At 42.6% G+C, this 227,602-nt stretch overlaps 26 protein-coding genes and 1 long non-coding RNA gene across 56 annotated transcripts; 11 read left to right on the top strand and 16 right to left on the bottom strand.

Annotated features, from left to right (window-relative positions):
• Positions 1-8,616: 8,616 nt before the first annotated feature.
• arel1 (apoptosis resistant E3 ubiquitin protein ligase 1) lies at positions 8,617-18,517 on the bottom strand. 4 transcript variants are annotated; one of them, XM_085932287.1, is made up of 22 exons: positions 18,413-18,517; positions 17,586-17,769; positions 17,173-17,341; positions 16,262-16,482; positions 16,068-16,139; positions 15,048-15,274; positions 14,722-14,959; positions 14,471-14,640; positions 14,208-14,388; positions 13,792-14,036; positions 13,628-13,705; positions 13,315-13,456; positions 13,129-13,250; positions 12,976-13,051; positions 12,781-12,890; positions 12,526-12,705; positions 12,273-12,398; positions 11,939-12,068; positions 11,780-11,838; positions 11,347-11,436; positions 11,097-11,272; positions 8,617-10,909 (listed from the first exon to the last, which is right to left on the bottom strand). In XM_085932287.1, the coding sequence occupies exons 2-22, from the start codon at positions 17,731-17,733 to the stop codon at positions 10,807-10,809; spliced, it is 3,063 nt and encodes a 1,020-aa protein (XP_085788413.1). In that variant the 5' UTR covers positions 17,734-17,769; positions 18,413-18,517; the 3' UTR covers positions 8,617-10,806. The 4 variants fall into 4 exon arrangements, with proteins under 4 accessions (XP_085788413.1, XP_085788414.1, XP_085788415.1 ...); XM_085932288.1 differs by lacking the exon at positions 18,413-18,517 and adding an exon at positions 18,021-18,167; XM_085932289.1 differs by lacking the exon at positions 18,413-18,517 and having other exon boundaries at positions 17,173-17,367; positions 17,586-17,711.
• fcf1 (FCF1 rRNA-processing protein) lies at positions 18,419-20,062 on the top strand. Its single transcript, XM_085932291.1, has 8 exons — positions 18,419-18,580; positions 18,846-18,910; positions 18,988-19,056; positions 19,133-19,281; positions 19,354-19,426; positions 19,513-19,600; positions 19,685-19,779; positions 19,871-20,062. The coding sequence occupies exons 1-8, from the start codon at positions 18,578-18,580 to the stop codon at positions 19,917-19,919; spliced, it is 591 nt and encodes a 196-aa protein (XP_085788417.1). The 5' UTR covers positions 18,419-18,577; the 3' UTR covers positions 19,920-20,062.
• Positions 20,063-20,418: 356 nt separating this feature from the next.
• vash1 (vasohibin 1) lies at positions 20,419-23,430 on the top strand. Of its 2 annotated transcripts, XM_085931183.1 has the most exons (8): positions 20,419-20,582; positions 21,054-21,290; positions 21,545-21,633; positions 21,697-21,753; positions 21,886-21,960; positions 22,051-22,432; positions 22,502-22,611; positions 22,680-23,430. In XM_085931183.1, the coding sequence occupies exons 2-8, from the start codon at positions 21,069-21,071 to the stop codon at positions 22,750-22,752; spliced, it is 1,008 nt and encodes a 335-aa protein (XP_085787309.1). In that variant the 5' UTR covers positions 20,419-20,582; positions 21,054-21,068; the 3' UTR covers positions 22,753-23,430. The 2 variants fall into 2 exon arrangements, with proteins under 2 accessions (XP_085787309.1, XP_085787308.1); XM_085931182.1 differs by having other exon boundaries at positions 20,419-21,290.
• Positions 23,431-23,860: 430 nt separating this feature from the next.
• Positions 23,861-27,282, bottom strand: angel1 (angel homolog 1 (Drosophila)). Its single transcript, XM_085931173.1, has 10 exons — positions 27,188-27,282; positions 26,106-26,726; positions 25,812-26,023; positions 25,676-25,745; positions 25,150-25,592; positions 24,824-24,965; positions 24,630-24,752; positions 24,525-24,555; positions 24,293-24,450; positions 23,861-24,219 (listed from the first exon to the last, which is right to left on the bottom strand). Exons 1-10 carry the CDS (start codon positions 27,276-27,278, stop codon positions 24,059-24,061), a joined length of 2,052 nt encoding a protein of 683 aa, XP_085787299.1. The 5' UTR covers positions 27,279-27,282; the 3' UTR covers positions 23,861-24,058.
• lrrc74a (leucine rich repeat containing 74A) lies at positions 26,945-31,147 on the top strand. Of its 3 annotated transcripts, XM_085931174.1 has the most exons (13): positions 26,945-27,853; positions 27,930-28,108; positions 28,185-28,292; positions 28,376-28,469; positions 28,663-28,712; positions 28,790-28,871; positions 28,955-29,040; positions 29,127-29,321; positions 29,388-29,483; positions 29,552-29,698; positions 29,768-29,872; positions 30,021-30,106; positions 30,404-31,147. In XM_085931174.1, the coding sequence occupies exons 1-13, from the start codon at positions 27,727-27,729 to the stop codon at positions 30,951-30,953; spliced, it is 1,905 nt and encodes a 634-aa protein (XP_085787300.1). In that variant the 5' UTR covers positions 26,945-27,726; the 3' UTR covers positions 30,954-31,147. The 3 variants fall into 3 exon arrangements, with proteins under 3 accessions (XP_085787300.1, XP_085787301.1, XP_085787302.1); XM_085931175.1 differs by lacking the exon at positions 29,768-29,872; XM_085931176.1 differs by lacking the exons at positions 26,945-27,853; positions 27,930-28,108 and having other exon boundaries at positions 28,190-28,292; positions 28,354-28,469.
• Positions 31,148-31,239: 92 nt separating this feature from the next.
• On the top strand, positions 31,240-36,798 carry LOC147045261 (uncharacterized). Of its 4 annotated transcripts, none has more exons than XM_085931169.1 (16): positions 31,240-31,933; positions 32,021-32,152; positions 32,232-32,452; positions 32,713-32,786; positions 32,879-33,000; positions 33,090-33,180; positions 33,392-33,492; positions 33,579-33,727; positions 33,826-33,898; positions 34,019-34,961; positions 35,023-35,207; positions 35,284-35,411; positions 35,477-35,610; positions 35,721-35,805; positions 35,873-35,927; positions 36,350-36,798. In XM_085931169.1, the coding sequence occupies exons 1-16, from the start codon at positions 31,318-31,320 to the stop codon at positions 36,448-36,450; spliced, it is 3,210 nt and encodes a 1,069-aa protein (XP_085787295.1). In that variant the 5' UTR covers positions 31,240-31,317; the 3' UTR covers positions 36,451-36,798. The 4 variants fall into 4 exon arrangements, with proteins under 4 accessions (XP_085787295.1, XP_085787296.1, XP_085787297.1 ...); XM_085931170.1 differs by having other exon boundaries at positions 33,829-33,898; XM_085931171.1 differs by having other exon boundaries at positions 33,398-33,492.
• Positions 36,639-40,808, top strand: tpp1 (tripeptidyl peptidase I). Of its 2 annotated transcripts, none has more exons than XM_085931177.1 (13): positions 36,639-36,808; positions 37,541-37,615; positions 37,738-37,877; positions 38,079-38,229; positions 38,314-38,435; positions 38,513-38,682; positions 38,751-38,949; positions 39,026-39,214; positions 39,298-39,370; positions 39,448-39,568; positions 39,643-39,804; positions 39,898-40,023; positions 40,105-40,808. In XM_085931177.1, the coding sequence occupies exons 1-13, from the start codon at positions 36,639-36,641 to the stop codon at positions 40,243-40,245; spliced, it is 1,839 nt and encodes a 612-aa protein (XP_085787303.1). In that variant the 3' UTR covers positions 40,246-40,808. The 2 variants fall into 2 exon arrangements, with proteins under 2 accessions (XP_085787303.1, XP_085787304.1); XM_085931178.1 differs by lacking the exon at positions 36,639-36,808 and adding an exon at positions 36,815-37,221.
• A 362-nt stretch (positions 40,809-41,170) lies between these two features.
• On the bottom strand, positions 41,171-43,776 carry yy1a (YY1 transcription factor a). 3 transcript variants are annotated; one of them, XM_085931181.1, is made up of 5 exons: positions 43,119-43,776; positions 42,373-42,457; positions 42,240-42,300; positions 41,993-42,151; positions 41,171-41,869 (listed from the first exon to the last, which is right to left on the bottom strand). In XM_085931181.1, exons 1-5 carry the CDS (start codon positions 43,615-43,617, stop codon positions 41,687-41,689), a joined length of 987 nt encoding a protein of 328 aa, XP_085787307.1. In that variant the 5' UTR covers positions 43,618-43,776; the 3' UTR covers positions 41,171-41,686. The 3 variants fall into 3 exon arrangements, with proteins under 3 accessions (XP_085787307.1, XP_085787306.1, XP_085787305.1); XM_085931180.1 differs by having other exon boundaries at positions 42,373-42,523; positions 43,119-43,773; XM_085931179.1 differs by having other exon boundaries at positions 42,240-42,523.
• On the top strand, positions 42,812-49,122 carry degs2 (delta(4)-desaturase, sphingolipid 2). The gene is made up of 3 exons (XM_085931184.1): positions 42,812-44,457; positions 46,377-47,119; positions 47,800-49,122. Exons 1-3 carry the CDS (start codon positions 44,376-44,378, stop codon positions 47,941-47,943), a joined length of 969 nt encoding a protein of 322 aa, XP_085787310.1. The 5' UTR covers positions 42,812-44,375; the 3' UTR covers positions 47,944-49,122.
• A 2,366-nt stretch (positions 49,123-51,488) lies between these two features.
• Positions 51,489-67,246, bottom strand: evla (Enah/Vasp-like a). 4 transcript variants are annotated; one of them, XM_085931354.1, is made up of 14 exons: positions 66,636-67,246; positions 58,136-58,304; positions 57,893-58,073; positions 56,603-56,660; positions 56,411-56,472; positions 54,890-55,729; positions 53,949-54,202; positions 53,575-53,690; positions 53,476-53,503; positions 53,344-53,383; positions 53,195-53,255; positions 53,074-53,131; positions 52,925-52,982; positions 51,489-52,833 (listed from the first exon to the last, which is right to left on the bottom strand). In XM_085931354.1, the coding sequence occupies exons 1-14, from the start codon at positions 66,638-66,640 to the stop codon at positions 52,796-52,798; spliced, it is 1,968 nt and encodes a 655-aa protein (XP_085787480.1). In that variant the 5' UTR covers positions 66,641-67,246; the 3' UTR covers positions 51,489-52,795. The 4 variants fall into 4 exon arrangements, with proteins under 4 accessions (XP_085787480.1, XP_085787479.1, XP_085787482.1 ...); XM_085931353.1 differs by lacking the exon at positions 66,636-67,246 and adding an exon at positions 64,798-65,367; XM_085931356.1 differs by lacking the exon at positions 66,636-67,246 and adding an exon at positions 62,811-63,551.
• Positions 67,247-67,362: 116 nt separating this feature from the next.
• Positions 67,363-93,910, bottom strand: eml1 (EMAP like 1). 6 transcript variants are annotated; one of them, XM_085931351.1, is made up of 25 exons: positions 93,787-93,910; positions 93,513-93,593; positions 91,692-91,787; positions 77,957-78,139; positions 76,787-76,925; positions 75,258-75,386; positions 75,105-75,133; positions 74,510-74,536; positions 72,854-72,983; positions 72,604-72,753; positions 72,403-72,472; positions 72,194-72,301; positions 72,014-72,109; positions 71,655-71,789; positions 71,432-71,531; positions 71,037-71,188; positions 70,599-70,724; positions 70,392-70,523; positions 70,163-70,230; positions 69,945-70,033; positions 69,743-69,840; positions 69,529-69,616; positions 69,345-69,440; positions 69,126-69,256; positions 67,363-68,988 (listed from the first exon to the last, which is right to left on the bottom strand). In XM_085931351.1, exons 4-25 carry the CDS (start codon positions 78,111-78,113, stop codon positions 68,863-68,865), a joined length of 2,376 nt encoding a protein of 791 aa, XP_085787477.1. In that variant the 5' UTR covers positions 78,114-78,139; positions 91,692-91,787; positions 93,513-93,593; positions 93,787-93,910; the 3' UTR covers positions 67,363-68,862. The 6 variants fall into 6 exon arrangements, with proteins under 6 accessions (XP_085787477.1, XP_085787478.1, XP_085787476.1 ...); XM_085931352.1 differs by lacking the exon at positions 91,692-91,787; XM_085931350.1 differs by lacking the exons at positions 91,692-91,787; positions 93,513-93,593; positions 93,787-93,910 and adding an exon at positions 88,498-88,729.
• A 2,061-nt stretch (positions 93,911-95,971) lies between these two features.
• pkdccb (protein kinase domain containing, cytoplasmic b) lies at positions 95,972-106,756 on the bottom strand. Its single transcript, XM_085931374.1, has 8 exons — positions 106,646-106,756; positions 103,960-104,771; positions 102,855-102,968; positions 101,279-101,550; positions 100,658-100,737; positions 100,249-100,356; positions 97,751-97,927; positions 95,972-97,590 (listed from the first exon to the last, which is right to left on the bottom strand). Exons 2-8 carry the CDS (start codon positions 104,500-104,502, stop codon positions 97,499-97,501), a joined length of 1,386 nt encoding a protein of 461 aa, XP_085787500.1. The 5' UTR covers positions 104,503-104,771; positions 106,646-106,756; the 3' UTR covers positions 95,972-97,498.
• disp2 (dispatched RND transporter family member 2) lies at positions 105,839-113,458 on the top strand. 2 transcript variants are annotated; one of them, XM_085931366.1, is made up of 10 exons: positions 105,839-105,933; positions 107,844-107,988; positions 108,048-108,286; positions 108,377-108,406; positions 108,530-108,653; positions 109,129-109,255; positions 109,383-109,469; positions 109,667-109,764; positions 109,948-110,106; positions 110,179-113,458. In XM_085931366.1, exons 1-10 carry the CDS (start codon positions 105,839-105,841, stop codon positions 113,422-113,424), a joined length of 4,350 nt encoding a protein of 1,449 aa, XP_085787492.1. In that variant the 3' UTR covers positions 113,425-113,458. The 2 variants fall into 2 exon arrangements, with proteins under 2 accessions (XP_085787492.1, XP_085787493.1); XM_085931367.1 differs by having other exon boundaries at positions 109,129-109,244; positions 109,378-109,469.
• Positions 113,459-114,203: 745 nt separating this feature from the next.
• On the bottom strand, positions 114,204-116,511 carry rpusd2 (RNA pseudouridine synthase domain containing 2). Of its 2 annotated transcripts, XM_085931373.1 has the most exons (4): positions 115,783-116,511; positions 115,388-115,684; positions 115,262-115,307; positions 114,204-115,111 (listed from the first exon to the last, which is right to left on the bottom strand). In XM_085931373.1, the coding sequence occupies exons 1-4, from the start codon at positions 116,404-116,406 to the stop codon at positions 114,579-114,581; spliced, it is 1,500 nt and encodes a 499-aa protein (XP_085787499.1). In that variant the 5' UTR covers positions 116,407-116,511; the 3' UTR covers positions 114,204-114,578. The 2 variants fall into 2 exon arrangements, with proteins under 2 accessions (XP_085787499.1, XP_085787498.1); XM_085931372.1 differs by having other exon boundaries at positions 114,204-115,307.
• An 85-nt stretch (positions 116,512-116,596) lies between these two features.
• pcmtl (l-isoaspartyl protein carboxyl methyltransferase, like) lies at positions 116,597-118,910 on the bottom strand. Of its 3 annotated transcripts, XM_085931375.1 has the most exons (9): positions 118,838-118,910; positions 118,468-118,622; positions 118,286-118,390; positions 118,183-118,214; positions 117,995-118,099; positions 117,777-117,897; positions 117,596-117,681; positions 117,264-117,433; positions 116,597-117,054 (listed from the first exon to the last, which is right to left on the bottom strand). In XM_085931375.1, the coding sequence occupies exons 2-9, from the start codon at positions 118,583-118,585 to the stop codon at positions 117,042-117,044; spliced, it is 750 nt and encodes a 249-aa protein (XP_085787501.1). In that variant the 5' UTR covers positions 118,586-118,622; positions 118,838-118,910; the 3' UTR covers positions 116,597-117,041. The 3 variants fall into 3 exon arrangements, with proteins under 3 accessions (XP_085787501.1, XP_085787502.1, XP_085787504.1); XM_085931376.1 differs by lacking the exon at positions 118,838-118,910 and having other exon boundaries at positions 118,468-118,829; XM_085931378.1 differs by lacking the exon at positions 116,597-117,054 and having other exon boundaries at positions 117,270-117,433; positions 117,781-117,897.
• Positions 118,911-118,966: 56 nt separating this feature from the next.
• ccdc32 (coiled-coil domain containing 32) lies at positions 118,967-120,276 on the top strand. The gene is made up of 4 exons (XM_085931379.1): positions 118,967-119,124; positions 119,244-119,488; positions 119,578-119,731; positions 119,850-120,276. Exons 2-4 carry the CDS (start codon positions 119,245-119,247, stop codon positions 120,034-120,036), a joined length of 585 nt encoding a protein of 194 aa, XP_085787505.1. The 5' UTR covers positions 118,967-119,124; position 119,244; the 3' UTR covers positions 120,037-120,276.
• A 1,282-nt stretch (positions 120,277-121,558) lies between these two features.
• On the bottom strand, positions 121,559-139,375 carry bahd1 (bromo adjacent homology domain containing 1). Of its 3 annotated transcripts, none has more exons than XM_085931369.1 (7): positions 138,996-139,375; positions 125,829-127,434; positions 125,347-125,756; positions 125,114-125,273; positions 124,967-125,046; positions 124,780-124,871; positions 121,559-124,695 (listed from the first exon to the last, which is right to left on the bottom strand). In XM_085931369.1, exons 2-7 carry the CDS (start codon positions 127,333-127,335, stop codon positions 124,503-124,505), a joined length of 2,442 nt encoding a protein of 813 aa, XP_085787495.1. In that variant the 5' UTR covers positions 127,336-127,434; positions 138,996-139,375; the 3' UTR covers positions 121,559-124,502. The 3 variants fall into 3 exon arrangements, with proteins under 3 accessions (XP_085787495.1, XP_085787497.1, XP_085787496.1); XM_085931371.1 differs by lacking the exon at positions 138,996-139,375 and adding an exon at positions 138,595-138,822; XM_085931370.1 differs by lacking the exon at positions 138,996-139,375 and adding an exon at positions 131,687-131,746.
• Positions 139,376-140,849: 1,474 nt separating this feature from the next.
• On the bottom strand, positions 140,850-144,680 carry ivd (isovaleryl-CoA dehydrogenase). The gene is made up of 12 exons (XM_085931893.1): positions 144,446-144,680; positions 143,666-143,755; positions 143,544-143,595; positions 143,272-143,441; positions 143,099-143,192; positions 142,860-142,990; positions 142,691-142,787; positions 142,520-142,613; positions 142,366-142,447; positions 142,201-142,305; positions 142,005-142,077; positions 140,850-141,629 (listed from the first exon to the last, which is right to left on the bottom strand). Exons 1-12 carry the CDS (start codon positions 144,575-144,577, stop codon positions 141,496-141,498), a joined length of 1,254 nt encoding a protein of 417 aa, XP_085788019.1. The 5' UTR covers positions 144,578-144,680; the 3' UTR covers positions 140,850-141,495.
• A 622-nt stretch (positions 144,681-145,302) lies between these two features.
• Positions 145,303-155,191, top strand: itpka (inositol-trisphosphate 3-kinase A). The gene is made up of 7 exons (XM_085931894.1): positions 145,303-145,812; positions 151,192-151,288; positions 151,373-151,586; positions 152,112-152,316; positions 152,471-152,572; positions 152,743-152,814; positions 153,104-155,191. The coding sequence occupies exons 1-7, from the start codon at positions 145,567-145,569 to the stop codon at positions 153,305-153,307; spliced, it is 1,140 nt and encodes a 379-aa protein (XP_085788020.1). The 5' UTR covers positions 145,303-145,566; the 3' UTR covers positions 153,308-155,191.
• Positions 153,023-154,482, bottom strand: LOC147045275 (uncharacterized). The gene is made up of 3 exons (XR_015068332.1): positions 154,467-154,482; positions 154,227-154,246; positions 153,023-153,354 (listed from the first exon to the last, which is right to left on the bottom strand). It is a non-coding gene; the product is annotated as an uncharacterized LOC147045275 (long non-coding RNA).
• Positions 155,192-155,467: 276 nt separating the features above from the next.
• ltk (leukocyte receptor tyrosine kinase) lies at positions 155,468-181,607 on the bottom strand. The gene is made up of 29 exons (XM_085931895.1): positions 181,468-181,607; positions 175,238-175,336; positions 174,144-174,287; positions 173,758-173,986; positions 172,743-172,879; positions 172,511-172,654; positions 171,493-171,642; positions 170,528-170,628; positions 170,294-170,454; positions 169,639-169,733; positions 169,440-169,511; positions 169,043-169,217; positions 168,446-168,596; positions 168,232-168,354; positions 167,671-167,827; positions 165,695-165,880; positions 165,532-165,630; positions 164,802-164,963; positions 164,594-164,704; positions 162,310-162,496; positions 162,112-162,202; positions 161,865-161,929; positions 160,512-160,641; positions 160,328-160,425; positions 160,157-160,249; positions 159,630-159,731; positions 158,263-158,397; positions 158,100-158,190; positions 155,468-157,989 (listed from the first exon to the last, which is right to left on the bottom strand). The coding sequence occupies exons 1-29, from the start codon at positions 181,517-181,519 to the stop codon at positions 157,009-157,011; spliced, it is 4,521 nt and encodes a 1,506-aa protein (XP_085788021.1). The 5' UTR covers positions 181,520-181,607; the 3' UTR covers positions 155,468-157,008.
• Positions 181,608-184,949: 3,342 nt separating this feature from the next.
• On the bottom strand, positions 184,950-196,004 carry rpap1 (RNA polymerase II associated protein 1). Its single transcript, XM_085932481.1, has 27 exons — positions 195,937-196,004; positions 195,220-195,422; positions 194,932-195,080; positions 194,730-194,822; positions 194,365-194,545; positions 194,109-194,276; positions 193,792-193,983; positions 193,084-193,193; positions 192,908-193,006; positions 192,697-192,798; positions 192,458-192,625; positions 192,205-192,381; positions 191,998-192,132; positions 191,757-191,927; positions 191,536-191,693; positions 191,273-191,443; positions 190,988-191,183; positions 190,786-190,895; positions 190,510-190,705; positions 190,261-190,407; positions 189,992-190,134; positions 188,827-189,259; positions 188,635-188,753; positions 188,252-188,483; positions 188,012-188,188; positions 187,665-187,721; positions 184,950-187,380 (listed from the first exon to the last, which is right to left on the bottom strand). Exons 2-27 carry the CDS (start codon positions 195,416-195,418, stop codon positions 187,225-187,227), a joined length of 4,239 nt encoding a protein of 1,412 aa, XP_085788607.1. The 5' UTR covers positions 195,419-195,422; positions 195,937-196,004; the 3' UTR covers positions 184,950-187,224.
• A 622-nt stretch (positions 196,005-196,626) lies between these two features.
• On the top strand, positions 196,627-200,283 carry LOC147045278 (transmembrane protein 151B). The gene is made up of 2 exons (XM_085932152.1): positions 196,627-196,737; positions 198,505-200,283. Exons 1-2 carry the CDS (start codon positions 196,627-196,629, stop codon positions 200,095-200,097), a joined length of 1,704 nt encoding a protein of 567 aa, XP_085788278.1. The 3' UTR covers positions 200,098-200,283.
• Positions 200,284-200,405: 122 nt separating this feature from the next.
• Positions 200,406-203,085, top strand: lrr1 (leucine rich repeat protein 1). The gene is made up of 5 exons (XM_085932605.1): positions 200,406-200,911; positions 201,359-201,457; positions 201,705-201,957; positions 202,020-202,494; positions 202,576-203,085. The coding sequence occupies exons 1-5, from the start codon at positions 200,729-200,731 to the stop codon at positions 202,829-202,831; spliced, it is 1,266 nt and encodes a 421-aa protein (XP_085788731.1). The 5' UTR covers positions 200,406-200,728; the 3' UTR covers positions 202,832-203,085.
• Positions 202,533-206,957, bottom strand: dnaaf2 (dynein axonemal assembly factor 2). 2 transcript variants are annotated; one of them, XM_085932602.1, is made up of 3 exons: positions 206,847-206,941; positions 204,527-206,620; positions 202,533-203,783 (listed from the first exon to the last, which is right to left on the bottom strand). In XM_085932602.1, the coding sequence occupies exons 2-3, from the start codon at positions 206,528-206,530 to the stop codon at positions 203,421-203,423; spliced, it is 2,367 nt and encodes a 788-aa protein (XP_085788728.1). In that variant the 5' UTR covers positions 206,531-206,620; positions 206,847-206,941; the 3' UTR covers positions 202,533-203,420. The 2 variants fall into 2 exon arrangements, with proteins under 2 accessions (XP_085788728.1, XP_085788727.1); XM_085932601.1 differs by having other exon boundaries at positions 202,534-203,783; positions 206,842-206,957.
• A 1,173-nt stretch (positions 206,958-208,130) lies between these two features.
• Positions 208,131-211,515, bottom strand: LOC147045281 (Krueppel-like factor 11). Its single transcript, XM_085932665.1, has 4 exons — positions 211,279-211,515; positions 210,364-210,651; positions 209,078-209,921; positions 208,131-208,855 (listed from the first exon to the last, which is right to left on the bottom strand). The coding sequence occupies exons 1-4, from the start codon at positions 211,315-211,317 to the stop codon at positions 208,554-208,556; spliced, it is 1,473 nt and encodes a 490-aa protein (XP_085788791.1). The 5' UTR covers positions 211,318-211,515; the 3' UTR covers positions 208,131-208,553.
• A 4,185-nt stretch (positions 211,516-215,700) lies between these two features.
• Positions 215,701-226,037, bottom strand: grhl1 (grainyhead-like transcription factor 1). Of its 3 annotated transcripts, none has more exons than XM_085932113.1 (16): positions 225,845-226,037; positions 223,422-223,611; positions 223,113-223,186; positions 222,773-222,906; positions 222,462-222,694; positions 221,812-221,894; positions 221,554-221,707; positions 221,349-221,460; positions 221,141-221,235; positions 219,685-219,895; positions 219,424-219,551; positions 218,726-218,754; positions 218,386-218,471; positions 217,252-217,337; positions 217,056-217,120; positions 215,701-216,811 (listed from the first exon to the last, which is right to left on the bottom strand). In XM_085932113.1, the coding sequence occupies exons 1-16, from the start codon at positions 225,862-225,864 to the stop codon at positions 216,697-216,699; spliced, it is 1,815 nt and encodes a 604-aa protein (XP_085788239.1). In that variant the 5' UTR covers positions 225,865-226,037; the 3' UTR covers positions 215,701-216,696. The 3 variants fall into 3 exon arrangements, with proteins under 3 accessions (XP_085788239.1, XP_085788238.1, XP_085788240.1); XM_085932112.1 differs by having other exon boundaries at positions 219,652-219,895; XM_085932114.1 differs by lacking the exon at positions 225,845-226,037 and adding an exon at positions 225,549-225,827 and having other exon boundaries at positions 219,652-219,895.
• Between the last annotated feature and the right edge of the window lie 1,565 nt (positions 226,038-227,602).

Consider the following 227,602-nt stretch of genomic DNA (forward strand, 5'->3'; position numbering starts at 1 on the left):
GTTCCAAAACACACAACGTTGAAGATGGAGAGAAACACAGCGACGGATATTTTCAAAGCGACCGAGGCTGCGTGCCACAGCTGATTACAGCTAATCTTGCGGCCCAGCAGAATCGAATTAGAGAAGGAGTTTGTATGTATCTTATAATTGTGCAGTAGTTTAAATCTGCTATCCAAGACTACGGCCACTCCTTGACAGCAACTGTACACTCATTCGAAAAGATTTACAAGTTGTGAGGAAAATATGGAAGAGCGCTTCAAATAATAAACCAAGCCTTGGATATTTTTGACCGCCATTGTTTGTTATGAGCCTTTTTGACTCAAACAGAGCTTCAAATAATGGCCGTGCTTACGATTGCGGCGTATAAACGTTCTGTTTAGGGGGAAACAATAATCATCTGGAGGAAGCCGGAAACCACATCAAATAGTGTTTCGTTAACTCGTCAACAAGCAAACGAGGGATCGGGAGAGCTTGGTATCTTTTGTCGCAGGACTGAAAAGAGCGAGATGCTAAGTTGATAACGATGTCTTTTTTTTTTTCCAGAGCGACACGCGGGCGTCCATTTACATCTTGAGTGACTGGCCTGTCGGCGCCAAGTGGGAGAAGGGTTCAGAGTTCAAGTGTCCCTATTAGAAAGGCAAAGAGTATCACGAGAAGCCGAATGCCGGGCTCTCGTTTTCAGCAAAGAGCGTCAACCCAGCGCTCCTGAATTTTAAGTGATTCGCCTGAATCGGCCTCTGTGATGGTTTTCAATGGCGAGCACCACTGAGGAATGTCAATCTTTTCTTGAGCTACTTTTTTCGTATCGAAGCTCTCTCCGGCTTCTCTTTCCTCTCGTCCAGGAACGAACATAATACCGACATTGTTTCCGAACAGGCGGCAGTCGGGACCTGAGGGAAAAGGTGGGAGAAGGAGGATTCGTTTTGGCAGAGGTCGTGAAAGCTGAAATGATGGACTTTTATTTCATTGAGCGTGACCGATGCCAAATATTGAAGGAGACCTTCATCATTCTTTACGCTGATGCAGCAAGACGAATAACATGAAGATGTAGCGGGAGAATCGTAAAACGTGGATCCCTCTATGAATCAAATTTGTAAAGTCGGGTTTGGACCTACAAGCAACTCAGGATGTTTATTTTAAGCACATCCATGAGGAATAAGCATTACGTTGATTAAGATGTGAGCTGTTACTGTAATTCATCTCCATTCATTTGAATCTCTATCATTTTCTCCAATCATCTATCACCACTTATACTGTTCCAGGTCACATGGCACTGGAGACCATCCCAGAAGGTTTCAGGGAAAAGGAAGACTGGACCTCGGACAGGTCGCGAGTCAATAGCAGGGCAGCTGTCATTGGTTGTATATATATAAAATAAAAAAAAAATAAAAAAAATAATTAAAAAAAAAAAAAATATATATATATATATATATATATATATATATATATATGCCATATTTAGCATCAGTTCCTGAAGGATGCTGTGCTGGAAATTAAAATAAACAAATAAATACAATTTAAGAATAAATAAATAAATACATAAATAAATAAATAAATAAAATAGTCACTCTTCTGTCTCTGATTTCCAAAGATTTCATAAGAGAAATATTATACAAAAATCTGTTTGTATAGATCCACCTGGCTTCTCACTTTTCCAGAGCCCCGAGTGAAGCGTCCCTCTCGGTTTTGACCTAACTGTAATACGGCCTCGCCAGAATCCTTCTTACTTTGTCCTTCATGGCGAAACAGCCACGGAAAATTGAATCCTAAGTATTTTCCGCATTACCGGGAGGATCGAAAGTGATATGTGTGGCGACTACCCCGCATCCCTCCGATCCTACCACAGGAGCCCCCTCAAAAAATTATGATGAATAAGCAGAAAGGTAAAAAGAAAAAACAAGTCTGGTACTGAGTGTCGGCTTTCCAGTGAGTTGTCCAAATTTTCCAATTTGAAGGACAAGTGGTTCTTTGAGACAATACCTGTAAAATGTGTTATATCCTCCTCATTTCATTTCTTTACACTAATTATCTCCAGACACAAACAATGACAGCACAGTTGGGAATCTGGACCACGTCGAAGCCTCAACTATTTGCTTTTTAGTGCGTATGCCAGGCTGTCGGCCATCAATCTTTTTAATCGTTGCAATCTCCTCACAATTAAAAAGGCACTCTCGTTCAGGCAAAACCACAAAAGGTTTACGAATCCCTGGCTTTGTTTTGATAGCAGAGTTCAGCCCGTTGAGTAACGCGTGTTTACCGCGTGGAGCAGATGATGCATAAAGACCATTTAGCAGTTGACTCACGGATGACACGTGCCTACAAGCAACCCCGACGCCGACAGCACACCGGTTTGGTATGGTCTAGAGCGACGGGACTGACTAATTGCTGACTATGTTTTCAAGCTGGGTATTGCACATATGTAGCGTTCAGTTTCATGTCATGCTCACGTTTTGATGAGCGCCGGTCCCTCCGGACGGGCCTCATGCTTGGTTAGCTGCGAAGTCGAGAATCATGTGCTCTGCGCGACGGTTAGGGTTAGATGAAGCAAATGTCTTCTTCACTGCCCCCAATTAACAGTGAAGGTCGAGCAACCAGAAAGTTATGATGCGATTTAACCCCCCGCATGTGGTCAATTTGACCTCGACGGCTTCCTACTAAGCATGATAAATTTGTTATTTTTCAATCCATTAAACCTTTTCCACATAGTCCATTTAGTCGGAACAAACCGCCAGCCTGTCTTAACCTTACCGCCTGGACAAAAAAATTGTGCAAATTAAATGTATATGTATGCGTGTGTGTGTATATAATATAAAATAAAATATAATGGATAAATATAATAAATAAATATAATATAATATAATATAATATAATATAATATAATATAATATAATATAATATAATATAAAAGAAAAGAAAAAATATTAGATAATAGCATTTCCATGATAAATAAATCATGCAAAATAGCACATTCTAGTGCATTAACTAGGTCACATCGCCCTTGGATGTCTCCCGTTGCTACCTAGCTTGTAAATAGCACCTTGGAGGGAGGTGTTCTTTCCTTGTTGTGCAACATTGCTGTCTACAAGCCCACACAACCCTCCTAGGCTTTGTCCAGCCTTCTCGTGCAAACGCTAATACGTGAGTGTAATGTGGTGGCACACTTTCTGACTCAAATTTAGTAAACATGGACGAGCCCCGCGGCAGCAGTGCGGCTTTAATCACTCAGTATGTCAACAACAGACGAAAACTTCCACCATATTCACTGGGGGGAAAAAAAAATGGTGGTTTTTATTTGTCTTTTCTTAACATTCCAGTTTAATGTAATGTAAAAGTGTTCATATGACTCGACCCCCAGCCTGCCGCTACAGCTGACTTTTATACCCCCGGCTCTCCGTAGGGAGCAGGAAGAGGCCCCGTGCGTCCAGGGCCCCGTCTCCTGGGCTGCACTAAGCGCTCAGCAGGCTTCAAGGGCGAATGTTCATTAGGGAGCCAAGTTTTAATAAGCCCGCAGACAGACATGCTGCTAAACAGCCTCAAATGCCAGCAGAGGTGACTTAGCTTATCTTGCCGATCCTCATGACTTCACATGAAAACGTAAGCTATTTAAAAAAAAAAAAAAAAAAAAATTGCACAGAACACCTCATAGGGCATGGAAAGGACTCAACGACTAGTGGATTGAGTCAATCAGGAATATAAGGACAAGAAAATCAGACAAGCAAAATGTCTGAGAAAAATAGATTGTGTGAAAGTGAAAACAAGTTGAAGAATTAAGACGACAATAAGCATGACCATGAGATATCATAAAGGTCATCCCTCAGATATGATAAAAACGAGGAATGGCGGCGATTCTGGATCAAAACGTGCACGAGTGAACCCGATATACGTCCTCTCTGTGCGGGATGTTTAGATGTTTGGAGAAGTTTGGCTCGCACACTATGTTCTGCAGCAGGTTTTATGCTTGGAGCGGCTTCAGGGGATTTTAGAACGGGACCAACGAAGGCTAGAATGACAGGGTTGATACTCACAAACAAACCAATGTCTGTTGGATATTTGAACATTGATCCCTGATCCATTGTCAAGAGCGGGCCTTTGAAAATAAACAGATTGTGTTGCTCAACTCAAGTGCCAAGTGTCAGAAATGACACATGTTCCTGCTATTTTATAAGTAATATATAAATAAAAAAGATATATGTATAATATAGATACACCTATAATATGTATATTATATACATGATGTATTTTTTTATTATTTTTTGGCAAGGTGGATGGTGCTCTGTATCTCTGCGCCATTGATCCGAAAAGTCGATGGTGTGCCGTTAGGTCAAAGCACATCTGGATGCAGCCTGAACGCCGTTAATCAGTAAGCTAAACAGAATGGAGTCAGATCTCCTCGTCACAAGCACGCTCCTGGAGTTACGTAAGCCTCTTTAACATGTTATTTACATCCTGACAACAAAAATATGTGAGGATTTTAAGATTTCCATGAGTTACTAACATACTGTGCGCTTTGTTAAATATGCTCACGCAGAACTTAAATATATTAGTGTAAGGAAAAAAAAAAAAAACACTCTGGTAAATGTAGGAGTACTGATTTAAAAATTCTGTCAAGGCAAATTTGATGCTGATGTCATCTTAATTTGCTGGCTGGTTTTTAAGTGGAAAAATTTCTCCACCGCAACGCACAGATAAAGTTGCACATCTGACAAAATGCATCCGTCCTTACGGAGGAGCCCTTGGCCCGATTCGCAAAGTGAAATTCTGGAATGGACGACCTCAAACGTTGGGGGAATCCATCGAGGTCTGCGGAATATGCTGGCCTGCTTGAGGTACAGGAAGTTCAACATCCTACCAGGCGGTCAGACTGATGGCGATGACAGAAGATGTCATTATTATGATTTCCTAAAAGCTGGACGCTGTCACCCCTCGGGCCTTCTTCCCAGCTTTGTCTTCTATCATCATAAAGCAGAATTTGGCCCAAAGAGTGCCAAGGGGGCCTTTATGTACTCAAATACGGAGCGTGCTCAAGATTTGAGAAGATTTAGACAAATTAGAATCCAAATTTGAGAAAGTGGGTTGGGTTCAGGTTTGGACTAAGATGAATAAAGTTTCTGTTTGGGATTACAGATCAGATTATGGATAGCAGTTAGGGTTCAGGTTTGGGTTAGGTTAAGGGGCCTGAGATGGATTTACCATTAGGCAAACACAGGCAGTTCCCCCAAAAGACTCATAAAAGTGTTCAGCAAAGTTTGCTTCGATTTAAAAGGGTCAAGTCCAAAATGATCTTGACAATTCTATGTTCTTTGCAAGGTGCTTATCCTTAGCTCACAACGAACATTAAATGCTTCCAAGGCAAATGAGTCACTTTTACCATTACATCAACACAACTATGAAGACAAATGAAGAGAAGCAAAACGGTTGTTTTGTTTGCATGGGTCTCACACAGATTTCTCCGTGGTGACCTTTGAAGGCAGTTCTTTTACTACCGGTTGCCAAAAAAAAAAAAAAAAAGACTAATATTCAGTCAGCTCACACACAAAAAAAATGACCTTTGTCTGATTCATTGACCAACCACGTGGTATTCTCATCATCCTGCCTGGTAGCTGACACCTCAAACAGGAAGAGACTCCTGCCATGACCCATCAAAGGTTAACAGAGGAAGCAGACAACTCCGGATCACTTTCGTCACAGGAGCACCGCCGGAGCTAGAGGGGGGGTCGCGGGGGGCATTGCCACCCCACATGAAATATGCTTTGACCCGTCCAAGGTGCCGGACCAGACAAATGAATTTGGTGTATTATTATTTTTTTAACATTTCCACACATCCCATGAAGAGAACATGAAGAATTAGCTCCTCAAGTACTTGTACCTGGCCCAGACTTAAAGAACATGAAAATAATTTCAGACAACATGATGAGACTAACTGTGGATCACATGCGGGAGTCAGTATCAATATGAGTCATGAGAACATAGCTGCAAGGAAATCAAGCTGAAAACACAGTTTACGAGATGGTTACTTGCGATTATCACCAAAAACGACTTCAAATCCATTGTAGGCCTCACACAGCTCCTCACATTGTTCATTGCACAATGGTTGAAAGAAGAATGAGGAAATGTGATCTTTCCCCAAGTTTCACTCAGTTTTTCAATTGGGATGAATTAATTCTCATTCTCTTGCCTATAGATGCTCCACTCGCTTAGCCCGGAGGACAAAGGTTAAGGCAATCTGTGGTTTCGGACCGTAAACACGGTCTATAGCCAACCAGTGCACAAAAAGAATTTGGACATGTGCTGGCCAGATGTGAATACATTTGTGGAAATCTTTTTAACTGGAAAGAAGGAATATACAAATGACCCGACATGTGGATGAAAATGACTAAAGCTATACAACGAGTCTCAGTTTGGCAGGTTCTATTCACCAACAAGTCACTTGGGGGCAATTGGCGTCTTTTTATGGCCCGGCAAGACCAGTTCAAGGAGAGAATCCAGGTGAGGATATCTTGCGCATTGGCCTATATCATGACAACGGGCCAACACCGGCTCATTACTGGCCAATTGCATCCATAGCGTAAGACCTGGCAAACCTCCCACCAAGGTTTGTTTAACTATTGGGGCACAGAGTTTATGACTGGTGTTATGAACCGAAACCCCGTACGGTTCAAGAAGAAAAAAACGGGCTGGACTCAACTGTACTTGAAGAGCTCAGAAGAGCATCAAATAGCTGCGGTGCATTTAGAATGCTGCAACTTGAGTTCTTAGTAGAACAAAGAAATCAGAACTTATTTGTCCAGTTCTAAAAACCTGACACAGTCAGCTGTAGAATGGTTTTTAAAATAATGCTACTGGTCTATACGTCACAAAACGGCTTGGGTCATGAATACATTAAAGTTCATGGAATATAAACCTTCTGATAGTCTTTTGGGGCCAGCAGAGTCGGTTTTGGGAATCGGTGATGTCCAACCGCCCATTTTATATACTTAATGTTTAAAACTGCAGCTGCCATCTTAATGGTCAAGGGAATACTTGTAGTCAATGAGTAGACAGGAAGACAGCCATAAACCAAGAACCTTGAAGTTCTTGCTGCTAGGATGCCTGAATCGTACGCCGATGATGAAGTTTACTTGTGAGAACGCCGTAGTGTACATTAAAAAGCTCACACAGGAAACGCAGCACATCACCTGAAATGTTTCATGACACATCGAGTATTATCGGGCTTCACCTCCCAGTAGGACCTCGAACGCTATGAATCAGCCTCCCTCTAAGGTCATTTATAATACGGGGCAGCCACCAGCTGCGGGACACTTAATCTCTCGCAAAAAAAGGCCATTTTTTCCCCCAAACCGCTTGTAAGCTTCTGCTCGTCTCTGACCGCACTTTAAATCATGTTCACAACAAAGCACGTGTAAGCACATGGAAGGATATAATCTAATAAGGTGATTTCGGCGGGGACTCGCGGGTGTTGAGAGACAGGTCACGGTACTTAAATGACAAGAGTTTGGAAAAGGGAAATGGAAAGTCGGGGGGGGGTACGGGGGGCCTCCCTTGTCCTGTCTGGAGGATTGGGGGAGTTGCTTTAAACTTGGCGGGCAAAAGAGTGGGAGTCCCGAGTAAAGTGATAGGATACCACCCTGCCTTCATCATGCTTAAGGAATCTCTCCTGCATGACGAAAGATGATGTCATCACGGATGTCGGCGGGGCGAGGATCCATACATTCTTCGGCTGTGATCGGCTTCCAAATCTTATCCCTGTACACAAACTAACAGGATGCTTTTAGTCTACAAGAGCGTCACTATCTGGAGAGAATTATCTTCAGATACCGTTGGAGAGAAGACAGACACGTTCTTTTGAAGCAGGCTGAAATGATTAAATGCATTTTATCTACGTTTGATACTACAAGTATAAATCAATTTTGACTAAGAAAAGATTTTTCCAAATGTTGGGAATAAAAGTCATTGGAAAAATAAATGTTCAAGTAGAGATGCCCCAAAGCAACAAAAAAATTCTACTGTATTTCCTCCCACCACTGATTTATGTTAATGACAGTAACTTAGAACCTTTCCTCCAAAAAGTGACCCCCCACAGCTTCTTTGGGAAACAGGAAGTACTTCATCCATGGTACACTGCCTCTGGTCCAAGTGCCAGAGGATGACTGATTTGCGGATCCTCTTTAGCAAGCATTCCTAGGGGGGAATTTGAGAGGGGGCATTATGCAAATCACCAGGTGCATGCTGGGACCAAATAAAACTGGACTACCCGCCACACAAGTACTTCAAGATGCATATCTGCTTGTCTGTTTTGGCCAAACTACAAATGCATGTCCACCTCCTGGAAATTCAATTCATCTAAAAAAAAAAAAAAAAAAAAAAAGATTGGTTGTGCAGGATGTTTTGGACCACAGGAAAATTAACTTCAGTTTAGTACCTTCACAATATGTCTGTGTAAGGTATCTTGCTCTTCTATGATCAGATTCAAGGTCACCTCCAGACTGGTTTGCTCAAGGAAAGGCATAGGAATTAGCTTCCATGTGAAGACACTGCCCTCTGCTGTCTGAATCCTGCATTTTCTTTAAAAACGTTTGAATTTTTACATTTTTCTATATTTCCATTTCCAAACTTCCAAATTTATTTCAAATACATTGAGTCCATTGTTTTGTTATTTTTATTCTCATTGACAAAGCAACTACAGGAAATCTCAAACATTCATCATCAGAGGCCTGCCGTAAAAAAAAATAATAAGCTCCTTATCTGATGTCATATTTTATAGGTGAACTATAAACAGCTAACAGTCCACAAAATATCTAATCTAGCAATCATTAACAAACTTGAGCAGGTTTTAGATTTCTTTTCTTCAAATGTTTTGTCTGATTTTTATCCAGTAAAGAACTCTGGTGAAGGCTGAAGTGATGAAACTCGGCAGTATAAAAAAAAAATAATAATAATAATTACTGGGGAAGAGGGAAGAAATAAATCTCTGGCAAAAAAAAGAAATCTAAAACCTATTAAAAAAAAGACCATCTGAACGTTACTAGAGCAGTCAGCGGTCATGAAATCACGAATGCACAACTCCATGTTTTTTCTTAATTCAGTTCATTGGGGCTTTAGAAGTTTGGAAAACAAAAAAAAAACATATTAGTAAACTACAATGGTGCTGAGGTTACAAGTTAAGCACATAAAAACATTTTTTTTTTTTTAATAAACCTACATTGCACAAAACAAAAGCTTTCCGTAAAAAAAAATATTTGCTTCGCTCTGGTGTTAAGATCTCATAGATGCTTAAATTGAAATACTACATTCAGTATCCTCGAGGGGAGCTGGGAGCATCCTCACGTTTGACTTTATAAATTTACATCTTTTGTTAGATTTCAACTCAACAGTATTTAGATAGGGAAAAGTCTTCTAAAAATAAATAGCTTGGGGCGGGATCAACAACGAGATGTGTACTGCAGGAAAGGAGGCAGCTATGAAAACTGTGTGCGTTTGCTCAAAGCCATTATACACTTGTGTAATGTGATGCATAGGTGGCCAATAGGAAATGCTGAGGTAAAGCCATAAAAGGCCGGGAGTGGTACACAAAAAAAAAAAACAAATCACGCCTTGTTAAGCCCTGCGTGCTATCTAACAATTTGTTTTTGTGGTCGACCGTGTCGCTCACCTGTACACGTCTCTGGATACAATCAGAGGCCAAGCATGGATAAGGCAGCCTTTAAAAAAATACTCAACACTAAACCCGTTACCGCTCCTAAAACAGAAGGGTGGGTCAACATAAAATATTTCCTCGGGACACAATAAGCTAAAAACATACACAAACAAGAGAGTGGGTTCTTCTAAATGTGATGCCACCCCAAAAAAAAAGCTGTCAATAAATTAAACTTTGAAATGAATCAAAACCCTCCTTCATAAAAAGGTCACATGAAAGGAAAAGTCCGCTGTGTTTAAACACAAAAGGAGTATTAGGACCACACTTGAAAAGAAATCTATCAAAATAAAGACAGAATAATACGAGGAAAAAGAAAAAAAAATACAGCTGGGAGTTGTTTTTTTGACTAAAGTAATAAAGATGATTATTATTCTTTTTCAGGAATGACGTTATAACGTTCTGAAAAAAAAATGTTGTATAACTGGAATTAAATTGTAAGAGCATGAAACCGATCATATTGTTCATTGTTGAAGAATAAAATCAGAATGTGAGTGGAACTAATTAAAAGTAAAATAGAGGAACCCTAACTTATACTCAACTTGATAACATGTGAATTTCTTTATTATTATATAGTTCAGCTTTACTGATGAAAGTACCTCGTGAAATGTCAACCTTATTCTTCAGTTATAATGGCTTTTTTTTGGACTCCTAATTTTCGTCTCGTTTCTACTCGGTGTGGCCCTAATCCTCCCGTGTGTGTATATGTACAAGTAAATAAAAGCGACGGTATATATTTACAAACACGCGTCAAGTCCCTGATGGTTTAAGGCCAAAGTGCTCGCGATGCAGACGGCAGCCACATCCTATGTTCAGCTTGCTGCCTCAACTTTAGTCTTCCTCAATTTGTACAATAATACTCAAGGCCTTTTTTGCTCTAGTGTCATCAAGAAAAAAATCAGCTAAAGTCAGCAGTAAGACCAAAAAAGAAGCTCAAATTTTAGCCTCTTTGTTTTTTTGTTGGTTTTTTTTTACAGTTTGTGGGTTCCTAATAGAAAAGTTTTTATGTACATACACCAGTTCATAGGATTCCAACGCCGACGTCTAGGAGGCTTCCTGGGACCCCTTCCCCTCCTAACAAGTCTTTGCAAGCGGCTGGTCTCTCCAGAGTACCGTCAGAGCATGCCGAAACCTTCGCTGCCCTCACTGATGGCCAGCTTCAGCATCTTGTGCAGCTCCTCGTACGAGTCGTAGGTGGGGAGACACAGCTGGTTGAAACTTCACACAGAAAAAAATATAAAAGGTAAGAAACAAATCAAAATTATTTTTATATAGAAATTTGGTATGAATTGACCTTCTGCGAAGTCTGTTATACATTTAATGTCGGAGTTTCAAAGAACAAAACATAAAAAAAAAAAAGAAGGATTATCATGCAAAAATAATTATTCATATGTACTGTACTGACCAGGTGTGTGCGGTGGGCAGGGTACTTTGTGTGGGGGCAGCTATGATCTGGAAAGAGGGGCACAGCGTGTTGAAGCCTCCGGGGGGCAGCTGCGAGGAGCCGGTGGTGAATTGCAGGAGGCGAGCCAGCTCCTCCTGAGTGAAGCTGGATACCACGGCCCAGAACCACTTCATCACCTGCGGGGGACGAAAGCGGACACTGATAAGCGTTGTCTGGCTCGAGGCGAAGACAATGGGAGACGGCGGCTGACCTTCTCTCGGAAATGCCACGATCCGCCCACGATTACGGCGTGGGCCTTGAAGTCTTGCACGTTTATGTCACCAGTGCCGCACATCAGCAACTAAAAACAATAAATGAAGACATGCATGGCAAGATATGACTAGCAAAAACAAAACCTTAAAATCATTTGTCAATGATAATGTTATTAAATGTAAAATAACAAATTATGATTCCAAAGCAGTTTAATTTCATTTCATACTCAATATTCAAGATTGGCCTAAATAAATAATGACTTTCGTATTGTGATGTTTTTAAAAAAAAATGTGTCTTTACACCAGACACATTTTATGACATTTTAGGTTTCACACTTAATTGGCAGGCACAAACTCCCAAAATATGTATCAAATGAAATAAAAAGTTGCTTTTCAATAATACCTCCCATTTTAATCCCAAAAATCCCATACCTCCAACTCGTTCTCATCAAATATGGCTAGCAGGTTTTCTGGAACCAATTCATTCAAACCTGCGATAGATGTGGAAACATTACACTCATTATGTGCACATTCCCTTCAAAAAGATGCACGAAGGTGGGGGTGAGAAAATAGCAGGAAGCTTTTGCGTACCTTTCAGGAAGTGTTCTACCTCGTCCCTCACCTGACTGGCCAGCCTGTATTGGGCCAGCAGATTAAGATAATGAATCTTGTTTTCATTGGTAACTGCAATTTGGGCTCCGCCTGAGATCAGCTCCACCACCTGCGGCAGAAACAAATACTGAAACTCAAAAGATGCAAAAGCATTTGGACAGAATCCGTGCGGAAGCAAAATTGCTAAGCTACAGTGATCCACCACCTTAAATGTTCTTTCACTCGGAGTAAAATAATTTTGCCAATTGAACAACATGCCTTCTCTTTTGTTCCTGCAAAACGACATCTTTTAAAAAAAAATAAAGGCCTTCACCTTTTCCAGCTGCCCCGACTTGTTGTACTTCTCCTCAGCAAACACCAGGTCCATTTCGCTCACGTCGTTGTTCAAGATGAAACACACTTTGGTCTTGTACAACTCCTGATCATCTGTTTCAAAGTACTGCACACAAGAAATGTTGACATAAACATTTGATCTTCTTAATAGTGATTGGGTTTGCTTTTGAAATGTTTCGATGCAGAGCAGTTGGTGGCCAAAATAAATTAAGAGCAGGCCCAACGTTTCATACCTTGTAATTCATCCTGAGACCAATGATTTGGGCCAAGAAAGAGCGCGTGAAGCGAGCTCGGACGAGTTGTTTGTAAGCCCCGCCAAGCGCAGACTCGTACAGGCACTTCCCGACGACGCGGCCGGCAAACTCGTATATTTTCAGTCGCAAGTGTGCCGGTCGCTCGGCATTTGGGTGCACCTGAATGACCAGCGAATGACCATGTCGTGATTTTTTGGTTGAACATGAAAAATCCACAAAGTGAATGCAACTCACCAGGCCCTGGTTGTTGTCACTGAAGCGGGTGAACAACTGGTTTGACGTGTCGAAGAGAGTCTTGCATATCAGCTCAAACCATTCCCTGCGAGGCCCTCCCCAGTCCAGAGCTGGAGAGCATCATCAAAATGTTACTCTGGCATTCCAAGGAAATGTAGCAATTATTTACGATTGCCTCCAACTATTTTGATTTACCTTCCTCATCGTGAAAGAGCACCTCAAAGTTTTTACTCCAATCTGACACTGAGAAGTTCCGCGTTGCCTTCAGGGACTGACATAAGGAAATATTTCACAAAGAGTTCATAAATCACTTTATCTACTCTTGGATACAAAAAAACAAACACTCACTGAATCAAGAATGGAGTGCCGGATGATTTTTAGGCAGATCTTGGTGCGAGGTCGCTTTGAGTGAATGTGCCTGAGTTCACGTTGAAAGAAGTTCACCTTGTCCTGGAACGTTTCGGAGCCGCCTGTGGACAAAATACGTGTTAGAAAAACAAACTTGTGATGATGTATTGGACTTGAAAAACAAACCTATGTTTTTGTGAAGAAAGCGAATGAAGGTGGCAGCCATGATGTTTCTTTCTTTGCAACTGAGCTCCACAGGTGCCTGTATTCCATCATCTACCACGAGCGTCAAATACTTGTGAACGGGGTCCAGACCGTGATAGGTAAACTGAAAGACAAGAAATTGGCAGGATGATTCCATGTCAAACTCAATCGAGTTTACTGCATCGTTTTTAAGGAAAATGATGTACAAAGGTTTGACACACCCTGATTAGAAACAAATTACACTTAAGGTGGGTTAAGTCTTCAAGGTTTAAAAAAAAACCTACATTTTATTTACCTTTGTTCCAGGACAAACTCTAAAAGTGAAAAGGCGCCATGGAATAATTTTCAGGTAAAACTCCTTCACAGATAGTTGCTGTTTTAAAAAAAAAAGTTAATGTATAAATATCGTATATAGCTACAAATATTTCAGTTGATTTTGGGCTCTGTCGATGCACTTGCCTTTGGCGATATGTAACAATAGACCTTTTTAGGTTTCTTGATTTTCTCCGATTGGCCCTCCACAGGAGAGTCGTGCTCGTCCTCCTCCTCGCCCATGGACGGCCTCCTCTGTGGAGCCAGCAAAGAGGAGGGGGGTAGTTGCCACGGCGAGCTGCTGTAGTTCCCGTTGCTGTAGAGGTACGCCTCAAAGTAGATGCTGCTGCCCGGAGTGGACACATTCTTCTCCACGTAGGCCTTCTCATTCTCTATCAGTCAAGGAAAAAAATTGCAGCACGCTTGAGTAACTGTGCAGGAAATGACTGATCTATTATTTTTTTAGATGACAATATTAGTGAACGTGTGTTTTTCCACAACTCACAAAGTTACAAAAAAATAGGAGAATGGCAACAAACACATTGAATTCGAGCTTTACCCACCATTGAGAACAATAATGTCAAATTCCCCATTGCTCAGTGGCTGGTCCATATAAGCGATGCGGGCCCTGAAGCAACCGGTCTTCCACAAGGTCAGCTTCATCAGAACCTGACACTGCTGCTTATTGAGGGTCACCGACTTACTGTAGAAGCCCTCCACGCTGTCGTCATCCACCGTGCCCAGCTGCAACACAAATAACGATGACAGAGCAATGGCGGCGAGCTTTCAAATCCTCATTTCTTCTACATTGAAGATGCTCCCTTACAGAGTGCATGTGAAGGCTGTAGTTGACCTCATCTGTGAGTGATGTGGAGTTACTGGTGGGGTTTCCATATTCATCTCTGGGCTCAATCTGCAGTGTGTGCGCCTTGCTGTGTGTTAGCACTAGCGTGGAGAAATGGTAGGCTATCTTGGTCTTGGATGGGACGACTGTACCTGGAGTGGAACAAAAACAATTAAAAGTCATCGGTAAAAAAATAAAGCAAAAATTTTTAAATATAGTCCATCATAACCAACCTGGCTGGAAAATTTTATAATAAGGGCTGTAGGCCACGTTGAGGCCGCCAAGTTTGACGGCGACCTCGTAGCGGCCAGCCTTGCGCACGGTAAAGGTGACCTTGACCACGTGTGACTCTGTTTCTAGTAAGACCTCCTGTGTAACAGGGATATCCAGAGCCAATTCAATGTGGGTAATGTTGACCCTCAAGCCCACGGGCCGATGTGCTGGGAAAGGTTGGCCGTTCTTGTAGAACAGCTGAGAAGAAAGGAAATAGCAGATGAGCACATGAATGTCACGATTTAAGTCGGTGAGTGACGTTTAGAGCCCGAGGGCAGGTCATTACTTGGACTCTGAAGCTCATCGTCTGCCCCACTTCTTGTGGCTCCTTCCAATCCCAGGACACTTTGCAGGAGCGCGGATCCAGGTAGTTGCCCCGCACATAGTCGTAGATGCTGCGGTCGCCGCGCCGGCCCGGATCCTCATTTTGAAGGAAGCTGACAACCCGGGCTGCAAGCTCACACAGGAACTTGATGGTGAAGACAAATGCAATGATGGAAACAGTAATTCCACCTGCCGGATGATGTGAGGAGACACAAAGGGGGAAGAATTACTACTCGAGACGTGCTTTGCTTGGATCCTGCCAATGATTGGATCGGAGCTTATCAGTCTTTTCTATACTGATGTTTCATTAACGCATATATTCGGCATCAATGGCTCGACATTGTAACTAACACAAATTCAAGATTGTGTTATCGGGAATTTCAATTTCTTGGGGCTTGTTTTTAATGTTCTTCTAAGGAAGGCGTCAGCGCAGATTAGTATCAAATGTTGGTTGCTTTGCCAGCAAATGATTTTAAAAAGTGATTAAAAAAAAAGCCTTTCGTCTGGCACAAAGCAAACAAACAAATTTCGAGTCAACGGAGGACACCAGAACTGCAGTTCTTATGAAAGAAGACAAATTAAAAGCAGTTTCCTGTCATCGCAACACGCTGCTTTTAAATGGTGCCTTTTATCAACAGGCGTTAAATTAGACTCGCACTGAGGTTTCCGACGTTTGACTTCATTGAAGAGCAGGGAAAAGAAAAACTGTGTTCCTGGTGTCCTATCATGTGTTCATACTAACTTATAATTGCTCACTGTACTCTAAAGCCAAGGAAGACAACAAAAAAAAAAAAAAAACCACTTCAATTAGATTAGGGTGGTACATGTGATGGATCATTCTCGAAAATAAAAATATAGTACCCCAGGGTAAAGTCTGACAATCTAGACGACGACCTTTATATTTGTGGAAATCAAATTTCCATTGGAAAACAAAACATCCTGGTTGCTTAAAGAGAAGTTGTGATCTGCAATATGGACTCACCAATCACGTAAAACATGAGGTCCCTTATCAAGAAGCACAGTGCCACAGTACAGCCGAATAGGAGCGCACCCGCTGCAAAAGACATGAAGAAAAAAATATATATAATGGCGTGATGACTTTAAGTGGGACAATATGGTCTTCGTACTTGAATTACTAAAATGGCAAAGTGACAAAAAAAAAAACCCCAATCTCACCAAACGACCACTTCTCATTCAGACGCCTTTCAGCAAGACTGCGCACCAGCTGGATCTCGTAGTCCTGGTCACGACTCCTCCGTGAGGTCCGGAGGATCTTGATGCCGGTGGACAACCTGACGTAGTCTTCGTAGTAGTACCCCCAGGCGGCCAGGGAAAGGGGCAGCTGACTGTCGAACTGTGACAGATCGTCCAGATTCATATAACCCAAAGTCTTCAGCCTGTCGCGGATAAAAAAAGGGATTTCATGCATGCCGACATTCAATTTTGTACACGTACAAATATCATCACCGCCGAGCCTGATCCATTCAGTGGGATTACTACAAGCAAATATTTCTTATCACTCAACCAGCATGTCATTCCCATTTTTTTCACATCAACTGTGATGTAAGAACAACTGGGGTAAATGACTTTGACATTACAAACTTTTTATATTGCCTTATAAAATTCTGAATAATACATAATTAAAAAAAAGACAAATTTGGTTGATAGTCCAGTGTGACTGGGTTTTTTTTCTCCACAATGTATTGCTGGTGTGAGTTATAGTCCGGAAAATAGGGTTAATACATTTATACATAATATACACATACACACAGATATATATATATTTATAAATAGAACTATTTAAGCAATTATATTTTGTTCATTGATCCAATCTAATCTTGGTTAAATATATAATTAGTCTGTCGATTAAAATGTGGAATCATTCATTGAATTCGCCATTCATAAACGAAAAGGCAATGTAAGAAATAATTGATTCAGTAAATTAAGTAAATAAAAGCATAGCTATATAACACATAACTTTTCATTGATAGTTTCCCACCGTAGTAAATTTGATTCCCTCAGTAGAAGTCTGTGTTAATGCAGCAACTTTCCTGAGACTGTATCTCGTAGCATTCCGATGAACTTACGTTTTGTAAAAATGTCCTAGGTTCTGAGAACAAAGCCACTCCTGAAAGGCAAAGTCTCGGAGCAGTCGAATGTGAGCCTCAGCGATTTCCCTCCAACTCTGTTGTTCCTTCACCACCTCTTCCAAGCGACTCAGTACACTCAGACTTAGCTCCTCCAGTGTCTGCACATCTAACAGAGTACCATATCAAAATTGTCTATGAAGAAGCCAGAGAATGCACCAATTAGTTTCACACATTAAAACAAGTCCTCCCCCCCTTAAGGGGGCACTCGGCAAAGACGATGTTCTGTTGTACGAGTGAGACAAACTTGGTTGAATATGTTACAGTCGAATTATTTTCTACCATTTCTGGAGGGCTGTGTAACAAATACGTCAAGGACTGTCTATTTGACCTACAGCACAATGTGCACTGACCTTCAAACAAATGCTTGTATTGAGACAGACGGTGTCCTCGTAGCCATTCCTCAATCTGACCGTCTTTGCCTCTCTTCCAGCGCACTTCCCAGAAGAAGATCCACAGTGCGGAGCAGATAAGGAAGGTCAGGAAGAAGCGGCGGTCCATCAGACCATAGTGCCCCTGCCCTGACTATCTAATTTCCTGATGAAAGAACAACAACAATGATTGCGCTGCAAAGCACGACGACAAGTACAACTGCTAAGAAGTGATTTTGAGTAAACACTTCATTCTAAACCTAACATTGAAAACGTTTGCAAGAAGCTTGCCTTGTGATTGGTTCAACTACACGAACATGAATATTAATGAGGCACCATCAAGGACTAGTCGGGCAAATGAGACAATAACAATAGCCCTTTTGTTTGACACAATTTCAATGACCTGGAAGAAGTTACCTGATTGACCTCCACAAAATCCAACAGAATGAGGACAGGTGTTTATGACGTCACAAAAAGCTTTCATGACGTGATAGCTAGGGGTTATTCTTAGACAATATATGACGAAAATACCACACAGGAAAGGGAATCGATTACTTTACATAATCGACTTTATCAGCTTGGCAAAATAAATGCAAAAAAATGCACGAATACATCATTTCGATCAACTCAAAGGTGAAAACCGGGTAGCTATGACGCTAACAACAGTAAGCACAAAGCTAGCAAACAGCGTCAAATAAGTCAATAAAAGACCAAGACACGTAGGAAAAAGCACATCGTACGCATAAACGATAACATTCAACCTTTCAACAAGGTGTTTTGTAAATAAATAAAAATAAAAGCATTTTCACCTCGGATATTTCTCGCATCACCACAGAGCACTCTGTGCACCTAACAACCGGAAAATACGCAAAGCGCGTCGACGAATGATGACATCACAACTGTGTCGCCACGCACGAGGGCCATTGTAGCATTCTGTCACTGAACCGTCAGGGATTAAATCATTGTTTTCAAACATGGTATGTACACTTTGGTTATGTGCGGATGTGCATAATGTTGCGAAGATTTAGTCTGTTGTGTTTCATATGTTACTTTGTGTTGATTAGTCGGCGTAGCTTTGGCAGATCGATGCTTCGAGCTAACACTGTTAGCCTAATGTCTTACGAAACGAAAATGATAATCGGTAAACGAGCATACATACGTTCATCTGCCAAGTTACACGTTAAGGATGACTTTTTTTGTGATGTACAACATGATCAAAAATTATATGTTTTCCTTATGTAGCCGAAACAGAAAAAACAGAAGTTTGCTGCAATGAAACGGATGATCAGCTTGAAAGATCAACGAGTGTAAGTTGAATTTTGTTTTCTGTTGTCCTTTATGGTTATTCATTTGAATTGAAAAGACACTCACACTTGTTTTGCAGAAACGAGAAAGATCGCCAGAAACCCAAAGAAAAAAAAAAGGATCCTTCAGCGCTGAAGGAGAGAGAAGTGTAGGCGGCCAGTTGAATTTTTACTATGAGCTGGACAGAAGTTGGTGATTGATTTCTCTCTTATCTGTTTGCACAGCCCCAAGTATGCATCGTGTTTGTTCTTCCAATACAACACTCAGCTCGGACCACCGTACCACGTTCTAATCGACACCAATTTCATCAACTTCTCCATCAAGGCCAAACTGGACATTGTTCAGTCCATGATGGACTGTCTGTATGCCAAGTGTAAGCATGATGATCAAATGTCAATCGTTCTATTGTAAAGATTTATTAACAACCATTTTTGTTCCAATCCAGGTATTCCGTATATAACCGACTGTGTGATGGCTGAAATTGAAAAACTTGGAATGAAATACAGAGTTGCGCTCAGGTGTGAGCAACTTCCCATGTCTTCACTCATTTCATTCCGACGCATGACGCAATGTCACAATGTAAGTTTTTTTTTTTGCATTGCAGGATTGCAAAGGATCCGAGGTTTGAGCGCTTGCCTTGTACACACGCGGGAACGTACGCTGATGACTGTCTGGTCCAAAGGGTAACACAGGTATAACATGAACATCTGTTATTAGCAGAACAACATGTTTTCTGGTTTCGTAGATGTGATAACTGTTTCGTAATATTTCTGCAGCACAAGTGTTACATCCTGGCTACTGTGGATAGAGATTTAAAGCGAAGGATCAGGAAAATCCCCGGAGTGCCCATTATGTACATCTCAAATCACAGGTAACGTCGGTCTACACTTGGACTAAGTAGAACTCACAAAAGTAATCACATGACACAAATTTCTTTCTTTCTTTTTTCTTTTTTTACACAGGTACAACATTGAAAGGATGCCGGATGACTACGGTGCACCAAGGTTTTAATTATACATACAAATGTGCAGTCGTTGTAAATAAGTTTTCTTTTGTCTACATGAAACTTTTTGGGGTGATTTGAATAGCAAAAAATTGTGTTTCTATTAAAAATGTGGATCATGCAGTTTCAATAAATTATTTCATGCAATTCGTCTTGAAGTCTGATTTTTTTTCTTTTTTTAATTGTGATTCAGTACATGCAAAGTGAAATATTTGTATGATTTATGATTAGATCTTAAAATATAGAATAATCAGATTGTTAAAAAGTATGACAGTATTATAATCTTGACAGTTATTTTAGTCATTATTGTTTCAATATTTTTCCCCCTTCATAATGTTACAATGTTTTTTGTTGATTTATCTTCTTTACAAAAGCAAATGTGGTTAAATTTGCTACAATATCAACGTTAGTGATGATTACATTTACGAGGTTGCCTGAACGCACCCTTCGTCAAAGCTGAGCTCATCCTCCTGGCTGTGAGCATGCGCAGTAGAGGGCAGTCAGGGAGTGTCGACCGGAGCGCTTAATCGGATGTGAAGCATCACGCTTTGGCTTTGTAAGAACCAAGTAGCATTTGGAAACAATAATCCCTGAAAGGATGTACATGTTTTTAGTGAGAAATGCAAAAGAAGTGAACGACTGACGTGGAAATTGGATTGTCGGACGAGCAGGTCATTTGATGGGTATCTTTTGTTCAAAGGACATCCGAATGGACTGGGAATTATGGGAATTAGTCATTTCCTAAAGAGACTTTTGTCCGCTTGCCAAATCCTCTTACATTAAATTAAAGAGCAGGCTACTTTGTGTACCTTTAGTCATTTAAATAAGTTAACCATTCATTTAACCAGTTTACCATTCTACCATTTTTATGATAAGTGATCAATGAATGGAAAATATTTTTTCAAATTATTATGGACTCACTGTTAAGTCAAACAGTGTGGAAAAATAAGCGGTGCAGTTTATTCTGCTGCTACTATAGATTACCTCATTATGAATCATAATACCTCGAAACCCATTGGAGATATAGCAGTTCCATAAACTGGAGGACGTAACAGTGCTCTTTAAAGCAAATCTCTTCAAACCTGCAAGCAGAACCACCAGGGAGCAGTCCAAAGAATTGCCGTGTACATTCCCCGTGCCAGGTTTCCGTCAGTGGGATGCTGAGCGCCACGGCGGACTCAGTGGAGGAGAGGGATGACGAGCAAGAGGATGAAGGAGAAGAAGAGCTGAGAGATGGAGGAGTCCCTTTCTACGTCAACCGAAATGGCCTCCCCATGGATGAGGACACCTGGGAGAGGATGTGGCGCCACGTGGGTCGGATCCACCCGGACGGCGATGCTTTGGGGAAGAGCATCCGTGGTGCGACTGACCTGGCCAAGGTAAACTTAGGTTCAGATATATTTGGACTCTGGACAGAGTGGCTGTGCATCAGAAGACCTCAATTGAACCCAACCTAATTTGGGTTCATTTTAACCATTCCGTCATGGAGCTGATCATCTGATGTGTTTGTACACAATCACACGCTTGTCCTAATTGTACAAACTGTCCTTGTGAAGTGTACACCAAGTGCAGAGATATTTCCACCCACTGTTGCATGGAGGTCTTGAAGATATAACGCCTTTCTATCTTGCAGATTCCAATACCAAGTGTGCCTACATACCAGCCTACCACCACAATCCCATTGCGCCTGGAAGCCATACAGAAATATATCAGGGAATTACAGTATCCTTTGACAACAGAGCACTGACTATTGATTATTTTTGATCCCTTAACTATGACCTCCAGATACAATCACACCGGGACACAATTTTTTGAAATCAAGAAAAGCCGGCCCCTTACTGCGTAAGCAAACTTTTTTTTTTTTACCTTGATCCGTGTGAATTAGACATAAGCAGCAACTAATTCTAATCATAATACAAATATTTGAATTATGGGCCATCCCATACCATCTTATTGTCACATTGTCCTACACAGGTTGATGGACATCGCCAAGGAGATGACACGTGAAGCCCTGCCAATCAAATGCTTGGAGGCGGTTATCCTGGGAATGTATCTTTACTGTGGTAAATAAAAACAAAAAGTTCAACTCGTGAAAAATGAAGTAAAATCAATAAAGTTCCTTGACCAAGCTCTACAAAGTTACCTCACCAATAGCATGCCGGCTGTGGAGCGTTTCCCCCTCAGCTTTAAGTCTCAGTTCTCAGGGAACTACTTCTACCACATCGTGCTGGGAGTCCACAGCGGCGGACGCTTCGGTGCGCTGGGCATGAGTCGGCGCGAGGAACTCATGTTCAAGCCCCTGGAGCACCGCACACTGATGGACTTGGTGCAGGACTTTAAAGAAGCCTACAGTGGCTACTGGCATACCTTGCGAAAGGTCAAGATCGGCCAATATGTGTCGCATGACCCTCACAGCGTGGAGCAGATCGAGTGGAAGCACTCTGTCCTGGATGTCGACGCTCTGAGCAAGGAGGAGCTGCGGAAAGAGCTAGAGAGGCACACTCGGGATATGAGGCTCAAGGTTGGTTCAGTGCCATTCGTGTTGATTGGCACATTCTGAAGTGAGATGTGGTTTTTTTTTTGTCTGCAGATAGGAAAGCCCGTGCCTTCTTCTCCTACCAAAGACAAGAGAAATAGCATGGGTTCACCACTCAGAGGACAAGGAAGCCCCATTCGTAGGATCAGCCGTGTTGACAGACGGTACGAGTCTCAAATGCATACTGTACCTCGTAATTATTTCCATGCTAAATTTGTCTTTTTGGTTTCAGCCCATCTGGAGAAAAGAAAACTTTGGAGCAGAAAGCATCTGGAGACATGAACATGTATCAGATTCGTGTGTGAAGCCTCAAATTCATCCCCAAAAAAAAAAAAAAAAAGCCGCATTCACTGTTAAGTTGTCATATCTATTTTTTAATGACTTCTTGAACATTGTAGTTGCATAAATGGTGCTGTTGTGTGTCAACATTTTGACTAACTTTTCAAATATTCCACCGTACTTTGCATAAAGGTTAGAGTATCAATGGACATCAATGTGCTACTTGATATCATCAGTGTCATTGTTTTGTAAGTGTGCTAGCATGTGTGACATCTAATCAAGGACTGCTTCATGTGGTGATCATAAATGACCCTTGTGCCTTCCCACCCAGCAAAAAGTGGTTGGGAAAATGTTGAAAATTTCACCCTGTCCAAAAAAAAAAGTCTGGTATTGGTTGAAAAATTAAAAGACGTCACTTTCATGTCGTTGAAAAGAAATCTGCAAAAATATGTCCTTTTATAGTCGAAATTTGGTTGTCGTGTAGCGCTATTTTGTTTGTGTACATAAACATGCTTTCTTTATAGCAATTTTTTTTTTACTTGCCTTAACAAGTGAGCACCTCCAAAAAGGTATCAGTTAAGCTGTTAGTTGATAGCACTTTTTATCTTTGTACTTTTGAGAACTACCAAGTTGTGCTGTTTTATACGTCACTCTCGTCATATGTAAAATACTCCACATTAAAAACACGCAGTTATTAAATTGCCACAGGCAAAATGTTTGTGTTGTCTTTTTTTTAAACATATCTCTAACGTCATCCTTCTGCTCTCCAGATGCAAAAACCCTCGACCGTGTTTATGACACTGGGAAACAGACAAGCACCTTGTTAGAAAGAAAAATTTGCTGACCCATTTCTTTCTTCCTTGTATGAATATATTAGATGTTACAAAAGCAATGCAGACAAGCAGGCAAGCAGCATTGAGGTCAAAGCAGTGCACATTAAACTACACATCCATGAAATAGTCTTTGGTATGTCCATCGTGGATGACATCACATCTTGAGTATTTGATTCAAATCTATTAAGGCAAAAGCATTAAAAAAAAAAAATCTGTCATTAACATTTCCAGACTAAATTACATTGTCCTGAATAAAACATTTAATGAAAGCAAATGGAAAAGAAAAAAAACAACTGAATCATGTATTCAATACAGTAACACTTTTTAAATACTTACAATAAAAAAAGAAAATACAGTAAAATGTGCAAATCGTCAACCGCAACGGTCATAATTATAACGACAGCGTATAGAAATGTTCGAACCTTTTTGCTTCTTGTCTCCTTTGACTTGAAACCCAAGTCAGGATATGCATAAAAAAATTCTCTCCAAAGACCCGTTTTTAACACTCTCCTGTGTTCAAGTCCAATTGAAATTTCGCCACAAGACTCAGATGATCAGATGGGAATATGTAGCTGGGAAGACCTTCCATGGAACATAAGCTTTCCTCAGATAGCAGCGAGAGATAGCCAAGCAACTTCAGACCTTCGCAACCAAATTGGCCTGATGAGCAAAACAAAGATGACTGTTACCAAAATTGAACGTAATGAGCAACAATGAGGAATTCCCTTCATACCTGCTCCAGCTGAGATGCGTTCAGGGGAATAAAAGATATAGTCTACGATGGCTCCGCCTTCAGAGTGCAACGTTGTGACTTCCGGGTCAGCAGAGTCGGCTAATGCGTGTTCATAGGCGGACTCCAGATCTAACTGGTGTCTGATTTTGTGTTGAAAACTGTCACACACAAGCATTACAACAAATTATGTTGTGCATCGCAATTAGGTGAAGAGTATTTCGGTAAAACTAACCTCAAATCTGGCTGAGTTCTGCTTGACACATCTTTAAAAAAAGAAAAAAGAACATGAATTAAAAACATTTGGCATCTGGCGGCGAGCGTATATTTTTAGCTCTACCTAGATTGTTGTCAGTGAAACCTGGAATAAATGGTAAATCACTTGGACGAATACAAGAAAGTGGACAAAAGCGCAGTTCCAAGAGGAAGTCGTGGCTGTAGTGACGTTTTCCACCAGTAGGGGCTTAAAAAATGACAGTCAATACGATTAGTCATATTGTTATTGCTCGTATAGAACATAATTCAAATACTGACCTGTGACTGGATTGTGGCTTGCATTCATCTCACCGGAAGCGACATACTGGCATCTGTCGGAAATTCCGAGACAATCGGGCCATAGAGGAGCACACAGTACGTCGCGAGTAGCTTTGTGTGAAAGATCCTTCTGACCCGACACCTGTTGGGAAAAGTGAGTCGATAAACCCCGCCCCCAGCGAAATCAATTAAATATCATGATTGAAACTTTCTGTAACATGGGATCTTAGTGGGAGCCAAATCTGCCTCATAGTTCTGAGGATCAAGCTTCAGTTCCAAACTGCCGGTGTACCTAATGAAGTGTCCAATAAGCGGTCGAGTCTCACCATCCATGTCGGCAGTCCTTGGAAGTCGAGTTCGCCGGTGGTGATGAATTGATAAAGAGGCATCCTCGGCACAGAGTTGAAATCCCCGCACAAGATGACGTTACAGTGTTCGCCTTTATTCTTCCACATTTTGACCACGCTGTTGATCTCGGCCAGCATTATGGCGAGTTGAGCTAGCTTGATGTCGCCTCTCCTGGGATTAAACAGCAGGTGCGTGTTGGCTACGCACAGCAGGGAGCCCTTCGACCTGACCTCTGACCCCTGACCGACAACGGGCCGAAGCAGCACGATGATGCCCACGTTGTGTCGGTCCAGCAGCTTAGTTTGGGGTCTCAAGAACTCTACGGGCTTGACCGACACCTCGGAGAAGCGACTGCTGCGGTAGCAAGTGGCGCAGCCGTCCGTCTTGTTCCCCGTGCGTTGCTTGTAGACACACTTGTAGCCTGGAAAACCATCAGAGGAACATTTGAGTGAAATCTAGAACTTGATATCCACCAACAATAAGCAAATAATTGAGAAGACTCACCCATCTGGGTCAGAAAAGGCTGCAGTTGTGTTTGATAGTGGTTCTCCTGGACTTCTTGGAGACAAAGAATCTGAATAGCAACGTAAATATATTTTATTTTTTATACAGTTGTTATTGTTAGTTGTATTTGACTCACATCTGGCGCCCATTTCTGTATTTCCTCCAAAAGCAGCCTGTAGCGGTGGCTCCATTCCAGAACCTCTCGAGAGCAGTGCATGTACAGCTCAATATTGGCCTCCAGCAGGTCTTGGGCCAAGATGTTGTAGGACATGACAGTAAAGTCCATGGAGGGTTTCGTAAAAGTGTCGGAGTGCTGTGTTGAGACATCTTGCCATAGCCGCCACATTACTGTTGGAAAATAGAAATGCATATAAACCATTTAAGGATATTGAATGTAATAGGAGTCAAAAGGAAAATGCCACAACCGCACCTTCTAAGGGCGTTGTCTGCTCCAGTGATGGATGATAGCTCAGAGTAGGAAACTGCCAGCGCGGGCAAAAGATTTCCTTTTTACCGTCGGGTCCTGCGGGGAAGTGCCATCCGCTGGGTGGATGACGTCGATTTTCAGCGCTGGAGAGAAGCGATGTCTGCTTCCAGTTTGCTACACCGGGGAACATTAGAGGATCATATTCATCCCAGCACTCACTTTGTTGTGCGGGTGCATTTCCTGGCTCAAGTGAGCCTTCCGTCCTCGCCAGAGCCTCCATAAGACAGATAACGCCAAAGTCATCATCCTCAGATGGAGTTTGATGGACAAGCGGAAAGTGCATTTGCCCGATTTCTTCTTTGGTTGTCTCCTGTTTAACTTCTATTCCCTTTGAGGCATTCCCAGTTGCTGCATATTGGGCCTCACGCATATTTGTGTCTGCCTCCAGTTTTACATCTGATGTCTTATCGTCCTTGTCAAAAAATTGTTCACTCGTGTTTTTCTTTTTTTGTCCGGTAGACAAACTGCTTTGGGTGAGCCGCTGGTCAGGCGGCATTTTTGGAACGTTGATGGACATCTGACTTGTGGCAGAAGCACTCTCACACACCACCGTGCCATTGACAACTACAGGAGGGCAAGAAAATACAGAATCACTGACAAAAGCGGTTACCGATGCATTACATTTAAGTAACTTTTTGGCTGGCCTCACATTCAATTTACAAAATATGAAAAAGAACAGCTATGTGGGATTCAAAACATTGCCACGCCCTTTTGTCGTGACGTCATGCGCAGAGTTTTGCTAACAGGTGCAAGCTAACGCGTTACCAAACTCGACAGTTGAGTTGTGCTCTAAAATATTACTTTCTCCACACTTTAACTTTGCACAATAACATGTCATCATACAAAACGTCAGCTTTTACTCGTGCACGTGACAATTAAAGCTACCGAGTCTACAAGCAAAATGCATGAGAAACTAAGCACTAGCGACGTAGCTTATTTGGCGTCACAGAGCGTTGGCCAAAGGTCGATATAACGGTGGCATGGAATAAAACGTATAAACATGCTTTTTTTTTAGTTGTGCTTACCCGAGGGGCGTCTACGCAAGTACTGTGAGAGCGGGTACATAGCGTAAAATAACAGGCAGCTGATCATGCTTCTTTTCTCCCGTCTGCGCATGCGCCATCGGAGCTCGCTTTGGATGCAGAGCACACAAGTCAAGACCTAAATGACAAGTTCTCATCATGAAAGCAAACTTCATTACACCGACTGATGGAACTCACCAGAAATATGTTGCAAACTTATCTTTAATTCAACAATTCTAAAAACAAATTTTTCTTCCATAGTGGGCTGCAGCGTGTCATCCTTTTCCAACAAAATCTTATCTTTTGCATCCTCCCTGACACCAGCTCATGTCTTCAGCTCTACATCCATCAACCTCTTCCTGACATACAATTCTAGTTATTCAAGACTGAACAAGTCCGGGATGCATATCCATAATTTAGTGCGGTACACACCACGTGCCGTCTGACAGATAGATTTACACAAAGGTGTTCTCTTTCACCTCACAGACTTGTACTTCAATGACAAATATGGCTCCTTGTTTGATTCCGTGTTTCTCCATTGCATGTTTCTAGTTTCACAGCTAACGCAAATGTCAACTCTGTCTTTTGAGACCCTCTGTTTAGAGGATGATGATCCATCCACCAAATTAAGACAAGGCTTGGAAGACCATTTGGACCCAGACTTAGATGGTGAGTGCATTGTAACATGAGTTCTCGAACGCAATTTAATTATCATTTATTTGTAACATTTTGTGCATCCCCAAAGCTACAGACGACGAACCCTTGGGTTTGACATCTGTAGCTGATGTCTACCTACAAGCTTGCAAGCTGTTGGGTGTTGTTCCAGTGTCCTCCTTCATTCGGAACCTCGACTCTCCCACCATGACTCTCAGCCACTACGGTCTTGGACCATTGGGGTGCAAGGCACTCGCTATTGCTTTGGTGGTGAGTTGCAAAATATGAGCATGTCACCAAGAGCAAGCATTTTGATAGGCGCTATCGAAAATTATTTTGCACTCAGAGTGACATGCATCTCAACACTCTGGAACTGGCAGACAACGACATCCAAGCAGAGGGAGCCAAGGATCTGGCAGAGATGCTAAAAGTTAATTTCACCATCCAGCATTTGGTATGAAGAAAAATGCTTTTAATGATATCAAATTAATAATCAATATATTTTATTGTACAAGTGGGTGTGCATACATATGATAGGACTTGTCCAACAACCGTCTTCATTCTTCTGGCGCTGAGCATGTGGGTAAAATGTTGCTGGACAGCTTTTCACTAAAATCAATCAAACTTTCAGGTATGTACAGTATATAATGATGTAAAGGTTTAAATTCTATTGTTTATACTGTTATGAACTCATAATGTGGACAATACTCATTACTGGATTGGATATATTATCAATCAATGTCATATTATCACTGTCAATAATATTATTAGCTAGCTATAGCTATTGTAACTAGTTAGTCATTATGTTTTGTTTCATCCAACAGGAAATGGATTTATAGACGATGATGCAAAATATTTTGCAGAGGCTTTTTCTGTGAGTTCTTGGATCTGCCGACATTTGATCGATTCCCCTGCAGTCTTTTCTTACGTTGCAAATATTTTTACATTTAGGTCAATGTAACTATTAAGGAATTAGACCTCAGCCATAATAAGTTTTGTGGACGAGGAGGAGAGTATCTAGGACTGTTGTTAGGTATGCTAGCATGTTTTTGTTAATGCGTTGGCATGACTGTTGGATAATAGCTGAAAGTTTATTTCTATTTTACATATTTACAGCAAATGCCGAGCATCTGGAGGTGCTGAATCTTTGTTGGAATCAACTCAGAATGAAAGGAGCTGTTGCGCTTTGCGCCGGACTCAAGGTACATGGGCCTTGGAGCCTTAAAATATAACACTTGAACGAATATAAATCGGCCTCAGTGTGAATATTGCTTTTCTCCATATTTAGGTGAATACAATGTTAAAGCACCTTGACCTATCATGGAATGGTTTTGGGAACGAAGGAGCCCTAGCTATAGGTGAAGCTCTGAAATTCAATCACACATTGGTGCACCTCAATCTCAACAACAATCGCATCACCAATGAAGGTGTCAGCTTGCTCTGCAGGGGTCTCGAATACAACGACACCCTACGGGTACTGATGGTGGGTAAACTAGTGGTAACCAGACGACAGTCTGATATAAAATCATGTTTCTAATTGTTCCTACAGCTGGCTTACAATTCACTAACAGTAGAAGGAGCGCTGTCCCTTCTCAATATGGTGAAGAAAATGTCAAAAACGACCTTGGAGGAGATTAATATATGCGTAAGTGAAGATAGACTCATCAATGATGTATTTTCCAGTCCTTTTATTATTATCATTTTTTATCCGAGGAGAATGTATTGGTCAATGAAACCTTTTTACATCTGCTGGAGGTGACGTGCGAAGATCATCCTGATCTGGATGTGCAGTACGGAGGAGTTGGAGGGTTTATTGCTAAGAAACCAGTAAAACGCATCGACCCAATGAAAATCATCCAGGTTAGTTATATGTCCTCATGAAAAGTATATCCAATGTCTTATGATACATTTATTTTGCATTTATTGAAGGACTATCTGGATCAACACAAGCTACGTCTGTGGGATTTCTTCCGAAATATTGACAAAGATGCCACCATGCGAGTTTCTGTGGTCGATTTCAGGAACGCAATTCAGGTTGGACCAATGATTGGCCATATTTTTTAAAAATCCACTATGGTTTATGGACCGTAAAGTGCGTTTATAAAGAACTGCCTTCTGGTCTATAAAAATAGAAGAAAGAGACTTTTAATATATTTCTTCTTTCCTTTTGGAATTTGAACAGCAATCAAGCATTCCCTTGGATCGATTTCAAATTGAGGAACTTATCCAAAGGCTCGATCGCGACGGGACGGGAATGGTGGACTACAGGTGACGATGTCTCATAATGTTGACATATATTTGTCTTTTTCATTGCTCCTCTCAGTGTATTGTCGTAAAACATTGAGAGGTGGCTATTCTCTCGTCAAACAACTGGTTTTATTAGTCAATGATGTTGTCAAACAGTTTCATTTATGACTCGAAAACATTATGTAGTCATACTCAGTGAGGTTTCTGTGTGGTACAGAAATTTAAAGAAACTTTAAATGTTTCACCAAATAAAGTCATTTTCGATTGATGATTAGATTGAGTTTATGTTTAATATTTAGCTTGGTTCATTCTCTGCAGAGGACTGGTCGATACCAGAAAGCAGATGGTGCAGAATCACCGGCGACAACTGCGCAAGGTCGCATCCCGTCAGAAGAAAGAGAAGCACAAGAGCGATCGCATCCTCAAGACTTTCCAGAGCGCCGTGGAAGCGGTGACGCCGCACGGCTCGGTGGTCATATCTCCAGGAGACACCAAAGAAGATTCCACCGGGCCTCATCGCTTCTCGGCTACTCCTCTCAGCTCTTGGCACCATATTGTGATGTCAAACAGTGGTACGGTCTCCAACCCCAGCAGTGATCACCTGCCCATGTCAGCAGGGGTGACGCCAAGCCGATTCATCAAGTCTTCAAATTTGCACTCATGTTCTCAACCCAACATGCTGAGTGGTTCTGCTCAGTCTGCCCAAGCACGGGCCGTACGCTCCAATCCAGAGATGGGCCACAGCAAGCTTAAGCAACCAATCGTCAACCACCTAACCAGGTCCAGACCTGCTCTTGACGCCACGCAGCTCGGGATTAACACCAAGAAAGAGAAGAAAGCTAAAGCAAAGAAACATGTGGCAAAATAACTCAAAAAATCCCAAATTATTTTAAAAAATATTCATGATTAAATGCTTATAAATTCTCTCATGCATCATCAGTCATGTGTGTCTTGTTGAGCAGGCATCAGAGTTCCACTATTGAAAGACATTAGATAGTATAGAATATGAATAGAATAAAAATGAAGGAATAATCCGCATTTTTTTTCCAGATGATGAATGGATAGATGGCTGTTCTGAAATATTTTTTCAATAAAGAAAAAAAACTAAGAACGGAAGTGACGTCTTATTTTTCGTAATACGTCATGCGTCACCGCCCAAAGGCGGTCGTTTTAAATTTTAAGCTAGTCCTTAGCAACAACAACTAGGCGAGCATACAAAGTTTAAAGTAGCCATGGCGTCGTATCAATGTGCCTTACAATGTCCACACACTCTGTACCAATCTCCGGCTAAGGTATTTGCCAAACTTAAAAACAAAGTACAGGACGAAGAACAAACGACGTGTGGAGTTGGACAATACGGAATGCAAATGACAACAGGTTGGAGCGGAAGAGACCATTTCTGGGACTCGAATGAACTTCAGCACAAGTTTGGTGAGGAAGAGGCTTTAACTATTTCGCCTATAAAAACTCCCCAAAAAAGCGTTGGTTATTCAAACGCAGTGGAGCTCCCATATACAACCAACGCTTTACATCGATTCAAAACACCAATGGGACGTTTTTTGGAGTCGACGTATGAACCTCGTGTCTGCACGGACCCACGTTCAACAAGAGACCCTCGACAGATGATTGACAAAAACGTCGCCAGCTTGGAGAATGAAATCTCTCCTACTGACTCCTGCATGCCTTCATTGTCCAGTTTTTCCCCTGCGAAGAAGAAACAGCGGAGAAGAAAAGCAGAGGCGCTGGAGATGATTTGCTGCGATGCAAATGTCACATCAGAAATTGAAGATGACAACATTGACACAGTTGGGGATCACTGCACCCCAAAGAAAACACGCGAGATGGAAAGTAAGGAAATTTGAATAGTGTTGCCTGAAACCTGCTTGTCATTTATGCAGTACTTATTTTAAGTAATCCACTAATATATTCGCAAAGGTTGCAGTGTCTCTTTGGAACGACTCATGTCTCCCGCTAAGATATTCGCTTTCATGAAAGAGAGAGTAACCAGAAGAGAGAGAGAACAAGACAACAGAGATTGCCAAGAACCAGGTGAACCCCCTGATGGAGGTAATGCTTAACCACAAAATTCTTTGCCTGATCATAAAATCAACAAGTGTTCGATGTGTTTATTATTGTTTATGATTAGTTGGATGTCATAGGCCGGAAATTGGGCCAGGAGTCACCCAGGGGTTCGCAGACAACCAGTCAGAAACACTCCATCACGAAGAGGACTCTCCCCTCAATGTCACGTCGGAGAATATTTTGTTCGATCCCATCCTCCTCAACGAGCCCTCCATCTCCATTCCAAAGAAACACAACTCACTGTTCAAGAACAAGCAAAAGGAAAACTTGACAAAAATACCCTATGTGAGTACAAGTTGAATCAAAATTTATTTCTCCTAAAATGAAACATGATTTATTTTTGGTACTTTTGATAAGATTCACATTTATGAGGTACATCAGTTATAAGCGGAGAGGTTGTCACGAAAATAAAGTAACTTGTGAAATTATGATTTAAAATTTTTAAGAGTGACTATTATTTTTATAATATTACAATGTAATTTATTGTTGTTAAAATCAATCTAGAGGCAGATTACATTTTTTGTTGTTGTTTTTTTCCTTGGCAGGAGAATGCTATTAATCTTAAAGAGTGGTTCCTGAGGAGTAATCATAATGGCATATTTGTGGAAGGAATCCGCATGTAAGTAATTTTTGTCATCTTTTTGAAAATGTTTTAGATATTTAGTTAAGTACATTCAGAATTTTTTTTTTTTTGTGTTTCATCTGGCACAGGGAGAACAGGACACCGTGGAACAGCAACATCATTGTGGAGAGAATTTCCAGCACTGTGTTGAAAACGTTGTCCGGCAATGTTTACATCTTGGTGGGGAAGATGAATCTGCACGTGAAGAGTGGTAAGATAAATGGAATACTGAATTGTAATGGTGTACCTAACGTTGCGTGTGATCCTTTCACTGACTCATGTGTCACATTTTGTTGTTAGACTTTCCCCGCTGGCTTCTGAGGATGTTTTCTCATGGATTCCCTGCAAATTGGAAAGCGCTTTACCACAAGTTTTTGGCAGAATTAAAAGAGTAAGAAGTTTTTTCTGCAAAATTTCAGACCCGTATATTCTTCTGACAATGTTACAATAAATGAGAAACAGTCAAGTAGGATAATAAATGAGCGTGATGACGTAACCGAGTGCCTTCTGTAACCTCAAAATCTTGCATGTTGGGGGACTGTCTTGGTTGGGACCCCCTTTATTTCAATGAAATAATAAAGGCTGGGTTTGATTTATGTTAGCAACAGGACAAAAGCAAACCCTGTAAAGGCAAGTAAAACAACAGAGAAGTCTGCTCCCACCCCAAAAATAAAAAGACACAAGGAAGCCACTGTCCAGACGAGTAAGTAGAAGAAGGGAATAATTGATCAAATTTGAATATTGATCAATCTCCAGCATTTAACATTTCAACACTCTCTTTTTCTGTAGCGAACACCAGCGCGTTTTTCCAAAAAGTGACCCGGAGCGGTCGGACGATCAAACCACCCCTGGAATACTGGAAAGGAGGCAGGATCTTCCTGGATGCAGACATGAATGCTACCATCTATGACGATTACAACAGCCCTAGCCTCAACTCCGTAAGTACAAACTAGTGATGCCATTTTTTTCTTGTGTACATTTACAACAGATGCCCCAATGTGTGATGAATTTGTGATCATTTTTATTTGACTTTTAGCAGGATGTTTCAAAAGTGGTGCCTCAGGAAAAGTCTAAAAAAACTGCCCAGGCTATCCCTCTCAGTGATAAAGGTAAACACTTGCCACCTTGAATAAACTCAAAGCAGTTCACTTAAAGTCACATAGACTTTTACCATGGCAATAAAGAAATCAAATCATAAAAAATAAAAATGACTGTATTTATGGTTGTAGGTCACACACAAAGGGAATCCAGCAGAGATAGCGTTCCGTCAGCGACACCGAAAAGAGACAAGAGGCCGCTTCGCAAGCGTAGTCAGTTTCAAAGTCTACCTGAAGCGAATCACTCTGTTTCACCCAAAGCAGCAGTGAAGATGCCGAGCCGCCACGCCGTCGATGAAGAGTCCCAAACTGACAATGCGCTCCCGTCAAGTCAACCCAAGAAGCTCCCCCAACGGCGGTCCAAAGCAAAGCCGTGCAATGCTCCTCCTCCGAGGTCAGCGAGAAAAAACAACCCCCCTCCGTTATCCACCGCGAATGAAAACTCACTCGAGTCTGAAGATGAGGAGTCGCGGGACGAGAAGGAAAGGCGAAGCAATCACGCTGCAAGCGCCGATCAGAACACAAGACCCAAACCCCAAAGGTTCCCCAGAAAGGAGTCCAAAAAGAAAGCACTTAAATCTGCTGCGTTAAATAAGTCAGAAATAAAGCTGGCTCCACAGTTGACTGCTGATAAAGAAATATTAGAAGAGGAGCAGACGCCAAGTAATTCCAAAAATCTCCCGGTACAAGGTCCCAAAACGAGGCAGTCGAGAAAACGGCCCCCGCCTCGCTTTTATGCTGAAGAGGAGATGGTGCAGGAGAGGCCAAGTCCTCACACCAGCAACTCCAATGATCAGTCAGACACGGAGAACACATACCCATCCAAAAAGATTTCCCAAAAGGCCTCCAAAACCAAGGGGTCCAACACTTCTCCATCGAGAAGAGAGGAGGCAGTGAAGCGAAGCAAAAGGAAGCCCAGAAAGCAAAACAGGAACCGGCATGGCGACAGCGCCAAACCCATGTCGCCGGCAAAGTTGACGCAATCTAACAAGAAAGTCAGCCCGAGGGACACCGAGTCTCTTCAAGGCCGAGATGAGGATCAGTGGACGCAAGATGAGGAGGCAAAATTACAGCAGTAAGAGCAGCCACAAAATAATAAATGTCGCCTTTAGCAGAAATTCATTTCTCTTTGTCAGGGCTTTGTCCAGGTATTTTTTGTCCTCTCCCACGGCATTCTGCTGGGAGAAGGTGGCCACGATTGTTGGCACTCGCTCGGCAGAGGAGTGCTACTACAAGGACATGGCCTTGCAAGGCTGCCACGTTCCGGGGAGCAGCACCCGGAAAAAACAAAAGAAAAAAACGGAACCGCCAAAACCCACAGGTAGGGAATTTGTAATCGAGTACAAATGTTGTGCAAGATCTTGCGAAACGATTCTTCTTGACAATTTCTGTTCCAGACTGTCCCGTCATATCAGCAGGCGTCGGGACCTTCAAGAGAAAACAGCAGGTGCGGCAGTTCCTGGAGACGATGCCCCGAGAGAATACCGACGACGCCTTCAGCGCACCGCACAATGAGGGCTTTGAGGTCGGCGCCGCTATTTTCTCGTTCTACTCCGGGGATGAGCTGACATTGCTTCTCAATTTTTGTAGTTCCCACCCTTGTGTTTGGATGGAACGCAGGACTTCCACCTGGAGCCCGTGACGCCGAGTACGCTTCATTTCTCTCGAGCCAAGACTCCCCGGTGTCGTCACGCCTCACCCGGAGCGGTGCATTCTACAAACATGTGACTACTTTGTCTCAATTCTCGCCACACAATTTGGAAAAGCCTTTTTTTATTTTTGTGCTAGATTTTTCCAGATATGTCCTTGACTTGTCTCCTTCTCAAATTTCAAGGCTCTATGGGGACAAGCTCGTCTTTAACCTACAGAAAGCGATAAAACAAACTCGGGTCAACGGCTGCAAAAAAGTTCCAGCGAAGGTACTATTTACATTCTGATGATATTTTGTCAATAATTTGGCTTACTTTTTTTTATTATCCCTCCCAGAACGTTGCTCCCACACCATCAGTCAAACGAACAACGAAACCAATTAAAAACTCAGGTAAGATTTTATTGACAGGGTTCCCATGGGGTTTGGATTGCTCAAAAATAATTCAAATCCAATTATCTTTGTTTTTACAATATTTTCTCGTTGCCCAGAGCAACAAATTTGAGACTTTATGAACCTTTTTTTTTTTTTTTTTTCATTCATTTGAACATCAATTTAAATCTTATCTTACAGCATAATAGCGAGTAATTTATTTATGTGAAATAAAATGAGCTTCTTTGGGTACATTTTGTATTAAATGTCATTTTCATTAACTGTAATGAGTTGATTTGTTATTATTGAAAGACTGCTTTGATATACGCAAACAAGGTAGCACATGTAAAAAGCTTAAATAGCTTTTAAAAAATAAAAAAATTTGTTCTTTAGGACCTAAGCAAGTATACATCCACCTTCAACCCCTTCTTTTCTCCCCCCAGGAAACGATTCCGTTTTCATCCAGGAGTTGTTTTCAGTGAAAGCTGCCACGTTGTCTGACAGTGGGGAAGAACAGGACTTTTATTTCTCTGACAGTGACTGAAATCAATTGACATTAGACATTGACATAATTGTAAAAATGTAAATGAAATATATCCATGGGAAATGTTTGTTTTGTTTTTATAGTAGTTCATTAAACACAAACCTACCTTTTTTCCCTGTACCATATTACAATTTTTTTTTTTTAGGGGGGATTATTGTCAACAAATGAATTCTTGATCAATTCTATTCATGTTAAATTACTTGTACTCTTGTTCGTTGTACCTAATAAAATGGCCAGTGAGACGCTTGCACTTGGGTTGCTGGTCACGTGAAGACACTCACGTGATCACTGCACCTCGTTTGCAGCCTGTCCTCCGGTCAACTCATCGTCACACAACACAGGACACAATGAGTACGCTGTAAGTTTATACTTTATTTCAACTTTATTCACTATCTAAATAAGTGTAATTGAAGGCTGGGACATCACTGTAGTTGTAGTACACAGTGTGTTTTGGAAGTCTTTGATTTCAAGACATGACCTACATTCGCGCCCAGTTGTTAGCCGTGAGCTAATCGAGCAAGTTAACTGTTGTAAATGTAAAGAAATTATGCTTTGGTTGTGATTTGATATAGCCCGAAATATTATTGTATTATTATATATAATATTACAGTAGGAGTACTCTGTCACTATGACAACGCTGTAGTCATAATTGTAGTAATTATTTGCCTGGAAAACACTTCACAAATGTAAAATAATCCAATAAAAAGCGAAGTGCGTCGTTTGCAAGGACGTAACACTCATGGAAGACAATTATGCAAATCGAAACATGCTGTAAGTGGCTTGAGGCAACTTCTGTTGTTGAGAATGGACAAAATACATGGAAGTAAAATTGAACTGAAACTTAAAACCGTCTTATGAAAACGAGTGTTTATTGAGCCAATCTACTCGTTATCATTACAGTAAATATTTTTATACAAAAACATTTCAATGGAATAGTTAAGGGTGGCAGTATTTGAGTAAGACCATATTGTTTCTCTGATTTGTTAACCAGTTTATTGGTCGTCGTAACTTATGGAACTGTGTATATTGAGACAATAAACTAAAGAATAAACGCCACGTATACTTTAATATATTTCCCATCTCTCATCAGGTTGGCAGTGGTCATCCCCTTGTTATTCAGCCCATTGGTGTGGAGTGAATACCTGGAATATGACCAAAATGTCCTGTGAGTATTTTACTTTCCATCCCTAACATCGTGCCGTCACATCTGGGGCAGTTAGTGGCCACTCCAAGCTCCATTTTATTAGGGCTTGACTCTAATTGTTTTCCATTTTTTCTTTCTTTTAGTGTGCCCGCCGACTGGACCCGTGTTGGTCGGGTCAAGCCAACCGAAAAACTGGAGCTGACATTTGCGCTCACTCAGCAGAACGTTGACGTCCTGGAGGAGACGCTCAGAGCGGTCTCTGACCCTGACTCGCCTCAGTATGGTAAGACAACAAAGCTCACATTTTTGGCGTACTTGCCCTGATAAAATGTCGACAATATTTGTCCGGCAGCCAACGGTATTTACTATGTGAATCACTTCCTCCATTGCAAAATCAGCTCTTTTGGATAAGGAGAGTCTCACTTTGTCCTTTCGATTCCGCTTTTAGTAAGTACACTGTGCTGATGCAGTTTTACTTCCTCAGGTAAATACCTCCAAGTCGAAGAGGTGGCTTCCCTCGTGCGACCGTCCGACACGTCCCAAAAGGCGGTGCGCGGTTGGCTGCAGAGCCATGGCGTGACAAACTGCTCAACGGTTCACACTCAGGATTTCTTACAATGCAACTTGACTGCAGAGTAAGCTTAAATGGATCTTTTGAGTCACTTCATCTCTGTTGTTGAAGCATATCCTCCAGTGTGATTGTGTTCTTGTGCACCAAGGGTTGCAGAGGTTCTGCTCCCAGGCAGCAAGTTCCAGCGTTATCTCCGAGACGGTCACTCCATTGTGAGGTCCTCAGCTCCGTATTCCGTTCCCGACGATGTTGCGCAACACCTTGACTTTGGTCAGCTTCATTTGTTTACATTGGCCACCGACTATCATGCGTTTTGTAAGTTTGATTTTGATCTTCTTTTATAACAGTGGGTGGGCTTCACCGCTTCCCGCCTAGAGGACACAAGGCCTCCAAGGAAATGCGGCGGAGCGACAACACCTTTCACTTGGGAGTGACTCCTACCGTTTTAAGGGCCCGTTACAATATGACTGCAGCTGATGTGGGATCAGCTCAGAACAACAGCCAGGCTGTAGCTCAGGTGCCATCCTGTTAGAAGGTTCATGCTGTCATGCACTTTTTGCCATCAACAAGTTGTTTCTGTTCTAGTTCTTGGAGCAGTACTATAGTCCTGCGGATCTGGCGGAGTTCATGAGCCTTTATGGCGGCAGTTTTCAGCATCTGTCCAAAGTTGACCATGTCGTGGGGACGCAGGGCACAGGAAAGGCTGGTTTAGAAGCCAGTCTGGATGTGGAATACATCATGAGCACGGGGGCCAGTATCCCCACTTGGGTCTTCACTAATCCAGGTTTGTAATTCCAATCTGTGCTGAGTCACAATGAATGTCAAAGTTCACTCACGGGATCGTCTCCCTCGCGTTCCAGGTCGTCACGAGTCCCAGGAGCCGTTCCTCCGGTGGGTGGTTCTGCTCAGCAATATGTCTGACCTGCCTTGGGTGCACACCATCAGCTACGGAGATGACGAGGACAGCCTGTCTACTGCCTACATGCAGCGTATCAACACAGAGTTCATGAAGGCTGGCGTCAGGGGTCTCTCCTTGCTTTTTGCTTCTGGTCAGACCTTTCTTCCTCTCTACTCTATATGTATTTCATTCATTATTTTAACTGTCTCAAAATAAGACTGATCTTGCTTTTAGGCGATAGCGGGGCCGGCTGCTGGCACATGACTAAAGAACAAAACTCCTTCAGGCCCAGTTTTCCCGCCTCAAGGTACCAACTCTGAACGTCATGACAGTCACAAAATTATTATTATTTTTTTTTCATTATTATTTTTTTTTTTTCCCTAGTCCTTATGTGACTACAGTCGGTGGAACCTCGTTCAAGAATCCTTTCAAGGTGACTTACGAAGTAACCGATTACATCAGCGGAGGAGGTTTCAGTAACGTCTTCAAGATGCCCGATTACCAGGTAGGAATTCTGGTTTGAGTCCAGCACAACAATCAACAGCATTCAAATGAGTGCCGTGCATCGATTCCTCGCAGGCCAGTGCCGTGGCAGGATATCTGAAGTCCGTAGCGGCGACGCTCCCTCCGAAATCCTACTTCAACGTCAGCGGGAGGGCGTATCCTGACATGGCGGCTCTGTCGGATAATTACTGGGTGGTGGTCAACCGAGTACCCATACCTTGGGTGTCTGGCACTTCGGTAAAATCATTTTGACGGTTCCTCAAAATTTTAGCCTGTCAAGCTAACGTTGTTGCCTGCCCTTGTATTCAAAATGTTTTTATGTCTTTCCAGGCGTCAACCCCGGTGGTTGGTGGCATGTTTGCTCTGATCAATGACAAGCGTCTGATGAAGGGCCTGCCCGTCCTGGGCTTCCTCAACCCTCGCCTCTATAAGCTCAAGGGGCAAGCTCTTTTTGATGTCAGTCAATAAGCTCATACTTAAGTGAAATCCGTATCCTGAAAGATGAGATCAGTGGTTTGTGTGCTGTTGGGTCTCCAGGTGACCGAAGGTTGTCACCTGTCCTGCCTTGATGAGCAGGTTCAAGGTCAAGGATTCTGCGCTGCACCGGCGTGGGACCCGGTGACAGGATGGGGAACACCAAACTACCCCGCACTCCTCACGGCCCTCCTAGCGCCGTAAAGTCAGTCATGCTCTACTGGAGAGGACAGGTACCAAACATCTACACGTCATTGTTGACGGCCATGACGGTTGTCATGGATCAACTCACTCAGGTCTACAGAGGTTTTAAGTTTTTTTTTTTTTTCTTTTAATCCCTTTTTTCACTGCTCCGCTACATTTATCCACGCATTGTTTTCTATTTTCAATCGAAAGTCAGTTAACACTTTTGTTTTAATCAAACTTCAACATAACAGATTTTTTGTTTCAATCTTGTCTCTGATCAAAATGCAAACAACAAATTCTACAGGGATTTAGTCTGATATTGTTATGCACTCACTTGTAACCTGATCCACGATTTTCTGAAACAATCTTACAAGTGGATGAGGAAATCTAAAGTGTGGCACGATTATGGCCCAAACACTTTTTCAATTATTCATCATGTTAGGGAATTCATGCACTGCTTTTCAACAACTGTGTTTTTAGTGCAAAAATGAAACTATTTATACATTTATTATACATTTTATGGTTAAATATAAAAACAATGAATTGCAAGGACTAAATGAATAAATATGTTATCTTCTTTAGCATCACTTACCCTAAATACAAAAAGTCCAGACCGAGAAACTGTCCTATTATGATTTCATTTTAAGTCGGCTGCAGCAGTTTACAGCCATACACCAAAAGAATGCACTGGAAAAACCTTTCCAAATGTTTAATTTCTTTTAAGCCTAAAGCTGAAAATCAAATGCTACTGTCTAGTGGTGTGATGTCATAGATTAGTTGCAATTGTGCCAAATGCTTGCAGTGCAGAAGGAAATGCAAATGAAATGAGCTGCTGTGCAGTCATTTTTGTTCTTTGTTGGAACTAATAAACAGTATTACTAGATTCATTTTGCAACGAAACGCAACTGTGCAAAAGCCAGTGAAGTGATGAATAAGTTCAATGTTCAGGAAGGGGAAAAACATTTTAATCAACAATCTATGGATAATCACGTTATCTACAACATGACGGACATTGCATTGTACAAAATAAATTCCTCTTTCACACGCACTCAAATATTGGAAAACAAAGCAACAGAGATCCTCAATCAGCTCAGCGCTTATGTCAATTAGTGTACAATATGCACACTTGTGGGGGGGGAGTAGAAAATTGAAAAAGGGTCACCCGCTCGCTGAGGACTGACTTACAATGTAACACTATTCAGCTTCAGCTGACTGTGTTCAAGTATAAATAAGACAATCAAGTCGAAAGTTCAATTTGAGTTAGCGCTCCAGTCAGAAGGCTTCGAGCGTCAACGTTCTCATCTCCGCGCGTTCGGACAAAGTCCGTCGAAGGTCTGTCTTGAAGAAAAACAAAGGGCAATCTGTTATCTCACAAGCAATCAGGCAGGCAGGTCGCATAGGACTTCAGATGTCTGTCGAGTCTTCCAGTGTATGCTGGTGTCACCGTGGTTTTGTCCGTTCACTGATTGTTCTTTGCTTTGGCATGTGTGAGGATGTGAGACTTGAGGTTGGTGGACTGGGCAAATTTCTTGTTGCAGCCGTCAAAGGGGCACACGTACGGGCGATCCCCCGTGTGGATACGCACGTGTGTGCGTAAGTTAAAGTCCAAGGAGAATCTCTTGCCGCAGCCCTCAAATGTGCACTGGAAATAGGAAAGACCACAGATATATTTGGATTGAGATCAACCAAAGCTGCAGCTGGCAGGTCCAGTTAACCCAGTTTTGAAGCACTGCCGTTGAGAACGGAACAAAATTTCGAGGCCCACCTGGAAAGGTTTCTCCCCAGTGTGTACGAGTTGATGTCTTTTTAGCTTGGAGCTCTCCACAAAAGCTTTGCCGCACTCGGCGCAGACGTGCACACGAGGCCCGTGGGTGTGCAAGTGCTTCCTCATTGCAGAATTGTCCCTGAACATCTTGGTGCAGCCCTGAGCACGACATAATGTCAACAAATTCTCATCCCTGATATTAATATCGGATTTTGAGAAACATGACCCAAAAAAATGCGTGACTCACTTTGTGTGGACAGGCTATCGTTCGGGGTGCGTCATCTTCTTTCACTTTCTTTGGCTTCATTCTAGACATTAAAAACAAAATATTATTTGAGTGCACACAATTCTTAGTGTATTCTGAATGAGCGCATACATACCTTGCAAACTCTGCCAGCTGCTTGGGGTCCGAAAGGTCGATGCCCGGGATGCCCCCTGGCGGCAGCTTCTTCCCCGTCATGTACTCTGAATAGTCAGGAGGAGAGTTTTCACCCGTGATTTGCTCTTCATGGTCAATGTCCTTCTTGTCATCTAAATCACATAGTCGGAATTCAATAAATGCAGATAAAGACAAATGGACCCGATAACCAACTAATAAAATGTTTTGATGCTAAAATAAGTAGCAGACAATAAGGTACTGCATTCCACATGGATGAGCTCTGCACATGCGACACTAACTCATTTGGGAAACGCAATCAATATTGATGTTGGTAACGTCTCTAATTTACGACGTGGACGTAAAATGCAGTAACGGTCGGAAATGGCGTAAAAAACCGAGGGTCCTTGAATGCACCGCCTCCACCGTTGTGAAGTGCGCAATAGAGGCCTAGCTAGGCGGTTCCAAAAGCGGCGCAGCACTTTCCGCCATCTTCGTGAGGCCAAATAAACGCCATTTTTCCGGGCCGCCATACTTTCTCGAGCGGGGAAATATGGCGGCGCCCATCGGCACAGAAAACATGGCTTCCCATAAAAACAAAAACACTCCAATTGAATTCCAAGCGGCGTTTTCGAATGGTAAAATTGGCGTGAACTTTTGTTGGAGGACAAGGCCTCGACGGTGGCCTGGTAACGTCGACACACGCACATCGAGAACAAAGCCGCGACAGGAATCCACTCCAAAACTTACCCGAAGCCCACATAGTAACGGAGAACTCCCCTTCCAATGTCTTTATCTGCACTTGCTTCTGTTCCCATTTCCTACCCATGTCCGCACCGCTTAGATAGCTCTTTTTGCCCGATTTCTTTCCACTTGCAACCCTTTTCATCCGACCCGTTGTCGAGCTTCTCCCCGCGACTGTGACCAGAGTCTGTTCGATGTAGTCCTCCTCCACGGCGGGCACTGGGATGAGGATTTGGTCTTGGTAGCCGTCATCCGTTTGCAGTTCCGAGTCATCCTCACCCACAACCTCCTCCCGGGTCTGCACCAGAATCACCTCTTGGTGCGGAAGGATCGAGTGCGGGTCGTCCGTGTCAAGCGTTTGTAAGGCGATCATGGGCTGGTGCTCGTCGTCATCCCCGACAACAGTTGTTTCGATGGTCTCTACTTCGATTTCGTGCAGTTCAACGATTTCGGCGGGCATTTCCGAGCCGTCCGCCTCAATGTACAGGGTGTCCCCCGAAGCCATGACTTGTTATTCCGTTCTTTTGACCCCCTCCACCTTCGAATGCTTATTTAGTCCACCGTGACTTCTCCCTCTGTGTACTCTCCTGCCTCCTCCCTCTCCGACGACTCGGCAACAACGTGTACTCTCGTAGCCACTCTGCTCCACTAAGCAAGTCTCGCGTGATTTTCATGAATATCGGATGGATGGATCGATGATCGATAGGTAGAACTTTGGGAGAAATACATTGCGTAACTTGTCTGAAAAAAAAAATAATCCACAAAAATGATTTTTTATTTCATTTTCTTGTGCAGTTCTCCTTCACCGATTCGGAACTAATTCATCTTATTGTTTGATTATTGACAATGTACTGTATGATTATTTTCTTGTGCGGTTCTTCACCAATTTGGAACTTATTCTTAATTTCATTGTTTGATTATTAGCGAGTTACTATAGGACGTATATCATTATGTAATAATTGTTTTTTTAGCATGACTGATTTTTTCCGTATTATTCTTTATGATTTAAATAACAACCAAACAAAACGAGCGTAAGGTTACACAGGCACATTCGAAGCCGCTGCGGCTGTGTAACAACATTGGAGAGGAGAGAAGGGAAAGGCGGAGGGAGCAGAGTTGACACACCTGCAGCGTGCTACCTGCTCGAGTGGGCGTGGCCTGGGGAGTGTGTGTGTGTGTTGGGGGGAAGTTCTTCATTTCCACTACGAGTTGGAGCGGTGCCGGCCAGTAAACTCCGCACTTCATCGCTCCACTCAGGACGACATGGACAAGACAGGTGGAAGGGGCGACTTCGAATGGGTCTATGACGACCAACCACACACGGCGAGGAGGAAGGAAATACTGGGTGAGTGACACATAGCTCCTTTGTTTTGGCTCTTTATTTATTTTATTATTATTATTTTTTTTGCCAAGTTTGTAACAAGTGCTATGATCCGGTTAAACCAGTTTACTCGCTCTTACTTAACCCGCCTTTACTGCTCACTAGATGCTGAGAAAGTGAATGACCCCTAGGGATACCTGAACTGAACCTTTTATTGAGCCGAGACACATATTTGACACACAAAATAGCTCACGGCCAGGTATATAGTATTGTTAATTGATGCTGGAAGTTAAATAGGATGTTTGTCACTTGTCAGGTGACTTTTTTTTTTTTCTCTTTGTCAAAAACTCTCAATGGAGCTTGACCCATCTGTTCAGCTGAGTTGCACAATGACATTAATGCTTCCGTGCTGGTTTGGTAACAAGGCACATACTCTATTCTATTCTTTCTCCTTATGTGTGCTCTTGACAAATGCATGCACACGCACGTACAAACAATGTAGTGCGTGAGAAGATGGTTTACATGGCAGTCAAATGAGTGTATTACAATGGGGCATTGACGTGTGTGTGGGGGGGGGGGGCATAATACAAAATAATTGACAAGCACTGCACTAACCCAAGGACTCCTAACCACAAGTGCACTAGCATACTACTTTATCAGTGTTTTGTAAAGAATTTGGGGAGGGCTGTATTTTTTTTTTTTTTTTTTTTCCAGAACCCTTCATATATCCTTGCCCACAGGAAAAAATAATCCTAACTCCGTCAGTGGTCATGAGATATTATCCAATTTCTCTTAATTTGTTGCTAAATATATTCATGATCAAATAAATGACTGTGATTTTTTTGGTTGACTTTAAAGGCCCATTTTTCTAAATGTTTCTTAGGGCCCAGAAAAAAACATCAACATTGTCTTTTTGCATTATTGTTTTTGTTACCCCAGGTGTGAATAACACAATAGGTTGCTTGGCACCTCCAAGTCATCAAATATTAAAGGCTTGCATTTTGCATTGTTAACTGCCCCCGTGGAACGTAAAACACAGAATTTTATATGGGAAGTCATCTTACATCATTATGTGACACGCCCTGTCTGTATTTTAATGTGTGATTGTTTTTTCAATTTAACAATAATTGGCCGCTGTGAATCATCTGCTCTTAATAATCAAAATGAATGAAGAAACCAGAGGCGGACTCTCGACACGCCCTTAACAAGCTACGATTGTAGACGTCCAGTGTTTTTATGATGTCTGGTTTATTTATTTAACAGACAAAGATAATAATAAAAAATATTTAGCAATGTGGCTGTATAACAAAACTAAGATACAGTGCACACATACATGATGGCATCACATTATGATGTTGCTTCAAGACATTCTTAAGTCTTAATGGTTTTATTCATCATTCCTTCCAATGAACAATAGTTGGAAAATAAGAGCAATTGAGTTAAATATTAACTCTGAAAAGAAGGATTGGTTAAGTCAAAGGCAACATGCTGCACAAATGTCATTCTTGCAAGTTACTAATCATTTTGACATGTCAGGAATTAAAACCTTAAATCAGCAGTTCCACAAATTTGAATATTACATCATTCCTAAAACAATATTCTCAACAAAAATAATGTCAGATTTGGAGTTTGGAAAATCAACAAACAACTTTCAAATATTGACTTTCTAATTAAGGTGGAGTAAGCTGAAATCCAAGATGGGTCTCTGTGGTTACGATCCCTCGGGAAAGCAACACCTTTGCCAATTAAAAAAAAAAAAAAAAAAAGAACAGCATCCTCCCATGAGAAGAAGCACTGCCTCCTCACTGCATGCACCATTTTGTTTCTCGTTCTTAAAATAAGTGTTGTCGAGTTTTTGGAATTTATTTGCCGCTGAAATCAATGACCAGAAGTTCTTAATTATGACATCGTCATTGAGTTGTTCTCTTCTATCCCCTCCACAGCCAAGTACCCAGAGATCAAGTCACTGATGGGTCCGGACCCCCAGTTGAAGTGGGTGGTGTCAGGCATGGTGCTGTCCCAACTCCTAGCCTGCTACCTGGTGCGGGATCTCCCATGGAAGTGGATCTTGTTCTGGGCCTACGCCTTCGGCGGTTGCGTCAACCACTCTTTGACGCTGGCCATCCATGACATTTCGCACAACGTAGCCTTTGGCAACAAACTGGCCAAGTGGAACCGCTGGTTCGCCATGTGGGCCAACCTCCCTATCGGCGTGCCCTACTCGGCCTCGTTCAAGAAGTACCACATCGACCACCACCGCTACCTGGGCGGGGACAAGCTGGATGTGGACATTCCCACCGACTTTGAGGGCTGGTTCTTCTGCACTCCCACCAGGAAGTTAGTGTGGCTCTTCCTGCAGCCGTTCTTCTACTCGCTGCGTCCGCTGCTGGTCAACCCTAAACCCGTTTGTAAGCTGGAGATCCAGAACTTTGCCGTCCAGATGGCAGCGGACGCCGTCATTTATTATCTGTGGGGGCTCAAGCCGGTGGTTTACCTTATCGCCGGGTCCATCTTGTGTTTGGGACTTCACCCCATCTCTGGACATTTCATCGCCGAGCACTACATGTTCATGAAGGGACACGAGACGTACTCGTATTATGGGTCGCTCAATTTGATCACCTTCAATGTTGGCTATCACATGGAGCACCATGACTTCCCGAGCATACCTGGCAGTAAGCTACCTCAGGTGAGACCCACATCTTTTTATGTTTGTTCCATTTGGTGAATTTTATGTTGAATAAGTGAATACGACTCAGATTAAAAATTCAATCGAAGCAAGTTTGGGAATTTTACTCAAGTCATGCCATCTTGATTGATAAGTGATAATCTGGGTTTTTTTTTTTTTATGCATGACCTTTTGACAATGTCAAACATATTTGATTCTATCACAAGTCTTTCAGTCAAATGACAAATGAAACAGGAAACTAGAATGGCATGTACGAAAGGGACACAACTGATACTGGGACTTGGGTGTGACCTGTCTTCAAGTTTAAGAAAGAAAAAACTTTTCTTATCAGATAAAACCAGGTAACTGATTAACCAATCCCACTCAAGCGCATCACCAACACAAAAAGGTTGTGGACTACATGTCAACAGTTCAATTTCACAATGAAACTGTCCACAGACACCTTCCAACTTCTTTTTTTTTTTCTTCCCCCTTTGAAAATAATTACCAATATCAGACATGTAACAATGTAAGAGGACGTGGACAAAGGTAAATATATTCAAAATGCACACGCCACATCCTCCACTCCAACAAAGAGCTTCGGGTCTATTTCCGTGTGCGTTTGCATGTCATCAGAATCAGTGGAAAATAAAAATAACGTGGCCCTCGAGCACTAAAACTCCTTCCCGTCTCCTTTTCAGGTGAAGCAGATCGCGGCCGAGTTTTACGACTCCCTTCCTCAGCACACGTCGTGGATGCGGGTGTTGTGGGACTTTGTGTTCGACGACAGCATCGGCCCGTACTCTCGAATCAAGCGCGAGTATAAGCTGAACAAGCGGGAGTAGAGCAGATCTCAACGTCTCCATGAAGGAGGGCCACCACTGTGAATTTCACTGGTTGACACACCACATTCCACGTGATGTTCCTTCTCAATGCTGGATGCTATCTTCTTTAGTCTATTCTGTTGCAGTCGAGCATGTTAAAAAAAACAAAAAGAACATTTCCTTCTTTCACGGTTACCACTTGAGTGGAATGGCCTACCAGGTCATTTGAGACTACAATGAATATTATTCAACAGTGCACATGATTTTTTTTTGTAAGGTCGACAGTTTCATGTTTTTGTTTTTTTTCACCCATTATTACTGTTGTGTGGTTCCTTTTGCTGCCTCTTTTCCCATATTGTTTGGAAACAATAGGAGTATTTCAGGGTGGCAGAAAGCAATGTGGCTACCGGATTTCAACTAAAAGGGTGAACAGAAAAAGAATTGTTTGGGGTTATGCTGCCAATTAGCCTGCGGCCCAAAATTAATGAAAAAACCCCGCCCCTCCAAACCTAACCTAATTGAGCCGAGCTGCAAGATGGGAGTGGAAGTTACAAATAGTTTTACAGGGAAGATAATGAGACTGTTTGACGTAGTTGCCATGACATACGTTGACATTTTTTCATAGGCGTGTAGAAAATGTTCCCTTGTGTTGTTGAAGTAATTGAAGAGAAAAGTAGCTAATCTCTCAATGATGACATTAATAATTTAATTAAATAGAAAAATGTTTATTAAGTGGTGCCATCTGAGCTACTGCCACCCAGAAGTACGTTTTCAACAGTAGGGAAAAGGTCTCCGGTGATGCATTCAAGAGCACAGTAGAAAAATCAGCACTGAAACTCAAGCGCTTGGACAAAATAGCGCACTAGTGTCATTTAGGCATTATTATTATTATTTTTTTTAAGGCTCAACAATGTTACTCTCTTTCCATGTCGACTCTGAGCTTTACTTAACTCATCAAGAAGTTCAGAAACTTGAGCGGTCGCCAGTGAAAAGCGTAAGTGTGAAGAATGATAAGAGTGAGAAGCCGAGTTCAGAGTCCCTAAACGTTTCATCTGATGGCTAACGCGTTAGCACAAATGTATTGTGTTAGCAATCAAAACACTTTGGCTTGACCAGATGCTGCTGCGGGCACTTGCTTGGAATGTGTGATGTTGTTTCTATTTAAATGTAAAATAAACAAATATATCTAATACAGACGATACTGACAAAAACATGTTCTCTTGTTTGTTTCTCACAAAACAGCCTACCTAAGATCTTAAGCAAAGTATATATATATATATATATATATATATATATATATATATATATAAAATAATCAAAAGGATAGTAGGAGACCCCGGGACGACCCAGGACGCGCTGGAGAGACTATACTGACCCTGCGACCCGATAAGCAGAAGACGATGGATGGATGGATGGATGGATGGATGGATGGGTGGATGGATGGATGGATGGATGGATGGATGGATGGATGGATGGATGGATGGATGGATGGATGGGTGGATGGATGGGTGGATGGGTGGGTGGATGGATGCATTGATGGATACACGGATGGATGGAAGGAAATAATCATAAATCATGGTCAAAGCTTCACGGAAAGAGAAAAGTGCCACGCCCATCCTCATCCACACTTTCTGATTGGCTGTTGATCTGTGACGTCACACGGACACTCCATTAGGTACACCACCATTTTCAGGTGTACCTAATCACAGGCCACTTCATTAGGGAAAAATCATGGTCAAAACTAAAATGAAAGTGAAAAGTGCCACACCCGCCCAGCCCCCCACTTTCTGATTGGCTGGTTGATCTGTGACGTCACTCGACACAGGTGTACCTAATTACAGGTCATTAGGGAAAAAGTTTAACTGAAAGGTAAAAGTGCCACACCCGCCCTCACCCCCACTTTCTGATTGGCTGTTGATCTATGACGTCACTCGGACACTCCATTAGGCACACCGCCATTTTCAAGTGTACCTAATCACAGGCCACTTCATTAGGGAAAAATCATGGCCAAAGTTTAAGTGAAAGTGAAAAGTGCCACACCCGCCCAGCCCCCCACTTTCTGATTGGCTGTTTGATTCGTGACGTCACACGGACACTCCATTAGGTACACCGCCATTTTCAGGTGTACCTAATCACAGGCCACTTCATTAGGGAAAAATCATGGTCAAAAGTTAACAAAAAGTGAAAAGTGCCACACCCAAACAACCCCCCACTTTCTGATTGGCTGGTTGATCTGTGACGTCACTCGACACAGGTGTACCTAATTACAGGTCATTAGGGAAAAAGTTTAACTGAAAGGTAAAAGTGCCACACCCGCCCTCACCCCCACTTTCTGATTGGCTGTTGATCTATGACGTCACTCGGACACTCCATTAGGCACACCGCCATTTTCAAGTGTACCTAATCACAGGCCACTTCATTAGGGAAAAATCATGGCCAAAGTTTAAGTGAAAGTGTAAAGTGCCACACCCGCCCAGCCCCCCACTTTCTGATTGGCTGTTTGATCCGTGACGTCACACGGACACTCCATTAGGTACACCGCCATTTTCAGGTGTACCTAATCACAGGCCACTTCATTAGGGAAAAATCATGGTCAAAAGTTAACAAAAAGTGAAAAGTGCCACACCCAAACAACCCCCCACTTTCTGATTGGCTGGTTGATCTGTGACGTCACTCGACACAGGTGTACCTAATTACAGGTCATTAGGGAAAAAGTTTAACTGAAAGGTAAAAGTGCCACACCCGCCCTCACCCCCACTTTCTGATTGGCTGTTGATCTATGACGTCACTCGGACACTCCATTAGGCACACCGCCATTTTCAAGTGTACCTAATCACAGGCCACTTCATTAGGGAAAAATCATGGCCAAAGTTTAAGTGAAAGTGAAAAGTGCCACACCCGCCCAGCCCCCCACTTTCTGATTGGCTGTTTGATCCGTGACGTCACACGGACACTCCATTAGGTACACCGCCATTTTCAGGTGTACCTAATAACAGGCCACTTCATTAGGGAAAAACCATGGTCAAAACTAAAATGAAAGTGAAAAGTGCCACACCCAAACAACCCCCCACTTTCTGATTGGCTGGTTGATCTGTGACGTCACATGTACACAGGTGTACCTAATCACTTCATTAGGGAAAAAGTTTAAGTGAAAGTGAAAAGTGCCACACCCGCCCAGCCCCCCACTTTCTGATTGGCTGTTTGATCCGTGACGTCACACGGACACTCCATTAGGTACACCGCCATTTTCAGGTGTTCCTAATTCATTAGGGAAAAATTAATTTCCCTAATGTGGCAAAATTATGGTCAAGTGCCACACCCGCCCTCACCCCCACTTTCTGATTGGCTGTTTGATCTGTGACGTCATATGGACACTCTATTAGGTACACCGTCATTTTCAGCTTCGTTCGCAAAAATTCATGAGTGATGCCAGCCGACACACGTTATGCCGACATTGATGTTTTAATTTTGTATTTGTTGGATTTTAGTTGGTGTTATGAAGGAAAGACATGAACTTGTTTGGGTGTTGCAGAAATGTCCAAAACTGTAGTGTTGCCTTGAATGAATTTTTACATCCAGCTTTTTGTTTATTTAACGAGAACGTCGCTGACAATGCGAGTGCAACAATCCAAACTCCCGCAAAGACACTTTGAGCTACCGTAACATTGACCGACCATTCCATTGTGCACATTCTTCTGAGCTAACTTTGCATATTTCCATAGAAACAACCTTCAAAGTTTAATTTATGCACCCCTCCCTCACTTTGCGACCATCATCAGCATCATCTTGTACACAGAGAATAGGATTCATCATGGAAACAAACCACTGTTATAAATGCACCACCATTTTTTTTTCCTGTTTAACCAAATAAAAGAATTGATAGAGATTAAGGGTTCATGCATAACTGGGAGGGCCACAAACATAGGGAGGAAAAGCTACCATGTTGTTTGGCCATTTCCTTTTTTTTTTTTTTTCAAACCGCTACCAGGGATGGGGAACCTGGGACCATTCCAGAAAAAAAGGACTTGTACATAATACAGCAGTGGAAGCCAATTTCCTTTAGTCATGTGAGATTTGGTAGGCATGTGTAAAGCCAGAAAAAGACTTGAGAACACATTTCTGCCATTTTGGTCCTAAAGATTTTTTGTCCCACTGCTACCAAATTTGAGCCTGTTTGTTCGGATAAAATGTTCTGGTGGTTCCTCATCCCTGAGTGATTTTTATCAGGCGGATGGCCGCTCAGTGGTGTGGCCTCGGTGGTGTAGCAGAAGGTGAATTTCAGTGGCTACTTGTCTGCAGGAAGAAAAGGTCAGACGCATGACCCCCGGTATGAACATGGCAATCAAAACATCAGCTCAGCAACATTTTTGCCAACTTTGTGCTTGTTTCCAACAAATAGTCTGGGATCAAATGAACAGAAGTATAAAAGGCTGACAAGTAGGATGCGTAAGTTTCCGTTTGTCCTTTCCGAAATACTCACGGTCGACGACATCGGCACAGAATTTTAAATAATACAACAGTACAAACTTAGAAAACCCAAAATATTTTTCTTTTAAAGACGGAACAAAAGAAAACGTGGCAACACTGGGCGGTCTGAGTCGAGAAGCGCACGCACGCACAACCACAACACCGAAGTCGCCACGACAGTTCATCTTGTCTTCCTCTCCTCGAGTGCGTCTCGCTCTTTTCAGTACACTTTGCTGTCCGGCAGACTCAAATGTTGGCACAACGTCTCTGTGACGCGACTTCACAGAAACATTGAGAGAACATTCTAGGTGTTCTCCTAGCGGCTCCACCTGTGTCCATCCGACGTCCTCCTTGTCGTCTTTCTCCGGCTTCTCCTGCTCTCCTTCTGAATGTTGCTCAGCTGGGATTAAGATGTGCTGATCCGACCTATTTCTTGTCTGATGGCTGACAAAAGCAATGAGGAAAAAAAAAAAAGATACTTCGCATAACTTATATTGCATTGCAGCTTTTCAAGCTGAGGTTGAAAACAGCTTACCATGAATTATTTCATCCTTGACTTTATGCAATTCGCGTACAACTTCATCCAAAATCTCCTATGAGATAAAAAAAAAAAAAAAAAATCGAAGTTAACAGACAAAAGGACGGCTGAGCGTTGGACTCGATTAGATCGAAGCATAAAGGAACCTGTTTCATCCTGTCAAATTCTGTGTCGGATTCACTGGTGCTGCCAACGGGTCTCACTCTGCAATACGAGAAGAAACAAATCAGCTCTGGCCTGTTAACATTTTTTTTTTCCTCTTCGCACCTTGACACCAAGGAGGACTTCTCTGAGGAATTGGATCTCTCCCACGGCTTCTTCACAGCATCTAACGAGGAGCAAATGGTTGGTCCACGCCAAAATAACTCCACTAAAACTGTTCTGAAAACCAAGCTTTTGAATTGTGGTTGAAATACCTGTAGAGTTCTGACCAGGCCCGCGACTACCAGAGTCGTCCTTCAGGTGAGGAAAAAAATGTTGCATCATCATTTTGCAGCCTTTTTGACCAGTCATCGAGCACGACAAGAAGGATGAAAATGAGGACTTACCTCATCAGGTTTCTCAGAAGCTTTCCGCCTAAGAGAACCATGACATTATTAAGTAAGGAGAATTTTCTGCATGCTCATCACATTTGATTCTTGTTTTACCTGCGAGCTAATAAGGCATTCATCTCCTGCATGAGACCCTCTCCGCCACCTCCGCTCCCACCGCTAGATCGGTTGGAGTCACTTCTGCCGCTCGATCCCGGCGGACTGCTCTCGTCCTGCAGCACACAAGCGGACGGGCGGGCGGGCCTTTTGTTGACTTTCTATTTATTGCCCTCGCAAAGCACACACAATCACAGAGGCGCTCTCACGCCTCGTTGGATTTTACAGCTTGTGTGGAGTCTTAGTTGTATTGATTGTTCTGGATTCATTGGCTACATTTTTATTCTGCATTCATTGGATGACAAAACCCTTAAAATATTGTTGTTGATTTCAAAAAAAAAAGAAAAGATTTGATGGTTTCCAAGGACGCTCACCCTTTGAACCTTACGAAGCTTTGCCCCTGCCAGCGCGGCCGCCAGCCCCGAGGGCTGCTGCTGCATCCCAGGGGGACCCCCAGGAGGTCCTCCGCCGGTGGGCAGAGGAGGGGGCATGGGCGGGGGCACCGCCATCGGGGGCGGTGGACCCGGCGGCGGCGGAGGGGCCGGCGGGCCGGCCATGGGCGGCGGGACCCCGGCCGAGGGCGGGGCCACGGACAACATAGCGGGATGACCTGCGGAAACGGGGGCGCCTGCGAGGGAGGGGCACAGTTAGAGCTCGGTTAATGGCGGCGACCCCCCTGGAAGCTTGACTCAAGGGTCCTGGACCATCAAATTGGAGGTGAGCGGTTTGACTTTCATCTTTAACTGAAATTACATTTTAAAGAAGCAATGCAAATTGATTCATTGTTTCCCACTCATATAAAATGAAATTACAAACTTCAATATGAATATCAGGACAATCCAAATTCAATCAGATTCAGTGTATATGAGCTCTACCAGATCATACTCTAATAAATAAATGTCAAATATTTTCGAGTGGACAGAAAACTGAAAAACAAGCATAGAGGGGCAACTAAAAAAATCATACGTACCTACATGGCATTAAATCATCTTTAACAGTGAGGAAATGCGACTATTTGTTCCATGAAATGCTATTAACTTTAGTCCCAATGGTCTCTCTCTTCATTTCACTACATTTCTCTGGGCTCCAGTACATGGAGATAGATGCATGTTAGATATTGTGTCCAATCAGATTTCAGGCCCTATGCTTTGCCAAACCAATGTAATTTATCTGCCTAAAGGCCCTTCACAATGAAGAATAACTTTTCTTAACCTTTCAAATTCACCTGACGGGGCCAGCAAAAATATTGTCGGCATTTGTCTAACCCTTTTCTCATAAAGACGAAACCTGGTCCTTCTCTCCTCTTCATACTTACTGCTGTTGGTCATGGGGACGTGCTGGGGGACGGGGGAGGGGGTCTCCTTGGGCGAGCCCCCGTCATTGTAAGAGGTGGGCGAGTTGCTGAGGGGCTGGCCCTGCTGGTGGTGCGCCTGCTGCTGAGGGTGGAAGGTGGACGGGTACTGGTGATTGGGGGCGAGGCCTGCGGGCGGCTGGCCCATGAGGGGGGGCAGGGGCACGGCCTCGCAGTACTGCGGGGTGAGCGGCAGCTGGTGGGAGTGGGAAGCGTAGGAGTCGTCCGCTTGGCCGTTGGCGTGAGGGTGGGGTTGGTGCTGGGGGTACTGGGCGCTGGGCTCCAGCGGCGGGGGCTTCATCCTCATGTTCGGGAGGGGGTGCGCCACGGGGAGGGCGGGCTGCGGCGGCGGCGGCAACCCCTGCCTGGCGGGCACGGCCATTATGATCGGAGGGGAGGCGGAGGGCGGGCACTGGGCGTACATTTGCTGCAATTGAGAGGCCGACCAAGTGCCGTGTTTGGGGGGGAGCGTGATGTCTTGGTGGTGCAGGTGAGCGTGGCGCGCGGCGGTGGGTGGAGACAGGGGGATCTGACGGACCTGCCGGCCCATCGTGGTCACACCTGCTTGGACGGGTGAGAAGGCGGAGGCCAGCGAGGTGGAAAGCTGGGAGGAAAGCTGGGACTTGTCCCTGGCCGCCCCCGCCTCCTTTTCTTGGGAGGGAGAGGAGGAGGCGGAGGGAGGGGAAGAGGAGGCCACACGCACATAGGAAGGGGGCAGTGTGCTAGCTCTGAACTGTCTGTACTCGGGCGGAGTGTCGGGGTGGGCTGGGGGTGCGCACACTTTGTATTGGAGAGTGGAAACGACTGTGAGGGGCAGCGGGGAAGGGAGGGGGGGGGGAGAGGAGAGACAGAAGGAGATGCGGACGAAGGAGGGCGACAAACAAAGGAAAACAGAAAAGAGAAAAAACGTGAGAAGAATGAAAAGCAACCAAGCCGAGATGAAAAGATAAAAAATCAGGAGCATAATTCAAAAAACTGATAACCGCAAATAAAGACTCAAAATATCAAGCAGCAGAATGCAACATGACCAGAAAAGCATATGACATTTCCCCCCCAACAGCAGCTGGAAGAAAGAGATGGCAGCAGAGCATGTTGCAGGGGCTTGGTGAGGGGTGGGGGGGTCAAGGGTTAAGGGGTTCAGGGAGGGGTGGGTCACCCATATCATCGAGTGGGACCGAGGGGATGTTGAAGTCTGCAGAAAGACTTGAACATGTGTGTGTGCACATGGAGAAAAGGGCAACGTGGGAATGTGTTAGTCGGAGGGAACGGGAAGTACTGGAGAGTGCTGGCTAGTCATGATGTCATCACCGCTTACGTTTACTCTGCCTGGCAACAACACACTGATAGCAAAAAAAAGACAAAGACGAGCAAACACGCGCCTGCTCCGAGTTCTCGTGTGGCTTTTAAATGCTAGCGGGACATTGAGCCACCCCGGTTGCCGTGGCAGCCGCCCGGCCGGCGTGGGCGTATTTGTCGAAGGCTCACCTGATCCCGACGTCCGTCGCTCCCTCTCCTTGTGCGCCTGCATCTGATGTTGCTCCATCATCCTTTCAAGAGCAACCATGTGGCTTCAGTGTCAACACTTAACTCGGACTGGCGCTCTTTTATTGCACTTTAGATACGCGTATAAAATTGAATGAGGTCCAATACAAAAGTCACATGAGTGACAGTAAGTACCTCCTCTGGGCCTCGTTTTCCTCTGAAGAGGGTCCATTTTGGCGCTGGACAACTGGACCTGAGAGATAGAAAAGTGGGATATGTGAGTGATCACGTATGAAGAAACCCACAAATGTACATTTTGTCCAATTTGAGATTTCAGGTCTGGCACTGTTTGTCACAAGCATAACATGAAATAACCACAAAAGCACACAAGCGCAGCTAACGCGCTAAGATTTAAGCGATGAGCGAGACTTGACCACAGTCAAGCGTAAACACCCGTCTCCTGCGTCACGCCGACGCTTTGTTTATGGCAGCCGGCACAGTCGGCGGCACAAGCCAGGCGTGGAGGTGAATGCAAAACCTGCACGTGTTAATGAAGACAATTATCGCCCTAAGCGAAGTGCGCCCATGCGTACGTGTTTGCTGACACCAAAAGGTGGCGGGCTGTTGCCATGGTGAAGGTCAAGGAAGCTCCCATAGGGAATTGAGGAGGGCTTGAGCAGGCTTGTTTTAAATGAACATTCGGAGTGAGGGGGAACTCATGTGATGAAATTATAAATAACACAATTTCTTTGGGGTTTTTTTTTTTTCACGACATCTGAAATGATTATTTTCCTGATGACTCAGCAGCAGCGACTAACAGATACGGCACACTTCAATGGCCCCAATAAAGGAAGGCCAGAACATGATGTCCCCATAAGTGATATTTTAACCACCATTTGAGTCACAAGGGCAGTCTGGCTTGATATGGCAGTTCAACACATTCTTTTACACGACCACCCCCCCTCCCATTTTAAATAACTCGTAACTGGAGCGGCTCAAAGGCTGTTAAATGCACAGCGGGTGACTCCACAAGTACACCCGACTAAATATATGTACTATATAAAACCCACAGACAGCTTAAAGTGTCTCACAGTGAGCTTTAGAAATAAAAATACATCTACAGTCAGGGCTGTGTCTCACTCGTCATTAAAATAATCCACCACTAGAGGGTAGTACAGCTCACGTAAGACAGGGTTCAACATCTGCATGTCAGAGAGTATTAAAAGGGGGGGGGGGGGGGGGGATCCTGGTGCGGTTTAACCCTTGTATGTGAAATTATAAAAGTAGGGCGTTTGCAACGTGCACGCTCAAATTCCAGCAGCCGTTCCACAAGACTGCCTTTCCAACATCAACAAAAGGACACCAAAAAGACACATAAATCTTCCGTTTGGCTTTGGAGACCAGCTATCAAATGTCAGGATAACATTCAGCAAATATCTGAAATAGTCTAACACGCGGCCAAGAGGTCAAAAGAATGGCTTTTACCTCCGCTGTCAGGCGAGCTGAGAACGTTAAGGGCGAACAGCATGGCGTTGGAGAAGGTGGTGGCCTCCTCCTTGCTGGCAAAGTTGAGCCCGTAGACTTGGCGAGCGTCACGCCATTGATGGAAGGTGGGCGTGGCCTGATTGTACTTCAGGCCCTTGACGATGGAGTAGTTGATCACCACCTTCATGCACAGAAATGAGAAATTAGAGACTGACGACGCGGACCTTGATCATGCATACTCACCTGCTGGTCCTGCAGCTTGACACCCACCACCCTGAAGGTGTTGTTGGCAGTGTTGTGGTAGATGTTGATGCGACTGAAGCCCTGCTGGCCCGGCTTGATGGGCACCCACTTCTTACTGGCGTCGTCGTAGACCATCACAGAGGCCCGAGCCTGGCAGATGCTCTGCTCACTGTAACGAGAGGTGGCAGGGTTTCTTTAGTGAAGGAACGAGAGGGACAATTGAAAACGGAACACGGATTTGGATAAGATTAACCATTTTTATCAGATAAGATAACCATGCGTCTCAAAGTGTGTGGCGCACGGGCTCCCTCTAGTGGTGAATACATTAATCATTATAAAGTTTTTTTTTCCAAAAGATTTCCATTTTCCTGTCATCATGCACAATGTTAATGTTTAAAATTGTGCAAAATGTGACAAGTCAGTCGCACAAAATAATTTTTAATATACAAAAACAAAAGTTTTTATCTTGAATACTTGAGCTTACTACGCTACTGTATTTAAATGTTGATCAAATACTGGCCGAAGGATGACAAATGCAACATATATTTCACTTTTTACTATGACGCACGAATAACACTTCATATTCTAATGGTGTAATTGTGCACAAATGCAATAAAAGCGAGACTTTAGTGTGGTTAGTTTCCTTTCCATCAGTAATAAACAGCAATGTGATGTCTGACATCAAACAAATGAAGAAGACGGTGGGTTTGGGGGGGGGGGTTGTTACTTTAAAAAGCTGCAAACCTCAAAACTAAAAACTAACATCACCCTTCTGTTCTTTGGTGCGGTGAACATCACTGCAGTGGAAGAGGGCGTCATACGTGTGTGTGTGTGTGCGTGCGTGTGTGTGTGTGTGTGTGTGTCTCTGGTAATGATATGGTTTGTTAGAATCACTGAGAACACATTGCTAGTTTTGGACACGCACTAAAAGAGCTAAAGGGGAACATGAAAAACAACAATGTAAAAGAGATCATTGTATTTTGTATCCAAACATTAGTGCAACAGTGGAGAGACCTGAGGAGGCAAATCCCGTGTCTCCCAAAATACTTTGTAGCAAAAGGTGGGTGTTACTAGTTGATATTTAAATGTCACTGTTGTCTTCGGGCAACAAACCCATGAGAATAAAGAATGATTGTTAGCATCCTCAGAAAAAAAAATGTCGGACTTCCTTGAAGAGCGACTTCCACTGTAATAGATACTCTGTCTCAGTTAATTATAGGACACGTAGCGTACATAAGTGCCTCTTCGCCATTACATGCATCGCTTTTCCCTTAAAAAAAAAATATCCGGTAGTAACTGTGATTACCTCAGTTCACAGACGCTGTTGCCAAGCTTTGCTTTTCTTGGCCTTCACACCTTCAGGACATTAATGTGAGCGGCTTTACAAACGGGGTTACACACATAGACAGGAATGATAGAAGACGATCACCACTTCAAGTTCCTTATCTATTATTAAATTATATTTTATAATAAAATTCATGAAATTGATTCCAAATTAAAATTATATACTGTACCGTCAACAATATTCTCAGTCTTTGGTCACATGCCTTTTTTTTTTTTGCATTCCCCGCAGAAATATTTTTGAGAAATCAACGAGCACAGAATGTGGTTGTGGTGGCTTTTTGCTCAACACCAATAGTGACCAGAATGAACTGGGCTACTTTGCCCTCCGAGCCAACGCCCTCTGGGAATAAACTGCTCAGCTAGAAGGCAACTCAGGCGGACCTTTAAAAGAGTATTTAGCAAGTCACTAAGAGAAAGTGATACGATTCATCTGTTTCCATCGATTGATCGTTCAATACAAAAAGAAAGCACTAGTCAGCCAATAAACGAGAGCTTCCATAAACAAATCGAGCAAACCTCGTTGACATCATGTTTACAGATACACGCTAATCTCTTCACACTCTCTCGTGTTTAGAGAGCAAACAGTTGAGGGGGGGGGGGGGGACGGTGACAGTCCCACTTGTGTGTGTGATGGATCTTCTTACAAAAGCAGCAACTATTTCTGGAGTAGCTAGCAAAGGAATGGACTGATGCTTTCATTTCTCCTTTTGGACTTTAAGGGCGTCTCGGTAGGCAAGTCACAAATAAAGCGGCATTCCGGTGTAGTCGCAGCGTCTAATTTCACTGGTAAACATCTCTGACATGCTGATACTTTGAAAGTGAAGTTAGTGAAGACAAGAAGGTCTTTGCTAACATGCTAGTCGCATTTGGGCCGCGAGGTGTCGAGAGTACACGTGCGTGATGGATGACGAAGATGCATCATCGTCGAAAGGTCGTGGCGTTGCTCAAATGCCACTCAGTGACTCTCAATTAATAGGATGAATCAAGAGTTTGGGACTGAAAATTACGTTTGCTAGCATAGCATTATGTACACCTGTGCTAAGCGCCCACCGATTCATTTTTAATTGTGCTTGTCCTTATTAAGGTTGTAGATTTACGGCGGCAGCCAGTGGCGGAGTTACAGGGGGGGAGTGTGGGGGCATTGTTCCCCCCCTAAAATATCTCAAGACTAGGCCTGATGATTTACTTTTGAATTGAATTTACTCCGATAATCTTTCCCAGAAAGTCATGGTTAAGTATCCCATTTTGTTTTTCTCAGAAAAAAAAAAAAAGAATATAATATATTGCTTTAATTATTCATACAGTGCACGGAGGCTTGCAACTTTAAATATGCATAAGTTCCTCCTAACTGCCTGGGGAGAAAGAAAAAACAGGAATACAGCACAGTTTGTATCCTGAACCTCGTGACAAATCTGATGAGCACAAAAATGCATCCTTTTAACTGCGTGGAAGTAAACAGGCATCATGAACAAGGCTGAAAGAACACGGGCAGACGAAGAGCGAACAAGAAAATGTCAGCGAGGAGATAAATAAAAACAAAAACAAAGCAATGACACAAAGCCTTCTGCCACACTGAGCGCTTTCCTTGTGTCAAACAAGCCTCGGGTAAGGAAAAGGAGGCCACCATGCCAGGCGGCCTTTTAAATAAAGCAAAGCTTGCACACATTTGTGACGCCTTTCTCCATCGACACTAAGAAATATGAGCTGGAGTGATGGGAGACTTTACAATTAATTCTTCCAGCCGACAGCTACATTATTAATTATAATTAATAACCTTCAATAAATCATAACCTCTGGTAGTCAGCTGGGAGCAATGACAGCATCCGGGGGAAACTTCCTGGTCGGCGCGGGAGGTAATTAGGCGCTGTAATGTATCCAGCCAGCCTGCTTCTGAATTTAGCACAGATACACACTGGTGAGTAAGGTAAAGAAAACAAATGTGTGTGTGTGTTACATTTGACAAAAAAAAAATGGAGGTCTATCTGACGGGCAGGATTAGAGACGGCGTGCAGCAGGCCGATCACTGCAGTCTTAAATCTAAATTAACCAACACTTAACTCTCAAACAAGACCTTTAATCTGCTCAAGGGGGGAAAGTAGTAAAACTAAAAACAGCACACGCCGACATTTTTTTTTTTTCCTACAGAGGAATCAATGTCAAATCTGCACCTTTGTAATAGAACAAATGATGCGCTTGTTGAAAACAAACAGCAAAACGATTCCATTGTTTTACTATACAAACATGGAAAGAATGTTCATTTAAGCATTTCTATTTTTAGACTTTGCAGCCCATCCCCTGCTAATGTAACAAGATCACGTCGAGGATGTTTCATCCACCGTTGCAACGTATACGGACGACATTAATGTATCACATTGAGCTTCATCATGTTGTAATCTAGATTTTGTCACCAAATCCGCTCAAGTCCCTGGTGATGACCAGGTAGCGACCTCTGAGCTCCGTTGTAGTGTTTCTATCTAAGTGCTGAAACATATAAAGGGCACTTTAACCCTGCGGAACGGCTTGCAACTAAGCCCTCTCGTGTGTGTGTGTGTGTGAGCAGAGTAGTGAGGCCTTAATGGCATTAATGCTAACATTAATGTGCTTATGTTCTTAGCTAAATGTCCCCCAGTGTGGTTGAATGTGGAAAAGCTCAGGCAGTTATCTGTTTGCAATACTCCTACACTTACACAAGTTAGGAAAAAAAAGAAAAAAATCACAAACGGCACAGTTATTCAGTGCGTGACCTACATAACATTTTTTTCTTGTCTCTGTGATTTGCATGGATCGCAATTACATCCCCCCCCATTCTGTGTATTGTGACTACGACGGATGCTGGAGGAAGAAACGGCAGATAAAGCCAAGGCGCTAGTGACGCTAGAGCTGGAAGTCGTGCCCGCGTGTGAAATAAACATGGCTTGCTCGAGTGTTTGGGATAAAGAAGATGCTTGGTGCAGTGGCTCCATTAGTCAGGCTGGATTCTACGGGGACAAAAAGGCAACGTGACATGACGGGGGAAAAAAAAACAACACAATATAAAGCCATCGCAAAATCAAACTAGATGACAAAATGATAGTTTTGTAAGAATGCCCGACGCCGACACAGTAGCTAATCCGAAATAACCTCAATTCTTTGTCTAAACAACAGATTAAGATTAGTATTTCAGATCTGATTAAATTCAACAAGAAAAGATTTGCCTTCTGTGCCTTTGTCCGATCACAATACTTCTCTTTGGGCACAATGGGTTTTTATTTTTGCCTGAAAACTACAAAATATCTGAATAGTAGCAAAATGTCTAGGTGTCTTCACTTCAATCACAGTGAGTGGCACCAACCTGCAAGAAATGTGCTTGTAAAAGAGCCCGGAGTCACTGACGCTTTGAGGGAGGCCGTAACGTAGCACCCGCACCCGTTGGATGTCCATTTTGGTCAACAACTGTATGGAATATAACCTCAGCGCTGGTCGGACTCCACTAAAAATCACATGCTAATCCTCCGCTAGCCATCCGGCAACGTAAATGAAAAAAAAAAAGACTCGACTTCCAAGTCCAAGTGATGCGACGAGGTTGATGAATGTCCACCCGGCGATGGATGAAGTCATTGACTGGCCTGATGTCGCTCTCCAAACAGATGACCGTGTGTGTCATTGAAACTCCGTGTTATTGTCATTGTGTTAACCCGGGGGGAGATTACCTAATATCTATCTCAAACAGCTCCTAATGCCAACCCCCCTCGCATCCACACGAGCATTTCAATTGCGGTTATTTTTTTTTTTTAAGAGGATGGCAGATGGACGCTGGGAATCACAGAGGAAACTCATGGTAGGATAATACCACAATATTTTGCCAATGGAATTATGCCCAATGCCGCAATTATGCCCCACCCCACCCAAAAAAAGGAAAGTGTTAAATTTTGGGACAAATTCAGCAACCATTGTTGCCACAATTAAGATCATTCCAAATGAGCTGTTATTGACTAGCATGACCTGAACCTCAGAGGTCAGCCAAAGCCGAGAGAAGCAGCGTGCTAATTTGTCCATTAACATGCAACGGTCATTGATTACCCCTCAAACTCAATCAAGGTCTTACATTTGCTGGGCAATGATCAATACATTTAAGAACTTTTCCAACCACTCTAGTGACCCCCCCCCCCAAAGAAAAAGTGCAACTAGTAACAATAGCAACAGTGTAGGATTCCGACTGCCTTCTATAAATACATTCAATTAATAAAGAATCAAGAATAACATGTTAGGTGGCCTTCGACTAAGCATTCGAGTTTGTCACATGACCTCTTTGGAAAATCATTAGCCTGCCTTATCCCAATAAAGAATATAAACACCACTCAGCATTATATACGATGTTGTATGGGGGGGGAAAGTGGGTGACCATGTCACCATGGCAACACTATTTTCATTACTACAGTCCACTGTTCCGGTAAAATAACTACAAATCCTCACTTTAATGGTGTAGACACAACACACACAATGACTCATCCCAGCATGTTAAGCCGAATATTGACCATTCCTTTGACAGTGAATGATTGTTATGGATACATTCAATGTATAGACACAAGCAACCCTCCCCCACTCTCCACTTCACCTTCCTCAACATACTAATCCTGATCCTCAAAGAGAGGCTGCTTCTATTCCGGGAAGAAAATACTTCCTAGAACCAAACATAGTGAGAACATGCACATATTTTGCTTTTGTGGGTTGGTTTTAAGTAGTAACCCTAAGGCTCCATTTTTTTTTTCTTCTTCTTCCCTGAATAAAAAAAAAAAAATGTTGCCAGATTTGACAGGAGATTACTAGAATGCACAAAAACAAATTGGGAATAATGTCATGGCGTCCCACACATCTGTGTCTGGAGCATCAAGCAATCACGTGGTCATTTGCCAAGGTCTCGATATCAAGCCGTCATCTGGCTCCGTAGTCCCACTCATGAGCGATTAAGCGCTTTCTATCCCGCGCTTCCTGTACTGACTTTCTCACACTCGCATGCAACTCAGATGGGAGAGATCCCGCCAGGCTCTGCGAACAGCTGACGGGAGGGTAAGTCATTCCCTCTACTCGGGGAAAAGACTGAGGCAATAAAACAAAATGGAGCTTGGCTGGAGAAAAGAAACACAGATTGAAAAAAAAAAAAAAAAAAGGCAAGGAAACAAGCAGGATTTTTTTTTTTTTCCAATCCGTGGCTGGAGAGCAAGGGAATTGCATCCAGGGAACATTTTGCGGTCACGCAGCTTGAAGAGGAGCCAACGGACGCATTCCAAAGCCATCTTCTATCACACTTACACAACAAAACACAAATAAGGTTGCCCTACCCGAAATCATCCAAGGAATACATGTTTCCGGCCAGCCGGTCCTTCGGGGCAAAGAATGCAGGGAGGTGTGAAGGAGGAGATTACGGAGGAGCGTCTGAGGTGCTAATCTGAGAAGAGAGAGCGTCACGCATGCTGCCGGCGTCAAAGCTTCCCTCCTTCACATCCTCGAAAAAGCCGAGTGAGCCAGAGACGCTGTTAAGAGGACCGTTGTGACTGACGAGAGGAAGGGAATGCAAGACAGAGTGAGAGAGCGAGTGAGAGAGAGAGGGAAGGCAACACGTGCCCGGCAAAGACCAGTCATCTCGTTCCATTGGTTTGCGAGGAACGCTGACTTTCTGCTTCCATGTTTTTTTTTTTTGGTTTCCTTTTAAATGTTGTGACAATGGGTCCCTGCCGGAGATGAGGAACACACACAGTAAAGTTGCTAAATACAGCAAATAAATCACAACAGTGTGTTTTTGTGAATTAGCTCCTCTCTGTTAGCAATCCTGTTGTTAGCAGACGTCCAACGATTAATCGACAACTAGTCTTCTAATCATCGATTCGATTTTTTTTTCTCATTTGGATTCTGGTTTCCAACTTCTCTGCAGTAAAGATTGTCAATTTTTTGTAGTTTGTCATGTCATGAATCGAATTGCAGGAATTATCATAGAGCTTCAAATCAATAACACGCCATTTTGAACTTTGACTGAACCTGTCGATGAAATGACAGGAGGATCAACGCAGGTGTACTTTGTTGCATCCGAAGACGAGACTCACGAGTCAGCGTTTTTACATCCCGCTAGTACTTCCACCTTTTCCGATCGTGACTCACCGCAACGGTCAGTCTGCATTAACGGGACAGGACGGGCGCATCTCATTTTGCGCCCGTTTCCAAACTAAACTCAAAACACAAGCCGAATGAAAGCAGCCAAGAACAGAGAAGCACAACCACACCATAAAAGCACTCTACCTAAAAATAACTAATGCACGGACACTCGCATTAATGCTACAAAGGAAGCAGTCATGTCGAAAAAACAACTTGAATGGCTTTTCTTTCCACTTTTTACAACTCAACCATCACGCTGCCTCTCTTTAACCGAGCAGTGTAAAAACCAGCTAAAAAAAGCTCCAAATCTGAGCTGCTCCGTTGAACTTGAAGCAGTCAAGCGAACATTTGCGCCTGTACACACACCCACAAGAGTTCAACTACAGGCGGGAGGCTCATATACTGGAAATAGAAGTTCCATGAAGTCGAGCTGGAGGTTTTGGGGGCCCCTGCAAATTTAGATGATGGAGGCAGACGAGGAGATGAGCTTTGGTAAATGTGTGACTGTGTGTCATCGGGAAAGGGGAGGCGAGGGGGCGCTGCCTAACCTGCCTGGCAACCACCAGAATAAACACCTCCTCCTCTTTCTTCTTCTTCTTGGTCTACTTCACTGCATACGTGCTTCTCACTCCCTTTGCAGCCACCACCGTACCACCTGGTGCATAGTCAGTGATGCTGTCGTTGCCATGACTACTTGGGGATTTTTATTTTAAAGCTGGATCTCTAACAATTGGGGTGCGGATCCACCGTGACAATTGGGGGAGACTAAATGAGAGGAAAGAGCCAAAATAGATTGGGGGGGGAGTGGGCGACGAAGACCCCCCCCCCCCCACACACACACACACACACACACACACACACACACATAATCACCATTTGACGATGTGCTGTAGTTCATTAATGTTGATGCAGTAATATATCAAACAAGCTTCTTGTCACAATATATTTGATGCTAAGGCTGAGAATGGAGATGAAGAGTCAATGTTCATTCGTCATGACGCGTCAAATAGGGCGCGTGGGATTAGCTTACCTCATGTCGCCGTCTTTTCTTCACACGACGACGACGAGGAAGCCGATGGAAGTGCTTTCGCCGTTGATATGAACAAAAATATTGTAAAATAAGTCGACCAGGCCTCACGGACGTGGGGAAAAAAAGCGTGCTTTAAGGGGCTATGTGATGAGGCGTGCTACGGCTTCAGGCTGTCTCTCCCATCCGCTTTGTACTCCGGCGTCTCGGCTGCACACGCGCGCCGCGGCGTGTCCTTACATCCATGTTCTTTGTCTGCTATTCTATCCTATTCACTCGGAAGCAGGCTACCGGGTGGGTAACAGTGGTCGTCAGCGGACGCCGCCTCCGTCACGCCATATTTTCTTCCCATTCGGAGTGTTGTTGGTTTGTGAGAGGCGCGAGGCGGAGAGATTTGGCAAGGTTACAATGCGGCGTGCGGAGGTGTCGGCTCAATGCCGCCCACTGGTGGCGTGGACACGCAACTGCAGGCAGGAAATGAGACCGCCCCCTTGCGAATTATGCAGTGGGGTTAACCCCCGCCTATTCGCGATTAACCATTCGCGGATCTTTCCTAACAAAAGTTGAAAAGAAAAGAAAGTAAATTCTACAAGTATATATTGAGTTGCTTTCCATCTGATTAAGTCATCATTGTTTACAAACGTGGAATGAGTTTTTAGCAAGGGTTCACTGCACACTCAAACAATACTAAATATTATGGGATGTTTTAAATAAACGTGAATCACAGACGTTTAGTTTGCACAGAATCCTAGGAGGTTTATTTGGTTTTTTTCTGTCAGACAAATGTTAAACGTTCAGTGGTAATTGCGGATCCGGGTGCATCATAGGAAGACAAATTTCAGTTCACAGCGCTAGCCTCATCATCAAGCCAATTTTTTTTTTTTTTTTTTTTTTTTACACCTTATTTCAAAGCAAGATTTTGAGTGTGAAATGTACCTGTACAGTAGATGATTCACAGATGAAAGGGTTGGAAAAAAAAAAAAAAAAAACTACTGCTAGTTCTTGGAAAGCCTTAATATGCGGTCCCTCTTTTAAACTGAATGTATCATTTCTTCCATTGTGGGAATTTAAAAGAAAATTCAATATGTGCACTGTGGAGGAGCACATTAAGCAGTTACAGTGATACGGTCTCATGCTTCCAACAAAAACAAGCATGTTGTGGATTACGCTTGCAGGTGGTATTTTCACTCCCCCCGCCCTCATGAAACAAAAATCACCGTTTACTCCCCAAATTAGGCTTTATGTGGAAAAAAAATGTAGTTCTGTTGGCAATTAACAGTTCAATTTAAATGTCTTTTTAGGACATTTGAAAGCAAAAATACTAACTCACTAGTTAGTGTTGTTGTTTTTTTGTAGTGCTAATGTCCTTTAAATTTAAATATCTGATGTGTAAATGCATATAAATAAATCAAGTGCAATTTAGCAAGATGACTTTAGGGTCAGGGGTGGGGAACCGAAGGCCCTGCAAGAGTGTTTTATCCAGTCCGCCATGCAATTCTCAAAGTAAATATATCATCCCAGAAGAGCTATTTTAAAAAGTCCAAAGACATTTAATCCAAAAAGCTCATCGTATTATTTGTTTGCTCATTAAGAATTCCCCCAGATAGTAAAAAGGAATTTAGTTATGTCCAATGTTTGTTTTGCTGTCACGGGAAGGGTTGAGTTTCCTGAGTGGTTTAATACAACAGAAAATTAACTAAAAAAAAAAAAAAAAACATTTTATGTAGTTTTCCATCTAATCCTCCGCTTTGATTTGGCTTGATTAATGTAATGTCAGTCCATAAGCTATTTTAAGAGAGTGCACGATTGCACTGTGTCATAACTGAGCCTTTGTTTTTTTTTTTTTTTTTTTAAATGTGGATTTTTCATCTCAGCAATGATTTTGAACCAGTGTGCTGTACGAGGTTATCAGATCTGCTGCGTACTCTATGTGCCGTGGCTCAATTAAGGATGGGAACACTGGACTGCAGTAAATTGGAGGGATTTTACATGTAGTGCGATTGAATGAAAATAAAAATAGGGAGAAACGCGAAGCAACACATCACACTTCACCAGCTCATCTCACCGAGGAACTGAAAGCAGACCCGCAAAGAAAACCCTATGTAGATTCACCTCAATCCAGATCCACGTTATTAGGCATTTCGCTCGGTTCCTTCGTAGTGCAGTCGGGTTTTGCTTCCGTTTGGAGTGAGCACCGTCAGAGGGAAATCCATGCTCCGAGTCTTAACGCTCAGACTATCCTCCATTGCATCACACTCATGTCCTTCCCTCCGGTGGACACCAGGCAGCTGTCATTATACAGGAACGTCACGTTGGTCACGTGGCTGCTGTGGCCACCGTAAACATGGCTGGGAGCCTGAAATTATGAACACAGCTAAGTGATCTAACATTAGTCACCTTTCAAAAAGGTGTCCCTCAAGGTTCCATGTTAAGCCCAATTGTATTCTCAATTTACATCATCAAACTTTTCACATAGCAGAGGAGAACATTTACCCTGAACTGAGAACAGGGGAAGGAGAACAGGTGGACCTTCCCAAAATCGTCACCAGTAGCAAGAAGGCTCTTATCATTGGATCTGCTTCCAGCATTGATGTCGGTGCCGTCCGAGCCATCGGACCACATGCCTGGCGGGAAGGTAATATACATTATTTGTAACCCTAACTGATGTCCAAACGTTAAGAGAAGAAATAGGAAAGAGCAAACAAAACATACCAAAAACCTGAAAGCCGAGAGTGCAGGTGTGTGTGCCCCATTCAATATCTCTGATGGTCTCCATGCTGACCACCTGCTTGCACACGGATGGGATCCCTATGGAAGTAGAAGAATAATTAATTGCATTAAGAGTAAAATATCTCCCTTGAGGGTTCCTTGGACCTAAACAAATTGGTGCACTTACAGTATAGTATCTCATAGTCTCCTGAGTTAGACACCAAGTACTGGGAATCCACTGACCAGTCCAAATGGGTGATGAAACTCGAGTGACCCTGGAAACAGATGTGTAGAACACAACATCTTGACCTGTATCTGACTTTATATTTGAATACAAAGCCTGATAAGAAATGTAAACAAGCTATTGTAGGTGAATAGGATGACAAAACAGACACACTCACTGAGCACTTGCCCACTCTGCTGTACTTCCTGCCATTTTCTGCCACGGCGTAGATATAGATGTAGCTGTCATGAGAGCCGATGGCCAGGAAGTTGCCATCTAAAAGAGTTTTTAAAAGGTAAACAAGGATCAAATCTAAATTCTAAGAACCTTGACAATATGCAGTCCTGAAAATAAATAGGAAAATAGGTAAATGTACAAACCTGGGCCAAAGCTCATAACAGAAAGTTGTTCATTTCCGTCTGTGTGCACTGTGACCAAATCCTTTGTGTCAGTGTCCAACACCAACCATCTGCAGGATGGACCACGCAAAAGTTGACAAATATATAAATTGATCGCACATATCGCTTCCTTCTGGACTGAGACATTGATTTGTCAGTATAACATCAAATATTTTAAATGGCGTCTCTTTTTCTCCTACCTGCCAATCTGGGTTCCTATGGCAACAACAGATCCAGACGGGTGGAAATCTGCAGATTGGGCAGTGTCCTGAAAAGATTGTGGAAAGTTTAATATTAGTAAAGCAAAATGAAAACAGAACAAGATTCAGCTGCATGACTCAGCCCCCAAAACAGCACAAAACAGACGTGCAATTTTAATCGACTGAATGTGATTCAATTTAAGGCCTCTAGGGGGCAGTGTTGACTTACTTCCATGTTTTTACTCCAGATGAGTTGATGTGAACTGGAATCCCACATACACACTTGTCTATCATAACCACACGTGAGAAAGTGAGGCCTACAGGGGTGCACAGCCAGACCCCACAACTCATCTGTGTGACCCTAAAACCAGAACAAATGATTTATTTTACACTCGCTTCACTTTGACAAAAATATTTGTGTGCAAAAGTGACTAACCTGAGTAATGGGCACAAACTCTCCATCCAAGCTGCCTTGCAAAACAAAGTTCTTTGTGGTTCCGATGAGAACAGTCTCACCTCTGCCCTCTGCTACAGTTCGGATGGGCCCAAACAAATCTGGCACCTGCGACCAACCGTGTAGACTATTTATTTTCATTAGCCATAAACATCTTTTAATGCAAAGCAAGAGAAGCCACCATCTGCTTTATTTATGAGGTGCAAAATCTATCGCCTGCGGGACTGCTTCTTCTTGCCAACATAAGCAGCAAAGGTTCTTCCCAATAAAGTAAACACGGTCCACACTGTTTAATATTTTATCACAGCATTCAGAGCTTTAAACCCAAAAACGAGATGCTGAAGAGTCAAAAATAGAACTCGTTTGCATATATGTGTTTCACGATTCACTTTTAGCTATCCCAAGCTATCTATTCCTCACCTCCACTGTTTGGATCTGCTGGTAGCCGCTATCCCAAGAGATGAGGCGGGAGTCTTTGCCTCCGGATAACAGCGTGCCATTCCTCAGCATGCACAGGGCAAAGATGCTACCTTCGTGAGCGCCGTGGATGACGTGACTGATGCGATTAGTGCCTGCGTGACAGAGACGCAGACGGAAGATGAACGGGAAGCTCTCAGGCCAGAGAAAGTCAGACAGGTGGATCGATAGAGTGGATCAGTGAGAGATTATGTTGGAAGGAGAGGGAGTAGAGTGTCTCTTGTTTGAAAAGTCTCGGCGCCGTTACTAATAGACGGCTTTTGAGATAATGATGCAGTTAGAAAGATAAACACATTCATTCGCTGGGCTTCTGGGAATCGTGTCAATCGATAAGATACCTTTTCCCCACACCAATATGTTTCCACTTGAGTCGCCGGTGATGGTATCTCCATTTTCTGCAAAGGTCACGCATAAAAGGAATTTGGGCTTCTCATGTTTCTGTAAATCACAAACACACAAACATGAGACATTTAATGTACAATAAACGGCCACCTATGTTTGGCTCAATGAAGACATTAATTGGTCAACAGACAATAATAGAAAATAGATGTGACGTTTTACCTCAAAAAGTCCTTGCTTCCTGACCAGCATGCCTTTTTCCAAGCTCCAGAAATGGAGATGTGACTTGCCGCAGGTCACCAGGATGTTGCTGTCAGTCGGGTGAAAGTCTGCAGCAAAGACTGTGTCGTTGGACGTCTGAAAATGACGTGAGTTTGATTGGTTAAGAGGCATACCAAAACGCAAGATCTAAAAAAAAAAAAAAAAAAAGGACTTGGTTCATTGGCGGAGCTAGAGGGGGGGGCACAGGGGCACCCCCGATATGAGCTTTGACCTCTAAGGTACCAGGCCAGAAATTTTTCTTTTAGGTATTTTCAGATTATTATTTTTTGGCTCCACCAATGACGACGCATGAAACCCACCTTGACCTCAGCCAGTCTGTCTTCTCGTTGCCAGTCCCAAACAGACAGCACGTGATCATTCGAGTCGTCGACAACGCAAAGCGTGTTTCCTCCATTCTAACATATAAAAAAAAACGACAGTTAGCTAAAAATATCAAACGTGGCTTCCACGATTCATTTCCTTGCAAGCTTTTTCCTCACCGACTTGGAGAAAGCCAAGCAGACAAGCGCTCGCTCAAAGTAAGCCGCTCCCAGAACATGAAGCGTGTTGAGGCTGACAGAGTCCCACACGCGAATATGTGGAGCCAACTGTGAAAAAAACACATCAAAGTGGAAACAATTCCATCTTGTCATCAAAGAGGCACTCTAAAATAAATCGGACTTAAAACATCAAATTGGAGTTCACTTACTTTACCCTCTAAAGAGGTGCCGGCAACCTGCCCGGTTGCTATGGTGATTTTATCAGGGTGGACTGCCAAGCTGAAGAAGGCAAAAACAGACACCAGTAAAAAAAAAAAAAATCATGAAAAAGAACATTTGAATAAAAATGCTAGGCAAAAATAGGTATACAAGTTTTTATTTGCTTGAGTGGTTCTGAATCGTTTTTGTACCATTTGATGTCGTCCGTGTGTCCAGTGTAGTGTCTCTGCAACTGCTCGTCCACGTTGAAGAGGACAACCACAGAAGCAATAAAGTACACCGTTTCTCCAGTGGGCAACAAGTAAAGATTAGAACGGCAGTCTCGACCGCGGTAACCGTATCTGGTCAGGATTAAGGTAAAAAAAAATATCCCATAGATTAAAAACAAGTTCGAAAATGTCCATACATTTATTTTTCTTTTTTTTTTTTAAAAAAGGATACACCCAGTCCAGTTTGAGTTTGTTAGTCGGAAGGTCGGCTCTGGCTTCCAAACAGTAGCCGTCCACTTGGTCTTTGGGCATGAACATGGTGATGGGACGGCCTTTCAAAAACATTTTCACATAACCTTCCTCTGGAAAAAGAAACAAAGGATCAGTTTGATGAATGACTGTTGAGATGATATTTTGTTCATGATGGATAAACACAGCATGGTTTTGTCTGCTATCACATTTTGAAATGTAAGAGGGACGACATAAGCTGGAAAACGCAGACAAATGTGTTTTTAAACCGACTTTATTAGCCACTTCAAACACATTCTTGTAACAGAAAAAAAATAAAATATAATGCGGAAATATTTGGCTCACAGCAGAGGTTAACCGACATGAACACACACACACACACACACACACACACACACACACACAGAAAGCAGATTGAAATGTTATGAGGGGGGGGGGAAATATGCCAAAACTCATTCATGCAATAAATACCAAAACAAACCAACTGAAACAATGATGACGGTTTGTTGAAAGATGCCATCTTGGATTTCGAGGACATGTGAAATACAAGTACTGTCGTGAAATTTGTAAATCAAGATTATATTGTTGTCGTTGAGTCGAATAATGTAGAAATTGAGTGTTAATAACAAATTTGAAAGTATTGGCTGGGGGATTTCACTGCTCTGCGGTAACTTGGCGTATTGAGGCCGTACTGCGACGATTGATTCCTTAATTGGAAACTAACACTTGGAGTCTTTCTGAACGCTGGCGCTCTTTTTCTGGCCTTGATGCTGTCTGGGGATGCTGAACGTGCCAATATGGCCGAAGCCGTAGCGCCGCCGCTGGTCCCCGTCGTGGAGCGGCTGAGGTAAATCTGGACTGTAACTAGTGTGGGTGGGCCGTGAGGAGGGGGGGGGGGGGGGGGTCATAGAGAGGTTGGGTGTGGAACAGGGGTCAAGAGGGTATCAGGGGAAGGTTTGGAGGAAGTCAGTAAAATTTGTTAGACAGCTCCTGTCGTCGAGGCGCTAACTAAAGCATCATGAATACAAAAACAGGAAAGTCAAGAAGGCGGACTTCTATTATCAAACACATTTGGCTTCGTAACGTTTCGTAACGTGTTTCGAATCTTTGACTTCGGACAAAAAAAAAAAAAAAAAAAAACATATTTCTTAAAGCACATGCAAACAAAAGCGGGGCTTGTTTGCAATGCAAATATTTCTTGTGCGATAACTAGAGCAGTGGCGGATCTACAAGCTCTGAGCTGCAGCGTGATGGCAAAACTTCAGCATGGGTGGCCCGAGTGAAATCTTTGTGTGGTTACTAAGGCGACAAAGCGAACATAGGGCAGACAAACACTCCAGAATTGTCTGAAGTGGAGTGAGACGATTGAGTAAGCGTCGTGACGGTGGGGACACAGTGAGTGCATATTAGCTTGGGTGTTTTGTTAATATGCTCTTCAAACAATAAAGCTAACACACTCACAGTTTAGTAAACCACTCCCGTTCCTGTCTTGACAGCTCTCTGAGGAATTTTTAGATGGCCTTTTTTTGTGAGAATTAAATTATCCAGAGAGCTGTGAAGTCTCAGGTGGGGAGTGAGGGGAGTTGTCTTTTGGGGGGCGGGGATGGCATTAGGGGGGGGGGGGGGGGGAGGAGCATACCTTTGCAGTGTGTCACACGTCGCATCCCTTGTAAAGGTCACAGAGAGAGACACAAGCACCAGGTGAGGGGTGTCATGGCTTCCTCACTTCCTGGTCTATTATAACAGGTGAACGTATGCTCTGACTTTTTTTGCTGTTCATCTACACAAGTTGTGTATGATGGCTTCCCACCCAGTCAGTAACAATGTACATAAGGACTACTATTGGAGTTTATCTATAGGAGTTTAATTAATGATTTAATTTATTAATTTGTGTATTAATAGATGTAGTAAATAATCAAATTTTAATTCTTACAAATAATAAATATAAAAAAAAACCGTCATAATTATTTTTTTTTAAAAGCTATTTTACATTTAATTTGATAATAGTAATAATAATAATAGTCATCTATCAATGACTGGCCTCATCTTTTAAAAAACAAATGTATTTGAAAATCATAGCAGTTGAGAATTCAGGAAAGGTGAATCAGAAAGAGAACATGAATGATGAAAATGGAATCATGGATGGAATGTGATATGACAGAATGTGTGTAAGAGCTACCATCAGATTGTCATAATGCCAGAAACTAGCAAAGTGACAAGAATTGAGGTCTCACCTGCATTGAACACCGGGTCCCTCTGCTTGCTGCAAAGTAAACGAGCAAACTGTCAATCAGCGTCGTTCCTGCACGTTCGGCACGGACATCTTGTTGATTTGGATGAAGGTCACGGTGAAGCGAGCTCATTGGCGTGTTCAAGATATTTGTTACCTGTCACTTCTTTTGCCGCTGGAATTGCTTCCCGTCGACCCGGCCCGAGTTCGGTTGCCCTTAGCGTCGCCCGAGTCCTTCCGCGTGAGAGACCCGACATGCTCGTTGGAATTGGCTCTCCTCACCGTGCTTGGCGGGGGGGTGACAGAAGGACAGTGAAAAGAATAATTCAATATTATTCAGTGATTATACGCCAAGCCAAATTCAAGGTAGGTAAGTTTGATGACCCTTATCCTATTTTCAGATTGGATCGAGATGCAACGTAAACAACATAAACAGCCTGCAAGCCAGAATATAAAAGGTGCTGGCTCATAGTTGGCTTTTTGACTCCCCCCGTGGATGGCTCAATCTGATCAATCGGGCCTCTCGACAGCCGAGTTGTTCAACACAATAAAAAGACTCCATCAGCAGTCCGCTGGCCAGTCGGCCTAATCCACTCTATTGACATTCAAAAACCGTCGGTCCGTTTAGGAGTGATTTGTTTGCTGCGAAACAGAATCCAAAAAAAAGTGGGAGGAAAAAGCGTTTGCCTGCGGAGTTAGCCAGGGAGGTCATAGCTGGTTAATTTTTAAGTTGCGTACAATTACGAAATTAATTACCAATGCAGGGAACTTGTGAATAAAAAATAAAATGACAGGAGAGTGATGTCATCATCACGGTCAAGTAATGGTTAGACTGAGAACGGCCATATGTCGACATGCTCACCTGAGCAGCGGTGAAAGAATTCTGGGTGGCAGAGACAAAGGAGACAAACTGCGCATCTTATTAAAATGTGACAAGCTGTACATTGGCTGCACGACATTTGGTGAGTCACAAAAGGGGAATAATTGGGAAGACAAATGAGCGAAATGGACCAGGAAGCCACTGAGAATTAAAACTAAGATTCTCCACGTTTGTTCTGATTAATGATCTTGTCTGCCGTATTCCCTCAAGAGGCCACTAAAGTGGAGCTGCAATTTGAAAATTACAATTAAGCATCTCCGTCCGGCAAGTATTTTATGCATTGCCCAAAGCTCCCATGAGTGAAGTTGAGTTTTTCATTATCATCTTAAGAGAAAAACACAATTATGTGCTGATCATGTATCAAAGATAATGACAAAATATTTAAAAAAAAAAAAAGAAAACTGTAAAATGCCCTAAAATTTGTGAATATTATTAAGAAAATAATAATAATAAAATAAAGAACTAGCCAAAATTCCACAATGCAATCAGCCATTCTCTATCTGATTTGCTTACTGAGATCTTTTGGGACTAGTTACCGCTGTGTGCTGAGGTTCATCTTATTATGTTACCTACAACCAGCGATGGGAGACGCTTAGATTTCCCCCCAATTATGCATGAACACACACACATACTATATTCACACACAAACACATTTTCTTTCTGGGTTTACAAGCCCTGTGAAATGTCAGTGGCTTCCGCTGACAAGGCGACATTTAAATGTCCAGAGAACACCATCCTACAACCTGGCAAAGTGGTCAAGCCGATTCACCATTAAATTTGATGAATGTCCTTGCACATTTGCTCACCTCCTGGTGGATGCCGTGCCGGTATCCTTCCTGGATCCAGATCCAGACGGAGAAGGCAGAGTGCCACTGCCTTTCTTTGGTAGGATGGTCCCGTTGTTCACTGAGGGTCTTAATGGCAAGGTGGCGATCATTGGCCGGGCTAGCAAACAAATTGGAATAAAGGATCATTGTAAAAGGGCATTTTGGTTGTATTGTTTATAGATTGTGTACTATTATGACGGAAACAGGTTCCTGTGTGGACTGGTACTAAAATGAGTAACCCTTCAAATTGGTGACCCCTTCCAAAATCAATATAGCTTAGTATTTTGGCTACCCGGTTGAGACAAAAACGATAGTCCGGACTACTTGCAAAAATTGAAAAAATTGTGTTACAGCACAATGTGAGGGGGGGGGGTGAGATTTGAAAACAAATAACACAAACAAAAAATATGGAGGACATTTTGCTCTCACACAAAAGGCGCATGCACACACAAAAGTGCCAAAAGTTAAGGCCTGATTTGAAAAACCAACAAGTTGTTTTTTCTGCAGTGATAAATAAAGATTCAATCCGCAGTTTTATGAGGCAGACAGTCACACTTGCTCCGCTATCATCTTCCATGCCGTAATTACGCAGCAGGGGCAAAACAAAACGCTGTCATTTTGAATGTGATCATGTGTTTTGTGATTTAGGCAGCCTTTCTGTTGCCCTGTGTGCTGTAACTGAAAAAAAAAAAGTCATCCACCAGGCCTAAATCTCAAAAGATACTTGTAGGCCAAAATGAGACCAGAATGAAAATGCAGTTCTTAAGCACAGTTGCAGACACTTAGAGATGCCAAAACAACAAATCCGTCTTAGTGTTTATAAAAGCATGACACAATTCAAGTCCCAGTGCATCAGGCAGAGTGATACAACATTAAGTGTTTTTTTTGGGGTTTTTTTAAAAGTGAACACAATTTGAAAACACTACAGTTCGCCTACCTGACTTCCCAACATGGCTGTCTGCCGAGGGTGACTTTCTCATCAAAGGAGGCTCTACGCACATGACGCATAATATGACAACACAACTCAGTCCCGTGGATGGAAAGCGATTTACTGAGAAAAGGTTACGACCACACCCAAAAAAAAAAATCCTTCCTAAACTCAAATTAATGGCCCAACCCTAACCGAGAGTAAAAATGATTTATGATCACCTTTGGTCGGCCCTCGTCGTGAGCTCATGGCTTGTTGCTCCTCAGACGCGTTGAGTCGACGGACTACGTCGGCCAGAGCGGATTTGAGCAGCTGGATCTCGTCCTCCTGCATCTGGACCCTCTGCTCCAAGGAGGCGATGCGGTCTGTGACCTCCATGCTGCTGGATGCTGACGCGCTGTCATCTGAGAAAAGATGGTGAGCTGTTGTCAGAGAGCAGTCCACAGTTTATATTCTGGGCCGAGTCTAAAATGTATTATTAAATTCAAACATACTCAATTGTCACCTCTGCGAGACAGTCCACTTCATCAATACAAACACACATGCGATGACTTTGATCAAATATACATATAAATTCCCAGCAGACTTGCAATAACAGTCAGATGAATAATGCATGGGGTGGATCGGACATCTGCGGCGTGCGCGGTCTCTGAGGATTTTGCTTTTAAACCCGACCGCCTGTTCAGATGATAGAAATGCCGAGGAGCGCTTGACTTGGGTAAATAATGTTGTCAAACAATTGAATAAAACATTGTTTTGCTGAAAAGAAAAAAAAGAAAAAAAGGACAGATGCATTTAAAAAAAAAAAAAAAAAAAAGAAAAATCAGATAGAAATCAGAATAACTACCAAAAATATACAAAATTCTCCAAACATAATTCTACATGATTATCAAGCTATAAACTCGAAATTCAAAAATGACTTTTCACACAAATCTTCTCTCTTTCTTCTCTAAAATTACAACATGCTCACCTGATGTGTGTCTTTTGAAGTAGCGTTTCTTCATGTTCATTTAGGAATCTGACCATCCCGAGATAAAGCTTCAACTATCTGATGAGCACCCCCCCCCCTCGTCCCATCTGCTCCCAGCAAAGAAACACAATCGTACGACTGATGTAGAGCCAACAAAGATGGATTGTCACTCAAGCCCCCTGAAACCAGCTTCAAACATAACCCAATATAAGGAATGGGACATTTTCTTAAGGTTCAGGCCATATATATAATTTCCGTGCAGTGGCCATGAACGATGTGTCACTCTCCATTTAACAAACAATTCATCAGCCTGGACATCATTTGGACATCGATGTCTCTCTTTCAATCCAATGAAGCCACATTATTACACCACACCCAAGCGAGGCTGGGCTTTTTCAATGACATCATTTCTCTCTCTGCCCCATCTTGCCTCAATTTTAGGTGGAAGTGAGGACGGAGCACAATTTTTTTTTTATTTTTTTATTATGCACTTGCGTTATTATTTGATATGCAACACAAATCATGGAGGAAAATGTGAACTTGGCACGTCCATCCTCCATCACTGAACAAACACAGAAGCACTTTCCTGAGTCATGCACTGACCTCACTCTCATCAATAATTGAATTGTGGAGCGCCACTCATTCTGATCCATTTCAGCACTCTCCACATCAACAACGGAGGATGTCTTAAAAGCAGCCACTGAAATATACTCATTCAATTCTGAGGATGACCCAAAAGAGGTGGATTAGCTAACTCAACCGTTCAAATGGCGCTCGCTTTTCCGTGCTTCCAGATGACTCTGCTGCTGGACGGAGGCTGAAGATCTATTTATAGGGGAGAGATGGCCAACGGGAAGGAAAGCCACGACGGGGGTTGAATTTTGTTGTCATGTCAGATATTGGGATGGATGGAGAAGTCATAAATACAATAAAGTATGAAGGGAGGCCCAATGACTACTCAACTTGGAATGTGACAAGGAAGAAATAATAAACAAGACACTGGTCTTACTGCTACGTGGCCATTTAAGAAGCCATTCCGACCACAGAGACATAAGTCAAACTTAGACAGCGGCTCCAGGCACCAACACAAATGTGCGTTGTCAAACTCAACCTTTTGCCCACATGAAACGAGTCTTTGTAACAAACCCCTAAAACGAGAGATTTGTTCCATGCAGCGTTTGTGTGAACTGCTGTTTGTTCCGTCCGCTCGCGCTGTTGTTATGGGAAACGGTGCCAGACACTGTCAGCACGTTGAACATCGGCCAGAAGTACTTCCACCATCTGGAGCGTTGAGAACATACAGTTGTGCAGACACCCTTGTTACACGACAAAATACAAAACTGACAGCTTATTAGTCCAAAGATTTTCTCAATTATTATTTGAGCCGTTTTCAACCAGCAACACCAGAAAAAAAAAAATCTAAAGATTTACTTTACATAATTTATGCCTTGCTAGCTGCCATCGGGTCTGAAATAAAAGCACCTAAATAATAAAAAAATAACATATATAAATAAAAAATAAATGAGTTAAAAATACAAAAAAAAATAATAATATATATATATAAAATCAGCCAACTGAGCAACCCCGCAACTGTTCATTCATAATTTTATTACACCTCCCGAGCCAATTAGGCGTGTCCCTCCTGCCTCGCATCTCTGCATCTGTGCTCTTGATTAATCTATTTTTAATGGGACCCTTCCCTTTCCTCCCCCCCCCTCCATATGTTAGAAACAGGCTGAACACGCACTTGGATCAGAGGTTTCCCTCTCTGCTGACCAATTAGGGCACAAGAAGAACCTTTGGGAGCTGCGCTGAGGTTAATTGTACCTGAATGCATCACACTGTTGGCTGGAGAGGTGCATAAATATGTTGCAGAATGCTTCCTTGCATGACACACACACACACACACACTCATTCAACTTTACGCTTTGGTCTGACTCACATCCATACATCGAATCGTGCGGCCGCTCTATTTGAACCTTCCGCATTCCTACTTTGCATGCATGATTGTTTTAGTGGGTCAGACGATGAAAGCTGCACGAATGTGTGTCAGTGCGGCAAAAGGCGAGAGAGAGAGAGAGAGAGAGAGAGAGAGAGAGAGAGAGAGAGAGAGAGAGAGAGAGAGAGAGAAAAGAACGATGAAAGCAGAGAAGGCAAATGGATTCCTCTGCAAGTCACATTTCAATGATCAGCCTTAAGAATTTACAAGAAAATGCATAGAGGCCGAAGTGGAGCAGGGATCAAGGATGATCTTGTAGGACATAACTGTTTGGCATCCTGGGTCAGGAGGAAGCAGTTTTTTATTACATTTTTTTTTTTTTTTTTACCGAGTTCCATGGTGTGCACCTTTAATGAGCACACATTGTCACTCTGAGTAAGCGTAAACACCTTGGCACGCTGCCATACAAGCAAATGTGCAGGCTGAACTCTTATCAGGAGTAAAAACAGAGCAGAATGATAAGAGCAAAATTGTTGAGGAGCTACAATAGATGCTCTAAAGTTCAACGCCTTAAGGCGAAGGTCACCAACGTGGTAGCAAGCCCCCCCAAAGGAGTAGCCAGAGATGTATAATGTATTGAAATAGGGAATCCAAATCCGATTGCGGGCCGGATCCCTTCAAAGTATTTGAAGTCAAACGTCTCAGATCGTATTTCTGTAGGTGTTAAAAATGATGCCGGAGCATTTTCCCAAGATCAAACACAAAGCTTGAGAGGACGTGAAGTGAAAATGAGGAGGGGGAGAACAAAAATGCCTGGGAGTTAAAGCAAATGAAAAACTGATAAGAAAAAGTATGAAATTTTGATGGAATCCTGGGAAATTTGCAAGTGTGTGTGACTGCAGATAGCTAAAAATAAACTGAGAGTGGAGCGAGCACTCAGACGCGATGTTGGAATGAATCAGCAGTCGTAGAGGAGATACGCCGGATCAATTCCATATTTTGATACATTTGTACGCAATCTTATTTAAGACGACACCTAAGTAGGGCAGCTCTGAGTTGAGCTAGCGCGACAATGAAATGCGAAGACAATGGATGCTAAACTTGGCTGTTGAAGTCTTCGGGGGTGTTGGCAGAATATCGTCCTCCTCCTCCCTGCTGGGCTCAGTTGGCTACTGTCTTTGGTAGCGTGTGTGTGGGGGGGGGGGTTAATCCTAATCCATGTACACGTGACATCATCAGACATGCTTTTTGGACCAAGGCCGAAGAAGGGTTGTGAGATGAAGTGTGTCAAAGTATCCTCATGTTGCAAGAGTAGGAGGGAGGGGGCGGCTGTGCCAATGTGCCCGTAGGCGAACTGCATGGAGTGTCGAGATAAAGGGGATGTCGAATTTACATTAGCACACATTATGAGTCCAAAAGGTGAACAGGATGAACAAGGATGGATTTTTCAAGATGGAGGTGCAGGGGTGTCATCTTTAGAGCTAGTCAATGTTGCACCGTTTTACGAAGCACATTTTCCCCTCCGAATCAGATAGAAAATAAACACCGAGAGGAACTAGAACTGATTGGAAAGCAAAGCAAAGAACCGTTTACATTTGATACTGGATCACATGCGGTGTGTTTTTCTACAATGACCTTCGGAAAAAAAAAAATCAAAATTATTTAAAGGACAGTCTTTGGTCATGTAAACAAACACAGGAAGTCAGACAACAAATCCAAAACTTTGAGTAAACTCCATAAACAGCAGCTATCCTCTCTTTATCAGAAAAAGAAACAGAAAGGAAAGACAACTAACTCAATAACTGCAGTCCATAAGAGTAAATCAGTCCTAAGTGAATAATGAGGCTAATTTTCTCTTGGCATAAACTAGCAAGCTTGCTCTGACCTCCTGAGGACAAAACGTGCAGCTTGCGTGTGTTCCTGCAGTTTAGCTGACCTAGTCTCTCAACATTAGTGTGCTCCGATGCGCCACAACACACGGAGGAAGCTGCAGAGAGTGGAACGGATGACATCGTTGCATTTTGGTCCAGTCCAACCGGCGCTATGATGTCACTCTGGCCTGCGGGCCCAATGATGACACACAAGGCTTACTCAAAAACAGACCTGCAATACATTAAGAAGTCCAAATAACGACTAAGAATCTACTCCGTTTTGTGTCTGTGTTCCCTCGAAGCCAATTTTGTTGCTACAAACAAAGTACGTCCTGTAATTTCCAGTCGCTTGACGTAAAACTATTCTAAGATTATCGGCCCGCCTGTTTTTCTGGTCAATCGACACAATGAAGTTGTGTACTTGAAACTTCTCTTACATTACGTATAAAAATATGCGAGAAGAGAAACATATCAAATCTCAGAGATGCTTGGAGAGTAGCATACTTCCAAGTACACGGCCCACCAGTTAGAACATGAGCCACGACAACAGTAACAAAAACGATGGCTTTAAAACTACAGTTTTGCTAGTCCGACTTAGCCAACCAATCAGACGATGGAAAAAATGATGTCGTTGTGCAGCAGCTTAAGAAAAAAAGTCACATTGCTAATAGTTTACAGTAAGTTATTTCGGCCGAAACACTTGATTGTGACGGTGGATTAGAATGACACGGAAGCATTAGAAGCTAAAATCTGATTGGATAAAAATAAATAAATGCATAAATAAATTAGAGCATAAATAAATCAATGATGCATAAATAAATACGTGACTAAATAAATAAATAAATAAATAAATAAATATTAGTGTTAGTGATAGCCGGAATTCATTTGAAGACTCGTTCATGATTGGCGCCCTTAGGTAGGATTATGCTTTCGCCCCGTCACAGGTGGTACACAGCAATCTGTGTAGTAAACACTATTGACGTTTTCATTATCCAGCAATGTCAAATGCGTGAATCGAAACCAATCACACTCATGGCAATGTCATGTATGATATGATATCATCACAGCAACGCCCCATCCATGACATTCAGACATTTTGTAGTCAACATAAAATGACCCACATTAAAGCAATGGACCGTGGGTTCTCGTAAAAAGGACGTAAGAGAAGCAGAATGAGTCATCAAACACAACAGCAGATTTAAATCCATCTGCCGCAAAAGTCCTTCAACTTTGTTGGCCATAATCTCCTTGCACCAACACATCCTTGACTGCTTGCACCGTCTTTAATATTCTCAAGGGCAAGACTTAACTTTTCAAAACTTTACAGCCTGTTTTGGAATCAATCTTTGTTGGAAAATGATGTCATATTGATGCGTCATGTTGCTTAGCCTCTCCCCTGAGTCATCGGCGCCTGGCTACCATCGCCACAACCTCCGCCCAGCCTCCACATCGTTGCTGTCCCGCAAGCACTTTGTTGATTACCGTTTAGCTCGGATCGGACGTTGGAGAAACTTCCTTTTCAATCTTTTTTTTCTCGGCTAAGCCCCACGATGACGTGTCGATGGCAGAGGAACGTCATAGCAAAAGTAAGAGATTGTTTACCATTGCAGAACTGCAGCAACGACGAGGTGTCGTACAAGCTGCTGTAGCTGGAAAAGCCGTCCTCCATTCTCACACGCTGCCTCCGCTTCCTCTGCTATCCGCCGTTTCTCCTCTCGTCTCTCGGTCACTCTCTCTTTCTCCGGTGACTTCCCTTTGCCTAGTTTATCGTTTCACTTGGCTCTCCCTCCATTCATTCTGAGCGGGTCAGGCTCCCTGGGTGTGTAACCATGGCAACCCATTCACTTGCATGAACTCCAGTTCCCTTTTCTCTCTCATAGGGGGAGAAAAAAAATAAAATAATACTTGTATAAAGAAAACTCCAAGAGAACGTTCTGTCTCCCTGAAGACTGACTGAACTGGACCGAAAGAAGTTCAAGAGGTTGTTTTTCTTCTTCCTCCTCCTCCTCCTCCTCCTCCTCCTCCTCTCGTCTGTCCTCAGCAGCTGTTCGCTCTCGCTGATCTCTAGCAAAAAAAAAAAACAGCTTTCGGAGGCGTTTGCTTCGTGGCTACGCGCTTATGTGTGTGTTTAGATAATGCTAGGGAGAGCCCAGCCTTTCCCGCTGTCACACAGCACAAGCGAGTCAAAGCTCGGTGATGGGCGGAGCTTGTGGGATGGCTTGTTCTTCTTTGCTTAGTGATTTAGAACAAGGTGGAGCAGATGAGTGGAAGGGAAACATGACATTCGATTAGAAAAGGGGAAATTGAAGACACAGGAAGGGGGGATTGCTTTAAAAAAAAAATCGTGAAGGTGGCAGAAGGTCATGCTCTGGAGTGTGTAGTGTCAACTTTTTTTTTTGTGTGGGGGGGGGGGGGCTGGAGTGACATAAGCATAGCATCATCCACACTGACGGAATCAAGAGTCACATGAGGACAGCACAGCGAGCCCATACGTCAGTCGCAGCCAAACGTTCATTTCCGGGGTCGCCGCCCGGCCTCAAGCAGATTACCGTTCTGTTGTCTGCCTGCGTGTCTTATCGTCTGCTGCAGACCTCGCAAATACTGAGGAATCCCTAAAACAAGGACAAGAGGTGGGAGGGAAGACTGAAAGGGAGAGTGAGCCATAGAAGAAAGAGAAATAAATGGGATGGAGGGGGGGGAAGGGGAGCATGGAACAGGAATAGAAAAAAAAAAAAGAGGGCTTGCGGAAGGGGGGGCAGGAGCAAATTAAAAAGTGAGCAGGGAGGGAGTTTATTGAGGGGAAAGGGGTTTGAACTGAGTGCTTCCTAATTCAGAATGGGGGTTTTATGTCTCACAAGAGGCGGCAATGCATTATTTATAATTCAAGCATGCTTGGGAAAAAAAATAAAAAATCAAGTCGACCGTGTCTGTGGCCTATTTTCCATTTTACGCTAGAAGTGTGAGACAATTGTACAAATCAAGTGCTACGGTTAAAATCAAGGTTTGGTTATACTTAGAGTATTGATTTTTATTTTATTTTTTATTTAAAAATGATCTTAGCTGGTCTTTATGTTATTACACAAAGTCATCCAGACGTGCAAATCTCATCAACTGTGTAGCAGAGAGGATTAAGGGGGGCAAAACAAAGTCTCCTTTGTGAGTTGTTGAGAATTTAAGTAGTTTGTTACATTTTGAGAAGCCACTTGAAACAAAAGCAGGATTAAACCTTGACCGTTACAACATTTATGCATCTAAAGTAGCAAATAAAGTGCCACACGTTTTCGGATAAAACGTGATTTTGAAGTCTCGGAAGTTGGCTTTAAATGCGTCGGATATAAACGTGCCGCTGGATTTTGTTGTGTCAGCCATGTTTTGTCTAAAAGGGGCTCAGATTATTGTAAATCTCTTTCTGGCGCACATTTGGAATCAGGATAAGCATCAGATCTACTCGCTAACACCGCCAGCGTCACCCCTGCTTGTCCCCCCAACCAACAACACGGTGGGTGGCAGGTGGTGGGATCACGACCGCTTCGGGAGCCCCCCGCCCCTCCCTACTGTTTCCCCTGTGGCTACCCCCCTCCCACGTACGATTAGCAAATAAACATTGTTTGTAATGATATCCCACTTCTAGTCACAAATAATGCACGTACCTAACTCACATGAGAGCGTCCAAAGCCATTTGTAGACCACAAGATCCATTTGAGACATTTTCTGTACTAGAAGACTTGCTTGTGTTATCAAACGTTTGGATCTCTGCTTCTGCATGACTCAGCACAACAACCACCATCCCCTCCTTGTATTTTGACTACAAACAACAATAGTGAGTCAAAATAGAGAAAATAATGTAACTGATGGGGCATATAATCCAAATAAATTCAATTGGGATCAAATCTGAATTAAATTATGTTTTGTCTGAAAGATACCAAAAAGTAACTCTATTATTATGATTAGAAAAAGAATAAGTATATTTTGGATATAAATGATCAGAGTGAAAATCATTAAATGTTTAATGATGTTAGCTCGCAAGACGCTCTCAAAGGCCGCAATCAAACTGGGAAGATTTGTTTTCTTTTTTCAGGGAAAAAAAAAAATGCTGACATCTTTTAAATTCCACAGATGATCAGTCAGTCTGCCATTGGGTTGGGATTAAACAACCAAATCCAGAACGAAGGAAGGAACAAGGTCAATCCTCTGGATGATCCAGCTACCATCTGTGTGCTGTCCTGGTTATTGGGCTGGTTTACACCATGAATTAATCCCACCTGAAGCCTCTGTGATTTAGATAAACACTAAATTTGGGCAAAGACTGTAACAATTCAATCATTCTTTTTACAAGACATTATTCTCTGTATAACAAAGATGGTGGAGGAAAGAATGAAGAAACATTTCATAGCAAGAAATGTGATCTTTTTCTACTGAACGGATCTTCACACAGTATATGTACAAGACTGCGCTCTCTCAAGCAGTGGCAACATTAATCACATCCGACATGGCTGCTGAAACATCCCCCCTATTTCCTGAACAACCTTTTCTCTCCTCTCTGCATAAGATGAACGTGACATGTCCTCGCCTAGCACTCGCCTGTATGTTGCCTTGCATTGAGTTCCTTTTGTCTTATCAATCAGAAGTCTTTGTTTGATTTTATGCACTTCTCTTCTTTATCCTTTCAAAGTCAGAGAAAGTCGAACCTGAAATCAATCGAGTCTAAAATAAAACTGCCGTGGAAACCATTATGTCCTTCTCCACAGATTTTATCCAGTTGATTGGCAGGAGAAACAGTTTCAGCTTTACGAAAGCTTCTTGCTTTACGACACAAGATGACATGCTCAAGTCGTATTTCCGTTCAATATACTTATATTTGACATTTTCTGCAATTTATATCTTATTCAAGCAATTCTTTCAAATGCCCAGACTTGGTTTTCTACAGCTTGAATTCAACAGACAGGCATTAAACAACACAATTGCATAAAAGCAGTTTATACTGCCACCTAGCGGTGTATGAGAGAACCGCTGCTGAAACTCCAAACTCAAAAATGTGGAACGCGACCTGCATTCTGACGTCATAAAACGTATGTGTACCGATATATATTATTGTTATAATTGTGAAAAGGTTTTTTATGTATCTATTTACTTACTTTTTAAACTATTTAAAGCTAACTTTTCAAGCTTTGCCATTTTGTTACAGCATTAACAAAGGTATAAAAACAAGATTATATTTTAATTTAGACAGCTCTCAATTACAAACAATTGCCTTAACCCAAATACTCGGACTGGGGGAAAAATATATACAAATGCATTCACACAAATAAGGACCTGCATTTGAATAATTGCCTGACAACTAGAGTAAGTAAAAAAAATAAAATAGACTGATGGACGGATAGACTTGCATTGCTTTTGCACTGTAAATGGAGTTGCTGTGAAGATAAAGTGGGGGGGGAGAGATGGATGGGCTAATCGAGAAAAGTGGCAACAGAAGGAAACATGAGTCAACGCTTGAGTGAGAGGCTGAGAGAAACTATATGCCAAGAGGCAAAGTTTCTATTCCCAAATGATTGTTGCTGTTAATCTGTCAGCCAGGGCACAAAGAGATTTACTTCTCCTGTTCAACTTGGCTGCTCTTTGCGGGAATTGAACCTTCCCTTCACGTACCCCGAGCAATCACTTACAAGTGCAACTCATCTTTTTCCTAATCAGATCACATAAGAGCTGCCAAGTCGCATGCATAAGTCTTCCTCACACTTTAGTGAGACTGACAACACATCATGAACATTTCTACACAAGCGAGAACGTCCATCTCTGACTGGGAAATGCTTTCAAGAGTCCAAGTGTCCATATAAGGGGCAAAACCAAACCAGATGAATACTTGCCGGGTGCCGAAAACAGAATGAGCCCCCCCTCCTTCCTCCCCTTTGCAACGCACATTCCCATATGTTGAAAAGAGATATTTCATCTTTCAGTGACACAAAGTGTTTGTTGACTTACCCAGTGGAAGCCCCTCACTGTCAGACATGGCTGCAGAAAGCACCACCAGTGACTGTTGTGGCCTTTAACTTTTAATATCTCCCACACTGAGTCCCCTCACTCTGTTGTAACTTTCTAACTATACTTCAGTCCACCCCCCCAACACCAGCACTCTCTCTCTCTTTTTCTCTCTCTCCTTACTTTCGCTCTTAGCTCCATGCACAGAATCAGCAGTGGCCTAAGCACATGTCGATCAAATATCACAATCTACGCCATTGGGCGGTAAATGTGTCACCAACGGCCCCTCCCTTGGGATATTATTTCGCTAAGGTATGACAAGCATTTCATGATTTCGTTTGCAGCATTCAAATAAAAGCCAAGTTATAAATGTATATCCTTAATTAAATAATAGCGTATTTAATGTGACTTTTTTATCCAATTTGCTAAATTGTTTCACCAAAACCTGGTATGACTACTTCGATAAGTTCAAGTTGTAGTAACTGACATTTCCTGTGGGAGGCGCTAGAACCAAATAAACAAGCAGTTCCCAATCGTGTGGTTGGCTCTCTTTCTTTTTCCTGGCCTACATACCAGCAAAATATCCAAAGCCAAGCCACATTTGAAAAATAATCTTAATGGAGTATTTCTTTCTCCACGTCAATACCAGTTAGTCATGCATGTTACGAAAATGAAAAGGCAATAAAGAGAGGGTAGGCTGTCTGTATTTTTCTTGACGTGCCACTATCACTAGTGGCGAATGAGGTCGGCTGTGTTCACACCCACAACGGTGCAAACAGCCTTTTTTAAATATTGTGTGTGTCCTGTGAAAAAAAAGTATGTCCATTTTTGTCACGTTTGCTAGCTAGCGCTTATCAACATGATGTAAGATTATTATTTTTTTCATTTATGACCATATTAAGTTAATAAAAGAGTAAAACTATTCTTCCAAACTCAGCGGTCCTTGAGAGACCTCAGCTGACCCATTGTCACTTGACTGAGAGGATTATGGCAAGAGAGAAAAATGCAGCGTGTGACTGGAGAGGGGTCAGATGGTAAGCACGTCCGAGGAATAACGGTAGTGTCGCAGAGGTTAGGTCTTAAGTGCTGGCACACAAAGCTAATCTCGAGCTACAACACCAGCGAAGAAGAAGTATGTAGGAGAAGGGAGGCTATTATCTATGCACTAGACCTGCCCCCACCTCTCCCAGTACCAAGTCTGGTTGCCGCACAGCACCCTGGTTCTGTTTGATCTGTAGCAATTGTTTGCAGAAGAGCTGGAGGGTCTTTCCAAACATAACCCCAACCTTCACCCTGTCAGGACCTTTCGACCTCTTTTGCCAAAGCAAACAGACAGTCTGCGGCAAATGCATTACTTTGGTTCTGATAATATCCCGTCGTTCAGTTAAGATATTTAAACTTACTTTTTGACGCTATTGTCAACATGTTTGAACAAAAATTGCTCAAAAATGTAAAAACATGACATATTTAAACACAGAAAAATGCAAACACAAATGTATATAAAACACAATATGGGTTGTGTTAGATAAGTGGCTTTAAGAAGGGAGGCCTGGTGGGGTGTTTTTTTTTTTTCTTTTCAATAAATCAAGTGCTTACACAGTCTGGACAGAGTTATTCTAATAGCACTACCTTCTATGGGAAAAAAATGTTTTGGAAAATCCAAACAACTCTAAAGCAAACCCGGAACAAATTATTTTTGGCCTTGGATGTTCCGCTGTTGTTGTTGTTGTCGTAAAATCACACAACATCGAGATTTTCACATGTTGGTAAGAAAGTAGGTCGGCTAAAGGCAATAAGCGTGACATTGAGTGAAAATGAAGTGTAAAAATGAGATTGTGACTAAGCGGCTGAAAATGCTCTCCTCTGTTAAGCCCAAAAAAAAAAAAAAAAGAGTTGAACAAAGAGAGTTGGTCATATGTAGATTATCACGCTTTTTTTTTTTTTTTAAACTGTACAATATGTCTCATTTAAGAACCTTAACATTAGATTTATTGTCTTAGTATCAAGGTCTATTCCTATATTAGTTGCATCTTAAAGTTAAAACCTGCACTCTGGGTTTATTGGACATCAATTGCCACATCTAAGAGCTGAAATGGGCCGGGCGTAAAATAAAACAAAATACCCATTGCGCTTTCACAGGCGTTAGCCAAGGGCCATGCAATTCATCCAAATGAAACGGAGCCCATTAATGACTCTTTGTTAATGACCTCACGGCAGTGAATGCAGCAACTAATGAACTCTTAATAGTGTTAAATCCAACAGCCTCTGAATGAATCCGCTAACTGTTTTATGACGTTGTGGGCAGAACCCTAATTGGGGACTTGTGGTAGTAGCGGGGTGGGAGGTCGGGAGGGGGGGGGGGGGGGCGCGTGATGCTTCACTTCATTGTTCCCAAACACAGACACAGAGTACACAAACAATTGCTGCTTTTACAATTGTAGCGAGCCACTGAGTTAATTTCTAGCACATTCCGGACATTCGGGCCACAGCACTTAAGTTACAACTATGCAGGTCTTGACCGCTTTTAATAAACTGGAGTGCTCGTAGGACGCAATGAACCTTTACGGGACACTCGTTAAAGTACTTTTTACATTTTACACAGAGAATTATTGAAGAGTATTAAAAGACAATTTGTCTTTTACTATTCCCTATCCGACCATCCAATTTGGATGCCGAATAAGCTAGATAAGTTAAGAATTTGAATCTTTTTCCACTTGCATGACAGACGTCTGTGAAACAAACTATTTTTTTGTCATTTCTAGCCATATAAAGTATGGTAAAAAATCTCAAAGCTAAAAACAGTCGTTGGTTTTGTGAGAAGAAAAACATTCGAGTCATGGCAAGCTTAGTAAAATCCGTGGCAATAGAAAAGGGACAATAATTAAATTTCTCTGCGCATTTTGAACACCCATCCCAGTAACCACATAGAGAATGACTCAACTTTATGCTTTTTGAAGACGCTGCAAAATCCTGAATCCATTTTATGCATTTTCTGTGTAATTCTCTAACTCGTAGGGGGTTCACAGGATGTATTTCTAGTAGATTAAGTGTGGAGGAGGAGGAAGTTCCCCTCTGGCTGGGGAGCAAGAGTTCCCCCCTACCACCCCCACAACTGAGAAAGGGCCGAGGTGTGACGGAGGGGATTCCAGAGCATGCAACAAAAGGCACTTTGATTTGAACAGCAGTGGTAGACCTACCCGCACACACTCTTGATCCTCAACAGGCCCTGCCCTCAGGTCCCAGCCAGTTTAAAGAAGGGGGGGAAACTCCAGATGCTCCACAGAAGTTGTGGGCTGCAGCGAGAAAGGGGGAAAAAAGTTAGGGAAGAGGAGGAGGAGGAGGACACTCGTGGAAGGTTGGAATTATATATGAAATGGAAACGTTTAGCAGCAGCGGTGAAGGCCTAAATTAATAGCGAGGCTATTGAGGGTTTTGGCCTCCTTGGAAGGGAAGGGCGGGGTTAAAAAAGACAATCCCGAGCTAGGTCGGGTTTGATGGATGGACTGTTGATGAGCGTCAAAACAGGGAGGGGGGGGGGGGGTGATGGGGAATGTTATGCAGCAGCACATTTGGGAATCTCACAACCAGAACGTCTAACACCACAGTATGTGGCTTGAGGAGCAATTTATCCAAACACAGACACTCAGTGAAGACTAAAGACATAACTGGACTATTTTTAGGCAACTTTTTTTTCTGTTTAGTCAAATATGCTGTGAAGCGACTGCAGCTGTATAAATGGAATAATTGCAGTGGAACCACAGCAAGACTTGAATGGCTTCTGAGTCATATCGTTTGGAATTCAGCCCCAATTTGCAAGGAAGAATATGATTCTGTTCTTTGCAGTCCCACTAGTGCAAAAACTGTATTTTGATTAATATTGCATTTGTCGCACATGAATTGAGTAAGCAAAATCCACCTTTTTATCTCACTCAGGGGGCGGCCATTTTGTCATTTGTAGTTGACTAAAAATGACATCCCGGTTGCTGAGAGCTCAGGTGACGACTAATCCCGACTCAGCTTTAAAACACAGTTCCTGTTCTTCTCCGGAGTGGCAAATAGTGCCAAAACATTCACAAACTGTAATGAATTGTGCTCTACTTTACTCACTGTATTTTTCTCAGTTTTGTCACTAGATACCACACTGTGCTGTTCCACCTTTCAGAGGAACTTGTGGCTTTTGTGGCAGGCATAAACCTTTGCACCCGGGTTAACTTGAGGGCTTTTAAAAATTATCCGACACCACTCGCAGCCCCCCTCCCCTTCCCTACTCTTAACACAGACAAACCTCTCGTCACACACTGCTCGCTGCCTCCTTCAGGGCCTGCTAAAGCCATTACAGCTTTAAAAGAGATTGCATCGGCTCCAGGCAGACTGACAAATAGTTAGTTAGATATACAGACAATGACCTGCACGTGCACTAAGAGGCGTCTGAACTGAAAGGATTGAGGGAGCCACACACACACAGCTGCTAAATGTCTCGCTGCTCTTCAGAAGCTCTCAGGTGTGACCGGCTTGCCTCCAGACAGACACGGAATTGTTCGGAGAGACCCGACGTGAGTGAATATCGTTTCTATCTCTCCGCTCACATGGTCGCGAGTCCCTCCGACACAAGCCAGATCTTCTTTCCTCGGAGGACTGTGCCGGCTTTCACTGCATATTTTTAACCTGAGCCAGGGTCAAAGTGTTTGCCAAAGACCTGCCTGACGCATCATTTCACCCTGCAGCTGCGCTACTAATATTTTAATTTCACTTGGATGTAAAAATAAAGAATGTAGACTGAGCACAAATGCATTGCAATGATTTTGACATGCAGAGGGGATGTTAGGGGCTTTGCTTTTCAGCTCAGTCAAAGATCTTCCTCCATGAACTAATTGCCTCCACAACTGGAGAAACTGTCTTTTTTTTTTTTTTTTTTTCTTACCCCTGGTGTTCGATCCATTCATCCATTTGCCTCATCATCGGGAAGAAGAAGGTCATCAATTCTAGAACTGGAATATTAGGATTTGGGAGATGCTTACCTGCTGCTGGGTACTGATGACGTTGCTCTTGCTCCACTCTTATTTGTGGCCTTTTTTATTCTGACACATCTCCTTTCATTCCTGTGTAACAATTGTGTTTTACCCGTTTGCATGATAGAGGATTAAAAAAAAAAAAACGTTTTTTCCTCCGGTGAAAAAGTTTTGCCAATTGCAATGAATAACTCAATTCAAACGGCGACGTAATAAAAAATAAACGTAATTTCCTATTGTTACTTTCCACATCAATAAAACACATCAAATTCATGTTACTCACCATTGGTTTCAATTTAAGCCGCCGCGGTCTCCGCCTCGCTTCACCGGTGTGCGTTTACTGACGCGTCATCGAGCGCCATCATTGTTTACCTGTGTTTGTAAACTTCCGGCGGGAAAAGACTCAATTTCCGGTTAGCGCTAAATTTTCAGTCTCCAGCGTGCCCCTATTTGGAAGTGTTGACGTAGCATGCAACTCTTCCCTAAAATTGCTGATGGCTTGTTTTCATGAACATTTATTATTTCCAGATGGAGGTCATGAATAAAAACTCAACGGAAACAAGTTGGGTGAAACTGGAAACCTTAAAAAAACAGAAATGGAGCTCTTCGCTGTTGAGAAAAAAAACAGACATTCTCCTCCTCACCCCTTCGCTTTCCATGAACCTTAAAAAAAGAGCTTGTTGTCAATTACACGGTTGGGGGAAAAAAAAACACAGGGGAACACTGTGCCACCCACCAACAGCACAACCACGACGAAAGATTTGCAAAAATGAAAACTTCCACAGTACAAAAGCGACTTTCATATCAAAACAGAAAGCCTTGAATCAGCTGAAGCGTAAAAGCTTCCCTGCGCATTTGCAATTAAATAAACACTGACAGGAGAAAAAGAAAAAAGGAATACTTTCAGATTCAACTAGCAAAAAAAAAATTCATTACATCAGAGCCAACACTAGACCAATAATTCATAGTGGGCCAAAAGTAGGGTGCATACATTAGACTTTTTAATTATCTTGTTTACGGAAGAGGAAAAAGTAAGAAGGAAGCAAAGAGGGAGGAAGTAAGGTGGAAGGAATGAGACATGGAAGGAGAAAGGAAGGAAGGAAAACAAGGAGATGAAAACAAAGGGGGGGGGAGGTTGATGCTGATAAGCAAGGAATCAAGGGAGGATAAGTCAAGAAGGAAGGACAGAAGGGAGAGAAGGAAGCTTGAAAGGTAGGAAGGATGGATGAAAGGAAGAAAACAAGGATGTTGAAAGAAGAAAAGGGTGGCCATTCCGTGCCTAATTCTAGTACATGATTTTGCTAATCCACAAATAAAAACACAATGTGCAAAGCTTCAACTTTTAAGATGTTGCTCCATATGAGAACAATATGAAAGTGTGCAGAGTGCGGCACGCACGCTAAGTTAGAACATCCATTAAGTGGGTCCCAAAAGGCGAGCCAAAATAAACCAGACGCCAGGATTTTCTTCTCTTTGCTGATGTGGATGGAGGAGGATGAACCGCAGCTGTAAACTTTCATGAATCACCTCTTATTACTGGAAGAAATATCAGCATGGCTTTTTTTTCCTGAGAAATACTTTGCAATCGGCGAATAGACGCGTTCTATAAGATTAGAAATAGTATGACATTCTTGATGATAACTAATTAAGGATTTTTATGCTATGTTAAGACAATTGTTTTGAGTTTTTCACTGCGGAAAAAAAACCCATTTCATTCACATATTTTTGTTCTCATTATTTGTTGTAGCAATGAGGAACAACTCAATGTCTGGTTAATCTTATGCTACCACTCAACCAGTCCTTCTAGTTAGTTAAACGGTGTTGGTCCACTTTTCTTTCTTATCTAATCAAAGCCTTTTTATCTTAATGTCCATCTGTCTAATCAGCGAGCTTTGTCCAGACAGCAAGGGGCCAATGTGAGGCTAACAGAACCCTCGGGCCTTCCCACTTATGGACACCATTTGTGGACTGGATGCGCCGTTTTTAAATTAAATGATTTTTTTAAACGTTGCCTTTAAATTGTTTGGCAGCTATTGATATCAAGCTAATCAAGACTTGCAAAATCCAGTAAGCCTTTGCCCTTATCTCAACCTCCAGCCCATTCTTGTGCAAATTGCGCCTTTGCCTTACAGTAACTCCCTCTCAACATGAGAAAGGGTCAGTAGGTGTGCTCATTTACATTAGTATTAATTAAGGCCCATAATGAGCTCAGCATGACGTGGCATTTCAATGCATTCCTGAAGCATTGTGCAAACTCTGCGGAGCTCTGGAACTTTGCAAGTCAAGCCCATTCGGATGGGCCGTGCATTGGAGGCGTGGGGGGGGGGGGGGGGGGGTAAAGGACTAAAAACACGTACTAAACCACATGTGACGTCCCCCACCCACACACATATACACTACTGGTGCTAATGGGAAGAAAACAGGCCGCTTATTGTTAAACGTCATAGAATAAAAAATGCAAATGAAGACAGAATCAGTACAAATTTATAAAAATAAGACTCTGCAGTTACATTTGGTGCAGTACATAAAAATACAGAAGTGAGTCATTTTCCATTGAAAATAATGGTTTCACCCACAAGGTGCACTTAATAGTCTACAAGCACAATTGTGTAAGAACAATCATCATGACACATTAAAAGTTAAATTAAGTTGTTAACAAAAGGATATAAATGAACTGGAATGATTTGAAATAATCTCATGGTGATTTAAGTGGTAGTATACAGCAACTTGTCTTTAACTTAACATTTCAAAGAATAACGTTTTTAAAAACAAGACGTGCCTCAAAAAAATGACAAATTGTATAAAATTGAATATAATAAAAGTCAGCACAAAGCGCTATTGAGGCATTTAACGCAACAAACTACATTCAGCATAGTCGTATTACTTTCATCCGGATATCACACAGACCATGAAAAGGTGCTTTCGAAATGGAAAAAGAGCAGTTGGTGTTTCTTTGCAAAGTCAAATTAACTTCTGGACTGGCATTTATTTAATTGCATTTATGGGTTTTTGAAAAATGTGAAGAAAAAAATATTATCACTAGCCTGTGGTGACGTAAACAAAAACAAAATTACAAAAAAAATCGACTTGCATGAACCGGCAAAAAATTAACCCAAAAAATTGCAATATGCGTGCCAGGCTACTTTGACTCTGGCTTTAAATGTTACATTAAGCTAACTAGTTGTTTAATTATATTTATTTACCTTCGTTTTATTCCCTAGACTGAGCTTTAATTACCAATTGACTTTAATATGCTACTGTCCTCTTACTAACCGTAGGCAGTGACATCATAATGATAGATTATGCTAACTTCTTGCTAAATCTAGCTTTATTTTCCACACTAATTAGTTCCTGGCCGTAGCTTTCCACACTAACTAGATGTTGCGCTTTATTTTATTCACCACACAGAGCTAAAACAAGCTCCCGGCTGTAGCTTCAAATGCTACCTTATGCAAACGAGCTAAATAAACAGACACACACACACACACATACGTTAAAAGCGGCGTTGTAAAGGTCCCATTCAGATCACAGTGCAGTTAAGCCCCAGAGCCATGAGAAAACACTTGGCACCTCAGCGCATCAGCCTGAGTATGTACTCCAATAAGACCTTGTTTTCTTTCCTCGTCCTCTGGCTTTTTGGGCTGATGCTGCGGCTCGACTTCTTACATCCAAGCCTACCAAAAGGGTTGGGGAGGGGCTGGCTTCACAAAAAAGCAGCAAATAAAGTCAAGGTAGTAAGATAAAAATAAAAGCACAAGGCTTTCTTTCCTTAATTGTATCTGAAAGGGAAATCCCTTGAAGTAGCAGTTGGCAGAAGCGGCGACCCGGCAGGCGTATGTAATGAGTCGGCCTCGAAATCCATCACATTTACTTGGATGCCGCGGGACTCGTCTAATTTAAGCGCAACGTGTCGCTTGCTTCACATCATCATCGGGAATCAATGAGCTCAATGCATACTCTTCTCTAAAATGAGAGGTCTCATCTGTGCGTCATATTTACACGGCTGTGCTTTTCTTCACATACACCTCAGAGGTTTCGTCAGGCACCAGAAGTTTGAAGCTGCTCCTGAAAGTGGCCAGTGGGCGACCTGCAGACAGAAACAAATAAAAAAACAGGTCAGCTATATTAGTAGTTAGCTACCATTAGCTTTAGAGTGTGCTATTCATGTCATGTTAAATAATCTATATTTAAGCTTAAATTGACCTGAAATGTAAATTTTGTTCACGTTAAGACAAAACTTGACCGACCTGTCCATGTTTTCTGTCCAGTCAGAGTAAAACTTGTGCACTGCGAGTGCGAGTTGCAAATGTACGCAGCCTCGCTGGCACTGTGGACGGACAAGACGCAGCCTTGTTGGCTGTAGGATGGCCAGCAGTGGTACTCTGTGTTCCCTGATGTTGCCATGCCTCTCGTCACGTTGTAATCTGAACACAACAACGCGACTCATGTAACCAAACGATGCCAAAGATTCATTGAGAAATACTGCACAGATTGTATGTCCATCCATTCATTTTATATTTCCACTCATTGTCCCAAAAAGACATCATGATTTGCACCTTTGGCCATTTTTGGACTTTTTTTTTTTACACAGCCAGACACACTTGGTAGTATTTGTTGTTTTAGCTGTTTAACATTTCCTCCTCTGTACCCAGTTGTTATTTTATAAACACTCGGTCTCATTAATAGCATAAACAAACAAACGATTGTTTTTGCCTTTGAAGCTTTTATGATGGCAGATGAATACATTCATTTCAATGATAATAGTTACAGATTAGAAACATATTGGATTTGACTGTGGTTCATTTGTGCGCCACACACAAAAGCAAACTACAATCAAAATAAATACTTGCCTTTGGTCCTTTTTAGTGTCGCTTTTTTTTTTCTCTCTCAATCCCTTTACTCAACATATCGTTAGCCTACCGCAACTTTTTTGTAATTGCACCATGCCTCTGCAGGACATCTTGAGCAATCTTCTTCGAGTGACCTGCCGCAACACATTGAACGCATCACCCCTTTTCGACCCAAACATTTGCCTTACATTAATCATCCTAATTCTTCTAGTCAGGCGGCCTGTCTTAAATCATCTGCTCCACATTAGCCATGAGAAACACACACACAAACACGCATGCGTGCACGCAGCCACAAGCTGAGTCTAGGAGTTCATAGAAAGGAGAGACTCTGTTACAAACTGCTAACCGTCTAAATGGTTGCAGTTGTGTGTGTGTGTGTGTGTGTTGTTGAGGGGCAAAAAGACACAAGGGTCAGCCTTCTGGGGATGAAGAGAGAAGGAGGAAAAACAAGGAGTGTTCAGAGGATCTTTCTTCGGGTGGGGAAAAAAAAATGAGGCCCGTTGTGAAGGGAAAAGGTGGCTGACCTCAGCTGTTCGGGCACCAGAGACGTATGGATGAAAGCTGTCTTTGTGCTTCACGCGGAGGGCGGGAAATGTTTAATGTATAGCGAAGCCGTGTTGCTTTCCAATGCTTCACTTGAAATGTTTTAGTATTGGCCTCAGCTGTGGATTTCATCGACGCAGAACGGACTTTACATCTGCGAGTCATTTCAAAGTAAGTTACCTGTTGACGCTCGACCTTTTTTTTTTTTCCAATTGCATCATTTCCAGGAAAAAACTTATACATACATTTTTGTAAGTTTCAATTTTTTTTTATTTTATAGAAAAAAATATACATATATTTTAGAAAGGTTTTTTTTTTCAAATGTATTTTTATTTTATTATTTATTTAAATTCACGTCATTATTGCAACAAAACATTTTTTATTGATTAAAAGGAAAAATGGTATGAATTACTTCAACAAATAATTGGGGTTAAAATTAAAAATTAAAAAAAAAAAAAGAAAAAATTCTTTATGTCTATTGGTGCAGCTTCACACAAGACCGCCCTAGTGTTAAGTGAAAGTGGCCAACTGGATGTCATGTGACTGCTCGTGACCTTCTCACCTTACTCATAGAAACGAACCTGCTCACTCCACTTTCCCACAGCTTACCCTATTATTATTTTTTTTTTAAATACTCAACTAAGCTTGCATATTAAGTCAGTCCAGACAACCTTGGTGCAAAAACTCCCACGCAGCAAATGTGAAATAATAAGACACATTTTTGGGTCTCTCTTATCGCGCTTCCAATCAGCTAAGCGGAGGCTTGACATGTGGCACCTCCCTGCGAAGCTAAAACATTCCCCGCTGGTGTTAGCTTCGGCGCCCGTGGCCTCTTTCCCCTCAATCTGCGATTAAATTCACAAAGAGCTGCTATATAAACAGTCCAGCATCTGGGGGGGGATGGAAACAATCTCACCACAGGAACGTGGCCAGTCTTTCTGTTATTAATATTTCATAGACTGCAAGGAAGGAGGTCTGGCAGTGGACTTAAATGTTTAGAGTTGGTTGGACACAACGATTTTGATGGTGAAAGTGAGGACGTAAGACTTGAGAGGTTCTTATTGATTTAAAAAGTGGCCGAACTTTCCGTGCGTCCCAAACCCCGACAGACATTCTGAGCCGGAGACACGCAGGATTAATCCCACTCTGTTAGTTTTGTCCTCTCATTCCAGCCGCCTAATAACCTGTCAAAACAACCCATGCGAGCCGGACCCCCACCCCCCTTAAACAGCACACACACACCTCCGAAACAAAATGAAAACAGAGGTGCAGACTGTGCCGCCTTCTCAAATAAGGCCCGGCATTGTGTCGGCCCAAGGGAGGTCAGCGTAGCGTGTAAGAAGCGAGCTTACCTCGAAGTATGGATGAAGACAGCTTGTCCAGGTGCAGGCCAGATTGATAAAGGTGCAGGATGTGCTCGAAAGCATCCAGCGTTTCGTTAATGTCGGCTTTCAGCTCACCTGAAAATCCGACGATACATGGAAAACAAATAGAAGCGGTAAGAAAGATGCTACATGCTAACTTGTACACAGCGCTGTTAAAAAACCCCAAAAACAAACGAATCCAAAGTATTTAATTGAAAGGTGTGTCTTCCTATTTTTTTGTTCACCGTGTATTCCTCGCAACTTGTATTCATTATCTTGTCACCTGTCAGCTCTTTGAGGAGCGTATTAAATAAAGCATTTAAGGCCTGTCATGACACGAGCTCAATTTGTGTGATCTTAAAACGACGTCGTGTTAAGGCGGCGCTCTCTCGCTCACCTGTGACGTTCATGATGTTCTGCACCAGGTGTGTGAGGCCGGGCGGAGCTTGGTGAGGCAGCAGGTAAGTGAAAAAGTACCTGTGAAGAAAAAGAAGAAAAGAGCACATCCATCATGGGACATGACTTGAAAGCATTAAAGCTGTCAAAGATCTGAAGAGCTGATCAAACGCGACGAGACTCGCTTTATGAATCATGCCCGTAAACCACAAATCTGCAGCACCCGTACGCCTTGACGAGCAACATTGTGTCAAGACATCCTTTATTCAAGAACTTGGGGTGGGTTGAAAAAAAAAATACAAAAAAAAATATGAATTACTTTGTCATCTACGCTAATTTCCGTTAGCCCATCTATGGCGATTAACAAAATGTATCATTAGGCTAGCAAACTTTCTTCAGATGAAATTATATGGTTTGGTTGAACATCTTGTGATATAATATAAATATATAATGTCTTGGTTTATGTATCACCTACTTCTTGAGTCACAAGCAGCTTGAAGCAAGCACACCTGACCTCTTTTTTTTGGAGACCAGAACGAATATGAGCGTGAGAACAGGCGCTAAGAATATTCGTATACAAGTATGGATATTTCTAGAGCAGAATGAGTGTCCCTCCGCTTACCTGTAGGCATTGTAAATGTTCATCTTCTCATTGAAGCCCTCACACACACCGCGAGCCGAACAAGTCAGGGTAAAATTCCGGTGCGGAAACTGCAGGGAGCAGTCGGCGTCGCAGCCGCAGGGTGTGTCGGCCGCGCTGGCATCATCCAGGTCGGTGAGCTTGAGCTCGCCCGACACCATGACGAACTGGCGGGGCTGAAAATCCAGCAGAGCCACCGAGCCTAGCGGAGAGCGTGACAAGAAGTGGAGGAGGCGGACTAAGTCCAGACACACCTGGAGGGACACGAGACAAAAGCCGTCTTCTCATTATCTCCTTCACTATTTGTTTAGCTGCAGAGAAGTAATCCTGTTAAGATAATGTAATGAGATGACAGCAGTAATCAGTTTATTGACATTAAAAACTCATTTATTATATCAACATTCTGCCCTCTTTATAAATCCCAGCTTGTTTTTTTTAAAATGTTTCCTCAAGGCTCAAAAAAGCACAGCAAACTGAAGGTATCAGCTGCACGTTGACAAACCGTGAAATGACTCTCCACATATGCGGCATGCATGTGTGTGTGTGTGTGTGTGTGTGTGTGTGTGTGTGTGTGTGTGTGTGTGTGTGTGTGTGTGTGTGTGTGTGTGTGTGTGTGTGTAAGACAGTACAAGTATACCGCAGTTCGTGTTTAGTACTGTAAAGCTTCGAGGTAGACGTCACTGGCACAGTAAAAACGGCAGTGGATGAAACCAGACACCGCTGGATTAGTGGAGCTCTCACACATGGAGCTGACACTGAGCAGTCTGAGCAGCACTGGGAAGGCTTTTTTTTTTTTTTTTAAACGCCCACTATATAGATTATGGATATATGGCATTCAACTTTTTTTCACCAATTTAGTTTTCCTGATTTATGGGGGGGGGGGGGGGGCGTGGCTAAAAGAGTGACTCCACGGTTGCCCCTCCCACCCTATAAAAGAACTCTATTTACATCAACGATCATATGACGCAACTACGACATGCCGTTAGCTCTCTGGCTAGCTATGCTTCCAAAAAAAGCATCTTCTCATTTGATAGTCCGCTGGCGTGGCTACTTTAGAGCACACCATTGTCCGCCTTGAGTGCATGCAGACATTATAGCCAGCGAGTAGAGCTTTTGAAAAACTTTTATGTTCAGCACCCACTGTTCAAAATGATGCAGTGTCAATGAGATACTTTTCATTGCACTTTATAATCCAAAATCAATAGGAGTGCTTGTTCTGAGTCTTTCCCTCTCACTCTCTGCTTTTATTTCAAACACAGCAGCACACACTCCCACACTTGGATCCCTGCAGTGTAAAAACGGCCTCTGTCGACTCCCACTGTGAGCATACCTATGATGGGGGTTGAGCTAAAGTCCTGCGTGTGGGTATGTATGTATGCTGAGATGACATTCCTAGCCTGCAGTGGATTAACTCCCGGTCCCATCTCCATTGCAAACCCGGCTTGATCGAATACACGGAAGGGGGACAGATGTTAGCGCTCCTAAAGTTTCACTCTTCATTTTGGCCAACTGGACGGCGGTTAAGCGACAAAGTATGAGAAGAGCATCAAGAGCTTACCCTGAAGCGGTCCTCCCAGGGGCTCTGGAGCAGCTGGAGCATCTGGAGAGGGTTCCCCTGCTCCAAGATGGCGGTCATTTGGGTTCCTGCATCTCCGGCGCAGTGACCGCGCAACTGTCGAAAACCACATTAAACTTTGTCATACATTTTGAAGAGTGACGAAAACTCAAAGCGGCTTTGAGAGTGGCGGGAATGAGGGGATGACGAGAGAGTACAGAGACACACTGTCTACCTCAGAAAAAAAAAAAATGTCACCCTAAAGGTCAAGAGGGGTCAATGGATTTAATCTAATTAGATGGAAAGGTCCTGCACAGCAACTGGCATTGTCAGCTGGCAGGCCCGAATGTGAGACAAAAGGAAGATGTGAGTGAATAATATGATTCTGCTTTTTGGTTATTTGCATGGAATTCATGAAAAGACTAAACACATTTGATCATAGGCCTTTGCTTTGTTGTGCATGCCGGAAAGGGGGGAAAAAAAAGTTCAAACTATTCCTCGTTAGATAACATGTTGCTTTTCATTGATTAAAGTTGCAAAAATGCTCTTTGTGACTGTTTTACACACTTGTTTGAAGTTGTTTTCGCATATTTAATAATTAAAGTGCTTGGCAGCCATTGACTATTGGCAGTAGAACACAAATGGGACACATTCATAGAATGGCCTAGAGACATTTGTATCCCAATAAAACACACTTAAAAATAACTTTTAAGCCTTTTACAAGAAAAGGAAAATTACCTAATGATTCACAGAAATTAATGACAAACGTTTTATAGAAGTTTCCTGTTACTCATAAGTCACAATTATTTCTTTCAGTTTGCCATTCTCCTCAAGCACTTTGTGAATATCCATCAACATTTGGCCTATTATTCATAGATAAATACATGTTAAAAAAAGTGAGCTAATAAAAAAATATATTCATAGAATTTTTGCACAAGTTTGAGTTATCTAAAATTGAGGCGTCGTTTTTTTTTGCAATAAATAAATAAATAAACAAATAAACAAATAAACAAATAAATAAACTCTTTTGTACCATACATCTCCGAAGAGAGATGATCATAATGAATAAAAACAAATAATAATGACGATAACAGTGATGAACGTGCACCTTGATGATGTTGGGATGCCGCAACCTGTGCAGGAGGACAACTTCCTTGCTGAGTTTGTAGGAGACCAGCTGACGGCATCCGAGCGGGTCCTTGAAGCCCTCCACGCACTTGCCCATGTCGATGCCGTGCTCGTTGACCATCTTGAGGGCCACCGGCTCTCCTCCGGCCAGCGTCACTTTCACTACCAGTTTAGTGTACCCAGACCCGAGCACCTCCAGCGGTTGCATGTCCAGCAGAGCTCCGCAACCCAGCGGAGTTCCAAGAGCGGAGGAACCACGGGTGAGCTCGCCCCACAAATTCGAATCCCAGGTGGAGAGCGGCTCCTTCTCGTGTCCGGGGGAAAGTAGTGGAAGGATTTCTAGGCGTCTTTGCGCGAGTTGGTGGCTCAACGCCGAGCGGAGAGAAACCAGCTCCTCATCCAGATCCTCGTGGCCGCTTCCGAGATGGCGCACGCTGCCAAGGAGCAAACACACTAGGAAGGACAGCACCGCCACGGACAGCACGGTGGCCGCGCGTAACGACTTGCCCACGGCGGCGGGCATGTTCCACCACGGCCAGTACAAGGAGGAGGACTGGTGGTGACTAGAGGGTGGAAAGGAGAAGTGATCAACTCCTTCTACCACCTCCTCCTCCTCCTCCTCCTCCTCCACCACCACCTCTTTGTGGAAACTCCCACTGGAGGTGTGTCCAGTCCGCGCGTAACTTTACACCCGGCAGGCCAACCAGCAGGAGTTCTCGTCAGCGCCCCATCATCATCATCAGCAGCAGCAGCCGCAGCTTGTTTCAATGCAAACTGGATTTCCTGCACAGACTTGATAAAGCAGACCATATTGTATGTTGCATTTTGGAGCATTGATGATAAAGTGAATCATCAACCGGCCCGTGTTGCCTTCAAACCAGACTCCTTCACAAATGAGTTCCTCATTGTGATTCAGTGATGCATTCATAGATAGAAATTAGGTCACATTACTAACATAAAAGAAAACCCTCCTTCCTGCTATGGTTCTCATTTCAAACCTCTAAACTGACTTTGATCTGGCCTTTTACTGGTCCATGTCTTTTCAAAAGGCCCCCTCGTGAGACTGTCAGGGTCCAGTGCCATGATTCCTATTAGGATGCAGAGCCAGACCAGCATCCATCCTGCCAGCTATCTCATTAATGCTCACTTGCTTGTCACACCCAGTGCTTCTGTTTTTAAGCCAGGGTGTACTATCTTGATGTTTATGCACTCAAATAATAATCAAAAGTCACTATTTCTACACGCATTACCTGAAAAACAATTTACTCAAATTTCTTTAAATCTGCCCCTTTTGCCCCTCCATGGTTTTCAATAGGGTTAAGGTCAGGGGGACCGAAATGGGAGGCGCTTGATTCTCTCATTGATTAGCCATTTCTACCATTTTTAGTTTGAGGTTATATAAAAATATAATCTACATTAATATGATTAATATGATTATTATCTTCAAAAAGGCACAATTCTCGTGATTTAATTAGATTGTGCAGGTGTACCTAATGTTGTGACCATGTCGAAGCAATACAATAGTGACGTCAACTTGCATCACCATTTGTGGATTCATCTCAAGACAGAAGCAGCAGGTTGTTTTCCGAACAACTGAGAGCCACTTGTATCTATCATAGTCGGTCCAATCCAGGCGGTTGGGCAGAACCAGGCGGGGTCCTCAACATCACCGCGCGTCCGCCAATCGGAGCGCAGCTCTGGGCAGATTAACCCACAGAGCGCCGGTGATGCTCCGAAGTAGCCCCAGAAACAAGACTCGCCTCCGAGACAGATGGAGACTGCTCGATATTTTGCTCAAAAGCTTTATCATATTGATCTACATCTTTTTATGATAATCAGGAGATTTAAATGAGCAGGAGATGGAGGCTGGCTCGACCACAGGGGACAGCACGGATGCGATAGTGATGGATGATTCTTCTACAGAGGAACGGGACACCCAAGAGGCTCATCATAGGTGGGTTTATTCGCGGAGTAATTACATTTTTTTTTAAGGAACCATCTTGCCGTGAATAATTATATGCACGTCGACCGTTTCTATTGTTTTGCCACGCTGGATGGACACTTAATTAGGTACGCCTACACATTCTAATCATTCTAAAGAGAACACAAATGCTGCTTTCAAAATGCAATTTATGAAACTGTATGTTTATGATTATTTTTTTTAGGGGCGGGGTTGTACAATTTGATAATATGCCACCCCTTTGAATCAAATGAGCTCAATATGCACCTTAAGTCAATGCAGTTGGATTCAATACAGCAGCCAGATGACAAAGATTCATTTCAATACCACAAGTCAATTCAAGCTAAACATTCATATTCGTGATAAAAGTCCAGATGGTGCAGGTGTAGCTAGATTTTTTTGGGTGCATTAAATCAGTGTTTACCTTGATTGAACCGAGGTCAATTAAAAAAAAAAATCACAACATATCCCTCAGAAAAACATTACAAAATGTATATACGGAAATAATTGTGGTTCTATTTCTTTTTAGATTTACTTACAGTGTAAAATGACAATAGCATTTGTTATTTTTAACTTCTGCCATCTAGAGGAAGAGTATTTATTTTGTTCTGGTTGTCACTATACATTGCTGGAATCAATAGAATCAAAGGCACATTTAGTACAGCCAATATTTTTGGGAGTAATTGAGTGAAATCGGATCTCCTACCGTGGTTGGAAATCACTGTGTCCTAAAATTGGCTGGCGACCAGTCCAGGGTGTACCGATAGGCTTCTCCTCCCGACAACTCAAAAAAGTGGAATAAAAAAAAGATGGACGGCTGGAATAATGGAAAAAAACATTAATACGCTTTCATCTTGCTCGATAACATTCCTCAGAAGACTTGCAAAACTGCAAAGCAGCAGTAATAAAAAAAATACAACTATTCCCCTCTAATTAAAAACACACAAAAATCTACAACATCTGGGAATGGTGTACCTAATAAATCAGAACTTTTTTATTTTCTGCATTCGAGCGTGCGCAATTAGTTTCGCCTTGTGTCAGAGTGCGGTAAGAATTTACATTCCAAGCACGGTGTGAAACTGGCTCGCACCTTCCTGGAATATTTTTGCACTCGTCGTCTGAAATATTGATGAGTCAGATTGCTCACTTTCCTCCACTGCTGTGCTCATTTCATCAATACGAGCAGACACGGTTAGAATTGGATTCTTTGCATCATGTTACAGGTCATACTGTACGTTTCCTCCATCATTTCGCCTTATTAGGGGAAGGCACATTAACGAATGTGAGGTCACTCGCTGGTGTAGATTTACTGCGTCGCCATAGTGACACGACAGGAAGTGCGGTCGCATCTCGGCCGTGGTGGAAAAACAAGCAGACAGCACAATTATGCCTTCTTCTGACGCACAACTCCAACACAACCTATTTGATATTTCTCATATATCTTTTTTTTTTATTATTATTTGAATAACCTTGATTTAAACCAGTTTAGACTGTATGGATTTTTTTTTTAAAGCTCATCCATTTTTTTATATCACAGTGTGTCTGTTTTGTATGAAAAATAAGAAAACAAAGAAGTCCTGCTGCCTGGTGCTGCTTATGTTCAGTAATTAGTTTACAAAGCTGGATGGTGGCCAGATAACCCAAGCAAGCGCAGTTGCCATCCATAAAAAGCCCAAAGCTCCATAGATACACAAGGATGTGGTGTCTAACTGTCCTGTATATCAGTATTTGATGATCTCCATTTCCTGCTTTCTTCTTGAATTGCTCGCTGCCAGTTGTCACAATGCGGCATTATTCTTAGCCTCATTAGTTCGACTCAATAACTGTGGGGGAAGGAAATCTAAAAGGCAAGCCAGGAATAAAACTGGAAATGTCAAATTTTTTTTTGTCATTCTCCTCCACAGCGGGATTCCGGTCCTATCGTTGTGCCCCCCTGACACGGTGTATGGGCAAGAGAGCAATTTGAATGCCATCCGAGATGATCGGGAGCTATGTGACAGCTGCGGCAGCCTCGATGGACCTTCGTCATCCAGCCGGCTTTATTACCAAGTACGTTGTCAAATATGCTGATCTTTTTTTTGCACTGCTTGAAAATAAAATCCGTTCAGGTTCCTCAGGGTCAAGCTCAGCTCCGTAAATGCCCCCACTGTGATCCCTACGATGCTCTCAAAGCAAATACCGAGTCAAACAGTAGCAGCGGCGCTCGGACTGAAACCGGTTCGGTGGTCCCGATGGGTCGTAGTTCACCACACGGGACGTCTCGGCAACACGCGGCGGTCAGATGCCATTGGTTGCACGGTGAAGGCGGCGCACAGAGACCGACACAGCGGCACGTGGTGACGCTTGGGTGTGTTGACTGATTTGGTTTCTTATGCTAACTAGTTGCCTTGTTGTGTGTTTATAAATAAAATTGGCCTTGTCTTGCTGTCATTAACAGGGATGGACAACTTTACTGCTTTGTGCAAAGGTGATAAACATCTCCAGATTTTCCCCGCCAGCATGTCCAACTTGCAAAATCAAATGCAATGATAGAATTGTAAGAAAGACTTACTCTGACAGCTTCTTCTTGGCTTCTGCCTCCACTTGACAGTTATTCCCGGATGCTGGTGGACTACCCGTTAGAGGTTCTCCTGGGATGTGCCTTGCTGTTACTTGGATGTTCTCTGGCTGGTCTTCTCATTGGACCACTGCCGGACTTCTCTGAGCCTCTGCTGGTGAGTGATTGAGAATTTAGCTTCATGATATTTGGATCATGTACAGAAATACAGGAAGTCCATTCATGATGTTCAAACAAGACTAGGAAATGTGTTGAATGTTGAAATCTTGAGCAATTTTTTTTAGCTTCATTATTTTTAATCTTCTCTGTGACATGTGACTTTTTAATTTTTGCATTCTTCTCTGTGACACAAGTGACTTTTTCTAAAATGACTTTGGTCTCATCTCCATGATTAGTCACAATGCTGCTCTAAATGAGATCAAATGACACGCTCTGTAATTTTGATGAATTTAATTAAAGAGGTAAGGCATTCATTCCCACAGGAGCTAAATGGATTAACGAGAAAAATTAAATGTCCTGTTCTTGGTGTTAGTTAAGGACAAGCCACCTCTAATGGAAGTGCAACCGACAACGTCTGTACGACGCGACGGCCCATCTCCAGCACTTTTTGTGCGTGTTGTGTTTTTCTTAAGGGCTTTGAGCCAAGAGGGACCGACATTGCGGTTCGCCAGTCCAGCTTGTCCAAACTGCGGGAGAACACCGGCCCGGGAAAACCGTTGTCTCTTTTGCCATTGCAGCTCAGTAAAAGGTCAGAGGAGAGTTTGATTGGAAAGCGCACAAGCCTTTTATTTATTTTTATTATTATTTTTTTTTTTAAAACGTTATTTACTTTGAAATGGTGAAGCAGCAAACAATAAATACATTTCTGTAATTTTTTGCAGTGGAGACGAGATCCACAACACTACTGGAGTTCGATTGAAGAGGATGCTAGCCAGAGACTCAACTTCCGAGTCTTTCCTTTGCGATGCACCTGGTGAGCTGAACTATTTATTTTTATTTTTATTTTCTAAAAACAAAATAAAAAAATATTCAGTCATTTACAGGTTGAGAGCTGAATAATTTCGTCTGATCAATTATACGAAACACAGAATTGTTTTGGATGTGAAAAAAAAAAAAATGACTCATAGGTTGCCACATTCTATGTCGCGTCCATCTGTCCCTTGCTCACAGGCCAGCATTTGGCACAGCTCGTGTTCCGCTCCGAAAGTTCAGCCAGTCTCTGGAGTCTCAAGGCCATCCATGCCATGTGCAAGATGGAGGAATCCAGGGTAGGATCTCATCTATACTAAGTCTTCAAATCAATTTCATCATATTTATCAATTAAGGCTTGGTCAAACTTCAATGAAAGTCATCATCTATTTTGAATTCCTCTGTGCCATTTCCTCCTATGAAACTTAATTGCTTAATTAGTCGTGGAATGTTACCCAAAACATCTCCCTTGTTTATCTCAGATACGCTCCCAGGCGGGATTCGAGGATGTGTGCCAGCAACATGTGAGAAGCGAGACTGAAGCGACATCAGGAAGTGTCTGCTGTCCCAGTTGGTCCTTGGGAAATTACTTAGCCGCTCTCACCAATGCTTCTTGCTGCCTGGGCCTAACCTCACAACAGGTAGAAAACACACGGGGGCGGAGCCTAAAGCTCCCTTTTAATAATCATTTCCAATCTATTATTTCCCCTCAGGTCTCCGAGGCTCTGAACCTCCTCCGGAAATGCGCTCCTTACTACCACGATGGCCATCTGGTGGAAAGTTGTTTTCAGCGACCCAAATACGGCGGCTGCTCTTCCGTCCCGTCACGTTGCAAACAAACCCGCATAGTGTTCCAAATCCTTCACTTCCTGGTTGATAAAGATTTCCTCGGACCGCAGACGACCGAATATCAGATCCCCACCCTCAAATACAGTCTTGTGTTTCTCCCGGTGACCAAGGGGGAACAAATGATGGAGATCTACATGAGGAGTTTAAAAGGACAAGATCTAACGTATAAGAATACCACAATCACCGGCATGGACCTGGGAATCAAGCAGAGCCTGTTTAAGTATTATCTAGCGAGAGATTCGATCTTCCCCGTCCTTGCAATCGTTTCTCTTCTTCTCACAATGGCTCTCTATCTTCACTCTGTCTTCATGGTGGCATTATCTGTGGTAGCAATCAGCGGTTCCCTCCTCACTTCCTATTTCCTCTATAAAGTCGCATTTCGTCTGACTTTCTTCCCGCTGGTTAACCTTTCGGCGGCGTTAGTACTTCTGGGAAGTTGCGCCAATCAAGTTTTTATCTTTGTGGATTTCTGGAATATGCAGCTGGCCCAGAAACCTTCAGCGTCCTTGGAGAAGAGAGTGCATAGAGTTTTGCAGGAAATTGGTTATTTGATATTAGCTTCGGGGTTGACGTCCAGCGCGGCGTTTTGCGCCGGTTATCTTAGCAGCATCACGGCTATCCGATGTTTTGCCGTTTATCTTGGGACTGCCTCGTTTATTAGTTCGCTCTTGGTACTTGTCTGGCTGCCGTGCTTTTTGATCTTACGTGAACGTTACACGGAAGCATCCTCCGCGTCGGCGCAAGGGTGGAAGCCATGTTGCGCCAAAAACCCAGGCGGCTTCTGGGACGCAAGCTCACGCAAGAGGTTCTTGTTTACATTCGGACAGAAGCTGCGAGAATTAAAAGGAGGTCTCGCCGATACGTCGAATTTAGTGTTCCTCAAAATCTTGCCTTGTGGAGTTGTGAAGTTCCGATACATCTGGGTGTGCTGGTTCGCCGTGTTGGCCGTAGGCGGCACCTACATGTCCTGTTTTGATCCTGGAATGAAGCTACCGACACTAGACGGGGCGATCGCTCAACTTTTCCGCTCCAGTCACCCGTTCGAGCGATACGACGCGGAATATCGTCACATGTTTATGTTCAACAGACAGACCAATGGAGAAGATAAACCCGTGACCCTGACGCTCGTTTGGGGCCTCCGGCCGGTGGATAACGGAAATCACTTCGACCCAAAAAGTAATGGCTCTTTGGTTCTGGATCCGGATTTTAGAATGAGTCAACCTCGTGCTCAGGTATGGTTGAGGGACTTGTGTGGACACGTGGAAAATCAAAGCTTTTATTCGCCGGCTTCCAGCGAGGACAAAGAAGCCATGATAGATAACATCTGTTTTGTGGAGCAGCTGTTACACTGGATCTCCTTCAGAAGATGTTCAGAGAGCCATATTTGCTGCAACAACATGGCTTTCCCTTTCCCCCCTGGTGTTTTCGAAAAGTGCCTGAGCATGATGTTGGCGGAGAGGTACGCCGAGGGTCATTTGGCGCACGGCGGCGTCTATTTCCAAGCAGATGGACGGATCGTCGCCCTGGTGCTGGAATTCAAAACGACATACCGCTACAGCTTCAACTTCAGCCAAACAAATGTTTTCTACAGGGAAACCTTGGAGTGGTTCAACAAAGAAATATCAGGGGCACCGCCAGGGTTGGAGAACGGCTGGTTCATCAGTCAGTTGTCTCTTTTTGACCTCCAGCGAGCCTTGAGCTCGGAGATGTTGGTGGTAGCCGGCGCCTCTGTGACTCTCACGTTTGCTTTGCTGCTCTTGACCACTTGTAATATTCCGCTAAGTTTGTACGGAACCGCGGCGGTAGGCGGTAGTGTGTTCCTCACTGTCGGACTCCTAGTTCTTCTGGAATGGCAACTGAGCGGCATCGAGGCTCTCCTCATTTCATCCGCCGCCGGCTTATCGGTTGACTTTGTGGCCGATTATTGTATTTCCTATTGTTTTGCGCCGCATTTGGATAAAATAGGAAAAGTGGCGCATTCGACTAAAAGGATGGGCTGTCCCGTAGCAATCGTTTCCGGGGCCTTTTTCTGCACCGGTGTCATCATGTTGCCTTCGACGGTCTTGCTTTTCAGGAAATTGGGAATTTTTTTGTTTTTGGTGAAATGTGTAGCATGTGGATTTGCAACCTTCTTTTTCCAATCACTGTGCTGCTTTTGCGGTCCTCAGAAAAACTGCGGGAGGATTCCTCTCCCGTGTTTGTCGGATCCGTCGGACGGGATGTTATCGTGTTGTTCGGGAGCCGAACCGGGCCCGGTGTCTACTAACGGAGCTTTAGGAAGAGCTAGAGAGAAGACTTATGACAAAGACACGGGTCGTTACCTCTACCCAAATCAACAGAAGCTGAAACAGACGGGAGGGGGAGGCGGGGACAGGGGGCCGGAGCAGTACGAGCTCCAACCTTTGGCCTATCGACTAAGTGACAGCTTTGAGAACAGCACTTGTACCAGCAAGCTGTCAAACAGGCCGTCCGTGCTTTCCGATGAGATCGAGTATTGCGGGAGGGAAGCCTCCTCAGATGGGGAACGTGGGGAGATGTGTAGCCGGCAAGGACCCCCGGCTCTGCAGACCTCATCGCCATACAAAGACAACCCAAGAAGGTCTACAGGCCTGGAGAAAGATGACGTGACCGGTGGCAAGAGGCTGTGTAAAGCCTGCCAAGATCGGTGTCATTCCGTGCAGCAGTGGACCAATAAAACATTTTCATCCTCGTCTAGCATGGATGAAACTATCGTTAGCCACACGCTGGAAACCACCGACCAAGCGTGTCTGTGCGCAGAAGATCACACCACAGATGAAAGACTCCTTCATCCCTCCTCGCAGTCTGTGAGCTCCTGCGAGTTTCTGGATGCTTCCAATGAAACGTGTTTGAGTGACATTGAAGCGGGTTCTTCTAATGCTCAGCAAAGCGATGGAGATGCTCAGTTACAACCGGGACACCTGAACGGGAAGAGAGACACACTACGTCTTTCCCTCAGAGAAACGGTTTATGAGATGTGCGGGAAAAGTCGGAGCAGTCAGGTGGAGAATATTGTTATTTTACCAAACAGTAAACCAGACCTACCAGATGTTTGGATCAAGAGGGATGGGCAACGAGATGATACACTTTAAGCATGAATAGGACATATATATGGAAAATAACTCATTAGGCCAACAAAAACATTCTTGTCAAATGACAAAGCACGAATTGGAATATTTTCAGAATTATTTCCAATTCAGTAAGACACCAGCATGATAAAATAGTGACTGAAGTCATTTTGATAAAACTTGCACTACGTTGTAGTACTTGTAGTTACAATCTGAGTCAACAGAGGGCGCCGTTGACCAGACAATAACAAAGATACTGTTTGCGCTTAAATTAGAAGTCTTGTGTGCCAAAATTGAGACAAACCAGTCTGAATCATGATAAAGAATATTTCAAGTTGGTTGGACAACCATTTTTGTCCCTTGTAGCCATTGAGGAAGTCAAATGTCTGTTAATTGTTAAGACTTGTAAACAGTGGGGGGAGAAAATAATCTATGGGGTTTATGCTTTAAGTATTGTTTGGGTTTCAGTGCGTAATGATCCCTTAAAGTGTGTTTGAGTTCTGATAATGAAAGAAGAGTAATTGCTGACAATGCAGTATTTTAAGAGGTAATTATTGGAACAGAAATGCTTTATCTATAGCCAAACTTGTGTTTCTTTACAAAACAGATATGATAAAACAGTGCCAAACACCTTGAATTTTTATATGCAACAATATCTGTTTTGTGTGTGTGTGTGTGTGTGTGTAAATTAAAATGTTCATATTATTGTGATGTCATACAGAGTGTAAAACAAAAATATTTTGAGGTTGAGAAAATGGTCTCATAAGAACTGAAGATGTATTTTGACAATTCAATGAGCCTTCACAACTAGATATGTCATCAAACAGAATCCTTTATTTAAAGACTTTGTTTACTTACAGGACTTGAAACTGTTACATTTTCCAATCAGATGAAATTAAAGACTGTCCTGCGGTGAGTTTAATTTGCTTTTATTTTATTTTTTTAACAACTCTTTTTAAAAACATTAGCAGAAAAAAAAAAACTCATCGTCCAATAACCTTGAAAATCCATTTAAGAATTTATTATGATTAAAGGTGCCACCACAAAAAATATTATTGTAAAAACTGAATGTAATTATGATCAAATGCACATTTTTTGGTATTTGGATTTACCCAATCAACAACAAAAAAAAGTCACCGCAAAATTCATCTGGAAATGAATTTTGAAGACATCTTGTCTCAGTCCACTTGCACCCAGTCCTCTTTGGCCCAGTCAGGTAACGGTGTAGAATATTCAAAGTCTGGTCCTTTATAGCGTAAAGCGTGCAGATACATAACCAGTTCTTTTTCGGTGGGGTCAGCTCGTACTAGTTTGCACTCACTACACAGGGGGTCCGTTGGTGTCTGCGCTCCGTGTGACTTATCCGACGGAGGCTCCTGAGATTCTTCGAGTAAGTCGGCGTCACCGCTTATGCCTGAAGAACATGCCTCGCTCTTTGCGGTGGTCTGCGGTATTATTTCACCGCAACTTAGTTCATCATCCTTCCGTCCCTTTTGAGACAACCTATTCCCGTTGTCAGATACATTCAGGTGGTGGAGGCTCTCCTGATTGTTATGCTCCTCAACCAAAGCCTTGAGGAGCTCCTCATCACTCTTCCCCACCATACCGCCCTTTCCCCTGTGAGGCCCCCATGCTGAGGCACCGTAGATGGGATCGTTGAGAATGGGGAAGCCCAGGTACTGGAGGTGCACCCTGATCTGATGGGTGCGACCTGTCAGGGGCAAACAGCGCACCACACTGGTCTTGCCGTTAAAGCTAAGTCTCTGGAATACCGTCCGACATTCTTTTCCTTTTGGGTCGACGCGGCAGAGCCCGATTTTAAAGGACACAACCAGGATGGGCTCCTCGCACACCAACTCACCTTCTGGAAACTCACCTTCCACTCGGCACATGTACTCCTTTTCCAGCTGTTAGGATACATTTCAAAGTTCTAAATGCTCGCTAAGCACGAGGAGCAAGAAACACGAGTGAAAGAAAAAGAACCTACCTGTCTGTCTCTCACCAGCTGGTCCAGCTTCTTCGAGATCTCCAAAGTCCTGGCAAAGAGCAGCACCCCCGAGGTGAGTCGGTCCAATCTGTGGACGGTGTGCAGCTCCGAGATGCCTCGTTCTTTGCCCAGGATGAAAATGACGGTGTTGTGTCGGAAACGGCCGCAAGGGTGGACGGGGATGGAAGAGGGTTTGTCAACCACGAGGACTTTGCCGTCATCCACCAGGACCTCCAGAGCTTTGCCCACGACAGGGGGCTCGTGACGATGGACTGTATTCTTCATGTGGTCATTGTTCTGCATCAGGGACAATTGGTTAGAGTTTGAACTTGAAGAATGGAACTTCACATAATCTCCATGATTTGAAGACACAATGAAATACTAATGGAACTGACCTTGAGTACCACATTCAGATCTTCCACGGGAATCTCATTCAAACGGATGCGCCCCTCTTTGACAGCCTTCTGGTAATACTCAATAGACTCAGCTCGGAACTCACTCTCGAACACTTCCAAAAGACTCTTCCCTATCCAGCGACCTTTGCAGTAGGTCTTGAAATCAAAGTAATACGGGTGTACTTTACGTAGACCATCCTCAAAGTAGTACGACGTCTCGTCGAAATGTTCCTGGCTGAAACTGACACCAGGGTTGCGTTTCTGTGGAGGAGGTACATATCTCTCCCCGGAACGGAGTTTCTTTCCTCGGGGTCCTCTCCGCTTTTTGGGGCAGCTACTCGACTCGTCGCTTTTACGTTTGCCGCTTACTTTGTCTTCTTCGATCGTGGTTCCCTCTGCTGACACCGGGTTGTTTGCTTCCACCGCTGTGGCATTTTCCAGCTCCATGGAAGATACACAATTATTACGAGTGGAATGAACGTTTTTTCGGAAATTGCACAATACAGAATTGCAATGATTGAATATAGTTTTGTTCACTGAATATCTTGTAGCTTCAACGTAAAGTACAAATGACAAACGTGGATTTAGTTTTGCAAATCCTACGACCGTCAAAGCCGCGTGCATCGCCAGGGTCCTTCAAAAACAGTTGGCGCACCATTGTGACGTCATTTTGTAGTCCAAAAACCCGGTGCTGAAAACAAGGAAGCGGTCTAAACCTTAAACTTGTGGTCCAAGTTCTTTTCAAAGTTTTTTTTTTTTAGTTTTTATTTGAGACAAAAGGCATTTTAACATTGTTGGTTTTTTTTGTTATTTTTCTTCTGTATGTAATTTACCATTTGATAAATATATATATATATTTTTTTTAAGTGCAGGTTATATAGGTTTTCCGAAATTCTGGAAGCTCTATTCATATATTGTTACCATAAGCGGTTCATATATATGCAATTGTAAAACTGTATAGTGATGCTTATACTTGCTTGTCCATTTGTAGTTCATGTAAACGATAACACAAAGTTTAATTAACACAAGTATTTTCAAACTCCTTGGATAACCCATGCCCTTTAATATCTTTTTACACCAAATGTTGACTCTTTCAATTTGTTATGTTCTAGGAAGACAATGAGGTGAGGAAAACCTTGCCAGATACTCCTTGTTGTGTAGTGTTAGATGACACACTTCAGCAAGATAGAATTGGGTTAGGGTTGAGGAAGCCAGCAGAGAATTGAAGACCTTGCAGGGGTGGGCCAACCAAACCGCAGTCAGAGCTCGCTTCTGAGAAGACAAAGAAAGAGACATGATGAAGTCACAAATAGTGGATAATCAAAGTCTACACACCGCTGTTCCGATGTCAGGTTTTTGTGATGTAAAAAAAAAAAAATGATAGCAAGATAAATCACTAATCCATCACAGGGGTGTGTAGACTTTTTATGTCCACTGAATGTCATTAAGCTTGCGGGGGTGAAGGTAGTGTTTGGTTATACCCCGGCCACTGTCGTTTCTTGTCTGTTAGGGGGACATAAACCACTCCCATCAAAGCTTTTTTGAGGAAGGTGCCGTCATTTTGACGGTCGTACTGCTCCAGCACCTGACTGCCACCATCGGGGCCGACTGGTAGCACCAAGCGGCCGCCTGGCTTCAGCTGCTCCAGAAGCTTTACGGCAGTAGAAAAGGGAATTCAAAATCTCACTATTTTTCTACTCATTTCAACTTTTTTTTTTTTTTTTTAAATGGCTATAAAAAGGTAGTATGTTGAATTCTAAAATTGCACATCTCCAAATATATTTGAGTGGAGCTGCTAAAAATGCATACATACGGCTTTTGGAACAGTTGCTGCAGCTGCCCCGACGTGAATGGCATCATAAGGAGCTCCCTCTGGATAGCCGAGCCTTCCGTCTCCCACTGTGGATTCATAAAAACATGGATGGCTTCTTTTATACCTCATTCAAAATTTGAACAGTGTCCTCAAAGAAATGTTTGTGTGTTCATTAACTCACTCACGAGTCTGACGCGTCCAGAGGCGATAAGTTCCGGGTCGTCAGCTTGGATGTTTCGGATTGAACTTTGAACCAGTTGCTCGATGTGGTCGATTCCCACGACTCTCCCATTGCTCCCTGTCTATGCACAGGAGAGAAGAGGGCAATTGGTGTGGGAATCAAATGAATGAAACGTCCACACCGTCGTAGAAACCATCTAACCTGATCATGACATTTACCATTCTTGCAAAACAAGCTGTGAGATATCCGCTTCCTGAGCCCACGTCTAGGGCCGATGCCCCTTCTGTGAGTTTGTCACTCAATAGCTCCAGAGCGTGGGCGTGCTGTCAGGATCAGTGGACATTGGAATTATTGAAATCTCGAAAGAGCATTGAGCCATATTATCAATAATGTTGAGGACACTTGCCATGTGTGGTGCACTGATGGTGGCCTGGAAGCCTGTGACAAAAAAACACACGGTCACTTTCATCAATCGTGTATGGCAAAATAGAAATCCCTGTAATGGAGACCTATGGACTGGGGAGAGTCTGCATATGGATAATCTCTGGAGTAGATTCCTCTGTCTGTAGCCAGCATGGCACGAAATACTCTGTCGCTGTGGATCACGCCATGATCTGAAAAAGCAAAAAAAAAGACATTGTGATTTGAACGTGTACATTTCTACTCAGGCATCATATTGACTGATTTTTACCCCTCAGTCTAGTTATGAGTTCCTGGTGCGTTTTGCCGCTGGACATCCACGCCATGGTTCGGGACAACAGCACTCCCATCGGGATCGCCACTATTGCCAAACGCAACGCAGCTCGCATCTCTTACAACAGATTTCTCTGCAATGACATCATGAACCTGGGCAAAGGACGCATACGGGAAAAGACACGAAATGTACGTGGAGGTTAAATAATAAATATACACCGTCAGTCTCTATCCTATGGCAAACGTCTAGCTTGTCATTCACTCCAGACGTCAATAAATGATATGAAATTAAAGCTGGGTTTGGTTTAACTCAAGTAGGCGATCACTGACACTGAACCGCAATGTAGCTTTTAATTCCGTTTGTTTACCTGCGAAGACGCGACAAGGACCCCGGACTGACTTCCGGGTTGACCGGTGGCTAGCCAATCATCTACCTCGTTTTTGACCGGATATTCAAGCGAACCAATCGCATCACAATACATTTAACACCGTCCAATCAATCGTCACGTAATACGGAAGTGTGTCTTTGTTTTAGTCGTTTATTCAAGCTACTGGGTCATGGAGACATTAAGCTTGTAACGCATATCTTTTATTTCTGTTAAAAAAACACAGATAAGCTGAAAAAGCAGACGATCCTTTCAATATATCCAATAAGGTAAGACGTCTGTTCATATTGCAGTTAACTGATTTTGAAATCGTAGTCATATTCGCTCATTTCTTGAACGTTCCTAAATCTAGTTCCTTTGATTATGACGTATTGACTGATTGCAACAGAATGATCGACGACTTCGAGAAACAGGAGCTTCGCAGTAGCGGGGAGCTCTGGTCCCAAATCTGCGGTCCCAGCCAGCCAGGGATACAAGCTGAGATCTCCCCGAACAACAACACAGTCTTCAATGACTCTTTCCAGCCGGTGGCAAGGCAGGGCAATGACCAGTCTAACAGAACACACGCCACTGCCTTCCTGAGTGCTCAATGGGAACCCATGGAGGATTCAGAGACCTACATTGCCAGTTTAGGTTTGATTGTTTTGCTTTCTCATCAATCTTAGCTAGAAATGGAAGATCTTTACCAATATATTTTTTACATTCCTGTTTTTGTGTCTCAGAGAATCGTCTGAAGAAACTTAAGGGGCAGTCCAGCGACGTCACCTCCAGGGATATGTTACGCTCCTTGTCTCAAGCTAAGAAGGAATGCTGGGATCGATTTCTACATGACGCTCAGACCTCTGAGCTCTTCCAAAGCAACGACATGGATGAAAGGTATTAGGAGAAAGAAGGTCCAACTTGAGCAGGAACATATCTGGAAATGAGCAATATTGAAGTGCTAAACAATGTACCCTTGTAGATGAACAGTTGATTTGTCCCCCACTTTCGCCAGTGCTGTCGAACACTTCAAGAGGTGGCTGGTTCCAGAGAAAGTGGCTATCAGTGCAGAGGAACTGGAATATCTGCTCAGGCCGTCTCAGACCAAGGAACCCTCTCAAGTGGAACAGCAGGCAGAGCATGGGGATGCTGCGGAAGAGCATCACACCAATGAGGAAGAGGCTCACACTCCTGAAAAATGACACTGAAAAAAAAAAGTCAAGCATGCCGAAAATGGCTCTCACAGGTCATCAGCTGCTCGTCCTCCTGTTATTCCTTGTTCGTTATGTCGATGTTTTTTAACTGATGCTAATGAAGACCACCTGAAATATAAAACTGTAAAATAGATACTTACATTCATGTAAAAATGCACTCATTTGAAGGTGATCACCTCAATGTATTGATTTTTTGTTCTTCCATTGCAAGTAAATCAAGTGACTTGATGGTGGCTGGATGTTTTTCAAGTTCTTGGCGCCACCTTGCGGCGGAAGTCGGAAGTAAACCTTTTGCATCTCATAAAACCCCAAAGGCCAAGAAATGTAGCTCAAGGCACTGCTGTATTTTATTATGTTACGTGTCAATCATCAAATTTCAATTATATTCCCCCAACCAAATCCAATGAGCAATATTCTCTCAATATGTCAACTGATTTTAATCATATACTTCACGTTCCTGTTGAAAAAGGTTAAAAGGAATGTGGGGATTAAACGCTTTTAACATTTTCTGCGGCAGCTATGACATTTGCACTCCATGCGTAAATTGTGCTGCGCTTAAATGTCAAACAAAACATTACGACCATGTTTGATAGCAATTCTCGCACAAAAGACAGATGGAAAATGACAACTCGAAATAAGATGACGAGCAGTGAAACAAGCTGTCAAATTGGAGGACTCACATTCATTCCGCCAGGGGTGGGCAAGCTGCGGCCTGTCACACACTTAAAAAAACAAAACAAATAAAACCTTAGGAACTGTTATAAAAAGCCTCACAACAATTCTCATTGGTATTGTTCCCTTAAGACCCATGGAACAGAAAATGGACAAACCCCTAATAATCTGTGAGGAATCATTTTCAAAGAGACGTTAAAAGCTGTACAATTTAGTTCAAAAAAAATATGGTCAGGGGTGTGTTCACTTTCATTATTCAGTACTGGAAAGTCATGCTGAAATAAGGTGTTATTTAACCGGCTCTTAAATGCAAAAGGTTTACCTCCTGCTGGTGTTCAAGACCTCATTGCCTGATTGAGTGGCGCCACAGGGCTGACTAATCGTCATACATAATTCATATAGTGCTGATGATTAAACTTTCTTGCATCTGCTTTTTTTCCACCTCCAAATGTCAAGCAACATTGACTTTTTTTTTTAATGTTGATGTCCAAGGTTTCTGTCCGCTGCATGTACCACATGCACTGATCCGCTACAGTTCAGTGATTCTCAAAATTGATACCATGTAGACATTTTTTTTCCCAAAGTGTCACCAGTTCTGAATTATTGATCAAATTAAAGTGTTGGAAATTGTTTTCTCACTTTGATGGCGCAATGTTAAAATGCCTGGGTGAATTTTTGGGTCTCCTGTAAAGTGATGATTTTGACTAGGGCGCCCTCCTGTGGACAACAACTATTCCTACACCAATCAACATGACTGGGTCAAATTAACCGTACATACGAACAAACCATTCAATCAGTTCAAAGTCTAATTTACAAATTCCACACACACACAGGCATCTTGAACTCATATATTATTTATTACAATTAAATATTTGTCTTGTATTACAGCGGTCCATTTTGTTCAGTACAAATAAACTGTGCTGTGATTAATATTTCCAAGATACTTCCAAAATGCCATGCAAGAGAATACAAACTAACAGCTCACACTAGAAACAATGTCGCTATTTGATTTTCAACCTTCTTCTACACCCAGAGGAATGATATTCATAAATTCATATTTCCATACTTTCCCATTTTGTCTTTCTCTTTATTTTTTTGGTGCAATTCAACATGAGACCAGTGTCTTCTGACTTAAATGACAGAAAAGGCATTTGGAAGTTACATCAAAAATAAACGCTAACTGCTCACATTTCTGTTCTTGGAAAAACACTTGGAATATATATTTATATATATATATAATTAAATATGGGTTTACAGGAACAGGCACAGAGGACCAATTAAGACATCTAAGTATCACACGTTGATTCATCAGGAGAGCTGAGCGACTTCTAAGGCCATACTGCATGTATACTGAACTCTACTGTACTGTAAGAACACCCAGTGGGATTTTTTTTTTTCATCAATTGATTAACGCTTTAGCAAAGCAGTCATATTTCATCCACTCACACCGACTGAATGATTTCACTGGAATTCAGTGGGAAATCATACAAAAAAGTTAAGCGCTGTATTATATCCAAAATATGTGCCACTTTCCTCAACAGCAAAACATCGAAACAAGCTTTTTATGCAAGCCAACTGCTCCACTAAAATAAATGGTCAAATTTTGCATCCTTGTCTAAAATGAGTATATTACATTTGCATTACAAATAATTTTTGGGGGGGAAATATAAAAAAAAAAAAATCAAAGTGGTTTGGGCAAAGTATTTTATGTAACAGTTTGATTATTAAAAACAAATGCATTACTGAGAAATAATTTCTAATTTAGAGATGTCAAATTTGTGTGTAGAGATTTTTTGCACATCCCTATTAACTTTTTGTGAAAACAGATTCACAAAAAAGTCTGTTTCATATCAGTCCAATTTAAAGAATTTTTTTGTTTCTTTTAATAATAATTTAATAATTAAACCAAAGAACACTGCTAAGAAAAAAAAAAATCACAAAATCTGGCAATATTTGCTTGACAACCATATAGGTTTTAATTTGTGCTCACTGGTATGTAGCAAAATTAAAAAAAAAAAAAAAAAAATGTGATCAGCAAAAACCTTCAATTGAACCACAAGCCTTAAATTCAAACCTAACAGGAGGCAAAAGCTTTATTTTTGTTTTCCTCTGCGAGGACTAAGAGGGTTTAACTACTTTGGAAGATGTACTTCAATGGCTCTGATCGTCAAACAAGCCCTCACAATATACACACTACTCCCAAAAAAACTTTGAATATTCAGCTTTCGGGTGAAACTAAAAGATGACTCTTCTGTGACACTTGCGGTCTCTCTGAAATGTCACCCCAAAGCTGAATAATGTATAAAAAACAATTTTGTGAGTAGCGTACATATTGCAAAAAGGAAAGTGCAGCTAAAAGGGGAGGCAACTTGACATTTCCTCACCTCTAAAAAGCCTTCTTTTAAAATGACCTCTAGAAAATAAATTAGACTTTTATTCTCTCTCTAATAAATAAATAGTCTATCTTCTCGCCAACGTAGAGGAATAAATCATTGATCACGTGATCTAAAATCTACCGAATACATGTGTCAGCGCGTGGAGAATAAGAATATAATAATACTATTGTGTCTAACTGACGGCGTCTTCGGTTTGCTTTTTTTCAATTTAGGATTTTATTTTATTTTTTTTGAGTGCACATATGCATCACACAGTGGAAAATCTCCTCTGAGGTCATTTAAAAATGTGACATGAAAGCTTGTTTTTTTATTTTTTTATTTTAAATAGGAATACTTTTTGCAACTACCTGCACATTAAAATACTTGATCAATATCATGATCGATGGCTTCTTTGAAGGGACTTTTGTCGAGTGGTTATTGAGCCGTTTGCTTGTTGTTGCTTTGCCGTGACAACTCTCGAGTTTCTCCAATATACGGTCATGCGATTCTTCGTATCCTGTCAATGCTGCGTAGACGAGCGACGAATAAAGTTTTCAATTCATTTCTATTTGTTATATATTTTGTTTCATAGTTGTTCATTACAATTTGAGTAGTTTGTTTCAGATGTTGAGCTAGGTTATTAGTGGAAGTCCTATAAGTCCACTTTCAGACAAATTTGGGTGAAATATTTTTTTTCTCGCTCCTAATTTACATCTATAAATTAGCATTTGGTGTACGTGCTACGATGACCCTGTCGCGTTTGAAATAAAATAATTTCCAAATTTTGTTAGATTTAGCCATTTTTTTTTTTAAATTAGGATTTGTGACATCATGAGCTGACCTTAACAGCCAATGCGGATGGCATTTATAGATTTTAAAAATTCCAACTTATCATAGATAATCACGTGGCGGCGATCTTTTCTCTCTCTCTCCATCTTTAAGTGTGATCTTTGTACGATTGCATGATGGTTAAGTCCTACATTCACAGTAAGGAATCTCTTTTGAAGAGCAATGAGGAAAGGAAAGGCCTCTTATGTTGCGTCTGTGTAAGAGTGATAGGCAGATACTTTTCCGTGAGTCACGTATAAGCTCCTTCAAATCCATCAAATGGCACATTTCTAAGACCTGCAGGAGAAACGTTCCGCACAGAGCCCACTCAAAACCAGAAGCCGCGCGTGATTAAAACCATTTCGACGGCCATTATCGCTTCCGTGCAACGAGTCAGACCTCGACGTTGACTTCACAAGTGTGTGTCGTGTCAATGTGAAATTTCAAAGAGAAACTAATCTCACGTTCCTTCATCTTCAAAACCTCCAGGGCCCCTCACTTTCGCAGGCAGCGGAGCTCATTTAAGCGGAGGCGGATCAATCCACCTTATCTCACGTCTCTGTGTTTTCGGGCGTGGAGCTACTGCAGGTTCTTGAGGAGGCGTCCGTAGCGGAAATCGTAGACGTGGCGACAAAAAAACATCAGCTCTGGATCCACGTCATCCGGTACGCAGCTGTGGCTGGGAGCGGCGTGGCCCACCACGGGGGGGACCAGGTGGGACGCGGCGCTGTCGGGTACGCCCTCCCCTCGCCGTTTTACCAAGGCACAAAATCTGGAAATGAGAAAGTCAACTCAATATTTTGAGCTAGATTTTTTGGCGGGGAAAAAAAAAAAAAAAAAAAAATCTGTTTCTTACCGACAATACTGTGCCAGTGTAAGGACATAGCATTTGTCTTCAATACAGGCCACGCTGTTCACATCTTGGTGACGGGACGCAAAGATCTCATTCTGTGGATATTTAGCGTGAAGATTTTAAATCCCGCCCACTGAGCAGCAGAATGTCTATGACATCATTAGGGAACAAAAAGGAATTTGCTCGTCACCTGACAATGCATATTAAGGTTGCGTCCTCCTTGTGTGTGTTCTGGACGGTAGTACCAAAACAAACTCATCATCAACTCTCCTGGGAAATGAAACAAAATTTTTGAAACCCAGAAGACACTGGGAACCTTCAAGTCTGTCGGGACTACCTGTCTCGGGCTCCTCCCACAGCGCTGAGATCTTTGCCACGTAAGGCAGAGACTTTTTCCTGGGCCCGGATTTCAGCAGGACCGTGTCCCTGACCTGGATCAGCTCGCCGTCCCGTTCGACTCCTTGGTAACACTTCTTCGGCGCCAGAGCTTCCTCTCCCTGGGATGGATGATAGACGTAACAGGAAGATTTGAAAGTCTGAATCATTCAATACAGACTTCTGTGTACGTACCAGAGAGAAAACCTCTTTTTCAAAGGGGGGGCCGACGGGCCGCCAGCCGTTGGTGCTTTTTTGGCGTCCGTTCTTGGGCTGCTTGGCAAGCGCTTGTCCTCTGGCGCCGCCGGAGCCCAGCTTCTGCTTCTTTTCCTTTTTGAGTGGAAACACGAGCGAGCCGACGCTGCCCGTGTCGCGGGCGCCGGACCGGGACCCGCTGGGAGGCTTGGCGCTCTGCGGACAATCCTTGGCCACTTGCGAGGGAGGCTGCGGTTGGCTGGGGTCGGACAGAGGCGTCTGAACGGGGGGCACTGATTGGCCGGCTGGAGGCACTGTGGGAATGGGGCAGCCGGTGAGGATTCTCGGACTGGGACAGATGGAGATGGAGGACGGGCTGCGGTGGTCGTCGAGGCTGGATGAGTAGTCGTCTGAAACGAGAGAACAGAGAAGGTAGCCAGAGACGAGGGACACTTTATTAGGTACGTCGAGACTCCGCTCACCTCTGTTGACGCCGCGGCCGCATTTGGCGCAACCTCCTCGAGGAATTGCCGGAATCACGCTGCTGTAGGTGGAATAGCCGTTGATCCTGCAGGGCTCTCCGTAGCACGCTTCCACGGAGGTGCAGCAGTAGACCGGATGAGAAATCCCTGAGGGCTGCGGACCAGAGCTGGGCAGCAGTTTGGGTCTCTTGCTGCTCTTTGGACACAGAGCGAGGGGCGTCATGGTGGACGGCGAGCTGTCCGGGTGGCTGAAGTGGACGCAGTAGCTCGGGAAGCAAGCGTACGCGTGCGGCGTGATGGTGATGGCTGCCGGGTGGTGGAGGTGGTGATGGTGGTGGTGGAGGTGATGGTGGTGGAACACCTCGGAGAGCGAGCCTTGCTCGTCGGGCTCCTTGACCGCCTTGTCCTTGAGGAAGAGGGCCAGTCTGTGACAGTATTCCACGCATCTCTCCTGGCTGCAGCAGTAGCAGGGCGACACGTCCGTCTCCTCATGCTCCTCTTTGATTGTTTTTAAGGAGAACCCCAGAGCCGAGCCACAGTGGAGAGGAGTTTTTAAACAATCCTGCCCGCCGGACTTCCACTCTGGATCCAAAGCCTCGGTCTTGCAAAGACTACAGAAACCCGGATCTTCTTTACCCTGTTTAATGTGCTTTAGCTGCTCATTGTGTTTTGGATTTGTTCTTCTTTTGGTCTGCGGTGTTGCTCCACTTAAAGGCTTACCACTAATCTCAACCTGAGTTAAAGCCTCGGCTTTACTTTCACTAGCGGGCTTGGACTCCTGCTTCTTTTGCCGCTTGCTCCCGTAGAGCGAACCGGTGAGTTTGAGCAGCGTGGCGGCCGTGAGGCCCGCTTGACGACGAGGGGTCGGGGCAAACAAAGCCAACCAGTCCACCGGCGCCGCCTCGGCTTTTTGTTTTTTACGACTTTCCTTCTTCGGGTCTGCTTTTCCTCCCCGAAGAAGCTTTTGGGATTTATGAGGTCTGCTTTCACCTTTCGGCGGCGGCGCTTCGTTCGACTCTTTCTTAATGAGACTGGACGCCAAGGGATCGGCCCTGTAGAGCAGCAAGCTGTTGACGGCCTCAGCGTTGAGGGAAGCCATTCTTCTCCGGCGAGGCTCGGGAACAAGCTGGGGCCACATGAGTACGGTGTCGGATTTGCTCCTTTTTGGTTCCAGTGCTTGTTGATGAGCAGATTTTTTAAACCTTTGATGAGTTTTGGTCAGTTTCTTCTTGGCCTTGACGCTGGGCTGCTTGGCGGGTTTCTGTCCGTCCTTCTTCTTCTTCCCCGCGGTTGCTTTCTCCTCCAACCGGGTGAGCAGAACACAGCAGTCCAACGCATCTCCAACTTTCCCCGCCAATGTCTTCTTCCGAAAGGTGGGCGACTCTTTCTTCTTCTGCTTCTTTCTCCTCACTTCTTTTGTTCTATCTTTGCCTTTCCAAATCCTGCCTCCCTTTTCTTCGCCTCGCTTGCCATCTTTCGCTGGCTGGTGTCGCTGAGCTTTCACCATGTTCTCTACCTGGAGCGCAAAGTCCGTCCCTCGTCTTCATCAACGGGATTCCAAGACGCCGGCTGGAGCTCAGAGCGGCCTGATCATCGTGGATCGTCTCTAGGGGGGGGGCGAAAAAAATGGAAGGAGTCACTTACAGATTGCTCTGTGACGTGAACGTAACAGACATTGGTGATTTAGCGACAGATTTGCCACCGAGATATTCCCCCCGAGAGGATAACGGCCTCTTGGCTTTAAATATAAATGTAATGTGCACAAGGTATCGTTATTCCATTAGGTTATGGATTAACGCCTCGGGCCTAGTTAATGTGCAAATTTGCCCGCAGGATACGATGACATTGCTGCCAAAGGCCGTCTGCTTTTTATCACCATTTTCTGCTCAGATTGATGACTCAAGTAGCCCACAAGGAACACAACTCAGTCACCCGGGCCGGCGTAGCACAACACCGCACGTCAATGATGTATTCTTGTTTGTTCTAGCTGACGGATGCTTTTAGCCATGAGTTGGGATCTGTGCTTCAATTGACGTCACGTGTGCCAAGCTGAAAGCTCAACACACTTAAGTGGCTGGCTCAATGGATATAAAATCTGATTTATTTATTCATTTTATTTTTAATGCCTAATTTAAAATTCCCTCCAAAAATAATAGAGGAATAAATAGAGGAATAAATAGATAATAGACGTAAAAATCTGCTGCTGTTGATTACAGTAAATATATAAATATAAATATTATATTTATATGTATATATTTACTGTAATCAACAGCAGCAGATTTTGACGTCTTCACAAACGATTTGGTGAAATTCTACAAGTTGATCAAAGTACGAAAATAACTGTCAAATCTTGAGTAGCCACCAACTGTTCTCAAAGCATTTAACGGCTGCCGTTGGCCCTTATTGTTGCACGACTGTGAAGCATGAAATGCAATTTATCAGAGGGAGAAATGTAATTTGAAGATAACAAGAGGACACGGGGAGGGGGGGGGGGGGGGGGGGGGGACACGCACGGCAAGTTTTTGTGTGCCGATATCAAATCAAGGCGCATACACAGACATGCAGAATGGAAGGACCAGCACACAAACTGGACATAAACAGAGTCTCAAAAGCAAGTGACATTCTAATGGACATTTGAACCCAAATGATTGTGAAGCAGACATGCTAACCATTATCCACTGTGTGGCCAGAAAAACACATCGACTAGTCAATTCAGACACCTAAAAAAAAAAAAAAGAGAGAGAGAGAAACCCACTTAAATTTCGACTTGGTGAAAGCATGTATTGACTTAATTACAGCATTGGGTCTTCTCGGGTAGGAGTCTGTCAGCATTTCTCCTACTCTGGCATGCAAAAGCATTCGAAATGCATCACATGATGAGGGTGGTGCAGAGACCCTTTTTAGCTCCCCTCGCTAATGTTCAATTGGAATTTGCCACACACATATGAAAAGATAATAGAGTTGAAATATTATATTTAAAAAGTTTGTTATTTGTGAGCGGATCTAGGATGAGGACTCGTCAATGCGAGTTTGGACATTTCTTTTTATTTGTAGTGTTTATGACACCTCAGTGGGAAAATCAATTTCTTCAAAATTCACTCCAGCTTCAAAGTTTTTCTAGGTGAGCTATTGCCACCTTAAGTATAATTTTATTCTTGTAACATTGTAGAAGGGAATTTCAGGCTCTTGGTCCTTTTTTTATATCTCTTTCTTCATAATGGATTTTAAACGCTGCAGAAATTGGAAACAATTGTATGTTTATGATCACAAGGCGGCTCAGTGTGACAGCAGCTGCCGTGTTAAGAGCTCTTGCGTGGTTTTTGCATTGAGCGTTAGCAGAGCGCACATGTGCACCATTTGGACTATATTTCAGCTTTACGTCAGGATGTGTTCTAAGAAGGATTGGGCATCCGTCCAATTTGGGAAATGTCACTTGTGATTCGGATTCTTAAGAAAAAAAAAGTTTGCATGATTTAAATGAGGCCACTAACTATTTTTATTATACTTTTTTTTTTTATGGAAGAAAATGTACGGTAATATTTCTTGATTAATTTAGAAAATTATAATTATTAATTCCCAATTACCATTTGGAAACTGAAACATGTTAGGCTTGATTAATTTCTGACCTCATTCAAATATGGCTGGAAATGGTAAATGTGGCTTGAAATTTCTTCCGTTTAAAATTTAAACAGGCTTACATGCTATTCCATGATGAGCATCATATTCCAAAATAAAAAACAAGACAGAAATTCCTCCAGTCCCCTTTAATGTGACTCCTCTTAGCATCTTCCCTGACCTGTTTTTCTCTTGACCTTTCAGAAATTCAGCAATGATGTCCAATTACTGTTATGACACATTTGATCCAGGTGTTGACAAGATTCCTCATTTGCGCTATTAGCTTGCCTTTTGTGTGGATGTCTTTTTTTTTTTCTTCAGGCCGTGGGCGAGTATAATGTCAGGAAAATGAGAGATTCCCATTTTATTCTGGGTTAATCAGAGTCACTTAGTCTAAATGTTATTCCTGAAATCTGACAGTCATACCGCCATTACTCACACATGGAGAAATTTTAGGGGCGGGCAGGCAAGGCAGACATGTCACATTAATTGGGATGCACAAACCTACCTGAGAAATTCTAAATTAATACCCTGCTCAGAGGCATCTTATAGATTGTTGCTGTATGGAATGTACAACAATGTTTCACCCGAATGTGAAAAGTTTCGACATGATTTATCTTGTTCTCATCAGACTTCACATCTCACCGTCATACGTCACGACAACCTGACATTTTAAAAGCGGAGCGTTTTGACTTTTCGGTTCTACTGTAAAGAAATTTAAAAAATAATCAATCACGGGGGATTTATCTTAAGCAAAACATTTATGCTTTTCTATTTTTATAACTAGGAAGGAATGTAGAATGGCCCCTGAGGTTCACAAATCCACCTCTAAAGTCGAACAAAACTTCAGAAAGATCATGCGTGGCATGAAGACTTGAACAAGACCTCAACGAATGAATTAAAGGGAGTTTTGTTTTGGTGGCAAAATGGCAAAAATTTGATAATGAACATAGATCAGGAAATTGTACACACTGTTCTGACTGCTTCATAAAACATGCCTTAAGTTCGTAATAACAAAAGGAACAAACTGTGCACCCAGAAAAAAAAAATATGAAAAGAAGCACTTGGTTTTTATTTCACCGTGTCAGCAAATGATGAGTACAAGCCCCGCCCACCCTTGGATTCAAGTCTCAATATACTACATCATATATATTTTTATTTCCATTTTATTTACCGTGTCATCTATATTTAAGCAATCCCCTCAATTCCATTTTATTTACACGCCGATGACTTAAAATGTTGAGAAGTGAAAGTTGATGTCGGCTACATTTCGGATGGGGGGGGGGGGGGGGGGGGGGTAACCAGCCCTTTAAAATGCAACACCTGTCAGGAGAATCCCTGCGGGGGCTCAGGGATTATTTAAAAGTGCTGAAAATAAAAAATCCACTGCGATGGGAGGGGACGAGAATGACACGAAACCCTTATTAGAAGTCAACCTGCCATGCATGCGTCTATTTACTGGTGAAGTGGGAGCACACCACACGGGTGACTGCCAACAAGGGGGAGGAGGCAGGCAGGCTGGTTGGTTGGGGGGCGGTCGGGGGTCAAACCCCTACAGAGCTATGGAGCATCACAGCTGGTGTGCAGCTTAGGTCTACTTTTCAACATTCAAAGCGTTTATGAACAGTTGGGAAACATGTTTCCACTGTGCAATACATTCTTACTATCCTCTCCACATGGATGCCAAAATAATGGAAGGTTATCAAGCCAGATGATTTCTATCGTAAAAGATTTGCACGTAGCTCATTTAAGTTTGGATAAGAAACAAACCAGGGACCTTTCAACCGCTGTGCTCATCAGGCGTGCCACGGAAAACAGTCAAATTTTCACTTAATTGCTTGGGAAATCATCCATGACCATCAAATGATGAACCATTCTTCTCCATTCACGCCAGAGACTTATAGTGACAGGCAGAACAGTTAAATGACAGAATAAACCCACTTTTGCGGCAAATTGGGTTTTTTTTCTTCATCCAAATATATCCGTTGGCTCAATAAACACTGTTCTACCAGCACCACCATCATCATCGTCACCAACCCCCATCATCATCATCATCATCATCATCATCATCATCATCATCGCATCGCACACCCTCACCACCTTGTAGGTCGATGCAAAAAAAAAAAAAAAAGGCGAACAACACACCCTTAGCTTCTAAACGCGCTGTGCTGTATAATTACAAGCAAAAGGTGGAAATAACATGTATTGTCATGAGTGCGTGAAAAAGAGACTCGCCTACTTACTTGGCCGCGGTCAGTGACAGCATGCCGGGGCAGGAGTGCTGAGATGAGAAGGGGGGGGGGGGGGGTGGAGAGAGCGAAAAAGACGAGCGCAAAAGAGGCCGATCGTCGATCAATCCATCGGGGAGACTCGGAGGAGTCCGCGCAAAGGAGCTACGAATCACGGGCGAGTGTTTTCAGAGAAGCTCTGGAGCGATCATCTCCGCCTGGAAGCAACGCCGCGGTTCATCGTCTAGCTTCCGTGTCCCGTCGCGATTTCCAACTAGACCCTGCGCGCGCGCGCACGCACTCATGCGCACACAATAATAATCCCCCCCCCCCTCTCTCTTCCAGTTTTGTCGCTGCTGCTAGTTTAGTTTCCGTTCACTCGGGCTTCTGGTGTCGATCGGCGGAGTGAGAAGCAGGAGACGCGGCGAACAAATCGGTATGCGGTGGGTGACCTACTTCCGAAGTGGCACAGTGGAGATGATATTCATGCGCTGGCGGCTGCGTGCATGCGCCGGGACATCTCTCCCCCAGTCTTTCCAACGCCTAATCACTCCCACTACGCACCCAGTAAGCCCAGCCACACTTGCCCGTTTAATAGTGTGCCATGCGTGTCAAGGCTAAAAGTCAAGCATTTGCACTCAAAATGCTTTGGAGCAGCAATTTGTTAAAAGTCAAGCACATTCAATGATGATTGGCAAATATGTGAACACTGGCAAGCATTCTCCTTTTTTGCATCAAGATATGTCAATAGTTCAAGTAGTAAAACTGTGACAGGATTTAAGTGATGAGTCAAAGAATCAAACATTTTGAATGGTGCTTTTGTGCATCAAAGAATAAAATAAAGTCCAGCATTGGAAATATTAATATGGGCATTGAAAATATTCGACTGCTTTGTGAATCAATAGTAGTAATTATTTTTCTTCTTCTAGTGTTATTATTTCAGTCCCAATCTGTGAGTGACGAACAGAATGTGTGGCGAGTGGAAATGAGAATTTTTGCACAATCCTGTTATCACGTGATGATTTGTGGATTTACAAAGATCATAGCATCACACCAAAGCATCAAGTCAGTCATCAATAATGAGTCACTCGGGAGTTAGACTAGATTCCTTTGTTTGAATGCGTTCAAATATACAACACTTTGCCTTTTCTCTCTCAGAATTACTGTGATGCATTCAAGTGCTCATGTTTATTTCCAGATGATTTGATCACTTTTTGGACAAAGGAGCAATTGATTGTAATATTCATAGTTTCCGAATGTACAAAAGTACGTCAACTTTATGGTTCAAGGAAACAACGGGGTTTCCCCTAAAAAGTACAGCTCATGTTAAACAAGCCCCTACAGTCACCATGGAACATAAGATGAGGTCAGATCCGTGTAAGGATTCTTTTACACAACAGGAATGATCGTTATATTCCGTTGTTTGGCCAAAAAAGTATTTTATAATGTCTTTTTTGACATATTTACAATTTGTGCAGCAGTGCAAAAGGACCAGCTGAAAAGAAATATGATCAATAATGTCAATAATCACCACCAGGCGGTGAGTAAACAGTAAATGATGATGATGATGATGTAACAGCGTCATAAAGCCAGGCCCACTGATGATATCAGAAAATATGAGAGCTGCCAGCTCTCTAATTAACAAACATACAGCAATTGTCAGATTGATGACAGCCCATAATAAACATATTCAGCTATCTTTATTGGGCTCATTGGCTTTATATCCTCTTAATGACACATGCTGTCTGATAAGAACTCAATTGATTTGGATGACTGTATTTAAAATCTTTTTTTTTTTTTATTCAGTTAATTGTGCTAAAGGCTGGCAGCCCTCATCAATAGGAGCTTTACAGTGCACAGTTAGCGGCTGTAAAGCAGCCGAGTGTGTGGAGGGTTAATGAGGCGTGGGCGAGCGACCGCTGAGTGCTGACCTGCACTGTAATAACACACCGAGCAGGACAATTACGGAGAGCGCAACTCCAAGGTCTTACTTAAGTTGTTAACAATACAGTGCAAGCTCAGGTGTCCAACCCGAGGGTCAGATTTTGGCCTTGGAAAGAAAGCATCTAACTTGACTGTCAAATAATAATGCGAATCGAATGTTTATTATGATTTATGAATTTCACACATCGGAAGTGTTTTGCATCTGTAAACAAACATGGTGGAATTTAATTTCTGTTTTGTGAATTACCATCAACTCAAAATTGCAGAGGATATTCCCTTTTGTTCAAAAGCTTGCATCGTGCACGGAGAAGCTGGAGACATTATTTTTTTTAATGTGACTCATGTTTGGATTTTCTTGTTCCCCTGAGCTGTTTTCTCATGCGCGTTCACAAACTCATTTCTGCTCTTGGGAATTTTTTTTTTTTGGTGTGGTTAAAAACTGGAAACTCTCAAGCACCAATCATGAAACTTCACTTTGTCCACTTAACATCAAGTCAATCCGCATCATAAAAAGTAATCGTGTTCACCTTCCAGAGCATCACCCCATCGCTTCCTTACTCGAAATTGCACGCTTTTAAGCAGAAGTGACTAAAAGCTCCGCCCACCTGTCAAGCCCAAAGAGCACTAAGCACAGAACAGCTGGGCATCATCATCCTCCTCCTCATCATCATCTCCGCTGCTGAAAATGGACTGGCAGCGCTAATGAATGCGAGCGTGGCTGTTTAATGTCAGTACAAGCAAACAGTGGGAGCGGAAGCATGACATGAAACACAAGCGAGATGATTCAAATCATAATCCAGATATCTGAGTCAATTGCCGCCATTTATCTTTGGAACATTGAAGCAACCTGCCTAATTGCCACTTGTATAAACCGTAAGCGCCGCTTCTCCATGCCAATCCGACGTGTTTGTGCAACATCAGCTTGCGCCCTCGAGAGGAACGGAATCAATGGGGAGGAATTGAGCCGCAGTCAGCGATTCTCATTACAAAACACTTAAGCAAAATAAAGAAAATATCTCCTGACTGTTCAAATGAACTGCGCCATGGTCTCAACCTTGGAGGAGCAAACACGGTGGAGATACCACAAATAATTCAGGAGTTATTACCGTCTCGGCTCGCTTGGAATAACACGTTTTGCTCGTAGATTGCTTTTCTAGAACACGCTGAAAAAGTTGACTTTACTTAATTGACTCGACCGAAGGAAGGTAAACATGGCCCGGTTATGTGAATGATCGTTTCCTTTGGGAGGGGTTAAAATGGAGGCGTTGAAGAAGCAATATTGTAAAGTTAGTCCATCAATATTTAGTGTTTACATTTGGTGTCTAGTTGAGTTGTGCTTTAGGGTCATTTTACGAATAGTTTGCTTTCCCTGGTCCAAAATCACTGAACGACATCTGTGTCCCTACTGATTTAGTTCACGCGGTGAAAATGTCGGCTTCAAAATGAGTCACAGCGAACAATGTCACGTCATTCTCATCGCTTAATGGTCACAAAAATGTAAACAGGATGAAGGTTGGCTAGCAAGTGATAAGTGAATCAAAAAAATCTAAATAAAATAAAAACACCAAGCAGGGATACGAAGAAAACAAACAAAAACGGGCCAAATGTGGAAAACACGCCAAGACAAACAGAGCACTGAGACGAGCCTCGCTATCTGTGACAAGCATTGAGCGTGAGGCGGAGACAAACAGGAGGTCTTCTGTCCCACTTGACATCCACCAAGGGGTGGAGTAGTACAAGAAGAACCTTGCGCCTCAAATCAATAAAAGCTCAACTTCCCCAACACTGAAGCTTTCTTCGAACGGGACAGAGGGGAGCTTTCACAGCGGCTATGAACGCTGGAAGTGAAGATGGACGTGAATTTAAAGACCTAAAGCCGTCATAGATTGCTGATCCTTCAAAGTTTCATCACAGACGCTAATTTCTAGAGAGGCCTCGACAGTCGGGAAATAGATGAAGACTGCATTCAGACAGAAGAGCGGAGAGAGAATCATCACGTCTCATTCCGGAGGAGGAAAAAAAAAAAAAAAAGCAACGTGAGGCTCCTTGTAAATCACAGGGGCCATTTTTCACATTGCCGCTTTTCTATGCGTGACAGGTCCTCGGAGATACACTGGGAGCGCGCCGAGGGTGAGAACAAGGCTCGGGGAAAAATAAAGAGAGCGTGCGGGAGCCGCGGGGAGGAAAGTACAAGGTAGTGATGGATTGAGATCTCGCTTGGAGATTGTCATCGTCACGGTGAACAAGAAGAGAAATCCTATCGCTGTGTTTCCAATCCAGCTGAGCGACGGGCAAATCGAGGGGGGGGGTTGCCACCTGCCCGTCCGTTCGTCCGTCCACCTGCCAGAGCGTCAGTCATGCTCTTAGCGTCTGCTAAACCGAAGGTCGCTGTGGTGTTTTTCACCGCGACGGGCTTCTGTTCCATTCCCCGAACCACACATGGTATAACACCCCCGCTCTTTTATACCCCCCCACACACACACATGCGTAAACAATCCCAGTTGTGTGTGATAAGTGCGAGACACCCCGTCTCCGTAAGACCCTCTCATCCACTGCAGCTGTGAGGCGGCCGACAGCTGAGGCCCGAGCGAACGGCGGTTGTCGTTTCCCTCCCCACCGAGCTGGCCTTCTCTTCTTCTGGCTTTCCACCAAGCAGACCTGTAATTTTCACAGCTGCTTCGAAGGCGCCGCTACGCCAGGGCTAGGATGAAGCGAGCAGGAGGAGTAATAGCTAATGGCTTTGAAAGGCGCCTCAACAGCTTTCCACATCCTGAGCCACTGGAGGTTCACGACTCATTCAAATCCAGAACCTTCAGGAGGACTGAGATGCGGCTGTGAAGTCGCCGAGCAGGCGGGACTGAAGTGAAAGGATTGCGTTCAAACTAGAATGAAAACAAGAACAAGGTGGCATTTGTACAGCCACGGGAGGATAATCCTACTTTATTACAAACTAGCTCAAACTGTCTAACGTGGGATTGTCGGAACCTTTAAAGGTTAAGATTCTCGTGTCAGTTTGCATTGTTGTAGTCGGTCCCGTCTGATGCACTGACATCACAATTAAATCGTATGCTAATTATGCAAACGAGTTTTTTAAGTCTGAGTTTTTCCCCAACCTGGTCATTTTTTCCTGCGATTTCTTTTCATAACTCAAACGCCAGTTTGCACATTACTGGAGCATGACTTTTATGTACATCATAAACAAATGGAGGAAGCTGTGGGATACATCGGGGCCCGTCTACAAGCGAGCATTGCGTTTCCTTAGTCTGACTTCCTGCTTCTCTCTATCAAACAGCCAAGAGGGCGGGGCTTGCATCTCCACTTTTTTTTTTTTTTATCCCATTGGCCCATGCGACACAAATGATGGTGCACCACAAACTCTGTATAAATGGAATCCAAATTCTTCTGGGGCTAGGAGAATAGTTCCGAAATTGCTAGACTGCAAAATGTGATGTAATTTTGCCAAAAAGTGGCGATGCGACTTAATATTAGTTCGGTCATTTCCAGCAACTCCAAATAAACTGAATGTTAAGAGGAAGCAGAAGATTGAACGTTAACAAAAGGGGGGTGTGCGCCGTTTTATTTTGGATACAACTCGATGAACAAAAGGTCATTCATGCAGAGTGGCATGTTGTTTTCACTTTCTGAACGCCAACTGTTTGTTTGCCATTCAGGCGAGACAACAATGGCCCCGCTGATGTTTAAACTGCTCTCTTGTGCGCATGCATCATCTGGGTTACATTCTCCACGATTCTACCGTCTTCCATCACATGCCGCTTTTTCAGGAAATACACCAACGTGCCTCCACGCGTTCGGGGTGACACGTAAATCGGCAACGACCCCGCCGGCTCGTCCCTCCCCCCCCCCCCCCCCCGTCTAAAGACCACAACAGGACGCTTCTTGGGAAATAATGGGATTACGAGCGGGATTGATCTCCTGCTTTATAGCTCACATGTGGTCGCCGCAAATCGGCCCGAAACGCCGTGATGGGGTCTGTCAAGGACGGAACACAAAGCTGAAGTGCTATTGTCAGGCTTGTCTGTGCTCAATGGGCTTGACACAGCATTTTATACATCACAACTCGCCCGGCAGCTTGCGAATGTAAGACGCCATGCATGAAACCGCGCACTTGAGTTTAGCTGATCACGTCTCTTTGAAACTGAGCTTTAAAACACCACTGATAGGAAATTGATTCCTAACCTTTCATATAAATGCTGATAGACCTTTAAAGGGCATTTTTATAGTTTTATCACAGCAGTTAACCTATTTTTATAACTGTATGGCAGTTTAAGAATGTGTGGAAAGGTTGTTCACAATGACAACTCTGGTGGCTCTGAATCAAACCCGGTCAAATTCAATTGTTTTTAAAGGGGGCGAAGGGGGGTGGGGGGGGGGGGGGGGTCCCAAAAAGGACTTTAGTCCACTTAACATCATTGAAACTCTGGCTTCCTCCCACACACCAAAGGAGGCATGTTAAGGGTCATTGAAGACTCTAAATTGTTCATAGGTGCGAACTTCACATGCTGCTGACAAGCAACCAGTCCAGGATGAATGGAGGCTAACCAAAACACTGGAGATAACTATAATAATTAACATATTGTTAAATTATCTTGATCTATATTTTTTGGGATGATCCCATCATTCTTCAAAGCCAATTTGGTGCATGTTTCCTTGGAACTGTGGTGGAAACACAGACTGTTCTTGGGACTATTGAATGTTAACATTTATGGCATGCATCATTTGGAGATTCACACTAAAATCCACTTTATAGACAGATAGTCAAATTTGAGTAACCTCAGTGTGCACCAATTGTTTGCACAAATTCATGAGATTTTTAAATATTTCGATTTTTGTGTGTGTTTGTTTTAGGTCACTATTGGAAAAATCATCAAATATCAGAGTGAGTGAATGAAATTTAGAATATTTTCTATGATGTCAAATTGGCCCCAAACATGAGGTTGAATTGAATTAAATGTACTTACCTTAAAACACGGAGGTCGTATCAATTAACCAAAGAGACTTGACAAGTGATTTTGCTCCAAAAAAAGAAAGTAAAACCGCTGCCAAGTTGCATCTCTAAACATTCTTGACAGCGAAACCTTTCAAGCCTGCGTCGAGGCTCAAACTTGACACAAAGCTGTCAAACATGCATGACTAAGAATGACATTTTCAAACTCAATCGACGCACTTCCATTCAATAAACACATAGGAAAGCACAAGTGATGCAAGTACAAACAACAAACTGTTTAGAAAAGAAGCAAGAAAAAAAAAAAAAAAGAAAGAAAAGTTGCTAGCTACGCGGATCGCTACATCGGCGTGTAGCTTGGCGCACTACCCCAGCTTGCTCGCATCGTTCTCGGACACTAGCGGCTCGGCGTCTTACCTCCGATGCAAACGCTCTCCTTTAATGGAAAAGAAAAGTCAATTCCAGTTGTTGCAAGGAAAGGGACGTGTCAGGTGTACGCTTCCCGTGCACGGTCGCACATGATCACTTGAAGCTCCTTTCAAAAAAAAAAAAAAAAGACACTCCAAACTGCCAAAGCTCCGCTGGTTGCACTTCCGACTGCTAATCCGAGTGGATGGCGCACACACATACGGCGGAGGCAGCGTGCGTGGGGGGCTTGGGAGTCAAGCAATCGCTGTGTGTCGTCTCCAGCGTGCAGGAAAAAAAAGGAGAAAAAAGTACGGCTCACTTGTGCGTGTTTTTACATAACAGCATCATCCGCTTTTTTTTTTATGTTGACGCATCACGAAGAGAAAACATGGAGAGTTTCTTAAAGGGCCACACGGACGGACGACACCATGACACCTTGCCTGGTCAACCACACATGGAACAGTTACTTACATGTCAATCAACAAATGCATATCACTTATTGAAAGTGTCAGAATTCAGGAAACATAAAGTCAATACAATTTCATCTATATGCAGTATTGTAAAGGTAGAACATTGAATTACAGCTCCCATATTGGAGGAAATTAAATTGTCTATTGAGGCTCACCAGATATTAGTTGCAGTGACGTAATTGCTCACAATAAGAGTTCTTGTTATGTAATGGGGGGGGGGGGCAGTAAATGCAAGTTGATGAACAGATCTATTTTATTTTTGTTAAGAAAAACAAACATGACAATATAGAACACCGTCACCACTCCAAACACTTGATGACAAGAGGCAATTGGGGTAATGAATGGCTTGAGTGGTTGAAAAGACAGGCACTACTTTTATCCTCTTGTCATGCATGCTTCCTTTAGTCTGCCATTATTTTCTCCTACATCCTTTTTTTTTTTTAAACAAGGAGAAATGTCCGTTAGATTATTTAGTCTGACGCTCAAAATGCTAACCATTAACTCATGGCTATTAGAGGGCATTTGTAGAATCATTTCAAATAATAATACAAATGGTTGTTTTATGTCATTACGTCAAGATATCATGGTGTGACACGTCACTTAGTCATATCTGATTTTAGCTGCAGCTATATTGAAGTCATTGATGTTTATCTGACTCAGTGCCTCATCACACTACAATAGCGAAATCTGGTTAACTTGACCACAAATGCTTGAGTAATAATAAAGTCGATGTGAAAGACAAGAAAAAAAAAAAGTTTGATTACTGACTCCTCTGGCTCCATTCATCTGGAAAATCTTTGTAATTGTACAATGGAAGAAAAGGCATCCAGATTTTTCATTTGGAGTGTCGATCCATGGATTGTCATCATTGTTGAAGTAATGGCTTCCGCAGACAAAGCTGCTCTTTAGTTCAGCTCAAAAGAAAGCAGGAAAGAGAGATGTGATATAATTGAAATACGTATAGTAAGTTATGACGAATGAAATCGATACCTAAGTTCTTACATCGGCCAAGAGACTCATTCCATTAATTAGGAAAACAAAGAATGGTCCACCCTCGCATGACAAGGTCAAAATAATGCATTTCTTAGAAGAACAGCTAAAGTCCAATTTCTCTTAGGCGGGAACAAACATTTTGTCATGAAGTAGAAAATTAATTGATCTAAAAATAGAGCTCAGACATAATTAAATCATATTTGATCCGTGCATATTGCAACCGGTCAGTTAAAAAAGGAAAAAAAGTGTAGTTGCATTATTCTAGGCCACGTTCCATTTAGGCTACCTTCGCTTCTCATCTTTCAGCAGCACTTAACGGAATGGAGCAGTCGTTGTTACCTTGACTAAGCAATAAAATTCAATGAGAAAGCCAAAGGAGGCTCAGAGCCTTATTGTGGGATTTTTTTTTTTTGTGCTTTTATTATTACACTCATGCATTGTTATTTTTCTACACCACTGTATATTTCATGTTGCATTTATAATTCACATCATACAACTGCCACGTTTTAGCGGCATACAATAACTAACTCACATGTGAAAAAACACTATTCATACATAATGTACACCTACAAAGTGGAGTGAAGACAAGCAAATGTCAGATTTTGATTGAGACTATACAAAAAAAAGTAGAATGATTCTATCTCCCGAGTAAAATAGCATATTTTTACTCTCGCAGTACTGTAACCGGAAATTATTTTCTAAAAAGTTAAAAGGACATCCACTAATAGTACCCAACATGATGGAGAATATTTGTTTGGTTTAGTTGAGAGGTTCTGGTAACTGATATGAAGCCAGAGTGGAAAAAAAAATATAATAATAATTGCAGCACGAATGACTTGGTGTTCCTGTAATAGTATTACCGCCATTTGAGTACTCAAAGTAATTGCTTGATGTGAAAAAGGAGAAGAGAGCATTTTTAAATATGATGTAGGTCAGCAGCGCTGACGAGTCATCAAAGTTAAGGCCTTTGGGTTTGATGGAAGATGTTTTTCTTCAGGACAAAATTGCACTTTTGCTCACTGAGATGAGCGCTTCGCTCTCTGCCCTCACTTGAACATAGCGTTGAAAGATCGTCCGATAATAAGGCGGCGGATTTCACTCGTGCCCGCTCCGATTTCATACAGCTTTGCGTCCCGCAGGTAGCGTCCCATGGGGTAATCGTTGATGTAGCCGTTCCCGCCTGGCGACACAACAGTTGAAATTGCAAACCAATTAAGTTGGAATTTATTGCGCCCTCTGCTGGTTGTGTCAAGTAGTAAACTATCATACCTCCTTAGCATCATGACAAAACAAACATAGTTGATATGAAGGTTAAATCGAATCAATTCGCCATGAACATGAACCAATTAGAAGATCAACCACATCGCTTATTTTCATGCACTTGAAGTGGCGAGCATCCGCGATTCACATTTTCTTTTTGTTGAATAAAACCTTTTAGAACCCCTTTGCAGTCAGTCACAAGCCAAAGCACTCCACACATAATTGTCCTTTCCCTTGAATGTCTGCTACTTGATTCCTTGATTGTTCATGAAAAAGCAGAGGTCGTATGACTCACCCAAACACTGAATGCCATCCAGCGCGACCTGGGTGGCGTTCTCGGCACAGTACAGAATGACTCCGGCACAATCCTGCAGCGGCAACACAAAAGCGATAATTATACGTTGGCTGCTAGACTTGTAGACGGCTAAAACGAATGTCAAAATCCAAACAAAAATGTTCGAAAAGAAGTGGATAAGATTTGAGAGGCTGACCATGGCGCTGAAGTGTCCTTTGTCACAGGCTCGGGCGACGTTGTACAAATATTGCCGGGAGGAGCTCAATCTGGTGTACATGTCAGCCATCTTGCCTTGCATCAGCTGTTTGAAAAAACAAGCGTTAGGTTCCTGTCACTTCAGGACGGATTCAAACAAATGAACCTGGAAATGTCCAATCTTCTCGCCAAAAGCTTCTCTGACGTGCAGGTAGGGAACGGCAGAATCCAGAACAGATTGCATGATTCTGAAGATAAAGCGATTCCGTTAAAGGCATCAATTTATAATTCGATAGGGAAAGTCAGTCTGCAGTACTGACCCGACAGGTCCAGCTGCGAGTACCAGCCTTTCCAAATCCAGACCGCTCATCATTACGTAAACTCCTTTATTTAATGGACCCAGGATGTTCTTCTCTAAAAAAAAAAAAAAACCAAGAAAAACATGCATAAGCAAGAACCTGAAACTTTGTATTCGCTGCTTGGACACACACCTGGAACTTTGCAGTCCTCAAAGATCAGCTCACATGTGTTGGACCCCCTCATGCCCAATTTGTCCAGCTTTTGTGCTGTGGAGAAACCCGGCATCCCCTACAGGACAGGACCATATGAACGTGTGAGGACCACCGCATCATGGTCTATCACAGCAACGGACGGAGCCACCTTCTCAATGATGAAAGCAGTGATGCCTCTCTGGTAGGCCTCTGGGTCCGTCTTGGCGTACACGATGAGGACGTCGGCGTCTGGTCCGTTTGTGATCCAGAACTTGTTCCCGTTCAGAACATAGTAGTCACCTGGAGAAAAATAACTAATGAGGCCAAGTTTGTTGTTATAAATGATTATCTTATTTCTACACAACATGATTGAGAATATTAAAAAGTGAGATCGTGTCTCAAGCTTACCTTGTTTCTTCGCCTTGAGTTTCATGGACACGACATCAGAACCAGCGTTGGGCTCACTCATGGCTAAGGCTCCCACATGCTCTCCTGTCAGTAACTACAAATAAATCTCAGATGACCATTAACTTTTTTTCTCTTTGGCCATTTTTTAACCAGTATGCGGCCCATGGACGAACCTTCGGCATGTACTTTTCTTTCTGCTTGTCGGTGGCGTGGCGCACCATCTGGTTGACGCACAGGTTGGAATGAGCGCCGTAGCTGAGAGCGATGGCCGCTGACACGCGAGAGAGTTCCTCCATTACGATGACGTGATCAAGGTAGCCTAGTCCAGTGCCTCCGTATTCCACTGGAAGACACACAATCAATGAGAGAGAAAAAACAATGAAGCTCCCCTTTATGGTCTGTTTTGTCAAAACTATTAAAAGGAGCTAAGGAAGAATGGATGTACCTGGTGCGGTTATGCCTAGCAACCCCATCTCTCCCATGTCTTTCCAGAATTCCTGGCAACATAACACAATAAGCTCATCTCTCCAATATTCATGGACTCTAAAAGCAAGGTCAGGAACTCACCCGCATCCCTGGAAATTCATTCTTCTTGTCTATCTCGTCAGCATTGGGCGCGAGTTTTTCGGCACAGAATTTACGAACACTTTGCCTGAGCTGTGCAAGACAAAATAAAAAAAACGCTCATTAAATAATGATATAATAACAAAAACATAATATGTAATATAGTAAAAAGAAAAAACGGATGTGCTAGATAAAAGTAACACATTGAGACATCTCTGATTAAATTTTGCAGTTGATCAGTCATGCTCGCCTTTTATTAACAATGTTTTGGATTGTTCTGCAACATTACGAGTAGTTGCAGCACAGTTTTGCTAAAACGTCCATTCTATCGCTGATGTGAAATTATTATCATTTTGAATCAGACGCGATACAATTCACACTGGAGTAACTACAGTATTACATTGTCATTTTAAATGCCCTGCAGGGAGCAGTGCAAACTCGCACTCAATCAAATGCTAGTTATAAATTCCACCCACTTCCCTATACACAAATATAATCCATTTATATGGTGTCATCTTGCTGTATAAATGAATGCATGAACATCAGCAAAGCGACTGTAATTTAGTACTTTTTCCTTCTAAAACAAATAGCGTTGTGCTAGTTCGGCTATTCCCAAGGTTGTTTATTGTTTAGCTTTTAGCTGTTAGGTCATCTTGTCACACGGGGTGTCTCCTGTTGCCAAAAAAAATAAAACATCTGACAAGACGTGAATATTCAAAAGTGGCTCATTAGTTGCAGCAAAACTATGAATTTTGTTTTGCTAACTTGCTCTGTGTGGCTAACCTGGATCTGCTCGTCTGTCAGCCCGTTCACCACATCGTCCACCGGGATGGTAGCCCCAGCGCATCCTCGCCTCGCCAAGGCGGGCACGAACAACTTGGAAACGAGGCGCAGAGAGCTTCTGACAGCAAACATGGTGTTCTCCTTCAACGTGTGAATGGATTTGAAGTGTTCTCGTGCAGGACACTGGAGGTCTCACTTTTGCAACAGAACGCGGCTTTTCTTCTACTGTACTTAAAGACGCGTAGCTAACAGTGAGTACGTACAACATCGCCATCTATAGGATGGTGTAGTTTTAAACTTGAATTCTTATTAATATTATTAATAATGATATGATTATTTGTTGAGACTGGATTATCCTGTATGAATAAAAAAAGCGAGCTACATCGGGGCCTGGCCATTGTTTAATCCAGCCACCCAAGCAGTTATTAAGAGTCCTGCAATTTCTTGCATTTGTTTTTTCTGCGTCTCCCTAAAAAAAGTGGTTGAATAAAATTCATTTTATTTATCACAATAAAAAAGATGTATTAATTTACTGTTAATACCAAACAATATTTTGACCAATTAACAATGTCATGCATTGCATACGTATTTTATTAAACAATAATAACATAAACACGAGACAAAATCATTTGATCAAAATGAACTATTTTACACATATGTACTGTATCATCTTGATTTTATTTCGTTAGAGTTGTTTGCATTAATTCATGAAAGTCCAAAATGATTCCAACACAAAACTTTTCTCAGCCGTCCTGTTAGTTTTTGACAAAGTGCGCAGGCGTGAGCGACATGAACGCGCGTCACGCACCAGCTACAGCTCAGGGGCGACGATGCTTGGACAGAAGAAACGAGGAAGTCGTGTGGATCGTTTGAAATTCAACCAGCTTCTGCTCTGACAGCCTCCACACAAGCTTGAAGCAGAGCGAGCATCGAAGGTCTTTTTTGTCGTGCTCCGTCACGACGCATTCAATGTCGTCCAAAAGAACCTAGGAACTCCTACAACCTGGGGCTGACTCTCTTTTTTTTTGTTTTTTTGTTTGCACAAGTGATTCCTACAGAGTTGGGATGAACTCCCTCAGTGAGTCGAGCGAATCGAGCCGGCGAGCGCATTCGAAAGAGTGATGGACGCACCCCGAGTACCGCAGGTGACCATCACCCCGGATGGGGGCGGCTTCTCACGGGAGATGAAGCAGGAGGACTGGGAGGAAGGCGAAGCGGTGGACGGCAAGCTGTGTAGGAAGCTTTCCACCTCCTCCGTCTCCTCCACCGGTTCTTCTGCAGTGGAATCGGAAGATGACCTGCTTAGCGACAACGAGAATAAAAGTAAAGGCATCATCACTTTGGAGCCCCTGGTTGACGCTGGAGAGGTGAGTCGAGCAGATCAAGCTAAAACAACTTCAGTTGTTATAGTACAATCTCGGACACAGTAACAGGTTGAACCAAAGGAATTATGTACTGTATATTGGTATTTTATAATGACTTAAATGCCTGTTGCATTTGGAAGTTGCATTTGTACTGGAGAGTTTTGTGTTTTTTTTTATATACGCCAGAAGCCGAGCAGCACTGTATTTGTTCTAAAGGAAATGGTAATAACACTTGTCTTATACTGTATGTTCATTGTATGAGTTAATGATTGTATCAGTACTTTTTTTTTTATATTTTATGTTTTTTACCAGATCAAGTTTAAATTAATTGAGAAAATTCAGTATTCATGGTCCCCGGTGAATAATATTATTAGCAATATAAGAATAATGCATGTACTATAACTATATAAAAAAAATGTCACTTGGTTGAATTTTTGAACTTGAACAAAAAACAAATCTTAAAGATTAAAAATAAAAATGACATGTAGTTTATATTGTTGATAAGAATCGATGATCGTTAAAGCAAAAGTGCAAATGAATTAAATGAGGTCCTTGACCTACAGTGCTGCCATTGCTATGATGACCCCCCCCCCACACACACACACACACACACACTACAGAGGACTTAATTGAAGTGGCTAAAGCTCGAATAATTGTAGCACATAAACAACAGTAAGCAAACAACATCCGCACGAAGGATCTCATTCCGATAATAAACACGGGGCCAATTACACGGCGATAAAAGTCTGTTTGCCTGCTTGATTTTCAAGAGCCATAAAATGTCAATGTGTGTACTTCAGCAGAGCCATCATGTGGGAAATAAGCCACTTCTGTCAGGATTAAGAATGGAGCAGGGCGACCAAGTGCAGCTTGGACCCGGGTTTATTTGAGGAACTCAAAAACAGACTCGGCAAAACTGACATGACTTAACAAACTAACATGACTTCCTAACCAAAACCAACAAGATGACTGACCGACAGGGACGTGAGACAAAAGATGTGAAGACATTACGACAACAAGACAACAGCAACATAAAGACAGAAAGACAATGATCCGACAGGGCATGGGGGGGCAGACAGGACTTATATACATGACATGGTAACAAGAGGCAGGTGAGCACAATCAAAGCAATAAGGGGCACACAGGAGGGGAGGGGCGAGCACAAGGGCGAAACCATGACAACAGACAACATGGAGGAACGGCTGGGTACGAGGCGTGACAGTATCCCCCTCCAAGGGGACGGCCCCCGACGTCCCAAAAAAAAAAAACCGAAACCCCCACGTAGCAAACGGGGGGGGAAGCGCACCAGTCCAATTGGCCTCAGCGGCCAGTCAGAACCGCAATCGGCAGCTACCCGAGAAGTCCGTACGCCAATCGGCGGCAACTCTGGAAATCCATACCGAAACCATGACAACAGACATGGTGGAACGGCTGGGTACGAGACGCCAGTCAACGCTACAATATAGTTCCATGGGAGCCACCTGGCGACTAGCCAGGTTTGTCGGGATGGGACCGCACGTCGCACGCCGCCGAAGGCCGACTGGGTGACGGCCGCTGGATCCACGCCGCCGAAACTGGTGGCGGCCGCAGCATCCGCGCCGTCGGAACTGTCGGGGGGCGGCCGTGCGTCTTGCGCCGATGAAAACCGACTGGGTGACGGCCGCTGGATCCGCGCCGCCGGAACTGGTGGCGGCCGCAGCATCCGCGCCGTCGGAACTGTTTCAGGTGGTGGCCGCACGCCACACGCCGCCGAAGGCCGACTGGGTGACGGCCGCTGGATCCACGCCGCCGGAACTGGTGGCGGCCGTAGCATCTGCGCCGTCGGAACTGTGTCGGGGGGCGGCCGTGTGTCTTGCGGCGATGAAAACCGACTGGGTGACGGCCGCTGGATCCGCGCCGCCGGAACTGGTGGCGGCCGCAGCATCCGCGCCGTTGGAACTGGTTCAGGTGGTGGCCGCACGCCACACGCCGCCGAAGGCCGACTGGGTGACGGCCGCTGGATCCACGCCGCCGGAACTGGTGGCGGCCGTAGCATCTGCGCCGTCGGAACTGTGTCGGGGGGGCGGCCGTGTGTCTTGCGGCGCTGGAACTGGGTCGGGTGTCGCTGATAGGAGCCGATGGTGGAGTGAGGTCCAAGTGCTGGTCGCTGTGATGGTCGGATCATTCTGTCAGGATTGAGGAATGGAGCAGGGCGACCAAGTGCAGCTTGGACCAGGGTTTATTTGAGGAACTCAAAAACAGACTCGGCAAAACTGACATGACTTAACAAAACGATAACATGACTGACTAACCGAAAACAGACTTGAAAACGACAGGGACCAAAAAGACAGAAAGACAATGATCCGACAGGGCATGGGGGGGCAGACAGGACTTATATACATGACATGGTAACAAGAGGCAGGTGAGCATAATCAAACTAATCAGGGGCACACAGGAGGGGAGGGGCGAGCACACGGGCGAAACCATGACAACAGACAACATGGAGGAACGGCTGGGTACGAGGCGTGACAACTTCTACATTTTGGAGCTTTTCGACCTTCCATCTGCTCACGTATGTTTTGCCTTTTTGGAAATCGTAATCATAACACACTGGGCAAAGCCAGCGATACTGTTTCCCATTATAAAAGATAATCGTGCGGCAATGTCATTAAGGCCGATGAAATTAGGTTCTTTCTACTTTGGCTTATCGAAGACTGTCATCACCTTAACGAGGCTGACGGCGAGCATAAACCGAAACGACTTTTGTTGACCTCAGGGCGGCTTTCAACAGGTAAACCACTTCATTATAATACTAACAGAACCCTGAACTTCTCTCTTGACCCAGCGTCAACATACTACCAAGGGATGTCAATATCAAATTCATCCGTTATTGCATCCATTGATCGAATCATCTGATGCAATTTTATTTGCATTAAAGTGTATTACAAAACCTGTTTTTGTTTATTTGGTATTATTTAGTGGTCCAAAAAAATCTAAATAAACAAAATAATTGGTATTATTTAGTGATCAATTTTTTTTTTAATACATAGTATAATCAGTTTTAAAAATATTCAATGACCTTAGAGAAAGCATACATGAAAAAACAGAAAGAAAAGTTTAGATGTTTTTGTTAATTAACATCATTGACTAGTTTGGGATTTGAATAGCTTTTTTGTAGCATGGATACAATTTAAAATACAGATTCAAGTTTAGTCACTTTAAACGTTCTTCGTTTGCATCCCTCCTTAGGCACACATACTGCAGGTGTTGAGGGAGTGGCCGCAAGTTAAACAGAAGCCGAAGGTGGTTGTGTGTATATGTTAATCCTCTTGCTTGAAGAACATTTTGTTCATAGAACACAATCCGCCAGATACGTATTAGCCATAAGGAATTTCTCACAATTATTATTTTTTTTTTAGACTCAAGAGAATTGCAAGGCAAAAGCGCGCTCTGCAGTGTTTCGTCTTGTTTATGTCAACCCTGTCACCGCTAAACTATTCTTCCACTTATTCTCCTTGCTTCTCCATAAAAGGTGCACGCTTGTCATTTTCTCTTAAACATCCTCAATACAAATGACCTGTGAAGAGTGTGTAACCATTATTTGGGATAAGCGAGTACCGATACCAAGTATCCGATACCAGCATAATTCTCGTGACCGTTTTACGATCCCAAACTAGAAATTAGCAATTAGAATTGAAAAATGTTATTAACTCACGCAATTTAAATTTGATTTCTTTTTCAATTGTATAAGTGGTATCCGTGCTTGGTATCGGTATTGGTGAATACTGACGAATTGAGTGATGGACAGTATTCACTGGCCTTCTTTTTGGAAATTTGACATCTAACAAGGCACCACGACATCACTCGCTTACACATCACTATTAAGCGGCGGTCTTTCACAAGTTAAGCGCTCAAAAGAGACTCGTCATTTCTACCGCTTCCATGCTAATGACTTTTTATAACCCCCTCAAAAGGTTCCAGCACACTTTGATACGGCAGGTATTAGTCACAAATTCTGCCCGTCTAGCACCTGCCTGTTCATTTTTTTTTTTTTCCTTGAGAGTGTGCCTCTGCAGTCTGTACTCGCAGTATTGCCATGGGCAACCGTTTAGATTAGCTTTGCTTTGCCATCCTTGGTGTTTCACACGCCAGGAGTCCGTCCCCCCCCCCCCACCTCCCAGCCAGAGAAAGCTGCAGTGCTGGTGGAAAAAACATGCCAAACACACGTTACATAACAATTAATCATACAAAGGCAGAGTTGTAAACGAATACTAAGTGAGTTTAAAAAAATACGACACAGCAGGAATTATAAAGTCATGATCGCTGTTTTGTAACACAATTACATCAATATTGATCTAGAAAGGGCAGAATGATTGAAACATTTGACATCTAGAAGAGTTATTTGTGTTTCATTTCCTCTTTCCATCACTTGACGTAGAATAACATGACGTCAGCCGGGATTGACCTTATCTGCCACAGCGTGTTGATGGTGTTTTTAAAGAAGTGCTATAATGCCACTGAAGGTTTTTCTTCTCGAACCGCTTTTATGGCTGAAAAATAAAAGGGGTAGTTCCCTGAATGTGTGAAGCGCCGCTTGTATGTCTCTGTGAAATGTGCAAGCTGTCACTTTGTTTGTGTATGTTTGCATATTTGCATGTGTGTTACAAGAAATAGAGGGAAGAGAAAGCAGCAGTGAAAAAGAGGAGCCCTTCAAACAAGCATGTCAAATAAACATGCTGGACAAGAAAAGCAGAAACCTGGCACCGCCGGCTTTTTTTTTTTTTTTTTACAAACAGTCCCGCGAGACAAGAAAATTATAATTATAAAAAAAAATTGGAAAATGTATTTCCTGAAAATCTCCGACAATCTACAATTCTGCCGTTATAATGACACCCATCTTTTCATTTTCTGCATACAAAACAGGACACTCTTATTGGTCAAATTGGATCTGGACAATATTTCCTATTTTTTAGTTATCTTCTGTCAGTTTCACAATTGGCTCTTTTTTTTTAAATCCATAGATAGCTCTCTGGTTTTCATTACCATACATTATTGACATAAAGTACATTACTTAACTATAAGTTACTTCTTCAGTTTCACAACACTTAGCATCTTGTGCATAATTTATATGTTGTTCTTTTTTTATGGCCGAGCGGGTTCGCTTCACCATACATCATTCTTCTTATGCTTTTAAGCTAGGGCGGCCATTTTAAGTCAACATGCAGTTCCAATGTATGTCAAACTGGTGAACTGCTGTAAAGTATACAGAGAGAGAGAGAGAGAGAGAGAAGGACTATAAAAATGTTTTTTTGTACTTCTTCAATTATTATTCATTTTCCGACAAAAAAAAAAGGAACCGGTCGTATTTAATATTTTCATAATTATAATGCATCTGTTGAACAGAACAAGCCATGGTGGAAGTTGAAGACCATCGTCCAGTGGCCCTTTAGCGCTGCCCAGAGAAGAAAGCTGAACTGGGTGCAGCTAGCCGGTCATAAAGGTAAGGTTACCCCACCTGACCCAAATCGGGGTCATTCCTAATCCTAAAAACTAGTCTCAGTGAAGACCACACATGTTATCTCAGGCAACTTCAAAGCAGCGGATGAGGGCAGCATTCTGAAGAAGTATTCTGAAAATGAGGTGCGGTGCTTTGAGAGGTTGAAAAACGACACGCTGCTAGCGTTCGTACCCGCTTACCACGGCGTGGTGGAGAAAGATGGAGAGTCTTTCATCCACATGGCTGACCTGCTGGCAACCTTTGACCTTCCAAATGTCATGGACTGCAAGATGGGAGTGAGGTAAGCAGGATTTGACATGGAAAATTGTAATAGTATTTACTGCTTCAAGTAAAGGGAAACACCTTTAAGCTTGACTTCCTGCCCACAGCGGTACATGCATCTCCACACTAAATATACTTCTGTACTTCCCTTTTGTTGGACAATTTTTCATAATTAAAATACCCGTTCACACACATTGGCACATTTGCATCACGTTCACACAATCGGGGTGTCCCTGGAGACTCCCCCCCCCCCCTTTTTTGTTTGTTAACCGCACGCTTTCAAAACCGCTTGCTTGCATAAACACGGTTGAACGCTGCATGCTAGAGTTTCCTCTCCGTTCCCCTTTGCAGAACAGAGGAAGTGCAGTTCCAAAAATTGAAACTGAAAAGTCACATGTGCTTGTTTACAGCTACAATATCTCAGATGGAACAAGGCATGATGAGTTTTGTCAATAACACACCTCAAATGTAAATAGCCTCTGCCATTTTTGGACCGTCGCCTTAAATGCCGACGGCGTGTAAATAAACTTCTCATGCTTCGCAGAACCTACTTGGAAGAAGAACTGGTTCGAGCACGGGAGCGGCCCAAGTTGAGGGCGGACCTGTACAAGAAGATGGTGGAGGTGGACAGCCAAGGCCCGACCGCCCAGGAACATTCCCAATGTGGCGTCACTAAACCTCGCTACATGCAGTGGAGGGAAAGCCTGAGCTCCAGCAACACTATGGGCTTCAGGATAGACGGCATCAAGGTACAAAATTAAAAAAAAAGATATCAAATAAATACAGCCTCTGGGGGGGTAGAATTACATTATGTTGATAAAGAGCTAGCTAGCTAGCTTTTTCTTACACTGCTGTTTCCATTGTGTTCATCCTGATCTTATTATATCTTTTTCTCGTGTTCAGAAAAGTGACGGCACATGTCGGACCGATTTCAAGAAAACCAGGTCGGAGCAAGATGTCATCGAAGCGTTCAAGGACTTTGTCGGCGGCAACGTCAACGTTATGGTATGTGGCAGCCAGCTGCTTTTCGATTTGTTTCCTTGTTCTATGGTTATCGTCACATTTTTGTTCTTTGCTGTCACTGATACCTCGATGGTGTTGTCACTAAACATAGTTCTGCTCAAATTAAATGAATGTCATGTATGTCTTGTTTTTTTTTTTTTTTCACAACACAGAAGTCATACCTGAGCAGACTGATGGAGATCCAACAGGCTTTGAAAAGATCAGAATTCTTCAAGCACCATGAGGTGATCGATACTGATGATGATGATACTGAAAAAAGCCATACCATCAGAAAAAAATGTTTTGCTCTATTCATTATTAAATTATTGGTTAAGTGATGTATTGTTATCATATGAATACATTCATTTTCTATAGGCATTTCATATTTTCTGTCCAGCCATACAATTTTTCATACTGTTTAGGGTTCGGTCTCTTTACTCACGTGTTGTTTAGTTTTGAGGTGTCCCTCTGTTTATTATTGCGCTGTGGAGCTGCGCTGCGTCATAGTGAGAGGTTTCATTTTCTCTCCTTCAGGTCATCGGGAGTTCTCTGCTTTTCATCCACGACCACACGGGCAACGCTCAGGTGTGGCTTATTGACTTTGGCAAGACCACCGAGTTGCCGGAGGGCCAAGTTTTGAAGCACGACGTTCCCTGGCGAGAGGGTAACAGAGAGGACGGATACCTTTTGGGCCTGCAGAACCTCATCGGTATCCTGGAGGCCGTGAGCAGCCAATGAGTCTGACTAGGACTGTGGGACAAGCAAGTAGAGGAAAGGTCACCTGGCTGAAAATGAGAAATGGAAGTGGAATATGTGTTTTTGATGTGGAGGTGAGGAAGTGTGCACAGTGTGTGGACAAAACTAACATAATGTTGAAAGTACATATCCAGAAGGGCTTGCTAAGAAGAAAAAAATTCAGATTCAGTTGATGTAAATTGCCACGGAGGATACAGAGAAGTCGTCAGTGAGTAAACAAACTGACAGTTTCAGTTCATCACATTATTATGTAAACATTTGCTATTCGTTAGAAAATGGAAAGAGATAATCTTCGAATGTTTTGAATGTAATAGTAACTTGACATTATGAACATGACCTCAGTCAGTCACATGACCTCAACACTTTTTACAGACCTGTACAGTCATAGCCAAACGCTTACATTTTGCAGTTTTTAGAATTTGTAATGAATATTTTTAGAATTCGATTATATACTGAAGACTTTGATTGGAATACACAGCAAGTTTTGGTGAGCCTTGTTAACAAGTTGAACACGTTTTCGTTGGATCTAGAAATACTTTTAAGTCATTAGCAAAGTAAACCAACCAGATATGTAATTTAAAGCCGCAGTTAGTCAAAAGAGGATGGAAATTATTTCGCTTCAAGCAGCGTGTCTGGCATGGTAACCACGTGACCGGGAGACTTCATGTAAACAAACGTCACGTCGCTCATGTCATTCTTCAAAAGTTCATGTGAACATCACTACTTATGTCAACTTTAATTGCCCGCTGCAAATATTTGAACGTCACATAGGCGCACACTATAATTTACTGACAAACACGCTTGTCCATAAAATCCAAATTATTACAGCAACCCTTCTAATAATTTTATAGGTTGACAAATACCAAAGGTCTCCAACAGACAATGTTATTGTGGCACTCACCCGACGAGTATTCTCCGGTGCTGTAATGGAAGCAACAAAGTTTAATGTTGGGTCGTGGTTCGTCCATGAAATGCAAAGAAGCATGTCCCAGATTAATTTCCTGCTTGTTAATACAACCGCAACAAACTCCGAAATCGTGCAAGACATTCTTCAATGCAATGAAGACTAATGATCACTTAAAACCGTTCAAAAATACCGCTTTGCAAAACAAAGTCCATGAGAGACCGGAAATCTCTTTACCGAAACTTCCTCCTAGATTTGTTTGCCTATGAAAGCGCCCAGGAATAAGGTGGTAATATTTATTATAGTTATAAAAGTATCAAAAGGTAACGGATGTAATCGCAAAACAAGAACCTGACATTTTTTTTCAAATGTAAACTAATTTAGTCAAATAGTTGTTTTATTTTATTTCCTTCAACACAACGCCACAATTTGACAAATAATTCTATTGATGAACAGATTCATTTTGGCATATTGAAATGGCACAGACAAATGTATATGGAACTACAGCACAGAAAGAAATTTTGTTGATTTTTATCTTTTCACAGTAAAACACTATTGTGGCATCTTAATGGGTTCCCTTGCATTTATTTTCTGCTTCTTGGGTGTGTGGGTCCAGATGAGTATTTATACACAATTACACACAACAAATACACACTAATGAGCTCAGTACTTTTGGAAACAATCTGGTTAGATGCAAGTGTAAAAGACAGTTCCTGTACATTGCATAGAGTTCACACTCAGCAAATATGAAAACTCAATCTGAAATAAAATGTATAAAAAGTGTTTGACATGTGTAGGAAGTGGGGGGGAATTTTGAGGTACACGCGCATATGGACAATCAGGCCAAATTCAAATTTTCTTCCCTTCTGGATCACAAAACAGCAGAGGTCAGATTGCATTTTATTTTAAAAATTCAGATTAAAATGTATCCTGTGTGTCAGCCTGACGATTCCTCACCGATCTGCATGGAAATCACATCATAAATATTAAACCTGTTTAATATTTACAAAACCAAATCCTGTTGTGTTGTCCCCGTGTCTCCGGGATTGTGACGTCCAAGTTTGCTATTGTGTTATTGCTTGCTGGTTGTGTTGAGTGTTTTATCTCATGATAATCGATCATAATCGTTATCATGAGATGATCATTTGAATCAGGTCTGTTGGACGAGGGAGACATTTTGTAAAACAGGCAGAACATGCCTTCAATAGTACGTTCAAAGCATACAAAAAGTCCAACCCTGACTGGAAAAATACAAACATTTATAGGTGTAGATTATTATTGAGTACAATCAACAAGAATATTCATAAACACTCAGCATGTGTGTGATAAAGCGCACACGAATGGAGCAGCTCGTTGTGTGTCACAGCTAAACATCTCCCCCTGCTGAGTAAAGATGGCTACTACAACTCTTGTGTCGTAATATCCATTGGCAGTGATTGACTACAAATAGCGTAAGTAAAAAAAGAAATATACAAATGTTAGTCCAGTGTATAGAAGCGAGTATAAAAATAGCTAATATTTCACAGCTGTCAGCATCCATGTTGTTTTGAGTCAATATGCTAAAGCTAAAACAACTTAACTACATGCTACACTGATTGAACATAAATGAGTACAAATTTTCATTTCAATGGAACGTCAGCATTTTTTTTCAAATATTGAGAATTTCTTGCGAGATGATAAGAGTTGAGAGATGGTCATATTTGGCCCATATTTTGCCCACCTCTGATTTAAACTCTAAAAGCCAGCAAGTTAATTCGTTGCATGACAAAATTGCCCCAAAAATATGTGTCTGAATGTTCACGCTTATCCTCCTTTCATAACCAACTCTGTACAAAAAAATACACATTATTGCAAACCTAATGAAGTAGAATGTTTTTCATATGATTCCTTTCGAACAAATCCCCCAAAACTCTTCCATGAAACCTGAATTTGTGGATAAAAAAAAATTCCAACAAATGAAAATACATCTTAGATTCTCATCCTGCACACTGATTGCTCCAACATCCCAATCACTGGTCATAGAAGCAAGTCCCAAAGCTTCCAGGAGATGAGATAATAAAAAATAAAAAAAAAAGTCGAGACTATTTCAGCATTTTGGAGACAATAAGAAGCACACGATGAGGTCAACATGAATATAACGTTGCTGTGGTCATATTATGTTACTTTGTCTGTTCACTCTCAAATGTCCAGTAATTATCCTTCATTTAAACAATAGTCTATCAAAGTCCTCCGTTGCACAGCAAAACTGTTCTGGCATAAAAAATAAAAAAAAAGGCATACAGATCCATCACGCTGCATACCAAGCAGCCAAACAGGACAGATTTTTTTTTTTTTAAAGAAAAAAAAATGAAAGAGTCCAGCTCTGAATCACAGTGCAGAAGAGTACGTAAGGGTCTCCTTCCAGCATTGTAATCATCAGAACCATTATACGAGCAGATCATTCACTACCTGGTGGGCACAGAGGATTTTGAAAAAACAAAAAAGTCCACTTTTTTTTTTCTAGCACATGAGAATTTTTAGATATTTTCTTTTTTTTAAATGTCAAGTAATATCTATTAAATCTTGTCCAACACAAATTTTATCATGATAATGACATCTCCAGCCAAAATTCCATCTGTTGCTGAACCTAGGCCCTAATTCAAATCTATTACTAAATATTATTATAACTAGTAGAAAACCTGATGTGCGAGAAAAAAACGGAGACCAATTAGTAATCAGTGCAGAGAATTCATCTCCAAAAATTGACTTTTTTTTTTTTTACATTAGAATAACCTGACTCTCAGAACGGTGTGACACTCAAGTCCTCAGACAGAGAGAAGCCGGAGTCTCGGTCTCGTGTGGGCTTCTCAGCTTTGGTGTGTCTCCTCACGTCCTCGTGTCCGTAGCTGGCGTGGCGTTTGAGCAGCAGCTTCGGCATGCAGGATGATGAAGAGGATGAAGAGGAGGACGTGTAGAGGCCCAGCGCCAACCCCAGGCCCGTCCCTGAGGACACGCTGGGGGCGGAGTTGGTGTTTTTGATGGCTTCCGGGGCTTTGGTGTGGACGACCAAGGGCAAGCTCTCTGCCTCGTAGTTTTGCTCGTCGTAGGCGTAATTGACGTTTCCGCAGGGGAAACTCTGCAGCTTGGCCAGGTCAATGCCCGCCTTTGAGGGTACGCTGCTGGTTTGGCTCTTATTGTGGGGCACATTCGGTGCACCTTGAGGCTGGCAGGAAGGGCAGAGGGCGGCAGATTTGAGATGAGAACAGTTGGAGGTCTCACAGGGTGCTCGGTTGCACTCTAAAGTGGATTGAGGAGGACTTGAGAGGGGCACGGACTGAGTGTGAGCCAAGGTCTTCTTGCCCTTGAAGCTTTCCAAAACCCAAGAGCCGTAAGTCGGGTTCCACAAATTTTTGGTTTTGTTCTTCAGCCGTTGGCTCCCCAGACACGAGCTGTTCGTGGAGCAAGGTTGGCGCGAGGGAGGTTCGGGGTGCAGCCAGAGGCCCCCCGTGCGCACGACGGGCGCCGGAGCCGCCTCGGCTTTGTGGAGATCCGGGAGCACCTCGCGACACGGCGTGGTCTCGTGTTGGGTAACACAAGGTTTGGCGGGCGGCGGAGGAAGAACAGAGGACGCCAAGCTCAAGGGGGACGTGGGGGTTAAGGAGACGGGGAGAGGAGCAAAGCTGGTAGGCGTGTGGTCGGAGGGCCGGATCACGGCGGCGCCGTCGTCATCGGTGGTTGGTCGATATTCCACTGGGAGAGGCGTGTTGATCACATCCGGATCCTGACATAATAACAATCAAATGAATCATTTTCCACAAACTGATTGAAATGACCAGTGGTACCTCCTGATCAGCACGGACAGGTGTACCTAATGAAGTGACATGATTTTACCTGAGTGCAGTAGTTGATTCTCTCAAGTATAGTGGAGAAGTTGGGCCGATGCTCGGGACAATGCTGCCAGCACTGGGTCATGATCCGATAACTAAATACAAACAATTATGAATTTGATTTGTGATTTCAAAGTTTGCGACTTTGCTGTGTTCTGAGTACTCACACTGGGCCCGGGCAGCCCTCTGGGGGGTCCATCCGACCCCCGCTGGTAACAAACTCCAGCACCTCCTGGTTGGTTTTACAAGGATATGGCATGTAGCCCAGAGAGAGGATCTCCCACAGTAGTACTCCAAACGACCTGTAGGGGGAGACACTAGGATTGAGTCCACTTGGTACAAGTTCTCAACTTTATTTCTTGAGCACCTCAAAAAGACAGATTTGAGGGAACTCAAACCATTTGGATCTCAAATCATCTTCTTTGGTTCTGGTGTACCCATTATGGCCACAAGAGGGCAGTATAATACAAATAGAGTTATTGATATAGGGAATTGTTTTGGTTGTTTTAAATAAATGATGTGTAACTATCTTGATTTAATATTTAAATTCACCCAAGGAACCCAATAACCTACCCATAACTACTTGGATATCCAAATAAATGAGAGATTGGCTGCTATTTGTTTTTAGGTACATATACAAACTATTGTGTGTAGAGTATGTAAGTGATTTCCTTCATGAATGAAAACGATTTTATTTATTGATTCCAGACCACGGGTGTAAAACTCATTTTCGTCACGGGCGAAATCTTGGTAATGGTTTCCCTTGAGCGCCAATCGGTTATATTAAGCTTTAAAGAAGAAAAAAAACACATCTATCTCCTCTAACTATGCTTCCCTCCTAAAAGTCTAAGCAGCTGTTGGGGATTCAAGCTCAGCATGGATTGAATGTTAAATACTTTCTTATGGCAATCAAGGCTGAGTCTTATTTATAAAAAAAAAATAAAAAACAAAACATGCAGCTGTGCATTTGCTCCTTTGTTCAGCACAATAATAAACCTACTGTTCAATTCATACACCTTTGTGTCCAAACTTAGCATTGTGTGCGACAGCTCTTGTTTTAATGTGCCCCACCATGGCCATCTACATTTTTTTGCAGGTAACTCTTACTGTCTTTGTAAAAAAAAGAAAATCTACACCCTAAACAAGATGTGTCCATATGGTTGTGGTTCAATCCCCCCCCCCCCCTCAAGCAATACTCGCCCCCTTCCGAAGGAGCCTCTTATCGAAGTGATTTATTGGAAGATGTCAGACATTTGCTTCATGATGATGACGACTTTACTTTATGGAGCAACATCTGGTTTAAATTCATTACAACATTTTCCCATAGGATTGCACCCATTTTGCCTTTTCCATAGCTATATAAAATTAATGTGTGTTTTTGAGTCAAAGCAAAACATTAACGTGTGCCTCCATTTCCAAACGATGACAACCGCCGTTTTTCCCTTGTATCCGATCTTATTTATTTGTGCAGGTGTACCTAATATTGTGTCCGGTGAGTGAATATTACAGTGTGTGTGTATATGTGTGTGTTCACCATGTATCAGTCTTGCAAGTGAAGATTCCCTCCATGAAAGCCTCAGGCGGCATCCACTTGACCGGCAGCATGGCACGACCACCTTTCCTGTAGTAGCTGGCTCTGGTCATCGTAAAAACAAGAAATAATCACGAAAAAGCCAAGTTGATATCCTGCAGTATGTCAGAGTGACTTTTCTCCATCCAGATCAAGTAGCTCACCACGTGACTTGTTCCTTTTCCATTTTTTAGGACTTTTAAGTTGCTATGTTTACAACACTTGTATATTTCGTTTCCATAATCCATGGAAGCTAATGTACTGTGAAACAAAATGTTGCATAATGATTTGTATCTGTTTCCTGTTTCATCATTTGTATTATTAGAACTCGTTAACATGATTGGTGTGTTCACAAAAAGACAATTAATGACAAACATAGTGTATAATTCTAGGAAATCTTAGAAAAATCATTATTTCAAAGTGGGACTCAAACTTTTACAACTTTATCGACAATGAAATCCGGTATTGCGTTAGCACGTTAGCATACAAACCTGTAAATGTCTCTGGCCATGCCAAAGTCTCCAATCTTGGCTACCCTTTCCGGTCCAGGGCATGTCAGAAGGCAATTTCTAGCTGCAATATCTCTGCAAGAAAAAAAATTAATGACAACATATAAATTGTTATTGATAACTGCTAACAGCAAATGTCCATTTTATCTGTACCTGTGTATAAAGTGATTCTCCTCCAAGTAGCGGCAACCTCGTGCAATGTCCCTGGCCATCTGCAACAACTCGTGCATGCTGAGAGAAGGAGCTTGGCCCTGAAAGTGACACGGCTCACGTAAAAAAATAAATAAATAAAAAACTCAACGGGCTTAACGTGAGGCGTGTGTGAGAGAAGACGTACGCGTTGAGGTCTGTTCTGCCTCAAGAAGCTCTTCATATCTCCTCCGGTCATCAGTTCCAGCAGGATGAAACGTGGCAGGTTGTTGAGACTGACGCCCATGCAGTGGACGATGTTCTCGTGGTTGAACTTACTGCGGGGACAAAACAGTCACGCACGTTCTGGATTATATCATCATGATGGTCCCAGATGAGCTGGAGTTCAGGCGCCAAAGTGTTGAAGTTGTAATATTACCAATTACCACTAGATGGCACACGTGTTAATTCCATTCATACAGCCCTACATGAAGAAATAATAAAAATCCTCCAGAAGCCAAAACCAGTTTCACCACAACAAATTCTTTTAACAACCAATTGTAATGTTGCTTTTAAAACACCCAGGATAAGCAGCTTGATTCCAAAAATGAATACACCCTTCCTTTTGTCTCACCTTTCACAAAAAAAAATAATAAACGAATGACTAAACCTGCACAAACGTTCACGCTCCGTTTGCCAATAACTACAAAAGCCGCTATTAGATGAAAAGAGCAAGTAGAATTTCTGATGGAATCATTTATAAGCCAGTCAGGTTTTCTGCTGGATCCCTCTTATCTTTTTGGCGCTTAGTGGCAAGTAGGAAAATCTTTGGAATGGTTGAGAGGTGAGAGGAAGGTTTTTCTCACAAAGGGTCCATTTTGATAATGATGTCATACACTTGCCAAACTTTATTGCTTGTCACTTTTTCCCAACTCTACTCCTGACTTTTAAATATTGAATATTCAAACTGTCAGCTTTTCTGTGTGGCTTTCCCAACAGACACAAATCACAAATAAATAAAAAAAAACAAAAAAAACCTATCAGCTGATAAATGAAAATGAGCTCTATCCGCCAAAAAAGTCTTTTGGAGGAGTGAATGTAGGACACGTGCATGTATATAATTCAAGTTCCCGTGAGGCAGAGCAGTGACAGTAAGAGTATTAGGACCCCATCTTTATGTCATTCGATGGATGGCGAGTGCAACGGAGGACGCGGGAGTCATTATCCAGAAGATGTAGCGCGGAAGATAATCAGTCAAGCTCACATTAGAAAAGCTGCCACAGAGACTGGAGTTCCTATGAACATGAAAAAGCGCCTAAAGAAAGACTTTGCGCTGATTGTTTTGACCAGCGTAGCTAGCCAGAATGTGTACGAACAATAAAAAGATGACGTTTAACCCCACACCGATTGATGAGACCAAGTAAGAAAAGAAGCCGTAATCAAGATCTAAATAGGACAAAATCGTTTTTCTTTTATCTGGATTGAGCGAAGCGCCTTATATTCACCGCAACGGGAAGATTTCCGTGCGCTTTGTACGATTCCGCCGATGCGGGATGCGTACCTCATAATCAACGCCTCCATTAGGAAATCCATCTCATCCTGTTCTGAGCAGATTTCCGGAAGAGTCTGCCGAAGAGAAAGAAGCATCTTCAGAAATGAAAAGCATCGCTTCACAGTGACCTTTGTATGAGAAGGAACCCCCCCCCCCCTTCTCTCTCCCCTGTTGAATGGATTATGTGTAACAAACATCACTCCCGCTGATGAGCTGTCATCTAATGTTTAGGTGCACATCGCGAACGGCAACTGACCTTTATGGCCACCTGCATGGGGCCGTTATCGGCGTTCATCCCGAGGACCTGACCCTCGTACACCTCACCGAAGGCGCCGTGGCCCAGGGCTCTTGCAAGCACATCACAAATCCAGATAAACGTCCCGAGTTGAGTCATAACGTAAAGCGGATGACTCATAAATCACCAAGCTAAATATAACAATTTCGTAAGACTTACCTGAGCAACGTGATGTTTTTACGCGGTACTTCCTTCAGCTCACTGAGCGCCGAGGCCTTCCCGGCAAAGCAGTAATTGGGGTTGTAGTCTGTCATGATGGTGGAAGAACGGATTTTACTCAGCTTGTACTCGGGGCTGTGGAGGCAACCCCTGACTGCTTGCAGATGGTTTTTCCAGCGATGCCACACTGCAGAAGAACGATATTTCAAATCTATTTACACAGTAGTTCCCTTTTATGGAATTTAGATAAGGAAGCAGCGAGTCAAATCATTGGCGCTTTTCATATAATACGTAAAGGGATACGAGAATCCCTCCATTGCTACAAATCCTCCACGACACCAGGGAGCAGGGACTCACCCGCCTCGGCCCCGATGCAGGTTGGTAGTCTGCCAGGGAGGGGGGGCGTTGCGTGCAGGTAAGAGGTGCCGTCGAGCCAGCGCCCGGTGCAGATGCGAGGGTCTCGAGGGAGGGGGGGATGAGGAAGGGAAGGGAGAGATGGAGGTAGGATTGAGGAGGAGGATGGTGAGGAGGTGGTTGGGAATGACAATGGGATGGGGGGGGGATGGGGGGGATACAGACTACCTCCCTGCATGGGGGAGAGCTCAGGTGAAGAGACACCATTATCCTTTGGAGCTTTAGTTGTTCCTTTCACTTCTTCATTTCAAATTCGATGACACAATTGGACAATAAATGCCATGTTTTTTTTTTGTGTGTGGCTTTATTCAGTGTCGCTTTATTCAGTGTCACACAATTACACGCGATGCATTTAGTAATGAGGAGAAGCAATGTGGAATGTGTAAATATGAGTCATCAGTTCGACTAGTTATCGTTCTAGATGACTTGATGAATATTACACAGTCTGCCAGATATGCCAAGTTCACACCCTCCTATTTTTTGTTCGATTTTCAGATTACACAAATACAATAATAATGGTGGATAACGCTGATCCGATATAAAAGCTGTATCAAAAATAAAAAGATATACGATAATAATTGTCGTGTACAATTGCACTGAAGTGTTCCTAATATTTTAGGTTTCCTCATTTAGTCACATTCTCGAAAAAGAGACAAAGCACCCAAATCGTTGCATAGTCTATCAGAAAGTTGAATAGATAAAAAGAGTAGTAGGGGAGCCTCCAAAGTCAATTACCATAAAAAAAAATGGATGATGACAATTTTCAGCCAAGGAAGTCAAACAATCTTGGAACGCAATCTATCATCGCATGTGCAATCTTGCAAATCTTCACTTCAGCGAGCTGCATTAACACTATAAGTGTTTTTTTATGGCATCACACCAAAGTGTACACTTGAAAATGTGATGGAAATGGCAAATATTGTCATCTACGTTAGGAAAGTGCCCATCATCATAAAAATAATTACACTTTTTCAAACTTGAATTTCTTGAAATTATTTTTATACCAGTTGTCCTTAAAGGCTTTTGCTCTCTATCTTAGTCCTCAAAGAACTTTGGCTACTAGACAAAAATACTTGCCTCCATCGTACAAACCATTTTTCTTGCTATCCGAGGCAAGCATGAATGAATTGATTGATTCCTAGCTACAATGTTTCATGCACGATTTTTCCATACACCCATCAATCAAAGAAAAGCTCATTTATTATTACCGGGTGTACATAGAGGTCGGTGTTGGATATACACTACAAAAACCGCATATAAATTAACTGCATGGCAGCGTGGTACAGTAATGATCAAAATAATAATAATAATAATAATAATGCCTCGTTAGATGTATTAGCAGTGTTATCGTATCTATTGATTCTGACCTCTCGCTCCTCAAAAAAAAAAAATATATATATATATATATATATATATATATATATATATATATATATATATATATATATATATATATATTTATATATATATATATATATTTTTTTTTTTTTTTTTTTTTTTCTGTCTTAGGAATTTAATGATAGCAAGAATGATCAGTAAAGTGTCCTTGAGCAAGCGGAATTCTAATTTGTTAATGATTCTGATCTTGCACATCAATGCCCGGGAGGCGCATGCAATACAGAAATTGTCACTTGGTGCATCATAGGAGAGTAAAAAAAAAAATGTTTTCCCTCTTCTTTTGTGAATCTCAATGTCTCATAATGTTCCAATTTATGGATGAAGAGCCTTTGTATTTCCTCCATATAGTAACGCAATGCCCTCTTTTTTTGTAATGCCATTTTTATCGATCACTTTGAGCAACAATTTGCGCCTCACAGCCGATGAAAGGTGGCGGGCACCACGTCGGCGCAAAACCGCACGAGTCTCTTACTGAGGATGACCCCGGCGCAGATCAAGGCCACGCCGCTGACGACGGCCGAGGTGACCACAGCCAGGATCAGCGATGTCGACATCTGAGCTGGAGGAGGCTGAACTGCAGGAACTGCAAGAAGAAAAAGCCAAGATGTCTTTTATTGGCCGTAAAAACAAAACAAAACCAGGAAGTGGAAACACAGCAATACTTCAAACGATTTCCTCACCGACTGTGTCGACGCACGTGACGTTATCGCTGGCCAAGACCTCGTCGTCATGGCACAAGCAGAGGATGAAGTGTGTCTCTTCATCACGTTTGCAGCTCTGAGACTGACAGTGGCTGCAGTTCAGCTGTACTTTGATTTCACACTCGCCGTGACTCTCCATAGCTGAAACAAACAATAAACTAAAAAAGTGATTATGAGCTACATATGTGTTTCGCCACAATCGTTTATTTTTATCCTGATAAGCATCTTTTTGAAATGGGTGGCTTCTTAATTCATTTTCCAGCATCCGAATTCCACACAACATATCATTGAAATTTGGGAATTGATTACGCCTTTAAACTATTCATAATGTTTGATGTTGATGACATTGGGGACGACTTAATCGTTTTGTTTTCGTTCAAATCATTCTCCTAATGCCTTTCATGTGCTTGTGGACTCTTTAATTTGAAAATGAAGCTTTGACGTAAGTTCAAGTATCAGCATGGGCCACCCACTACATAATCAGAGTCAGATGGCAAGTTGTCTCGAGCAGACAAAAACAAAGCTCGGGTCCAAAAAATAAATAAATAAAATTAAAAAAAGCCCAAAGTCAGACACTTGAACACAAACAAATGCCCCAAAAACATTCAGTCATTGAAAAAAAAAAATAGGCAACTGTCATCATTTCATCTCACGATTTCCTCAAGCTCATCTTCGGATATCAAGCTCCACTCTAACATATTAAACTCACCCGCCAGAGGCTGGAGATAAATCTCTCCATCTGGATGAATGAAGGAGATGCCATTGCCACCATCGGCTTTCATGTCATCCGTCAATGCGGCGTCACCTCCTGTCACAGAATGGACGCACATCAATCACGCTTTCGACACAATTGAGGCCAACTGTGAATTTACCTCTGTAGCCGCCTCCCCCTCCTCCAGCCGTGCAGGCGCCACCTCCTCCTCCGAACCCCCCGTAGGTGGACCAACCCAGTTTGGACTGGGATAAAAGACACGCCGCACCCCCGTCAGCACCTTCTGACAAGGACTTGCCGGCCACTAGGTGAGTGGTAGGAGAATCTTTCCAACCTCCACCTCCACCTAGCGAGACATCAACACATCAAATATGAATTGGAATCTTCTTATTGTGTGATTAATTTCACAAATTGTCTCTTCGTTTGCTTTTCTAATTGATTTGTTGAATTGTAAACACATTTTATCACCCAATATTTCGCTGGGAAAATAACCGACTGGGGAACTGTATAAATTCGTGGAAAGAAAATTGCCCGAGAAGACTTCTACGGCAGCACGGCTTTGTGTTCAAAATGAGAAGATTTAGAAAGTTAAACTGGCGCCAGAGACACGAATTGAGATAGAGCCCCTTCCGACTGGAATATTCAGCCAACAAACTAAGCGCTGTGCGTGGGGAAAATTTGTTTCCCGGCTATGTTGCAGAAAAAGTCCAAGAAACATTCTTGTTAAATTAAAAGAATCACATGGTCAAGGCGGATAACATCGAGTACATAGATTCAAACGTAACTAACGTAGGAATGTGTGCACAAAGCAATGCGTACAAATCTCCAAACCACACACATCTTTTGTTTTTGCCAAACTTGGTGTGAAAAATAATGACCACATACAATTTTTAACAAAATGTTATAGTGCTGAATCATTTAGTGACACTTCACACAATGACTTTGATTCATGATGTGTTCGATGGGTACGAACACAATAAATGGGCTAATCAATAGCAACTGTGCGGTGTTGGTGTTAAGCTACGGGAAGTGACGGATATTTAGACGCGAAGAATTGACGAACACATGCAGATAGATAATACGATCATTCTCGCAGGTGTATAGTTTTGATCCTCTGCAAAGAACAACAAATATGACTGCAGATTACTCAGGAGCTGAAACTGTCTTGAATCGTCTTAAATCACATGTCTCGGGGAAATGGAAAGACGTGTCTCTATTCAAGTTTCGTATGAAACTCAAAACTGGAGATATCATTTTAAGGCCCTTTGCCGAACACATTTTCCACTTGGATTGGAAAGTAATCCAAAAGAAAAAAAGCCAATACTAACAGAGTGTGAATTACCGCGTGGTTACTTGTCAAAATAGTGACACTACAAATTTTTTATGATCTTTTAGATAATCATGGTGTTGCGAGGAATGAATGTTTATTCAATTTCAAATTCAAAAGATGTGATTATCATCTTTTTCATGCTTATTTTTCAGAACCCCTGAGGTTTACGCAAGATGTTCAAAACAGGACAAAACGTTTTTGTTTTTTTCCCCAATACCTGCGTCATAAATATTGACTTGAATACTTGTCAGTTTTAGCCACAAGTTTATTTTTCTCAATGGGTTGCCATTTGGCCTCTACACCATACGTCCTTCTCCTTTGACAAACAGATTGTTGGCTGACCTCTGCGCTACTGAGCGCCATTCCTTTCCTATTTGTCATGCACTTATGTTTCGGAATGCATGAGAAAATTGCGGATGTGTGGTGGAATTCAATTGTCTTGGATAATGTATAACGTGTTTAACATTTGCATTCAAGACTGATTGTATGTTCAAGCAGAGGGCAAAATATTGACATTGGGTTACCTTACAAGGCCAGAAAGAATCAGTTGGCACCCATCTAACCCATTTACACTTTATGGTGTGTAAATGTTTGCTGTCCTTAGGTGAAATGTCAATAATAGCATAAACTTAGGGTCAGCCGTGCATAAAAAGCAACCTCATTAAAAGGCTGATTTCATTTTCATCGATTGTACGACTAAGGAGGAACGACTACACGACCGACGGTTGAAGTAATTCAAGTTGACATTCAGAACCTGCTCGGAATGGATGAGAAGATTTATTCAGATTTTTGGGGTGACGCAGTACCTGCAGCGCCGGTTTGGCCGTTGGTGCCGAGCGCCGTGGTGCTGTTCTCAAACTGCTCCAGTGGTATCTGATCCAGACTGGATTCCGGATCTTCCATGTAAGCATTTCCTCCACCACCGGCCGCAATTAGCAATGGAATCAGCTCGTCGCCCTCTATCTGATAAGATAGCAGCACACAAATGATTTGAAAATGTTTACCTACATTTACAATTTTTGAAATATCTGAAGATCAATCGATTCAGATTTTTACAAAAATAAGTCATGCGTGAATGCTGAAAAGCCGCCGGTGAACTGAAATGGTTTGGAATGAATTGAAACGTTATTTTGGAAAATGTAGAAAATGAAAGGAAACTGGCCATACGTGGAATTTTGTGAATAATTGGAAAGCGGAATGGTTTGAATTGGTTGATAAGTGTGAAAGGAAACATATTTCATAACAAAAAAAAACAAGAGAAAATAATTTCCCACATCAATTGAAGTGTCCTCAAAGTTGACATAACATTTCTTCTTTTCATCATGGGAATGTTTATGCAAATAAGCAGCAAATCTGGCTTGCATCACCTTAAAAATGAAGGTAGCTCCGCCCCCTCCGCCTCCCCCTCCAGACCATTCAGTGTCACCCTCCCCCCTTGTGTCGATCACAGATGACTCCCCCAGGCAGATCTTATGTGTTTGGGAATTTCTCTGGATCAAAAGGGCAGAACACAATCGAGACATTCATTTGAATCCAACTTTTTGTCTCCAACATCATCATTCAGCTGTTCACCACACTCACCCCCGGGCACGCGTCCTCTCCCTGATGACCCACCAAGATGTAAAGTAATTCGTCTTTCTCCAGCGGGAACACAGCCGATATGAAGATGCCATGGTTGGGCTTGTTGTGGTTTTTGGCCCCTTTTCCTCCTGCGGCGCCGTAAGCTGAGATCCTAAATGATGATCCATGACTTTCATTTCTTCGGTGACCACACTAATTAATCAAAACACTTGTATGTCAAATCACTTTTCATTTGAAATGAATTGTAACGTGCGTGCTCCTTCTGTTATGTGTATTTTGGCCACCGGGGGCAGTATAATAAGACCATTAAAACTTGACTATGTCGTCATAAACACAGACACTCTCAGCTCTGAGTGACACCCAATAATATGAATTCATGTGTGTTGTTGTGCTTGTGTAAACACGCTTCAATCCGGCCAATCGGAGGTTTATGTTCTTAGACTTTCCGGGCATGGGATGTACTCTGCCGCCTTTATTAGTACGATTCGTTTTGGTGACCTGACATTTGAGACGCATATGGTGCGAAGTGAAAAGCTCATCAGAGCTCTCAGAATAGCTTGCATGGGAATCACTGTAATAAACCCAAAAAGCACTCACAGGTATCTGTTGGTAGCAGGGACCCTCCACATTTGGACTCCCTTCAAGACTCCTTCCTTCCCCACAGTTACGCTGACATTTTTGTGCCTGTAGGTACTGTCACACTGGGCCTGGGTCGGCCCATAGGGACCGCTGGCACCGCACGAGTTGAAAAACCAAGTCATCAGAGAGACTTCTAGAAAGACGTTGAGGGAGGACAGAGAAAGAAAGTTCTGTGATTTTTAAATATTGCAGGAAGCACTTGGAATATGACTGCTAATGCAGAATGGATTAACAGTTCCTTTGGAGGCTTCATGCATCAACAGACACGGCAGCTAAACAATCCATTACACGTTAATAAGATTTGTCATTCATAATGGATTAGAAGTGACGCAGTGGGACGTTTTGGGAAAATCACCTGAAAATGAAGGCTCTGCGAGGGGACTAAAGAAATCCCTCAGGTCGGCTACAGGCAGGATAGAGTTGAGATCTGTGAGGAGACAGGAAGTTAAAAGGTGAAGAATGACAGATTTTGTTTTCATCTTGCAAATGAAAATGATAATTGAATGACTCTGCCCCTGCAGCTGCAGGCGCTCAAAATATTTTGTTTTATTCACCTGTGCCAAAGCAGGTTGCACTGAGAGCAATTTCATCCAGGGCGACATCAGCATGGGAACCTTGGAGCCAAACAGCTGTGACCTTAACACGGAACCTGCCCCAAAACACATTCCATTTAGGGTGAGATAATTGCTCTACACTATAAAGAGTGCTTTATCCTGTTTAGTGGTATATAAATCTGGAAGTCATCAGTAGAGCAATGGAAGGAAATACAAGATGGAAACCTGAGGCCAGAAAGAAAAAAACCAAGGGCCCTTAAATTGAACCCTGTGGAACTCCATGAAGCCGCAGTACAGTGAGGGACTCAGAATTAACAAGGTTTACACGTATAGTTCTGTCGAAAACAATCCAAAGCGCTATCACCATTGCCCGCAAGATGCCGTGGCCGAGCCACAAATCTATTCTGGTTCAGTCAAGTCCAGCAGGACAAAACACATGTTGTCCTCAAATTTTTATTAAAATCTTTTGATAGAGTTCACTCTGTGCTATGGCCTCCAGGACATCATGCGCATCCATCCATTATGCACAACTTCGGATTTTTGAAGCAGGCCAAGACCAAAAATTCAATATTTCCAGCATTTTTATTTTCATCTACAGATATCCTATGAAGACTTAAATGCACAGTATGAGCAATAAAGTGTCTTGTGTAAGTACCCATGATGAATGTCTGTCAGCTGCAGGACAACATCCTTCCAGTCATCCTTCCCTTGACCATGTCCCTCCCAGATCAGTGGCGCTGTGGAGGTCCCATTCTCTTCTATAGCCATCGACAAGGACCCATTGAAGGAGCCAAACAGGTAAAAAGAAAAACGTATCTGCACAAACAAATGTCATTTCAAACAAAGACATTTCAGGTGAATTACGAGCAGTACGGTCTGAATAAAGTACCTGGCAAGTTTTGTTGGAGACAGGTGGAGGGAAAAAACGGCTCTGGACAGATGCCTCGAGCAGGTTATGTTTCTCCCTGATCTCCAGAAACAAGAAGTGTCCTGGGGGTAGAAAATAAACAACTTAGCTCCGAGGGTCCGAGACATGATAAGGTGGGGGCCCAAGGAGGAGACTAATTGATCCACCCATCCATTTTCTATACTGCTTATTCTAAGGAGGCTTTCAGAGGGATTGGACCCAAGCCCAGTTGACTTCTGCTGAATGGCAGAACACAGGACTGGACTGACTGCCAGTCAATCACGCAGTGATTGTGAATGGGGCATTGACCATTAATCAAGTTAGCTACATGAAGCGCTACATTGCTAAAGGCTGCAACGGATGCATTCAAGCGCAACTGACCGGGTATCGACTCATATGATCCATTCCACTCGAATGATGCTTTTTTTGGAAGGATCAAATTTAATTTTTGAGGGTATGACAGTGGAATCGTCAGAAAAATATCAAACATGCTCCATATTCAGCTCAACTCCTTGCGAGGCAGAAACCTGCTGATAAATCACCCATGCTGAGCCAACGGTCTCCAATGACTCTGCTCAGCAGTTAACTCCAGTGTGCGGCAGGATTTAAGCCTTCTGTCTCTATCCTCACTTCCCCTGAGTATGCGTGTTGTGTGTAATTGCAGCTTAGGACACGGGCATGTTGGAGCCGGCCAGCGGCTACATGCCATTTAACAAATTAGCATCTGGCAATTCTTAAGGTGCTCTTGGACTCTACTGAACCAGCAACACTCATCATCAATTTCTTTGCATCCAGCCATTTTCAATTTTTGGAGTGTGTGGTGTACTCTATACTTATCCTTCCCTGTTTTGCATTTTGCTCTAAGCCGACCTCCTGCTTCAGATCTTCTTTTCTGCATAGCTCCAACCCATTTGCAAACATCACCGACCTGGTTTGATTTTGCTTACCAGGCGTAGTGCTGAGGGTGAGACCCCGCATGTCTTTTTCCCGCAGCAACTCTCCTCCGGCCACCCTCTTCCAAGCTGATTGCTGCTTGGACACGGACCAACCGCAAGCATCCTGCTCAAATGAGCAGTACGATCCAAATGGCATCGAACCTGTACAAGATAGCAGATTGTCATTAGAGCTCATTGAAACACCAGACCGCAGCTGCTACCAAGACCTCCTTCTTCTTTCCTCGGAATCCTAATTTCCCAGTGGACGGCGATGCGTGTGTTATAAATTTAGAATTAAGACACATGCGACGCTAAGGGGATGGCGTTATTGATATGTCTAATGTGGCTGTCGTCATCTGTTTTTATGACTGTGCTCCTGGGTCACCACAAAGGAATTAAAACAATCAAGTTGTGACTGTATGCGGTGACTTTGGGCTGCAGCTGAAGGGGTCTCCATGGCTTGTAGGCTCTCACTGACTACTTCCAAGGAAGACAAATTGTGGTTAGTTACCCCCTCAGTTCTGTATCGTGATTCCTAATTGTCTTATTTCTGAAGTCTACACTTTCATTCCCGCTAAGTATACACCCTTATAAAAATCCAATAGCAGCCACTCAAGTCTATTTTTACTCATTCATTACATTGTTATCTTGAGGGGTAAACAGTAAAATTCAATTGATTCCTAATTGTTTTTCATTTGAATGGGTAATTACAGAGCACGGGATTTTGGCTCTTGCGTGAAGTGTAAAAGACCACAAATCTGGAGCGACCAGTTTCACTCGAAAACATTTTGCCTTGATTTTTCCAAACATATACTAACACCTGAAATAATTTTAGGTGGACCTAGTCAGGGCCTGGTCAGCATTAGAAACCTTTCTAAATAAATATAATTGAATAAACTGTTTTTTAGTCATTTATACATGAACACATTTTTCAAGCTATTTTTTTTTTTAAGTGAGCAATATTTGAAAAATAACATGGCACAATCATGAACAGGTTAAAAAGATGCATTAGTGCCAAGTAAAATCTTACCGCAGATGAAGCCCTCATCCTCTCCTAAAGGGCAATCCGTGTGGAAATCGCACACATAATTTTGCTGGATGCAATATTCAGAGTGTTCGCAGTAGTAATTATCGCCGCAGTCCACGTCCGGCGGGATGACCTCATCCTTTTCGTCTTAACCACGACACAAAACAGAAAATCATGCATGCGAGTTAGAGTGCAAAAAAAATTCTCTTGTTAGATTTGTCTCTTATGAACTCACCCGATTGACAGTCTATGAAATGCAGTGAATCGAGCGCCACGATGGAGCCACCTTGCAAACATCCAGTGTAGCTCAGAATCACCTGAAAGGGCTCGTCCACTGGGCCTATAACAGTCTCCACCGCCTCCCACTCCGTTCTGCAAAATGCAATTTTATTTTATTTTATTTTTAAACTGTGCTAATATTGATATAAGCTCATAACACTGAAGCAACTACTGATACTTTTTTTTTGACAATACTTCACTCGAGGTGCCGAGACAGGTTGTTTTTGTGTGCACCGTTGAGTCAATTTTTGCACACACCAATTCCGCCATGGTACAAACTTATCGCATATGCCCATCCATCCTTCTTCTGTCCAAAGAGATTATATAAATTCATTTCCAGAATCCACATCAGAAGAAAGGAATGCTTTTATCTGCGCTACAGAGGGCTGCACCATGGCATTAAATCAATAGCAAATACCTGTTCTTATTTCCCAAACAACACTCTTGGCTTTTTCCCCATGCGGCATTCTATTCCACACAGCCTCTGGGAACATCGCTCCTCATAAACTTGAGGACCACAAAAGGAAAAGGCATTACTCTCTCTGCATGGCCTTCGACTGCATTAAACCCAAACTTGTATTCTCTAGGTGCACGTCAAATTGCAACACACTGATTCATTCACGCACTAATTAAATGGGCAAGTTAGAAATAATAAACTCCACTGACCAGCCACAACACTATGAGCACTTACAAAATCTACTGTTACTGTTATTGGAATATTCTATTCTATTCTGTTTATTTATTTATGTTTATTTTATTTATTTATAATTATTTATAACTATTTTTCTTTCTTTCTTTCTTTCTTTCTTTCTTTCTTTCTTTCTTTCTTTCTTTCTTTATTTATTTATTTATTTATTTATTTATTTTATTCATTTATTTATAATTATTTATAATTATTTATAACTATTTTTCTTTCTTTCTTTCTTTCTTTATTTATTTATTTATTTATTTATTTATTTATTTATGCATACCTGGGGTCCTCTCTCCTTTCAGGTTTGAACACGGCGGTGTCACCGAACAAAGTGGAGTCAACCGACTTGATCAGGACTGTTAGATTCCCTGCCGACGGTGTCGTCTCATAGCGGGCTAGACGCAGAACACATTGGCGCTCACTTTTTGGCATGATTGGGCTGGTTAAATAGTACTCGCATCTCTTCGAGGCCTCAGAACCAGAGGAGGGGCTCAGGAGAAGAAAGTGACCTTAAAGGGAAAAAAAAGCAGTCGTTTCATAATGTCAGTGCAAGGGTTTGAGAGAAACAGCAGACTTGGATATCAAAGACAAAGCTTTGATAAATCGCCAACTCTTCCCCTTATGAATATTTGATATCGCGAGACATGTTAAGTTTGAGACTCTCACCATCAGAGCTCCCCTCCGAGTGGTCCGCCTCAGGCATCAGACCTTCTCGCTCGGTTTGTCGTGCAGATACTACAGACCAGTCACTTTGCTGGCTGTGTTTTGATAAAGTCCAGAGACACGGTGACTCAAAGTCACAGGAAGAAACTGCAAGATAAGAAGCACATTTTGTACCATTCAAATATGCGGAGCGTAATTCAACACCAGAACCAAACTGATAATTAAATTACAGTGATTAGTGGCAGTGGTCTAACTTCAAGCCAAAAGCCACAGAAAGCTTCCCGTCTTTCATCCTGCATCATTTTAACAAGCCTGTACAACTTCACCGCATGTCACAATGATTGCCTCGACATGTGATTTGTCAGAAAAGTTGGGAGAAGGTGTTTGGTGGAAATATACGGAAAGTTACAAATCACCACCGAAGCAATCACAACGGCCCTTGGGTCATGCTCTTAAAATTCCTTTTGATAAAATCAGAAAATATAAAAGACAGACTATCACTCTGTTCATGTTGATTGTGTGTGTCCGCATCAGAGCCATACGGCACATTGAAAAACAAGTTAGTCATGTGATGACTGGAGAGGAAACTGCCACTTCAGCTAATTTAGCAAACGGATTCCCTGAGGGCATAATCCGAGCGTAAGGTCCATTATTAGTGTTATCTTTCTTTTAAAAAAAAAAAATTGGACTTCATTTCCCCGTCGTCATGATTTAATTACAGTCGTTGCTTTGCTCACAAAGGATTGAAAAAGAGTCAGGTTTCTTCATCTTTATGAAACTGCTTCATTACCTTCTGCTCCAAGAGGCTCTTTGAATGGAATACTGGATTTAGCGGTTTTCATTAAAAAGTGGATTCGCTGGTTATTCACTGACACAATAGAAAGTGTCTCCATCATGTACCGCCTAATTGACGTTAAAAAAAAAAAAAAACTACAAGATTCTAATAGTCTTATTATATGAAGACTGGTAGCATTTTTTAGAACATAAAAGTCGGCTTCCCGCATTAAAATGATCCTAAGAGTTAACCTAGCTTCTTTGATTATATCTTGTACTGGAAACCAGTCCAACTAATTGGTCCTCGTGTTTACAACCCTTACATTGATTGACATCTTGTGTGTCAGCATGATGAGGAAGCATCGGATCTGACATGTTGTCCTCTGGAAAAGTGTCCAGAAGTGCATGGCACTGACTGCACACTGAGAAGAAAGAGAGAGGGAAAACAAAGAAGTCAGTACTGGACATAAAAAAAAACAAAAAACAAAAACAGACATTGAATAGTACACGATTAAAATTCTCTTCAATGTGCTGATGACACGAGTTGATCAAAAGCATGAGGCAACATGGAGGCAATTTTGATTTCAGACACCACATCATAAGGAAACATTTTCATATTGAATATCTTGGTAGAACTATAAGGACTTGATGCTGCATGTGATAAGTGAACATTTAAAGAGCGTGACCAGCAAACAATGGAAGAGGACGATGCCATTGCTGTAATTCATTGCAACATAAGCCGCGTTACTGTGCAAAAGCGCCCCTTGGGCAAGGGCTAAAAGGCCAAGCGTGACTAATGAAATTATTTAATAAAAGCAGCCAGAACGCTAACAAGGGGGTTAAGCTATTAAATACTTGGGAAAGAAAATAGCTATGACGCATGCTGAATGCAGAGAGCACAATTGTTTTTAAAAAAAAAAAAAAAAAAAGAGGGGAGCATTCATTAAATATAAATACATGTCATAAAACACAAAAGGGGTATTATTAACATTGGATGGTGTTTGGAATCCCCCTAAAATCTCAAACTGCTTTCACTACCACCCGCGTATCCATTTGTTCGGTTCACTGAATGTAAAATTGGACAAATTGAAGAAAATAATCAGACTTCTTTGCGCCAAAACACTAACAGAACTACAATTTGACCCTTCCTTCTATCTCTCAACTTGCTGTTTTAGGATGAAGGCTGCGGAAAGATGGTTAGCCCAAAAACTACCCGGCGGGAATAAATGTGGTTGCATGCTTCTCATTTGATTTCAGTCAAGGGTTTTTGGTTCAGAGGAAAAAAAATATGCTGTTGCTCTAGACCACCAGTAAATTGCTCATTTCTATTGTAGACCGCAGAGGATCAAGTTCTGAAAAAAATGTGTTTTATCCGCAAGACATCTAAGATTTGTCACAAAATCTTCAAGATGACAGTCAGTGTGAAGCATAACAATAAACAACAACAACACACGATGACTAAGAAAGGCTGTTACCAAACCAAAATACTTGTCCGCGTAATACCCTCAATGCAGCAAAACTAAAAAGGCACAGCATCATCAATCTCATTATACCAAATGCTGTCACTTTCTCTCCACCTGCTTAACATATCCCCCCCCGATCCGAAACAATCCTGACAAGTCAAATCCCTTATTCTCATCGCCGCTAAATTGAGCCATTCTAAATTGAAACTTCATCTGACAACTTTGCTGTAAACTGCAAGTAGGTTGCCGGCAAAAATGTGCTGCTTTACAGGTTAATTGACAAACGAAGGTGGAAAAAAAAATAGATTAACTGTATATTTCCTAGATACTAAAGATAGTCGAGCCATACTAATAGCTAATCTTATGACTGTGGTGGACAGAACAAATATGCAGTAATGCAAGAGCATTAGTCTTCATTTTTATTGCTATCTCAGTGATGGAGCTCGGCTAACTCAATGATGCTGCTAAATGACATTCTCCGACTTCATCATTCACATAAGTTAGAATGTGACTGGGATACTGAACGCCATGTCGTGCTCTGTCTTCTTATAGTAAATCAAGTCAGTGACGTAGCAAATGTTGGCAGTCCCGCAGACAAACATTCTTCACAAGAGGACGGAATGGCTCGAGGGCCATTTGTTGAATAAGTTTATAGATTGCGGTTGGGGGTTGCGTTTGTATCTTGAGGGCATTGCTCAGTCTAAAACAGCAGCCGATAACATCGCTTTGTAAAACGTTCAGCTGCCAAGTCTATTTTGGAAGAGTTGAAAGAGAAATCAGTAGATCAGTCACTTCCAAATTTGGCTGGCTCTTCTTAAAAGAGGAAACAAGCCAGTGGTATTTGTATAAATGAACATCTTATGGCTTTCTTCCAATGGAAAGTTTCAACCAAGCAAAAAAAAAAAAAAAAAACAAGCCCACAAATGATTGGACATCTCCTCTGAAGATAAAACAGCTTCCACGCGACAAGGTTTGAATTAAACAAAGAATTTGGATTCAAGGGGGAACTGATGAGCCTTATATTTTTTAATGTATTGATTAAAGTCAAAAATAAATGTCTTCTAAATTTGACATGTTGTTTATGACCCTGTCATATTTTAATGAGTAAAAAAAATTAAGCTGTAAACCACAAATCATCATCAAATCAAGCCGTTGTCTCTGCTCTCAAGTGCTGTGAGTGTTTCCACTGAATACACTGAAAACTTCAATATGAGTCAACTAATCGCTTCATTCGCGGTGAAGAGTCTCTCCTGTTCTACCGGGGATTCCTGCAATCCCAAGACAAACACAATATATGAAACACTAAGTATGTGTCGATTGTTTGGGCCTTAGGAGACTCATGAGAGTTCACAGCCATGTCATCAAAACAAATTTCAAGTTGGTTGAGCTCAACTTAGGCAGTTTTTTTTTTTGATGAATCATCGACTGCAAGTATAAACATTCTTGTCTGCCTCTCCACCTTCTAAAACACCTCTCGCAAATATTCACGCGCAGTCAATCAGATCTCCTCAAACTAATGAAGTCCCATGACTCCATTTCTGACTTAAGTGTGCGTGCGTGTTTGCCATGTCATGTCTACGACAATTAACTACGACGAGAAATGGCAGCACAAGATAAACTAAGACAGGAAACATTTCATCCAAGGTGACTCAAAGTACTGCAAGCTAGCATCTTGATGAAAGTGAAAGCTCGGAAGTCTCTTTACATCAACGTGATAGCTTTTTGCATTTTAAATAATATAAACTTAGGTATCTAATCAAAATTGGACACTTGAACCAAGTCTGGTTCTGAAGTTAGATCAGAACATCATCATGACCACGACACGTCTATTTCCTATTCAAGCAACAAAATAAAAAGTCTCCACCTTGACGACTTTGGCCGTAACGTGATGCAGCGATGAACTGACGTGAACTCAAATCTCGTGATACATCATGCGGTCGTGAAGGCCTTGACATCGGCCATTCTGTTAGCATCTTGTGTATGTGTACTTGGAAACAGTTTGTTTTCATCAAGGAGTTGCTATGACACTCCAAAGAAAGACTTGCACACATGGAAATGACTTCATTTGAAATATTTCATATTTCTTCCATTTGTTTCTCTAATGCTTATGGTGTCACAAAATGGATCGGCCACTCCGGTTGAAATCCACACCGAGTTAATATTCAGCCACTACTTTGTTGTTAATAACCAGAAGAAAAAAAACAAAAAACTCCATCAAGTGCACGGCTCACGTGTCCGTGAAGGAGGCGGCCGAGTGATGCCTGGGTAAAGCGTCACTTTCATCTGCAACATCAAGTTGGCTCTCATCCAGGCTACTCGGCTTGTGCACTTATGCTGCTTCTTCTGCTCCCACAAAGCCATACAGCGTGAGAGCGAGCAAGGCATACGCTAACTGGGCGAGGCAGCTAGTTCATGACGCATGTTGCAGTCAAAGTATTGACGCGTGCTCTCCTTGGAAATTAACACACTTGGTTATTTCATTACAAACGAGTAGTAAAAACAACCTTGACTATACTCATTCGTGAAAGAAACCAAGAAATAGGTTAACAGATGATTTCAATTTCAATACACACACAAAAAAACGGATAAAGAATGACAACTATCTTGAACACTACCAAATCCAATAATCAACCAAAACTGCTTCATCAAAATAATCAACTCAACCTTGGATAAAAGTAACCCAATCTGCTCAAAATACACTGATTTTTTTTTTTTCTGAGCACAGAAATGTGGGAAGCATTTGAATTACGTTTTGAGGTTTCTTTAATGAAACACAAGGCTGGATAACGGCTCATCATGCCAACAGCTGATTTTTATTTATTTTTTTAACACAAGCTTGTGGTCTTCCCATTGTATTGACCAATACAAGATAAAATCAATCCTTGCACAGTAGGACGACATCGTGGTTTGAGGTTCAAATCTCAACCTTCCACTGCATGTTCTCTCTTGAACCTCCAAAAATTTGACACAGATGCCCATCGCGTTACCAATTTCTGTTAAACATTCACAGAAAAATTTGGCTGATTGTGTGGAATTTGATGTTGATTTATTGTGTTTTGAGTCGGGCCCATTGCCTGAAAGAAGCCCAAATTTATGTCGGCTATGGTTAGCTGAATAACATCTATGTGATGGACAGCGTTCCGTGTTTGCAGGTCAAAATAAATATTTTGGGGTGAACTCGAAATTTAATGGCAAAAAAATTTACAACATTTCAACCAAATATTTTGAAGGTTTTCTGTTGGGAAAATTGGCTTTCCTGCATTTCATAATAAATAAGAGTTTACAGAACAAACGGTTGTTGCCTACAACTCAAAGATAAAAGTAAAACTTAATGTTGTTGTCGTTAATCACTTTGTCCAGATTGAATGATTGTTTTAGTTCCAAAAGAATTCAGCTGGGGTTTTTTTGGTTTTTTTTTTTTTTTAACTCCGTGGTAACGAGAGTTCTGAACAATCTGTGATAGTTTCTCTCATTGAAAAAGAGTATTAAATATTCAAAAAAATATAAAAAAATTATAATAACTATGTGTGAATGGTGTTGCCTGCATGAATAACATCTCTGAGCATGTGTTGACAACTTGTCAACTTCCAGCTTAGAAGTCAGATGAAAGCTGTGCTTACTTGATAAGAGGAAGAAAAGTTGATGATTTGTGTCTGGAATGAGTGGCTAGTTAATAACATCAAAATTCAACTTCTTTGGCAAGCAAATATGATACATTTTTTATTTGCTTCTTTTTAATTTTGATCCACCTGCTGCTGCTTTCAAGGCAAAGGAATTATGAGGCAACTCTAAGCTTTACTCCGAGATGAACAAAACAGACATTGCTCATGTGGTTTTATGGTTAATGGAGAACAGATGGCACACTTGGATGTCTTGTGGCTTGTTCAAATATTAGTATTGTGTTTTATATTTCTCAAGAGGGGGAAAAAAAAAAAGCAACTGATTTGTGACTATTGTGATTGCCTAATGCTGGGATCCCTGAATTTAATCTTCTTGTTTGATATTGTATGTTAATTGTATGTTAATGTTGTGTGGAAATGTTTGATGATTGTATTTAACATTGAATGAAACAGAGGGAGAGTTACCGTAAAGCCTCGTCCATTAAAGGAACTCGTTTATTTTGACCATGTTCTAACATGTTGAATGATGCAATTTGATCAGAACACCAAAGAGAAAGCCAAAAGTAGCGATGAATCGTCACTTTGATAAAACCAGGCACAAACAAAATTACAGTGAAATTATATGTTGTATATTTACATATTCAGGATGAACCTGCATCATATATGGAAAGCTAAACTATAAGTTGCACGCAAGATGGCAAGGAAGGAAGACTTTTGGCACATATCAATACAGGGGCACTGATTGCCTAAAGCAATTATAGAAACAATCTTCTGTCCCTCTTTGGCAGAATGCACTTACTGAGAGGGGCTTCTGCATACGCTGCAGGGGGACATAAATAGATGTGCGCTTGGGGGTCCATGTGAATTACAGTTGCCTATAAGCAGTTTCTAGGGTGAAGCTCAGAAACAAGTGGCCTGCATAAAGAACTGGCAAAAAAAAAATCGAGCTCCGCGGCCATTCAAAATCGAGCGACCTTTGTGCTATGCGCTTCAAAAACCACTTTAAATCAACAATGCTAATTAGAAAGCATGCATGGACAATGCAAATTTTTTATGGATTTGATTCTGAGAAAATTGCTTGCTTCAATTTTCATATATATATATATATATATATATATATATATATATATATATATATATATATATTGTACAACACTATATAAAGCATTAGTGATTTAAAATACCCGATTTTTCCCTTTTCAGTCAACATCCCTCCAATTCTCAACTTTTTGCCACAAGTCTCGCCACTTACATATCAATTAAAGTCTTCACAAGTTCACCCCGTGGTTAATCTAGGTCAGTGCTATTATTATTTTTTTAATTAAATGTGAACATGAATGGCTAGATATTTCAAAAGTACACATCAGAATAAGAGTTTGCATATTAAAATTGCCAAAATAGTAGGAAATAACAGCAAAGAGAAAAGTTTTAGATATAGGAGACAATCAACTGATTAAACTTGTCACTTACCTAATAGAATGGCGACGTGAAGAAAAGCACTTTGCGTTCTATAATCGTCCATGGCTCCCTTGTTTTGTAGTCAATCCACCTCCCAAAAAAAAAAAGAATAGGAGTCCGCACTGTTTCGGGCGCCTTTAGCTCCTCATGTATCCGCACGCAAGCAGCCCCAAGAGACGCGGTGGGCTGGTGCGGCTGTTGGTTGGTTGGTTGGTTGGTTGGTTGGTTGGTTGGTTGGTTGGTTGGTTGGTTGGTTGGTTGGTTGGTTGGTTGGTTGGTTGGCTCGCTTCTTGTCCCGAGTTACGCACTGGTCGATGTGGAGTGATGTTTTTACGGAGGTTTTTTAGTGATGCTGATGCTGCTGCACTGACGTCACGACACGAATCCTCCCGGCCCTCCCCGTGTGTTAGTCAGAGAGACGCGCTTGTGTACCTTCTGACGACGTTCGCTTCCGATCGTCCCCACCCTCGCCTCCATTTAACGCGATGCGTATTTGGAATGAATTAAAAAAACTACCTTTAAAAGTGTTTAGGAATGAATTCCTTCATCATGTCTTTTAAATAAAAACAAAACCCAATGTGTGGGGTTTTTTTTTTTGCGTGGAGTGAATTTGTATGAGTTTCACTTTAAAAAAAAAAAACTGAGATGTAGCAAGCTGGGGGGAAAAATGAGGTACTGCAAACCCCGCAAAGCCATCTGCAATCAAGCACATGGAATCAAAGGATGTCATTTTGTATTGAAATATTCGATACTTATGTCCAGAATAGGTCATGTTTAGTCATCTTGATTTTTTTTTTTTTTTTTATCCAGTGCTGTGCATTGAGTTTTACAACCTCACAAATGGACAAGTAAAAATAATACATAAATTCTAAGATGAGAAAAAGAAATATCTATCAAGGATTCTTGGGAATCTCATTTTATAAATGCATCTTTTGATGAACAGGATTCAGTCACATAACTAAACCATCTGGAAGAGAAAGTTAGACAGACACACGAAGAAAATTTGTTCAATGTCTATTCTTATTCGTTTAACCAATGAATTGTTGCTTTGTATTAAAGGGAACATGAAAAATTACTTCATTGGTTTTACACAACTAGTTGCTCAACAAAAGTCAGTCTATTGGTATTTGCCCGTTTCTGAAAATATCTTCACTCATTGTGAACCACACAAAGCTTCTCGGTCCATTACATAGTTTGCTAGGCTGGGTGAAGATCCAGAGCCACTTTCAAGCACCGGACTACACTACCTGAAACATTGTCGGACGAATAAATCATGACGAACGAATCGGTGGTAGTGGCGTGGAATAAATATACGGAAATATGTTCTATATTACAGAGAAAGAGCGCCATCTAGCAGGGAACTGCAGATTACACCATAGAATGCTAAATTGGAATACATTATTTGTTCATCCACTCCTGCAATTGTAACCGGCTCATTCAGTTTCAAGAGTATTTTGTCCCCGCGGAACAACTTGTGTTTGTAAATGTCCTCCATTGCAACGTTCACTTTAGCAGTCCTCTGCGTAACTTCCAAATACGGCAGCTGAGTAATCCGAGGGAATGCGTCGATGTGAAGATGAACGATAATTAAGGGAAAGGAAAGGAAGCACATAATGAAGCAAAGGACGTGAGGGGAGTTATAAACTGCTCATTAAGATGGTAGTAGGGGAACAATCGAGTCAACAAAAACGTGAGTCAATCATCACGCTATCGTCATAACAGTTTTCCGACTATAAGTCGCACTTTTTTTTTTTTTTTAAATAATTTGCCTGAATAAAATTAGAGTTTAGACCGGCAAGGAATATTTCCATTCCCTAATGGCGTTTAAAAAAAAAAAAAAATTGACGATTAGCAAACACTTTAGGTAGAATTGCAAGAAAAAGTGTATTTATGGGAATTTGGGATTATTTTTCCATGAGCACATTGGTGAGGTGACAAAATGACAAAAGCCTGGCTTTCAATCTGTCTTCTAATTCATCCCAAATGTCCATTCTCGGGTTGATGATCACGACTCTGCGTGGGCCGGTCAAGTTCATCCACACCAGATTTCGTCAAATATTGTGAAACGTTAATTTGACGGTACTCTCATGATAAAAGGCATCCGCCATCTAGTTTTCATTAAATGTGTTGTTTGTATCAACTAAGCAGGTCACTTCTCTTTTAATGTGTTTTATTGAGTCTTGTTTTAATGTTGAACATTAAAAAAGCAGCCGTGGAAAGACATTTCAAAGTAACTTTAAGATCTCGGGAACCACCAAGGCCTAGTATACGAATGGTCATGATAATAGGCGGGGGGCGTATCACCTCTGAGACGTAGAGGGAATCTTTATTCTGAAACTGTGCAGTTGAGACGGAGGAGAAAGAGAGGGACGAAATGTTTCCTTTTGTTTCCGGGGCCGGTAATTGTTGAGGGTTGCTCTCAAGTCTGTCGCCTACGTGCAGGAAAACCGATGTTTGTAGCGTGACCTTGATGAACTCCCACTTCCTGACATTTGCCGTGCTATAAGTGTGTTTGAGGAATATTAATTATTCAAAAAAAAAGAATCTAAAAGCTCAAAATTTTAACGAGAGCTCGCATTTCCGTAAATCATTTCTGACGTGTTAAAATTAATAGTCAGATAATGATCTCCCGTTGTGATCAAACAATAGCTGAACAGATTGACAAGCCGCAGACAATCAGTTTATTAATCACGGAGCCTGACTTTAGAACTTTGCCTTAACTAATGCACAATTGTGAGTCCCGCCAAACCACATCTAATTCAATATTATCAGTTGCGGCTTTGTTTAAAACAAACAAGCCCAACTTCAAGCTGTTCATTATCGCTAATGCATTAAATTTAATCAGGGTCACCCGATTGATCATTTCTATTTCCCATTGGAAAAACACACATACAAGCAAAAAAAAACATCAGTACTTGATTAGCTTCCAAGAGCAGATCGTGTTTGGTTTCCAGTAAAATAGATGCTATCGTTCACATTTAGCATTTTCATGTGACAGTTCTGTCCAGAACAAAAAACATGTGGATTTGCTCTTTCTAACAGGAGCAGATTCTAAAAGATTCCCATCGCTGCTTATCGGCATCAATCAATACTCTTGCTCACGTCATTGTTGTATAAAAAAAAGAAATGTTTTGGTTTAGATGTTCTGTTGCAAATTGAAAAGAACAAATCCATTTAGCTAAATAAATTTAAGCAGACAATTAACGGACCACATAAATTGATCTGGCCTCCGGGGCTTTGACTTTGATTTTTCTGATTTAGAGTCGTCAATTAACCCAAGATGCACTTTTTTGGAACGTGTAATAGAGCTTGAGTACGAAAAAAAAAAAAAAAAAAAGCACAAAGAGGACATGCAAACTCTAAACAGAAAAGGTCAGAGGCTGGATTTAACGTTATAACTGTGAAGTAAAGAGCCTTGATATAGAATCGAGATAAGGTGGAATCACGAGTGAAGGAATATTGAAGCACACAGCACACATTCGACATACTGTATATATTCGGATTTATGAAACAAGGCAAGAAACAAAGCGAACATGAACAAATGTCCGATCAAATGATTCAGACAAAAAAGCTTCTGTGTTTGAGGGCATTGCGAGCAAAAACATTTTCTGTTGGGGGGAAAAAAAAAATAATTAGAACATTGACGGCAGTTTTGTTGTCACTCAATTGAGTAGTTGCACATGCTATGATCATTAAAGACGGAAAAAAACAACAACAAAAAAACGCACGACCAACTTATAGCGGATATAAAAAGTTTACACACCCTTGGTTCAAACAAAATTTTTGTGGTACGATATGAAAAAAAAAAGACTCCAAGTCAAACCACTTCAAAGATATTTTCAACAATTATGACCTCTAACCTATATAACTCAAATCATAAATATGCACACCCTTTTTTTTAACTACAGATTTGACTGTGTTCAGAATAACCATGCGTCAAATAAGCCAACTCGTATCAGTTTTAAAAGCACATCCAAGTCCACGCCGATAAAACTCAACCTAAGTGGTAATTAAGTGCTACCATTAGAGCCATTAACCTACAATAAGGCCAGCATTAGATCAGATCAATTTGTTGACACCGATTAATTAGAGCGCATGTGAATTTATACCCATTAAAACAATCAATAGTAAAGTCATGTGACTTTAAAGGTTACCTTTTAAATTTCAAAGAACACACATTCAGAAAATCCGATCAAAGTGTGATAGTAACCTAAAAAAAACACACACATTCTATTCAAATTCAGTCATTGCAAATCCTGCCAAGGGCGAAATCCATGTTGCATTTGATTCATGCAACTTGCAAGTTTACAAATTTTTTATTTATTTTTTTTACATGTGAAGGAATTCCGGATTGCACCGCGTCATTAATGGAAGCCAAAAAATACACATCTGACTTTTTATTTACTGTAGTTATTCTCTACTCCATCTGTTAGCATTTTTAAAACGTTTCCATCCACAAACACGCGTTAGAAAAATATACCTAAATGTAGGAATTCACATGTGGATTTTGTGCTACAAAAATAAATCAAATGAGCTTCACATTGGAGCCTTTGAAAAAAAAAAAAAGGCATCGCGGCGAATGCCCCGCGTTTGCTTTTATGCCGGGACACGTCATTAAACGCATCTCAGCCGGGCTCAAGAGGCAGGGCTCCTCATTAACTCAGTGTTAAATTTTTTATTCTGACCCAACTACAAAGGATGAGCGAGGCAGCAGACAAGCGAGCGGCAAAAGCAAAAAAAAACAAATCAAAACAATAGCAGCGGTGTTGTTATTCTCAGGGATAGTTTTTTTCTTTTTGGGGTTAATATTTTGCATTTCAGTGTATTTTCTAGAATGACTTTGAACCTCCAGCGTAACATGCTTTTCAACACGTGCATGAAATTTGAACACTTTTAGTCTTCTTTAACTCTTAAATGATTGCCAAATTCAATAGAATGGAAATTGTGAGTTTTTATGAATATAGAGTTGATATAAGAAGACACACAAGAACATTTCTTGGAGGCCTATTTGCGTTTGTAGCCTCTGGTGGTTTTCAGTTTGCCATGAAGCAAAAAAAAAATAAAAGTCTAAAGGCACTCTTTGTTAGCGGTGGTATCGTGAGACACCATGTCTCCATGTAATTCAATCAGTTTTACTAAATCACACCAGTGTCGTATGGCATTAGAAACTGGTGACATTGGTTTAGTCTATTTAGTCTGCGTTTCTCTTTGAATGCTTGAAAGCGGGCGAAAAAGATCCAAGCTTCATGGGAATTTCATCGTGTTGTCTCCCGAGTCATTTAAACATTGTGTAACCTCATTATTAAATATTTTATAGGTTACAAAAGAGTTGGACTTCTACCATGACAACACGTGGATTAAAAGAGACCCAAGCAAGGGTGAGCGAGTATACGTGGGGGGGGGGAGAATTAAAAAAAAAAAATCCACCCCTCATGGGCATTTTCCAAATCTGATGACTTGACCGGCTGCCATCTGGTCCACATGCTTGGCTTGAATCCTTGTTAGTTAAGAACATTTTGAGTAATATTACTTCCCATTCCCAACAACATAAAGGCACAGTGTATTCGTCGAATTTTATGTATTAAACAAAAATGTGACAACCCCTATAAAACCACACCCATGTCCTGAATCACATGACTAAGAGTCATCCATTATTGTCAAAGTAAGTGTTTAATAGACCGCACAATCCTCGATCAAATAAAAATATTCATTGAAATCCTGCAAAATTCAATTGTTCATGTCATTAAATGTGGACATTGTTCTCCCCCTTCACCTGTCCTCCGTTTGACAGCTGCCACCATTTTGCAGTCCCACGACGTTCTCCAAATGTTTTGCTCTTATGGGAGGTAAGTGATCATACATGTCGAAGCCCAACTGAGAGTTTTGTTTGGGTACCCGGAACAGCAACAAGTGCTTCTTTAACACCTGCGTTTTCAGACAAAAATGTTAGAAGTGGGGAAGAAAAGAAAAAAAATCAAGCATTTTAAGGTGCAATGACAGTAAATAGACCTCCAAAAAAATTTTACACAAAGACCTAATTCAGATTATATATATATTTCTCCCAACAATGATAGTGGCTAGCAAAATAAAACAAAAAAGAAAGCATTCATCCAAGGTTTAATTATGAAGAGCAAACGAGAGAGTTGCTCACAGGCACTAAAACCTCGCAGCGGGTATGCAAGTAAAGAGGAGTTGGAAAAACGTGATACCTCATCCGTCATGTAGTAAATTTTTTTCAGCATGCTGTGTCGTGCCGCTTCGAGCTCCTGGAAAGGATGAAGGGAAATAAGATCAAAAGGGGGCCAGTGCCAGTGCACTGCATGAGTGCTTCGAAAAAACCTTGCCATCTTCACGCATGAATGGTGATAGCCTCATAACTAAAAATGTCATTTACAAGCAAAGTACAATACATTTAAATCCATTTCATCCGTTCCAGCCCCATCGCCCAAATATCTTTATTCAAGTGTTTTTAACGAAAAGAAGAAAAAAAAAACGGCATCAAGTTACACCTTCTACATCGGTAGGAGGCCATTTCCTTCACATGAAATAAACATACCTGTGCCGCAGCGTCCTGAGAGAAGACAAAAGCGTTGACGTGAGCCAGAGCCACCACGTACAGGAAGGGACACCGGGAAGGTTTCGCACTCCCGGTGACCAGAGATCGAAAGTAGAGTCGTACCAGAGGGAGGGAGTCTTCAGGGGGAGATGTGAACCTCTCCATGGGGATGGCAAGCTACCATTAAAGAGCCACAAGGATGTTATTGAAAGAATAATCCAAAACCAAATGACGGCTCACCTGTTCCAAAGTGACACCCAATGACCTCAGGATGCCCACGTGCTCCCCAAACACGGCCAACCTCATGGTGGCACTGTACTTCCTCTGCAAGGGCAAGAGAATCCAGGAGCCGAAGAGGCGGTCCCCAAACGACACGGCCTCGTACTGAGCCAAGAGTGCACCATACAAATCTTGGAAGGAGGCCAGACCTGGAGGGGGGATGCTGAGGTCTAAACATTCCAGTCTTGATGGCCTGCATACAGAAAAAGTGAGTGAGCAAGATTATAGTCACTGAACAGTGAATAACAAGCGTTTAGCGGAGATAAAAACAATAAGAATATTCAATAATTAATGCTAATCAAAAAATTATATCACAGTACTCATTTAAGATGTTTGACTCAAACCTTGATAGTAGCCGAAACAGACCCCAAGTCAGTTTTTGAACTGGTTTCTCCAGGAACAAATCGCTGGAACACAGGAACACACAGGACAGCCGGGCCAGCTTTGAAACAGGTAGGATCACCTATAGGATATCAAATTCGGGTTTTTAGGAAGATGGTCTCCTTAACGAGAGTAACTCAAAGAGGTCAGTACACCTTAAGGGCTTCCTCCCGCCAGACCTCCAGCACCAGTAACCACTGCAGACATTGGGTGACTGCCAGCAGAGCCCCCTGGGGAAGCTCCTCCACCGATAGCCCTCCACCACCTGACACCCCGGTTTTCTCATACAGGCTGACCAGAGGAAGAAAAGGCCAATCTGACGGTAGGGTTGGCCCGCTTAGTTCTGGTAGGAGGTGGGATTTGATCCAGGGGTTGCGGCCAAAGAGAGCATCCTGCGAGACCAGCACGGATGACTCCAGGTGGGCCAGGTGAGTGAGGAAGCAGCCACGAATGGAGGGAAGGTTGGCGCAGGCTTCTCGTAAAAGACCTCCCACGATTTGGAGCGAAGGAGAGTTGGGATGGCTTGCATCCTCTTGAAGCTGCAGTTCCCCCAACTCAATGGCCTCCGGACCACCGCTGTGACCCTCCCTAAAAAAAAAAAAAAAAAAAGACAAAATGATCATTTATATAGTCGTATGTAAAAAGCTATTGTCATAATTTTATGTAGCAATCAATAAGTCGATATAATAATTATCATAACAAGTCTAATTACATTAATATAGGTGCTATGAAAGCTCTATGTAAACTTCTACCACCGTTCACCATCACATTCATCCGAAGAGGTCATAAGATAAGTCATGGGAGATGAATTATGAGAACAAATTCACTAATTTGGTTTTGTTTTGGAGGCTTGCCATTATTTTGGTCGTAGAGTTGGATCACGACAATGTTTTGATTATAAAAAACATGTGAGAGGTTTAAAAGGTATTTGCTAGTGCTGTAAACAAGTGAAACTTGGAATAAGAAACTTAAGGCTCAAAAAGCATAGGAACAGATTGTTTCAAGTTTGTATTTTTAAAGCGTCGTATTATGCGTTCTGCCAAAATTAGTCACGTCGGAAAAACGGCCACATTCACGATTATCCACCGGTGTCGAGCAGCACTCAAATACATTTCATCGTGTTTTTCTTTTTCAATGTGTCATCTGCTGCTTTGATGAAATTCTAAATAGATGAGGATTGATCTAATTTGTAAAATGACATTATTTTAATGGGCCGCATTTTGCATGCAATACCTCAAGTTAAGTATTTTCACAAAGCAAGCATTATGGTGCCTATTATGTCCACAGCTGTTTTGGTTGGCAAACATTTTAGAAACTCACGATATGAAGTCCTTGCTGAAAACGATGGTGGAGAGCAGGTCATGAGCAAGGTGCTCGCTCCCGGGCAATAACCATGGGAGAAGAACGAGCGCCACCTTGTGGTAGAGCTGGGCATGCTTTTCCACTTGCGGCTCAATAGAAAGCTGAGATTGAAACAAAATGCTTAATAATGACATAACAGACTTTAAAAGAATGTCCAGTGAACCTATATCATAATGTTGTTGTTGTTTTTTTTGGTTTCACAATAAAAATGAAAAATTTGAACCTACCGATCTATAAGCCAAGCGCAGCAACAGGAAGATGAGGTGGTGCTCATGACGGAGGAGCCAGGACCAGGTATGAGACAATGTGGGTGTGGCCTGACTGACAGTTTGCAGGTAACCAATGACAGGCTCCGACACAAGGAGGCTAGTGAACTAGAACATTACAATTTAATTAAAGAACGTAGAAGCCAACTGAATTTACTATCAACACGTTTGCTCCATGAGGAGTTCGAGCTCGAGAACAACATGACTTACCTTGCAGGTGAGACCTTTGTGGATGTCAGTGATAGTATCCAAGAGGAGCGTGAGGCTTGTGAGGAGAGGGAAGGGAGAGGAGTGAGACATCAAGCCTGGACGGTTCCTCCAACCTGAGCAGGCCAAACCAGGCAGGCTGGGAGAGGTGTCCAGATCCACATGAGGAGGCAGGATACTGCATACTACTGAAGATGACCTGGTAACAAAAGAATTTGTTTTTCAAGATGACTGGGAAAATAATCACTTTTAACAAGCTGGACAACAAATGAAACATACTTCAGGTTCTTTATTAGGTCTTGCACAACACTGTGGGACATGAGGGGAAGAAGAACCTCAGAAGCCAGCTGCTCTAGTTCTTGAAGAGTTTCCACTGGCTTGAAACAGTTCTGAGGAAAAAAAAAAGGACAAGGTGATTGCATATGAATTTCTTCTAAGGTAAGAGACAATGGATGGAATAACAGTAGAAAATGAGAAGAACCTGTTTGGAGAGCTGATGGTAGAAGGCCTCAAAGTAGATCAAGTAAGCTGGAATCAGTGCCAGACTGCTGTCTCTCTGTACTGGATTATCCAGACCCTTCACAAAACTTTTTAAATGGCCCATAAGTGGTGCTGGCAAGCCCGTGACATGCCCCCAGGTGACCGGAGGGGGAGGAGGACATTCATCGCCTGAAGAACTTGAAAACAAAGACCATGCTTCTGTCAGTTTCATCAATCACATCCGACTTAAAAATAAGTCAAATCCAATTATTATTTTTTTTTTTACCTGACCATGGCAGCCTGCAGTTCCTGGTGGCAACCTGCACTATGTGTCACCTGAGTAAGCAGAGTGAGCAGAGCCAAGACCCTCTCGAGCTGCAGATGCAACAGATGACAACAGCCAGCCAGCGTTGTACAAACAGACTGCAACGCCGTCAGTAAAGCTGGATACAAATCTCTGTGGAACAACCATCGATCACAACAGCGGTCTGATGAGATGTTTTGGCATTCAAGTATAAATGTCTTGCAAATATTCCGAATGTTACATACATGTACAAATCGCAGGCCTGACCATAGCCGGCTGCCACAGCCCACATTCTGTACGTTTCTGTGGTGATCCCAAGAGCCTTGCGTGGCTCTAAAAGGATCTCGCTGGGTTCAGCACTGAGCAGACGACACAGACGCTCCCTCACACCCGCAGAGTTCAACTAGAAGAACAATTGGTGATGCAGGCTAAACAGAAGCAATGTGAGCTGACAAACAACACTTACCAGTCTGGCGCAAGCATGTCTGCCAGAAGTCGCCAAAACTCTTAAGAGCTTCATGGCGGAAGCAAGGGGGAGCCCGTAAACAGATTGAGGGAAGGAATGAGATGGCACTGTCCAGGAAATGGGAAGAAACTCGGACATCACCGTCTCCATCATGCGAGGACAGTCCAACACCTGAGAGAACAACAAGTCTGCAATAACAACTGGGGGAGAAATAATAATCAATGAGCTAGTTGATATCTACCTGAGTGGCAGATGACGAAGAGTGTCTGGCGATACGGGTCAGGATCTCCAGAATGTCATGAACAACTCGGGGGGAGGGTCGGACAACCTCAAGGACGTAACGTAATCTGGGGAGAAGTTTCATTCTCAGGAGCCCCTGAAACAAAACGCATTTCCCTCATGAACTGTTTAACAAGCAATTATTAGTTTGGACGGCTCTGAAAATCACCTTGACAATATCCTGCCTAGCCACGTCATGATCAGTCTTCCTCTCCTCCCTCTCCTTGGCAGTCTCTTTTAAAATTTCATCCAGCCCTTCATCGTCTTCCTCCTCTTCCTCCTGCGATGGCAGCAAGGGGAAGGCGGCCAGCCCACGGAACCAGTGGAAAGTGAGGTCCAAACATTCCTTTGAGGCAAGAAGCAAATATATTTACGTCAAGGTTTGTTTCCAAAAATTCCATTTACAGTACATGTCGTCTTACTTCATCTTCTGTGCACACCAAAAGTGATCGGAGAGCGTGCACGGCGGCGGCCATCACTGCCTCCACGTTATCATCCAGCGCAAAACGAAGGAGGAAGAGCAAGCCGGCGTCGAGCAGAGTGGCCAACACGTTGCCTTTCAGGGTTGAGCGGTAGTCGCCGGCTCGGGCCTGTGAGCCGTGCGGATATACGAGTAATCCGTATCGTTGACATGTTTGAGAGCGGGTGCTTGTTTGTGTACCTTTGAAAGGATATTGCGGAGAGTGCTGAGAGCCAAACTCCGCTGTTGGATGAGTTGACTGCGCGACAGAAGGAAAAGCTCCTGGAGGGAGTAACCTGCACGCTGGTGGAAGGAGGGGGGGGGGAGTTGGATTTAAGCAGCAAGATCCACCCAATTTTGAATATATAATGTTATGCACACTAAATTATAAAAAGTTGTATCGCTTGGATACCTCAGGCTCGTCTCCATGGTGGTGCAGACCCAGGTGGGTGGGCAAATCCTCCATGGGAGGAATTAGATTTCCGTTGAAATCAAAACGGGCCTGCATGGCCTAAAAGGAATATGCAATGTGTTTTCTCAAGATTCATCTTGAGTGAATTCAAATTTTTTAATAGTTACTCTTCTTACCTGTTTGGTTCCAGTTTTTCTGGGTGCAGGAAGGTCCCCAATCCACTCCAGCTTCTCTGGTTCCAGTTTATCCATATGCACCCAGTCTTTCTGAGGCTTCACTGGCAAATCTAAAACATTATGAATTATAGTTGTCCTTCTCACCAAAGCTGCTAACAGAATTGTTCAATTGAAAACCACTGCAAGAACGTCTTCATGCGAGCCACGAGCAACACTTTCATCAGGGCTAAGTGTAACCGCAAAGTCGTCAGGAGAGTCTGACTTTCCAGCTAATCAAATAAAGTCAAGCCAGTGCTTAGCACAGAATTCGGCCATGCGGCAAAATAACTTAGGAAGTTGCAGTAGCAAAAAAAAAAAAAAAACATCCCTACACAAAAGGGAACCCTATTAATAAAATCAATTAAGTCACTTGACAGCATCTTTGAAGCAATTTATGGGACGGACAATGTCAGGGATAAAGATGGATAAAGTTGGCAGGCATTTAATTGAATGCATCTTCTTGACAGAGTGGGACAAAGTCCAATGTCTCATCTGGAGCTCGAAGAATTTAGACTAATTAAAGGGATTTCTCAAGCTCAGCAATGTTTACAAAGTGAAGTGCAACATTAATATAGGTTGAGTGCATTTGGATCTCTACCAGCCAAAAACAACAGAGAAGGTAAAAAAAGGCAATGAGAAGGTTCCCTTTTTTAAAAAAAATCATCATACCATTCACAGCAGATCGGGGCGACAGTTCCTCTTCTTCCTCCTCTTCCTCTTCCATCTCCACATCTTTAGGTTTGTCTGAACTGAGATGAACACTTGGCTCGCTGCTTTTGCCCTCAGGGTGTTCGCGTGAGAAGGAAGAAGCCGGGGCGCTCGTAGGTCTCCGAGATCGAACAAACTCCACCAGCGTCGGATCTGGCATGCAGAAATAATTGTTTTGAAAGAGTGGACCAACATAATGGAACAACAAAGGCCTTTGTGCACCGGCTTCGTTTAATATCATGTCAGGTCACACCGGCGACGGATACAAAAAAGCTTACCGAGCTGTGATAGGAGCTTCTTCTGCTCCTCTAGTATCTCAGATTGCGACATTGCCTGGATCTTCTCCTGGTTCTCCCTGTGGATCCTCTTGCTCTCCTCTGACCTATTGGGACACCCGAGTCCGTCTCCAGACACCAGTCTTGAACTTGACACTGGAGATGACACCGCTGAGAAAGAATATTATGCATTATTATAAAAAAAATATAGAAAGAGTCACACGTGATGAAGTTCCAGACCCACTGAGGAAATACTTACTGTCTTCATTGTGATAAGACATTTCCATAGGCCTCTGAGGAGGAAGTTTCTGCTCCTGAGGTCTGTGTTTTGGTGTAGCTTGAGATGTAAACTTTAATGGGGCCTTCCCGTCTTTTAGTCTCTGAGCCGCAAGCTGTTGAGCAAAGATGCTCTTTTTCTCACCCACGGCCGACAGAGGCACCTGATCGACAATGTGAGAAATGGGCATTACTTCATACAATTAACAAATTACAACATTTTAAATTTTGTTTTGTAAGAGCAGCAAGAAAAGACTAGAAAGTAAAGGATACGTTTTCTGGACAGGGATAAATAAATGCTGTTTATTTCTTCTATCCACAAAGAAAGTTATTTTTGTGTATTTTTACCTGAGTGCCGTTTGTTGAGCGATGACATGCTTTGGGGAACGCCACGCTAGTAAATTCCGGGAGTGATATCGGAATAGAGCTGGTATCTCGTTCCTTTAAAGAAAGTAATAATCACATAGTCATGAATGAAAGCCCACCGAAAAAACTCAAACTAGTTATAATGTCAGACTTTTAGGGCAAATTATGTTTTAAGGACACTTACAACAATCTTGGACAGAACTGCACTGATGTGAGTGTCATGTCTGTCCATCCTCTCTCCCGCATCCTCGTCCTCAAAGGTGACATGTCTGTTTTTGAAGCGGGACTTTTTAGGAGGGGCTGGTGTCAGAGATGGAAGCTCGTCCGGGAGATCTGAGAAGTAATAGAATGAAAATGATTTTTAAAATCTCATTAATCGGCAGTAATCAGCAGATTAACAGATAATCCAAATAATCATATGATGCATTCCTGGTTCATTTATAAAAAAAAAAAAAATTAAAAAAAAAAGAACCTTCTATGGTGACCACATCCCTCTGACTTTCTTCATCGTGACCATTATGATCCTCCCCAAGATCTCCTCCTGTCTCACCCCGCCTCTTGTCGGGGCGGCGGAGCACGCTGGCAGCAGACGGAGCTCCAGATTTTAGGAACTCTTTCTGCTCCTGCAGGAGATCCGTCTCAGAGCCGCCCGGCTTAGGACGTCTCAGCATCCCTCTGGAGAAGAACAAAATTAGTTTCCTTAATTCATTTGACATTTTTCATCCAGAAAAAAACACAAAGCACTTCATAAAACATTATCAAAGATGAAAAGGATATAGGGTATTCCATTTGGACATCTTTACTTAAATGAATTTTTAAATGATGGTGCAACTCTGCAGACACAAAGCAAGTCACTCAGTTGGATAGCTTCTATTATTCTGAGTTGTAGCATGCAAAAAGAACAAACTGCAACTTCAAAGTAATTGGCACTGGGGTTTCCATCTCGGGGCCGATTTCATGGATATTTTATGTCTCCCTGCTGCAAAACAACCATGAAAACAGATCTCGAGGACTAGGAAGAAAGACCCCTTTGCCATCACGTGTGGCGATGTTTATTTTATAATTCGACGAAGTGAACTGAACAATGCATTGTACCTCGTCAAACACAAGACTTTCGTTATATTTGTCAAAACCAAGCCGTCACATTCAAAACACAACAAAGGTGCTTTAACTTAGATGTAACGTTTACCTTTAGCTGTGCGAGTTGTGCCTAGCGAAATTCCGGATGTACATTGAAGTGACGCAATAATATCTGCTTTCAAAATAAAAGCTCTCCCAGAAAGCGGAAGTGACTTTTTATGACTTTATGAAATTCTATGACATCATTTTACCCGGTAATCACTAGTACAGCCTCCGCTTGAAAGTGTAAAAACTATTTTCTCGTGTTTCTTTCTTTTTTTATGTGTTTAAGCGTATTATGACAATCAAGCATTTTTACAGCTTTATTGTAACAATTTCAAAATAAAAGCTCCAAATGAATGCGCGGCCATACAGTACGACGTTTTCTTGAGCTAGAAAAATATCACACCCTCCCGAAGAAACATTTTTTTTGACACGACTTCCTCTCTTGTGCAGCCGCGGGATTGATTGGTGGAACTGAGGACGTCGGGTTAAATCGGGACGCAACCTCCCGATCATCATTATCGCTGACTGCATCATGGTCAACCTTTGCTGTCTCTGCTGTGGTGAAATCCCTCAACCCCGCCCCCCTCGGTCGGGACCACCACGGGATCCCCGCCTCACAGTGCATCTGCAGCCCACCACCACCACCAAGAGTAAAGTGGGTCCGAAGAAGGTGCGAGCAGACTCGGATGCTTCTGCACATACCGATAAAACGGACTAATCGTGCACTTGCCGCCTGACATGCAAGAAGTGCAGGATGCTCTCCTCCGATCTGGACTCAACAGAAGATACCGAGGCCAGCGCTCTTAATCATGCCGAGGAAGAGGCGCAGGAGGTGGACTCTCCAGTTGAGAGTGATGTGGGTGAGGTAAGCAGTCTTCACTCACAGGTTCACCACCAGCACCATCTCATGAGATCCAATTAGCCTGCATGATCAATTTTGCAATGATAGTTGCTGATTAAAAATACTTATTGTTGTCTTGTGGTAGTTTGCACTGCGTCCCATTCAGTTGAGCTGTTTCCAATATTTTGGTGATCTGATTTAACCATAATATGAAGAAACTAAAGCATAGCTGTAGTCCAATGAGCACATCAAAACAGAAAAATGCTACGTCAGCAAAAGCTAAATATTTAAAATGAGGTGTTTATATTATCTAAAAGGCAAGTATGATCATAAATCTTCAAATGACGGCATCTTGGGAGTTACTGCAAAATTAAATTTTCATGTCATCATCCTCAGCATCGTCGGTCATGTATAATTTAAAGCAATAATTAATAATTAATTCAGTTTCCAGTATAATTCATTGTGTCCTGAAGTGAGTTGAAGACAACAGTGTAGAATATGTTTACATTTTTAACCCAAAACTATTTATTTCCCATTAGATTTAATTCTGTTTAATGTTTGCATTATTCTCTATGATGATTGCCTCTTAGTGTTTAATCATTTAACCTTTTATTTATTGATTTATTTATTTATTTCTTCCTGTACTATTCCCAAGGAAAATTCTCTACTGAATCCACCATCCATCAAATTGTAATTATTGTTAGCAGTCAGCCGTGAAAAGATAGTAAAGTACTTCACATTCATTTTTGAACCTCTCTGAGAGCAGCATTCCGATAAAATGAACAAGTAAATATGATGATTTCATTTTTTTTTTTATATTCTAATTAGCAATGTTAGCTAGCACACATTAACCAGGCCATCAAACAAGCTAATATCCTCTAAAAGCGCAATCATTTTCAAGATGAATTAATTGAATATACCTCAGAGTGCTTCTTCCATTTGGATGGAGGGTGTTTTTGAATTATAATATAATCACTCTGTACTTGTATGAAAATCCATTCATGGATGTAGTTATGAGGAAAAAGCACAAAACTTCAAATCATCGAGTGCTCCTGAAAGTGTGCATCTGCATTGACCATTGTTACTGCTGCCAATAAGTCTGACCTCCGTGTCGTTCATCGTGACAATTGAATCCCTTGTCTTTTCCTCCGCCGTAAATCAAGTGCGGTTGAAGCAGCACAATGACATCTTCGCCCGAGCCTGTGCAGTAATGGATGACTTGTTGTCAGCAAAGAATCCTTTCACTCCATTAAATACAAGATAACAAAACAAGATCTCCCGAAGAGAACTACCAAGTGACAAACACGATGGGAACATTGTCTTTTTCTAATTTGTCAACCTCCAAAACGACTCAATGGAATCGATTGGAATACATGAAATATATTAGTGTCTTAGCTTTAGGCGATTGTCCTTGCTGATTGCAAAAGATTTAACTTCTGGTTAGTCATGCAAATGTGTGCAGTTTTTCTTGCCCGTGTACCCTGGAGTAAATAAATGACTCAGTGTTATTCCCCTGATTCACTGAAATTAAAAATGAAATTGCCATTATATAAATTGAGATGACAACATCTTAAGCTACGTCCAAGTCCTCACAGCGACACGACGCGTTTGAATTGAATCCCCTTAAGCTTTCTTCCATTTGATTGACTTTTTGCTTAGCTACGGCAAAGCTTCACAATTTACAGCGCCTGCTCATTCATTAGCATCGCGGCTACAACTCCTTTTTTTTTAGAAGGACTCATTGCCTTAAGTGACTCATTTCTCATTGTGCTTCTGAACTTCTCTCCACAGCAACGTCCGGTCAAGCAATCTTTGGGTGCTTGCGTGTGCCGCCGAACTCATTGGCGTTGCCTGCTGCTCTCCTTGCTCATGTACAGCTGCTTAGGTGCAGTCAGCTGGTGTCAAGTCAGCCGTGTCACCAAGATCAGCTTCAATTCAGCTCTGGCTTCCACTTTTACAGCTTCCTTCGCCACGTCCCTACAGAGGGGATCCCATCCCGGAGGTCTTTCCATGATCTATCACGATAGCCCTTGCTCGGACGGTTACGTCTATATTCCCTTGGCCTTCCTCTTCATGCTCTACGTGTTGTACATGGTGGAATGTTGGCATTGCCGGGCTCGAAGCGAGCGGCAGTGTAAAGCCGACGTGGACAACGTGTACGAACGCGTGGCGCGTATGCGGCAGGCTCAGCCGTGCATATGGTGGAAAGCCATCAGTTATCATTTTGTACGCCGGACACGGCAAGTCACCCGTTACCGTAACGGGGACGCTTACACCACCACGCAAGTGTACAACGAGAGAGTCAATACCCACGTGGCCGAGAGCGAATTCGACTACGGCCGCTGCGGGATGAAAGACGTGTCACGTGACCTCAGAGGGTTGGATCAACATACGGCCACTCGCTTGCAGTTCACTAAATGTTTCAGCTTCACCGAAGTCGGCCCGGAAAACGATTACCTCAACCAGCGGGCTAGGTTCTTCTCGGAAGTGGAAGGTTTGGATGATTACATGGAGGCCAGGGAGGGGATGCAGCTGAAGAATGTGGATTTCAGAGATAACTTGATCGCCTACGTGCACCCGGATAAAATGCCCTGGTATAGTTCTCAGGTGGCTTTCTGGTTGGCTGCTTTCTTCATGCTCTCCTGGCCCCTGAGGGTGTTGATAGAGTATCGCACCGCTTACGTGCATTACCGTATTGAGAAACTTTTCGGGGTAGACTACACGTGCAGTAGCGACTCACCTCTGGATGAAGATCGGAATGTCAGTTGCGTCATTCCCAGAGTTGATACGCTGGACAGCACCGAGTTGGAGTGGCACATCCGCTGCAACCGCCAGGTGATCCCCAGCTACTCCGAGGCCATGCTGATCAACATGAGCACGGGCGATTCCGATTCCCTGCACGATACCGACTGCACCGCATCTTCCAACTGCAACCTCCTGGACAGCAGCCCCACCACCCAGAGCTACGGGGCCCTCCAGAGTCAAACGGGACGGGAAGGCAGGCGCGGGAGAACCAGGAGGAGAACCGTCATCAGCTCCAGCTGCTCTTCTCTCTTCTCCTACCAGGGAGCACGTTTCCGATCCCGCTTGTCCTCAGCCACTTCCCGCTTCTCGTTGTGTCGCATGTACGGGTCACGTCGCACGGTGGCGCTATGGAGGAGCCGCAGCAGCAACATGACGGACCCCTGCTGCACGGATGAGCAGAGCCGCTCGGATTCCAGCCAGCTGGCCCTCAGCGATAGTCCGCCCAATTACAGCGATGCCAGGTTCTTTCCTGTGCTGATAGTTCACGGACCTGACGGATGCGGGAGCGACGACGGCAGAGGAGGGCCGCAGCATTGTTACATTCGAAGGGACTCATCATGCGTGGAGACATCCCTGTAAAGAAGACACTCGATTTATGTCCATACACAACGAGAGAAAACTGCTTTCAAGAAATTAATTTAAGCAAAATCAAATTTGAAATCCGGACTATTTCTTTTCTAATTTGTTTTGGGGAAAAAAAACAAGTGACAAACCATCATGTCATTTGATTTGTCCAGCTCAACCATTAAAAGTCATTCAAAAATATTGCTGAATACGTTCCTCAATGTCCCCAACTAGTCTATATTTGTGGCTTATTCCCTTTCATCCACTCTTTCTCATTACTACAGACACGGCATTATTTTGTAAGACCTTGTGTTATTCCTAACAACACTGTTTTATTTTGAAATCACTCTGACGTCATTTCCGACGCGCGCGTTCACGCTAACAGTGAGCTAATCGACTCCTTGTCATCATCTACAACTGTATTAAGCAAACATAGTAGAGTGTCGCCAGATTTTCTCCACTAGCATCTATTCATCCGTGGAATACGGTGACCATCGTGCAATCGTGACTTTTTTCTCTGAGCTCCGACACCCAATACGTACGATTGTTTTCATCGAAGTTTCTCCCCCTCCGGAGGTATGCATCGCCCCGGCCCTTGTTAGCGCGGAGCTGGCTGTGAAACTTTAATCCACGATAGCCGATCAGGATGAAGTTGCAGTGCGATGTGGAGGTGGTCAATCGTTTGCTTCCCACCTTCGGTATGAAAAGTCGCGGCAAGGGGGTAAGGGCGGTGCTGTCCATCGGGAAGCATTTGGACAAGACCAGTCAACGCGGGAATGTCTATATGATGATCTGCACGGCCAAGGACAGAACGGGATCCAAGTATAAGGTCTGACAAAGCTGACATATTTGACTTGATGTGTTATGTCTCGTACGCCATCTAGCGGAAGAGGATTGAATTATTTTGCCTGTTATTATACGTCGCTGACAAAGATATAATGAGTTGTAGGTTGAAGAAAAGTAGCTTGTTGCTTGCTCTGTAAATATATATTTTTGAGGAAAGTAATGATAATTCACCTTTGTCTCCTGATCTTTTTATTTTAGTTTTTTAATATGACTAGAATCACAAAGAAATAGATTTTGACACCCTTAAAGTATTGTCCCGATTTCATACTTCATACATCTTCATATTTTTTAAAATATTGTGACACTGCAAAAGTGACGCACGCAACCCCTTCCTGTTTAAGCTTGTGGAGAGTGTGACAAACGTTATGTCGTCTTGTTGTGAAATGAAATTTTCCCGTTTGTTTGAACATGATTCCATTTTGTCTTGCAGCTCAAAGACAACATTGAGAAGTTCTTCACGTGGTTCGTAGAGGAGGGCAAGGCCACGGTGAGATTAAAAGAACCTGCTGTCGACATCTCTCTGAGCAAGGTAGGCATGGCGAGGCATTCAAAAAAAGCATTTGTTTTGACGGACACCCTGGCAGCCTCATTGCTTCCAGTGGCTGCTATGCCTGAATGCCGTTAGGCAGCTGTGACCTTTCACCTCCATTTTAAACCCGACTGACAATAACATTCACTTTGCAAATGCCCGACAGTGGCTTTAGACGAGTACCTCGGCTCGGGTACTGTTTAGCATCCGCCGTATCAACGCGCTGATGATGTCACTTGACACTCAGGCCGACGCAAACAGCTTGAAGAACTTCCTCTCGGCCGCTCGCTTGGCGGACAAGGGGAGCGAAGCCGGCAGCCTTCCGCTCTCCACTCTCACGCCCGTTCGCGCCAGGGATGTGGAGCAGCCCAAGAAGAAGATGACCATCGTCTCTAAGAAGGACTACCCGCTCACCTGCAACTTCCCGTACTCCCTGGAGCAGCTTCAGGTCTCCTACTGCAAGCTGTCACGCATCGATACGCGGATGCTGTCACTGAAAGGTATGTGATGATCAAAGATCACGATCAGTACACTTAGACGTACATCTTTTTTTTTTTGGTAGCTCTTCGCAAGCTGGACCTCAGCAACAACCACATCAAGAAGCTCCCGGCCACCATCGGCGATCTGGGCTGCCTGTCCGAGCTGATCCTCCACAGCAACCATCTGGAAACTTTTAGCGAGGCTCTCTGTCTGTCCACACTGCAGCAGACCCTCCAACTCCTGGACCTCAGTCAGAACCGTCTGCAATCGCTTCCCGCTCAGTTCTGCCAGCTCCGCCAGCTGGTGAACCTCAAGCTGGATGATAATAAGCTGGTCTCTCTACCCTTCCACTTGGGACGTCTCGCTAAATTGAGATTCCTGTCGGCTGCCCACAACCAACTAACCGCGCTGCCCGGCAACTTCCGCAAGCTTAGACTGGAGAACTTAGACTTATTCGGAAACCCCTTCATCCAGCCTAACCCTCAGGACGACACCATGCGGTTGGCGTTCCCGGTTCCTCTTCAAGAGCTAGCTTCCAGAGCTATAGCTAACCTCAGGTGCATTATACATCTAATCAATGGATCAACAATTTTGCATAACTAATGCCACCTCATCATCTAATGAACTTTCATTTTCAGAATCCCATACGGACCTCACCTCATCCCCACTCACTTGTGCCGAGACCTGGAATTGGCCAAGCTTTGCGACTGCGGCCGCTTCTGCGTCAGCTTTTACATCAAAACGTGCGTGAGCATGAACCTACATCAAGTTTCTCACACGGTTGTTCTCGTGGACGATATGGGAGGAACTGACGCTCCCGTACAGCAGTACTTTTGCTCCCTTTCTTGTTATTCCGAATTCTTGGACAATTCCCTTCAGAGGGGAATCAGATGAGGATGGCGAGGACGTGACACTTTTTGAATTCTGTTCAAATGGGTGCACACTGTTGGGGGCTCAGTATTTTATTTTTAGAAATAAGAAATGGCAAAAAAGAGGAGGCAAGCGTATCTACTCCAGCTGAATTGTCCTGCATCCTTCTCCTGACCTATTTGCATAATGCAATTAAGATGTGCTGTGACCTCATTGCCCCTCTCTCTCTCTCTCTCTCTCTCTCTCTCTCTCTCTCTCTCTCTCTCTCTCTCTCTCTCTCTCTCTACCAGAAGGCTAAATAAAGAGTTTGTGTTGTGCTCGTGACCTACTATTTTTCTATATGTTGAAAATTTCAATAAAAGTATTTGTTTCCAGAAGTTCATTGTGGCATCTCAAATTTAATTCTTTTCTTTTATTTATTTTTTTAAATCCCACCACCAATAATTTGGACAATTTTCAATTTGTATTTAATTTTGCTTCAAGCCTTTTTTTCATTTCTGTAAAACTGACATAGTTAAAGTTCTAGTTGATAGAATAAATCTACAAACTCCTGTTTGGATGCCAGATTTTGTGATAAAAAAAAAAAAAAAGACAATCTAATAATTCTTTGGAGTCAGTCAAGTTCATACAAGAGGGAGTTCTGAAAGGTAAATCCTGCCGATGTGGCGTGATCGCTTAACACTGTCTCGTTTCCGTCTTGGTCGATTTCTCTCAGTGAGACAGGCGGCAAATTCTTCTCTGGTTCTGGTTTTTGGATTATCTCCTTTTCTGGCGGGTTCTCTGCCTCCTCTTCTTTCATCCTCGCCTCATCCTTCGTGGAGGTTGGGCTGCTTTCCTCACTTATCTGGGTTATTTTGCCGCCTGCTTCTATGTAAGAAGGTTGTTCTAGTGTCTCACTTATTTTTGTGGTGTTTTTAAAGCTTATTTTTGTGGGTGTGGCTTCACCAGATGCCTCCTGTAGTGTTTCTAGTTCCATCTGGTAGAAACAAAATACAAATTGTATGTACTCTGAATATTTTACAATATTAAAAATACAAATCTTAACTGAATTTTGTGTGATTTAAAAAAAACATCATTTTACGTATGTTTAGAGGGAATCAGTACCACACTTTGACAATAAATGATCTAAATATGTATTTTTGACTGGGTCATTGCATCCATATAAATTGCCACTAGATGGCAGTATTGGTCTGCAAACGACTTATCTTTGTATCTAATCGGCCTGATGTCTTTAATTTAATTGAGTAAAAATTCAACTTTTGCTTGTATTATATATTTTATACTTTTTTTTTATTGGAACAACTTGGAAGACAACCAGGATTACGGAATGGCTTGTGTTCCACTTTAGTTGTGATGTTATATCAACATCTCATCATCAAATGTCAAATTTAATTACAGCTACTTTGTGGCACCACCCGTGATTGTTTGGAGGTGTGGGTTTTTTTGTTTTTTTTTTGAAAGTACATCAAGTGATTAATTGGTTACACCCAAAGATTACTGGACTTATAAAACCTACTCTGAGTCATACTTACAAAACTATGTCTTTTAAACGATACATAATTGTCAGTAATATAATTTGTCTGATGAATAACCTTTTGTTTTGTTTTTATGTTAGTCATTTGTTTTTCATTTTTCTTTATGCAGCTATGGTTGTCTAAATAAAGTTGAGTTTTAGCTTGATATAAGGAATAACAAGCAAGGTTATGAGTGAGGACTCACCGTAACAGCTTTCGCTTTGGTTTCTGCAGCTTCTTCCATTTGAAGGTTCTTCACTTGGCTGCTTGAGTCGAAACATGCATCTTGACTTGCCGGGTTTATTTGAGAATGCATTCTCTGTGGTGCATGATCTTCCCTCACTTGAAGCTCATTTTTATTTTCACTGAGGTTGGTCTGACTTTTTTGAATGCACAGTACATCCTGTTCTTCATTTTCTTGTGTGTCCTCATCTCTTCGTTTCCCTGTCAACGGCTCCTCTTCCCACACGGAAGCATGACTTTCTTCTTCATTGAGGTTGACCTGACTTTGAAGGGCATGTTGTTTTCCACTTTCTTCTGTGTCGTCCCCCACTTCCTCTATGGTCTTTTTTTCAACTCCTTGTTCTTCTTCCTCAAGCTCTTTGCATGTTCTCTTCTCTGTGAGCTGCTCCTCTTCACTAATATCAACTTCTTGGTGCTCGTCTATTTTAGGTTCCTCACCTTCCCGATAATCCTGGTCTTTCTTCTTCTGCTCTTCCATCGTTGCAGTTTCTTGCATAGAGTCATCATCCTTCACTTGGGCGCTTGGATTTTTAGAAGGTTGGGTGGGGATCTGGAGATCAATACTTGCTGGGTTTTCCTGATTGGAATCAATTCTCTGTGATGCATCTTCTTCCTTCACTGGATCTTCATTTTTATTTTCAATGTGACAAACGAGGCTCTCTTTAACGTGAAGTACATTCTGCTCACCATTTTCCTGTACTCTTCTCTTTCCTTCAAGTTCATTTTCCTCCTCAAAAAGTTCTTCATCTGTTCCCTTGTCTTTTAGCTGCTCCTCCACACCTGTGTCTTCTTCGCCAATCACTGTCTGACCTCCGTTCTGACCTTTTATCACCTCCCCTTCAATTAATTGACTTTCTTCAGCTTCCATTTTCTCTTCCTCCGTGTCACCTTCCGAGACATTATTACTCCAGCAGAATTCCACGGTGTCATTGGAGGGAAGGACGGGCAGTGTGACTGTCAGTTGTCCTCTCTGCTTGCTGAACTTGGCTTGTCCTCTTTCTTCATCCACCGGGTAGGAAAGAGGTAGCTCCAGCCGGTAGGCGGGGGTCTCAGACTCCAGCAGCAGACTTTTCTCCTTCACTTCAAGGTTGGCATTCCCGACTGACTTCAGCAGCGGTACGTCGATAGTGACGACAATTTCTTTGGGTCTGGGGGTCTTTCCGGAGTCCCTGGAGTATCTGAAGTCCTGCAGGTCGATAAATGATCGGTATTTGACGGTGTAGCTTGGCTCAGTGGGCCCTTTGATTTTCTCCTCCTGAATTTTAAAGCTCTGCGGTTTAGGATCAAGGATGGTTTTTTTTTTTTTTTCATCTGGGTATGGAAAGGCAAGCGGGTGGTCTTCAGGAGGCTTGGCTACATATCCAGGGATGGGTTTACGGATAACACAAGGCTGAGGCGTACCTTTGTACTTGGTGTTCATCTCCCTCACGTTGTTTTTATCCAGCGTCACCTTAAAGGCATCTTGGATTCCCTGAATGGCCGTGCTGATGACCATTTGCATGAATTCAGCTTTTTTATTTGCTATGTGGAGCGTGTCAGGGTGGAAAATGATATCATAGATCATAACTTTGTTCCCCTTTGGATCTGTGTCTTGCCTTCCTGGGTGGAGATTGTGAGGCAATGACCAGCATTGCCCTCTGCGACCATCTTCTGACACACCCCACTTACATTCGGGCTTTCCAACTTTTTCATTGGCGCAGATGTTGATGTAGCACTTCTGCTTGCGGTTCACACTGGTCCTCAAAGACCTGAATGGCTTCGGGTGGATGAACTCGATGGTGTTACCCCTTTCCTTCTCCAGCGTAGCAATCTCCTCCTCGTATATCCTCCTATTCTCCGGATCTGCTATCTCCTGGGCGTAATCATTTAGCATTTCCCTGAATTTTTCATCTTTAAACGCTTTTGTTAATCTTTTTATTTCATCTCCTGTCATGTTGAGCTCTTTTAGCTTTTCTCCAATATCCATGATGAAGTAGAGTAATCACAAAAAACTCAAGGGAAATGAATTTCAAGATATTATATTAGGACAACGGTGAAGGTTTTGACCTCGGATCACCTGCAATGAGAACGCCCAAAAATGAACATAAAAAAAAAACAAAAAAAACGATTTTATTAAGATTAACAAATGCTCTCCTCCAGTTTGGCAGCGTTAATAGCAGCAGTAAACAAATATGATGATGATATTGGCTTTGATTAAGCATGAACTCATCTAAAGGCAGTTAGTTACACTCGTGACGAACAATGCAAAAAGTTAGCTTTTAAATTGTTTGAACTTACCGTACATTTTCCCGAATTCAAAGTATGTCTTCAGTTTGATTTCAGTATGTTTGCTGACACAATCTTAGGTTCCTTCTATTCACTTCACCATTTGTCATGCGTGTACTGTAACCATAGAAACGAATACACTGTTGTTGTACGTGGGGGAAAAAATAATTTAAAAAAAGAGCAAGAATTGGTTTTAATGTGCTTATAAGTCATCTACAACGAGTGGCATTAATACTATTTTAAAAATTGTATGCACATTTCCGGCTTTTTTTTTTTTCCTGTTTTGCCAAACCAATCGATTGAAGGTCACATGACTTCCTCTTATGCAAAACCATTTGACGCAACATAAAGTTATTAAACATTTTAAATGATTACTTACGGTTTTCCTATTTAAATTTGTATTATTTTTCCTTGTTTTGATGAATTCATTTATCTTACAAGTTAAGGTAATGTTTTAATTTAGCCACTAGACGTCACTATTGACCGCGTTCCAGGGGACAAATCAAGTCGGGTGTTAAGTCGGTCAGTAAGGCAAAGGGGGCGAGTGTGCAGGCAAGCAATATGATTGGTCGCGCCCCCAAGAGTTCATTTTTCTCTCTTTCTGATAGGAAGAAAGGCCCTGTTGCTAGGTGAGACCGCTACCAGGAAGAAGCATGGAGGAGGCATTACTGACGCACTGGATGCAACTTGCCTTATATAGGTTACATCAAAATATCGAATGACAATTACGATAGTCTAATTTGGCATGTCATCGTAACGTGGACAAGGTGTATTGAAAATGAATGGATGGCTCATTATAATAAGCATTATGAGGCAGATGTGTACCACTACTCACATTACTGCTCTCTTTTGTATATCACACTTAAATCAGTTGAATGAAAGTGTGTATAAATCTATTTTCAATGTAACCTAAAATAAATGGCGAGAGCACACTCAACATTTTTGCTCTGCCCTGACTCACTGAACAATTTGGCAGCCGAGTGAATAAACAAGACATGACGTCTCTGCGTGGTCTTACAAAAGCGAGTTTTTATAGCAGCGATAAACCAATCAGTGGGCCAGAAAGGAAGTTGTCCTACATATTCGTCAGCACATTTGGGAGGATGCGTGTGCACGTTCCAGACCAAAAAAGGGCAACGAAGGGCGAATAGCGTGACACGCGGGATGTGGGAAGGCACCGCTCCGTTTCTTCGACGGAGAATCGCTGACTCAACTGAGAGCCCACACCTTGTTTTTCCTGGATTGGATACTGGAAAAGTGATGACTTAAAAAGTAGAAAACAACCAACAAAGACAAGTATGAACAGTAAATGAGTCATCTTTTTAATTACAAATATGTATTAAATAATATGAAAGTTACACATAAGAGGTATGCGGTAATCATAAAGGTATCATAATAATGACGATTACGTTTTATTTACATTGTTGGTATATGTATTTCGACACGTTCCTCAAATAGGACACGCAACAAAACATTCACATATGTGTCACAACAAATAAAAAAAAAAAATGTTGCAGAAGAGTGGAAAATATGAAAGTTGTACAAAGGCTTTGGCAAAGAGTGCATCCATTTAACAAAAAGAATCCTTTTGTGTAAATGTACAAATGAGCAGTAGAGATGTAAAGGTCCAGTGCATGTTTTTTTTTTTTTTTTTCTTTTCTTCCTATGAGTCAAGACGGCCGTATGTGCCAGGCCGCTCCCTGCCTTGGTTAAGTGTTCCTTGCCTACTGAGAGCCGGCAGGTACCAGCATGCTTATTGTGGCCAGATTGGGTTTGGCAGGAGGGTTTTTCCCAGTGGCCATCTTGTTCAGGTTCCGAACGTCGGCCTGCCAGGTGGGGATTTTCTTGGTGGTCATGTGGCGCCGGGCGTGTTTGGTGAGGTGATCGCTGCGCATGAATCGCCGATCGCACACGGGGCACACAAATTTCTTCTCGCCGGTGTGCGTCCGCCGGTGGCGGGAGAGCTCGTCGGAGCGGGCGAACCTTTTGTCGCAGCCGTCCCAGCTGCAGCTGAACGGCTTTTCACCTACAATTAAACAACGAAAAGGTGGTGGCGGTCAGCGAAGTCACTCGAACGGAAATTTAAAAGCACAGCCTAATAATAATGGATTGATGAATAATAATTCGAGGTGTAACTATAATCACTCACACAGACATTTTTTGTCGTACAAAACGGGACATTGAAGCCGTCACACCGAATTGCGCATCCGTGTGAGTCATTAACAACAAAGAGCCCAAAAATGCTCACCCGTGTGCGTGCGAAGATGAGCCTTGAGGTGCGAGCTCTTGAAGTACGTCTTTCGGCAACCAGGGAAGTTGCACACGTAGTTCCTCCGGCGAGAAAAGTCCATCTTTGTGGCCGCCGCGCCGCCGCCGGGACCCGTGGGCACGTAGACCGGAGCCGGTGCCAGCGGGAGCAGTTTGGTGTTGCCCAGCGTCATGACAGTCTGAGATCCGTGGGGGGGTTGGGGGACCGAGGACTGGGGGAGGACCAGCATCACCGTGCCCTGAGGCACCGCAGAGCCCACGATGAGAGACTGCTGCACTGCGGCGGGATTGGCGGAGCCGGGCTGAGACAGAATGGGCGCAGAGGCGCTCCGGGCTCCGGCGGACGACGTCTGGACCCTGCTGGGGATTAAGGCTGATATTATACCTGATTGGCCGCTAAAGGGGAACATCTGGCAGATGATTTGAGGGCTGGTGACTGGAGGCGGGGTCAGGGTCGCCTGAGCAGGAGGGCTGTTTAGCTGTTGACTGTTAATAGGAATGGGAGTGGGGAGAGTGTCCAAAGAGGCCCTGGGAGGACCAGCCTCTGTTGTTGAGCATGTGCCAGGAAGAAGAGGAGATGGAGGTGTGATGCTCTGCTGCAGCTGGCGGGCTGTCGGCTTCTCTAAATTGGGGGCCGCTGGAATGTGGTATTGGCACGGGGAGCTGTCCGCCGTGTGGCGGATTACGCTCGTCGCCATGGACCTGCAGGGAGGGGCGAGCGAGGGCGGGCTCTTGGCCACGGAGGAGGCAGTGCATTGCGAGGACGCGCCGCCGCTGGAGGATGAGGTTTCGGCAAAGCTGGGGCTCTGAGGCGGAGTCATACACTGTGACGAGACCAAAGACAAAAAAATGAGGAGGTTAGACGGAGGTAAGATGTTTTAATGAGCCTTCATGCATAAACGGTGCGCCGTCAGAGATCATCAGGTGTGATGTGGGGAATCCCAAATTGCTTGAATGACTCCAAATAATGCACCCTTGTTCATAAGATGGTAATTTACACATTTTGGTGCATTTTTTTGTTCACTAAAGCACATTTCTTTTCTTATATATTTTTCTTATTCACTGCCAGCCCTGACTTCTATAGCCATCAATGGCAGTGAATGAGATAAGAAAATCCTCCCATCTCATTTCATAGTCAATATTGTACACTAAATAGACAAGTTGTTTCAACGTAAATTGGCTCGATCGGTCCATCTTCTGATCGGATCAATAAACTGTTATCGTTTATGGGTCTCTGTGAGTTCTGGACCGTGGTGGGATTCTTACCAGAGAGGAAAGAGACACAAAGTCTTTTGAGGGCTCCGGGAGCTCGGGTGGCAGGATGGAGTCGCAGGAGTCCGAGGCCGGGGTCAGGGGTCGAGGCTTGCAAGGGTTAGGCCTGTTGCTGCCAACAAAGTGACCCCAGGAGCTCATGCACACCAGCGCCTCGGCGGCCTCCAGGTCTGTGTACTCCAGACCGGGAGAGCATCTGCTGTCGCCACTGGGGACGGGCTGCTCGGCGGTGTCGTGCCTCCTCCGCTTTGCGTGGGACCCGCACTGATCGACGGACTTGTTCTGAAGGAAAGAACGGCGTAAACAAGTTGAGATTGCATCACGGCGCGGAAACAACCGGACTGACAATGGGAAGAATTAGCTGCTCAGTCATTATTTCCTACATCTCAACTTGGGAATGAAGTGAAAGGGCGGAGGGCTGCAGACTACACCCTGGCCCAGTATGCACTGCCCCACATTTAGAGCCAGGACAACTCCCATAGCCAAATATAGACCAAAGAGTGACGTGCTGGCCAGATGGGCCATGTGAAATCCCCTATAAAGCAGGTTTGCCTCTGGAGGATTGCTCATACCAATTATGCCTTTTTAAAGTAAACAAGCACACGATTTAGGTTTACATGCAAAGACGACTTGATGAAAAGAGAAAAGAGTGATATATCGAACTGACATTGGCACACATTAAAAGACTGGGGGGGGGGGGGATGATGACGAAATGTAACCCCAAAAATGACGTATAATTCGATATCGGGATAAAAGGATGTTGTCATTCTTCAAAAGTCACCTCAGGTTGCGTCACGTTAATGGTAAAACAAATGATGACAGTCAAAGGCTCATCAACAAGTTAGAGAACAAAAATGAACACGATACAACGGTTAACACAACTATATAGGGAAAAAAAACATGTCTTACCCCGCGAGGGTCCATTTCGATATACTTCCGGGATGGCATGAGTGAACAAAAACGTTCAAATGTTACTTTTTCTTAATGGTCAAAGACCAGTTGAGTGAACAAAGAGACGGCGCTTCCCGGTGCCGCTGCTTGTTCTGAGGCAGGGCAGCGATTGCTTCTTTTTTTTTTTTTTTTCCAACCACTCTCGGACTGGCTCCCTCTTTTCTCTCAGCTGTGTGAGTAAAACAGGGGGCGGAGAGAAAAAAGAAAAACAAAACTCGCAATGCACACCGTGCGGGTGGCAACACTCGGCCAATCGCAATCGTGTGTGTGCTGCGCCTCGGCCAATCGGATGGCGGCGTGCGCGTGGACAGTGCATGCTCAGCGGGCGGTTGGAGGAAACGGGGTGCGTGGCCGTTGGTAGGCGTGGCCTCGCGAGTCAGCAGTGTCAGAGTAAACCCGGTGAACTGCTATCCGTTAAACTAGGCGAAAGGTCGATCGAGTGTATGCTGCATTCAAGTACTGTAGGAATTTAGAGATGTCACACGTTTGGCAGTGTCGCGCATTCGAAAGGATGATATCCAATTGTAAACGAGAATGTATCGACATATGTCGTCTAGTGGCTATTGAGAAAAAAAATGGCAAAATAACTTGTTTACTTGATTAGAAGTTAAGATGCTTCCTTCTAATACTATACCTGATTGGCCGCTACGTACAAAAGTAAAAAAAAAAAAAGTCTAGGTCAGCTTTTCTCCACACGGCTTGGAAAAACGTTTAAAATATATCGGCACAAATGATCAAATATGTTACGGGGTGATTTGAAAAGGCGACTATTTTAGGCAAAGCGACAGTTGATGACGTAAACGCAGTGAGAAATCCGTAACGTCAAAAACGGATGGTCTTTAAATGCAACATTGGTCGAATGAACCGCGCGCCTGTTATTTGTTTTTACGGTTTGTGCATCAGCTGATAGACAATTGATAAAAAAAAAAAAAAAAACGATTTTACTTTAATTAAAAAAAAAAATTATTTTCGTGCTTGTAGAAGTGTTTTAATACACACACACCCCATATTGACACAGTGTTAATGATTCCAGCACACCCGCAACCCTAGGATAAGCATGAATAAGAAAATAGATGGATTAATATATATTTAATACATATATATTGTGAGCCTATGTGTTCTGAGGCTTTTGTTAGAGGTATTGCAAGGTTTTATTTGTATTTTAGAATTGCATGTCAGCCACAATCATGCTCTCTAGGCTTTACTGTATGGTCCCACAAACTCCAAGTTACTAACCCTTACATTAAAGTGATGTGTTGTATCAATCCATGAGCACGTTAGGGATGCGCCTATGAGTTGCCATGCTGTGAAGACTCAATCTTGATGCACAAAAAAATAAAAAACAACCTCACATTCCTTCTTCACACAGATAATTTCTTAAAACTTCATGTCTATGATAGTAAACGGCCATTTTTTATACAAAAAAAACCATGCAAGAAGCAAAGTTAGTCTTGACCTACATATGACGTTATATCACACTGTGTAAATGAAAGGAGCATGTGTCACAAGGCCCATTCAGGCAAAAAGAATGCTGCCAGAAATATCAACTGCTAAAGTTTATATAATAATAAAAAAAAAATAACAACACACAGTTTCCACATTGAGATTTTGACTCAAATCTTTTTTTGTGGCTGTCTTTCCTGTGCTTGCGTGGGTTGTCTGTCTTACTCGCCATGCTAGTCTCATTGAAGACTTGAAATTGCCCATCGGTGTGAATGGTTATTTATTATTTACCCTGCGATTGGTTGGCGACACGTCCGGGCTGTACTTTGCCTTTTTTCTCAAAGTCAGCCTGAAAAGACTCCAGCTAACTCGCGATCCAGCAGCAATAGGTGTGTTCGCCTAGCAACCACTGCAGACGTGTATCTCCGTCGTGTATGTGTCCTATACAGTCTAAGCATGACTGTAGGGTGCAATGAGGGCAGTGTGTGGCATTGCAGAGGAGCAGTAAGGGGTGAGGGAGTGCACGCAATGCAGAGGTGGGGGTGGTCCAGTAAACGTGCGACAGGCAGCTTCGCTCCTGACTGCTGTTTGCGCGCTAAAGTGGGGAAGTCCGCTTCAACTTAGTTAGAGAATCTGGAGGAAAGGTTATGCAGGCCCTAGCCAGGCCTCTGCATGCACACCTCCTCCTGTGTGCCCCCCCCCCCTCTCCAGTCCAGGAAGTCCAGGAGTCATCGAGGATATGGAGGGAGGGAAAGGGGAGTTGCCCGTGCAGGGTTAAATATACCACCCCGGGGCCATATTTCACAAACAGATCCTGCAGACAGGCAGCTGAAGACGACAGTTCCATTTGCAGTGCACATATCGACAAACATTTTGGAATCTGGTTATTTTGTGACCATTGGAAATTTGAAATCTCATCCAATGACAGGTGGGATCACTTTTGTTCAGCCCGCTTTGGATCAAATTCACCGGAACCCCAAAGTTAGCTAACATGCTATACTTATCAATGTCCTCAAATGACAACAAATCCATTCAACAAAAGTCAAACTTGACTTTCAGTACGCTCATCAAGTCCAACAAGATTCAAGCGCATGTTTTACGAGAACCAAGAACGTACTTGCTGAACTGCAGCAATGGTGATGATGTCATTGGCGTGAACATGGCGGAGGCTTTGTGTAGCTCAGCAGACGTGGCCCCGCCCCTTTTTCTCTCCCACACATGAGCAACAACAACACATTCCACCACCAGCCGCCGCTTCTCCATTGGTCAACGAGAGTCACTGAGGCCAATCTGCTGCTAGGAGACACTGATTGCCAGTTTGCTTGCTCGCTTGCTGGCTGGCTGTCTGTTGTCATGGCAACTTGAAGAGCAGGAGGCAGGGTTGCCGGGCTCCCAACGGCGGAGCCTCTCCCCTGGAGATGCAGTGAGCATGTGTGCCGCCTAATGATGTTTCTGCAGATGCTATGGACTGCAAAATCTGTGGAATTGTCATCCTATGGATTGTAGATCATAACGGAACCTCGGTGTTACTCGGTCCATTTCCATCGCGTTGCTCCTCACCGGAGGACGATCGCTGCTATTTTCAGTGCACACAAGAAACAAAGGAGAGCTTGTGTTATGTCATAACAAGTGTGTACACAGTCAGTTCATCAGCTCCCAGCAGGAAGTTTTCAGTTTTCTACCACCCAGTGTGTTTCTGTGAAACTGACCCACCCCATAGACAACATGTGCTGTCAGAAAAAAAATAAGGAGGTGCCAAGAGACAGTCTGACGCCACTTGGAATTATTCTTACAGTGAATGTTTGCGCACTAACTTGAATAATATCAAGAATAGAATATTAGTGGGTTTGAATGCACAGGACTATATTGTGACCCAGGAATTTACAATGTCACCTTAGGCACAATCATGCTTTTTTTTTCTTTTAAATATGAAGTTATACATGTAGGATTGCATAAAAATGAGAAAAAAAAGAGACTGATTAAAAATTGAAAGGTATGCATATGTAATGTGCATTGGAATGAGGTTAATCAATAAATACATGGCAAGTGTGAATAACCTGCCAATAAATAATTTAAAAATCAATAAATAAAATATACGGAGAGGTCAGGGTACTGCATAAACAAAGAAACCAGTGCGATTAAATAAACACATATGGATGCGAGTGATGACATCAGGGAAAACTGGGTCAATTATGTCAACAGTTTTGACAGAATCAAAATGAAAACTAAACATTTTCTTTTCGAACGCTTGTCCTCATTAGGGTCAACAAACATGCTGACCACAAGACAAATTTGCTACTCATCATGAAGCTAGATATTGCGTTTTCTAAGAAACAAAAAATGTCCTCAGATGCTCTCCTGTATTTTGCCTTTTCCTTTTTTTTTTTATATTTGGTTGGCTGGCTTTCGAGCACAGAAACAGAAACTGTGAGGTGGAATGAGGACAAGGGAGGAAATTTGGAGAGAGGGAGAGAAAGCGATGATAAGGGACAGAGTCAAAAAGACTTACAGCAGATGGCTTTATCCTAAAGCGATGAAAATATGCGAGAGTGGGGGGGGGCAGTATGGTCATGTTTAGTGCGTGTGCTTAGTTAAACGATATCCTGCATCACACTCTGGACACACCCATGAAAATTCGGATCAACCGGTGCACGCCTTTCTGAACTGACCTAGTTTTTCCAATTAAGATATTTAAAAACAAAAATCCCGTTTGTGGCTAACTAGTTCTATCAATGTACTATATCGTTTGAGAAAGCTTCTAAAAAAAAGAATCTTTTTTTTTTTTTTTTTTTTTAAAGGGCCAGCACAGGAAATTGTATCCAGGTGGTGTCAGAAAACCTTCCCGAGTCCCCACAGTGTTGAGTCTATGCCCATACAGACATCTGCTCCCGGACATTTCAATCCATCCATCATACGACTTCGAGAGAAAGACAGCAGCACAAGCAAGCTTTTATTGAGTGCTTTGTGTAGTGAAATTCTTACAAAAAAAAAAAAAAAAAAAAAGCAGAGGCTCCAATAAAATGAAAAACCGCTGGTCCCTTGACACATAATGCAATAATAAATCCATAAAAAAACATTATATTAGCAATGATAAACATCTGAATATTTAAAATCCAAAAAACCCCACAACCATTCTCTTAATAAATATATACACAAATAAGTACTGCGATACAAAGAGGATCAGAAGAGTAGATGTAAGCATATTTTTGAAAGGATATGTACATATATTAATGCTGTCATGTTTTTTTTTTTTTTCTGCATACAACTATATTGCACTTCCAAAACAAGATGGCGACTATGGTCGACCAATTAGTGTAGCTTTTTAAAAAAATCTTTCGCATGGGAAGATGTATTTTAGCCTTCTATTTAAAAATACTCGAGAGGCTATTATTGATTGAATTGAAGCCATTTCACTTTCAAACAACAAGTGTCTTACTCTTACAAACCTGTACATGTGTCTATCCTAATTGTACAAAGGAGATTTTTTTTACATGCTAAATACTGCCACGTTTTTTTTTTTTTAAACAATTTCTTTAATGTTGCAGTCGATTTACGATCAACTAACTATTCATCATAACCGGTTGTAATCATCAGTGCTATGGCTTGATTCATATCAGCTATTTCTCCTCACAATATTTCAGGATATCGAGAAACACTGCTGCTTTTTTTTTTTTTTTTTTTTGCAATAGGAGAATGAGGTATAGCAGCAACACAGAAGCATCATATTAAACACACATAAAGGAGAAAAAGGGGATGAACAAAAATATTTGGACATTCATTGGAACCAATGGGACAATAAGGCACATTAAGAGCTATATGGCTTGTTAAATACCGTTATTTTGTTTTGCCTTGTAACGTGATACAAGTCCATCATCAATGCACAGTGTAAACCCTTCATCCTCCTCCTCCTCCTCCTCCTCCTCCTCCGTCCAATCAGATTTCAGTGAGAGTGAGCTTGTACATGCCGCCCAGCTCTTCCATGGAGATCTGGAAGGTGTCTTCATTGGAGTAGTGCTTGATGATGTTGTCATCCATGTGCACTAAAATCCTGGAGAAAAAAAAAAAAACAGGGTTCGGGTTTATAATACTTGTTAGCCCAAATATGATTATAACCAAATAAATGGGATGGATATTTTTTCATTATTTTAGACGAAAGGATTTTTTTATTTCAATGATTCACTCTCTTTGTTTTAGTTGGAAAGCGAAATCTCCCACAGGAGGACATGCCCTAAATGCGACGTGAGACGAAAAGTACCTGCCGATCAGGTTTGCTCATCGGGATTCGTACGTACCCTTTCTTGCACTTCTTATACACTTTTCCAACCTTGTCCAACGGCAAGTCGTACTTCTCTGAAATCTGAAAACAACAAAAAATCCTCGTCAGATTTCCCGTCACAGCTCATCGAGCGACTATGTAGCTTCCGAGCTGCAGAAAGATCTGCGAGTTCATCTGTGTGAACATTTTTATTTTTTATTTTTTTTACTTACAGCGTCCACCAGGCCTTTCAGAGTGGGGTTCTTTAACATGACAGCGTCAAACACCTCTTCCGTCTCCTTGCGTACGTATAACAAGACTAAGGTGGACACACACAAAGAGGTTCATTAGTTATGGGCGGATTACTACTAAGAAAGTCAAAATGTCATTTGAACAAACCCTGTCAAGTCAGACCTTCAATTAAAGTGCTTAACGAGGCCTTTCCGGATAAGTGATTAGTATACGTTATGTATTATTGTACAGTGACATACTAGACAAGTTCAATTTTTGAGTTATGAGTCATTTTTGTTTTTGTGGCGGCGGTGTTTGGAGCATTTGTTTGTTTTCACTCATGACTGCTCTTATGAAAATGTGTTTGGCGTCATTTTAAGAAACGGCGTGACAAATGATTGACAGCTCTGTTCGACAACAACATCGTCATCGCCTGTCGTTGGCAGGTGGACCGGTTGAACCGCTGCAAGTTCACGTGGATGTTTTTGTTTTCTTTAAATAACACTCAATTCTTTTTAATCCATTAATGATTAAAAGGAACATTTGAGGTCATGGTAGAAGCTTGATTGTAAATCGATTGGATTTTGTGTGGAAATCTTGAGCGGCCTGATAAGCTGAGGAAAAAAAAAGTTCAAAACAAATTATGTGGGGGAAAACAAAATATCTTGTGACCCCTTTCATATTTTTTTGCACAAAAACCTCATGACGGGAATCAACGATGTAAACGCTCTTATTTGTACTGAGGTGTTGAAATAATTATTACATACACCGCTACAAAAATGTTAAGCTATGTTCTCCTAAAATAAGAGCTTCTCACACCAATTACCTCCTGCAGGAAAGCCAAATACTTAGTATTTTGCAATGACAAGCAAACTAGGTTGCATTTAGCCCGCGAGCCGTCCTCAGCTTAGCTCTGATCTAGGTTAAAGGGCACAAGTTTGTTTGTGTGTGTCAGTGCGCAATGGTATTTCTGTTGGAAGCCAATGAGTGAAGGCCACAGCATGTGTGCGGTTGAAATTCAGAGGCGGCTACCAGAGCAAGCTGACATGCACGTGTACTAGCTTTAGCATTTTTTTTTTTTTCCCCCTACAGCAAGTCCCACCCCGTCCCTCTACGGCGCACGCATGCATGCTTACCTTTCTTGGGTTCCTCCGCCCTGGCCACCTTATTGGGCGGTGACCCGAACTCATCGTCGCTAAAGGGCAACCTCTTCATGCCGGAGCTGCGTGGGACAAGCGGGCACATACATCATCGGTTACGAGGTCTTAACAGCCAGTTAACAGGCAGTAAAAAGACACTAGAGAACAAACATGTGGAGGGGATGCAACGCCTTCAAGGCTTTCCTAAAAACAACATTTTTCCCTTAGTGCCTTTTTCTTTTTTTTTTTTCCTCCCTCAGAAAAGTGCCAAAAGGTCACCGCGGTCACAGTAGTGAAACCCAAATGTGAATAGAGCGAGTGTGAAATCCCAGCTCACCTGTCTTCTCCATCTTCCGCCGCAAAAGGCTGCAAGACACACAAACAGACTCGCATTAACTTCCAGTTAGATGGCCGACAAATAGTTCATCAAATCAAGTTCAAATGATTTCCCTCCAGCGTATCGATTGTAGGTGTTGCTGTTATTAGAATGCTATTCTGGGGAACGATGAACCCGGTAAGCTCAAGAGTTTATCAGAAAGTGATAGCCAGGTTCAAAGTTAGCGGCAGAACCTAAAATAACCAAGGTAAATGTTAGCAGTAAGGGGGGGGGGGGCTGTTTTTGGAAGCAACTGCCACTTTGTTGTTTGACTACTAGGAAGCACTCAGAGTTTGCACGTATTTATCAATGGAGGGGAAAGGGGACATTTTTCTCGTGACCTACGGAAAGCGCTCCTGATGTTTTTTGAGGTACGATTGTGTTCATCGCTCGATATATGATCTGCAAACTGCGAGAGACTATTTTTCAAATGACTCATATTATTACATACAAAGGTCCGTTCGCTATCTTCTGCATCAAATATAAAAGCACATCCACACTTGCATGTGTTGCTACGTGGTCAACCTGGTCAGAGTCCACAGTGATCACGTCTCCACTGACAGGCCGGGGGTTGGATGCCAACACGAATAAAAATCGGAACTTAAGCGCACGTGCTACATGTTCTTATATCTGCTAGCGTGTTTGGTGTGACAACTCACATGACGCTGGAAGGCAGAAAAGTGAATGTCAGGTATGAAGAGCACAGGTTGGGTCTCCAGATCATTCATCATTTTGAAGATGGTCACGTCGTTGCGTTTCTGCAGGATGGGCACTTTGACATCCACGACTGTAAAAAGGGGTTGTAAAATAAGAAGCGGTTAAAGTCTGGTTACGGCGCCGGCGTGCCGCGCTGTTGCCTCGTAACATTCCGAGCCGTTGCCACTCACAGGACAGGCCCGGGTTGAGGTCGGCCACCTTGCCTTTCCTGCGGGACTGCTTCCTCTCCTCGTCTCGGATCTTCCTCTCGGCCCCCTTGTCGCAGAACACCTTGATCTGGCAGAAGGCCCGGTGGATGGGCTTGTTGCTGCGGTTGTTGTAGCTGTACGTGTCGATCTGGAGGTTGAGAGGGAGGCCCTTCACGCCTTTCTGAGATGAGAAGTCCGTGCTCAGGCAATTGACTGAGATGAAGATCTGAGGAAGGCACATTTTGGGTTTTTTTAGAGAACCGATCTTTGCTGAAAACTTGCTCAGGCCAAAGCTGTGTCTAATACAAAAATGACATCTTGTGCTAGCATGCTGACAAGAACCTATGAAGCTTCATTTCGTCTGATTCGGCTCAGTTCACTTTATACAACAGACCTAACATGAACTTTGTGAAGTATGGGAGAAAAAAAAAATCACTAAAGCGCGGGAGGGGAACTTTGAAACTTTGCACAGCAAAGCCTAAGCCGAGATTGGAGCAGTCTGAGGAAGGTGTGATAACCATACATTCCAGAGGATCCAAATACATGGAAGAAATGACCTATTATACAACTGCTGCCTATTACAGAACTAGTTATGACAGCAGCAGCAGAAGGACCGACTGAATGAATGAATGCAACGAGCTTGTACTGTTCAGTGCTGTACCACCCTCTAGTGGACAAATTTTGTAAACACAGGCTCGCACTTATTTCTCACGGATAGGGAGTAATGGACAATATGCTTGCCTAATATGAAATTTAACTTGTACTATTTTCTTCTTTGGATTTTATTTATAATTTATAATTTTTTTATAAATATGCATTTAAATTTATTTTGAATTTGGGGGGTGTCATTTTATATTTTATTTAATTAATTTTATTTTTAACCAGTTTACTTTATTATATGACATCAATGTTCATTTTGGAAATAGGACAAAAAAAAAATTCTGACAAAAAACACAAATAGGATGAACATCCTATGGGCACCTGCCTGGAGTCATGAGACGGTTAGAGTCAGATCCTGGTGTGCGTGCGTGCATGTGCACGTGTGGCGCCAGCCAAGTTCTTTGGAGGCCCAATTATATCATTCATCTTTCCTCTCAAACGTGACAGTGAAACAACACATCAGGGCCACGGAAGGGTGAGCAAACGATATTTTCACCATCATCCGCTCGCTTGAAAAAGGAGCCACCCTCCCGCTGAGTTTCCTCATTCTTTGGCAGCACTTTATAAATGATGTTGACTTTGCTCACATGCTCATTTGCTTTGTTGCATTGTTTTTTTTCCAAAGTTTCATTTTGTTTGTACTTTTATTTTGTCTTAATCTTTGTTTTTGTTTTTTCTATTCAATTGGTCATTTGCTCCTTTTTGATGAAACTGTAAATATACTGCTGTGACAGTCTGCTTTCTCTCACGGAATGAATAAGACTCTAGTAACTGGAATATGTGTGAATGTATTATTTTTTTTCCTTCTTACTTTGGCCTCTTCATTCGTGTCCCAAGTGAAGGAGATGGCATTGTAGGAAATCTCCTCGATGTTGCCAATCGTGTTGAAGCTCTCTTTGTAGTCAGCTGCGATGACAAAAATATTGACAAAATAAATTGAATAGCTCTTACATGGGGGTTTCATTAGAAAATTCAAGTTATTATGTATAAAGCGATGAATTAAAAAGAAATAAATATACCAATGTCGAGACACCTCTGCTTGGCAGTGTGTTGTCTTGAGTGCCAGTACTTCCAATGTTTGAGCTGGTCCTCTCTGCACTTCTCCTCCCCGAATACAACCATCACCACACTCTGTGATAGCACAAGCAGTCTTGAGTACAACCTATGGATCTTTTTGTGATAATAAAAGTAGTACAAATTGGGCTGGAGCTCATCATTCCTCACCCTGACTTTGGTGATTGGCTGCTGCAAGCCTTTGTTGTCAATCTCGCGCAGGGTGATTGGGTAAAACTGACCCTTGTTCAGATACGTCATGGTCCCGTCGCCTGTCTTCTGCCGCAGAGACTTGGATGCTTCAAGGGTGTACTCGAAATTATTCCTACGATGGAGAGATATCAGGAGAAACATGAAACTATCCTATTTCTACAGCGGTGAGTATTAAGTGGGCTCCCTCTAGTGGAATGTGAAAGAATTGTGACTTACCCCGGCACTGTGTCAAACTGCGTGTAGTCCTCGGGGTTCATGGAGCTCATGCGTAACTGAAGTTCACCCGGGAAAGAAAACACCTGTTGAAAAAAAAAAAGAAAAAAAGTGAAACTCATCATACAGATTAACACATACGGCGAAAAAAATACTTCAATTCTGACTCTTTTTTTTTTTCCTGAAAATTAAATTAAATAAAAAATAACTGAAAGGTTATTCAGTAATAATAACTGGTCTTAACAGTTATTATTAACTGTTAAGACAGTTCTTTCAACATCTCATCTGTTGAAAGAATTTTTTCTTTCTGTGGTAAAATGAATGGTTTTCGAATGACTTTTCCAATCAATTATTTTCTCATCCTTTGACGTGTTCTTTTTCTTGCACTCATAGTTGTTGGTTCGTCTTTTCTCTTTCTGTGGTAAATTCCCCTCTAGGTTAAAAACAGAAGACTGTTGAGGAAACAGCACAACACTTTGTATTGCTGAGACAATAGTATAATCACACACTAGCTGCCATTTTGCCGTGTTCAAATAAAACCAAAGGAGGCCAAGCCCACCGTCGACTCCACGGGATCAGGTGAAAACGCTATTGTTTGATGAGCCAGATCTGAGCGTGGCGAAGAAGAAGAAGAAGAGGAGGATTCTGCTCACCTCCTGGGAACCGTCCTTAAAACTCTCCGAGAAGGTGGAGTCCGGGGGCGTGCGGGACTGCGTGCTGGGGCTGAACTGGACCGAATTGTGGGCCAGTTGAGGACGGTCAAAGACACCCACGTGGCTTTCGTTTTCGGCGCAACTGTTGGGCACGGTCAAACCGTGAATGGGCACTTCGGTCTTGACGTGCGGGTAGTTCTGCAGGGCGGCGATGGACACGGTGACGGTCGTGTCTGAATGAAAGACGCCATGTGGCAATGAGATGACAATAATGGAAGAAGAAGGTGGTTCAAAGCTGAAGGAACACCTACCTGGTGATGGGAACTGAGTTCTCTTGTCCTGGGCCAGTTGGAGAATGTTGAAAGGCCCCTTGAGGACTTGGATTCTGTTCTCCATGCTGGTCTCTGGAAGAGGAGGGATACCATGTGCTGCTTGAAGCTGGTGCCTACAGAAAAAAAAAACACACCAAATTTTTCAATGCCCCCCTCCAAACATAAAATAAAACAAAATAAAATAAAATAAAATAAAATAAAATAAAATAAAATTAAATTAAATTAAATTAAATTAAAATTAAAATAAATAAATAAATAAATAAATAAATAAATAAATACATAAATAGATCAATAAAATTTGTTATATGTCAGGCCGTACCTTTTGTTGGGATCCACATCAGAGACCAACGCATCTGGCTTGCCCTGGGTTATTGTTCTTTTTTCCCGAGGCACCTGTATGGGAGGGTAAACACAGCCGCTGAGCGTCTGACCACATCACATCGCCACAGGCTGCCGTCTTCAGTTACATGTGGCGCGCTACACGCTCTGCCCCACAGATGTTGCGCCACGCACGCCGCTTATGATGAAATTGCAAAGGCACTGCACCCCCCCTTCCCCTCTGCACTTTTAATTGAGTAAAAGACCACTGTGATTGTTTCACGAGAAAGTTTTGACCCGCTGGGTATACCTTGTAGTAATCATAGAGCAGACCCAGCGCAGCGGCGCTGTCCTCGTCCCCGTTGATGCTCATCATGGCCTTAGTGGCCGCCGTCAGGGGGTTCTCCAGGAACGACTTCCAGGCTTCATCCTCTGTGGTGAAGGAGCGACGCTGGCCGCCATAGTTGGGGTCATTCTGCACGACCAGGACGGCACGCTTGCTGTAAAGCAAAGATGACAAACGCTTAGTCATGGCCAAAAAGACCTTATCATATTATCGGGACATCTGACATTTATTTTAAGTGAAGTAGAGATTCTTTAAATGATCGGTGTGAATGTGAATTTGTGTATATGCGAGCCCTGTGATTGGTTGGCGACCATTCCGGGGTCTATACTGAGCTCATCCTTCTCCTTCTTCATTTTAAGGCTTAAGCATGTCAATAAAAGATCACGTCAATGACGTTCTCGTCTCAAAATAGCCACATGGGAAGAGAAAGAGTTCTTTATCTGCAAGACCAGTTGTTCAGGCTCTTCTGTGATTGTGCAACAAATCTCAGTCATGGAACGGCCGATGCGCCTTGAGAAAAGATGCTCTACAGGCTTGGCCAGTGTAACAACTTGGGCGCCGCCGTCTCATAGGCCCGCACGCCAACTGGAGGTGACACACCACACCGAGCCGCATTCCTACGTTGTGGCAATTTTTAGTTTTCAAAGACGACGACTTACTGGAAAATGACGAGTGTACACTTGGATGTGCCCCAACGCTTTTGTCTTGCTTTGCCTCCTCTGCTGCTTTGTCAACACAACTGAATATTCAGATACCTGCGTGCGAGTTTGAACCCCCTTTGGCTTGTTTTGTCATCACTGCGAGCCTCTGAGCTCAGAACTTCCTGTTCTTTGAATAGAGATGAAAATAAAACAGCCATCAACATGTCGGAAAATATTAGACTTTTTACTATTGGCTCAGGCCTGTTTGCACAGAATATATTTGCTTATGATAATATTAATGACGAAGCCTTCACGGCATTATGAGCTGAGTTCTCGTTTAATTTAACTTTTGCAGTAAAGGTGGGAAACGTGAGGCCCCCCACCCCAACCACCATGAGCATGTGATTTGGCCCGCTGTCAAATTTAAAAAAAAAATTGACTGTCAAAAACTCCATCTGTATATTTTCTCTAGGCCCAAACCTAGATGATTATTTTGATATGAAAGAATTTAAAAATATTGATTTCAACCATTGAACACTATTGAAAATTTGACAAAAAAATTCTGTTCTGGAAACTCGCACTGATACCGAATGAATGGACCAAAGCATTAAATTAATCTGTTTTCTTTTGTGGTTTTTGGTTAAAGGTGAGCTGTGAACCATCGATGGTGCGGCTCAGTTTCTATGCATAGTATCTACAACAAATGCACCCTTTTCCCTTTCAATTGTTCTTGCAAAGTGTTCATTAGTAATCCTAGATCTAATTGTGCCTTTCAATAAAACCGCAACCTGATAAGAAGCATTATTTAGGAGCAATAAAAGTCTTGGGAAAATAACATTCATGAGGAAAAAACTGTTTGGATGAGTCACATGGGGATTTACATTCAATTAAATAATTTAAAAAAAAAAAAGAAAAGTTGACAAAACTCATCTCAAACCTCAAAGGACCCCCTCTGCGTTTGCTTACATTGTTGTAGCGGAGCCAACGCCTAACAGGTGTACAATTTCATTCCAAAAAGTCTCCTTGCCATTGCCCTCGAAAAAAAAAAAAAAAAAAATGATGATCTAAGCATCTTTGGCATTAAGGAAAAAAACCACCCATTTATTTGCATGTAGCAGTATGAAGCTGATGACTTTTTTTACACACGAGATATCGGAAGATTTAATGTGACATCACCCCCACTGCACTTTATTCCTGAACAAACATCATTAGGACTAAACACATAATAGGGCCCAACTGTTTAACGCTCTGGGCCAAATCAAACAATCCAAAATGAAAAAAAAAAAAACAGCCATCATCCTCACAGGACAGTCCTTTTTTTTCTCCTCCTTTATTCTGATCATTCTAACAGGCGCCTATACTCTGACAACAGGTGCTGATCCACCTGTACAGGCTCCAACATGACAGGTGAATCACACATGACAGGCGATGCCTGTATCAAAACACTTACCATTAGCAACAAGATAAAACAAAAAGAATCATTCCTAAAGTGACATTTTAATAGTCTGCTGCGTTCAGAGGAAACTTTATAAAATAAGAAGAAAAAAAAAACGGAAAAGGAGAAGCAGCTGGTCAGAGGGAAATCAAAACTTTTAAACTCCAAGGATGAAGAGAAAATTGTCGTTAAAAAAAAAAAAAGATGTTTAAAAAAAAAAATCCAGAAAGGTCGTTATTAACAAGTGTGACCATTAAGTGTGAGGTGGTTTGTTGTGAGGGTGAGAAAGTGGCGAGGCCAGGACAACTTACTTGTCATGCTCCTGTGACATCTCGGTCGGTCGAACTGGACTTTCTAGTTGGTACTGAAAATCCGATCCGTCTTCTTTTAAGCGTAGAAAAACGGCGCCGCGAACGTTTGGATGAGGGCAGCGGCAACAAACAAGGTGTCCCCGGCGAAGTAGAACGGGTTTTGTCGGCTCGACTCGCTTTTTTTGGAGGGGGGGGCATTACTGAGATATCGAGGCCGGTTTTTACCTGTGAAGGCGACACGGATTGGATTACAGGTGTCCGGAGGGCGGGGCTACTTTGGCCATTACCCGTTCCAAGGCCGTGATTGGCTGAGCCGGTTGACTACTTGATTCATCACAGTACTAATAATATCAACTGAGATTTGACAAGACTGTTCTTAAATGTCACAGTCACCTAAAAAGTCCTTATTAGGTATGATTAAACCTCATCATAGAAGCAAAATGTCATCTGAAAACATTACTAAGTAAAAGGACTTTTAATTGTAGTTATAGTACAACATTAGGCTCACCCAGGACTGGTCGCCAGTCAATGACAGGGCACAGACAAACATTCACATTCAGACATTCAACTCATGGACCAATATTTCTATATACAGTCACCATATATTTATGTTGGTCTTTTTTCAGTCATTTCAATTTTCATCACCCAACATTTTGCACTAATTTCAATCATTTCAGGATTAAATCGCTCGTGACTTTGATGGTATCATAGCAAGTCCCTTAAGTGGGGTACGTAAATTGCACCACGAGGTGAAGTGGTCTAATACTGCACCCCGATATCACCTGTGTAGATGAGTATCAACTTGCAGGTAAAGCAGCATGCAAATCATCCAAGACTTGTGAAAGATTGCAAATTGAACAGTTAATTAGCATACACGCAAATCGGGAGTGAGTTCGAGGGGCAGTAAAACACCTATCGGGGGTCATTTGTTTATTATCGTACCACTCAAACAGCTGATTGATGGGTCGCGACGTGGTCTAAATAAATATCGTACTGGAAAAAAAACAAAGGCGGGGAGAAAAAGCAATGCTTTAGGTGCAAACAAATAGCTTTGTTGGAGACAAAGGGGTCTTAGAGATGCTATCAGCGACCCCTCCCATACACACACAGACACATTGGGATAGAAACTAACTGTAATTCCCCCCCCTCCAGGTCCCAGATCCTGCTTTGCTGTTTATGTATCCCAGAGGAAAGACACCTGCTTCTCTTGGAGCTTGTTTGTGTTTGCATTGAGGACATGGGACAGTAGGGATGGAGAGAATGGTCTGTGTGGGAGGGGGAGGGGGGCTATTTGGGCCTTGTTGCTGATGGTGGCGGGTCCTGTCTGGATGCTGACTCGACACAGACACTGAAATATATGATCTGTGAGTCCATTGAGTCAATGGTTCCAGACCCCCCCCCCCCAAAAAATTGAAAACCGCTGCTCTGAGAGAACATTATTGAGATTGTCAGGACGTACGTTGAGGCAGGGTGTCGCAGGATTATTTTTGCATCTTGCTCCCCTTTAAGTACTGGGTGTGTATCCGTAGGTAAGCCCCGGACTGTTTCTTTTTTTTTTTTTTTTTGTCACCAATTCTTCATTTGCTCTCATGTGAAACTCCTTTACGGTATGCCCTGAGGTGCTTTTCTAGCTTCATCCTTGTTTGCCTTGCAAACGTTTTGCAGCGGGCCAAATTATACCTTTTGAAAGAAGATGGCATCACCCTGGGGGATGGTGGTTTTATGTTGATTCTGTTATGAAATAAAACATTTAGCAAG

This window comes from Syngnathus leptorhynchus, chromosome 15 (genome assembly GCF_054491065.1).
Source record: "Syngnathus leptorhynchus isolate UIUO chromosome 15, UIUO_Slep, whole genome shotgun sequence".
Classification (NCBI taxonomy): domain Eukaryota; kingdom Metazoa; phylum Chordata; class Actinopteri; order Syngnathiformes; family Syngnathidae; genus Syngnathus; species Syngnathus leptorhynchus.

Bases quoted from the DNA above. Each gene is read 5' to 3' on its own strand.
- ivd (XM_085931893.1), bottom strand. From the start codon at position 144,577: ATGTTTGCTGTCAGAAGCTCTCTGCGCCTCGTTTCCAAGTTGTTCGTG. The intron at 142,306-142,365 runs GTTCATTTGTTT...TTTTTCAAACAG, and splicing joins AGAAGATTGGACATTTCCAG to CTGATGCAAGGCAAGATGGC. The intron at 142,078-142,200 runs GTCAGCCTCTCA...TTGCCGCTGCAG, and splicing joins AAGGACACTTCAGCGCCATG to GATTGTGCCGGAGTCATTCT.
- pcmtl (XM_085931375.1), bottom strand. From the start codon at position 118,585: ATGCGAGCTGCGTTGCGTTTGGCAATAGTGGCGATCCCGATGGGAGTG. The intron at 118,391-118,467 runs GTAAAAATCAGT...TTGCTTTTTCAG, and splicing joins ACTCATAACTAGACTGAGGG to ATCATGGCGTGATCCACAGC. The intron at 117,898-117,994 runs GTAAATGTCATG...TCCTGTGCATAG, and splicing joins CAGCTTGTTTTGCAAGAATG to ACAGGGAGCAATGGGAGAGT.
- dnaaf2 (XM_085932602.1), bottom strand. From the start codon at position 206,530: ATGGATATTGGAGAAAAGCTAAAAGAGCTCAACATGACAGGAGATGAA. The intron at 203,784-204,526 runs GTGAGTCCTCAC...TGTTTCTACCAG, and splicing joins CCAAAGCGAAAGCTGTTACG to ATGGAACTAGAAACACTACA.
- ltk (XM_085931895.1), bottom strand. From the start codon at position 181,519: ATGGACGATTATAGAACGCAAAGTGCTTTTCTTCACGTCGCCATTCTA. The intron at 172,655-172,742 runs GTGAGTTCATAA...GTCGTGGTTAAG, and splicing joins TTTCATAGACTGTCAATCGG to ACGAAAAGGATGAGGTCATC. The intron at 170,629-171,492 runs GTAAGCAAAATC...TTCTACCCCCAG, and splicing joins CACCCTCAGCACTACGCCTG to GACACTTCTTGTTTCTGGAG.
- rpap1 (XM_085932481.1), bottom strand. From the start codon at position 195,418: ATGCTGAGACGTCCTAAGCCGGGCGGCTCTGAGACGGATCTCCTGCAG. The intron at 193,007-193,083 runs GTAAGAAGAGTA...TATTCCTTTTAG, and splicing joins GAAAAACTGGAACCAAACAG to GCCATGCAGGCCCGTTTTGA. The intron at 191,928-191,997 runs GTAGATATCAAC...TTGTTCTCTCAG, and splicing joins CTTCGTCATCTGCCACTCAG to GTGTTGGACTGTCCTCGCAT.
- LOC147045278 (XM_085932152.1), top strand. From the start codon at position 196,627: ATGCTCTCCTCCGATCTGGACTCAACAGAAGATACCGAGGCCAGCGCT. The intron at 196,738-198,504 runs GTAAGCAGTCTT...TTCTCTCCACAG, and splicing joins TTGAGAGTGATGTGGGTGAG to CAACGTCCGGTCAAGCAATC.
- disp2 (XM_085931366.1), top strand. From the start codon at position 105,839: ATGGAGGCTGGCTCGACCACAGGGGACAGCACGGATGCGATAGTGATG. The intron at 107,989-108,047 runs GTACGTTGTCAA...AAATCCGTTCAG, and splicing joins CCAGCCGGCTTTATTACCAA to GTTCCTCAGGGTCAAGCTCA. The intron at 108,654-109,128 runs GTGAGTGATTGA...GTTTTTCTTAAG, and splicing joins ACTTCTCTGAGCCTCTGCTG to GGCTTTGAGCCAAGAGGGAC.
- lrrc74a (XM_085931174.1), top strand. From the start codon at position 27,727: ATGTTTCTAGTTTCACAGCTAACGCAAATGTCAACTCTGTCTTTTGAG. The intron at 29,322-29,387 runs GTGGGTAAACTA...TTGTTCCTACAG, and splicing joins ACACCCTACGGGTACTGATG to CTGGCTTACAATTCACTAAC. The intron at 29,484-29,551 runs GTAAGTGAAGAT...TTTTTATCCGAG, and splicing joins TGGAGGAGATTAATATATGC to GAGAATGTATTGGTCAATGA.
- grhl1 (XM_085932112.1), bottom strand. From the start codon at position 225,864: ATGTCACAGGAGCATGACAA. The intron at 223,612-225,844 runs GTAAGTTGTCCT...TTTGCTTTACAG, and splicing joins ATGTCACAGGAGCATGACAA to CAAGCGTGCCGTCCTGGTCG. The intron at 219,896-221,140 runs GTAAGAAGGAAA...TGCCTTCCTCAG, and splicing joins ACACGAATGAAGAGGCCAAA to ATCTTCATCTCAGTCAATTG.
- pkdccb (XM_085931374.1), bottom strand. From the start codon at position 104,502: ATGCCCGCCGCCGTGGGCAAGTCGTTACGCGCGGCCACCGTGCTGTCC. The intron at 101,551-102,854 runs GTAAGCTCTTGA...GTGTCCCTCCAG, and splicing joins CCTGGGAGGACCGCTTCAGG to GTGTGTCTGGACTTAGTCCG. The intron at 100,357-100,657 runs GTGAGCGAGAGA...TCGGATTTTCAG, and splicing joins GAACATCATGAACGTCACAG to GTGAGCTGAAAGCCGACATT.
- bahd1 (XM_085931369.1), bottom strand. From the start codon at position 127,335: ATGGTGAAAGCTCAGCGACACCAGCCAGCGAAAGATGGCAAGCGAGGC. The intron at 125,757-125,828 runs GTGAGCGGAGTC...CTCTCGTTTCAG, and splicing joins CGGCCGCGGCGTCAACAGAG to ACGACTACTCATCCAGCCTC. The intron at 125,047-125,113 runs GTAGTCCCGACA...TTCATTTCCCAG, and splicing joins GTGGGAGGAGCCCGAGACAG to GAGAGTTGATGATGAGTTTG.
- arel1 (XM_085932287.1), bottom strand. From the start codon at position 17,733: ATGGACCGCCGCTTCTTCCTGACCTTCCTTATCTGCTCCGCACTGTGG. The intron at 14,960-15,047 runs GTAATGACCTGC...CTTTCTTCTCAG, and splicing joins CGATGAGCTTCAGAGTCCAA to CTGTTCTACAAGAACGGCCA. The intron at 14,037-14,207 runs GTGGGTAAAGCT...CTTGACTGATAG, and splicing joins TGACATTATTGTTCTCAATG to AGAATGAGAAGGCCTACGTG.
- yy1a (XM_085931179.1), bottom strand. From the start codon at position 43,617: ATGGCTTCGGGGGACACCCTGTACATTGAGGCGGACGGCTCGGAAATG. The intron at 42,524-43,118 runs GTAAGTTTTGGA...TATGTGATTTAG, and splicing joins CGTTACTATGTGGGCTTCGG to ATGACAAGAAGGACATTGAC. The intron at 42,152-42,239 runs GTGAGTCACGCA...TGTCGTGCTCAG, and splicing joins CGATAGCCTGTCCACACAAA to GGCTGCACCAAGATGTTCAG.
- itpka (XM_085931894.1), top strand. From the start codon at position 145,567: ATGGACGCACCCCGAGTACCGCAGGTGACCATCACCCCGGATGGGGGC. The intron at 151,587-152,111 runs GTAAGCAGGATT...CATGCTTCGCAG, and splicing joins GACTGCAAGATGGGAGTGAG to AACCTACTTGGAAGAAGAAC. The intron at 152,317-152,470 runs GTACAAAATTAA...TCTCGTGTTCAG, and splicing joins TCAGGATAGACGGCATCAAG to AAAAGTGACGGCACATGTCG.
- eml1 (XM_085931346.1), bottom strand. From the start codon at position 84,184: ATGGAGGACGGCTTTTCCAGCTACAGCAGCTTGTACGACACCTCGTCG. The intron at 72,110-72,193 runs GTGAGGAAAAAG...TTTATATGTTAG, and splicing joins GCTTGGCTTTCTCCAAGTCG to AATGGAGGAAACACGCTTTG. The intron at 69,441-69,528 runs GTAAGTGCACCA...CTACTTCCATAG, and splicing joins AGACTATGAGATACTATACT to GGATCCCATCCGTGTGCAAG.
- rpusd2 (XM_085931372.1), bottom strand. From the start codon at position 116,406: ATGCACGCGGCTTTGACGGTCGTAGGATTTGCAAAACTAAATCCACGT. The intron at 115,685-115,782 runs GTCAGTTCCATT...TCCCTGATGCAG, and splicing joins ATCTGAATGTGGTACTCAAG to AACAATGACCACATGAAGAA. The intron at 115,308-115,387 runs GTAGGTTCTTTT...GTATCCTAACAG, and splicing joins AGCTGGTGAGAGACAGACAG to CTGGAAAAGGAGTACATGTG.
- lrr1 (XM_085932605.1), top strand. From the start codon at position 200,729: ATGAAGTTGCAGTGCGATGTGGAGGTGGTCAATCGTTTGCTTCCCACC. The intron at 201,958-202,019 runs GTATGTGATGAT...TTTTTTTGGTAG, and splicing joins GCGGATGCTGTCACTGAAAG to CTCTTCGCAAGCTGGACCTC. The intron at 202,495-202,575 runs GTGCATTATACA...TTTCATTTTCAG, and splicing joins AGAGCTATAGCTAACCTCAG to AATCCCATACGGACCTCACC.
- degs2 (XM_085931184.1), top strand. From the start codon at position 44,376: ATGGACAAGACAGGTGGAAGGGGCGACTTCGAATGGGTCTATGACGAC. The intron at 44,458-46,376 runs GTGAGTGACACA...TCCCCTCCACAG, and splicing joins GAGGAGGAAGGAAATACTGG to CCAAGTACCCAGAGATCAAG. The intron at 47,120-47,799 runs GTGAGACCCACA...TCTCCTTTTCAG, and splicing joins CTGGCAGTAAGCTACCTCAG to GTGAAGCAGATCGCGGCCGA.
- LOC147045281 (XM_085932665.1), bottom strand. From the start codon at position 211,317: ATGCCATCCCGGAAGTATATCGAAATGGACCCTCGCGGG. The intron at 209,922-210,363 runs GTAAGAATCCCA...GTCTCGTCACAG, and splicing joins TTGTGTCTCTTTCCTCTCTG to TGTATGACTCCGCCTCAGAG. The intron at 208,856-209,077 runs GTGAGCATTTTT...GTTTAATTGTAG, and splicing joins TCATCTTCGCACGCACACGG to GTGAAAAGCCGTTCAGCTGC.
- fcf1 (XM_085932291.1), top strand. The intron at 19,057-19,132 runs GTAGGCGGCCAG...CTGTTTGCACAG, and splicing joins GCGCTGAAGGAGAGAGAAGT to CCCCAAGTATGCATCGTGTT. The intron at 19,282-19,353 runs GTAAGCATGATG...GTTCCAATCCAG, and splicing joins GGACTGTCTGTATGCCAAGT to GTATTCCGTATATAACCGAC.
- evla (XM_085931356.1), bottom strand. From the start codon at position 62,899: ATGGACATCCAACGGGTGCGGGTGCTACGTTACGGCCTCCCTCAAAGC. The intron at 58,074-58,135 runs GTGAGTATGCAT...CTGTGCATGAAG, and splicing joins TCAAGCTGCAGGACCAGCAG to GTGGTGATCAACTACTCCAT. The intron at 52,834-52,924 runs GTAAGCTGTTTT...TGCTTTTGTCAG, and splicing joins CAAGGATGAAATAATTCATG to CCATCAGACAAGAAATAGGT.
- ccdc32 (XM_085931379.1), top strand. From the start codon at position 119,245: ATGATCGACGACTTCGAGAAACAGGAGCTTCGCAGTAGCGGGGAGCTC. The intron at 119,489-119,577 runs GTTTGATTGTTT...TTTGTGTCTCAG, and splicing joins GACCTACATTGCCAGTTTAG to AGAATCGTCTGAAGAAACTT. The intron at 119,732-119,849 runs GTATTAGGAGAA...CACTTTCGCCAG, and splicing joins AGCAACGACATGGATGAAAG to TGCTGTCGAACACTTCAAGA.
- LOC147045261 (XM_085931169.1), top strand. From the start codon at position 31,318: ATGGCGTCGTATCAATGTGCCTTACAATGTCCACACACTCTGTACCAA. The intron at 33,001-33,089 runs GTAAGATAAATG...TTTTGTTGTTAG, and splicing joins GAATCTGCACGTGAAGAGTG to ACTTTCCCCGCTGGCTTCTG. The intron at 33,728-33,825 runs GTAAGTACAAAC...TTTGACTTTTAG, and splicing joins ACAGCCCTAGCCTCAACTCC to CAGGATGTTTCAAAAGTGGT.
- angel1 (XM_085931173.1), bottom strand. From the start codon at position 27,278: ATGCGCAGACGGGAGAAAAGAAGCATGATCAGCTGCCTGTTATTTTAC. The intron at 26,727-27,187 runs GTAAGCACAACT...GCCCTCCTGTAG, and splicing joins CTTGCGTAGACGCCCCTCGG to TTGTCAATGGCACGGTGGTG. The intron at 24,556-24,629 runs GTAGAGCTAAAA...CTTTTTTTAAAG, and splicing joins TTTCACTGACAACAATCTAG to ATGTGTCAAGCAGAACTCAG.
- tpp1 (XM_085931177.1), top strand. From the start codon at position 36,639: ATGTTAAATTACTTGTACTCTTGTTCGTTGTACCTAATAAAATGGCCA. The intron at 37,616-37,737 runs GTGAGTATTTTA...TCTTTCTTTTAG, and splicing joins GAATATGACCAAAATGTCCT to TGTGCCCGCCGACTGGACCC. The intron at 38,230-38,313 runs GTAAGCTTAAAT...TTGTGCACCAAG, and splicing joins CAATGCAACTTGACTGCAGA to GGTTGCAGAGGTTCTGCTCC.
- vash1 (XM_085931182.1), top strand. From the start codon at position 21,069: ATGCTGAGCGCCACGGCGGACTCAGTGGAGGAGAGGGATGACGAGCAA. The intron at 21,634-21,696 runs GTATCCTTTGAC...TATGACCTCCAG, and splicing joins AAATATATCAGGGAATTACA to ATACAATCACACCGGGACAC. The intron at 21,754-21,885 runs GTAAGCAAACTT...TGTCCTACACAG, and splicing joins AAAAGCCGGCCCCTTACTGC to GTTGATGGACATCGCCAAGG.